Consider the following 274,222-nt stretch of genomic DNA (forward strand, 5'->3'; position numbering starts at 1 on the left):
CAAGGAAAAGAGCAAAGCGACGTGGCGTCCTCTACATCGGCGTCTCTTTGCCGCTCCTCGTTCTTCAGAAGTGGCTAAAACAAATCCTGCGAGGGGGGACAATGCACTAAAATGAAGTGATATGGCGCGAAAGGGTGTGGAGAATGGGCGTGAAAGAAGGTGCCCCGCGTTTCCTTTTGTGCTTGAGTGTGGCGTTAAACGCTGTGGACGCTCCTTAATGCGGCATGGCGAATGTATTTCCACAGCTGTCAGGATGATGGACAGAGGGGCGAGTCTCTCCATTGCACCGGCGTGCTTCTACCTGCACACAATAGACCTGCAGGATGAGGAGTGTAGACTGATGAGAGGGAGGGAGGCAGGGAGGATATATCTGTGTGTTGCTGTGGAGGAGGAGGAGGAGGAGGAGGAGGAGGAGGAGGAGGAGGAGGAGGAAGGGGGGTTTGATGGGTTGCGGGGAAGTTCGTCCCATCGCAGGAGTTATTAAGTTTGTCTCTCGGACACACTTGGTTTCACCAGGGTGCTCGTCCCTCATTCATAATAGATGCTAATCTGTTCAGGGCTGACTGATGACAGAGCTTCCTGCCCTTCATAGAATTAGTCCTCAGCTTTATCAAAGGACCCAAACTGCCTGCTAATTAGACTCATTTCCTCCAGCATGAATTATTTACTTCCATTGTAACTGATCGGAGGCGATTGTGACGCATCACGCCGCCGCTGCCAGTTTTCACACAGATGCGCATATGCCACAGCGAGTTCTCAAAACTCTCAGCTCGATGTGTGGAGTTTTTAAACGGGAGCCGGTTGGACCGCTCCCTCGCTAAATCAAGGGGTTTTCACGGCAGTTTCAAAACACACATTAGTATTTCAGAGACTTAATTATGAGCAATCTTCTTTAAATATGTATATACATAATGCGTGTGTTGCATTTAGAGGATCAGTTCACATTTTTTCCATCATTCTCTTGAACAATTAGTGATGTCACTTGATGCAGGGCTGACATGTAGAGACAGACAGGTAACCAGTCTATCACAGGGAGACATGTAGAGACAGACAGGTAACCAGTCTATCACTGGGCCGACATGGAGAGACAGACAGGTAACCAGTCTATCACAGGGCTGACATGTAGAGACAGACAGGTAACCAGTCTATCACAGGGAGACATGTAGAGACAGACAGGTAACCAGTCTATCACTGGGCCGACATGGAGAGACAGACAGGTAACCAGTCTATCACAGGGCTGACATGTAGAGACAGACAGGTAACCAGTCTATCACAGGGAGACATGTAGAGACAGACAGGTAACCAGTCTATCACAGGGAGACATGTAGAGACAGACAGGTAACCAGTCTATCACAGGGAGACATGTAGAGACAGACAGGTAACCAGTCTATCACAGGGAGACATGTAGAGACAGACAGGTAACCAGTCTATCACTGGGCCGACATGGAGAGACAGACAGGTAACCAGTCTATCACAGGGCTGACATGTAGAGACAGACAGGTAACCAGTCTATCACAGGGAGACATGTAGAGACAGACAGGTAACCAGTCTATCACAGGGAGACATGTAGAGACAGACAGGTAACCAGTCTATCACTGGGCCGACATGGAGAGACAGACAGGTAACCAGTCTATCACAGGGCTGACATGTAGAGACAGACAGGTAACTAGTCTATCACAGGGAGACATGTAGAGACAGACAGGTAACCAGTCTATCACAGGGAGACATGTAGAGACAGACAGGTAACCAGTCTATCACATGGCTGACATGTAGAGACAGACAGGTAACCAGTCTATCACAGGGAGACATGTAGAGACAGACAGGTAACCAGTCTATCACAGGGCTGACATGTAGAGACAGACAGGTAACCAGTCTATCACAGGGAGACATGTAGAGACAGACAGGTAGCCAGTCTATCACAGGGAGACATGTAGAGACAGACAGGTAACCAGTCTATCACAGGGCTGACATGTAGAGACAGACAGGTAACCAGTCTATCACAGGGCCAACATGTAGAGACAGACAGGTAACCAGTCTATCACAAGGCCGACATGTAGAGACAGACAGGTAACCAGTCTATCACAGGGAGACATGTAGAGACAGACGGGTAACCAGTCTATCACAGGGAGACATGTAGAGACAGACAGGTAACCAGTCTATCACAGGGCCGACATGTAGAGACAGACAGGTAACCAGTCTATCACAAGGCCGACATGTAGAGACAGACAGGTAAGCAGTCTATCACAGGGAGACATGTAGAGACAGACGGGTAACCAGTCTATCACAGGGAGACATGTAGAGACAGACAGGTAACCAGTCTATCACAGGGCTGACATGTAGAGACAGACAGGTAACCAGTCTATCACAGGGCTGACATGTAGAGACAGACAGGTAACCAGTCTATCACGGGGCTGACATGTAGAGACAGACAGGTAACCAGTCTATCACAGGGAGACATGTAGAGACAGACAGGTAACCAGTCTATCACAGGGAGACATGTAGAGACAGACAGGTAACCAGTCTTTGGACTGTTGGAGGAAGCCAGAGAACCAGGGAAGAACATGCAAACTTCACACACAAGGAACCCGAACTGGGACTCGAACCAGACCCGGGACTCAACCCCGAACCCGGGACTCGAACCAGAGACTCTCTCGCTGTGAGGCGACAGTGCTACAAACATCTACATTTCCCCACCACCTACACCACAGCCCCGATGCAGCCCCGCATCAACAATTATCGTCCAATAATATATAATACGGTATATATTATTCTGAAATGGGCCATTCTGCATAATGGGCCTACGTTGGTACTTTAAAGTGGCGGTCGACAAGTTTTTTGCTTTGACTTATTATTATGAAGAACATCTTAATTGCACAATGTGATGGCTTTACAATAATAAAACCATCAGCGTTTAGATTGTTCCCCTTTAAGCCTCGCCTTCACTGTGTGGTTATGTCAAACATTTAAGTTCAAATCGGGATTCTTACAGCGGTTTCTGTTAGCGGTAGCAGTGTTGCTAATGCTACCGCTAGCACGTCTGTGTCTGGAACAAAAGACACAAACATCTAGAATTGCTTGTGTCTGCTGGTATGTAGCATGTTGCTAACCCCACACTAGCTAACACTAACACCAGCAGACACAAACATCTAGAATTGCTTGTGTCTGCTGGTATGTAGCATGTAGCTAACCCCAGCTACACTAGCTAACACTAACACCAGCAGACACAAACATCTAGAATTGCTTGTGTCTGCTGGTATGTAGCATGTAGCTAACCCCAGCTACACTAGCTAACACTAACACCAGCAGACATAAACATCTAGAATTGCTTGTGTCTGCTGGTATGTAGCATGTAGCTAACCCCAGCTACACTAGCTAACACTAACACCAGCAGACACAAACATCTAGAATTGCTTGTGTCTGCTGGTATGTAGCATGTAGCTAACCCCAGCTACACTAGCTAACACTAACACCAGCAGACACAAACATCTAGAATTGCTTGTGTCTGCTGGTATGTAGCATGTTGCTAACCCCAGCTACACTAGCTAACACTAACACCAGCAGCCATATACAAACATCTACATTTTCTCCTTTCTAAAATGAGCAGTGTATATTTATATATTCTGTAATATCTGACAGCGGTGACAACAATAACGCCACTTGGAAATGTCAAAAATCTATTATTGGTCATTGTATTCATCACTCCTGTTCATACTAGCTGTCAATAGATTTCTTCCTAATTCTATTTCAATAAAGAAGATGGGGGACAAAATCCAACATTCATCTTCCTGTGCAAAAATGCACAGGCTACAATTAGTCAAATTGCAGCTATCTTCCATTCTTACAGTGTTTTTTGTAGGAGATTCACTCTTTTTGTTACTGTGCCGTCAGCTCACTGAAGAAACACCGTCTGGGGAAACAGAAGGAGGGACTTTTGCCCGAAAAATGTTGATTTGACTGAATCATGAAGAAGAGAGACAGATGCACACTTCCTATAGCGACTGTTTGGTTTATGGATATATTCCATAAGTTCTCTTCTCATCAAAACATTCACTCCCTAATTACATCTACTTAAGCAATTTTGTCAGGGGGGGGAAAAAACTGTTGTGCTTAATTGCATTACTATCTGGAAAGCAGAAATATGCAGAGCAAAAAAAACGTATAGCAACGTGAGGGAACTGCTAATTAGTCCGATATTTGGTTTGCATTACCAAATAGCACATTACGCCCCGCACAGATAGGAGGCTTAAGAGGGCGAGGTTTCTGTTCTTGAAACTGTAATCAAACAAAGAGAGATGTACGGATAGACACTAGAGGGACGTTTTGGAATAATTATTCCTCTGTTCACACTCCGCTCCCTGATTTCACATCTATAGGTGCCAGGTATCATATATATCTCCAACCACAATACCTACTGACAAGCTTAATAAAGAAACATTCAAATGTTACAATGGCATGAAATGCGCAACAACCGGATATTGTGCTGCATTTCAAAAGCTTATATTTACAAATCAGTCCGATACAATGTGCTCCAGAAGCCTGCCATTTTCTCTCCCTCCCTGCACAATAAGACTCAGTTTCATCTAATAACGTGAAAGTTATGAAAGCCTTGTGTGTTTTTTTTCTTTTTCAAAAAAGAGATGCCCTTCAGTCCACAATAACACTTAGAATGCTTTTCTTTTTTCGCCTGCCGTTTTCACTTGAACAATAGGAAATTATGTCGAGACAAGAAAAAAAAAAGAAAAAGAAATCTTTCATAATGAATACCACATTTAGTGATTGCAAATAATTGCGTTAAGTGGCTTATTTGCCTTAGGTCGGGGAGGGTGACTCCTGTATCACTAATATAAGAATCTGAACCCTCACCCTCACTGATGAGGCCTATTCAAAGCTCCACTGCCCCGTGCCCCCTCCCAGCTCCTTATGCTTCAACCTGATGAGAAGTGTGTTGTTAAAGTTTCCAAGCAATGATTTCACACAAAGCTATTCATCCCTGTGTTACGGAAGTAACAGGCCAGTGCTGCCGGTGTTCTCAGCTAGAAGACGCATCAGGAACCGTACGGCGGCAGGTTGTCGGCAAAACGGGAAAAATAGACATTACCGGGTAGAAACAAGAGAATAATACGGGATTAACTTAATTAGCAGAATACTCAAATTAATGGAACACTTACTCCATTTTCACTAATGACTGACTTTTTGAATCCCTGGTGAGTAGTGGTGGAAAAGTACATTGACTCAAATACTGTCCTCAAATAGAGTGTATATATATATATATATATTCAGTGATGTACAATTTTGAGGTACTTTACTATAGTATTTTCCATTTTACGTTATTACATTTTATTCTCCCACACTGTTTTGAGCTTGTGCTGTTTATTTTGCATCACATGTTCAGTCTTCCATTACTAATTTGTATCGACCGACTATATAGATAAATAAATATATATATATTTAGTGATGCTATGTACAGTTTTGAGGTACCTCACTATAGTATTTTCCATGTTATGCTATTACATTTTATACTCCCACTTTACTACATTTCAGAGGAAAATATTTAATTATCATTTATTCCACTTCCATTCATCGGCCGTAATTACTCTACAGATAAAGATTGTATATACAAAACACATGGCCAGCCTCTAAAATATGATTACACGTCATACTGTAGATCACGTTACCCGACGGAATGTGAAGTAGTTTAAATTAGCTCTACCTCGACCAGCTGCATCATTAAAATGCTGCTGAAACTTTAATGCCTTTGTAATACTAAACAATATAATACTTTAAGTACTGCTGAAAAAACTTCCACAATCTCTTCCCGATGAAGGAGTTTTACTTGTAAAGGAGTATTTCTACACTCTTTTTTTTTTTTTAAATGTGTGTAATCAGAATCACCTTGCTCTACTCTACTCTTCTTTTGTTTTGTTGTGCACTTTATATCACATATCTCTCAGTCTGGCCCGCTGCCCACTTTAAACCAGTGTGAGTTCATATATCTCTAAACCCAACAGCTGTAAAGAGGCGGACGCAATATGGTTTCCAGGTTGTTGTACCTCACACCGAGCTCCGTGTGCATCTTTTTTTTCCCTCTCTCTCTCGAGTGAAATGAACACTTTGTGTAAACTTGATTACAAAAAAACAAGGTTTTCCATGTGTAGTCAACATCTGTTTATCTCCTCTGAAGACGTTGGCATGGTCTTGAAGCAATCTCTGGAAATAAATGGAGCTGTCTATTATTCGCGGAGACACGCCATGCAACATGAAGCCTACCATAAACACAGTTTCAAAACAAAAATAACTTGATCTGTTTTGTTTCTGGCGCTGACCCGTCCCCATTTGGCGTGTGCTCACTTACAGGTTTACCTTCCAGAAAAAAAAGGGCCTTCATGGATTATTAGCAGTATTCTGGCTGATGGTGGAAAACAAAAATATAGAAATGATTGTACACATTGTCCTCCATTTGAAAAGAGATACCCAGGGAAATCATCAAGAGAACAAAATAAAAAATCAGGATGCTACAATAATTACTTGAGGGTATCCAGTACTCTCTCATGGAACATATCAGTGGCCACCATGTCTGGGCTTTGACCCACAGTTGCCGTGGAAATCTCAAACAAACAAGGGATGAGAAATGAACCTCCCATTATGGACAGCTTAAACAGTCCCTGGATGTAAAATAAATAATAAAATCCTGCACAAACTGACCACCTGGACAATGACCACACTCACCGTTATAGAAATAAAAAGTCATTTACATGTGCTTAAAATAAGAAATTCATGCTAAGAACTTGGAAACCTTCCAGCTCGGATGGACTTTCTTAATTAATAAGACAAACAATACGTTCTACCTTTTTGATTGTGTATGTATGATGAAAAAAAAAGAGTTAACAGGCTGAAGAGCTACTTAGCTTTATGTAGTTTATTACTTAGAGATACTTTAGTCTAAATACGCCGTTAACGCTCAGACTGAGTGGATTTAGTCACTGGGATATTTTCATGTTGGGACAACACTCTCTGTTGGGTCTGTCGGACCTCTTTGTTGTTGGAACATTTGGCGGAAAACTTAAAATCCAAATTGCATCCTATTATCACAAGTGTGGTCCATTTTAATATGAATGCACTCTGCAGGGCCGAAATATGAAGGATTTCCTGGCAAATGTCTTCAGTTACACCTGAATGCATTCGTAGAAACACAGCTCGTTTCAAATTCCACAACTGATAAACATGACCTCCAATAATTCATATACTGTGGACAAAGATTCTTTCATTTTAGATTTAATTGAAATGAAAAAAGAATGCTTTTGTCTGTAAATTTGGTGTAAATTCACTGTCAATCCAACAGGTCAGAAAGTGTGCTTTCCAAGACGATTACAATAATGGAGGAAAGTTTTTGCAGTTCATATACAGTTCACGTCGTCGCCATAGAGGCCAGCACTTAGCCCATTAGGACTAGTGCCTCAGCAGCACGCAATTAAATGTCTCCATGCAAAATGAGCACTCAGGTCATGTTTAATGGGCAGAGAGCTAATAAAGGTTGAGCTGAGCGGGAGGAGAGGTGACTCACCCTACAGTAGCAGCCCAAAGGTGTCGCAAAGACAAGAGCAGGGAGAGGGCCGCTCGGTTGCCGTGCCGACTTCAGCGGGTGCCCGGCCATCGGGGACGCGTCTCATCAGCAGCTTCGAGTGCACGCAAACTGAAATGTGAATCTCTCCTCGCCGTGCAGGAGTCGCATCAGGAAGTTCACAGTGTCACGCAGGATAAACGCTGTATACATATATAATAAATGCAGGTCCATAACGTATGAAGACAGATATTAACATAAATATAATTCCTGTACGTGCACTCACACGATAAGTTCCTCTTTTGCTGCTGTTATGAATGTGATATTTGCTCTGGCTGACACGTGCGGTATGGCTGTTGCTGCTGTGCATCTTGCTGGACGTTCATCAGCCGCCGCGTGGTTCACGCGGTTCCCTGTTAACGGCCGTAGACAAAGAGACAAACATGACACGTAATGTAAACCTTTTGAGTCGATGCTTTGCTTTTAATGGAGAAAGATGAAAATATCAATACCAGCTCATTTACCAACGCGTTCCCGTTGCCCAGTTACTTATAGTTAATTGATTTTAACAACCACATGGGAGACGTAGCAAGAAATCAATTGAAGGGCCAAGTTAAGTGACTGCATGACAGCTCATATTGTGGCCAATTCGACATAGTCTAATCTGAAAAGACAATAATCCACGGGGCGACAGGCAGGCGGAGTGAATGTTACAGGCGAGTTTGACACTCCACCTCCCTCCACAACAGCAACGCCGAGCTGTCTGGTGAGAAAAAAGCCGAGAGATGAAGTGGAATAAATTCTCCTGGTAAATGTTATTACAAACAATGTGCCTTCATGAAAGAAAAAAAGAGAGGGAAGAGCAATCCGCGCGGGCCGACCGCTCTGCCAAGCGTTTATCAGCTCGAAATGCTATTTCATGCATTAATACTCCACAAACTGTGTTCCCCCCAACACTTTCGGTTACAAAAGCCCTCAGATTTATGATTACCAGTCAACTAAGCAATGCCGGTGGCCCCCGCCGACACACCACTTCCTTTTACTTCCCTCAACGCCGGCTCATCTCGGGGCCCCTGCAGGTTCAGAGACAAGGCTGTCAGGGTAATGTGATCAAGGTGGATGCAGGCTGAGAGGAGCTAAATCGTGGCTGGGGGATGACATTCTTTGATTTTTAACCATTACAGAGTTTTCATAGAGCTGCAGTCAATTTATTTTATTTATTCTAATGAAGAGCATTAGGAGTGCCATACTGTGCTGCACTGCACATTGATCGCCTCGTTAATCACACTTTGCAGACACTCGCAAATCAAGTTCTAACAGCAAGCACTGAATCAAGTGCAATGAAGCATAAGCTCCTTCACAATTTATGATCTTTCAAATTGCATCTTTTCAACCATTAAATTGCAAGATACCATAAATTTTTATCCTCTCTTCTTCAGTCCTGGTATTGATTCTGTCGTGTGAAAAATAGAAGAGTAGTAAATTCAGGCAGTTAGACAGAATTTAAGCCTCGTCTTCGGAAGGGAAACTGAACGGCACGGGGGAAGAGTCTTAATTTGCCATCGAGAACAAATATCAGGTGTGATAAAAATTTAAAAGTCCAACGGGGGGCTTCAAAGACACAGCTCAGATGGGCTTCAGTCCTCTACAACCTTGAGGGTTCTTTTACTTCACTACCTCTGAAATGCCAGTGCACCTTCAGGGTCTTTTGCCTACCATTCTTTAATATTAGGGTACCTGATGTGCTGCAGAATTAGAATTAAGTCCTCACCATATACGAAAATGACTCGCAGTCAGAGACCCTGCAGCTTTAGAGGAAGGACAAACCGCAAGAAATGGCGAGAACACGAGTATCAGCGGTTGCTATCCATCTGCATATACAATATCAATACGGGCCTTTCTTTTCCTGCCCCGGGCAGAAGCAATTTGAATCATTACATCTGACCTGTGAAAATCTGAAACGGCTCTTGCAGCCCCACATTGTTCTCAGAAAATGGCATAATTGTTCTCAGATTGCATCTCACTCACACCGAGCCGTAAAGGAACACTTGTCAAACAATACGGTCAAATTAGTTCTCTGTGATTGAGCAGGTTGAGGATCTATCCGGCACATTATAAGTCTAGGAAGAAACAGAAGTGCCAGGAAAGAGTCTCAATTAGCGCGATACAGTAAAGGGTAGGAAAACTAGTCAATGGCCTCCAAAAGTGAAGGGTTAAGCTCTTCAAATCTGTACAGGGACCAACTCTTAAGTCATGATTGGAAAGAGTGCCTGCTGTTACACGTGGCATGAAAATAACAATGCCTTAAATACAAGGCTCCGTCTCAGGAGTCAGACATCTGCATGGGTGTGTGTGGAGGATTCAAATATATACAGTACAGTTACATGAAGAAAGTGAAGAAAAACAGAAAAAAAGTCAACCCCTGCAAGTTTTAAAAAGCTACGAGAATTCAGCAGATTCAAAATGACATTTCCAAATGTCTAAATCATTTTCTTACTCCGGCGAACTGGGGGAGAAGAAAAGCCTTCAGTGACCTCTGCACAGATGAAAGCAGGGCAGCCTTAATCATATAGCGCTTTGCCAGACAACCGCTCTGAAAAGGTGAACGGTAAAAACTGCAGCGGCATGGCCAAGCGGGCGTGGAAGATAATGCTGCTCCAGTCACTTTCATGGAAGGCGCAGCCCCCGACTCAGACAGCAACAAAAGTGTGACTCCACGTCCCCGAGAGAAGTAACGCTGGTGAGGCAGCAAAAGTGTTTTTGACACAGACCCTCCCCAAGGGAAGCAGGGGAAATAGCACGTAAGGAAAACAAACCGTAATAAAAGGCATAAAAGCTCACAAACATTGGATTGATCAGACAATTACAACCCATCTGGCTTGTTAAACTCAATCTGCTATCACACGCAGGCTGGCAGTTTGGCTTTTTGCAGTTGGACTGTTTCCCAAACCTGCTAACGGCTGAGACTTAAAGGACAAGTCCAGGCGATAAGCTATGCTTTTCTTATTATCAAGGAATCCAAGTGAAAAAGACCAAAAACAAACGGTTGATTCTATTAAACGAGAAGCAACAAAAGACGTCTGTGAATGGTCGATGTTTTCAGTGTTGACAGGGAGCCGATGCTATTCCACAGATCCAGCATCACTTCCTGGCAATCTCACTCATTTTGTGGATATAGGAATGTAAATGAGAAACAGGGCAGCGCTGTCAAGGTGGTGAGTCCAATGGTTTGATAAGCAGCCGTTTTCAGCCAGTGAATCACACAGACAGACAGCTAAATCCATCACAGCAAACCTGAAGCCGGCTCTTTTTTTTTTTTTTTTTTAAGACATTTTCTCGTGACCAGAAATGCAGCTTTCCAAAAAAATGTAGGTTGAACTTGACAACGTTGTCATATATGCTCTAAATTCTAATCCAGTAAGGAACCAGAACTGACACAGGGCGGATCTTTATCGTATATACTTATGTTTTTTTTCTCTCCATTTATTGAATTGGAGCTTATTTACACTTTAAATTACATTTTCTTATTGCGTTTGTTTTTTCATTGATGGACAAACACTGTTGCATTTGGTGACGTATTACTTCATTCCATGTATGTGGACACTGTAGTTTAGTTTATTTGACGTAGTCCAGCCTGCTGTTGGAAATACTTAGTCAGGTATTAATCTGCAACTGAAATTAGTCTCCCAGAAATACAATTATATATTTGAGACTCATTTTTAAATATTTAGGTCTTCATAGGAACAAATGGGCTTGGCCTAAGTGGCATAGACAAAAAATAGAAGTAACAAAGTGACAAAAATCTAAAATATCTCCAGCCGTACTGCGCTGAACCCAGGAGTGAAAGTTTAAACCTCCTGATGCTCCGCACTGATCGATCGCCGCAGCCGATTCCCACGTCATATACCATGTTCCCCTTGTGATGATTCCAACGGATAACTGCCCCCCCCCCCCCCCCCCCCCCCAAAACACGGCCTCGACTATAGGCGAGCGCACATCAACAAGCACACAATAGTGCACTCAAAAAGACACTTTCACCGGGGGCCAACAAAGAGAAATGCTCCGGGGTATGACAACTTCTTGTGAACGACAAAATGTCGCCTGACAAGCTTTCAAGGGATGGTTGAGCTCTGGCAGATTACAGAGATCTTTATCTTTTCATAAAACGGAGTGCAGCATTTAAGTGCCAATGACTGAGAATACAATCTGAATTGTAAAGTGTGTCACAGCCATTACATGGAGATGTAGGGCCAGTAATGGTGAGAGTAATTGTGTGATGACAGTTTCACTGCACAGTGACATTCTCCAGGGCATTGTCATCATCTCTTGACAGGTAATACGGGTCCACTGGGAATTGGGTATGTCTTACAGTTGGAGTTTCTTCTTCATAAACACCCGCATCCCCCCCCACCCCCCGACACACACAAACAAACCCATCCTTACTTACAGCTTCGTCAAAACCCCAGAACTCGCGGCGGCTTTCCAGTATAGCTGCGTGTCTGAGCGAGGTAATTAGATGTTAATGTGAAATAATGGAATCATGGCGGGTTGTTACGTGGAGAGAAACCGCAGACCTCGGCGTGATCTCCGAGTGAAAAGCACAATTGCTTAAAAATCAAAACATGCTGTCAGCGGCTCACCTAAGCAGCAGAAAATGCCCCTGACTTTGGAATACATTACAATGGTAATTGCTCTGACAAAATTACCTTGTCTAAGATGAGGCCGACCAGACATCGGAGACATGCATGTCGATTGGCTCAATTTCATGATCATTGGGAGGCTGAAATCAAGGCCTTTATGTGGGAGAAAATCAACAGGAAAATTGACATAAACATCTCATCAGAAGACGTTGCCCTGAATGGTGGAGGGAGCTTCGGTTTTACACCGCATTGTTAAGAATCTATTCAAAGTGAGACTCTACTTTAGAAGGAGCGTCTTCGGATGGAAACGGAGAGTTTGAAACCCATAAGACGTCAACTTGCGTTAAGTGGAAACGAAATATTGCGCGCAAATTATTAAGAAGAAATCGGGAGCGTGCTGCTCCCTCTAGTGGTTATTTCACCTTTTGTACGTCCAATTAAATTGGTTAAACGTAATGTTTACTTTGTTACAGCTGCATGTGTGATTTTACTGCTGCATTAGACACCAAACCTGCACATTCAAGAGTAACAAAGGAGGTTGAACAACAGCCAAGACTGAGTGAAACGACTTAATAAACACAAACGGAGCTTCATACATGGACGCCACCTTTGATTGTTAGTTGTGGCTCTTCCTGTCTGGGCTTTTCTTCACACGTATCAGGATGGGCAGAGTTAAAATGCCTCTCGTGTCTGTGATCTGATGAGGATCACCTTCATCCATTTGAAAGGTGATTTCCAAGCAAAATTGTTTCTCCGAACACATGCTGCTTGAGCCGAGAGCACATTTTTTTTCCAGCATGTTAACAAACATGTAATTTCCATAAACACGTCCAGTAATTGACAGCTTGATTTGGGCTCTGCCAGGGAGCTGACAGACAGTTCTTGGCTGCTTTAATGCAGACAGCACACAGGCTTAAGGCCTCACCAGGCTGTAATGAGCTTCTCCGGGCTTTGTCTGGATTAGACCGTTGAACGCGGGGGGAAATAATCTCACACAAATCCAATTCAACATTCCTTATCTTGTTAAGATTACGCTGTGTACTGTAATTCAGAATTACAATCACATTTAGAAAGAGAATTTTAACTAATTTGACATTTAAATCTATATTGTTACAAGTCTGATTTATTCATAAACACTACAAAGACTTAATGTGGAGAAATTCAATACTGATCTTTAGTTAAATGCTGCAGAAATGTTTAATTTGATTTTTTTTCTTTACAGTTAGTCTACGAATAAAGAGGATAAATCTAAAACAGAAATGCTTGGGATCCATGTGAAGGTAAACAACTGTTTTATGGGCGTGAAAAAGCTATAAAAACTGATTTTGATGTGAAAATAACATTTTTACAAAGAGAAACAAGACATAACAGCAGCTGTACATGTTTAAGTTAGAATTAAGACCTCATGAGTTCAAATAGAAGACAATTGAATTGTAATGTCTGCTATTTGTTATTCTGAATTTAGTATATTTTTAAACTTCTGGGGAAATCATTCATTTTTGTTGATGTCACACGAGGCAAACAGCCATGAAGCCCCATCAGAGTCGCTGGGGGGGAAATTGATATTTGTGCTGCGGTTGCAGACGTATCAGCGGACTCTATATTGAACCCTGCCGTATCTGGAGGCAAAGGTTTGCTGCTTGAACACCGGCAGCACATTCAAAGTCTATTCTCCTCCTAAAAAAGCTGCGGTTGAAGAGCAGCGGCGAGATGATGGCGAGGACAAGAGGGAAAATGGAGTCTGATAAACCTGTATTGAACAGTGTGTGAAGGGTGTTAATACATATTAATGGTGACTGGAATATTTGCAAGTGAATACACTGGCAAAGGGGATTAAACATAACTCTCCATAGAAGGGGAGGTATCATCACTCCCTTTCTGGCGTGGGACTCGGCCGTATCAGATTCATCCCCATGCACATTGCCAGCAAACACTAAGCCCTTATCTCTCCACTGGGCCTCTCCGGAGAGTTTACAATTTCTCGCTTCGTTGGAGCCTGAGCTGAGCTTGTTACTGGCACAAAGGCTGAGAGGTGGCCTGGTTGAGAGCACAAAGCCGCCCTCACCTCTGGACGGATACATTTCCCTCAGATAACGGACGACTTGTTGGACAGCGGCACTACAGTGTCCCCCGTACATTAGTATGGCAGGCAACACATCCTCCGCAGCAAAGTTTAAAACACAACAACACCGACACGGCTGCAGTGGAGGATCCTTATTAATGAGTTGATGGCGGGAGGACGTGAACTCAGCAGATGTCCGTCTGGTCCCTGGGAGACACTTCACCGTCCCGCCGCGGCCGCTATTCTCTGAGGGCACGAGCTTCGGAGGCGACGTCCCATTTGCTACTCGATCGGGTTAACTCCCGAGGGGATTAATGATAGGAACACAGGCATGAAATTTAGGGTGAATGTGCCTTTTTAACCGCATCAAAATGTACGTTCGCTCATTTGCAGACGAATGGGGCCATTTTAGCAGTTAAACCTATCAGGGTAATGTCCACACACATTTCCATGTTCCTCTAAAACCGGCTTCTTCATCCAGTACAACGAAAACAACACACACTAAACGTCCGTTACAGAAACACATGATAAAAACAAGGTAAGTGTTTTGTGGGCAGCTGAGACAATGCATTTGGAAAAGACTTCAGTGAAAGGGGGCCGGCTTACAAACAGGAAATTAATCAGTAAACAACTCTGACTTTGGATTAAAAACACAGAAGTGGTCAATTGCAATTTAATTTAATCAGTGGTAAAGACACAATGTAGCCTGATTTTAGTCATGCAAATTGAAGCAATTTAAAGTAAAAAACAGGCTTGTGAGCTTAATCAGGAGATGATTTTACTTGAATTCTGGGACTAAAATGTCATTTCAGTACCTAAATATGGCATGTTATAGTTAAATGTGCCTGTATTTTCTAAGCCTCGTCAACATTCACTCCTATAGCAAATGAATAGATGTGAGAATAGTGAAACATTTCCATCTTCTGAACATGAAGGAACACTTAATTGTAAAGAGATAACTTTTAAAATGGAGTGATAGAAAACAAGATAAAGCTCTAAATAAAAGGTTTGCACGAGGCTTTGCTTTGCTCACGATAGCATGAAAAATGCAAGTTACGTCCCCGTATTTCATAAAAGAAGAGAAAGCCAACGTTGGTTTCAGTCGGTTTTAAGTTGACAAGCGATATTGGATTGCTGCTCGTCTTACAGTAAGGTCTCCCAGTCACGGCAATTTCAGCAGACATGTTGCTGAGACAGCTCCGCCATTGTTTTCTGGGACACAGCGAAATTCTATTTTCAGTTTTACTTGGTGCAGTAATTATCTGCATTGTTGGTGAGAATAAAGAAAATAAAGTGCATGAATATGTGCCGGTCAATTGGATTCTGTCAGTTCAAGCAGAATTGGGTACACAAGCGAGCAGCTTGCCAGCTTGTAATAACGATGGTGTTTGCGTGGAACAATTTCCTCTCTAAAACAGCTCATCAACAGCAGAGAGAGTCTGTCACCCAGGGTACGGAGTGACAAGTCTTCTGCATCTTCGTCTGTTATTAACATGTCTCTTACGACAAGCTCAATTATCTGACACTGCCCGTAATTTCCATTCCTTTTTCTGGCACAATGTAAAGTTCCTCTCCTTCATTTTCAAAGCTGGTCGTTTTGGATCCGGCGAATACTGATATAAGACCATGCGTGGGAGGAGGAAGCGGAAAACTGAAGGGGAAAAACATCTGCAAGTCAGAGCGAAGTTGCTGCACGCTTTGCTATGCTTAAGCCTCGATCATTTCTGGTATTTGTCGTTTAAAAAAAAAAAAGAAGCTGGATGCTGAAGTACAATGATGTTGTTTGTTGGCTTCCATCTCAGAGAAATGTGTGTGAGAATTACTACTGGAGTCAGCTTACAGATTTCATTCACAACTTCCTGTCTCGTTCGTGAGCTGAAGTATAACCTTATCAAATGCTCAGATACAAATTTAAATACCATCACAGCTGGAAAAAGCATGTGAAATGATGGAAAAGCTCCTGAGCGGCGACTAAACAGAGCTTGTGGTGAGATGATTTTATCAGTAGAAATATCTGAGAAGTATCATCCATGTGTTTGTTTGCGATGATGCGACTGAAGTTCTTAATATATTAGCACCACTTTTTTTTTGTCGAAGACGTTAATCAGAGCAGACTTCAGACGGCTTTGTAATCAGAGAGCTGTGAACGCCAGAGTTTTGATCTAACGCTGACCCGTGTGAAGCGTAGCTCAGTGAAATGTACGACGATTTATAAAAGGATTGTACTAACGAAAAGAAAAAAAGAAAAAAATACAAATTAAGTTGAAGGTGCTTTCCTAACAGCAAGTGTTGATTAACTAAATAACGTTGAAGCTTTTGATTCCTTCTAATGAAGCAGATGAACAGCTTGTTTAAATAGAACAGCCTGATGTGTATTTCTGTACAATCTAGGGATCGTTTTGAATAACTAAAACAAAGGACAGACCCCGTTTAAACTCCATGTTCTGACATGGAGACAATCTTCGACATTTTCTTTTCTTTTTGGCAAAAACATGGTTCTCAATCTGTAAAAAGTTGAAGCTCATAGCCGGTGCCTGGGAGCTATTTTGGAAGCATTATGTTTTAGTGCGGACCCGACGGCCTGTTAGAGGTTACCTTACTGCTTCAGGATCTTACAGCCAGGCTGCCTCGGCTCGTGTACGGAGGGGATGCATAATAAAAAGTGAAAATGTTCCAGCAAAGTGAAATATCGCTGTAAGTGGGAGTGTCTGGGTTGCTGTGGGGGAACGTTAGAGGAAGTGGTAATGATGACAGCTCTAACTCAGTGCAGGTGCAGTAAAGCATGGCGGGTTGGTCAATTGCCCAGAACCCATTACTTCTCCCCCGAGACCAACCTTGTAATGTGCTAGGTAACTTCTGTAAAGGATTGACCTACTGTCAACACAGAAATCTCTTCTTTTTTTTTGATGCATAAAGACACAAGTGTACCTCACAAGGTTACGCAGGCGGTTTAAGAGCGTGTTGAACATCTGAGTACGGAAAATAAAATAAAAAAACACATGGAAGGCTTTCTTTCTACAGAATAGTATCGCTATGAGCAGGATATGCTCTGTCTGCCTTCATGGTTGGCTTGTTGGGAAGGTTTGGCCTGTTGGGCTGCAGGAGACACTTTGCATTTTGTAAGTGCAGAACACAAAGCGGGGGGAATGTAAAATTCATGATATTGTTTCTCTCTTTGTGCCTTTACAGGAGCTCTAAACGTGTGACAGTACTGGAGACGGGAATGGGATGACCTTGGATGCCAGATACATCTCTGTTTTCTGTGTCATCTTCAGACATCCACAGTTTGACCACTATCAACCAGATGCATTCCATCCGACACTCGTAACAATAGTGTAAATGGGACGAAAATTGAGCTCACCTTAAAGGCGGACTCCAGTCCTCTTGAAGGCTGAAAGCCCTGGATGAGTCCGGTGCCCAGTGGCAGCTCAGAGTCCTTGTTTTGCTCCCTGAGACGTGTGTAATCAGAGTGAAAGTCCAGCACAGATTACAGTCTTCAATCAGTCAGGGAGGAAAATGATATGTACATCATTGTCTCTGCCGCACATCCCAGGCACTGTCAGCCTGCATGCATATTACCTGTGTCAAAGCTGCCAGGGACATGACGAGAGAAACTGAGAGCCATCACGGAGCCGCCACTCAGGGGGGTGTCGAGTCTCCGAGCGCAGCAGCCAGATTCAGTCTCCATGGGGACTCTCCTCTGACCTCCAGGATGTTGTTGACACCATTTAATGTACATTTTCAGATACAAAAACGTCTCCTTTCATATCTGAAATTGTTTTCAATGGGCCTGAATAACACCGAAGGCCAGCTCTTGTCACCAAAAGAGAATATTGAGCGCACGCTTGCAGTTTATCCTCGAGTCTGAGGAAGTTGAAGCCGTTGTCCTATTTGACCTTGAGGTGCACAACAAAGACAAAGAGTTATTTCGTACAATGAGAAAAACCATACAAGTGCTGTGAGGAACGGCATAAAAAATGATCCACTCCTAATCTTCTCATACGTCTCAACGTCTTATGCAATTGTCTCCGCGCTAAAAACAGACACACGCTGCGTATGAGCACAAAGAACAACATAATGTGGGAAATTTGATGGAGGTGTCTCATTGTTGTCGATTCAATTTTCACAGTTGGGTCCAAAAAAAAAAAAAAAAACAGTGTAACAGTAAATGCAAACCAGCAGGGGAGAGAGATTTTACAATAAAGACGGCGAAGACTGATCAAATCCAAATTCCATCCTCCTGAAACAGAACGGACCATAATTTTACTGTGTTCAATTTAAAGCTGTGAATGGCACGTCTGCATCGGAAATGATGATGGAAGATGATTTGCAGCCACGGTGACATTAATGCACCTATACTTTTATACCCAGTGGACGTCTTTAGAATTAAACATCAAAAATAAAATAAAAAATACATTAAAATCTAAATCCGCATGGCTGCTACTTCTGGCTGTGGTTGAGTTTGCATAATAGCCCCCCTGTCCCTCACCAGATATCTGTTCACCTTGAGAAGTCCACACCGAAAACGCAATGTCAACACAAGCACTTTCTAGCTCCACGATTCGGTTTGTCCTGCTGGGGCTCCGGAGGGAGGTCACCAAATTGTCTCTGGACTAAAATAAAAAAAAATAGAAAAAAGAAAGGCGCTGACCTTCTACTAAATTGGCCACACTCAGTAGACAGGGAATATCAGGTTATTGAGTTGATCCATGCTGTGTTTCCCTGCATGGGGAAAATGATCTGCGCTATTGTCTGCCTTCTGCAGTTGATCAAGGGCAAGCGTGTGCCAGGAATGTAGAAACGCAGGAGACTTTCTGATTTAGTTTGTCCTAATGGTTTAAAAAGAAAAACATAATTAGTAATACGAGCGTAAACACAACATTACGATGCAAGTTTAGTGCTTTATAACTTAGGGAAGAGACTTTCAGTCCATATCCAAGAGGAAACGAAATAAAGGCTTTATGCTCTAAATTATGTGTTTCGCAGAAGAGCAATATTGCAAATAAATACAGCTGCAGAACCGCCAACAATTCATTACACTGTACCTTCAAGTTGTTGATTCCTTGAGAAAGACAAATAATAGTCACTTTGCAAAAATTGCAGGCCTATCCTCCAACGACTGGGGGAAAACAGTTAAAATTGGGCAGGATGTGTAGGGAAGAAGCAGCCCTCTCACTGAAGTATTTTGTATATTTGGGACAGTATAATGAAAGAAGTAATTTCTGCCAACAGTTCACATTACCTCCCAATGGTTAAGAACCATAATCCCAATAGCATTTTGAATTCTATCACACATACAGTCGGAAATGTTATTGCATGATTACAGTGTTTATTGTGTTTATGCATTTTGCACATGAATTGGAAGAGAAGTTGAGCGCCATGTACAATTGCACCGCTATTCAACCCGAGCGAGAAGAACCAAAGCTATTTGCCGCAATAAAAACACACACAACTAGCAGTGTAAACACTGCTTTTCCATCACAAAGACACAATACAAAAAGCTTTTCCTTTACTCTCTTAAAATACGACTCGCATTGAATTGTGTTTCAGTCCTTTCTGCAAAACTACAAAAATAAAGTAACAAAGAGGGACTAAGTGTGCGCAGTAAACACACGTTTGCCTCAACAAATCGTAGCCACAAGAAGCTTTACTTGTTTTGCATCCGTGTTTTCTAAACTAAAGTTTCCTCTCCAGAGTTATTACCTGGGCTGAAAACTCATTTTTTTTACTTGTGTGTGTGTTTGTTACATGCAAGTACAATAAGAGAAGAATTTCAACAGTTTGTTGACAAAGTTAGCCCCTCTATGCGGGTGTTGAAATGACAGTGTGGACGGTGTTAATGCTCAGCAGCCAGCCGGTATCTCTGACGGCAGCGTTTAGCTGCAGCGGCCGGGAGAACCGCGCCTCTTCTCCTTACAATGCAAAGGCAGTTTGTAAAGCAAGTGAAAGTTATCCTGATTCTGCCAAACAGACAATCGTCCTCCATTTCCCCAACACATTTCCAACCGAGGGTGTGATTTGCATCATAAAAGCTGGAGGCAGACCACATACGCAAACCTCTGGTAAACAATATTCAAGCAAAGAGTATAAATCCACCCCAAAATTGCAGAAATATTCCTGAATCTCAGACCTAAGAAACATATTGAGGCACTCATGTTTTTTTTCTTCATATTTTCCACTTTTCAACAGGGGGAAAAAAACCCCACAATTCTCTACGCAGACCGTCCCAGAGGTCTGTGTATCATAGATTCATTCCTGCAGGGGAGCAAAGATTATTACAATATTCAGATTACCGAGCAGGGGAAATTAATTGGACTAATTAACATACAAGTAAATGATGATACCGTTAACACATTTCATTAACTCAAACTGTCATTCTATGTTCCTGGTGCACTTGGTACTGCATTACAATGAATTGGATTCATTAAATTATGCAAATGAAAGGAACGACGGAACGGACGAGTCCTTTTTAACGTTATAGACCACATTTTCTGACTCGTTTTCAGCAAATTGACGAAGACTCAAAAAGCATGTGCTTCTCACTCTGATTTACCAGATTAAGCTTTTCATAGACCATCATTTTAATAATGTTCGCAGGCACCAAAACCAAGGGTAGAATACATTTTTAGCTCCCTTATGCTGCCATCTTATATGAAAGATAAAACAGTACCTAATTAGTAAATGTCCCATTTAGTGCACGAGGCACAGATAGTGATGCAGCATGTGTGCTGCCTTGTGAATGATTGAGGTTAATAGAACAAAACATTAAAAAAGCACCCCTTCTTCTGGCGTATGGCAGTGACAGGGAGCCGCGTGGACCCTCAAAAGTCAGAAGCAAAACAGAGTAGGTCATTTAAACCACTTTCCCGATAATTCACTCAAATATACAAGCATCTAGGTCGTAAAAACCAGAAGCCGTTACCTCTCACGCATCTATATGGATCGCTCAAAGTCATGAGACAGTACTTTGTTCTCCGCAGCAGCAGAATATGTTCCTGACATTTCTGTGTGACATTAACTTGCGGTTAATTGAGGGTCCACACCTCCTGTTGGCCTCAGTGACTTCTGTCTTTACCTTAGCGGTGCTACATGGGGAAGGTCAAGTGGTCAAACGTACCTCTCGTCCTGCTCCCGTGGCTGTAGTGACATCTACTGGACTACTAACCCAGAGTATAAGCCGTGGGGGAGAAAGAACCTCATGCCTGGATGACAAGTCTTCGAAAGGACAGAAAAAATGCTTTTAAGTATAACTCTAACTCATTTTAGCATTAAATATCAACAACACAGCGGCACTAAACAAAAACAAATGAATAAAGCAAAAATGAAAGGAAATTCAAGTGTAACAGAAAGGTTTATATTGATGTTATATTGACATATTTTTACAGAAGATTTTTTGAACAAACCTAAACAGTGTTTAGTACATAATATAAAGATGCTGTTCTAATTGGGGTAAAGTATTAATCTCCTGAAGAGGAACGTGTCCATGTGAGCGAAAAAAAAAGAAAGAAAATAAATCACATCACATAAATTTTCATTATGTGTTACAAAAAGAAAACAAAAAAAAATCTAACCATATATGCCACCATAATTCACTGTTCAGTGTGCATTCAATTGAACAATTCAAAGGTTTGGGGTGGGGGGGGTTCAGATAAAATAAAATAAAAAACACAATGTGGAACAGGGAAATGCAACATACAGGTAAAGAAAAGGTATCAACACAGACAGAAACATTGTACAATTACTGACAATGAATATAAAGGACAGTTTCTTGGAAAGTATACAAAAGGTGTTTTTTTTTATACAAAAGGATTAACAACATGAAGTGATGAGAATAGAAAAAAAATAAAAAAAGAGTACCGCGTTCAGTAATACACATTTTCCCAACTGCATGTTGGAGCAAGATACTGGCGAGAATTCGGCGAAGCTGTTTTTATAATTATATTTGTCCTCGATGTAAAATCTGACAGAGAAGAATTAAAAAAAAAAAAAAAAAAGCACAGGTAACATGGTGACAGCTTAAATTCACCTCAGCTTTTGGTCCATCACCAAATAACATTTCTTCACATCACCACCATGGCCCAAGAACTACAGGGGTGATTAACTCTAATCATATCACACAGTCACAAGTCACCCTGAGTTGGTAGTCAAATTTGGCAATTACCTCCAAAACAAATGGCTTTTCTTGTTCATATTACAATGCATGTTTTGTGTTTTTTTAAGTCCTCCAAAAAGGTTTTTACAAAAAAAAAAAAACATTTAAATTACATATAATGGAGCCATTTGAAATATTTTTGACTTTTAGTATCACAAATGCATCATCTATGTAAAGCCCAAATATAAATAACGGTTCAGTCAAAATATTTAATAAGCAAATAATGTGCATCTTATCAACAGTATATGTCCAAGAGGAATTACAATACAAAATTCTGATTGTTTTGACTTCACCTGCAAAAAGTAGCATGTGTGAGCAAAGGGTTTAAAATGGGAGAGGAGGCGGCAGACAGAGCTAATTTGCAAGAAGACTGACTGCAAGGAGGACACTAAAAAAAAAGAATGTATAATATAAAAAACATAACATGAAAAAATTTGCATGACGTAAGCAGAAACATTACTTAAAATTAGCTTTGTTGTGAGATTTCATGTTTGATAAAAGGATGGATCAAACCTTGCTTTCCAAGGAAATCATAGGAATAAACCACACAAAAAAAAAAAAGGCGAGGAGAAAATTGCTCAACTTACCAATATTTTTTTGTGAAAAACACGTCAACACAAAATAAGTGGATTCAAAACAAAATGGCATCCTACATTTCCAACGACACAATATTGTACAAAATAAGGCATTTCCTTGTGTGTTTACTGCAATGTCTTTTTTCATCTTTATCCTCTTTTAGTCTCCACTACTAGTTTTTCCTCAGTAAAACTGAGTATGGACATGGATCGACTATTTCTGTGTTAAAATATATACTGTATATATATATTTATAATTTTAGTTTTTCTTCAAAACTTTCGAATAAAAATGCAGGAAAGAGTATACAGTATGGGAGAGGTTGTAGAAGTTCATAAGCCGAGTGTAAATCACTCCATGACTTCGCTCGGCGCTACCGTGGTGACGAGCTGGAGAGGGATCTCTGCGTTGGCCAGGATGTCCTGGGCGTTGCTGGAACCCTGCTGGATGTTGGTGAGGATGAGGGTGGTCCCGCCTGCCGTGGTGATGATACTGTCTGAGGACCCCGTGGATTCCATCGAGGCCACCACTGCGCTGCCAGAGTTCACGCCTTTTTTGTTCTGATGAGTTTTAATGTGCTTCGCCAGGTGGTCGCTCCGCATGAAGCGCTTGGAACATTCTGGGCAGACAAACTTCTTCTCTCCTGCCAGAGAGAAAATGTAGTTTGAAACATGGGAGTTTGATGCTGAATACATTTGGAGATGGTCAAACATGGCCTCTTTCTGAGGAATACGTATTATAGGTGAGGAGGAAGTCACACCCAAGTTCAATTTGCTCGTTTGATGAATAAAATAATTAAGATGTGTTGTTGACGTTGTTATAAATTGTTTCATTCTAAACTGCCACTGATAAAACTGACAAATAATGACAAATTCACACTATGCAACGATTATAATTATGACCAATTAGAAACCTAGAATTATTGAATATCCATAGGCAAAGTTAACAGAATCCAACTATCCCTTTAATATGTGAGCTTGAAGCTGACAGTAGTGTCTCATACCTCTTTTAAGTAAATGTCTTCAGATACTATATATCAATATGTAATGTTGGTATATTCAACATGATTTCTCATAGGCTACTACTTCCTTTAGTTCCCCCTATGACGACGGATGACCACCGCATGGTAATATTCCATAAAATGCCAGATTAAGTGTTCATATCGAAAGGAGAATCATGGGATAAAATTTAAAACTGAAGTGCTAAACAGCATATCTTGTTATGTTTTTGCTATAAAGTTGAATGTTAACAGATCCTGCAAATTATACAGCAGAGCAACCCCTTTAAACCTCATCCTGAACTGGAAAATTATCACAAAAATCTATGACATCTGCACATGTTTATTCACTATGGCCTTCAATCCTAACCTGACATTTTACATGTTAATCCAACGGTGGGACCAAACGCTGTTATTTCTAATGTGACTCATGCTTACCAGGGCACAAATTAACACATTTCACTCCGTTTTTCTGACGTGCAAACACTGGGGGAGTAAAGAAGTTCACCTGTGTGCGTTCTTCTGTGTCTCTGCAGCTCGTCGCTCCGTGTAAACCTCTTCCCACAGAACATCCAGCTGCAGACAAAAGGTCGCTCCCCTGAATGCCAGCGCAGGTGCGCTCGCAGGTGTGATGTCTTTCCATATACTTTCCCACAGCCGGCAATGTGGCAGATGTGCTGCTTCTTCTTCCCCATGCTCGATCCTCTGAGGAACACAGGTATGGGCGGTTAGTAGGGGTGTGCAAAAAGAAAAAACGATTCATGTAAAAATCGCGATTCTTATTTTCTAAGATTATAAATTGATTCACAACTTCCAAAAATCGATTTTTACAAACGCTGATCAAATCCATGGTCTGTTTCATCTCAAAGGAGCTGCGCCGCAACAGCGTAGTCGAAAATGAAGACTTATTTTTGTACAACTTGACATAATGACATAATGTTGTAGCTGAGAAATACTCAATACGTTTGTGCAAGTTAGGCATGAATTAATGTAATGTTTGGTCTTAGATTTTTTTTTCTTGTGTATTTACATTATTTTAATCAGTTTAACTTCTTTTTTTTTAAATGTAATAATCTTATGCTCTCATGCCATCATTTGCCACACCTTTATATTTCACAGAGGACTGGAGTAGATCCTGAAGCATGTACTAATTACAAAATCTATTTTGAATCATGATTCATTTTGAATCAAAAATCTGAATCGAATCGTGAGACACCCAAAGATTCCCACCCCTCGAAGTTATATATATTCATTAAGTCAGGCTCACTCACCTCCCGCCTGACTCTTTACAGTTGGGGCAAGTACAGGCCACTCTGCGCAGTCTCTTGCCCTCCTGACCCAACTGGTCCTCCTCATCCACCAGCCTGACGCGGAGGTGGGACAGATCGCTTGTGTTCAGGGTGGAGTCGGTGCTTAGCTGCCAGTCTCCAGTGTCTGGCTCTTCTTTTATCCGAATGTCTGGAACGAAATGTGCACGTAAATATCAAGCTTTGACAAACTCTGAACACCTCCACAGTCAGAGCAACTTCATTATTCCATGTGGCTGACAGCAGGCAGCGAATTTCACAAGTAAAACGCACTGATAAAATAATTACTTGATTGGCAGAATATGTTTTAATGATAATAACTGAGCGTACCCTGTGGACATTCTAGCCAACATGAGGTAGAAAATAGTTGTAAGGACTTTGCTTCAATCAAAAAGTCCATCAAAATGTTTGATAGCTATAATTACATAAAAATTAAACACGAATCAGCTTTGAGGATATATTATATGTATTTTGTCAAGGTGCTGAAAATATAAACAAACTATGTTTATAATCAAAAATCCAAATGAATAAATGAATAAACAACTAAAAAAAACACACCACACAGCTTCTAAAATATGAGGGCTTTGTTGATTATTTGAATGACAGATTATGGTATATTTGGAATACTAAAATATAGACTATTTTCATAGCATATATTTTGACACTTTATAGTAGGGAAAGCACAGGTATTGCCGTTCCTTTCAAGTGTCCAAGTAAGCCATGACAATGTGACAGTGAACTAGCATGCACATTACCGGGACTGTGAAACTGAAGCAGCTAAATGGAATTTAGCCTTCATTCATTTTATTAATTTACACCTGTGCTTTTCCTGCTGTGACATGTCAAGATGTCTTCACTGAAAAACGCCTATTAACTGATTTAGCGAGAAATTTTTATTTTAACAATTAGGCCTAACAATAAAAATGTAGTTGTAGTTTAATAGTCAGTTTCATCCCAACAACAGTACAGACGGTTTTAGATGGGCAGCTCTTTGAACAGTCTGCATTGAGCTCCAAAAACAAACGTCCATGAACCTTTATTTAATAAATTCAGTAATGAAGTGCAAAATTGCATATTAATATGTATTAATAAAAAAGAGCTGTACCTCCAAGGTTGTCTGTGTCTCCTTCATGTTGGGACATTGTGTTGACTGTCACCGTCTGCAGGTTGGGGATCTGTCCCGTGTTGATGCTGACTTGACTGGAACCCAGTGACAGGGTCTGGACTGGGGCCAGGGTTATCTGCTGGGGTGGTGTTGTTGGCAGCTGCAGGTTTTGTAGGTTCTGCACTCCTTGCACCTGAAAGGTCTGCCACTGTATCTGACCGGACGGCGTGACCGTCTGGGCTTGGATGATGAAGGTTCCCGGGTTGATCAGCTGCACATTTTGCAGGTTCTGCCCGGCTGTCGCCATGGACTGGACCACCTGACCGTTGGTGGTCTGAATAGGTACCTGCTGCAGTTGGATGATGGACTGAGCTGAGGACACCTGCATGCTCTGCTCCTGATTCTGTTGGATGAAGCCCTCCTGGAGACCAGAACTCGAGTCAGCTTGCTCCGCACCCACTGATGACAATGAAGTGTCTTGTGTCAGCAGCCCTGATGCGTTTGCTGGAATTTGTAGCTGAGCGGAAGACGTTGGCACATATATCTCATGATTTGCATTTGAGTCATCTGGTAGTGTCTGTGAAAGCTGATTATCTGTCTTCGCCAGACCCTCCGAGCCATCCATGGGCTGACTCGTCATAATTAGCTGGCCATCAGCAGTGACCCCTGTTGCTATAGTCTGAGCACCAGAGAGGCCAAGGGAATCCAAGTCCACACTGTTGATAGGAACAAAAGTTATGTTCCCAGGCAAACCCATAGGCACATTAGTAACAACCTGACCCTGGTTGTTGAAGTTGGAGCTGAGAGAAACCCCATGGAGCTGGTGGACATTACCAGTCTGTGATATGAGGTTGTGTTGGTTATTAAGGATGTTTGACGTTACACTGAGACCATGGCTGCCATCAGGCAAGATCTGAATCTGCCCTGTGGCATCCTGAGTCAGTGTTGTTCCTTCCAAGCCGGAAGTAGAGAAGTTCAGCTGTCCATCTGCTGTCTGAATCTGAGGAATTACTTGGTACTGAATGTTAGGCACTGAATGAGCAGAGGAGCCGTCCGTTCCCGACGTCACAAAGATTGGCTGACTCTGTAAGTTCTGGAGAGGAAGAACATACTGTCCGTTGGATGTTAATATTCCTTGATTTTGGATTTGTATCAATCCAGATTCATCTTTAGCCACCGTCGTGGGAGTTAACACCTCCCATTTATCAGTTCCAGTAAGATGAGTAGATGGATCTGACGTCTGAGAAAAGAAATGATTGACATTAAAAAATAAATATGATTGAGCACCTGTGGTTAATTAACTAAAGAAGACAAACTGAGCTAAATGTTTTGAGCTGGAAGAAGTTGAGCAGGCAAGACATTTAAGTTTAGTTTCACGTTGATCCTGTGTTCACACCTGTAGTTTAGTTCACTTGGTACAGGACTAAAACAAAATAAAGAAAGTTGGCCATGTGTTTAATTCTGTAAGGTTCAATGCTGATTTAGTATGAATGATGACAAGTCAGAAATTGTAACCCTGATGCCACAAGTGACCATTAGACAATGTCAGCGGCTTTTCATCCTGCATCATTAGTGCTACTCTGACCCATGAAATAAATGTTATGGTCGACAGTAACTCCTGCGACTGTGCTTGAAGGCTTTATTCGTGGAGATTCATGCTATGTTTTCGACTGTTCTTGGCACAGTGGAGCATTTTAATCAGAAAAGATTTACCTAAGAAAGTGGGCAAACACACAAGAGTTTGTGTTGACTGTAACAAACAAATGCAGAAACCTGTTTTTGTTGTATGTTCTGCTTTGTATTTCTACGAGCTGTAATGAAATGTTAATTTACTATGAATACTAACTTAACTGCTCTTGCACCAAGTGAACACAACTACAGCATATCGGCAAAAGTAATATTCTGTTTTGTGATACCATATGATTTTACTCAGATTGTATGCATATGGTGGTGTGTTCTTTACACCATGACATAAATTGATTACATTGCTTAAGGCTTGTTCACACTAGATGCAAAGTGAAGTTTGACCACAGGATCAGTTCATCCAAAGTCCCAGCTATGCTCAGCTGTAACGGAGAGCGTAACTTTCACACACTGTAGCTGTGTCGGATCTAGCAGAGGTGCCGACTTACCACATCAGCGGCAGCACCTCTATCCACCTCTTGTGACGGTGACCCAACCTTAGTGCAGGTGGTTGCCAGCAGGTCGAGGGGTGACGGCTGAGTGTCCTTCCCACAATGGGCGATTTTTTTTTATAAAAAGGAAGAAAGTGGGTGTCCATTAGTTTGGGCAACACTGAAACGATGACTCATTGCCAATGAGCAAAGTCTGCAGTTACTTTCTTGCTTAGTTTTATAAGCCCTGCAGGCAGCATCTCGTGATAGCACCCAGGTAATGTTTAGATTTGACTGCGGTTTACAGCATGTCACTTCAACCCGAGCTAAGGAGGCGGGATTTGTAAGCTGCATGAAAGGACGTTTTGCTTGGTTCAAACGAGGGTAGAATACCCCCCTCCAAGTTTGAAATGTGTGAACTTCGGTGGGGAACACTCAACGACAGTATAGCCTAAAGAGAGTCATAATCCCGAGAGGGAAACCTTACCTGATTGCCCCTGCCTTGCTCCTGCTGCAGAAAGTCGCTTTGACTGCTGTCCACGTCCAAGGAAGCCATGTCTTCTGGTTTCATCGGCGATTCTGGTGCTGTGTAATAAAAAAAAAGCAGAACGATAAGAGTGGGAACAATCATCAGCTAATACACTCACACAACTAAGGCTAGCTAATGTGTGTAGCGTCGTTGTAACGCCAGCGGACTAGCTTGAAATTAAGTCACAACCAGCGCCACTACCTTGCACCAAGCGCCACAAAGAACACAGCGACGAAGCAATAACTAGTTTAAAAGGGACAGCTCGCAGTAATGCGTCCTAAAACAAGCTAACACGGATAGCTAAGCTAACGAGCGAGCGTTAGCTGCTACCGCTAACTTAGCTGGCGATGATTAGCATTATCACCAACGAGCATCCCTGCTAGCTTGCTAGCGAGCTAATTTAGCCTGTGGATGCCTGTGGTAGCCTGTTAGCTTACGTGGGTGAAGGATAAAATAAAGATATTACGTACCAGTCATTACGTGACTTGTCGCGAAACGGATAATCCTGATAGTCACAAGCCACTGGACATTGTCAGCAGATTGAATTGATTGTACACGCGTAGAAATATGTGATAACTGTCAGAATTTTTTTCTATTTTGATTGACGGGCGGTAGGTAACACAAAGGGTGGGGCCTCCAGTGTTGACCGGGAGCCTTACGTCACATACAGGAAATCCCGCCGTCCTTCTTGCCGCTGATTGGTTACTCGTTTTGCACACCGTGATCTTATTCGCCAGCCGACACGTCAATCACCCTTTGACGGATTCTTTTCCTGTTAATGCATTTTCACAGTTTTACAGCACTTTTGCTGATGGAAGTGAGGATTGTTATGAAATGGTGTACTTTCAGTGACTTTTGTGTTGCCAGTGAATCAAACCTGTCCAGTGAGATGGCTGCTGGGTAACACAACTAGTATGTATGCATGTAACAGTGCAAAATAGCAATTGGAGGCTATATACATATAAAATAGTGAGTTTGTGTGTGATATGCCTGTCTTTGGGTTGACTTGTGGTCTGTGCAAAATAGCTACAGTTATAATTCCTTTAATTATGTGTTGTAATTACCATGAAAACACAAAACCGGGTAGTTTAAATTCCAGGCATTCATTTTTTTAAATATGTAGAGTAACATAAGACAGATGGGACTGCTGTTAGTTAAAATGTGAATGAGTGAATGACACTGACAAATAAACAGTATTTAATGATGATTGGTCATGGCAGGTCAGTGTATCCTTATTTTTAAGTGTACAAATAAGCTTTACTCAATTCGAGGCTCTGACACTCTGAATACAATAAATCTGAATGACGCTATTGATCATGGTAGGTTTGCTCTTATGTGTTTCTGCAAGCTAATAGTGGCCCTTTTCTTACCCGCGATTAAGAAAGTGATCAGCAATTGAGTTTAAAGATGTGTGTTGATTATTTAGGACAAAAAGGAACACAATCAAGACACAATCTGAGTTTGTATTATACCGATTTCTTCCCCTCCATCTGATTGTGCACAGTGCAGCATTGTGAAAGTGCACTGAAATGAGAGCCTGCATGCTATTGTACATGCTCTATGATGCTATCAGGACCTCACTTTTGACTATTATTTGTGGTGTGTCAGTTCCTCACAGTGTGCGACCGCAGTGAGGCGATTTCTCTCAACCTTCAATTCAAACCTGGCCCATTACAGCCAGACTACAAAAGCACTTTCCGTGCACTCAGGAGCTCACGGCAGTGAATGGTGGATATTTCCAATCACTCTACTGTCAATCCAAGTGTCAGGTAAACACGGGCCAATGGAAACAGCTTTAGAAAAACCTTGCAGCTGTGTCTGTCTTACTCCAGGAGTCCTTGGAAACGTATCAACAATTTCTTCTTCTAGGGAAAAGTCAAATATCCTAAAAGCAGCTCAACTGCAACACCCTAGTGGATGCAACGGCCTACACGAGGCATATATAATTGTCACGGTGGTGTTCGTCTTTTTCGGGCCTGTGAGTGTTGTCTCCAGTTCGGGCTGCAAACAAAGGAAATGAGATTGTATTGACAGACCTTGTATTCGCCCCGTGAGAGGAATCTGTGAAGTCTGTGGAGCAATTACCCAGTGGGAGGTTCAGCACATCTATAAGGATTCGGTGTGATAGATATAACTGTAAACAGGGGCATCAATGACCTTCCCATAGATGAAGCTTTCCTTTGGCATTGTTATGTGGAAAATGCAATGATATATTATTATTTTTTTTAACAAATCTTCACAGGATTTAAACTAGAAATCCAAACTTTATTTGTTTCAAGGCAGAAGCTTCTTCTCACTTTGTCCTCCTCGGAGTGAATGTTGTTGCCGAGGCAAAGAGCAGAAATGTGAAGCGTAAGAGGAGTAACAGAGGGAGCCCACGGTGGCTCTGAGTGTTTCACATTAACATATTGACAGTTGTTTTCAAGAAGGCCAGTCCAAGAGAGAGAACGACCCCACGGAGAGAAACTGCCCTGCTGGAGGCAACTCGTAGGACAGTAAATGGGACCAGAGAGAGAGAGAATTGAATCTAGTGCTGCACAGAGACGGTGTGGACACACACACACACACACACACACACACACACACACACACACACACACACACACACACACACACACACACACACACACACACACACACACACACAGACAGACAGACAGACAGACAGACAGACAGACAGACAGACAGACAGACACTTCTGTTTGAGACTCCTCCAAGCTGTGTATTCTCATCTCTCGACATCACAATGTTTTATTACTCTGGCAGACAATAAATCAAGTTGAATCATGACAGTACAACATGCACGGACGGGAGGAACGCGTCGCATAAACTCTGACCAATGAACACAAAATGTTATTTATCGCCAAATCCTGATTCTATATTGATTTCATGTTTGTTCTGTGTACAATGTAGTGCCCGGCTTAGTGCTTAGTGTCATAAAGAGAAGTCACACAATAGCAATAATTACAACATGGCAAGACTTTCATTGTGATTCAAAATAGAGATAATGTCCTCCCTTTAATAATATGATACAATGCGTTTACCATTGGATTTCCCAACACAATCTCTTGTGGCTTGTAACTGCTCTGAAAAGTGGCATGGTTATTTATATGTTTATTTGTTATAACTCATGCATTCCTTTTTTTTTTAATTCTTCAATGGTCTTTGGTGTGCATGTGATTTACTACAGCAGTCTGTTTTTCCTGGGTGTGTGTGTGAAAGCGCGCTTTCCGCTCAGTGGCCTTCTTGGTTGGATGCCGTTGTGGTTTTGCCTCCAGGCAGCGCGGCACCGCTTGATTGATGGTGCTGACAGAACATATGTACCAACAGAGAATCTGTCAAATATCTGGACTTATTTTTTTTTTTAGTACATGTATTTTGAGGTTTCTACCAGTTGGACTTCTTTAACAATCAACTGACGTCACCTGATGACGTGTCCTTATTAAATGCTGCTTATTTAGTATCCCTGAAACAGCCCGTCGACAGAACAGGAGACTTTGTTATGGTGCAAAAACATCTGCATGCTTCTAAATAGCTTCATTACTCGCTCCGGGAAGATTTATTGTCACTTTATGAAAAACAAAATGCTCCACGACCCAGACCACTGGGAACAACTCTACAATCCCCGAGCCTCAAAACTACAGCAGATGAATCTGTGGGGTTTAGGTTGGCCAACCATCCCGAGAGGAATGCAAAAAAAAAACTGTTTTTGTCTCAAGCCCCTATTGTGCTCTCCAGAGGATCTGTATGGTTCCACTTAGAAAACAGTCAGCCAAAACCAGCCCGTTGTCGTACGGACAGTATATGAGAGCTGCAAAATGTTAATCTGCTGCATGAAATATCTTTAAGTGATTAAAATCAGCGGTTAACGCTCCAGCCGCCAAGAAAAGTACGCTTAATGTTATTTTATATACATGTTGTCATCCGTCTTTCGTTCCATCTCACCACAATAAACAGCATCCTATATTTTGCCACTGATCTCAAACCTTAAAGACTATAATCCACCTTATTTCCATGACAAACACTGTGCTTTGTAGTGCTGGCACTGGCCCGACTCCTTTCCAAAACTTGGATATGGAATACCATCTCTGTGAAATGACCATTTTTATTCAATCTTTTTGTTCCCATCAAAAGGCCATTTTGTTCTCTGCAGTCTTAATGGTTACAAGATATTCACCAAAGCGCTGCTGATCTACAGCGCTTTGTTCGGACTCCCATGGAGAATACAATCTTACTTTGGAGCACTGCGGCTGCAGCCATACAATTCCATCAGCATAAACGCTCCACAAACACTTACACAGAAAGTATAGGGGCGAGAAAAACACTACTTCAGACAACAGGAATCGTTTTCTGGTTGTGGATTGTGTCGACCTCTATTTTCATACTAAGCAGAATATCATAGAACTTCTTTTTGGTTAAAATGTGGTTTGAATGAATATTACTTTATCTTTAATTCCATTCGGTGTGTATTTGCCGTCATTGCTCAAACACAGAGAAAACTTTAAACACAATATTTGAGGACTGCAGCGGAGCAATGTAGGGCCAGTGATGGAGAGGACGCATATTCATCAATCATACACTAAATGAAAACCGTAAATGAAAGGTTAACTCAATCACTTTACAAATAATCATTTACACTGACCAGTTCTTTTGGCTGAAACACCTGCAGGACCGCATGTGCTCTTCCAAAATCAGCATCACTTAACAGATTTAATTATAATGGTCCCTCTCTGCTACAGTCAATGTCAGCTGTGTCTTTTAATTCTCTAATCAGTGGCCGGCAGGACCGCTATCACCATCGCCATGCAGCTTCCCACTCAATACAGACATCCCAAAACACACACAGACTGGTTTTTTGTCAAATGTTTTATTGAGTGTAGACATCTGGGCTACTGTAAAACATGCATTATCTGCAGAAGGGGGAGAAGAGCAGGTGGCATTGTCCCCGCTGTCAGCTGTGTCAGTGCTGGCACCCGTGATGGAGATTAATGAGGTATCTGGAGAGTAATATGCTCCTTCAAATGCTGCTACAATTTGGAGTGGGGGCCGATCCTGATCTTAAATAGCAAAGCTGTCAGAGTTTACTGAACCTGTGCTTTGGATCAGTGTGTGTGTGTGTGTGTGTGTGTGGGGGGGGTGATCCTACATAAAGTGAGAGTGTGGCAGTGGGTATCATGTATGGGGGGGGGTGTTAACAAGCACAAGTCAGTTATGTAAACAAACAGATAGTTCCCGTGTCACTTTTTCTTTGGTGTGTTTGGTGTGTTTAACTTGAAGAAGATGACGTCTCCATCTTCAACAACATCATAGTTTCTGCCCTGTTTTTTCCCCGCTGCCTGCAAGAGAAGAAAGAAAAGGTAAATTAACAGTTTCGCACATAATTAGTGTACATTGTAAATAATAATAGAAAAGAATAGTTCTGGATTAGTATCCAATCTATTTAGTTACCTACAATAACTTTACTCCCATTGTGACATGCTTCCCCTTTCTCTCTCACTCACACACACACACACGCACACACACACACACACACACACACACACACACACGCACACGCACACGCACACGCACACACACACACACACACACACACACGCATCCATGTTTTGTTCAAGGGGTGCCTGAGTTCCCACTGAGTGAATAATCCTCTCTTCTGCTCATTTCAGTTTCATGTGCACAGGCACAAAATGTTAATACGTCTTTGATTGCAGCGCTATCAAACTTCTCAAGGAAACAAAAATAAGTTCTAACAATTCTTTTGTATACAGTAAGTGTTTGTTCTCCTTCCCGGCAAACTCAAAAAATAATTGACTTGAAGTGCTAATACAGACAGGTTTATGCATTCTGGTTCTGCACAGCGCACAATTAATTAGAAGAATCAATGTCCCTTTAAAGGCTCAGGAGACCATTTAATCCAAGCTCAATACCACCAGAAACATGGAGAGAGAGACAGGAGAGGAAAAAAAAAGAAAAAAAAAAATCAATGGCTATTTGTGATTCCTGAGTATGTATTAAACCAGACACGTCTAACTGGTTCATTTGCACTTGAAAGCAGCCATCTGGAGCAGCAAGCTTGGCTTAAGCAGATATGATTACTAATAATGTGATATCCCCGTATACTGGCCGCATTCAGACAGCCTATTCCCACAACTGGCATTAAATAGCGCAGACATTAATGCCACAGTCAGAGACGCTCCATGTTCTTATGAGGCCCGAAAAAGGGGATTAGTAAGGGAGCATGCAGTAAGGACCCGACACTTAGATCTCAACCTCGGATAACAATGGTGGAACTCCCCAGAGACCCGCACGCTTCACCCTCTGTTTGCAGCTTACGATGGCCACGGACAATACCCTTCCTCTGCATTAAATTCTAAATACTTATTAAAAAGGGCTTGAATGGTAAAGAGATTTAAATGTTTTCCTAGTGCTTCCTTTCCACGCCGGTCCCCGGGTCCCCGTGTGTCACCATAATTACATTAGTTGAGTCTGTAAGGAGGCTCATGGAGGCTGATGGTGCTGATAGTCGCATTGTAACAGCATGGCTCACGTCTGCTGCTTGCAAATGTCACTCACAGCAAACTTTGAGTCACTTCTACTTTAATTGAATTATTTTTTAAAGTGTCTGTACATAAATTAAAGCATAAAAAGAACATATTTAATATGAAAGGCATCCTACAGTGTTGATTAATGGATTATTAACCTTCAATTACCACATTACAGTTTCCCGATACGAACCAAAATTAACACCAAAAACCCCTAAAAGCAACACTTGCAGCAGGAAGGAGAAGCATTTAGCAAAGTATCTGCCCGTAGTTTGGCGCCCCGGTTATTGTCTTCACAAATTCACCATGAAATCAGTGATTACGTTTGACAGGAGTGTGCACATGAACAACCCACGCCCCAGTTAAAAGGTCAAAAACAAACATAAACAAATATGATATGTCACATTTCTGCACTACCCATCCATGAAACGGTCCTTATTTGAGGAATTTCACACATTGTTTAACTCGCAGCCTCACAGTGGCTTTGGTGGGATTCGGTAACAGAGAGCTCCAAACCAAACGGCGCCCTCCGTGATCTGATAAAACGCCCCGGCGAGGTGACGACGTGCCACCTCCCAGCCCGACTGTGCCGAGCCACGAGCGAGAAAACGCCACCAGCCAGTTAAGACACATTGTGATAAAGATATGCACAGCTGGAGCGGGGATGGCACTGTTTAGAGCCCCGAATCAGTTGGGCTTGTCAGGAAGTGGTGTTGGAGTGTGTGCAGTAATTTCTTCCCCCGAGTAAAGGTGAAGAGCAGTTTGCAGTCGGAGCTGCGTGGCGACTGTCGGCTCCACTGATCACAGGAGACTTCCCCTTGTCTCCTCCTGGCACCCTGACTGCTCACCTTGACAGCGCTCTCACTGCCTTCCTCTTTAAAATCCTGGAATTTCATTACTTCCGCCATAATGAAGCCCTTCTCAAAAGTCTGTGTGGATCTTCCCCGCAGCCTGTGGAGCCTTAGTTCCTTTCTGTCACGAGGAAGGGGAAAAGAGAGGACAAATGAATTGTTTTGGAGAAGATGGATTACAGCATGCGAGCGACATGGTGTTTGATAGGGTGATAGCGTTGTGAGCATCACTCAGGGGTGTTTGCAGTCGGGGTAGGGGGGGGGTATTCTTGCCTCAGTCCTGATTTCTGGATAGCTTTCCACTCGGCTGTGCCCTGCTAGGGCAGCCTGGACACCGATAAGGACCCAGCACTGCTATCAATGCCTTCTGATTCCCATTCCGTGGTGGTATTGATTTCTGTCCAAGCAATCTCGCCTCATTGTGGGTCGCTGCTCAGCTCTCTGGTCATGACAGCAAGAGGAGCCAGTGTTGCAGTGAAAGGCCAGGGTGGTATAGGCGTCGCTGCGTCAGGGCCTTAATATTTTGAGTTGCGGTCATTCAAATTCACTTCAAAACCTTCACTAATATGCTGGATAGCAGCAGGAGTGTGTGAAGCTGTTTTTTTTTTTCTTTGATGTCTTTAAATTGGCTTTGAATGTTTTTTTTTTATCCTCTAGACATACATTTAGTTCGGCCCCTAAAGTTATATTTCAGACACCAACAATTTAACACTATCGTATATTCATTGTAGCTGGAATTCCTCTTTAAAACTCCGACACACGACTGGCGACTGATAAAATGTGCAATTTATATGCACTGAAATAATGCAGGGTGGAAATGACAAATGACCCAAATAAGTGACGTGGCTGCTGTGTATCATTATGACTCCTGCCTGTCGACCTGCTCGCTCTCGCTCTCTCTCTGCGGCTCTGTGCTCAGGAACTGTTGAGCAGTTTTAATTATGTATATAATCAGGCTGGGGTCAACATATTTCATGCCAAAAGAATGATGCGTATTTAATGACTCTAATACATTACCATCTCTTTGCAATCTCATTGACGGAGTGCTTGTGAGTTTAACTACCATTAATCAGCATCAAGGTTTGTCTATCTGGAGAAAAATAGATTAAGGGAGGGATTTTTTTTTTTTCTCACACGGCGCATAACAAGAGATCCACATTGTCCTAGTTAAGAGCTATGCAGAGCAGGCTGATAGATAATGGTCACCTCGAGGCTGCCTAATAAAGCATGTTAAAGGACTTAGGAACACGACATTACTGAGTGTAGTTTTTACAATGCAAGATGTATTGGCTTAATATAGTTACTCACTGATGCTTACCTGACTAAATGCCCCTCACACACAATCAAGGCTGACTGTAATCAGTTATGGCCACGAGGACAAGAGTGTTTTTGAGGATGCCTTTGAAGTGTTTCTGGACTTTTTTTTTGTAAATAGTGAGGACATCAGTCATGCTGAGACGAGTGAGCTCCTAAACACGGTGATGTCATCTGACTAAAATGTAATGCGTCTGTAAAAAAGAAAAAAAAAAAAGGATGTGAGCTCACCTTCCCCTCTGGCCTGTAGACATTCTGAGAAACCATTATGGAAGTATTTACCGAAAAGGCCCTGTTTACTTGAGTGGACATGTTTTATATCATTTGCAACATTACATAGTCATATTTGAAATAACGTCACCTGCAGATGGCTGTTCCCTTACATCGGGGTGGGATATCCATGTGAAAAATAATTATCTGATCCAGTTCGGAAAGTAATTCAGACAATTTGCACAAAAAATGTCCATTTCTGATGAAAATATGAATATTTGTCTAAGTATCAGCATGGGGCGTCTTGTTGGCAGGCTCATACTGTATAATGAAAGCAATATCCTGTGTTTCTATCTGACCAGAAGGGGTTGTTTGCACGTTATCCCCACGTTCCCTCGCTTTCTTAACTGCTTGTTTCTCTTCTTTGTAAACAAAGCAATAAAAGCAACACCCTGAAATGATCTTTGAAAAGAAGAAGAAAAAAGAATAGACAGTAGGGGTTACTGAGTCTCTAGTTTCTCACATTGCAACATAACACCAAAAAAATGTATTCCTGTGTTATTAGTGCATATTGTTAAGGACACATTTGGCAACATAAACAATCTGTTATTTACATTTTGACCATCCAACAGCAGTAGACCTAAGATGTCCTCCAATGAGATAAGTGATTAAGCCGTAAATGCACATCAAAGGGATTTAAAGGGGAGAAAACAACGGTTTTGACTTTGTTTTTCTGAGAAAATCCACGGATTTGTGGTTAATGTTCAGATTTAGAGCTCATATTCCAGCTGCATTTATTTATTTTAATATGTATACACACACCTGCAGGGGAGGTATAAAGATATTTATGATAATTTCCCTTTTTTCTAAACTGCTAAACAAACACAGCTTCCTGTAAGTGAGTAATGTTAATCTTCCAGAATTCAAAGCTGAAATGATAATTGTAAGCGTCTGATTTTTCTGGCATTGCTGCTTCCAACTAAACTCATATAATTTATAGCAGCCTATTCAACAAAGATATTGAACAGACACAAACTTGGCTTATAATGTGAAAATAGAAGTAACTTCAAGAACAAAGTCTTAATGATCCGCTTGGCGCCGCGTTTTTTGGAATAGTCATTGTGGAAAAATGTGCGAAGCTTTCTGAAAAATGATCATTCAAGTTTATGTTTATGGCCTGAAAGCATTTGCAATATAAAAAGTTTGATTTAAAATTGTAATCCCTTATTAAATTTAAAAATCTGATGGGATGGAAGAATGGATATGATTAAGTGTGACGGGATCCGACCCACACCTTTCAAAAACGTTCTTAAAAAGTGACTTTGCAGTGTTTTTAAAGCTGCATGATCTTATAATATGGAACACCTGACCAATCAAATACCGTATTATATCTGCATGCCATCCTTCTATTTTCTAAAAACAAAAAAAAAACACAATACCAGCACGCAAAGTCAACATCTGTATTGATGTAAATCCTGTGATCCCTCCTGCACAAAGCTCTTGGCGGGCCGGGCTCAGTAAACTGAGACACACAGGGAGGAGGAGCCCCCTGCAAGGCCCACAAACAGTCGGATGAAAAGCGACATCAATTTTGGCACAGACAACCTCCGTCACACAGATTAGGCAGGCACAATGCACAGGCTCCTTATCTCCAGCGGCAGGAGGAGGGCAGGCAGATCTGCACAGGATGGAAACATTCTCATGGACGTAATGGGCAAAATCAATTGTTGCCCTCCTCAATCAATGTAGCCCCCACTTTCACTGTTCAGCAGCTCACCAGTAATTGAAGTTATCCTTGGCCTGTAATGACTAGCTAAAGCACAACCATGACAAAGTTGAAAGTGTGTGATATCAGCGAGGGTGCCAGCAGGGTGGAACACTGTGTGTGTGTGTGTGTACGTCTGGTGCAACACCAGCAGGAAGCTGGTTCTTACCTGAACGGTCCAGGCACGGACCTCATCTGGTCCAGCGGTGAACAAGTAGTCCAGCTGCAGGATTGCCTGCGTTGATGAGCTTGCTCAGAGCGCTGGCGGGGAGAAATATCAGTTTAAATCGAGGGGTCTGAACTGTTTAAGTATTATTTATTGCCCCCCGACGTCTTGACAGAGTTCACTTGAGTGGCGTGGCCCCATTCATTCCAATATAAACTCATTAAGTGAATAAGATGGGTCACTCCGTTTCACATAAGACATTCAACTCTCCAATGGTTTCTTTGATTAATTAGAAAGCTCGTAGACTCATTTAGCATTTTTTCTTTCGAGAATTCAACGCGATGCCTCGTTCTGCACCAAGAGAAGAAGAAGAAAAAAAAAACATCTGCTGTCACAATTTTTCTCTCCATAGAGGTTTTCACACGAGAACAATACCCCCCAAAATGCCCAAGTTATAATTATACCTACAGATGACAGATGACAGTTAAAAACTTAATTTAGAGGAAAACCCTTTGACTGAGTTGTTCAGTAAGAAGAGGGATCCTTTGCTTTATAATGGTAATTACTCTGCCATTTATTATTCTATCAGCACATGCAATTAAAGGAGTGCATGGAGGACACAGCTGATAATAAAGTGTGGGGAGACTGAATGCTAATTAACCTCTGCGTCTTGTGCTCTGTGCTGCCTCTCCTCTCCTCTCCGGTCCCGTAGCCGCCTCTTCAAGCCGCCGCTGGAGGGGATGACCAAGGCTCCGGGGTCGTGACTGTCCACCCACTCCTCCAGTTTAACCAACCTAGTGTGACAAATAAAAAAAAAATTAAAAAAAAATCAGCAGCCACATAACCAGTTGGACGGCTTGATGAACATGAAAGCATTTCTCGTCTGCGCCCGCTGGTGTATGCATAGTCATGAGGCCAGCTGAGCATATGAGTGTTTGCAGGAGAATGCACTCCAAAGAGGGAAGTTCTTTCAGAGAGTCGGACTTTGTTTCTGTAAAAGTTTGAAAAACGACATGTGCTCACGCTAAAGGCTGTAGATCCACAAAGATTTTAAAAGTTAGCAATATCACACAGTAAAAATGTATTCAAAATCCTACTGAAGTAAAAGTAAAGTGTACATACATTTGAATATGCTCACTGCACTGGCATTGTATGAGATTATAAGCACTTCATTACAAATTAAAAATGGCAATGCATCATGTTTTAGAGGCTCTGTTAGAATAGCTTTTGTATGAAGACATGCAGTTGAGTAAAACAGTACATTTCCCTCTGAAACAAGTTCAAGTATAAGGTAGCACCAAATTATAATAACTTTACTTAAGTACTGTACATTAATCACATTTACAATATAAAGCCTTTATCTAATTTTTACGATAACAAATGAAGTAAAATGTACCATAAGTACATTGTACCGAAGCCAGGGAGGAGTAGAAAAATGAGCCTCTAAGTGTTTTCCCAAATCGTAAACGTCTTTGTCGTTTACCACCTGAGTTTTTGTTTTTCTCTTTTTGTCCTCCTGTCCAGCGGGACACCTGACATTGCAGGACAAAGATATCCTCTACCTTAATGGTAACCCTCAGCCAGAACAATACGAGGGGGTTAGGGCAATTATGAGATTAGCCCCAACAAGCTCTCAGGCTGGGATTGGACAGGTCTCAAAGAACAGCATCACACAAATCCATTTTCACACGGCGGCCCTGCAGAGCTCCTAGGCTGGATTGATTCTAAGGGGTCCCTGTCATTATCTGTAATCCTAGTTTCCTGTTTAAAGCCCATAAGAATCAAAGACTGGGAGGGACCCGACCACCTCAATACCACATCTATTCCAATAACAATGTCAGTGCCTCGGCACCATATCACTGCTCACACCTAATGATTATCAATATATGATATATGGCATGGAGAGCACACTTTTCGCTTTGATTGGATGTTTTTCCCAACAAGGCAGAGCCACGGGGGGAACGTTTGAAATGCCTCATATATGCCTGTTCACATGCACATCTATTAAAGAGTGTAACCTAATATTTCCCCTCTCTGTACGATGAGGAGCTGATGTTTGACTGCCACCGCAATGAGGTAGTCACTGATGTCTCGCTGATAAAAAGGACGGAAAAAGAAAACACGTTTAGTCAAAGACAAAAATAAAAGAAGAAGCTGAAAACAGGAGATGGTGGGCGCTCCAAGAGGAAGATGAGGAGGAGGGGGAGAAAAAATCCAATCTGAGATAATAACAGCTGTAGTTTGTCACGTTTAGCAGCACAGTTGTCTATTTGATGGCACGTTATTTGCATTCCTCAGGTATTGCGTACTCTACGGGCGGCTGAATAATGATTCACAAATCACTCTCTCCACACCAGTCAAGGGCTGTGATCCTTTGAATAGACCATTGTACCTGAGACTGTAATTGGTGAAGACTTGACAGAGCCGAGCCAAGCCAGCCAAGTAACAAAGAGGCTCTTGGTAGAAGGCTGAGGGATGATTTTAATAATGTGATGCCGGAGACGGAGAACGTGAGCCGCAAATGAGCACGGGGGTTTCTGGGTCCTCGCACTGAGTGACACGGGACCAGACAAACACCTTGCCACGCGGAAACACGAAACTCCCCCTTACCTCAACTCCAGAAACAATGCACTGTCAATTAAGAGCTTTGATGCTCCATCAACACGGCTCCCCCCCAAAAACCCGACTCTGTCAACTTCACCGCCGTCTGCCAGCGCCGCTCTGCAATTTGTGTTTATGTCCTCTCCAATTATTTGCGGGAAATTGTTTGACAATGTGTAAATTGGAGAAATGTTTATGTAAAAAAAAAAAAAAAAAAAAATCTCTCACTCATTCATGAGATTCTAAATCATCAAAGGTCTGGATGTAAATCTGTATTTCAGAGCAAAATCAAAGTGTTAATAACAAGAATCACGTTTTCTTTACATCAAGGACTGTTTATATTGAACCTCTCTTGAAAACAGGATTGATTCATTTTCTGCTTAATATCCAAATATTTAAGACAACATTGAAAATGTTCTATTGAAAATGTTCTATGCAGATATGTCTAGTCTAAATGACAGAAAATCCAGAGAGCTATGGTGTGTGTGTGTGTGTGTGTGTGTGCCTTGTCAGTCTCCCATTATGTCCCAGCACTGAGTGCCATCTCTCACTGCTCGCTTAATAGAAAGATTCAGCACTTTCTGGTCTTGATATCCTTCTCTGAACAAATGATGCCTGAAATTTTTATTCTTTTTATAATGGAATTCCAATGGCCCTCGCTGCAAATCAAGTGGAAATTTTTGCATATCAAGTGGGAAAAATTAAATATTAACCACGTTTTAATGTGATTAAGGGTGACAGGGACATTATTTCTGCTAATCATTCACCAGCTTTTTTCTTTTTTTTTCGGCTCAAACAAAGCTAAGGAACAAGCCATGTTTGTGCTTCTCCTGCTGCTCTCGAGGAGGAAAAATAGCTCTGGGATCAAACTTTTACTCATTTAAAACATGATATACATTTTTTAACTGATACAAAAAAAATGTGATATTAGTTCTCAGCTTTAGATTTGATACCTGCTGTATTTACAATACACCTAATTTAAAGCACAATATATTGTGAAATGAGGGGAAAAAAAACAATTGGAGCTTCCACAACAGGCGGGCTCTGAATGGAGTTGTCCCACAGGGGGCCACCCTCTGGGGCTAGTCTATTTGTCTTTGTGTGGGAATCCTGAGGGGGGGGGGTAATTCCTGTGTTTCCGCATGCCTGGGGCTTCCCTGGGCTTTGTCAGAGCTTTGATCTGCTTAAATGGCTCAGGAGGGGAAAACAATGGGAGTTTCCAAAGTACAGGGGCAGCTACCTGAGACAATGAGCCGGGCCCGCGTCTGACATACATTCATACAGGTTGGCTTTATTAGTGCTTTATTTATGAGTGCTTAGCCAGTTAAGCCCGTGAAAGGTGGGGCCATCACCTCCAGTGTGAGTGCTCCTTTTCACATGCAATTGCATGCTGACAGACCTGAAGAGTAATCCACTACCAGCAAACCACCGCGCTTTTCATCGGCGACACACCCAACCTGAGGAGCGGTGAAGGGATCGCCGACCGGCATGTCGGCAGGCAGGCTTTAAATCATTGGGCCAGGTGTTCCCAGTTAACGGCAAAAGGGGCACCACAGGGCAAAAGGGGGGCGCTGGGGGCTGTGTTACCGAGCCAAACGGCAGCTGCCGGCTGGCATGCCAGGCACAGACTCACGGAGTAAATAAACCCAGGGTCCCCTCTGTGTTGCTGGTCCCCGGTCGCAGGGACAGGCATCCAAGAGGGTCGGGGATGCTGCAACGCACGGCACATAATAACACCCTCCTCTTTCCCCTTCCTCCGCGCAGGGAGACAGATATGAGAGGCATGAGCTCATGGTGGCTTTTGAGGCTGGGAAGTCGGGGGCTCTGTGGGAAGCTTTTCATCCTCCCAGTGGTGGGCTCCTGAGCGACAAGAGTGCAGACGCTCTCTGCTCCCTGTGGCCATGGCCGGATGGAAAGACATTACACATCAGTATCTGAGAAGTAAGGGGGATCTGAGACACACACACACACGCACACACACACACATGCACACTATCAGCAATATTGTGAACTTCTTTCAGCCTTCAAAGCAATCACAGGCTGGAGGAAACAGAACCCAGCGCAGGCACAATGGGAGCAGCTTTAATTAAGAGCATCATCTCACATCATATCTCAAACAAACCTCGAGGGTGTTCTGGTAACAAGCTTCTTTTTTTTTTTGAACAACTTTTTCTTTGATAACTACCCATTAAATGTTTTTTTTTTCGTGTGTGAAATGTTTGCACATGATAGATAAAACCCTAACAAGGGGAAAAAAAGGCCATCTTACCCAGTTTTGCCTTCCTATGATGGTTGTTGAGAACACATTATCAAAGCTGCAGCCTTGTTTAAGATTTTTTTTTTGAGGGGTGGGGGGGGCAAGGCAAACATCTGAATATCAAGCAGTTACCCAGAGCAGTACATTCTACATCACCCAAAAATAATTCTCTATATGGGGTATCTATGCTGTCATTCACAGCAGTTGACTGGGCGAGAGAAAATAAGGGGGCTGGGGTAGAGTGGGGGGAGTCATCAAGATGTGACAATTGTGACAAGAGCAGGCAAAGTGTAGCGCTGAAGAACACCACACGGATTTCTCCATCTCTTCTTCTTCTTTTTTTTTCTCCCCCCAGGATGACAGCTTAATGTCTTCCACATGCAATATTTATTCTCATCGTGTGTCAGACTGTCTAGCTGTCCCAGGGAGTACAAAGAATGCCACTTATTAGAATAAAAGCAGAAGGAAGGTAATCAAGGACATATGTAACATCAGCCAATCACGTCGCCTTCCAATCCTGCATCCTTTTTTTTCTCCTTCTTCTTCTTCTTCCCTATCATAACAGTTCAACAATAATCCTGATAATAAGCGTTTAGGAGCCGTATGTGGCCACACTAAATACATTTATTTGTCTCATTAGAGCTGCCGTGGCTGCAGGCAACTCACCGTCGCACGCGTTTAGGCTACCTTATCGCGAAAAGATAATAAAAGCACAGCTCGACCGAGCCAAGGCTATCAAAAATGTATCATTAGACCAAGACTTGAGACTCGGGAGACATTTCGTTTCATGTCTGTTTTGCTCAAACTTGGATGTTTGCAGGGGAACGAATTCCCCAGTGTGCCTTCAGAAGAAAGCGAGCGTGTTGTGCTGCTCCGGAGGTGTCATACGCACATTATGAACTGCAGGAGACTCACTCAGCATTAGCAATGTTGGTTTCTCGGCCCTGATAAATGAGGGTGAAGTGACAATCTGTGTTTCGGAAAACAGATTTATCGCGGGGTCATTAAAGAACAAACGAGAAGAGAGAACGTCCTTTGTAGTCTCAAGTTTAGGGTCCGTCTCATTAGTGACAGCAACAACGCCGCGTCTTCGCCACCAAGAACCACAACACTGGACGATGTTGGGCGACATGTGACATGTCAACAGTGTCCTTTCATTACCTGGACAAGGGGCAGTCAATAACCAGGGTAACTGGACCAACAGGACATTATTAGCACCATCTGTTTCGGTTTTACTACACAGCCACTCCTGTTGTTTTCTCCCATTGAAAGCTAGCTGAAGGCATCCATTAGGACTGACTGTGTAAGGGTACACATCTTACCATGGGAAAGTGTTTCTCGGGATCCCACACTGCACGAGGACAGAGTGGAAGGCCGTGCACAAAATAAAAAAAAGGAGCGAGTGATCGTATATCTCCCTCACGGCTTTGAAAGCGCTAACTCCCCAGATAGTGGTTCCTTAAAAAACTTGGATGGAGCCAGTGGTTTTGCACTCAATAAAGTTTCAGTTGCGTTTATGGGAATTATGGTTTGGAGTAGCTGAAGTGGGCTGCAGCGAAACTGCTTTCATGGAGTGGCTTTCAGTGAATCATAATAGTCTCACTCCCCCCCCCCGTCTCAGTTTTTCTTCTGTCTCTGAATCTTGATGGGTGCTCAGAAACGGCTGTTTGTCAAATGATCACACAAAAAGAAAATGCATGTTTAACTTATTACCGGGCTTCTTCAAAAACCAAAAAATGCATATAATACAATACAAGTCAACGCTGAAGCCGAGCAGATGAAGGATCCGTTTACCACATGATCCGTTTGGAGAACGCTTAGGTATGCACTCTCAAGGCAACTGTCAAGCTGCAACTGCCGTCATGGCTTCCTTTACTTTAATTGTCAAAGCGCCTCCTAGAGGCCAAGCCGAGTATTAGACCCAGCAGAGACATTTCCTTCTCCCTCTTTAACTGTGGTTGGATTTCTTTTTAAATTTAGCACCAAAGATGTCAGACATTAAAGGATTATGATGTAAAAACCCCAAAACGGGTCATTGTTATATATAGTTTAATTCTTTAAAATGGATCGTTTGCTGACTTCTTTTTTAGCAAACATCTCTCAAGGAAGAGTACGCAGTGCATTCGTGACTATTTTCACCTGTAGATTGAAACACATTTTGATTTACAACAGCAGGACGGAGTATGTGGGTTTGATTCAAAATACACTATAGTGTCCATGTTTGTTGTAATAAAGGAACATGTCACCTAGTGCAACAATGTGGCTCATTGATGTGTTTTTAAAAGCTTTAAAAACAACAATGAAGCTCTATGTCACAGAGGAATAAGATAATAAGACAATTAGGAACATAAAGAATATCTCCAATCATATATCCTTTAAGTCACCTGAGTAGTTTTTCTTTTTCTGAGCCTTAGTGCTGAGACAAACTGATTTTTGTTCAGTCACAAGCAGTCGTTTCAACATCACTGAATTACACCATGCCAGACAAATATGTGGGGACTTAATTACAAAAGATCAATTCATGCCTTTGTGGCAGGGAAAAAAAAAATGAAGATGATTAAAAATGCTGATTGAAGAGCAGCCGTGGTATGGAACTATGTCAGCTGTGGTTTCCCCAAACATAAGACAGAGGTATCTAATCTAACACACATTTAGACAAAGTACTCAATACGTCTGAATGAGAATAATAAAAATACTAGAGGAAGTCTATACAGACTGTAGAGGCCTTCCCATGCCCTTACACACACACATACACACACACACACACACACACACACACACACACACACACACGCACACACACGCACACAGACACACACATATGCACAGTTAATAAAAGCTCCAAGCAACAGTACCCTGCAGTTCTTACACTCACCAGGAGAACCCACACGGCAGAAGCACTCACAGGCATAGGTCACGCTTGCTGGTTTCCTTAAAGGTCAACTCATCTACTTAAGAGGCACCAATTTACTTTAATGCACATTGTCCAAAAGAAGAAGAAGAAGAAAAAAAATAGAAAAAGAAATGACAAAGAAAGAAAAACACCACAGCAAATCTGAAGTATTTGTGTCTGTTCTTTTCTCTCTCTCTTTTTTGTTTTTTAACATTGCAGAATGTGACCGCTCCCATTCTCTGAGGAGGATTAAATAAATATTGGATGGCGAGCCTATTAAAAGAAATAAAGCTGGTGAAGCTTGTAAAATAAACAATAACTTAACTTGACAAATGAAAACATGTTAACACTGGGCAGGCTGCAGCCACCACATCATCAACAGTGCTCTAATGACCCTCTCTAACACACAAACTATGGTAAGTGGCAGAGAGGAAAAAAAGTCTTCCAGGCAGCTCGCTGACGCCGAGGAAAGAGGAGAAAGGCTCTTGATAGACTCTTGTAGATGCCATTCCCTATCACGCAATGCCTCTCAGTCATAAACACATGACAAATGCGGCCTTAATCATTTTTTACGAGCGGGGATGTGCAGGGGGCAGTGCATGGTTAGAGGGGAGAAGGGAGCGGTGAGCAGCAGGCGGCCCCCTCTGCACAGAGGAGAGGGCTGTGTGGTAAAGTCTCCTCTGGAACATCACTCGGCCAGCGATCCTTTGATCTCCACACCGCAATTACGCCAGCATCCAAATGAGCATGGAGTCGCCTCTGAAACAGACTTCAAACATGCACATGTACGCATTCTCATACACATACACATGCACTGTATAGGATTGGAGCCATGTGCTCCTCTCTCAACAGTAAATGATGTACCGTCTCCAGCAGAGAACCTGGGGATGAAAGGAGGTCTTGCTCCTCGTCTGATCCCTCCATTAATGATGGCTTGCTAAAGCTAATGCCATGTATTCTTGTCTAAACAAGGTCAGCTTGGTATGTGGTTCCCATACTCCAAACAGGAGGATCTTTGTTAACAATGGACTGTTTTTGAAAACTCCAAAAAGTTGAGACTAAAAAGCTACCACAATAATCACTTGTGTGCGTCTCGGCAACCTGCCGCTGTGTGTGTGTAATAATTAAATCAATTAAGTTACATTAAATTCATAAAATAATGTTTGTTTGGGCATGCTGCTAAAATAACATTAACATAAAGGCCGAGTGAAAACAGCTCCAAACATAATATATTCAACTTGTAAAAAAAAAAAACCCTGTGAAATAGCCTCAATGGATGTCCCGAGAGACACGGATGAGATTGGCTTATTTGTCTCATTCGAGGATTCGCCCTCTTTCTTGCTCCGCACATTAGAGCTGAGATTGCAATTTGTCTTGCTGTTTGCTTTGAATAGTCCTTAACCATATCATCATCTCAACTGCGCTGGTGGAAAAACACGGGAGCATGGCGACAGCCAAATGGCAGTCTGGCGTCTCTGCTCAGACTAGCTGCCATTAGGGCTGAGAGCAGCATTTATTGTACAATTAGGGCCAGCTAGATCTACCTGTAATCATCTCCATACAGGTGTGAGCTCCTCTCTGGACAAGGGAAGTGACTCATCACTTGTCAAACATCAACACTTTGATGTCAGCATTGTTCATCGCGGCGCCCTCAGGACACCTGAGCACTACTGTTTGGCTGTTTAAAAACTCACTAAGATTTATTGCATTTCACACAGTTAAAAAAAAAAAAAAATAGGCAGACACACGCAACGCGAAGAAAAAAACCCTCTTCCTACTCATGACGGATGCTTCACATGTCATGAATCATTTGATTTATGAGTTCTCTTCCCCCTCCCTCCGTCTGACACTCATACTTTCGTGTCAGGAACATTTTAACAAACAAGGTAAACAACTTCCCTTGTAATACAACGCTGCCAAGCAAAACACTACAAAAAAAAATTTAAGAAGTGACACCCCCATGCCTCAAGGGGAATTGGAGACATGTGATAACAATCCACAAGTTGGTGTTATTGACAAAACGGCTGTAGTGTGGGAAATAAAGTAGCCTTTTCAAATATAATGGTTGGCCACTGTGGCCACATGACATTACGATAAAAAGTGTTTTTTTTGACAGAAGCTGGAAACACAGCGAGGAACATTTATTTAGTGCATTAAAGGTCATCCCCAGTAGGCTCGCATTATGAATAATGTTGCAACTGCAAAGTAAAAAAAGTGCAAATGCCGGTTTATTAGCACTAAAAGCATATGCCATTTTGTCTTTCAGCTCACTGCGTATTAAAAAAGCCTCAGTTGTCGTCGTGATCCGTGGGAATTTCGTGGCTCTAAAGTAAAACTTGAGCAACAACATGTGAAGACAAAACCAAATATTTGGAGGAAAGCCTTTTTTCGATAGTATAATATTAAAAGACTGTTATGCTCATGATTTACTGGCTCCCTCCCTGATACTAATTACACGTCTGGCTCTGAATGTACACGTTTGTTTGTTTTCTGTCATTTAAAGCCTTCCATATGATATGACAAATTTTGATGGAAAATGGGGACCATATGCTAGTATGTGCTTAATGAAGTGCAGAGTCTGGTCGGGGGTTTTGCAGGGCTGGATGTTGTGTTAGAGCTCACTTAGTGCCACCTCCAGGCAGATCCCCTCACAAAGATATGACCGTTTTGGTCAGCAGGAGACCGCACTCATCAGCAGACACACACACACACACACACATACACTCTCTTCTCACACCCCAGCACATGTATATACGCAGACATGCACACACACACTTCGTTGAGCTGAAATCCAATCAAAGGTGAAATAAATGTAACTCCGTACATAACTAGAAGCAAAGCCTCTCGCTGATGATTAATAAGAGCAATTAGTCGGCTCCAGACTTTTCTTCCAAGCACTTACCATTTGTTCTTTTTCCCCGATGTAGTCTTTCTCAGAGAGGTTAACGAGGTAAATCATTGGTTTGGATGTCAAAAACAAGTATTTGTTCAACACTTCAATCTGTGACAAACACACAGACATATCGAGTACTGAGAAAACTTTTTCCCAAAGTGGCCTTTGAGGACGAAGCAGACAGAGATAAGTGAAGCCAAATCAAATTAGAGTCTGGCGTATCGGCACTGTGGGGAGCAAATATAAAGCCTCTAAATGAAGACGGGCACGGCCAGATGTCATTAGTTTACACAAAAGTGATGTCAAAATACAACCGACAAAAGGGCATGGGCATAATATCGACTTGTGGGTTTGCACAAAAGACGAAAACAAAAGAGGAGGAAACAGCAGTTGTAGTTTTAGGTCAGACGAAAAGATTAGCGAGATTGAATCCCATTAATAAATCTGACTGTAACATCAAAGGCTTACCTCCTTGTCATTCCCATCGTGATAGTAGCGGACGTGTTTCTTTTCATCCATTACCCAGCTCTTGATTTTGCACATAACGTCCTGTTTGGGGTTAAAAGAGAATGAACAAGAAGCCATTAAAGGAGATGAAAAAGAATATAAACCCAGCAGGGTATGGGGTAATTATTTCCTAAATGCATGGCATCCTGATGCCAAAATGAACAATGGCTGTGCTCGCATTCAAGCAGAAGTGGCCTGGCTTTGACAGGGATGGCATGCACAAGACCCCCTTCCCTCCTTTAAATCATGACAAAAATGCCTTCTGGGGTGTCTCGCTTAGAGTCGCAGTTTTTGAACATCAATATTCCACCGGGACTGTTTAATGAAAAGAATAGAGAGGGGAGACTAAATTGGAAAGAGCAGGGGAACTAATTGGAACTTGGTTAGTTAGGTGTAAATTATTAGTCCTTCCTCGGGCACTTTGCAAGAACGCAGTCAAACTGAATAAACGTTGGTGAGCACGACTAATTATTCACCACTTCTTCTGGAGAAAATATTGAGCATTTCCAGCTATGTGTGCCACATTCATTACTGAGGTACTTGGGGTTTGAGACCACAGGCAAGACTGGGGCCTTGACAGGATCTGGAAGCGGAAAAGGGTGGGAAAATGGGAGGGAGGTAGTTATAAAATTTGTAATAAAGAAATTGAGCCTATTATTGTTGATCCAGCCCCACAGAAATTAGCGGAACACATTCTTTTTGTTCCTGTCAACTTGACCTCCCCCTTCATATAAAAACTCCCCCACCCCCTGCAACACTCCCCCTACCTCCTTTTCCCTCCCCAAACCCTTGCAGCACTTCACAATCATACTCCCTTTTGAAAGAACTGAGGAAAAAATCCTGCCAGAGCCTCAATTACACAATGGCAGAAAAAGCTCCACACACTGACCCCCAGCCAGCTGCATTCACTCTCTGCACATCTCTCTCCACAGGAATTCTAAAGGCCTTTTAGTCAGGCAGCCAGAGTGCAGCCAGCGGGAGAGAGCGCAGGAAGAGCTGCATACACTCCGCCCGCGCCGTCCCAAGTCTTCACAGAGAGATTAATCATCTGTGAAATGGAAACAGCAAACGGCCAGTGACACAGGCTGAACCCGCTCCAGGTTTCCCTCATCAGCTCGCAGCCGCCTTGCAGCGCTCCTCTAACAGGCAGGTGTTAATAAAAGGCATATAGGTCCCACAGGGGTCAAACACATATGCCTGCCACCATGAAGCGCCGCTGGTGGGCCCCGGCTTCTTATTATTGTTTTGTGAGGATAGGGATTTTGAGGATTCACTCGGACAAAAGCAATGACACATTGTTCGTGTAAACACAGCACAGGCAAAATGGATTTAAATCTTCTTGAATATTGCATACATATGAGCACCGCGTGCTGCTGCCGCTGCCGCCTGCACACGAATCTTACAGAAAACTCGTTATAAAATATGCTGTGACTTTTTCACCTGGGCAGCAAAATTTGAACCATAATGTAGTATTTTTGTTTACAATAAATTCCACATTTCTCATTTGGTTGTTTTTGTCTCAGCAGTAAACGTTTGGAAAACCCAAACCCATCACAGGTCATATTTACATTCATTTTGTCCCCATCATTGAAAACAGAGTGCCTCTCCCTTACCGGTATCCTCTTTAGTTACGATATTAATCATCTCCTCATGGGTTCTGTCTTTCCCCAATGTCCTGTTTCAGCAGGAAGTACATCAAAAAGAATCAAAATGCCCTCGAAACACTTCTTCATTTGTCACAAACTGCAAATAATCAACATCATTCTGAGCGCATGCACAAGTATTACATGATACAGCAGATTTATACACTGATATAAGGTTTTCTCTTACAGTCATATGGTAATTCATTAATTCATAATTACTTCAGATTTTCACAAACATTTTTTTTTTCTCATTCAGTTGAATTTACTGTAGATTTTTACACTTCCACTGACAGAACATATATTATCCGAGAATCTGAGAATGTATGTTTTAAAAAAAGAAGTGGGATTTTTAGGCCACAACTTAATGTAAAGTATTGTGTCCACTAAACCAGCTCTCTAAGTGTGATTCATCTTGAATCATATCAGCTATACCATGTGACAATAAGCAGATATCCAAATGATAAAATAAATGTGTAAATCCACTACAAGCAGGATGAAAGCAATTCACATTAAGTGAACGCAATTTCAGGCCACATAAAGACATGTAGCGCTATAGGAAACTGTGTTTTTCAAAGGCCTCGCAAATTACCCAGTAAACAGGAAAACGTAAGGAAATAATCATCATCTACGCAGAATTTTAAGCATGCTGCAGCTCCAGGAGACCGAGCAAGCACCGTTGTTTCTTTTAAACTGTACATTTTTAGACAGAGTGGTGATGCACACGCTCTGCATATAGATGCTTACATTAATGCATGTATATGTGTCTGTGCACAGCTGACTGCGTCGAACGCCAGCCGCAGCCTGTGAGACAATCACACAATCCCTCCCATCTAAAAGCTCGCTGCAGCCTTTGATAAGCACCATTCTTTGCCATCTAAAGAGGTCTTCCATAGATTTCACTTGCCGACGTTTGCACAACCTTTGACAAGTAATGTATCATTTTTATTCATTGCCTAAAATTGTTAGCAATTATGTGCGTAAGCGGCCACCTGCCTAGCCTGAATGGCTCCTGTCTGTGGGGCTACAGGGGTGTGGGGAAATGCTGCTGGCTGTAAGGGGGGTTTAGTCTGAGGGAAACCAACCAAACACTGGGCCCCTGCAGCAGGTGAAAAAGCCCCCCTCGTTAGTGTAATGAGCGGTCAGAGCCTCGGTGTGTCAGGGCCTGAAATTGGGCATGCTGCTCCAAGTGAAAGGCCAGATCCCAGCGCGTGCAAGCCCCAACCTATCTTGCTCCGGTGATGGGAGGGCATCATGAGACGTTTACAACCAAATCATTACCAACGCTGGCTGCTCATTACCTTAACAATATGACCATCTGAACGCGCGTGTGCATCCACGTGCATTTTGATCCGGCATCCAGGACGTGGATTGTTTTTCACTGATCTCACCCTGCGTTTGGCCCCGCAGCTCGCTGAATATAAGCGAGGAATCCTCCGTCAATGAATATTCCAAACATTTACGGTATTCATAGCGAGGCATTGGCATACGTGTCACCCCGCTGTATGGCCTTATACAATTTCCCGAGCTGCCGTAGGTGTATGAGCATGAGCAAGAGCTGTGCCATGATTTGAGTATTACTTTAGATAAAAAGAGCTGTGTGGAAACACTTTCATTAGCCGGGTACTGTGACCCGGGGTCAGCAGCTGAATAAGTAACTCTCTATTAATGATTTCTACAGCAGAAAACCCCTGACCCCTGATCACTTTCAATCTCAGAAAGGGATAAATGGGGCAGGAGGAGGGGTGAGACCTATTGGAGGGAGATTAAAAAAAAAATACTTTTTTTCTCCTTGGCCATGTGTGTGGGAGGGTTATTATTTGTGCCGTGCTGTGAGGGGGAGCAAAGGGCCTGCTGGGACATTGACTCACGTATTCTGGTTTGAGTTTCTTGTCACCGCCTCTAATGGCCGTCTTCTCCAGCTTGTCAATAATAGGGCCGGTCATCTCCTCATCCTTCAGCCTCAGCTCCTCGTGGATGATCTCCATATCCCTCCCCGGGTCCACTGTCCCCTCAACATGGATGATATCCTCGTCCTCAAAAGCACCTGCAGTGATAAGACACAAATACAGCAGTGTAGAGTTGTTGTTTTTTTCAGCAACAACAACAACAACAACACAGTACAGTAACAGAATCAGAGCCACAGAATCAATGATATTGACTTCTGGAGGTTTTTTTTGCGGAGAATATGGGAAAAGTAAACAAGTGAAAAAAGCACAGTGGGAGTAACAGAGAAGTCATAACAAACATAATAAAAAATACTCAGGAATATATTTCCTCTTTCTTTTCAGTGCACGAGTGTCAGAACTGGAGGGAAACCAGCTTACAGTGTCAAGGTAAGGCACTAAAATTGGCTTCAAGTGCCGACAAAACAGGCTTGTTTGTCAATCTGAGCGTGCGGTAATGCATTTGTGCCCCTCTGTTTTAAAACTGTTAGCTATTTAGTGAAAATAATATATGAGAAATGAACAAAAGGGATTACGATTTAAGAGAAAAATGTCACCGTTCATAGAGCACCGACAGTCTTCCCCTAATCATTTGCGTCTTGGCCGTCTTGGCTGTGCTGGTGATTAGGTAATGAGGCTCTGAAGCAGACCATTTATCCAGCAGTGGCCCTCTGGACTCTGGGGGGGGGGCTTGTGTACATCTGTCACATGACAGTGAAAGCTTTTAATATAACCAGTGGCAACCGTAGACTGCAATATGTCCTTAGATAAACAATATTACAACAATTTTGCAAATTCAACTTAAAAATACTCCATAAAATAAAAGTTGAAAACATTGAAAATGTCACAGTAAACAATTTTAGTAAGTAAATAATAGAAAACACACCTGTAATTATATATAGTAATATACTACAACTATGATGTAACAATAATTTATTGCATAAATTGGATTATTATCACTGTTTCAAACAAGTAAGTCATATTTTATGGTTGTAGGTTGAAAAAAAGCTAAATACGTTGAATATATATTTATACCTCCCTATAGATACATATACACATTTTTTTTATCCTTTGAATTTTAGAAGCAGAAGTACAGAGTAGTATGTCATTTAAAGTGAAGTTAAAGTACAACTGGAGAACCTCCATGCTTGATTTATATAGCCGTTAATCTAAATGGAGCATATTTGTATTTGGACTTTGGCTTAAATCCGTCAACAGTGTGAAGTTTCACACTGTGGCATAATGGGAATGCCATCTCATTCAACAGGGAAGTGGATGTCGGATGAATGATGACTCGGCTTTAGGTATTGCCGTGTTGAGGGGCACTATGTTTGGAATGTGCATGCTGGAGTCACTTAACGATATCAGCGATCCATATTTGCGCGTTGACACTTGAACAGTAAAGGTCCGTTGACAGGTGAGGCCCGCGAGATAATAACGTCACTGAAGTGATCCTCACTACTCATCAAGAGGCCGCCACTTTGTCTCTCAACAAGTTCTAACAGTGATGCATGGAGAAAATATTGATGATTCATAGCCGTGCATAGTTGTCATGGAGCACAACAACATGAGGTTCAACCGAGTCTTTGCGGACCTGCTTTGTGTACGGAGTCATCCGAATAGTAACGTTAAGTCCTGGTGGTCTACAGATGAAAGCCAGACCTTTCATTAAACAGAAACACTGCCCTTGAGACCACCTCGGAGTGTTTTTTTTTTTTTAGCGCCGTGGCTCTAGGGATGGCAATGTCAGTCCACCACGTTAGACCAGAATGAAATATATGACCGGTGGATGGATTGCCGTGAAATTTAGTACCGACAGATTCATTCGTCCCCAGAGGACAAATTGAGTTTGAACAATTGAGGTTTTGAGTTAAATGTCTTGACTACTATCGGATGGCTCGCCATATCATTTTGTGGGCTTTCACCTTATTTTTCGAATGTCATCAGTCGATTGAATGGCAGTTATCGGCAGTTATCACGGCATTCTAATGCTTATGATGGGCCAATCGGTCCCTCCCACATTGTGAAAGTTAAAACAACAGAACTACTCAGTGAGGTTTAGGTAAAGATTATGGTTTGGGTTGATTTAGTAGGTAAGTTGGTCACAAAAGTATGGTAAAATAAGCCAACGATGTCAATCGCTTTTAGATTCACACTGGACATGAACAGCCGTCTGCCTGGTGAAAGTTCTGTGTTTGTTTGACTCATTCATGATCAACCAAGTCAAACCTGAATCCACTCGTAGGTGTAGCAGGCCCCTTCTGACCCGATTCTATAGGGCTGATAACTGCTGATAACTCCCAATCAATAAGCTGTTCAAAGCTATTCGTGTTCCCCATTGGATGAACTGTAACTAGCATGATAAACTAAAATGTTAAACATGATCTGCTAAACATTAGCCTGTTAGCATTGTCATTGTGAGCATATTAGCATGGTGACGTTAGCATTTAGCTCCTAGCGCAGACTCTTCGTCTTGTTCTTCATCCTCTGAAACAAGTTTGGAGCGTTTTAAAACCCTAACAGACACTAAGTTGTAAACTGAACCAACATGAGCCCCTCTAATGATGTCCCACATGCACAGAATATTACATCTTGTTCTACTGGATTAAGGAGGAGCACGATTTTCCATGAAACTAAACTACAGGGCTTTCGCAGTCTCGCATCACTCATCAGTCGCATCCGAACATCAAAGCTCAACAAGGAAAATAACAGACAACCAAAAAAAAAAAATCCCTATACCTTATTACTCATGCGAGTCAACAGAAGCTGCAGACTTTTGTGCAAGCTGTCATCCTGTGCGTTGTCCTCATGGTGAAATGAACTTATCCAATTACTCTTTGCCTAATCAGGCTGTTTTGGTTCTTCTCCTCTTGCAGAGGTACTCCACAGTATAAACAGTTCACTTACGCCGCACAGAAAGGGGCTAATCAGTGGAATTATTGTTTTGCTGCTCCAATTTGCCAGCTCCCCGTTCAGCACTGATTGGAATGAAAATTTGCTATTGTGTCTGCATGAACTCAGAAAATATAATGTAATGTAATCATTTTGTTAGCTGCAAGAATATACATATATTATAAACAATTATGATGTACAGTATTGAGACACTGTTTCAAATGGAAAAACGCATGCCGGAGTTCAGTCTGTTGTTCAGTTTAGTGCATATTAATGAGGCGTGAAGTGGCTTAAAACGGGTTCACGTGGTTAATAAACCATTCTTGATTGGTATAAATCACTGCTAATGAAAGCATGAACAATGACTATATGTCAGTACCATTTATTAAAATGCTTAAACACCTAAAGAAATCAAAATCATTTCGTAACACATTTCTTAGCAATTTTATAAATCGACAGCTTCCAACTATTTTTATACATCCCCTAATAAAAGGACGATAAATCAAAATTTCTAAGAGGCTTTCAACGAGCAGGAGCAGCTGATCACTCACTATTTAGTCATCAGCTGACGCTCTCCTCCGACAGCCACATATTCCAAAGTAATTTGCTTTAATTAATTTCGCCTAATTTAACATTCACGTCTACTTTACCGCTGTCCCATTCAATTCTCAGAGCCGGAGAACAAATGCATGAGGTGAAAGAGAGGAGAGAAATCTGAGGGGGCAATCTCCACAATTAGTCCTTTAACAACTGGGTCTGGGTAGGGCTCTGAGAAGACGGCTCTTATGAGTCTGCGGCGCCACACAAAGCCACATGCAAGACAGTTAAAACACACAAAAAAAAGGAAGAAGAAAGAGGTTAGAAAGGCCCAGGAGTCAGGTCTGTCTCACAATTAGAATTTTACTGCTTTATTTCGAGCAGAGTATGTTTTGAAGACACTATTAACAGGTGCTCCTTTATTGACAGAACAAAAGGATTAGTCTCCAGAGGGTGAGTGGTGTTCAATGGCCTGATTAGGGATCAGGCTAAGCTCTGCAAAATTATGGACTTACAGCGGCACTGCAGGCTGCCGCAGCCTGAGAACGTATCACTCCATGAACTGACATTTACAGATAAAAAACATTAAGAAAGGAGAAAAAGGAAGAAAACTCATTTAATTTAGTGACTGTTTTTACATTAACCTCACCATGCAAAATCCACGTCACATTAAAAAAAAAAGAAATCTTTCAATGTAAACAAATAAAAAAATCAATCCATAAGTTTAACACCTAAAACCACCAAGGGAGCTAGAGCCGGCTGATATCATTACTTTTCTGTCAGGCACACAGGCACAGGCAGTCATCTTATGCAAGTCAAGATCAATACTGATTGAGCTGCTTCCTCTGATGTTGCTACCTGAGAGGATATGTGGTCAACATAATTCAGTTAAATTACAGTATTCATTGACTTCTAACTTCCTGTGCGTGTTTTCACATGCAAGGTGGGTAAGAGCACATCTGAAGAACTTGCATTCCTCGCGCTGCTTTTAAAATGTTCATGCAAAGTCAGTGCCGCAATTCTCCTGGTATTCAGAGCAGTAAAAGCTATTTTATGAGTCTGTCAGGAAAAAGCATATTATGGATGTCTTCCCAGCGTAGAAACACTGGCAATGCACACGCGGGTATTTATGTTCATTCAGGAAATATCTTCTTGACATTCATTTTAGGATAGATCAAAATTGACAGCAATTTTGTAGTGCGCTGCTTCTGTAACAGAGTTTGTGGCGCATTCAGCCTTGTTTCTTTGCATATGTCAATTATGGCAAATACATTGAAAAAAAAAGCTGGTTTGACACCAGAAAATGGTGTTTGAATCCTTCAGAGAAACCCTGAAACATGTTTTTCCACATGATCCCATCTTTCAAAATAGATCACAGTGAAATCACAGTGCTTGATATGAATATCTGGAGACTGCAAAGTGTCTCCTTTTCCTGTGTAATCTGCAGTGTCTCATAATAAACTAAGTATTAAAGGTGCATCTTTCCAAAATGTTTGAAAAATGCATGTAAGGGGAAAGTCATACAAGCCTGATCTGTGTGCAGTGGAAAAGTGAACGTGGTGCCACTGGTTTTCATGAACTCTGACAGAAAACAACAGTGTTAATTCCCCTTATGATTAGCTTAACCTCTATGATTCCATTTATTTTGTTAAACCACGGAGCAGGAGAGTGCCGTGATTGAAAGGAACCCTCATATGCACACCACTGTTGTCCCACATCATTCAGAGAACAAACCTTTTTAGATCCTTAACTACTATAGTGCTGCTGATTGCACAGGCACCGGCAATTTCCTAACCAACCGCCACCTGAACAATGATGTGTTCAGCTTTCAGGCCCTCCAGCCTTTCAAAGGTGAATCATTTCACAGTTTGGAGCGAGATCTCCATAGCAACTCCTCTTTGAAGGGTTTAGAATCACCATCCAATAATTCTATGATCATCGGGCCTTGCCATTCCCAGTGGTTCTTTTCACAGCGGACAGGCAAGGGGGGCATGAGGAGGAAGCAGGAAGATTCTACAGTCTATTTCAGGCAATTCATCTTGCAGCCCCATTAGAATTCAAAATATTGCGACCTTCAATCACCGGGCATGTTATCTGGAGCTGTGGCGATCTCCAGTCAAGATGGGTAGACATTTTGCTCTAATCATCCATGATGAGTGGAGGCTGACAAAAACTCTTCATTCTCGCCGAAGCAAAATGCTCATTTAAATGCTGTGACAGCACCTCGACGCAGCCCCCCCCAAAAAACACACAAAGGGAGGCTGATGCCCACAGCTAAGTGATCTACATTTAGAACTGCAGTATTGGCTGAAACAACAATTGACATAAACAAAGAACCACATACAGCAAAGGGAAGGGATTTTTTTTTCCCCGACTGATTTGCAATGCAACATTACTATTTCCCCCCCATCAGGCATAACAATACACAACAGTAAGGCAGGTGCTAAGACCCAGCTGACTGTCCAACAACACGGACGCTGCTTATGAACCAGTTAACTTTGCTACAACAGAGTGGATCATGGCCAAACATAATACGGTGAAATCTGACACTCACGTGCCACAATCTACCAGGACGAGTTTAGAAGCAGCACTCATTTTAAATGTCTTTATAAAAGCTGCTGAGTTCACCTCATTCACACAGGCCATTTGCCCCCTCTTTGATAATGCAATTTCCTTTTCATCACAAGTATTAATTTGACAAAAAAGGACCGAAGGCTTTGTACTAACACACAATGTTTTAGTGCTATAACAGAATTACTACTCAAAGATGCAACATGCTGGTTAATGGATTAATGTGTGAGAGAAAAATGTGTTCTAGTTACAATAAATGTATTATGTATGTGGGCTTAACTTATGACAATGTTTGTTAATGCTAAGATAATGAGAACAGCAAACTACCAGCACTAGAAATGTATGGTTTACATCTCCTCTTTTAAAGGTTTTACAGTACTCCGTCTCATAGATGTCAACGCAGTTCAGTTCAACATACATCTGTTATTATTCTATGCTTTTATGAAAAACAAAAATAAATAAAATAATTCTACTGCATTACCTTTTATAACAAAATCTGGACATATAATAGAATATTCCTCTGTCATATCTTCATTGTTGAGCCTCACTGTAACACTAAGTGATCGGCTCCTCCATGGCCACTATTGTTTATTTTGAGTCATTCACACATACGCCATCCTAGCGCAGAAAATAGTCACCAGTGTGCCAAATATATATTATATATATATATAAGTATATTAATCCGCTGCTGAAAATAGTTCCCAACAAATGTCTCATGTGCCAAATATGCAGTGATATTAAGAATTAAGAGAGTAAGTTCATCAGACTTTTCTTATTAAAACAAAAACCCCATTAACACAAATATAACACAAAATGTGTTTCCTGTTGCAATGTTTTCATTTTTTTTAAATGCATTAGCTGACAGGAAGTAAACTCAGACCAAAGCTGTTGCCTTAGCAACAGCATGGCAATGGAAAGGTCTAGGCTAGGTAGACAGGTCTGACAGTATTAAGCAGTGGAAGTCCCTAGTTAAGGTTTCTCTGTAAGTACATTGAGAGAGATGCCAAAAAACAAGCCAAATGACTTGTGCGTGCACTAACATACTTGGCCATTGAAAGAGATTCTGAAGTACTGAGTTGACTAAGCATTGTTGTCTAGTCATGGGATTCGTCTACAATAAAAACAAACAATGCGTCTCGATGGGGAGGAAAACTACACCTATAGTATGACATAAATGCACCAATAGGCAGGGTAACACCTAATGGTTTTAGTGAGCATGAGTGAAATACACTCAATTACTGTCTGTAGGGTAATATGAGGTGATTATTGCTGGACATATAAGACCATGTCACAATGATAAGGGTGTTGGAAACATGGCATACCATTGTAAAATGTTTCTATTTTCTGGCTTAGCTCTACATTTATCTATTAAAGTATAATTTTTTGATTTTGTAAGATTTGACATGTCTAATAGTTACCATTGGTTGTATAAATGAATACATCAACGTGACAACTGATTCAGCAGCTGAATCGCTGAGAGATTCACTCGTTGCCAGATCTGTTTAGACAGTCACACACGCATGGAAGTCGCTGGGCTGGGCGAGGTGTTTTTGGATGTTTGTCAAGTTTGACAATTTGCGAGTTGATGAGTGATAAGGCAGAATTCCTGGAGACCAGCCATTACTGGCGTCAGTGAGGAGGCAGGTCGCCCGTAAATCATCTCCGTCTGAAGAACAATCCAGTTTGTTCGTAACGCCTGTAGGTAAACAATCGGTTTGATTTCTTCAGTATAAGTGATACCTTGATACAGTTTAAGTGAATTTGAGGTATCACTGTCCTATGTTTGTATTCTATGGTTGGTATTGTTGTGATTATATCCTGTATAATATTTCTAGCTGATATGTGCAGAACAGTTCTTATTAAATAGTGTGATTTAAGGGTTGTTAAGTTAGTGTTACAACACTTTAGGCTTAAGAGGTGAGAATCTACCCTCGGGGCCTATTGGTTAAAATACAAAAACTCTATTCCCTTAGTGGCTCAAGAAAAAAAAGGGTTACACCTGGATGTGACGTCGATGCAATAACCAAACACGAACACAATGTACAGGCAAAGTGACGCCAACTCATTGAATCACCCACTGTTTGTCATCAGAGTCAGATATTCATTAGGTAACGATGATCCGTCTGGAGGTCACTGAGGATATTAGAGCTCTTTAAATCTTTTTTTTTTTTTTTAAAGGTGATTGACTAGGACTGGTTTTCTGGAGAGGCACGAAGGATGTCAATTTGCTGTTGACTGACTTGGATTTGAGCACATTAGTCCGACCACCAATGCTGTTGAGAAATAAATAGTTCATAAACTAACAAACGGCAATCTATTCAAACTAAATAAAGTTGTTAACATTTTCAGATTCAGAAAAAAAAAAGGCCTACGTGGGCTTATATAATTAGTTGAAAACAAAGATTCTGCAATGTAACATTTCTACTGCTCTATAGCAAATATCCCAGGTGTTTGTTTTTATTTCCATAAAAACTTCACCATCATTTTAACAAAATGGGAGAACTTTCTCATGTCTGCTTCAGGCTGTAGAGGCGGAAAGAGCCTCAACTTAACCAGGAGTTCAGGTGCCGAACGCATGAATAACACAGCGAGAGAAGAGTCTACGCCAAAAATAACTGCTGCTTTCCAGTGGGCTGCCCACAACCACAGCCGGTCCCTAAAGATGCAGTATCTCAAGGCTAGATTCTTACCGGGTGTCGTGTAACCGTAAATAAGTCTTCATTAGAAGTGAACCCGGGCATTCCTGCAGCGAGGAGGGTGACACTGTGTGTGAGCATTGAAACATCTAATTGCTGGAAACCAAACATCTGGGAATAAGGCCAGGTGAGCTGGCAGAGTTGCTAGCGGGGGGTGGGGGACAGAAGAGCAGATGAAGTAGAACATGTCTGTGTCTTGTCTCAGACAGCGAGGTGTTCCAGTCGTTGCAGAAGCACTGGAAACACTTAAAAAAAACATTTTGTTATGAGACGAGAGAACACCAGCCGTTCAACAGAATCGGCTTTCAGGATGTCATCATGCGCCTTAATAGTTGTTGGAAGGAATTATTGAAAGCAAATCCACTGTTTACACAGGCTATTCAAAGTCATTAGGGGTTGAAAAATATTCATAACGTGCACACCACTGGGGTAATTTTGAGACATCAAGTGGAAAATCCAGTTAGGATGCTCCCGAGGAAAAAGTTGAATCTTAAAAAGATGTAAATGTACTATGTGGTAACCTATTCCACATTTTTAAAACGCTATTTCTCAAATTCCACAACTCCTAAACAAATGAATGTAACCCAATATCGTTTATGGGGAATAGAAGGCCATACAATCATTTCATAGACAGAAAATCAAGGCTGATCTCTAAAGTTTCATACGACTTCCGCACCCAGTTTCTTTGGGATCAGGTCATTGCTCGTGTCCTCAGTTTGCACTCATAATCATCGTCTCCTGCTAATTTCCAGACCAAAAAAACATACCACTCCAGAGACGAAAGAGTGTGATCCACCCCCACAAGCATATAATCACGCTATATAAAAGTAGTGGCTTCAACGTTGCAGTCTGACACCAGATAGATATAATTACAAAACAAAACCGGCTATGTTTAATGGTTAGCTTGAGAAGGATAACACATTGTTTCCAAGGGATTCACAAGAGTGAAAACAAAGGCACGCCAAAGCAGATAGATGTACACGCACACAAAGAAGAAGAACAAGAAGAAGAAGAAGAAGAAGAAGATATATTTTTTCAAATGTGTCTTAATCTGCAGCTGAAAATAGTCCCCAACAAATACACTATTTATTCCCCATTTTGAGTTTTTTAAAAACAACAACATATTTATTACCGGTTAAAAAGGCCAAAAACAGGCTAATGAAGTCTGAAAGCATTGAAAGAAAGACTAACACATTGTAGACTCAAGGGTTTTGTTGACTATCATATAAAAACTAGAATGACACATCTGTGTCCATTGCACTTAAATTGCACCAAAAATCATTAAAATCCTGAACTGACAACAGACCTGTTTATGCCACCTCACATTCCCTGTCCATTCTGTAAATCATGACTTGGTCTTACAGTGGGTGGTCTTCCAGTTCCACTCCTCATGAACTACAGTGTCAAAGGATATTTAAAAACTGTACTGGAATAAAAGTGATACACAATTTGGGAACAATACAGCAGAATGGCTTTAATCTGAACCCTTTATATGCAGATGTTCCACGCCTCTCAGAAGAACTCCTTTCACACATTGGGAAAGTCAATAACAGCACAATCAGTAAGCTTTAAGATCCTCTGAAAAAAGGCCTTCATTTCACTTGCTGTAATTTGAATTATTCTAACACTTTAATTGTGTTCGACAAAGACCATGTCAGAGATACGGAGGAAGTTGAGTAGACCTGGAAAGTGATTTGAAGCTCGCCTCGCTGAAGGACATACTGGGAATACTCACACACTGGGAATACTGGGATTCACATCTGTATATTCCCAAAGTCACAGCATTTTGAATCAATGCAAATATACGTTATTTGTATTACCATTACCATTTATATTGTTGTCAACAGTATCATAATGGTGGCAACCGTATTTATGATGCATTATTATGCACATTATTACTAAATCAAAAGCTTCATATTACAACATTATGTGGTGCTCCTTCTGGACTGCCCTGTTTTGTTTCCAAACCTCAGAATATGCTGAATGTGAAACACAAGCACTCACCTTTTCACTTCTGTGATCGTTCAAGTCTCCCAGTAGAAATGTGATGTTTGTCCAACTAGCAAAGCTATAGCATAACTAAGGGCTTTGTTTAACAAAAATCTACTGGTCATATTAAAGTTCTATCATGGTATAGAATACTGTGATGTGTTGATGATATGAAATCCTACGACTCACGTGTCATGAGGAAGATGCCGTCACAGACGCTGATGTGGGACAGGAAGGCGTTTCCCAGGCCTCGGCCAGCATGAGCACGTTTCACCAGGCCAGCAATGTCAACAACATTAAGGAACGCTGCTGCAAACCGTGGAGTAAAAAGGAAACAAGATCAGCCATGTAAGACTTTAAACATTATTTATAACATTTTAACAAAAATAAAACCACAACCCAATACAACAGTATTTGTGACATATTGGATTGTATTCAATGGTGTTTTGATCAGATTGCTCCTCCATATTTGTGGCCAATATACCATTGTTTTCAAAATTATGTTATACTAGTTTTATACTGTCAAATTCTAACCACAAAATGTGGAATAATATAACAATGATAGCTATGGAATCTACACAAAGTGGAGATCTTAAAGATGGTGTTATTCTAGATTTTTCTTAATGTACCCATGAAAGAAAACAAAAACTGGTGCTTTAGAATTTACAGCATAGACTTTTTATTAGAATGTGGGTTTTGTACTTTTCATGGGATTTGTTTAATAAAGTAATAATAAGAATGATGTAGAATATCGCCAGCCTTATCATGAGAGAGGCAGGTAGGTAAGACAGGTGGGTTACTGAAGACCCGTGTTTATTTTGTATTTATTTACTTATTAGTGGAATGTGTTCTGCATGTAATTAAGATACAGAACGGTGTACATACAGTGAGATTCTCACTGCTCTTTGAAAAGCAGGAGCGTAGTTCTTCATACACTGAAATGCTCTGTGATGTTCAGCACACCAATGCTTGTCAGTCAAAAAGGGGATCCGTCTCTAGTACTTTGTTGGTGTAGCTCAGCAAATCTGCCTCCTTTAACAGCCTCTATAAACATGTATGATAACCAGGTGTCGGGGGGCTTTAGATGCTTCTGCTTTTTCCTCAACAGAAAACCTCGGAGGAGAGCGGCAATCACACATCATCCACAGCTGGCAGCTACACGTCAACAACATTGTTATACGTCTTCTCATACCCATTGCAAGTAGACCGTCGAGCAACTACAGATCTGAAGTGTGAATAATAGGTCAACGATGAGACCCCATACCTGGGAGGTTTGTGGAATTGGCAGAGGAAATCATAGCGTTCATCTGGAATGGGCACTCTGCTTTCATTTGGGTCAATGGTGCAGAAGGGGAAATTTTCAGCTGCAGCCTGACTCTTTGTCAACACGTTGGAAAAGGTTGACTTCCTGAAAATAAAAACAGCAGTGAGGTCAATTCATCTAAAAGTGCCGGTGTGTTGAAGCCGATGGTTCTATAGCACGATCCCGAAACATTTAGTACATTATGCAGGACTGGCTTTCTTTATTTTCCACACAAGAAGATAAAGGTTATTCTAATGGATGAAGGCTTCAAAACCTAAAATACTTTGCCCAATTACAAGGTCAGATAATCCCATAATAGATCAATTGTACCTGGAATCGAGGGGCAAATTACATTCCCAATAGATCTCAGCCGTTGAACGGGATCAGCCAAATACCGCCCCATGTTGTGATCACAGAGAGATTTATTTTCCAAGGCACAAGAAGCAGCTCAAGTGTACTTCAAAATCTACAGACAATGGCAAGTGTCTAAGAGTAATAATGGCATGGCAGTTAACTATAATCCAGGACTTTCCATTTTCATCCCCTCGCTCAGTGCTTCACATTGAAATGATTGTTTAAGTCCTATGGGTATGAAATTGCTCAAGACTGCTAAAGCACATGCATTAATTCCTTATATAAAGCAAAATTGTTTCTCTAACATACTTGAAGGCTATTTTTGGGTCACCTTGGAGGAAAGAAAAAAACACAATCCACAATTATGCTGCAACCACCATCAGGTGTAATAATGTTCTTAATGATTACACAATTTCTTGCATACTTACAAATGTGAGTGTAATATGCTGGTTAGTGGAGAGTGAGGTATTTGCAGCCTGACTGAGTGAGTTTTTCCACTCTTGGGTGGTAGAAACTCCCTTATATAGGGTGAGGTGAGACGTATAGACGACTAAATATCAATCTAAGAGTCTGGACTGGGTTTACTTTACAGTCTAGAAAGGAAGGTTATATGAAAATATGTATTGTGGAATTGCAATTCATGAGGATTGGGCAAATGGGTGAAATCTCCAGTTAACATAGGTTTGCAAATGATAGTTTTTTGATAAAAATACAAAACTGTTCTCAAGAAAAAGTAGATTAAGAAAAACAGTGAAGCCAGAAGAGGAGAATGATGAGGAAGAAGACAACTGTACAAATGAAGTGATTTCACTTCCTAATATGACACACATTCTCCTATTTAGACTGGTTTCTTGATAGGGGTCAGAGTGCGGGGTTGTATGTATATGTATATCTGCTTCTATGTTTCTGATGAATCACATGACCCTGGTTACGTTCAGCACTTGTTCAAATCAGAAGATTCTAGATTCTTTGTTTTTCAGGTGGAGTGGTTCATTAATCGGGCAGCGTTTAGTAATTATTTAGATATGAATTGTTCACATTGGATTCCCGATTTTTCATTGACATCTGCTGCATAAACACATGACAAGCAGAAGTGCTAAGAAGTTGCTAATCGGAAGGTAAACAATGGAAGTAAACAGAAAAGGAGATCTTGGTCAGGATATCCGCCAGCTGTTCGGAACGGCAGAAATACAGCCCCTTGTCCTCAGAGGCCGGTCGTTGTCCGGCCAATAGCGGGTTCCTAGATTACTCGGCAAATGGCACCCATTAAATTCATTTTGGTCCTGACCTGGGTACCGTTTTAAGAATGACTCAACTTGAATCAGTTAGGCCATAGACTGTGCAGCGCGTCCCAACAAGGGGTTAAACAGACAAGACTAAACTTTTTCTCGTGCCTCTGAAGAGAAATGTGCTGGTCTAAATGTAGAGATAAATGCAAGACTGGCTGAATCACACTCCCATGTTTCCCAAGTGTGTGAAGAACGGTCAGTTACGCCCAACTAACAGCAGGTTGGCAATTGAACACGGTTCATTCATGAAGAAACCGTAGGAGGGTTGGCAAGTTTTAGTTTGACACAAATGTGGTATGGCAGGCCACAACCTCAATGAGTTCTACTTCTTACACCAGAAAGAAATTGTGGTTTTGCCGCGGAGCACGAAATGAAAACACTGGCCTCTAGAGAGTTGGATCTCAATGAGCTCCAAAGTAGCAAAACAGCTAAAACGCACTTCATGTCGAAGAAGCACAAACAAACTGAATCTATACGTAGTGTTTATTTTCCATATGAGAGAACAATACTCTCAGCCTGTCTACAGTTTATTAGAAACAATAACTGTGGCTTCAAGTTCACAATAACTACATAACATCTCGACATGGACCTTGAAGTCCCTTCAAAACCTGCAGTTTTCAGCTTCTAAAAATCAACTTTCCAGCCTGCTTGAAAACAACAATTACTGAAAATGACTCAACAATGTTTTAAGATGAGAAACCACCAGCTAAACACAACATAAGCTTTTACTGTTGCCCTTCCTGGAGGAAGGTCTCGGAAGCAACTCTTTTAGCCTCAGGGTCAGATAATTTAAATATTCTTCAGCTGCCTCACTCATTTTCATTCTTCAGATCAATTAATTATGTTTGATTATATCAATGAACAATGAAAACATCCCAAATGGACTTTTACATACTCTACATTTCCTTTGCCAATGCCTGGTATGTCTCTGTCACTTTCACTGTTCAGAAAAGGGACAACATCCTGCTACTGATTCTTGTTGGAATTTCAGGTTGCATTTGTGTAGTTTGTTGTGCTGGAGAGTTTTAGGTTAGGTTTAGGTCTTGTAGTAGAAAAAAAAAGAGATGCGGTCAATGAAAACAAGTATTTTTATAATGCTTTTTAGTTTAAATCTATGTGTTAGTCTTTTTTAATCCCAGCACTGACTGGACGTGTGAGACTGGGAACTGATTTAACACAGGTGCAATAATGTCTGACTGCTCAAAGCTTTGAGCATTCAAGTGAATTTCATATGTTTTTTTTCACAAATGTATTCAATGTATTGTAATAAATGTTGATATTAGAGTGCTATGCTTTGATGCAGCAGAGACTGGTGTGTTTGTGTTCACTTTGTCATGTAGTTGCTCAGATGTTCTTTTGTCCTTAATACACACATCTTAGGTGAACGTGAAACTTTAAATGACCAGATATATGAATGTTATATAAAAAAACGTTGGAAAAACTACAACTCTCAGGTTTACCCTCAATTATAACACATATCTGTTATTAAGGTCATGTTTGAAACAGTTGTAAAAGTTTGTGCAGTTCACACAGTTTTATTTAGACGGAGTTAAGTTAAGATGCAGGGAAGGAAAGACAAAGCTCTTGTGAGATTTGATCTGTGGCTTGTCGGGAACAAGTGGTTCCAGACACTTAACAGCTTTAGGAACAAAGGTTGTTAAAGAACACTGAAAAACGTTTTTTTTTTTGGCTCGCTGGCTATAATGCACACTTAAAATCTTGTGCACCATGCCACAGGCGATTTTGCTTGTTTCGGTGTTGCATGCACAAGGTGGTAAAGTCTGAAGTCGTCTGTAGGTCTAAATTCACAATGCGTATTTGAGTCTTTCTTCTCATGCATTCCATCAGGTTACATCTGGCCTGACATGCATTTATACTTATAGTATCTGGTGGTTCAGATACGTGGACAGAGCACATGCTGACACTATCTAAGTAAATAAAAAAGTTGCTACTTACCCAACATTGGGCAGGCCAACAACTCCCATTTTCAACGAAGTGCCAAACCTTCCAATCAGCGGCGTCTTTGCTGCCTCCTCTCCCTTCAGCTAATAGAGACAATGTGGAGATGTCTGCAGTCAGAATGAGCCAAACACCATTACCTAATCTACAATACATGCTCATTTTGTTGTTGTTGTTAAATGGAGCCATTCCTCATAACCTGCACCTTCTTTGGAGCAATTTCCTGCCGTTAGCTTTTCCCTGACCTCCACAACAGCTCACCGAAATCAGAGGAAACACCACATTCATTGGCAGAGAACCTGCCAAGCCGAGTCCTCGAATGCAACCAGTCGACTGCACTTCAACTGGCTGGCTCGCCCCGCACTCCAAATAGCGCACGCAGCCTCTGGAAATGAAAGTTGACACTGTAAGCTGGCGAGCTGACCTGTACCTCCACATTTAGCCGTCGATGAACTGCTGTGAGATCAATCTTATGCAGAGCTGCTGGTTTGAGATGTGTGCATTGAAAGCATAGTTAATCTTTATCAGAGGCTCGGCACCATTGTCAACAGCTGCCTGCTTTCTATTAACATTTGAATCATTCGTCTTGACAGTCGTCTAACTGAAGACATCCACTAGTTGCGTCTCCGCGCTGACAGCTAGAGCAATTTTGCCATTTCCACCTTGTCTTATAGCTTATCTACTTCCTACAGCGATAAAATCCCTTTTATTTCCCACTGCACTTTAATGTACATCAATTCTATTTCCACGCTGTTGTCTCTGCCACGGAAATAAAACAATGATCTTGGCAACCTTAAAGTGCAGGAACAAGCTCATGGGAAACGGCAGTTGAGACACACTGTCATTTAAAGCCACAAAGGAAAAGAAAGGAAGCAAGTTTTTATGATCATCCATGCATTTCCCAAGGGGAAGAAATTTAACAACCCAAAAATATCCATAAAGGGACGAAATCTTAATTGAAAACATCCCGACAAAATCTTCTCACTCAGGCCCCCTTTTACTGTTCAACGAGCTTCCTCTGATTCTGGTCAGACAACACAGAACAGCTCCAGCGCCACAGAAACAAAGTGAAACATCCTCGCACTCAGAGTTTCCTCTAAAAAGCCCTTTGAGAGAAACAGGTGTAGCCACATGAGCACACAAAATTACAACAATTAGTTAAATGTCCTCAAATAAACTTCCCTCCGCAGAAATACAAATTAAAGCACACAGGGACACAACCCCCCAAAACACACACACACGCACACGCACACACACACTCACACCAGCCAATCCAGCAGCTTGTCTGGTTTAACACGCAGAAAATGAGGCTCTAATAATCTAGATTTGAGGCAAGTGAACTGGCTTTGGAGAAAGAATTCAAATGAATAGGTCTGAATTAATCATTTATCTTTTGTTGATGGATGCACCCCCACTTAGACTCATCACAATAGATGCAGAGCGTTTTGTTCGACCAAATAAATCATTCCCATTGTTTAAGGTACATTGATCAATCTAATGGCTTGTAATAGGCTCCTAATTGCCACAGAGAAGTGCTCACGAATGGAGTCCAGAATTACAGATTCAACTCAAAATTCTCACTTGAATGACAAGGCGAGATCATGTTCTCCCCCCTTTTGTCCCAAGTGAGCATCTGAAAAAAATAATCACTATTGTTTTATTGTTACAGGTTAATCTAAGAAAACACATTCCCTCCCATATAAATTTAAGATACAGTATGTAAAAAGAAGTTTATTCGTGCATGAGGGAACTGTGATTCCTGTGCAGATTTCTTTGTTAGGGTGATTATTCTAATTTGAACGTCTGGTTGCTCCTTATTAAAATAATAATAAAACGACACAACCACATACACAAGATTATTTACAATTCAACCAACGGACAGAAGACTGCAAATGCTGTTTTAAATCAATTCCAACTTAATAAAAATGTAAATGCTTTGTCCGGTTTTTTAAAATATATATATATATTATGAAAGTATAATGAAAAGAAATGCCCTCACACTCTGCGTTCGTTGTGATTTAACGCTCGAATTGATGACTTCTTCAACAACAATCAACTCTGTTTATGTAGAATAGACATTTCATACCGTTAACACTCTTTCTTGGCAGCGCTCGGTATTTGACGAGGATGATTTTTATTCACCCTCCCAAAAGGTGGTGGGGTTTTTAAAGAAAAAAAAAGAAGAAGAGGGTATTTGAACAAATTGCGCCTGTGTTGACTGGCAGCATTTATTCTCTATAATGGAGCATTATTTGCCCGTTTTGAATACTGTAATGCACATCTTTCGGTCAAGCCTTTCTCTGGAAAATTGCTTTAACTTTTAAATGGACGGTGGTTCACGTCAGAGCAGGTCAATTTTATATTATGTCATTATGCCTGGGCGTTTTAACAAGATATGGCATATGCGGGCTTATTGAATTGTGATATTAAAAGAAAGGGAAAAAATAAGAATCGCGAGTTTTGGAAAATGCTCTAAACAATGCATCTCAATTGTGCATAATTTTAATAAATGGGCGATTAGAGCGGCATTACATTTTAATTTCTGGGATATAAGGCAGGCACCGTGCCTCCTGTTAAAGCACTTTAATGGAGGTGACTGGCAATCTTACAGCAGGCATCACCTGGAAGCACCAACTTTTTTCCGCCTATAAAATAGTTTATTTTAAAACACATTTCCTACACGCGCTGATATTGCGAGCTGTCGTTTTTAATTAACCCCCTCACCTGCATCCCCCCCGCCCCCTACAAGTAAGCGGGGAGGGGTACGCGCGTGAACTCGATCACACGCACGAGCCAGAACGCGCGTAATTTTTTATTTTTTTTTGTTGCTGGAAGTAAACAAACTGTAGGCGAGTTGATCCATTGCAGAGTCATAATGTTTTTTTTCCTTCGTGGGGGAAAAAGTCGTTTTATTCAGCCAGCGCGAAAATGATCTAACCGCGGATGGAGATGTGAGGTCCGTGCTTTCGGGCCTGTTCCTGGACTTCTTCGCTAAACTGAATCCGTCTGTGATTATCCAACACCAGCACTTTAAAATAATAAATAAAAATAGTGCATATATCACCATTTGTTTAGCCTCCCCCTCCTCCTTCTCCCCCCGAACACACATGCACTGTTCTGATAAAGTCATCAGCAACAACAGCGTCACTCACATTGTTCAGGACACTATGTGCTCAAATGGCAACGATTTCTCAATGACGTGTTGCGCATGATCTGAATATTGAAAATCAGAAACGGAGGGGGAAAAAACCTGGAAAGTACGCGGTATCACCACGGTCCACGAACGGTTGGGAAAACGAGTGAAAAAGGGGGGACTTACCTCCGGGAGAACTTGACGCGCGAACTCAATTCTGCAATGAAAGGAGACATTGAGCCTTCGTGTGAGAATAGGCTACATAAAAATAACTGTATGCATTAAAAAAAAAAAAAACATAGCAATTCTTGTCTTGTATGACAGCCGAAGCAAAGAGGCTGCACAACGGATGATTGACGGCGGGTTTTTTGGTGTTTCTGTCTGCGGTCGGGCCTCTCATTGGCTGACTTCATCCGCGGTCACGAACGCGGCCATCGCATTGGCTGCGCGTCCTCGCCAGCTGTACTTCAAAGAAACACGCTCTCTACAACTAGCTAGTTGTTGGGAGCTGCGAGCCAAGAGGGAAACCGTGTGACCCGAGTCAAACACGGTGAGACCGAATCAAATTGGAGCCGTGGAAGCATTGAAATCGCGAACAATCTCACCGCAGCACAGACCCTGGATATGGCAACGTCTATACTTGGGGTGAGTCCATGCTTTGCGTTTATGCTGCAACAAAAAAAAAAGTTGATGCTGCCCTACGCGACATGCTTGCTTTCAAGTTTGTGGTTATGGTTTCCTTCCGAGTTCATTACTTTACTGTTTATTATTAGAAAATAACAGCAACTAAATGCATCCAGATATTTACGCACTGTACTCACAGCTGACGCAGTTAGAAAGTTTGTTTTAAAAAAGCCCGTTCCTCTCCAAACAGTCATATAGCTCAAATTCCACTTTTTAACCATTACAGTTGTTATTAAAGTCATGTTTTGTGTGCTTCCCACACATCCGGGTTAGTCGAAAATCAGCACAATGTGTTGTTGCCCGTTTTAAACCCAACTTTGTGTGTGTGTGCGTGTGTGTGCGCGTGTGTGCGTGTTTTCAGGAAGAGCCACGGTTTGGAACTACACCTCTAGCTATGCTGGCTGCAACTTGCAACAAAATTGGTAACACCAGCCCCCTCACAACTTTGCCCGACTCGAGCGCTTTCTCCAAAGGTGGATTTCACCCGTGGAAGAGATCCTCCTCCAGCTGCAACCTGGGGTCCAGCCTGCCCGGTTTCACGGTAGCGACGAGCCGCGCGTCGACAGGACTAACGCCGACCGGTGGCACCGGCAACAGCGCCTTTTGCTTAGCCTCCACCTCCCCGACCTCGTCGGCGTTTTCCACCGAGTACAGCGGTCTGTTCTCCAACTCGACGAGCGTCGCGTCCCAAGAGTCTGGACAGTCGGCTTTTATATCCAAAGTCCACACGTCGGCGGAGACTCTTTACCCGCGGGTGGGGATGGCGCACCCGTACGAGTCGTGGTACAAGTCCGGTTTCCACTCGACCATCTCCGGCGACGTCGCCAACGGCGCGTCCTCGTGGTGGGACGTGCACACTAATCCCGGGTCGTGGCTCGATGTCCAGAACCCCGCCGGCACCCTCCAGACGTCGCTGCACTCCGGGACGCCGCAAGCCATCCACTCCCAGCTGAGTGGCTACAACCCGGACTTCTCCTCGCTGACGCACTCGGCGTTCAGCTCCACCGGAATCAGCCCCACGGCGTCGCATCTGCTGTCCACCGGTCAGCACCTGTTAACGCAGGACGGTTTCAAAACGGTCATCCCCACCTACACGGACGCTTCTGCCGCCAACGCCATGATTTCTGGGGGCAGTTCAGGAATAAGTAGCTCCTCCAGGTCGTCCCGGCGGTACTCCGGCAGGGCGACGTGTGACTGTCCGAACTGCCAGGAGGCCGAGCGGCTGGGACCCGCCGGGGCCAGCCTGCGCAGGAAGGGACTCCACAGCTGCCACATTCCCGGCTGCGGTAAAGTGTACGGGAAGACGTCTCACCTCAAAGCGCACTTGAGATGGCACACCGGCGAGCGGCCTTTTGTCTGCAATTGGCTTTTCTGTGGCAAGCGGTTCACGCGGTCCGACGAGCTCCAGAGACACCTCCGCACCCACACCGGCGAAAAAAGGTTCGCATGCCCGGTGTGTAACAAGCGCTTTATGCGGAGTGACCATTTGAGCAAGCACATCAAAACGCACACGGCGGGTGGTGGAGGCAAAAAGGGGAGCGACAGTGACACCGACACCAGTAACCTGGAGACCCCGAGGTCCGAGTCCCCAGAACTTATTATGGAGGGGGTGAACCCCAGAATCACTGTTAAGGATCCGTCTCCCCACGACGAACCCTAATGAGGCTTCACCCCATCCCCCCCAAAAAAACAAAACAAAATCAAACCAGATTCAAAACACTGCACAGCAATGAAAACGGGTCTTATTTGACAGACTATAAACGGAGAAAATATTCCAAGAAAGTCTAAAAAAAAAAATTAATAATAATGATTCTCCACGGGCGTAACGAGTATTTCATTCGTCAATCCATCTAAAGAAACCGGTGATTTACTGTAGGCCTCTGGGGGATTTCAAGGGCGACTTGAACATGGATGTTTGAGGGTGCGCGAAACCTGTTGAACTTTGGTTGGACAATGTGAGTTCCATCTTGTATATTGACGACTAAACTATGTGTTATTTTACATGTAAATGTTAGGCTATGATTGTTTTATTCGTGTTGGTATCCTGGAAATCAGGGGATTTACTTTCGACGCACTTTGTGGATATGTATGTACACAGCTTTTTTCAACTTTGGTTAACCATTTTAATTCTTTGCCTAAAAAAAATATCTATATATAAATGTTTACCTGTATAAAGTCACACGTATAAGACTTTCATTTTATCGTAATTAAAACATCTTTAAAAAAGTCTAATTGTGTGATGTAGATTTCATACATATTTTTTTTATTTGTTTAATTATTTGTGTTAGGGTTTACTTAAAAAAAATATTTTTGAATTTGATTTTACAGCATGAGGATATTTTTCTTCTTAAAATCACCTATTACCTGACTATTTCCCCTATGGAATAAATCAATGTTTAATGCCCCGGAAAAAAACATTTCATGCCTAAATGAAAATCTTGTTAAATGGTATTAATTATGACTTGGAGCACATCGCAGCCCCATGTGTCTTGTATTTGCGATTAGGGATTCGTGTCTTATCAAATATCTAATTAATCTCCGAGACATCTTTTGTTCAGTTTCACTTTATCGGGGGGTTTTCCAAGGGGGGTTTGGCGACAAAGGGCCCTGAATATTTATTCTAATTGTCCAAATTAACTGCTTTCATTTGCATACCAATCGATGCAGCGAGAATATAAGGATGTGGCGTCTTTCTCTCTCTGCCAGAAGCCACATAGATGTTATGGGAACAGTTTTTGAAACTTTAGAAAAAGAAGGGGGCAAAGAGTCACATGCAAATGTTTGAATTTGAAATGCTCTTTGCTCTGGCGCAGTCAAACGGTGGCTGCGTGTTATTTGAATATCAGTGGCCCCCGTATTGAAAGGGTTCAAGGATGCTCTCTGACTTCTTTGTGCTTACCCAGTGCAGCGTCCGACTCTCAAAGAAAAAGCCGGGGAATAATTACAGCGCGGGTCCGGGACTGGGAATACGTCAGGGGAAAGCATCTCATCCACACACCCTCTTTTTTTAAGAGGATGTTAAATTGACCAGAAGGCAATAGAGGGAAATTATTTTCATTTCCTTTTGTCCAACAGCGGCTTCAAGGAGACGGCCAGATAGTGAAAACTACCAAATTAGATAGGCAATTTGAATTTCATCAAAAAATATAAAAGCTTAGCAACACTTACGTAAAAAAAAAAAATGTTGAAATTTCAGCTGTGAGATGGCACATTTAAGAATTCGAGTATATCTATTTTTGGAGAAAAAAAATTTAATGGTTGATATATATTTTTCTAATTTAGATCAAAATCGTTTTTCCGAGTCTGTCAAATAAAATCTGCAATTGTTGCCTAAAAAATATCGCTAATAACCAGAACTAATTGTCCAATTTAGGTCATAATAATTATTATAAATTCTAGTTTCCCCTATAAAATATAACAGTGGGTATTCATAAACACACAAAAAAAAACACAGGTCGCCTTTTGTTTCGTTTGTAGGCTGCATGTACACGCTCGATATTTGGACAGAAATCATATTTGTTGTGTTTGACGCCCGCAAAAAAAAAAAAAAAAAGAAAGGAAAAAAAAATCACAGCTTTCTAGCATTAACACATTGTGTCATGCCATTCTGGGAAACCGGCCAGTACATTTTAAAATCATAAACATATTTAGTAAATATAGCATAGCACCTAATATAATTTGGAACCTAGATAGAATACACTAATTACCCAACAATTCTACATTGTATCCGATTTTAGACGCTGACATTAATTTCATCCATCGCAAAACAAACGCAATATATTGAGTTGGAATTTTAATCGGAAAGAAAAAAATCCAAGAGGATTTTTAGGAATCAACAGCCGTCTAAGCATTACACCTTACAATTTCCACAAAAGACAATACTCAAAGCAAGCAAAAAAAAACTGCAGCAACAGAAATAGTCTTTCTAGCGACACGCTGACCGTTAAAATTACTCACATATTTCCCCCTTAACGGATCATAGCAGCAAATTGCTTGAAATGGTAATCAATTCATTTAGTGCCTTTCATACAGTACACGACACATGGGTGCAACGAGCTGCGTCCGGATATTTACTTGTCGACTGCTTCCCCCTACTGGAGAAAAGGTAGACCTACTGCGCAGTATCTGTAACTTTTAAATATGGAGGGACACTTTGATTACCAAGAACACTATATAAGATATTCCAAACACATTAAACCCAATATGTTGAGAAGGAAAAGAAAAACAAAGTCAGTGCTTTCTATGGGCTCTGTTTTGACTTCTCTCCCTACTCCTGCTCCTGCCCTCCCTCTCCTTCCTCCTTTCTCTGCTTCTGCTCCTCCCATCTGCTGTTCTGCCTCTCCTTCCATCTGTGCTACCTCTGTTCCTCTCCCCACCTCTACTGTGATGCCCGTCGTTACCTCTGTCTTCCCTGCCTGTCTCGCGGCTCCTACTTCTGTCCACGCCGGACTTGGAGCCACTCGGTCTCTCTCTGTCCCTGCTGTTGTGTCTCTTTCTCTCCTGACCTCCTTCCAGCTTGATCTTGTTCTCTGGGCTGCGATTTTGACTCCTGCTCCTTCCCCTCTCTGTCCTTGTTTGTCTATAATCTCTGGACTCCTCTTCGCGACGCTTTTGTCCAGCATGAGGGCTCGGTGACCTGCTTCTATGAGAGGAGGCCCCTTTCTGACTCTTGACTCTCCGCTCGCTCTTAGAGCTGTTATCCCGACAGGAATCGCTTTTCTTGTTCTTCTTTTTCTTTTGGCTCTTGAACTTGCCGTGACTGTCTGAATCGGAGCCACTGTCACTACTGCTACTGCTGCTACTGGAGGAGTCACTGGAGCTGTCACTGCTTTCATGCTTTTTCTTGTGTTTTCTTTTGCTCTTCTTCTTCTGCTTCTTACTCTTCTTCTTCTTGGCCTTCTTCCTGTCCAGGCGATCAAGTTTTCTGTAAAACAAACCAGCAGATGAACATATGATATTTAGATAATTTAAGTTTTTAAATCACATCAAAAGGTTGAACAAAGGAATGCTAAATACTTAATCAAGGTCAATACATTAATCTGATGCATCCCCCGCCTTTTTTAATTATATATTGTATATACTAAGCTAGAAATATGAGGTTTTAAATTTCAAATAGATGGTAAAATCAAAAAAATATTTTAAAAAATGTATTACAAATAATAATTTTTCTCAACTCCTTGAAGCTTTCATACTAAAAAATGGTAAATTATGGTCAGTTTTTACCCAAGGAGCTTCTGTTTCTGCTTGGTCGTTAATGACTTCAGAAATTCCACCTCAGGATCTTCTTCTTCCTCGCTGGCGACATATTCCTGTAAAAGCACACGGCGAACTGACATTGAAACCAAAATGACAACACACACCCACAAATACGACTATATTTCAGCCGGACACCTTTAAACAATGATTCAATTTAGTTTATCAAAGATACACCGGCAGTCTTTTCTGCCTGATGGGTAATATACGTGTGTGTTAAGTGTATCCTCCAATGTGTGCAAAAAAAAAGATGGGAGTGTGAGACAGACAATTACCTGCGATGGATCACAAACAGTAGCGTTCCTACCAAGGACACATTTTTTCAGGGCAAACCCACTGTTTCGCATCTCCGCCATTAACTCAGAGGGGTGCATCGACGGACCTGTTAGCACAAATCACAGCCTCACAGTCCCATTGATGTCAGAGCAATGCCAACCACTATCTCCACAGTGGGAATTTCAGGGGCGGCTTTGTTAACAGAATGGGACATCGAATCAACTCACTCCACTTCCGGCTGAGCAAATCATACAATATCATTCTCTGCCAAAGCAGCGGTTAGAGGAATCAGAATACACAGTAATTACATATTTTTCTCCCGGCACAGGAAGGGGACCATTACGGCACTCCACCATCAACACCATGCACCGACCGGACTCTCCCAGGGTAAACATTATGACGTTACTCAACTTGCTGATTGCACAAGTCAGAATCAGCCCAAGACTGGGAGCTCCAGCTGAAACCCGAGAGGAAAAATACAGTAGGTGTACCTGCTGCAGAGTCTGTGACGGACTAAGGCCAGCACACTCTTTGTGTTCTTTTGTGCTATATATCAGAATTATTTGTACTGTTCTTTTCCCCCATTGCATATTTCAGCAAGTAAAATCTCTACATAACATTGTAATAATTGCATATTTTAAGTGATGCATTGATTATTTTTTTCCTTTTTTTAATATTTACTTTTAATATTTTTTCAATGTGAACGTGTTTATATGATGATGCTTTTTTCAATTCATTAATTACTTGTGTTTGATCATCAAATTAACATTAAATTACATCGACATACATAAACAGAGACAATGCAGCGGAAGCTGTTTAAAATGTCCATTTTAGAGAATCATTGTATTCACTCTACCTGCTGCTTCCTCTGTGGCCACAGAGCTGGCATTGATCCCCGACAGCCCATAGAGAGGACACTCTCGGTCTGTGTTCACATGGCCCCATTTGTGACATTTGATGCATCGCACGTTGCGCACCTGGGAAGTTAACAACAACAGACTTCAATGCAAAGTGTGGAGATGGATGCATATTTATTTAAACAAAACATTCAAACATTGTTAAAATTTTAGTTAAAAATGCACACATATTCAATTAATATCTTAGAATGTAAATGTATGACAAGCTTCGGTCTACTTTCCGAAACATTATAATTTTCAGTAATGCTGACACAGTTGATTTAATACAGTTTTTCCAAATCTTTTGTGACCGACCGCTACTAAAACACATCTGTGTGTTTTTGCGACCCCTTAGTCACAGCTTATGGGTTTTGACAAATTGTGGCTTTTCCTTTCAAACTGTTTCATTTGTAGAATTTTCAGGTACCCAAGGAAATGAAAATATCCAATGTATTTAACAAAAAAAACATGTCTCATTTTGTTTCTTAACATTTTGATCAACTTGTGACCCCCTGTTAAAATGTAACCCCTGGTTGGGAACCACTGTGACACAGATTCTATATGCTTCAAATAAATAACAATCATCACACACCTGGATTCCAAATGGCTGATCTCTAATAGTCATGTCATCCTTCGCATATCTACGTGAGAAAATGAAGGATTAAAAAGAAAGCAAACTCTGGAAGAGTGCTGGATAATAGGCCAAGAAAGTGTAACAGTGTAAAAATATACGACTTACTTCTCTCGAGGAGCCGTCTTCTGCCACTCAAATTTGTACTCTTCCTCTCCTCCCTCCTGAAACACACATTTTCAGTATGGATTTTAGTATGAAACCCTTTCCAGTTATAAATGAGTGAAAGTAAAGAAAAATCTGCATGCATATATACATATAGCGCAATTGCATAGGATCATCATTTACTCTACTTTACCTCTTTTGTTTCCTCTTCAGGAGAGAAGACAATTATGAAGGAAAAACAAAAGTATAAAATGTTAAGCATAATCTCCTTAAGAATCAGGATTTTGGAATCAAGCAAAATATTTAGTAGTATCAGAGATCTAGTGTAATTAAAATGTAAATAATTTACCTTTGGATGCTCCAGGTGGAGCCTCGTACATGAAATTGAGGCCATTTTTAACACGATCATCCCCCATCAACACTCTAGATGTGAGGAAAATAACATTTTCAGCATTTGAAGGATCATTTAGAAAATGTTTCGAAAGTGAATGTTGAGTTAACAAAAACCTTTCCATTAACTGAGACCCTATCAATATGCTTAAAAACGTGTTTAAAATAATGATTCATTATATTAAAGCATTTGTGTCACCTGTTGTTGTAACAATCCTGCTCTTTCATGTACGCCTGCATAAGATCTTCTTGCTTCTTCTTGTCGAAGGTCAGTTTCTGTTCTGCTATCCATACCTGTACGGATTAGGTGAAACTGAGGGTTAATGCACACACACTTTTCAAACATTCCTAAAAACTTCCTTGCCTGACACATAGATACTTATAGAAGTAATATGACTAGTAAAAAATGCAATTTTAGCACTGTATTCACTATTATACTACTGCGCTGTACCTAACCCTTACACCAGGGAGATTATTAGTCAATAAACGAAGTAATTCATGAGCTTTGTTGTTGCCATTTGCTACTATGGGTTGTTATATAGTGGTCAAGTGAATATATTTGGGTCCTGACTGTTCAACGAAAACGTGATCTAAATGACTTTGGGTCTTTGAAATTGTGATTACCATATAAAAAGCATATTTTATAGATGTAACTATTAATGAGGTCACAGAGATTCATCGACAGACAATCGTTGGTTACATACAAATGTTGAATTCATTGCTTTATTTATTAAGTAAACTTGACAAGTTGTACTGTATATAGATAATATAAATTTGGACAATTCGATTTTAATTAAAAAGGACATATACTAGTTACATCTAGACACTATATGTACTGTACATTATTGTAAATTAAATCACAATAACAATCAGAAAAGTGTGTGTAGTCCCCAAATCCTAAAACACATGGTCATAGTATTAATAAGAGTTTTTACTTGATTTGATGTCCTGAATAAAGTCATTATTATATATTACTCATATTAAATATTGTGTGCAGTAGCCTAAATATAACATAAGGCTTATCCATGGCTCTCCTTTTAAAAGACCACGACAACACAGCGAACTAAAAGTCAGTTGAAGTTAACATTGTACCGGTAACGTTAGCTTAGCTTTGGCTATCTTAACTGCAATGCAAACGAAGAATGTACGTAAACTATTTTAGATGGCTCGTCTGTGATTCATAAAGAAAAACTATTCTGCGGTCAACATTTTCTACCAAGTAGGTAATTTGTCAAAGTGGGTCATGTGTGTTTTTGCTAAGCAGCAAACTGCGCTAGCAAAAGCAAAACAAAGTTAGCATAGCTTGCTAGCTCGCAGGCTAATCTGCTCCAGGCAGCAATGCTAACCGGAGCTAACGCTCACCTTTTTGATGTTCGACTTGGACGCAGGATGGAAATCCTTCTTGCACATGAAGTTAGCAAATGACTTCCCCATGGCTGACAACCTATATCGCCACCTAAGTGGAAAGCCAAGCGTTTATTTTTCGGCTAACGGAGTCGCTAGAGTAGCTTCCTCCGCACGTAAACACGTAATCCCGCACGTAAAGACGTCATCACGTAAGTGTGCGTGAAGACAGTTCGAGATTGGTCGAACTACGGAAATCAGTTAATTTTAAATTAAGGGTTATTTATTTGGGTTATTAGTTGCATTACATATTTATTAAAAAACACAGCATGTCACGTAAAAATATGTTTTTATTAAAATAATTTAACAGTGTCGACAAAACAAAAAATCTACATAATTTGATTGGTAATGTAGTTTAAGCATATAGATAGTCATCTGCATCACAGGCAGACTTTCATTGGTGAAAACTTTAGATATAATAGCACAGTAATTATTAAAAAAAAAAAATCTAAAAACTATCTGATGATAAATATCTCGGTCATATATAAATAAAAATATAAATATTTAATCTACTAATCTGGGATGAGGATACAGACTAAACACACTAACATAATGTAAAAAGCGTGATATAATACACCTAGTTTCACCCGATAGACTGTATATAAAAAGGGTTTAACTACGAATATAAACCTCACTTCGGCTCGGTCACGTGACTGTACTGTTTCCGGTGAATTGACCGATGAGAGTGTATAGAAACTGAAATGAAAATAGAAACTTATGGCGAAGGTTCTCGGTCGGACCGGCAAACGTAGGTAAGCTTCCCACATTGTAATGACATAGCAAGCCTGATTTACTGAGGGTTTAACGGCTTTAAATCTGCTTTCATGCCAGTGAGGTGTGTTTTTAAGTCCACTGGCTGCTTATGCTGAGGTAACTTTTAAAATCCTGTTCGTTAAATAACCCAAGCAACCAATTGTTCTTTCTGTTTACTCAGTGTGTGATTCGACATGCAGCCATCCTCTTGTGACACCTTCGTGGCTTTGCCCCCCTCCACTGAGAGACCATGCATCATATTTGGGAAAAACTCTGACAGGCCTTGTGATGAAGTCCAGGAGGTGGTGTATTTTCCAGCCAAAGACTATGCTGCAGGGCATAAGGTCGAGGTGGGTGACACCAGACAGCTTGTTATTTTATTCTATTTCCCACATTGGGACTGCTCTTCGGTGAAAGTGCCATTGGATAACCATTAAAAGATATTTATTTTTTTGCCCCTGTGCCTTCTTCCTCCTGTGAACAGTGCACCTACATAGAGATTGAGCAGGCTACCCACACGTACGCTGTTGTGTTGAGCAAGCCAGCGTGGTTGTGGGGCGCAGAAATGGGTGCAAACGAGCATCAAGTGTGCATTGGAAATGAAGCAGTGTGGGGCAGAGAGAGTGCAGATGGTGACGAAGCACTTCTGGGCATGGATCTTGTCAGGTAAAGCCCCTTTAAAAGTTACACTTTGTCTACCATCAACTTAAGGTGCAAAGGGCAAATGTAATAACATGGTACCATCCAGACACAATTGTTTTTTTCATTCTTAAGGATACATTTTGTGAGAAACACTCAAAAGACGAAGCAACAAACAGAAAATCTGCAACTCTGTAATTTTCCAGGATTGGACTCGAGAGAGCCGATACAGCTGAGAAAGCTGTGGGTGTTATTACCGAGCTGCTGGAGAAATATGGCCAGGGAGGATCTTGCATGGAGGATGAGAGTAGCTTTACCTACCACAACAGCTTCCTCATCTCAGACAGGAAGGAGGCGTGGCTGCTGGAGACATCAGGGAAGCACTGGGCAGCGGAGAGAGTGGAAGGTAATGAGAAAAAGACCGATACCACGGGACACACAAAGTATGTGAACAGGAGCGTCTACTTACTTTTGGAAACGTCAATTACACTTTAATCAAACATCAATGTAAGCACTCCAGAAAATGTGTGAAACAATGACATTATGCTTTAATAAGCAGTCATGTAAATTATTAGCTGCGTCACACTTCCTAACAATGTTGAGCTTTATTCTCTATGGAGTGAAAAAAGGCCTCATATCATATTAATAATAATATTTTGATTCCATAAAGAGTCTGACTTCCATCAGAATGACTGACTTTTACAGTTTCAAAGCCCTCAGGTCTCCAGGACTCTTGACTGTCACCTGGAACACACAAAACCTTTATAAGCACAAGGCCAAATATTTTGTATAATTATTACATGGATTATTAGTTCACACTGTTCTTTGTATAAAGGTCTAGATTTCAGGTCTATCTATATTCACCTGAAATCACTATCATGATTCATTTTCACATTTGCCCCATAACAATTCACTAAAATGATATATTGTTAAATGCACAGTGGAGCGCTTATCAATGTTTTTTTTAATACTCTTTATTTACCTTTTTTGGAGAAAAAACAAACAAAATAATTGTGTTGACATTTACTTAAATAATCATACATTTAGTTTGTATAGGTAAGAATAAAATAAAAAAGATAATAAGAAAAAAATAAGAAATTAATGGATTATTTCTGCTTAACATTTAAGAGCATTTCTAGACATTTAGTTACTTAAACAGGAAAATCAAACTAAAATGGTAAAATACTTTCCTGTACTTGAAAGACCGTGCTGGCTGTCGTCCGCCATCTTGTCTGTAGTCCTGGGTTTCCTTCCTTTTGTCTGAATTAGCAGATCAATAGATGCAGAATAATTTGGACACTTCAATTATTGCACTTCTTATGAAGCTTATGAATAATGGTAAGTTTTAATGTTGGTGGCTCATCATCTCGTTTTTACACTCCTCAAGCTGGATATCGCAACATCTCCAACCAGTACGGCATAACGACTAAGATCGACAAGGAACATCCAGAGATGAGGGAGTACGCACGAAGCCAGGGCTGGTGGGACGGGGAGACTCCGTTCAACTTCGCTGCCGTCTACTCCTTCATGACTACAGCCAGAATCGAAGCCTCCGGGAGCCGCTTCTGTGAGGGGAAGAAGTTACTGGAGAAAAACAACGGTTAGTACTCCACCGTGGAGGAAAAAGGGTCACATGACTTGTTCCAACACACATTTTGATTTTGTCTACTGTAGGTCACATCACCGCTGAGACGATGATGGACATCCTGAGGGACAAAGATAGTGGCATAAACATGGAGGGCATGTTCATGACGACAGGCAGCATGGTGTCGGTGATCCCTACGGATCCGGATCTGCCAGCGGTTCACTATTTCACAGCAACTCCAGACCCCGAAAGGTACAGCGCTTGATCTAAGGTCGGCTGATGATGATGCACCCCTTTGAGTTCTCGTTGACAGCAGTAAATGTTTTAATAAGCGATTCTTTTGCACGCCAGGTCCGTGTTCAAACCTTTCATCTTCGTAAAGAACATTAATGAGCTGAAGGAGACGACCTCTCCCAGTTACGGCGCAGACGACCCTGTAAAGAAGAAACCCCGCTTCCAGACGAAGCCTGACCGCAAACACCTGTTGTTTGTCAAACACGAGCTGGTGGCCGCCATCGTCGAATCCTTCAAGGTTTAACCGTTTAGTTCCAGCCTCCAGTTCACCTAAATCCGTCACTTGACTTAGTGCGGTCGTGGTCTGCTGGAAACGTACTTATAATATGTTTGCTTTTTGTCAATAGGACAGAGGAAAGAAGATCACAGAAAGACTGAAGCAGCTGGAGAAGGAGAAGATGAAGGAGATGGAGGAGATTCTCTCACATGGTATTGAGCAACCAGATTTCTTTGCGAATCTGTTCTCAAGCTGTGTTCAGGAGGAGATGGATGCCTATGGCAAAAGCTGAAACCACAACATGTATTCAGGGTGACGGTGGCTTCTAGTCAGGACCAAGTACAAACACGCTTGTAAATGAATCACAACACAACAGTAACACTTGTATTATAATAAAGCAGGATTATAATATAACATTATGGACTAAATGTTGACTTTTATATATTGACATAATTGGTCAGAATTACAGGAAAGGACAAATTAATTATCTGAGACGTGATTTAAATGTTTGTTAATAACATTTATTTAAAAGAAAATCCATAACATAAATATGCAGCGTTTGACAGAATGTGTTTATTAAAAAGACCCTTTTTCTCGACTTAATGTGAGTGAATAAAACACACACTGCTGCACTTGGCAACACATGTATTATGAAGCAGTATAATAATATACTTATATTATTATTTACCTGAGAAAAAAAAGAGTTACAGCAGCCTTTAGTTTCCCAACAACAACAGGGGCATTATTATTATTAGACAGTGCAGTCAGTGCGGTTGCTTTGGGGCCCATGGGGGGACCATAGAGAGATAGCGGGCCCTACAACAATGTGATGGGCATAGAACAGGACATTCCCAGTATAATACACCTACGGTCAAAAAATAACTTATATGTAGCCTCGAACAGGCAAACATTTTTGGTAAAATAGTCAGTAGCAATCTTTAAAATATAAACTATAAAAACGATTCAATTGAATAAAACAATTCTTATTTACTGGGCAATATGTATGTTGATGTTGTCCAATGTCAAGTCCCTTTTTCATCATGTGATTAGACGATATACAGCAGCTGGTTTAGGCACAAAATCTATCAAGACTGACAAGCTGAGACGCATCTGCAAGCCAGGCGAGTCATGCTTTTCAAAAAATAAACACTTTCATGTCAACACATGCAGGAACACTGAGTTCTCACACTCTTTTTGTACGGTTATCACTTATTATTAATTTTTTTTAAAGTGGCACTTTGCTTTTGTTGTCACTTAAAAAGTAATAAAACCATTTTGACACTAACATAGCACTGGTAAACACTTTAACCACAGTTCCACATCAGTGGCGAGTCGTGTTAAAATGCAGGTTATCACAGCTACAATACTCGCGCTTCATGCTACATTTCCAGTTAACTAAGTGTGGAAACTAAGCTAATCGTGAGTTGAATGGATTTTAAAGACACTTAACTAGAATAAGCACCTCACGGTCGTATTCATGTTGCAGTTTACATCCATGTCCGTCCAACAATCTTATCATCTTTCTGTCCCATTAGACATGAAATTGTTGATAGCATATTAACTCTTGAGTTATGGCCAAAAAGGGGTTTTGTGAGGTCGCAGTGACCTTGGCATTTGAAGTTTGACCACCAAAATCAGTTCATCCTTGAGTCCAAGTGAACGAAATTCTGCTCAAGGCGTTCCTGAGAAAGGACCGGACGAACATACAACCTGAAACACGATGCATTTAGTCACAGCTGTCGGCGGTGCGAAGGCAGAGACATAAAAACGGACGCAGCGTTACCGCATCTTTCCCCTTTTTTCTTTTGGCAAGTAGCTTTGGTGGAAGTGTCCCAGTGAAGGAAGTAATACATTCAGCAGACTGGGATTTCTTTTGCCTGCACCTAGAATTTGTTTTGGAAGGACAGCTATTTGTGCGTCGTCACTCCCAAAATGACACAACATAAAATAAAACAACTTATAAAATCCAAGTGCAAATAGCGACTGCATAAAAACGCTTCCAAAGAGTCTTTGAAAAAAAAATAAATAAGATTGGCTCTTAATTTTGTAGATTAGGTCATCAGTCCTTTTCACTTATGTTAATATTTTTCTCACCAGCTTCAATACAACGCAGTCAAACAGCACAAGTCAAACTATTTGACAGGTTTTCACAAAGTGAGGGATTATAATCCCTATTTCAGGGACTCCAACTTTAGGTTCCACCTAAAAATGAATGGCTAAAGAGGTTTACTGAACTGTACGATTACCCGATCGACTCAAGATCTCAGCAGTTATCCTGGTAAGTGAGATGTTAAATGTAAAACTGCAAAAATAAACACATGCAGATAAAAAAAAGGCTCATTCCCTTTCAGACCAACTTCAGTCAATCCATTGTTACTGGCATTTTAAGTTTGAAAGCGTTTAGTCTGTTGCACTTGTGAACACAGAAGCTGCATAGTAGTGCAACTACAATTCTCCGTCCGGGTGCAGTTTCTTCTTAAAAGTCGGTACTGATTCTCATGTTGTCCGACCTGAAGATGCATTAAGTAGTTAATTACCTTTGGTAAAAAAAAAGTGAAAAGAAATGTGGATGTTGACCCTTGTGTCTCATGTCATGAAGCGGTAATAAAGGCGACAGTCTTGAAAGCCATGTTCCTGCTTGATGTGCTGGAGCACGCCACCCTGCTGTAACCGTGTCCCGTAGAGAACCGCCTCACCGGCGTCCTGAGCCAAGCCCACCCGCTGGAGCCACTCCACAAGTTCACAGCCAAGAAAACAGTCCACCAAACCCCTACCACACCTGAAAGTCAAAGGAAAATTCACTCAAAAGGTCTACCGCCACAAAAAGCAGAGAAAAGAAGCAAACAGCACACTCAGACATTCCAGACATCAGAGACGATTTTGCCCATCAACCTCTGACCAGAGCAGCAGTGAGTGAGACGACGTGCTCTCACCTTCTCTTTTTGACAATGTCATGAAAACACTGGTCCTTGTGGTATTTGGTGAACTGGGTGCAGGTCATCCTGATCTCCTCAGGAAACTCAGTCTGCAGCTGTTCTTTCTTCTTTCCATACCACAGATCATGTAACCTAAAACACATGTAGATAAACAGAGTACAGCGTGTGTGTGTACACATGGTATAGATACACACAGTATTATAGTATGTAGAGTGTGGCGTAGGTTCATAACACAAATGCTCTTTACCTCTTCTTAAATGGCAGTATAATCAAATGCTTGTCCAGCCCAAACAGAGCAAAGGAGAGGAAACCCTGGAGACAGAAAACAGATCATAAATAAATGAATAAATGCTCACGGTGTTTGTACCACAGTATCTGGAAAACCAACCTGTCCATAGTTGGCAAAAGCACAGAAGAACTGCAGCTCCAAGTAGAGTTTCCCAGGAACCGGATTCAGGAGCAGCCACAAGCAGCTGGACAGGTTCTGTCAGAGAATTTACAGGAAGGTTGTGTGTTTTTTACGGCCTAGTGTGTAGCATGTGGTGACATCTAGTGGTGATGTTGCAGATTGCAACCAAGTGAAACTTCTCCTAATCGCCAAGCGGGGAACTACGGTGGCCGACGTGAAAACACAAAAGAATGAACAGCCTTTTCTAGAGCCAGTGTTTGGTTGGTCCCTTCTCGACTACTGTAGAAACATGGCAGCTGATCATAAACACACATTCATATTCTAATGTGATTAGAAACTAAAGAAAACTAATATTATATTCCATTTCTGCCAATAGATCCCCCTAAATGCACATTTTATCACATTCCACAGGATATATTGGTCATATCTAATATATTTCTTATCTGTTAAGACCAATAAATACTAATCCAAACAGAAGAATCTATTAATGGGTTCCTTTGGAGGAGGCTTCCACCGAAATTGAGTGTGTGAGTTGGAAATTACACGGCTGAGCCATAAGTGTCCGATTTGGCTTGTGATGCAATAAATATAATAATGCAGGCAGTAAGGCTGTCACTGTCACTGTAAGAGTGAAAGGTGGTGGTTAACTCACAGCAAGCATGTTGACAGTCAGAAGCAGACACAAGAGCACATGACGGGCCACTTGGCTATCTGCGACCTGTTGGCGCTCTTCCACTTGGACAAGCAGACAGTCTGTGGACTCACAGTTATTCTCACATTGGCCTGAAGGGGGCAGAAGAACAGAGATTTAGAATGCAGAATCTGGTTCATTGTAGAGAAACAAAGTAGATAATTCACTGGTGATATATTTAGATTTTACTTATTGTGGTATTGTTGCTTATCAATACCTGTAAGAGTGGTTGGTGTGTCTTGGATATTTGTGCTGATGATCATGTCAGGCATGGGCTGGGTTGGAGCGCACTCACATTGCAGGCACGCTGATAAAAAAAAAGGTGATAAGAGAGTGAGATTGTTACTTTGCTCCCAACATCACACTGTAAGGACTGCAGTACAATATGAGAGGAATACAAGTAATTCAATGTAGGGATTAATGAAGCTAAGCATAAATTGTTAAGTTGGGAAAACAACAATATTTTCATGCAACTTTTTTATTATTATTCAGCTCCCACTCTAAAAAGTACTTGGATCAATTGCAATGACATGCTGGAATAATTATATATTATAACAACATAGTATCCAACAAATCACGTTCATATAAAGAATATTTTTTCCCTTCAACACTGGTTTGCTTCTATTGTAACAGAAGACCAATAATGTAACAAAGACACGCCGTGGAGGTTCAATAACAAAGTAAAAGTGAAGTGTTTTGAAAGCAACGTTTGTCAGATATAATCTGTTCAGTGTTGCATTGCCTATTTTGAATAACTAACCACACAGGAACATCAGATGTCAGTTTCCTTCAGATAATGGCATCTAAAAAAATGTTGTCCTTCCTTTTTTTTCTTTGTTTACTTTGTGATTGTAACACTGCTTTTGTAATTGAAATAATCTGCAGGGGAAGATCATCAGACAGATGTGATGGATGACTTGTAGATATGGGTCTTAACTAGGCTTGGACTGGTTTAAACGTTTTCAAACCGGTCTGATACAAACCCAAAGACCAGACCGATGCCTTTCGCACTAGGCATCGCACTTGCCATAGCAGACCCCAGTGATACATACATTTTTCCACACAGAAGATTGCGCCGTAATCATGGAAAGGAGAGTCAAAAATATGCGTAACGCCTCTGTCTTGCCATCCTCGGCTTGTTCGGCAGCGGGGCGGCCACATTTTGCGCACCAGCCGAGTGGACACTCGCCAATCGGTTTAGAAATAAACACAATATTATTTGAATCACTTGTCATTATTGCTGCTCATTACTAATGAAAGACACGTTGGATTTAGTGCCTTGACGCCGTTGGCACAGGTAGCTGATGTTTTTAGTTTTCTATACGTGTCATAAGGACAAATGCGGGTTCAACCGGTTTGTGCATACATTAAATCCCCGTACACTAAACCGAACCGGTTAAACCAGATATCGGCCCTACCCTATTCTTGACTTTTTGTGTTGAATAAAAACCTCAGTTAAAGTGTTCCCATTAGAAAAAGTACCTCTGTCGGGATCTCCTGATGGGGTGACCGGCTCAAATAGGTTTTCTGGTTCAACCTCGGTTACAAGATCTTCTGCAGAGTTCGTCTCTTGGTCGTCGCTGGCCCAGCTTCCTCTACTGAGACCCACGAGAGAGCTTCCTCCCAGCAGAATACTGAGGGAAACTACAACCGTGGTGCAGATTATCTGCCAAAGAACACACATAAACAGACATGCAAACTTTGAAGTAATTCTCTGCCGGGTTCAAAAACTGTTCTTAAATGGTAGAAAACAGGTATGATTTCAATGTATGCGGTTACCTGTGGTTTGCCGTAAAAATGAGCAGGGTCAATTGTGCCGGGCATTTTTTCCCCAGAAATGAGCAACGCAGCAGTTACTAAGGCTGGAACCCTGTTAATGTAGAGACAAAATTAACAATATCACTGACAGTATTCAGAATGTAACATGTCAAACCAGCTCAACCACACCCAATTGCAGGAATTTAAAAGTTTATTTGATCATCACTCCTGTAAAATCACCATCTGTGCTCTTGATCATAGTTCTGAAAATGCAGAAAATGCAGATATCAGCTAAGGAATCCTAAAAATAACTTCTATTTCAAAGAGTTTATTCTGATCCTCCGTCTTTTAGTGAACCAGACAAACGAGCTGAGTTTCATTTCTGTGTTCAGTCTTGTTTAAAAGTCACTTACCCCCAGCCTGCGATGACAAACAAGCCTGGTGAGACTTTCACATCCTCAACATGTTTCACGAGCAAAAGAGACAGCATTATTAAACCTGCAACGACAAAATACGCAAGATTAAATCAGCAAAAAAACTTAAAATTTCAGATCTCAATCACGACACATGAAAGTAGTGTAACGTCAGCATACCTGGCCAAATGTAGGTGCTGAACAGTGAGACGCACAACAATGTGAATGTGAGGACTTGGCCCACGAAGTTGTCTTCTTTCACCACAAAGTTCCACAGGATCATTCCAATGCAAGTTAGAAACTAGAGACCATACAACTAAGTTACACATGCAAGCAGATGTCTTGTCTATTCAATTAATTCATAAGAATAAATCCATTTAGTCAGTATACAAGTGGGCTCACCTGCGCCAAGAAAAGGTTGAGCGTAAACATGTGAGGTAGCCTTTTGAATTTGTTACTTAAAAACATGACGGCAATTGTCCACACCTGTCAAGAGAAAACACATGTTTTCAAATGATTTATGTTTAATTACTTAAGAAAACATTGTACAGATGAACACTGCTGTTTATTCCACTGCATATCCATTGTTGGATGCAAAGGAAACGGTGAAATTACGCAACAGAATGACATATTTAAGAAACGCTGAAAATGAATAATGAAAGTAGGAGAAACTGCAGAATACAAATACTGAAAATAGAAAATTAATGAGGAAGTAGGTGTATAAGTCAGTTGAGCATCTGTTCGGCCACACATCCTCTAAATGACTCAATGTTTTAACGTTGAACGGTGAATTGTGCCGTTGTGGAACTCAATAAAAGGCCTGCTTTCAGTTCTGAAGTTTGAGATACAACAAAAATAACCAAAACGGACGATAAAAAAGTCAGTTATAATAGATATGCCGTCAACAGGTTTACATATAATCACACTTAAGTGTATACTTTTGACTCACCAGTGCCACCAAGGTCACTATGCTTATGTCAAAGCTGACATTCTGCAGTGAATTCATCAGAAGCTGAGGATCCATCCAACGCATTGTAAGCAGCCAGGCGGACACATACATTATTGGAGCTGAGAGAAAAGTGCTGATCACCATTCCAGAGGTTACCTGTTGAAGGCAAAAACACATTTGGTGAGTAAAAAAAATAATTGTTGAGCATCTGCATGGCAGACATGCAGGAGGTAAATGTGAGCAACTCACAAGTTGTAGCTCTGTGTTATAATAGACGGCGTAGATGGCCACACTTGGTGCGGTGGGAAACACCCCATAAAGAAAGGCATAGTTGGAGAGGCTGGAGTGGTTCACATCGCTGGTGTTGCTGTTGTCCAACAGATCCACCATTTCCTTACAAATCAGTGGCATCAGCAACCTGAAAGTCCAATCACAATTCTGATGTCATGAACCATTATCTGAGGGGTTAGTTGACACTGCGCTGGAAAATGCAGTCTACTAAAAATATTTACATGTGTAAACCAGCCATTAAGGTAAATGGCTTGTGGTGTGAGACCTGAGTCACCCAAAGCATCAGCACAAAACATGTCGGGAGCACTTTACAAAGCCTGCTGACTCTACTGGAGCATGTGTCATTATTAAAAGGTCACACGATAAGAAAATGATCTCTTGTACAAACATCAGGTGCAGTGACGGCGGGTTTTTCCACTCACAGTTTTGCCGTCAAGAGCAATATCAGTGACACGACTGTGGATTTGGTTAATTTCCCCAGCTGTCCCACCATGGACAGACCCAAGTAGAACAGAGCTGCTCCCCCGAAAGAGTTGGCCAAGCCATCCACAAAGTCAGCCATAAAGGGAGGAATTGTCTGGTGCAGGGCAAAGTGGGCGATGATGCCGATGACGACCATGAACACTATGGGGTTCTTCAGGACCTGCCAAACCACAAGGCCCACGATGAGGAGTTTTCCTTGCTGGTGGTTTCCCTGATTCTTCCACTTCTGGATCTCGCAGAAGGCGAAGCCAATGGGGTTCAGAAGCATGAGGGAGACCGGGGCAACCAGGTAGATGTACTGGAGATACTCTGGGTATGTGCTCTTGTAGAGCGCCTCAACTGTGGATAAAGGTGAAGACAAATTTATTAGTATCAACAAAGGCAGGGAATTAAATATAAGTAAGTAAAAATAAAAGTATAACTGGATTTTAGGCTCCATCATACAAAGCTGCATGTCCAGACTAACAGAAATATTTTGGTTTACACACATCTCCATGTGAAAACTTGTACATAAAAAGGTCCCGGGGTCGTGATGTTGGCCAGGATCCCTGTGTGCTTGTTTTGTTTGAATGACAAAACCCCTTTTCAAAGAAAAATCTCTAAATTTGAGGATCTGCTTTTTCTGCATAATTGTCAGTTATTCAATCAGCTTAACTGGGTTTGTTTATTAGTGAAATAACTGCCTGAGAAGACAATTAGAAGCCTTAGTGTGATGCAAACTGGCCATTACTGCATAGTAACATAAACCCTTTTCTCCTCAAAATCTGACAGCTCTCCATTACAACTAAGAAAGAAACAACAAAGATGTGTTTATATGTCTGCAAATGTAAACAGTACATAAATAAGGAATCCCACCTTGCTCAGAAATTATCGCATTAGGAGTGTTGCTGCATGAATGCAGTGTAAACAAGGGAGGGCCCTGGGAGAAGTTATGTACGACAAATGAAGCATGAACTTGTTTGGGCAAACATTGGCGGGGTGGTAGGTTTAAGTACACTTACCAATCGGATATCCCAAGGCGAAGTCGTTGCTTTGGGTGGCGAATATCGAGAAGAGCCCGGCCTTGCCGTAGCGACTCCCAGGACTGGCGACGATCAGCGTGAGGACGCAGACCAGGAAGAACACCGACACCTTGGCGACGAGGATGCTCCACAGGAACGGCCAGACCACGTTACCGAAGTCCAACACGACCATGTTCTTGAACAGCAGCGCCGGGAGGGCGAACTTGGACACGAAATTCCCCAGTCCTTTAGCCTGCGTGGACGTGATGACGTTCGCCCTCCCTGCGATGTACCCGCATAATATGATCCCAAAACACTCCAGGAGGGCCGGCAGGAGCTTATCGATGGACATGCTGGCGGAGGGGGCGGAGGAGTCCGGCTCGACCCCCTCGTGGGAAGAGTTTCTGCCCGGCGCCTCCGTCGTCATCATCATCATCATCATGCAGACTCCGGTGTGACCGCAGTCGTGTTCATGTCTAGCTCGGCGTCTCCGGATACTAAGAGAGACAGATAATTAGCTTAAAGTCAAGAGCAGACATAGCCAGACCACCGTTAGTTAACCTAAATCAAAATAACGTCACTGACTTAGTAAACACATTATGTCTCACCTCTGAGTGCAGAAAGTTCCCCTTCTCGTTCCGCTACCACGCGTTAGTCAAATGTCATTCAAAACATGCTAACGCTAGCTTAAAGGAGCTGGACCGAGGTCTGGCCCACATTCACGCTGTTCGCCGGAATTAACAACGCGGAGTTACAAAACTTTTAAAGTCAACACTGTTATAAAAACGTTTCTGGACGAGCTAGCTACCTTGTTTGTACTTGGAGTTACATACTAGTAACGGGCGTCTAGTTCCCTCCCAGCAAGCAACTGTCAACAGCCACGATTCAACCAATGGCGTTATCCCAGTGGGGCGGGGCTTATCCTACAGACACGCCCCAGGCAACACGTGGTTTGTTTCTCCAAATACAAACGGAAGTGGAAGCAGTCAATTTCTATGTAAAGAAAGTACTTCTTTGTTTTTATTACTTTAGAATAAACATTTCAGAAATCAAAATATTCCCCTCATATAAATGGCTTTTATAATTGTGAGCAGTCCTCAGCCTTACCACAGATTTAAAATGCTTGTATGTACATTTTATTGTGAAGAGTTACATTACAAACACACATATATATATATAATTATTACTTCTTTTATCTTTAACAGCCAACGAAAAGTCAGTTGGAAGTCATCCCCCTATACACTTCCACCTATCCACTCAATATTTTTTATGTAAACAATGGATCATCTTACTGTGACATTAATGTGACAGGGCTCATTTGTTGGGATTAATCCAATAACACTTTAACTCAAGTCTGCACCGTCCCTCAGCTTTTTACATTTGCTGTCTAACAGCTTGTTTTTGTTTTACCACCTGCATCTTTGACTGTTTTGCCTCTGTCAAACTGCTGGATTACTCTGAAGGTGCAAGGGAACCAAATCTGCGTTTGTATTTGAATGTCAAATTAGAGTTGAGTTAACAGAAAAATAAACACATGTAAATAGTACAGCGTGTTCTCCTCCAGCAACACACAGTGGTGAACACTCCCCATGAGAACCCTGTTGTTCAGAGTTCACCTGGACTCTGCTTAGCCTCCTCTCTCTCTCCCATAAAATAAATAAATAAATACAAATAAATGTATTACTCATTGCTTGTTTGTATATCCTTACTTTAGTATTTTGCACTTTGTATCTTAGCACTTATCTTTGTTGTGTAGGAGCTTTGGGCGTGCTTGAAACTTGTTCTTATGAAATCCTGATTGTACTGATAGCAATATAGTATTGCACTTTTTTCCAACAAATGTACTTATTATAAGTTGCTTTAGATAAACATGCCTGCTAAATGTAAATGTAAATAAAGAAAGGCATTACTGGAGAGGGAAATGCTGTTTCAGAAAGCTGGTGTTTCTATTGTCTGTGCAGATCCCCCGTGTCCTTACTAATCAGGGTCAAGTGTACATATTGCCAAAAGTTCAAACTCCATATCAGAGTAAATGTGTGATTATTTTGGACCAGTATAAGTATTGTGACATACAAGATCATACAAGGGCACTGAGCAAGACTGCACTTCAATCAGTGAAAAACTGACAAAACACCTTTTATTCAGCTGTTCCCTATAAACATGTCAAGGAAAATAGTTTTCTTTTGACTGAATTCAACATTTCAATTGCACACAAATATACCTTAAAAAAAAGTTACCGTATACAACATGATCTATTACATATCGGGACCAAAACACCAAAGAGCTTCGGACACAAAGGTCATACGTTCCACACTGAGCAACACATCTGAGAAGTCAAAGATGTAAAAACACAAGGTGCAGGCCTTCAGAGCAAGCTCAGCTCAATGAGACGGCCCGCGAACACACCTAACGTGCCGATGAGACACACAGCCATAAAGACACACAGCAGGATGTGATCCAACACCATGGCAACAAACTTCCACTCTTCAGCAGCCTGGAAGAGAAGAGGGACAACGTGTCACAAACATAAAAACTCATAAAAAAACAAATTAGTGACACTTTCCGTGTGTGTGAGAGATTACATTGTTTGACTCCTCATCTGATTTCATGGTCTCTGCGATGTACTTGACTCCTTCAATCGCACTGCGGACGTCAGGGTTCTTGGTGATGGGTGACTGGTAGGTGACAGAAGCGGTCTGGTTGCCGGAGATGTCTGAGATGTCAAAGTCAGCGCCGTAGATGCTGGATTTAGCCTGCTTTTCTTTTCCCGGCCGTTTCATTGTTGAGAAGAACATGATGTTGGGAATGGTTTCAATAAAAACCTGTCACAGAAAGACAAGATATGCACAGTGAACACACAAGCAGTTGGATTAACAATAAAGATATTCTGTTTACGACCACTAGATGGCAGTATAATACAGAGGAAAAAAAGATGAAGGATTGTTCTCCAAAGCTCCACAGCTATAATCTCACTGTATGTGCTCACCTTGCGGACCCAGTCCGGCATGGTGTGAGTGCTCGGGGAGCGGTGGTGGGTGTTGATGACAATGACGGTGATGATGATGGAGGCGATGACGAAGACCATAGTGAAGAGCATGTACTTCCCAATGAGTGGTACAGCACTGGAGGTCGAGGGGATCAGCTCCACGATGACCAGCAGGAACACAGTCAAAGACAGCAAGACGGAGATGCTGAGAGTCATCTTCTCACCTGGGAGACACGAAACAACATCCTCACCGCTCGTATACCGGCTTTTTAATCAGAGTCTAAACCTGACAGAACGCCATGCAATATGCAGTTGCCGTGTAAGAAGTTTTTGACTGTTTAGACTGGTGTTTCCCCAGAGGAGGAATGAGGATGAGAGAGCAATCTGTCTTACAGATAGATGGCCTTGTGAGCTACTTCTTATTTATTAGCACATAATCTCCATCAGCAGATGGATTTTACACACCTGAGCTTTAAAACGACTGGAATGATTGTGACATGTGATTGTTTTACAGGTTTCTAAGGTCACAGATTAACTTGAATTGGTGCATAAAAATATAATTTGCAACATATATTATTCACTTATTCTTGTTTAGACCTTTTCCTCTAATTTTTGCTGTTTATTTCTGTTTATTTTTTATGGATAATATTCCCCATTTTGTGGACTATATTGTTCTTCAGTTGAATTGGTCACAAATCAACATTGTTTCATTTTGAGGGGAAACAAAGCAAAAAGGTTGGGATCCCCTAAATTAAAACCATAACATCGGTCCCAAAATATTTTGAATTGAAGATGAATTAAAGAGGGTTTTCAGGAAGCTGATTAAGAAATTACATATAATTACACATTCTGTGATATTCAAACACACCCAACTTTTAAAGCCAGATACATAAATAAAATAAATAAATATCCCTTAAGTGGGAAATGTGGAGCTGCTCCATTAAACAGAATGTTAGCCCACGATAGCAACAACATGCAATCTTAATACATTGCCACAAGGGAGAGCTGTTGCTATGAGTAAATACTTGCCTTCCCTTGCCATCCAATCAGGACTCCACTTTTAATATTTACACAATAATTGCCCTGCTCATCTACACCAGCAAATCACATTTAAACAGTGTAAAGCATTTTTTTTCTTCTGCTTGCTGTTGTTTCTAAACCCAACAAAAGAAGACGTAAACAGACTCTGACACCATTTCACACTAAAAATGCAAGGCGGGTTTCTGTTGCTCAGTGAGAGCAGTTATCCCAGAGAGAGCATCTTTTGGCACCGTCTTCTCCTCCACACTTTCCTGTCAGCAGCCGTATCAGAAACTGGGATCAAGTGATGTATTATACATTAAAGCAAAGGCCTGCTTTCAGACATGACAGCACAGAGGGACCCTGGGTAATGAGGCAGACCTACACACTGGGAACATGGCCAGATGTGCACACAAGCGGTGCAGTTCCTGCAGCAGCCAACGTGGGGACAGAATTGGGAGCAAGGATTTCATTCGTTTCGTTATCATATCATATGACAAAAATGCAGTATAAGTTAACAGTTAGTTGTCACAACTTCAGGAGGTTTTTGGTGTGCATAACCCTTATAATAAGGCGAGTGTGTCTCAATATACATCACAGCTGGGCTACACTCGACCGGACATTTCAAAATGACTAACACTTACTGTCACTCGTGTGAGAAATAGTTTTGTGAAATAACCTGATTTGCTTTCTTACTTTGCTTTCTTATAAAAACACAAGAACGTGCGCCTGCCAGCCCCTTGCACTAATTATACATAAATGAGTGAAACTGACAATGTACAGTTTTATGGGTTGTCACAGCGAGGGTGCCAGACTGAGCCAATGGGTGGGCTTTAGAGGTGCTGGTATGCAGAGAAACTGTCCAAAGGTAAGAATGTGCTTAGCAGCAGCTCTAAACCTCACTATCATATTACCGTTTTATGGGGGCCTTTGTGTCAGGCTACTTCTTGGCTGGGAGCAGTGAATTTCTGGAGTCCCATGAAGCACAACGGTTTTTGTCCAGATTAAACAAAAGAGATATGTGTTAATAAGACTTTTTAACCATTGTGCCGAGCAAGTCTGGCTGTTGTCCTTGTGCTAAGCTAAGCTAAACTAGCTTTCTTCTGGGTAACGCTCTTTTATCCTACGGATATAAGAGTGAAGTCAATCTTCTCATCCAGCTCTTGGAAAGAGAAATGTCAAACTTTTGCTTTATACCACGCCTTCTTCCATTTGCATTTTAGTAAAAAAGACAATCATAACAAACTGGAAAATACAAAAAAGGCAGTAGAGTGCTGCAGGCTGAACTTGCTAGCAATGCAGCAAACCAGCTATACTTGCTTTTAACTACTCCTAAATAAGGATACCATTCCTTGTATTTGAAAACATAGTTCAACAAACTCCGGCCTTGGATGGTTGAAATGAATGACACACATATCATGTGTGCCACAACATACACACTAAGAGAAAGAGCTGAACATATGATCTTGATGACCATATAATTACGTTTAAATAAGTATGGTGCATGCATGTTTTATTGCTTTTTGAGAATTGGATTTAATGTCATGCTTTTGTGGCATTTTTCACTGGGATATAAAAGAAAATTGTGGAATCGGCGTCGACATACCAGAGTCTGTAGGAAGATAGAAGACGAGGCCGGTCAGGAAGGAGAAGAGCATGCAGGGGATGATGACGTTGACGATGAAGTAGAGCGGGAGCCGCAGCATGAGGAAGTGGTAGGTGATGTCCAGGTAAGGGGTGTCGGGGCAGCAGGCGTAGTACACCCAGTGCTTCCAGCCGCGGTAGTCCTTCATCACCCACTCTCCACTCTCCATGAAGTTACTCAGGTCAGGGCGGTCACTCTCCTGGTGAGGAGAACAGAGTATTTTATTAAATATTATTGATCTTTGTGGTGAGAGAAGTTACCTCCCTTATAGACCAGACTGCTTATTGTTTATGAAGAAGAAGGAGGATAACACTCCAAAGGTGACCTGATGACAACATCAGAAATAAGATGGCAAAGCAAAGCAAGCATTGAAGCAATAAAGAGGTCACTTTGTCCGCGTGGTAAACATGAATCTACTGCTAGGCGACAGTTAGCTTAGCTTAGCATAAGGCCTGAAATCAGGGGGACATATCCTCATATAAAGATTATGTTTTCAATGAGAACAGCCAGAGTTAAAACATCACTTTTACTTTTGTGTAATATGTAAAAAATTGTATAAGAGGTCACTGCTCTCTGCAAATAAATAGTACATAGTAATAACACTAAAAGCTGCAATAAAACTGTAATATGTAGTTTAACCCCCTTCAGTTCCTATGAAACTAACAATATCATAATGTTATCATAAAATGCTTAAATAGTGGACAGAGTCAGGCTGTTTCCCCCCATATGCTAAGCTAAGCTAACTAGCTGCTGGCTGTAGCCTTATAACATTCACAGATGTGAGAGTTGATCTTCTTAAGCAAATAAACAGATCTCTTAAAAATGTGCAAACTCCCTCCAGAATGGATTTACAGGATTGACGACGACCAGGTTGCCGTCGTAGGTCCAGGTGCCCAGCTTCATGCTGCAGTTCTGGAGGTCAAAGGGGAAATGCAGAACGATGATTTCACAGTAGCTCTTGAAGATGGCCGGCGGGTTCCACGTGATCTTCCCCGTGTGCTCCAGCAGCACTTTCGTCTCGTGAACGATGGCAAAATCTCCATCGGCACTATGGGCACACAATAACACACAGGAAGCATCAACATGGGAGGTAATATGTTAAATGTTAACAGAAGGGGACATCGGTGCCCTGAGGAGGGGTCGCTGCTGCTGTTGCACTGCAGCCAACCAGCGCTCAGCTTGGCACGCGGCGTCGTGGCAGGATGAGCTGGTCGTCAGGGGGGAAAGCAGCGTGTCAGACCAGCATATGGTGGGAGAAGGAGTCAATGCAGAGTCCAGATTTAGCCTAACGAAATCGGAGCTGTCACACACCGCACAGTGGAGTGTAGGAAAGTGTGATTCAAAATCTACCCTGTGTTAATTGTTCCTAGAGGTCTGGATGCTTTCTGTCTCATTAAGCTTATTATAATGAACAAACATAGGTGTTATAGAAACAAAATGAAAACACAGCATGGATCAAATAGAGCCTGGAAGCGTAGCCTACTTATTGTAGAGAACCAGATCAGGCCGCCAAATGTCAGTGGAGGGAACTCTGATCTTTTTGATGCCTCCGTAATCCTCCGGGTTCCACTGCAAGTTCACATCTTTCCATTGCTGGAAAACAAAACAGACAAGGTCACCCAGAACAATGGATAGTACTGGAAATTATGATAGCCATTTATTAATGTTTGTTTTTGATGAGCACGCAGCACAATTCTACAGATGTAACACATATGTACAGATAAATCACATTTTCTACATAAATTATTCAATTCATAAATGCTACATTACTTTATTTCATGAGTGAATTTTTTAAACCTGTAGAAGAACGATACAACCCATATATTTAACAGTAACCATTTTGTATTTACTGTATATGAATTGAATTAAGAAAGAAACTGATAGAAAATAACAGAACAAAATGAGTCTCTTCACTCTGCAAAGTATTTTTTTATGTACATTTATTGTTGTGTTCAATCCTGATTTTATGGTTTACTTCATCAAGACAACAGTATTTATGATGAATTAAATTTCCTGGCCTCAGAATTTAATTTAATCTCTTTCTTCCTCATTTGATGCTTTCTGCAATATGATGATTATCATGAATGTGTCTTTTATATATTAATTCTAATTTTATATATATATGAATTTGTTCATTGATGCATCAAAACAACAAAAATAAAACATGTATCGAACCTGTTTCAGTCGCACGTTGCTGCTGACGATCTGATTGACCTCATCCTGTGAATCCAGATCAACGTGTTTAGACAGCTGATGACAGTGGACTTAATGCAGATGGGATTGATATGGTATGTGACGTGAGGCCGCTCACCACGCTGATGAGCTGGATGAGCTGAAGGCCCACGGTAACAACCACCGGGTCCTTGAAGTGACTGACGGGACGGACGACCTTATTGTAGCCGGTGAAGAGGGTTTTGACCAGACGTGTTTCCCCAGAGGAGGCCCAGGCAGCGCCTGAAACATAAACACGTTAACAGGTTCCTTTATTGAAGGCATTTAGACAAGTACGATATCTTATAATGATTCATTTACACCTCTAGCTGCTTCTTGTGTGCGCTGGAAAATCATCACACTGTGCCAAAGTAGAATATCGCTTTCAGGACATCTGATACTTGAGGTGAGTTCATTTAATATGAGTTGAAAATAGATATGAGTGATAGATAGAATACTACAGGTACAACGTGCTTGTGAATATACAGTATGTTGTAGACTGAAACTGACACACTTTTACTTCGCTTTGAAAATATTTAGATTTTTTTTTAAAGTCTATATGTTCAATTAAACTTATTGTCATAGTTTTTAATAGCATTCCGCTAGATAGCAGAGAAAACCTTGCAAGGGAATTGCATTCAAGCCAACCTGTAGCCCGTGTGTAAATGTATTTGTGTAGATATACTTGCACACATACGCCGCATCTAAATTTGGAAATAGTGCATTCAAAGTTGTTAATAGAGATGTTCTGGTGCTCTTTCCGCGACATATCTGTCACACGCCAGAGCAAGGATCCCCTTTCATTCCTCAGCTGACCTTGAAACGAAGGTCATTTCACAACAACATGTTGTTTTAATGGTTGAAAGATTCTCCAGACATTCGCCTCGGTAAACGGAGGAATCGCATGGACATAATTATGCAGGTGACTTCACGTGGCGACAGACAGACAAAAGGTTGAAAAGCAAAATGAAAGCAGCACACATGCCCTTGTCAATCAAAGAGCCGGGTTGAATTAATACTTGCTCATTAGTTTTGCTGTTTAAATTGGTGGAGCTTTCACTGACCTGAGAGCAGTCTCAATAAACGTAATGCAAACAGGGCAAGCATTTGATTTTTACAGACTTTATAGACTTTTTTTATGCTTTAAACAATAAGAATAATTCAAGCAAGGAACTTATTTCCACAGGTAACCAACACACATTTTCTGTAGCTACAAGCTCTTACCTGTCAGAATGACTAGATGAAAAATGAAAAATAAAGTATTCATTCTTGCCAATAAACTAAAAAAAAAAACAAGATCCAACTTCAGCACGCTTCACGTCGACCACTTAGAACGGTTTGACCCACTTAAAACATTCTTTCAGCACCAGCAAATGACTAAAGGCCTTTCCTCTACAAGCTGCAGGCTCTCCACTGGCAGCCGTGTTGTTATTGTCTAACAGGATGTGAGTGACTGGCTATCAATGCTTGTCATTTGAGAGGGCCACATTCTTTGTCATCTGTTATAAGATCAACATGCCGGAGTAATCCGGCACTGAAATATCCCATCGTGAACTTGGCCACACACAACCTGGAGGTGAGAAGAGACGCAGCAGCACATGCTTCTCTTTTTTCTCTCTCTCGGTGATTAAATATCCAAGCCGCCTTTAAAGCTGTACACATGTAGGAACGTTCAGCCCTTTGAAAACACACGCTGAGTAACAATTTCACATGTAGTCTGTATACTCATATGACTTAAACCGTATCACATGACCAGGAAACATGTAGGTTGTAACTCAGATAGAGTTACATTATATATACGGTAGGAGATGTTTGAGGAATACATATGTAGGCTATATTTATGAAAGTATTACCTTGAACTAAACCCTGACATTTGCAAATAGATATGGTTAGAACAACATAATACGTTGGTCCAAACCATATATATAAACATATACATGCTGCTCACAGTGATGCATTTAAACACAGATATAAACACTAATTTATGGACAGGAATAAAGGAATGGAGTTGGAGATTTAAAGTAATCTAGGTGGTAAATTTTGTTTGTTATTGTTTTGTTTTGGATATATATCTCATATTCTCACTTGGATCATCTCCAAATAATATATGATCTTTATATGAATTAAACGTGATAATTTGAATAAACTGCAGGACGTGATAAGCTTATCTTCCTCCCGTCCCTCCTTTTGTCGTATTTTATGTCATGTAAATATTGTACTTTGTATTCGAGGAAAATAAAGATCAAATCAAATGAGTTGTTCAATATGGATGCTGGTTGTTTTGTTTATTTATTGATTTCTCATGTCCATTTCATAATCTGAGATAATTCAGGTGTTCAGACAGTCTTGTGTGGCTCCTGAGGGCCAGGTGTTACACCGCCCTCTGCTCCACCCTGCCGGGCCTGTGATGGGTCAGGCAACTCAATTTCCTCACATCCCGAATCCATTCAATCAGCCAGTCAGTCAACCGCCTGCCTCATTCATCTCACTTAGGGACAACTGACCACTTTGGCAACGTCTGAATTAAGAGAGATTCGTCGCGACACACCCACCCTCTCTATCGCCAATAACTCGGACCACCTGAATTTACACCGTGTTAAGCAACGCTTTGCTTTCTTCAAAGTGTGTCGTGTAACGCGGGACAAGCCGGCTTTGTATCTGCTCAGTGGACCTGCAGTCCCGGGCGTGGTAATTAAAACACTTTGGAGGGCTCGCACTGCCGTTCCAGTCTCTAGAGGACTACGAGCTGTGTGTGTTTATATCTGGAGTCATTAAATGTTCACTGGATCTGAATGAAAGGGCATGTCATATTGGAAGAGGAGGTGGATGAAAACTGGACACCATACTTGTTGTTAATGCCTCGATGAAGTTTAAGAGATTAGATTTTTATAGAAGAGATTATGATGAGTGTTGAGTGGTTTATTTCACATGATATTCCACATTGGACGGGATTAGTAACATTCCTTGGTTTCACTGCAGCCGATATGCATTTGATATGTGCTGTTTGTTTTATTTTAATGTAAAAATCCCTGTTAATATACTTTACATTGTACATAAAACTCAATCACGTCACCTTTATTATAGGATTATTATACTGTTGGGTGTGCTATGAGAAATTCAAAAGGAATCATTATTATATCAAACAGAATATAATGTTTCCATTTCAAATACTTCACATGGTTGAACTGAATATTTCTTTGTATTTCAACATTTGAAAATGTATTCAGGTCAGCTGTTTGCGGGAGGAACGCATTACCATCCAGTCAAAAGAGAAAGGTCAGTTATCTCATGGATCACAGCCTTTCCAATTTAGTCTCATTACTGGGAATGAAGCACATCCACCGCACAATACATCTGGCAGACGTTCCTCCAGCACGGTGTTATCACAGCATCTGAGTGAAGGAGAGAAAGCTCTTTACTGGTGTGGTTTACCTCCTTTCACAGACAATGCTCGATGCAGATGAAGGTATGATATATTTAAAATGGCCGATAATGGCGGGGGAGGCTAAACGGTGGGATGAAAATCCAATTTTGCCACACAATCACCAGAGACAAGTCTGAATTTGGCTTACATTAACTCGATGTGATGTGGTCACAAAACCCGAGTGATTAGATGTCAAGCAGTGATTGCTTCCAAAGACGCTTTGCAGGGAAATTGAGAGGTGAATTGAACAGCTGAACTTGAAGCTACAGGCAACACGGGGTGGCAAACACTGTGTTTACATTGGATTTTATATAATCACATCTTAAAGCTCACATGTCCACAGAAAAAAAAAAAAATTTAACACGAAATGAGGAATCCAAAGCCGATTGGAGCTGCAATTTGAGGGAAAGACGTTGCTCGGAAAGACACACCCCATGGGTAATTAAACCCCAAAATGCATATGTTTAACGTGACATTGTTTGCATATATATGCAGTAATTAAAAGACTGGCGAGTGGTGTTGCCTTAGGTGTGTTTGGTTTTTAATCTCACTGTGAATCAGTGTGACTGATGTGTCGTTAGGGGGGTTTATGTAGAGTCACATGACGACGCGTGGCTTTCAGGCACAACCCGTCATTGTAAATATGCAAAACGGAGGATTATCAGTCATATCTGCCCGCCTCAAGTCATGTTGCAGCCACAAACAAGCATGCTGTTCAAGGTCAAATGTATAAAGAATAATTAAATGTTTATATATTATTCAGTGTTTTCAAGGATGATAATATGGATATTATATATTATTGCCACAAGTATTTCCAAGGATATGGATGTTAAATATTATTGCCAACAAATCCCATGGAAAGATAAAAATGTGTTTGTCTGTCTCTTCATCATTTCAGCCCCAAGCCCATCAGTTCTAATTGAAGACTGAACTCTTGTTCAATTGACAGATACTGGCTATGAACATAGTGGAGCATTTAACAGCTAAATCGAGTCAGGAGTTAGTGGAGACGGAAAAACAGAACTAAGGCCACGTTTCATAGGGTATTTAGAGAAACAAATATTTCCCCCCCTCCGTTTTAAAAAAAAACATCATGCACACAACATCGTATTCAGAAGTTGTCATTTACATCAACCCGCATAAATACGCCATTGAGTTCCATTATAACTATGCCAAACCTATGGGCGGCAGTGTAGGGAGAAGGATAAAGCCATGCAGAATCAACAACAACCAATAACACGAGCGACTTCCTGCGAACCTAAAACCCCGTTTCTCCCAGTTGACACCACAACACAAAACGAGCGTTATCAGAAATCTCCACTTTGGCTGGAGTTTTTAGAAATAATCGTTTTCTGTGATAAAAACAGGGTTTTCATGTAAATAAGAGGCAAAACCGTGTGGAAATATCTGCGTGTTCTCTATGTTTAAACAGGGTAGGCCCTGTTTGCACGACTGTTTAAACTAGAAAGATGCCCACAGTGTGCAGATCTCCACCAGGGGTGTCTGCAACGATCACTGCTGTACTGTAAGATTCAATGAATGTAACTCACAAAAGGCATCGTAAAGCACGCTTCATTCAAAGGTGCCATATAAGACACGTCATACGAACCTCACCAAGCTGTATGCCGACTAGCAGCGACAGTGTGTGTTGTTTCAGAGAGGTACATCACACACTGTGTGCTGGTAGTTCTGCCAGCGAGCAGTTAGCCAAACATAACATCCAAAACAATAAAAGTGAGCCGCAAAGCAAAGACCAAGAGAGTTAAATATCGTCGGAGACACACTCAGCTGTGTCCTGACTGGTGAGTGAGGAGTCAGCAGGCGGTCAATAGCAGTATAAAACAGGCAATAAAGAGTGTTTTGAGAAAGTGTGAGTCACCACAATCAGCCGAAACTGGGCACCCAAAATATAAGCAGAATGCCATGGACAGACACGGAGGTGCACACTCACGCATTCACGAACAAACGCAGATCGCATAATCCTCCTGTCGGGGATTATTTTGGACTCACTTTTGCAGAAACATGAATCCAAATGAACATGCTAACATATTTGCCATATCGCGTCATGTTTACAGGTTCTCTCTGCTGCCCCCAAGTGGCCATTAAAATTAGTTCATGCACTTTTAACGCACAATTTGATGAAGATCTTTATTATGATGACTCGTTAAGCACTTAATTTCTCAGAGTGGGGTTTAATAAATTAACGTGATCATGCACAAGTTGTGTACAAAAACATTACAATTAAAAAAAATGTAATTCACAAATGCTTTTTTTTTTTTATATAACACAATAAAAATGTTATGGTCAGGCAAACGCACCAGTGTGTACACATGATCAGGAAAGGGCTACCTCAAATTACATAAAAAACAGTTGAGGAGATAACAAAAATACAGCATCATAGAAATTACCCCCAGAAATATCAGTAGCTTATTTTAACATCCAACTATACAATGTTTGACAGAAAAGAATGCACAGCAAAGACTGGGAATGTAGAGTAAAACTACTAGAGAACAGACAAAAGTAAAGTCACAGCGCTACACGATCTGAACACATGCTGGGTTACAACTACAAAGCAACAAAGACCTTGCACCATGCATGCTGAACCATGTCAGCTCCTAAAAAAATCCCCCGACAAAAATGGGGAGACGTAGAGTACAAGTGTAAAGTTCACTGTCCGCACCCGATACAGGGGCGGACAGATGTTAGGGCAGCACTAGTCCATATGCAGGGCATTTAAAAAAAACAACGTATCAATCAATGCAATACAAACAGTTGAGTCTTTACACAAAAGAAGGATTAGATCGCTGTTCTATAAAAGTTCCTGAATCTGCGTTTTAGAAGAGCACATCTCCGTTCTTAATGAGCGCCTCCACCACCTGTCTCTGGTAGCGGATGTCGTTGAGTGATGTCATGGCGTCCAGGTCCGGCGCGCGCATGAGGGTGGGTCCGAAAACGATGGCGAGGTTCTCGGCGTTCATCAGGTTGAACGTCTCGTTCTGTGTCACCCTGCGAGTGTTCATGAGAGGATTAGAAGATAGAGGAGGGGTTCAGAGTGTGCAGTGTGTTTCTTTTTCCACCAACCTCCACAATATCTCAAAGTAATGTAATACTATTGACGACAGTTTATCTAAACATCCATAACTAGAAGTATGCAAAGATTTCCCTACAGCAGAGAGCTTCAACAGGGGGTCCGGGACCCCTAGAGGGTCCGCAGAGTTTCTGCAAGGGGTCCCCGAAATAATTTGATCCCGAACTTTTCTTTCAAATATATCCAAAAATACACATTAACATGAATAAAACATATAAAAGGCAAATATAAATATTTGTTCAATGTTATACTGTGAAATTGTGATGTACAAATGCCAATATAGAATTACAATATGTTCAATAAATATATGAATCTGTCAACAATTTAATGACTTAGCATTGTTCACATATGTGGCATGAGCAAGGAGATAAAGATTGCGACAACGCCACCTGCGGCAGTTTCAACCGCAGGAAATCCTGAACTTCTAACAGTTCTTCATGTAACTAAGACACACAGGTTCGAAATACCACAGGGGCGAGAGACGGTTTCAAATAAGGAGAATACTTTATTAAACAAAAATAATTAACCAAAATCCCCCACAATATTACTAATAATAATACTAATAGTCACAAATGTTAGCACTGGGCAAGGATAAAAAAACAGTTAAGGGAGAGGGCGGGGGCTTACCAGGCGGCAGGGACAAATCAAAGTAGAAGGGTCCTTAACTTAAAACACCCGTGACACTACACTCACACATCAAACGAAAGAAAAGGAAATGGTGAAGGGGACCACCACCAGGAACTGGACTGCCGCCTCTGGGCCGCCGCACCTAACCAAACACGAAACAAACAATTAAAACATGCCCAAAAGTGCTAAACAAGACTGGTGGGGAGGAAAAGTAAAGGGTTCAACACAAAAATACAAAATACTAAATAATGCAAAATAATCAATAACAATAATCAATAACACCAATCAATGAATCAATAATAATCAGCCTCAATGAGAGGGTGACGATCTTAATTGAGGAGCCCGGTAACCAGGCCAAAGTTGGCTCAGCGACTCTCGGTCGCATTCAACTCAGAATAAAAGAGTCGGTAAATCATGCGCCGGCGTCACCCGGCAAGCCAGACGCGTCCACAATGTATTAAAGAGAGGGAGCCAAAACAGCAGCGCAGATCCAGGGAACGGTGGCTGGATACGCGCCAGTGGATAACCAAGGCCTCTACAAGAGGGCACACATGATGTAGTAAACAAATATATAGTTACCATAAACATTTTTAAAAGAGTTGCTAAAAGAGTTTATACATACCACTCTGAGCTACATTACCGCTCCAGAGCGACGGGAAAGGGACGCGCTGCGCGTCAAATCGCCCAGCTGCAAACGCCAGAGAATAATGAGCTAAAAACAAATGAGTGATGGAGCCACTAAAATGCAAACAATTGAGGACATACCAAAAGGAGCAAGCAATCGCACCCAGGAAGGGCTTCTGGCGGAGCGATGCGTCCTCCACAGCCCCAGCAGCCGGTTACGCTATAAAAGCGGAAAGCGCGTCACAAAAACGCCCGTTTGATGCACACAGGAACAACGGTAAAGTGACAAAGTGCATTACCTGAACGATGAGGATTGCACACAAACAACCACGCTGGCCACACCGAACGGCCCAGTCCCCACGGGGAAGCGGAAGAGAGAAAGAGAGAGGGCAGGTGTGCGCACCTGTATATATCAAGTGCCCCGCCCCTCAATTAATGCACTCAGCAGATTGACATAATGCCCCATAATGGTAAGGAGGGAGACGACCTGTCACATCTACCCCCCACTTTTGCATCGTCGGCCCGACGATGGACAGAAAAGAAACTAGCTCCAAGGCCTGAAAATGGCAACCTGGGCATTTAACACAGGATCTAGGCCACGGCTAGCAGGATTGTTTCGGCTAACTGGCTGAGGGAGATGATAGACGTTAGGATGGTGGCCAGCTGTAGCACGAGCTGTCCTACGCAATGCCTGCTGACTAGTACTTGGCTGGTCAGTTGGGGACAACGATGAGGCTGGTGGTGAGGCACTCTCAGGTGCTGGAGATGTTGCCGGAACATGGCTGACGACCCTAGGGGTCACAACAGGGGAGCCTGTAGGACAGGGGGCACCTGGGGCAGTTACAGGTGGCAGACAGGATGATTCTGAGACCAGGAACCACTGTTCACTGTCACTGGAGGACTCACCCTCCAGTGCTGCCGGAGCAGGTAGAGATGGCGACCTTGGTGGGGGGTCGGCAGCTTCAGGCTGAATTACAGCCTTCAGCATTTCTCGATGCACACTCCGGACCTTGTGCGGGGCACTCACAGGAGCCACAGTGTAAACTGCTCCTTCGCCGACAGGGGCTTTCACAACCTGATACACCACCGAACTCCAGAGATCTTGGATTTTCTGGCGCCCCCTAATGCTGTGGTCCCGCAAGTAGACCAGCTGCCCCACTACAAGTGGGGCCTCCCGGACCCGCTGATCATGCCGCTCTTTCCGTCGGCCAGCAGCAGCCAACACCCTCTCACGGGCCCCGTCAAAAGCCACTCTGAGCCTGGCCTGGTGCTCGGCCACCCAGTCCTGCACCTGGCCTGGTACTGGGTCCTGGACACGTCCCAGAAGAAAATCTATGGGAAGACGAGGCTCCTGTCCAAACATGAGGAGGAATGGCGACTCACCAGTGCCCTGATGAGGGGTCGTGTTATAGCAGTAGAGCACTTGTGGCAGACAGGCAGCCCAATCACGCTTCCGGAAAACTGGAAGGGTCCGAAGAAGATTATGTAGAGTTCGATTAAAACGCTCGCACTGACCATTACCCGCCGGATGGTACGGGGTAGTGCGGGATTTAGTAACACCGTACATCAGGCAGAGCTGGTGGATCAGCGAACTCTCAAAACTTCTTCCTTGGTCTGAGTGCAAACGGCTCGGGACACCAAATTTATAAAACCATTCAGAGATCAGGGCTTGAGCCACGGTGGGGGCCCTTTGATCTCGAGTGGGGATGGCCACCGTAAATTTACTGAACACGTCCGTCATGACTAGGACGTTCTCGTACCCATTGCGAGAGGGCTCCAACAACGTAAAATCAATGGCCAAGATCTCATTAGGTCGCGAAGCCAGCAAATGACCCATAAAACTATGCGACCTGTGCCCAGAGTCCTTGGCGACTTGGCAACGCTGGCACCCCAAGACCCACTGCTTTATGTCAGAAGACATTCCAGGCCAATAACAACGTTGCCGGATCAACTCTGTGGTCCGCTCTATGCCCTGGTGGCCATGTTCTCCGTGCAGCTGACGCAAAGTTTCCTGCTTAAGGGCGGCAGGCAAGATGAGCTGAAGAAACCCTTCCCCCCCATCTGAACGGGAAACCCTACGATACAGAACACCGTCCTTCTCCACTAGGCGATTCCATTGCCGGAGAAGCGCCACGGTTGACTTGGACAGCTGTCGCCTTTCCACAGAGGTGGGTAGTGCGTTCCGCCGCCAAAACACAAACACCTCCTTCAGAAGGGGGTCAGCCTCCTGCAAGGAACAAAGGTCAGCAGTAGACTGAGAGGGGAGGACTGAGACCACAGACTGCGTGGCTGATGTCGAGGGAGCTGGAGGTGGATTCTGCTGGAGGCTGCTGGGGACCGAGGTACCCAGCAAGGAGTCTGAGAGTTGGTGGGAACCAGGCGCATACTGCCGTGACAGTGCATCCGCATTCCTGTTGCTGCGGCCTGAACGATACTTGATGTCAAAATCAAAAGTCGCGAGTTGGGCAGCCCACCTGTGCTCAGTGGCTCCCAGTTTGGCAGACTGGAGATAGCTCAGTGGATTGTTGTCAGTAAAGACAGTACACCTATGCCCCAACAGATACTCTCTAAATTTCTCCGTCATGGCCCACTTGAGCCCAAGAAGTTCCAACTTCATGGAACTATAGTTGGACATATTGCGCTCAGCGGGCCGAAGGCCTCTACTGGCATAGGCCACCGGTCTCACACCACTGTCTGTCTCCTGTGAGAGAACAGCCCCTAGGCCACTGTGGCTGGCGTCAATCTCCAGAATAAAAGGCCGTGAGAAGTCAGCGTAAGTTAACACGGGAGCTGAGACTAACATCGATTTCAAAGCCTCAAAGCTCTCCTCACACTGAGCGGTCCACGCAGAACCTAAAACTGAGCCTGACCCTCTCCTTGACCTCGTGCCTGCCAAGTCAGCCACCAGCTGATGCAGAGGACCCGCCAGCTTAGCAAAGCCGTTTACAAAACGCCTATAGTAGCTGGCGAAGCCCAAAAAGGAACGCAACTCAGAAATGTGACTAGGGCGCCGCCAGTTGGCCACAGCGTCAATCTTCTTGGGGTCCGTGGCCACTCCCTGACTCGAAATGACGTGCCCCAGATAGCCAACCTCCTGTTGGAAAAAGGCACACTTCTCGAGTTTGGCCTTAAGACCCTCCTTTTGGAGCCGACCAAGCACCATTTCCAGCCGCTGTAGATGTTGCTCAACAGAGGAGGAGTAGACAACAATGTCGTCCAGATAAAGCAGTAACGACTGACCCTGCTGATCGCCAAACATCCTCTGCATGAGCCGCTGGAAGGTGCTTGGGGCATTACATAAGCCAAAGGGCATGCGATTAAACTCAAAAAGGCCAAACGGTGTGCAGAAGGCAGTTTTGGGCCGGTCCTTCTCTGCCATAGGGACCTGATTGTAACCGCTGGCCAGATCGAGTGTGGAGAACCAGCGGGCCCCAGAAAGTGCATCTAAGCTCTCCTCGATGCGAGGCAAAGGGAAGGCATCCTTCCTGGTCTTGCTGTTTAGGGGGCGGTAGTCCACACACATCCGCAAACTCCCATCCTTCTTCCGCACCAACACAATGGGAGATGCGTATGGACTGCTACTCTCCCTGATGACCTGGGACTCAAGAAGCTGATTAATGTGTGCCTTCACTGCCTCGTACTCTGATGGAGGGATACGACGATATCTCTGCCTGACCGGGACATCATCAAGCAGCGGTATATCATGGGAGAGGAGGTTGGTGCAGCCCAAGTCACCATCATGGGCCGAAAAGACTGACTGGTACCTGTATAGCAGCGACTTTACGTTCATCTGCTCTTGTACAGGTAACGTGGACAAATCAAGAGACTCTATCCTATTTGGTACTGAAGGAGCAGCTGTTTGGGAAGAGATAGTCCCCAAAGTAAGCTCCACTTCAGTCACACCAGCAGGAAGGCTGACAACCTGGGCAGTGCTCAGAATGCCAAGGCTGGTCCGCGGGTAAAGGAGGACCTCGATTGTCCCGACATTGACTACAGGGACGTACACTGTACCCTGGACAACCTGTACCAGGCAAGGAGAGGCTAGCAGCCCAGCTGGTAGACCCGATTCTGGGGGGTCAAACAACACGCTCTGACCAGAAAACCGCTGGGAGCAAGTGCTAGCCACCAGCTTCATCACCCCACCAGGAATGCGTACCGCCTGCTTTCCCCGGACCCTCACTGTGCCAGTGGGGTCCCCAGGACCATGAGTGGAGGACTGGTGACACCTCTGTAAGGCTGCGACGACTGGGCCAGGCGCCTGTGAAACAACAAGAGAATTAAAAAGGGAAGGGCCGTATGCACCAAAGAGTTCACGATAGCATCGCCGAATTACATTCATCCCTAGGATCCCGGGGACAGAAGACACAATGCCAGGGGGGTCCTTAACAACAAGGATACCACAGCGGGGCATCACCTTACCACAAAGTTCCACCTCCAGCTCCAAATAGCCGATATACGGAATCGCTAGGCCATTAGCTGCTTGCAGCTGTAGCCAGTGACAGGAGTGAAGGCGATCATGACCCCAAGGTGCAAACTGCTCCAGAAAGAAACTTTCGGTAACGGTGGACACCATGGAACCAGTGTCCACCAAACATGACACAGAGACCCCTCCAATAGAGGCATCAATGTTTGGACAAGGAGCAATTAAGTCAACCACTGCACCTTCCTGTGAGCCTACGGACTCCCCAACTGAACTGTGGCTCAGCAGCTCAGCGGGCTTCAGTTTTCCGACAGGTGAGAAGGATGAGTTGGTCTGGCAGTGTTTGAGTTCAAGCCACCCACTGAATTAACACGGCGTCGCTGGGAAGCTCGTACGCCGTCACACTCGCGAGCAAAATGGCCAGGCTGCTGGCATCTTCTGCAGATTAAAGGGCCATTGTAAGAACCTTGCCCTTGGGAGCGAGGGGCCTGCAGGGAGGCTACGGTCTGGGTCAACTGATCAAGCTGCTCCTGCTGACGTTTTAAAAGATCCATCAGATCACTAAAACCTGGCCCTGCTGGAGTGACACTAGCAGTAGGTTGGGCCTGGCCCTGTACCCTATACTGCAGGCCATAAGCCGCTGGCAGAGAAGCACTACGCCCCCTAGCACTCCCTGGAAGACCCTCCCTCTCCCATCGAATAGCCTCACTGCGTAGCTCCAACAGGGTGGCAGTTGGTTGGCGGCGGACAAATTGTTTCAGCTCCCGCCGGAGAGAACAGTCAAGTACATGTTCAATAAATTGATCACGAAGGAGAACATCCGCATTTGGTACCCCATCAGGTGCGCACTGCTTGACCTGTGCCATTAAAGCCATAAGGGCTAAGGAAAACTCATGCAGTGTCTCCCCCTCAAGTTGGTGCCGAGAAAAGAACGCCTGCTGCAAGGTCACATAAGGCTGCATGCAACCATAAATTTCCTGTAAGATAGTGAATATCTTAGCTGGATCTCTTCGCTCTGCAGCAGAGCGAAACTTGATCTCCTCTCTCGCTTCCCCTTCTAAATGATCAAAAATGAACATGGCCTGGTCAGCAGCAGAAAGATGGCGAGCGCGCACACATGCCTGTACCTCCTCTACCCAGTCAGCTATCCCAATGCCAGTTTTACCGTTGAACATCGGGCACCTACGATCCCTTGGCACAACAACCAACCGCTCCGTAACAGCGGCAGCCGCACCTGTAGATGGGGCATGACTAGATGGAAACGAGGGAGCAGCCCCACCAGAGCCCCCCACAGAAGCAGCTCGCTCCTGATGAAGTCGCTCATTGTCTGCTTTAAGCTGTAGCACCAGCTCCTTGAGTTGCTGCATCTCCTCCTCCATGTTGACTGTGGGGAAACTGCACCAAACCCACAAGCACGAATTAGTAGTAGGCTACGTCCCTAGAACAAACACTGCTGTTTTGGCTCTACAACTACACATACAAGACAACTGATGAAAATTTTAAACACAAGAAAGAAAAAGAAAACACAACCTATACCCAAATAGAAACACGTCTCTGCCTTTTTTTTCTTTATAATGTGGAATCCTGCCGACAACGCCAGAATGTGGCATGAGCAAGGAGATAAAGATTGCGACAACGCCACCTGCGGCAGTTTCAACCGCAGGAAATCCTGAACTTCTAACAGTTCTTCATGTAACTAAGACACACAGGTTCGAAATACCACAGGGGCGAGAGACGGTTTCAAATAAGGAGAATACTTTATTAAACAAAAATAATTAACCAAAATCCCCCACAATATTACTAATAATAATACTAATAGTCACAAATGTTAGCACTGGGCAAGGATAAAAAAACAGTTAAGGGAGAGGGCGGGGGCTTACCAGGCGGCAGGGACAAATCAAAGTAGAAGGGTCCTTAACTTAAAACACCCGTGACACTACACTCACACATCAAACGAAAGAAAAGGAAATGGTGAAGGGGACCACCACCAGGAACTGGACTGCCGCCTCTGGGCCGCCGCACCTAACCAAACACGAAACAAACAATTAAAACATGCCCAAAAGTGCTAAACAAGACTGGTGGGGAGGAAAAGTAAAGGGTTCAACACAAAAATACAAAATACTAAATAATGCAAAATAATCAATAACAATAATCAATAACACCAATCAATGAATCAATAATAATCAGCCTCAATGAGAGGGTGACGATCTTAATTGAGGAGCCCGGTAACCAGGCCAAAGTTGGCTCAGCGACTCTCGGTCGCATTCAACTCAGAATAAAAGAGTCGGTAAATCATGCGCCGGCGTCACCCGGCAAGCCAGACGCGTCCACAATGTATTAAAGAGAGGGAGCCAAAACAGCAGCGCAGATCCAGGGAACGGTGGCTGGATACGCGCCAGTGGATAACCAAGGCCTCTACAAGAGGGCACACATGATGTAGTAAACAAATATATAGTTACCATAAACATTTTTAAAAGAGTTGCTAAAAGAGTTTATACATACCACTCTGAGCTACATTACCGCTCCAGAGCGACGGGAAAGGGACGCGCTGCGCGTCAAATCGCCCAGCTGCAAACGCCAGAGAATAATGAGCTAAAAACAAATGAGTGATGGAGCCACTAAAATGCAAACAATTGAGGACATACCAAAAGGAGCAAGCAATCGCACCCAGGAAGGGCTTCTGGCGGAGCGATGCGTCCTCCACAGCCCCAGCAGCCGGTTACGCTATAAAAGCGGAAAGCGCGTCACAAAAACGCCCGTTTGATGCACACAGGAACAACGGTAAAGTGACAAAGTGCATTACCTGAACGATGAGGATTGCACACAAACAACCACGCTGGCCACACCGAACGGCCCAGTCCCCACGGGGAAGCGGAAGAGAGAAAGAGAGAGGGCAGGTGTGCGCACCTGTATATATCAAGTGCCCCGCCCCTCAATTAATGCACTCAGCAGATTGACATAATGCCCCATAATGGTAAGGAGGGAGACGACCTGTCACACATACATTATGTATTCACATAAGTATTTTTTATACATTTCACTATAAGTTGAACTACACATTATTATTGGCCTGGTTAAATAAGCAACACCACTTTATAAGATATGTAATGGGGTCCCTTCACTATCAGTTAAGGGGTCCTTGGCCTGGAAACCATTGAAGACCTCTGATCTACACCCTTCATCACACATCATCATCTACCCCCCGAAGCCCTTCCTCCTATCAGTTTCCAGCCACATTGCTCACCTTTTTAAGTGCGCCATGAGGTACTTCAGAGTTTCACTGTGTGACGGCGGCAGCAAAGCCAGAGCCTCCCGGAAAGCTTCCAGCTTTTTCTCTTGGTCTGTGAGCTCTGAGCAGAAACAGAAAGGAGCGTGTTGTTAGCGCGGCCAGAAAAGCACTCTCTGACCTCAGAGGACACAAGCGGCGATCAATGTGGTTATTTCCTGCGGGGTAATAAAAGCCATTAGTCTCCGGGAGGAAGTCTGAGGCTGCTTGAGACGACAAATTACACATTGTGAATGTGTTCGAGAATGTTTTGCATATTAGGCCCACGATTGGAGTTGATTATTTTTCACAGCTCTGTTCCTGCAACCGAGGAAAAAAATCTCCAATGAATGTTCCCAGACGCAAAGTTTGCAGCCACATAGTCAAAATAATCTGGAATTCAGTGCAGTCCATTGGTGTAAAGGTAGTTTCTATAAGGATGTTATACGGGCCCCATTTACTTACTGCTGCTTTTATGTTTTAAAGGCTTGCAGATGTGAGTTTTAACAGATTTTGCACCTAAAGCAGCTACTGTTTACCGTCTTGTCACTTAATCAACTAGACTTGGACAACAAACGACATCAACATACGAATAACCAGCAATCCTCACCTAATCGTTTTTTATTAAAGTTTAGTTAATATAGACAAAGCATATCATTTTATTATAGATTGATACTGATCATTTCAGAAAAACAAAAGCAGAAAAAATATTATTATATATTAATATTTATTATATTATTATAATATTTGAATTTAATGGAGGTCATTGAACTCGATTCCATCACATACAGGTGTTTCTGTTATTTTGTCCACCCTCATGAGGCCAAGGAGACCGGTACTGCAGCTGATACCTGTCATGTGTGGATTTTCTGCCCATAAAAAACATCTAAAGATGAAATCCTAATGCAGTAATGTGACCACGTGAAGTCAACAACATAAACCTTCGTCGTGACAACCCTCCATCTTTATGCAGCAGCATCCATCCAGTGAAACAGGTGTGTTTCTGACTGAGCGGCTTCGCCCTGACTTACTTGCAGCCTCGATGAACCTGGGGTAGGCTTCGTATGAGATGATGGGAACAGGCAGATCCCTGAGGTAAAGTTTCAGCGCGCCCGTGATGATATTGATGTCTTCATAGGCATTCACCGAAATGTCTGTTTTCTCGCCATCTGTGAGAGACGAGAAGAAGACAAGAACGTCTGACATCAATACTTCGGCATCGGCGTGTCACTGTATCTGTCGCGCTGTATTTTGCAAAAGTAGCCGCTATCATCCGCCTGGCCTGTTTTATACGGACTCTCCCTCCGTTATGCATGCTTTCCAGAGCAGGCCGTGGCCTACTTGTGCTGGCAGACTGAACATCACAGCGCTGGGAGCTGGAGTGACACTCTGTCATGGATGATATCCCACATGCGGATCTGGAGGAGTTTAGCCCACTGCTGCGGGGTTTTTCCTTACGGTTAAAATTCACACTGCACTGGGCAAAGACAGGCTCATTCCCACTAAGTCTACTACTGAAAAAGGGTTTTTTTACAGTCATGTTTAAGGCAGAGAGAGTACATCCATGGTTTTATCCCCCTGATGTCGCCCCCTGTCCTGACTGTGAAACCCTGCGTGACACTCCCAGATGGACATTAATCCTCCACAAATGTGTCACTTTCTCATTAATCCCAAGTGTTCTCTGTGCCTTACGTAAACAGGATGTAAGCACGCGATGTCGGCCGTCATGTCCTGAGCTGACGGAAATCTATAAAAGGCAAGTAAAGAATGCATACCTTTGTCAAACGCCATCTTGACTTCTTCCAGCGAATCACTGAATCCAGATATTCTGTAGAGGCCTTCGGACTTCAGTCCTTGAAGAACAAACATGATCATAATTTAAAAAAGAAAAACCTTTCAGGGCTGACGTGAGTAACGTTCAGCAGCATATGTTGCCTCAGGTAATTGGGGAAATGCCATTAAACACCCTTAAATATGCAGAATAAATTAAGGGTAAAATGTCCACGTGTCACACGTTGGAACGACGTCGGGCCCACGCAAATAGTTTTCTGCATCACTGGGCAAAATAATAAAGACATAAATCAAACTTAGCTACAGACATATATTAGAGGGCAGACAATGAGGGAGCAATGAGTTTCCTACATAGCTGAATGATTTAACTGAAACGCAATCAAATAAGGCAGCAGGAAATAGAGTAATGTATTCTTCATTACATGTTCACAATTACCAGCACACTCATCACTCAGTCAGCCCCCCCGCCCAAATAAACAGGAACTCAGTTAGTAATGGAATGACTTTAAACGCCTCAAATGAGTCGGATTCATAGTAGATCTCTTACTGGAAAATTATAACAAAGCTTTTAACATCATAAATACTGTTAAAGTGGTTGTTTTTTGCACAATATCAGCTAAAAATGCTAAACGTGACCACATTTAAAGTCATTGCATTTTCTAAAAATATATAATTTGAGAATATATTTGAATACGTTTCCTAACCTGGACATGAGTTTGATTAGTTGTGCTAGAATATTAACTAAATGTCTTCATAGAAGCCAAGAAAGGCGGCAACGGTTTGGATAATTTCAGAAATGTAATCACAACTGAATGCTTAATTTTGAAATGTAATATTATATTAATTCATAGCTTTGAAAACAATCACATTACTTTGAAAACCATCTATCTGAATATGGACATTTCCAGAGGCACAAAACTTTACATTAAAGATTATTATATGGATAGAAAATGGAAGTGTTCAAATAAACTGTCATATGTGTAGATATAGATACTTCAATGCTTTGTTCTTCTGCATTAAAATCAAGTATTCAGGAGTGACTTATATGATTATGGTCCGTCTTTGTTTGCAGATATGTCAGCTATAATCCTTCACTCAGCCTATGATTGTCAGCTAATCAGAGTCTACTTCTACAGCTGTCAGGGCTTAAAATGTATTCAATTAGTATTTCATTTAAACCTGCAGGTCATCACATTTATCCCCCGTGACCTGGACTGACCTCTTGACTCGATCTCTCGTATGCACATGTCCACCACCATGGGCCGCGCCGTGTTGTGGGCCTTCACCAGGGTCGTGAGGTCGCAGCTGTAGACTTTGCGGATGTGTCTGAGGTCGGGCTTGCAGTCGTTGGGCACCAGAGACGAACACTGTTTGTGGACGTTTAAACCACAATCTGCACAGAGAGATACACAGCATTGTATTTATTTACTCTTCATTCGCCAATCAGAATGCAAAGTGAGATATTTCCTGTAGGTCATTTTGTCTCTGAAGCGAGGACCGTTATGCAAATTCCCATTCAGCGTTGGTGTTGGTTGGGATGTGGTCGGCTGGTTCCGTGTGTGTTTTGGCTCGCAGAAGAGTGTTAATTCCCTCGATCCATGTTTGCCCCCTAAATGTCACAACACCACTAGAGAGCTCTCTCTCTCTCCGCCACACGTCATTGAAGTCACCTTGAGCGTCGGACACAGCTGGAGTCACCTCTGGAGGGCCATTTGATTATTAATAACCACAATAAAAGGAGGATTAACCACAAGACTCTGGGAAATGTCTCTCTTTTATCTATTTGTGCGAAAGCATTTGAATGATAATTATTAAATGTGGGGATATTTTCAGGAGCACGCATCACGCTGGGTGTTCAAATGGCATATTAGTCACGATGACAGTTTAAGTATCCCACGTTGCGTTATGTGTCTTCAGTCACAGCGGATGGGGCCCCGAGGCGCAGCTGTTTCGGGGCAGCATTCACCTTGTTGGGAACAGAGGAGCCCGTGGAGAGCAGACGCACGGAGAGGCAGCAGCTCCGCTTTGTAACGGAGACGCATGGAGGGATTTAGAGGACCGAAAAACGCTGTGGCCTGGAGGAGGGATGTGAGCGCTGCTGCTGTGTGCTCTATTCTTTCTCCCAATCCAAGCTCACACACAATGGATGGAAGCAGCAATCGAGGCGCTGCGGGCTACACGAGACCTAGTTTCCCAGATTAAAGTGGGGCAGCTTCTTCAAGCCCTTAGATCTTTTTTGAGCCGTCTCCAAGTTCCAAAAGGGTTTTTTTATTTTTATTTAACAAATACTGTTTCCAAAAACATAAAAAAATGTAAAAATATTTTTTTTACACATTTTAAATAGAAAAATTCTTCTAAGAGCAAAGAATCGGCGCTTCTGGAGGACCTCAGACAATATTGAGATTAATATGGGTCTCTGGAGAAATTCACACAGCCTGCATTTATATGCATTGTTGCAGAAATGTAATTACTTTAAGAGATGATTCTTTTAAGGATATGAGACAGGCAGTATAATAGAGGACGGCCTGTCATCAGGCTGAGCCCCTGTCGTCGCTGTGAGCCCACTGGCGGCCCCGGGGTCCCAGGTGGGGCGGGTGGGGGTGAGAAAGGGGCCCGAGGGACCAGGGGATGCTGCTTTACTGCACCGTCAGCTCTGTCTCTGTTGCTATGGGAAGAAGCTCCGTTTTTTTGGCTAAAGGGCTCTGAGAAGAGGTTTAATGGGGGCTGGGTTCTAATTTCTAATCAGCACATTATCACCATGTCGACCAGCAGAGTTACCAGTTCAAACCGGTCCCTTTCTGACTGGAACTGAAAGCGCCACTTGTATTTGTTAGATTTTTTTTAGAAGTAAGTTAGATAGGGGTTGAGCTGCTTGACCCAGCTCTTTGGGTTGAAGCCGCTGAATTGTAATGTGTGTGGAAACAGAGGTCCTTCCCCACGCTCCGAGCTCTTCTCCTCATTAAAGAGACATGCCAGCTTTGTTTTCCTTCACGGGCATGATGGGATGAGGCTGGGGGCCGTACTCCGATGAGGAAATGTGGCACAACAAGCACAAGCAGAAGCTGGCTTGCTGGCACGCGGCCAAAAAGCAGTTCACACATACAAAAAGAAAAAAAGGGGGTGGGGGGAACGTTTTTTTTTTGGTATGCAAATTCGAGCATCATGTGAGACTTTGCTGCCCTAGATTCCAGTCGCCGTGGTCGAGAACGAGGAAATGGCAACATAAAGAGTTTATAAAGATCGACTCCAAACATATGTGCCATTTTTTTTTGTGTGTTTGTTGCCAGCGTTCAAAATCAAGACGTTAATAATTAACGGCAGAGCTCCCACAGATTTGTGTGACACACTTTGTTGCATCAATAAAACATCAAGGACACACAGTGGACTATATCATAACGCTCTTTCGGGATGGGAAGCGAATTCCAGCAACGAGCTACGGAGGGGAAACAGGAATCTCATCAGAGTATTTGACAAGCAGACAGGCAGATACAACAGCAGCATTTACATCACAATAACAACGTGCGTATGTCACATCCGTCACACTAAGTAAAGGAATGCTAAAATAATCATATGAATAGCTAATGGGAATTCACAAAAGGCTGAACGGCATTACAGATTGATGGTGAATATTTTTAGAATATGCTCACACTGTGGAGCACAAAAACGACAAAATGGATTTAGAAAAATACAATAACTGAGCTGTAATCGCATTGTTATCGTCTGCTGCTGTAGGGAGCCTGTTTACTGGGCTATAATGCAGCAAATGCTTATCCATCAAAATCATGGGAGTGGAAACCAAGACGACCCTTGTTATTGGAATAATAAGGATGTGAAGAATAAACCCTAATGTAGTTATTACATGCATTATACATAATAAAATATAAAGAATAAAGCTGCTTTTACATTAAAAACAATCCGTCAGAGATGACTGACAGTGCTGAAGCTCATTCATCTGCTTGTTTGAATTCACAGAGAGGACAAAAGTAGGTCAAAAAGAAGGGTTTGATAGTGTATAGTACATGTTACATCATGGCTTTAAAGCCCCTCATTACACTATTATACAACTGCTAATCCACAAACTACTGTTGGGATTTTTGATTAAAACGCAATAATCCAGCTCCAGATGCACTCATAACCAAGTAACCCATATACAGCAATGCCCACTTTGTACACCATGAATGTAAACATACTATAAGGGTGGTTTATATCAGATGTAGCTGGAGAACACGATGTACCTGCACATTTGAGCCCCTGAGCCATCAGTCCCCACATGAAACTGGCACAGTGTTCGCACCAGTGAGGCCCTCGGAAGGTATGGACCTACAACAGAGAGGAGGACAGTGACAGATATTAGTGATGAAGGGCAATGAGAAGACAGCGGGAAGTTGCCAGCCATTTGCTCCACAGACATTGTTTATCCCGGCCGGGAGAGGAGGCGAAACGAGGCCGAGGAAGAGGACTGTTGATCAAACTAGACCCTCTAGACTGACGACGCTGAGCCTCCGAGCGGGGGGAGGCTTTGCCACAGTCGGATTGGACTTTTTCACAAGAGCGAAAGGTGCAAGTTGTCAGGGGGAAGGAGCCATGGAAACAGTGGGAGTCTGCCTTGCATCGGGGAAGGGAAGGGAGCCCCGCGCTCCACCGAGTGACAACAGCCCGACCAATCAGGGAGGCCCCTGGGAGCGACAGTGAGCCACAGCGCTCGCTGTTTTCCTTTCAATAAGTCAACAGCAGACGCGGCAGACAAACAAACCACAGACCTGATCAGCATTGTGCAGTTTGATCAGTTTGTTTAAGAAAAAAATATGAACTGACAGTCAACTAAGAAGTGTTTTGACAGTCGGCCATTATTGATGGTGAACCCGATCATCTGGAGTGATGTCATCGTTTCTTTTCATGTTTACAGAATCCCAGGATGACAATTTGGAGTATCTAATCAATTTGTGCTGTTTATAGCATCATATAAATAGATCACGTCTTTCTGTTCCTGTTAACATGCAAGAAAAACCTTTAAATGCTGGATTTATTTAGAGTAATTAATTTAACAGTCTAGTGTAAAACTAGTTTTATTTGATAAGTGTGGCGTTTAACGGTCAGGGAGCTTCACTTCGAAAGTTTAAAGACTTAATTTGGAAACCAGATGTTTTTTTACACTCCCTTCCTAATGAATTTGCTCAGATTGTACGTCATCCTTTAGTTGTGGGAGCTTTCAACGTGGTGACTGAAATGCTGGGACTCTGCTCAAATGTGGAAACGCAACATTCAGCAATCCTGGCAAACAAAGCAGCAGAAATAGACTGGTAAGCATCAGCAGTTTGAAAGCCTTGATGTTAATAATTCACCTGCTGCTCTCCATCCCATTAACCAGCCAAACGAGTGAGCCTGCAGCCAAATAGGGATACACTCCTCCACTGTTTCCCCCTTCTCCATCGGCCCTAATCTCTCCATCTGGAGCTCAAACTAACAGCAGTGGTTCCACAGACCACCCAACAGATTTCCTTTTGATAAAAGGCTCACTGGACAGACCAAAACAGCTCTGTTTTTCATCCCCTCTCTCCCACTCTATCCCACTCCCCCTCCTCCCCCGGCTCCCATCTCCCACAGAGAAGCAGCCCTCCGGCCACACATGATCAAATTAACGTTTTTGGAGATGCAACAGATGATAAGAAGTCCTTCAAGCCTCACCTTAAAGTTGTGGACTTTCTCGGATCTGGACGTCCGCTCGCTCTCCTTCAGTGTGGCTCTGCGAACCAGCGAGGTGAGCTGTGAATAGGCGAATACTTTAAGTGGCTGCCAGAAAGTGGCCGGAGGTTTCTGTGGCCCCATCCTCATGCCCAGAGCCGCCGCCAGAATATCCTCCTGATTGGCCTCCCGCTTGGCCTTTTGCACCAGGGACTTCTCTTCCTTGTGAACCTCGTAGGACTCTCTAGATGGCATTCTGGTGCTGCAGTTCTCCCAAAACCAGATGAAGGAACAACCCCAGTGGAAAAGTCCCAAAAAAGGAGGGGAAAACTGTCTTGAGGCTCAGCGCAAGACTCTATCAAATGATATTACTTGCATTGTGCCAATTAAACTGAGACAACAAACTGCAAATTTGATTTATAAAAAAATAATAATTCAAAACAATCCAAAAAGGGGAAATCCTCATTAAATCCTCTCACAGCAGTGACAGTAGATGAAGTGGAGCCTCCCTGGTAGGAGTGCCAGCTTTTATACAAAAGAGGTGCAGCCCTGGGTGCTCATGTGGTTCTCTGGGAACGTGTATGCAGATGAGCTGAGTGGTTGTGCTAATCCTCTCCTCCCTGTGCAGAGCTGATATTCTCCCTGGAACAGAGACAGCACACTATTGTGTATGGATGCCGTCAGGGCGGGCAGAGCGAGGGGGAGGAGTACAGGGGCGGACCCCTATAGCAGTCACAACAGATTAAATGGATCCCAGCAGCCAATCGCGGTGCGGATACGGCGGCTTTATAGTAGCCACCACCCCGCCCCCCACCCCTTCACACACAGCCATCTCCATCAGATAACCCAAGCAGGGGACCCTGGGAAGGATGAGAGTGGGATGATAATGAGCAACGAATGAGTCATGCATCAAGAGTGGGCTGCCGCCTGCACAACTTGCGACAGCAGTGGGCCGTTAGAGAGGGGCTTATTTTCAAAAATCATGTTGCCACAGAAACTGGTCATGACGGGGACCGCGACGCACACACACACAAACGCACGGAGAACGCAAGCAAGATGTGCTGCTGTTGATAGGAATGTTGATACAAAGTTATCTGGATTTCAAATCAAATAAATTCAACATTTAGTATTTGGACTGTACAAATGAAGAGAAAAAGAAAACATAAACCGATGAAGAACAGAAATATAAAACAACTCCTTCTGTAAGGGCATTGTTTATAATCTACCACACATGATAAAACAGCTCTCGACATTTCCACTTTGAGACATATTTATGCACCAAAAACAGATCAAAATCACATGTCATGGTCTGCTTGTCTGTTTTGCATCATGTGAAGGATATTTAAATGCCTTTCTTTATGACATAAACTTGCCTTGCCTTCCAAATAAACAACACAAACATCACCCTAAAGGAAATACATTTACACATTGCATAAAAATATCATCCAGTCTAATAATTAGTACTGGGAGTCAACATGCACGGTTACTCCATCGTCTTACATTATGATAATAATACAAAAAAAAATAATTTATACAACATATGTCTGGAAGCTGGGAGCCTTTTCTTTTCTCTCTTTGTCTGGATGTTAATTTCCGGAAGGTTTACACTGATGCAAGCGTTGTTGTGTGCATGCAAACGAACGATCAAATACGGCGTCGTGACAGCGATGTGGGAGGAAAAGGATCCGCTTCTGTTCACGCTGCAAGTCAAATGTGATTATGCTCCCACGCCTCACGTCACGAGTCTAATTCAGACTCAACTGTTAAATAGCAAACATTCTCACCTTTTTTCTGTCTTTTTTTTTTTTTAGAGCTGGAGAGGAAGTGACTGTACAGACTCAAGAAATCAATCAGGTTATAGCCGCCCCCCCACCTCAGCAGAGAGGCATCACAATAAGAACAGCAGAGAGGAGCAGAAAGGGGCCTTTGAAGATCAGTGCACTTATGTAGAATGGGATCCCAAATGGTGCATGACAAGGTGTATGGACGGCAACGTGAGAGACGGGAAAACGCAGAGGGCTTCCCGTGCAGCACTCAAGGAAAAGCCTCCTCTGCTCAGGAGGGTACCTGTGAGCGGTGAAGATAAAAGACAGCAAGAGTCTTTTATATGCACTCGCTCATCCGCTCAGACCACGAGTGCTTTGGAGGGGTTTTGCAGCGTAATTGCGTTGCCTGCTGTTAAGTGCAGCGCGAGAGTCTGACTCCCCAGGATGTGGTTTACTTTGAACGCAGCTCTAATTGACACTGATTGATTTGCTAGTTTCCTCCAAACATGTCCAGAGATGGGACTCTTGAGGATGGGTGTGTGCAGCGCTGTGTCTTTTATATCCGTGTGACGTCCATCGAGCTTCTCCGAATGTTTGAATCGAGACACGTTTTAGGGTTCAAACAACAATTCACTCCAACTTCTAAAGTGTTTGAGTCAAACCCAGAAAGCAGCACAATCTCAAAATGTTCTGTGTTGAAACTTTATTTTCCTCAAATCTGTCCAACTCTCTTGTAAGCCCTTAAGCTGTCGAAGTGACTATTTATGTGGGTTGGGAAGGCTGTTACATAAGGAAATGTTCTTCTAATGCACTGCTGACCCAGCACTGACATAAAGGCCCATTAAGAGGACAGCAATGATTCACTCATGAAAAACTCTCAGGGCTGTGATTTCAATCTCTCACTAAACACTCTATGTTTGAGTTAAATAACAGTTCTCTGTCACGATCTAAATCTGTGTCATAACGGCCGGAATAAAAAGATGCAGTTTTTAGTGACATCAACTGCCTTTCAGGCTGCGTATTAACGTAAAAGGCAGCTGATTTACAAAACTCATCCTTGAGTCAAGCTGCAGATGAAGAAGTTACATAACGTTTATATAACCAGACACTACAGCGATGACGAGTGAGAGCCGAGATGTTATAACAGAGTTCATGAGTATACTTATGAACTTCTGACGTCAATCTTCTATATATCAGAATTGGGGCGCTGCACTAGGGGTGGGTAAAAATATCGATACGGCAATATATCGCGATACTTTGCCGCCCAACACAATATAGATTTTTCAACTCTAAAGATCGATTTAAAAAAAAGATTCACGTTTAGACGCATTGGGAATGCAGTACTTTATCCTATTTCATTTTATTTTCAAGTGAATTTCATGGGAATTAATAAAATGGAGAGGCTGTTTTGAATTAAATAGTTTTGACTCTGAATTTGTCCTCTGATCAATATCATCTGATGTACATATACAGGTACTTGTGTATTCATCTTTATTTATATCGCAATATCGTGATATTGTGATACGTATCGTATCGTGACCAAAGTATCGTGATACGTATCGTGACCAATGCATCGTGATATGTATCGTGACCAAAGTATCGTGATACTTATCGTATCATGACCAAAGTATCGTGATATGTATCGTATCGTGACCAAAGTATCGTGATACGTATCGTATCGTGACCAAAGTATCGTGATACGTATCGTATCGTGAGGTTCTTGCCAATACTCACCCCTACACTGCACACTAAACGCTATCAAACTACATGCCGTTAAACAATAGTGAGCAACTGTCCTTAAACCTTTTGTGGCCGTTCATAATGAAGTGAATAAAACACCTAACACATTCATTCTACAAGCATTCATCATTTGGCTGCATACTTTCAGGCCACCGCCACCAGGAAACACCACCATATCGTTAGCCTAATAGCATAATTGCCTAAGTCATTTTTTGGCCAAATTGAGATATCTGCCTAACCTTCCTCTCCTACCACTGCTGCATCACCTTGCCTTATTGGCTATGTCCTCAACCTATCAGAACACTTTTTAGAGTCCAAAATCACTATCTGCCCAAGTCATCTTTTTGACTTAGGCATGTTTGCCGGTATAAACAAACATGGCTGATCGCATAAGAAAGTTTAACAGAAGTGAAGCATTAGATCTTCTCTTCAATTCATTTGGTAAGCTGGTTTATTCCTTCAACTTTCTAGACAGTAAATGTACTCTCAGTCAATCAAGGAGATTAGGAACTGTGTGTTTAAACTTTTAATCACAATTCTGCAACAAGATATGATGTAGTGTAAGAGCTAGCTTATGCTAGCAAAGCTTAATTTGAAGTGTTGATTTTAAGTGTTTTGACAAGAAATACAAGAAGTATTCTTGGTAATATGGTCTTTTTCAAGTCTAAGTCTTTTTCACTTTAAGAATGTGGCTGCATTATTTGATTTAATCATCAATCATCATATTTGCATTTTCATTCTCATGATCTGCAAAATAGTGCACATAATTCAAAATGCCTTGTCAATGCACTTTGTTTGTTTTCATTATGGCATAAAATATGCAGTCATGAAGAAGAAAATGCAACTACTTTTTTTTTTTTTCAAACTTGTTCACAGGTCTGGTTGAACTTGCTGTTACATTATCAATAAAAAATACCAATCTGCTTGCTAGAAATTGTGTTTTTTCTCTTTTTCCGAAAACGTTCAAATATGACTTAGGCAATTATGCTATTAGGCTAACGATATGCATGAGATGTGGCTCAAATCATTTTTTTTTGCTGAGCTTGCGAGAAAACCTGCACCAAATTACCAGGATAAATAGATTACCTGGATGTGGCTGGAACAGTCTGCGTTGTGACAGTGATGTATGGGAAGCTGCTATCACGCTTCGCCATTCACACGGCAAGGTCGAAAAAACCTACATAGGACACACACTCTCTAACACACAGCACAATCCAGTGGGAGGTTATATCACATTTTACATTCATACAATATATATATAAGAACCAGTCCTCACAAATGCACTACACAGAATACAGAGAGAAATGTATTTTTTCTTTCCTCTCACCGTGTTCACTCTTATTCACAAACATACCAAATCAAATGTCGTGCAAGTAGAAGTGATTTTGATCCTGAACAGTGTTGTTGTAGCCTGAAAATGTCAGAAACACAATGCTGAACCGACTCCTCGTTACATCGATGTTCAAGCAGAGCAGTGACGACTCGCAAAGAGCAGCAAATCCTTTAAAATGTGTATTCTGTGCTATAACAATAAAGTCAGACGGATCAGCTGGGGTTCAAACACATTTCATCATTATTGATCACTAACGCTGTTTATGCTGAATTCCTAGGATGCCTATCTGTGTTGTGTTAGTTGAAAATCGTTACTTCAGACACATTTGGTCTCTTTTTAGGTGGCAGGAATGTAAACTACTCTATGTATGTGTTTTGCTTTCAGGATGATGAAGACAGTTGGAAAGCAATTAAATACAAAAAAATAGCATGATGATTTTTTTCTCTCCTATCTTTACCATGTTTTCACAAATGTTGGCTTGAAAAGGGAGTGCCATGAATGTGAAATACCCCTAAGTTAGGTTTAGGGTTAAATACTGGTATGACTTTATATCCTATATAATTATGTAAATCAACCAAACCAAAAATAACTACAGGTTGCTTTTATACGATTAAACCTTTCATTTGTTTGTTACAAAGACATCTACGTGGGAATCACCTACTTTTATAAAAAAAAAAAAAACAACAACAACTATATTATATGTAATGACAAATGATCTGTGGAGAATAATTAAAAGACTTGAGTGGTGTTTTATCTCTGTGTGGTGCTACAGAGAGCCGTTTTCCCCAACAACAGTCTCAATACCAGCACTTAGAGTGCGATGAATGGCTCATTGTGCATCAGCTATTTTGGCAACAGGGTGATGATAACAGGATAGAATGATTCAGTTAATGCCTGAAATATTTCTCAAAGGTGTTTTAACAGATTAACGAAGGAACGCCAAAGAGATTCTATTACTTTTCCAACAGGAAAGCTGTTTGCATGTTCTTAGGAATATATTAATAATTTAGGAAATGTGGTAAATAAGTATTTATATGTAAAGATGTTTAGGGAAAGCTAACACCTTTTCTGAGAGAAAATAATCAAGATATCTTTAAATATGTGAGTATAAAGTGTGGGATATGAGAACATCCCACGCTGGTCATGGGTAATCATAGATGGATAGAGCAGTTATATCAACCATCTATTTTTTTTTCATCATTATATAACTGCACTTTACTCCTCCACATCCCTGGAGGGAATAAAAGAAGTCCCAGCGGCTTCCTGAAGGACAGCAAGACTTCACAAACAAGCTCTTACACAATCGCTTCTGGTCTTATCGATAACAGGCACGTTAAGTTTGTGCAGGGATTTGATCTGAAATATTATTTTAGGGCTCATTACATCTGTTAGTCTTATCATGTTAGTTCAAATTTGCATTCTGGTGGAATGAACACAGACGACACCAGATCACTGAAAATATTCTGCTACTAGATTCAACGATTTACGGGACACATTAGATTCAGTAGACTCAGAAGTATTTGGACACTCTCTTCCAAGTATATTTATTTTGTGTACTTTTCTTTTGGTGAAGCGTCCATAGATTCCCAATCATTCGTACATTTCCTGGAAATAGACTGACATACATCTTAAAGGACTACTTAACCGATGGGAACATGAGTCTGTATTGAAAGTGGGTCATATATGTAGTCGAAATGTAAAATATGTTTCAAATTTGGTGCCTTCTTGACCGAGAAAAGGCAGATAGTGACTTTTTGGCGCATACGGAAGGAAGACAACAACTCCCACAATGCACAGCTACGCAGGCCACTTCCATTGGATAGTTGCCTTGTATTGCGCTACATGTTATTTTGCATCATGTTTTGTATCTTGTAGCCTGAAATGTAGCTTCACTCAAAATGAATGATCAGTTGTCTCAAGGCAGCTCGTCACCAAAGAATGCTAATGATCAATGATCATCATTTTCTCGTGGTGGGCACAAAAATGAGATGCATACGTGTGACTATGCAGAGAGCATGTGTCACGGCCAACTTCAGTTTCGTAGCATAAAGTCGACCCGACTGACAGAAAAAGAAGAGAAAAACAGAGTTTGTGTTGCTCTGCACAAAAACAACGGATTACATAACATTACACAACAGACTGTTGGAATGATGCATCAGTCATTCTTTTTCTTGTTTCACGCCGGTGTCACAGACACAGTTCAGACAAGGTTATAAACCGAGACATAATTTACTAAATGAAGGCTAACTTAGAGGACAGTATGTGGACCAGCTTTTCTGGTCTGGAAGGCCCAGGTGAGACTTCAGGGGACCATGAGAAACCTCTATTGTACTGAACCTTACGGACAATAAAGTATCTCTGGACAGGTCGCAAAAACTGATAAGAAGCGAGCTCCAGTACATAAAAAAAGTATGTTTCAGCACATGAACTACCCTGGCAGCGTCATTTTTCTTTGTTTGGGGACAGGTGGCCCCGAGTCCCGGTTTTGGCAGCAGGGCCCGACTTTCTGATCAGTAATCTGCTCGCCGTCTGCTCTGGCTGAGGAGGACACAAACCTGTGGAGCGTTGACCATATTGTATCTTATTATGTATCGCTCGCTGTAGGAGAACAGCATCTGTTTGGCGTGCCAGGTTTCCCATGAGAACAATGTTTCTGAGCCGGTGGACTTATTTTATACGCTGCTGGTTATCTTAGCAGCTGAAATTAGCTGACTGCTCCCATGAGGAGGCGGTGTTAATAGATATTTTAGAGGTGCTGATGTATGAATAATTAGATTAGTGCACTTTATACTACGCTGCACTGAGAACATATTGCATTTTTTGAGCAAGTGAGAGCTTTTCTAAAAATGCACGGCGTGTTTGTGTTGAAGTATCTGGTCAGTTGAACAACAACACATTCTAGTTGGGACTTAACTCTAACCAGATGTTGCATGAGCGAAGGTGTTAGGAATGTTTAGGTGAGGAGGAAGATGAGGCTGTCTGATGGGGCCCTGAGACATAAATTAGTGATGTCTCTCTTTGGGTGTGCGTTACACAGCAGCTATAGGAAGTAAAGCCCATATAAGGGAGTAACTAAGTATCATTTTGCTGTCGAAATGGCTGAGCAAAACAAGACCTTAACAGTACAAAATATAGCTTTAGGATGGAGAGTCTGGCAACCTTCTCTTCCATTGGAAAGGACAAGGATACAACTAAGGTGACAGGATGAGCAAGAAGAAGGTCGATCAGGAAGTAGAGGGCTTTAAAAGACAGACATGTGGTAGGGAGAGCTGGATTTCCTTAGATTCGAGGGTAAGAAAGGACTTCCCAGGTGGAACAGATGCAGAGACTCTAGGAAGGACTCTGCCAGGGATTCGGAAGAACCGGGTGCGGCCGCACGGGTTTCGGACGCAGGCTTGATATCTTTTCAAATAAAGATCATTCTCATTCCACCTGTCTGACCCCGAACATTCATTTATCACCGATCTACACATCAACATCTTTGGGGAACCTAAGAAACGACAGTATTTACCACCAGGAGGAAAGAGTCAGAACAGAGAGAGAGCACAATGAGATGATAATGATGTAGCTACACTCTCCGATACTGTGAACAGTCAAAATCATCCCTGGAAATATTCTTGGCTCAGCTCGTGAAAACGCCTGACAGTTTTAGAAATAGCAGCGCAAACACCTCCGCAGTGAATGACAGAGTGAGTTTAGCAAGGAAGCAGAGAGGTGAGTAAAAATAACTCCCGTTTCTAACGACTCGTTCTCTGCCGGCCTAAAGGGCGCAAACATTTGGTAGTTTGGTCCGAAGGAGAGAAAAGCGCCTGAGGTCAGCTTGAATTCACTCACTGAGTGTGGATGGTGAAAAGTTAGCACGCATACAACTTCTCAAACCACTTCTGCAGCATATTCCACTCTTATTCTTTTATTGCCTATTATTATACAATTGCTGTTAGTTTGGCAATATTTGGTTCAAAAGCTGCCAATGAGGAAGATGGTTGAGACTAAAAACGTCTTTGTGTTTCTGGTTGTGTTGGAGCTCCAAATTTCTTTCTTTATCCAAATGAAATAAGGACTGTAACAAGACTATGAATCTATGCTGAACTCAGATCAGTGTCGTACTTCATCTTAAAATGCAGACAGCTACACATCAGATCCCCATACTCAACGTTCTTCACTAAAATTAGCTGAAGAACGAGGCCTGTATGTGGGATTCTTACCTCCTGGTTCTCACACCTTTCAAGCAAGCAGACATGAAATGTTGTGAAAATCATTTAATTAAATCACTTTCAAACCAGCATGCCTCTTGATCACCCACAGAGAGAGAGAGAGAGAGTCATTTCCGTGATTGTGAAAGTCACTTAGATTGGTTTTATGCCTCAATTTGATTTCAGGTGGAATATATTTAGTATATTTATCGGACTTTATTATAGTTTGGATCTTATACGTTGTAGTTTCGGTCATTGTTTTGTAGTAGTAGTAATAATAAGAATAAGAATAAGAAGAATAAGAAAAATAATAATAATAATAACTTTTTTCCTGTGAATAATGGATTATTAACATTATGCAGAGGTAAAATGTTGGATGTTTCACCTCCAAATAAAGTGGTTGATAATCTGGCAGAACTGTTTCTGTTTCTTGCCTCATTGGAGTTTAATGTGTATTGTTTTATTTTTGGACCAAACATATGAAAGTAGGACTCCGTTTGCCTCGAATGATTCTGTTATAAAAAGCAAAATATTGTTAATGGAGTTACCAAAGTATTGGGCGTCATGGCAACTGCCAAAGGCGAAAGGATCGACCTTCATTGTTGCACAACAAGCCAGCCGCCAGGAATCAATGTATATGTATTCCTGTCCGTCCGATATGACCCATTTGGCTCGAGGCAGTTTTCAAATCAGCATGCCATGAATATCAAATCATTCAAAATGATTCAGAGATGGTGGACATCTGGTGGACCTGGTGTCTGTGGACGATCCGCTCCCCATGCAGTCTGCTTGTTAGCATATCAAAGATAGAAATGTTGGAGTCAGACCGAGAGAGAGTTTGTTTTGTCTGGATGTTTGAGTCACACAAAAACACCTCCACTTTACATAATAGCCTCTTTAGGACATTACACAAGCGGCGGGCTAACGAATGTAATCTGCCAAGTTTTTCAAACAGTTTCCCTTTGTTTTCAGGTCGACCTCCCCTCCACCGCCGCTATTATCCAACCTCATTTACGAGTCTCCGTGCGCTGTAAGAATAGGCCTCCACACACTGCAGAAGAAAAGGGGAAAGTTTGCTTCGTTAATTCCGCTGCGTATCGAGCCCTTGAACCATTCTCTGTTCTCAGAGTTTATTTCAAAGCGATGTGAAATCGTCGGTTCCTACGTAACCTCCTTGCTGCGCCGTTAAACAAGGACAATCTCGCCCATTGTGGCCACGCTCGCCTCTGGCTGCTCGTCTGCTTTCACAGGGCTGCATCTTCCTCCAGAGGCCCGTCTCTGTGGGAATCTAAGATCTCCCAGCTAATTTGACGCCCTTTGTATCCATCGCATGAGTAAACAACGTGCGCTCAAACCCGTGATGGTTCGGTGTTAAAGTTCAGTATAAAGAACGCTCCTACTTCTCTGTGACATCTGTACAAAACCGCGTTCCTGTGTTACATCCATTGAACTTCAAGAGCACTTTGACCCCGTTGACCTCCCGTATGAACCCTCAGTTTCCAGGTGAAGACAACAAACCCCGGAACAGAAGCACTTTTTATACCCTCGCATCATGTGAGCTGAAACAACCGGCCGTTCGCTCCCTGCTGGGAAACCGCCGACTTGGAAGCAACGATGTGGAAACCATTTTTCATTCTGATTATCAGGGGCTTCTCTCTCTCTCTCTCTCTCTGATTGTTTGGCTAAGCCTCTCCAACATTGATCACATTCTGATTGTTTGAATTGATTATGAACGGATCAAAATAAAGAACGCAAATGCATGCAAAATAAAGATGCATGCATTGGCCTTTTGGCTTGAATTGCTTTTCCTGCTGCGTGTTCTGTTCAGACGGCACAGTCTTTACAAGGCCTGGCTTATGAGGGGGATGGAAAGATTGTGGGTAAAGTCGCCCTAATTCCCACATTATTGCTTCCCTGCCCGGGGAACAATGGAGAACTGCAATTGTATATTTGACAGCACAGTAGAGAGGCATTAAGTGTGTTTGCACAGAGACCGAAATGTAATAAAAAGAGTGTAAATATCATCACGTCCGGACGGATCAATGTCTGTCATGGCTGACATGTTACAGAGCCGTGTGTTTACAGGAGTCACAGGAAACATGGGATAACATGATCACCTTTAACGGATTAAAGGTCCATCTCAAAGAAGAAAACAATATATTTTGTCCCTACAGTTCCTCTAAAGGTAAGTTAAAAACGAAAAAGAAGTTAAAAAATTAGCCAAAATAGTGTCAGCTTTCAAAACAATCACATTCATGATCCATTTAGAAGCTTTTCTGTGGATTTCGGATTTCTCAACTCTCAAGGATTTAAAGATATATCCAGAAATGTTCATGTTCTGATTGTCCATATTAGCTTAAAAGTTTAGATTCAAGTCTTGGACCAACTAAAGAAAACACAAAAGCAGAAATAATAGGTGAGTAATTATTGTAATTTGGAGGATTTAAACCTTTGAACAAAACACGCTGCAAGTATGTGTACATTTATGGGAGAAACTATTCATTACAATACATTTCTATACACATAAACAGGAAATAAGATCCTATAGCATCAGTGTGATCGTTTAGAAATCAATCAAAGATGATATTCCACTTCAAAGCAATTTTGAAGATTTCCTGAAAGCCTGTCTTAAGGTGCAAACAGTAATTAGCCATCACTCTATTTAATGGGGGAATGTTAAAACAGTGATTAGCTCGTCTTTGTTTTCTTGATTAATCCATTCGCTTGGGTGAAAGCAAGCAGCTGCAAGTCTGCTAATCAGTGGCAACAATCATCACAACACAACTGTCTGCTTAAAGGAACGATATTATAGAGCACAAAACCATCCACCAGGCTTTCAGGACAAAGACATTGGAATTCATAACGGGTAAAAACCGGTGATTTAATATATGTTTCCATATGCCAGCTATGGTGATCCTGTCTTTGTTGTTTAAATGTCTAATCTTGTGCTTTGTGCCATATATTCATTACATCATATATTCAAAAGTTACATTACATCCAAAGAATGGAAGATATGAAAGGAGTAAAAGTAAGGAACAACATGACTCATGCTGACTTTGTTCCCTACATTTAAACCTGTGTACGTCTCCTCCTCCAAATCACTTGAAACACTTTAAAGAGTTAGAGGAGAGATTTCCTTTTGTTCCGCTTTAAAGAGATTTCATCGTTTGGTGTCGTTTAAAACAAAGGACTCATTCATTTGTTTTGGTTTTCAGGTTCAGGAACGATCTGATGCTCTCACATGTGCGTTCTGTGACAGCCGATGTCAAAGTCATTTCCAATTGTTCTTCATCAAATCAAAGGGTATTTTGCATGCAAGGTATTACTTGTAAACAGATGTTAACGCTTCATGATCACCAATTTACGTCTTCACGCTGATCTAATTAACCGAGACAATGGATGCAGCTGCTCTCATCAGCGTGACAATATTGTGATGGTGGATCAATAAAGGCAAATGTCCTTATTCCCAGAGTCCAAAGTAACATCAAGGAGGCCGCTACAAGAGTCGTTTGACACCATAAATATTGATTTTTAAAAAAAGAATATGATATATCACGTTCTGCAGACATGCTGGACTGTGTAGTTAATAACACTCAGGTGTTGTTTCAAGGCTCTGCTCTGTATGGTGGCAACTAAAATGGAGCTATCCTTAATGTTATTAGCTGTTTCTGTAAAAATAAATAAATTAAAAAATGTCTTTAATGACAATGGATGTGTCTGAAATTAGTTTTCTACGTAGATCACTATATTAAGATTCTGAGTGTGAAATGTTTGCTCTACATATAAAATGTTCCCACAGTGAAACAGAGGAAAAAGCATAGCACTTACTCCTGAAGATACCACAATGTGATGTGTGAACTACAATGTATGGAGGTACAATGAATCAGCCATCAAGAGAGTTGTTGTCAGTTTATAATGAGATAACACTGCAGTAGTAAATTAATTGTCTTAAAGGATCATTTTCAGTATTGTCAGCATATATCCTGTGAAGACCAACACCAACAATGTGCTATTGTACTTTCTGACAACCTGACATTTAAATTCCTCATATATTAAACAGTATAGTGAGACTAAAAAAGAACAAAATCTGGCAAAAAAAATTGGCAAATATAACTAAAATAGGAGTAATTTGTGTATTTGTTGGTGACTATTTTTTGCAGCGGATTAATACACACTTGGTGCTCAAAATAAACCAGTATTCGAACAGTGTGCTTCATTTATTTACACAGCAAAGGAGCTCTATGGCACAATATTCCACTTACAAGCAGAATACTGAAGGATATCACCACATTCAGCCTCTAAAAGGACCGATGATGTAAACAAATCGTCTGTCGCTCTCACATCTCAGTGTTCGGTGTGGCGGGATTGTCGACGGCTGGAGTTCACGTTGTCAGACACGACCCCGTCTCACCCGCCACGACGCCCTTTACGAGCACGAGGAGCACAAGACAGACTTTAATACCGCCAATAAAAAGCGGTGACCTCACAGTCCCCGGTGTCATCTGATAAACCACAGTAATCCCGCTCCCCTTCATGTGTGATGAGCAATGCCCTCATTAGCTCGGCGCTGCTCTTAAACATTTGATAGTTAAATCCGGGGTTAGCAGCCGCTCCTGTAATCCCATTAATTTCATCAAGCTCAGACACGACTTTGGGAAGAAAAGAACGGGGGGCTCGACCGCGAGGAGCTCGCAGACACACAACACATTCTGTCAATTTGTCCACATCTTGAAGACATTTTCAAAGTCCACATGAGGATTTTAGAAATCCACATCAGGGGCGAGGCGGTTTTTAAACCCATTTAGTAGATTTATGGAAATCCCATTAAAGGGTGACTGACTTGAATTAGCTCTGAAGAAACTGGAAGATAGAGACCAAAATGGACTTCCCTCTTTTTTTCTGAGGGGGTTCATGATGATTATTAAAAAATTGCAATAGAACGACAGTGAAAGGGAGGCTATGTAGATAGATGCATGCCTCATTATAGTTATTGATGAAAAGAAAAGGAACGGTTAACTTCATAAAAATGCAATTCAGTGGAAAATGAAGCAGCGGCGAGTGTCTTGATTGACATAATTCAGAGTGACAGCAGAAAACGGGTGCTTTGCATACTGTATTTCTTTGACTCACGTGTGAAATTCTCACCTACAAGGTCATTTCGGTGGAGCTACTTCACATCATACATCTGGAGATAATGGATCCCAGGATCATTTAGAAGCCAATACGTTTATTTTCGATGCCTTTTTATCAAAACATGTCAATTAGAGTGTCTGCAGGCAGAAATCTGTGATATTATATGTAACCTTGACTTTGGTGTGCAGGGTTGTTGCTTTGATAATGGCTGAACAAATGTGCAGAGCAGCAGCATCATCATTATACACCGGGCTTATTTACAGATGTTTTAAAGCTGCTTACTCTGTGCATCACATCAAATTAGAAACTAAAACATCCCCCCCTCTCTGCATGTGAACAATTAGATGAGCAGGATTTAAAGAAAACTTCCTGATGTTGTTTGATCGGAGAAAAGAATGAAACCTTTACTGAAAAAAAAGTGGTGCAGTAGCAGAAATACAATTACAGATGCAAAGGCTTGGTTAGTATCTAAATGAGTGAATTCCTGGTGATACTTCTTCTTAAAGTGCAGAAACATTTAATTTGATAAACATTTAACATTTCATTGAGTGTGTCGGCAAATAGCGAAGTGTGTGTCTGATAATGCAGGAGGTAAACAGTCGAGTATTGTGTTAATAACTTAAAAGCAAGGTAGCTATTGTTGCTCCAAGTTATCAATCACTTTCACCTAACTTGAGAAATAAATACCCTATAATTTAATCTTCTGGCGCTTGAGCAGTTTTTATTTATTTCTGTCAACCGTGGGACCAAAAACTGAAGCTCAAATATGAGAAAATAAGGAATCTGTCACGATAACCAACAAAGCACAAGAATGTTCTCGGAGGCGGTTCAATAAAACTAAGTGTACAATATGGCCCACCGTGAAATGATCGACGGCGTAATGAAGGAGCTAATGAGGGGGATCAAGATCGCTGCAGAGCCAATAAATCAACACAACGGTGCCTACAATGATACCGGAGCAATAAGTAAAACTGGTCAGGGAGCGGTGGGGGAGGGGAGGAGGGGGAAGGGGGTTGCAAGGCAATGTCAAGAGCACATTGATGATATTTAATGGCTTCTGGCAGAGCAAAGATCGTTTCACATAGAACATGGCTTATTCTTAAACATCATCAATTCTGAAAAATCTGTGTACATATGGTAATTATCGCAATAAGAATTCCCGTTGACACGTCTCTTAAAGAAATCAATGGTCAGATCCCCGCCGAAGTGTCTGACAATCAATAAGACTTTGCACTGATCAGCAGTCGGTGAAGTGGATTCCCTCGCGTTGAAGCGAAAGGTCGCTCAGCGCTCCAGTTAAGAGATGTCTCGACAGCACATTTCAGAACCATTTAAAAATAAATTGACCTCACGCTGAGATCAGAAGACAATTCCACCGCCGTTGTCATCGGTGAATCAATGTTTATGAATTATGAATCAGAGGCAAACAAATCAAGACGGTTTTGCCTTCAAATGCTGTCAGGAACAAAGAAAGTGAGCGTGGAGGAAGATGTTGGCATTGTATGTTTCTCAAACCACGGATATGTTGAACCAAACCAGTGACGTAGTATATCGAGCCACCGCTACAGAACGCTACATGATAACATAAGTAAGCATACAAATTATTAAAATGGAATATATTGAGAACGGGAATTAAATCCTCAGTTCCACAACTAAAATAACATCCCTCAAACATCTAATCATCTAATAAAAAAGTTCCAACCGAACACCTCATTAGGAGATATAATATAGCGTCTGGCAGACATGGATCTGACATGAGACCTAAAGTCCATCCAGGAAGGAGATAACACCTCGGAGATTCCAGCTGGGGTCAGGCCATGTACGCCTCTGGAGGGTATCAATCATTTTTAGAGTCCCTTACCCAGGGGCTATTGTAAGGATGGTAAATGTTGTGGAAGAAAACAGGTAGAATTCTGCTCAATATGGTGCAAACAACCTACAGTGCACTGAAGAGTTTTGACCTCCTCTTATGTCAAGGATGTGAAAACATCTTCCACTACCACAGTACAACAAACAGTGAATACTGGCCCAACAAGACTAGTCTGAGCTCCTTTTGCTGGTTTTATGAGAAAGTAGAGCCGCGTATCATCAGCATAGAGGCGAAGAACCACAAAGAGACACAAAACAACCCCTGAAAAGACAGATAAAATTACAACAAAGAGACTGAAAATGAACACGACGACATGCAGTAACAACAAAGAGATGTTAATCAACCACAAAGAGACACAAAACTCTCACAAAGAGACACAAAACTCCCACAAAGCATTGCAAAACGACACTAAAGATGCAACATTACTCCGAACATCGGAAACAACACAACGTGTCTATTTCAGTCTGTCCTGCTTCTATAAAGGGAAGGAGGCCTGTTGTTTTATAATGCATCCCTGTAGGAGTCCAGAGTGCAATGGCCCACTATGAAATATTGATAACAAAGTGAGTAAATGGACATGGGAAACCAAATAAAGTAACAGAGTGAGAGTTGCACATGCGGTCTCAGTCCTACTGCTGTGAATAGACCTCATGCATGCTAATGCCAGCGCAGGCTAATGGAGGGGGCGTGCTGGTGCCTCCAGACACACCGGGGAGTGCCCAGGGGAGGGATTGGCAGAGTCGAGCACACCCTCCATGCACGACGTGCACTTGCCCCCCGCCGGGGATTTGCCTCTACCCGTGCAATGCACTCAGTGATAGCAGAGCTGATACACCCTTATAATACTATTAAGTAGATGCACATCCCTGGTGGCGGAGCCAGATGCCATGCCCAGTCGCCCTCCTATCGAGAGCAAACGCAAACACACTCGGCATATTAGTGTGTGGAGGTTGCCAAGTGAAAATAATGAGCGGTTATCTGTATTTGTAGAGGGAACATATTATATCCCATCAAGAGTTCAATTAAATGCCCCGACCATGTGTGAAAGAAATACCTTATTTCTTCACATTTGAATGACAATAGAGGGCCGTCTTCGCTCGGTGCTGCAGGCAGCTTGCATTGTGTCCCGTGTTTGATTTGGGACACGACCAGTGTATTTACATAATCTGAATTAAATGTAAATCAAGCTGTTTCATCTCTGTCTCCCTGGATTCGAGGGGTTAAAGCGTGTGCCCCAAAACAGAACCCCCCCTCAGCGGTGGGAAACAGTCTTCATTGTTGAGAAAATCTGGGGTTAAAGGCCTGGAGCATCTTCTATTCAAGCAAACCTCTGCGTTTTTTAAAAAATTTACCCCTGATGCCCCCTGAAGGAGAAAGGGTGGCCAGTTTGCATTTATGATAGGTTTCACGTAAATGAGGCTGTTTGGCCTTAATCCTCGCCTAATTAAGTGCCAGTCTGCTCAGGCAGCCTGCAAAGGGCCAGAGCGTAATACCTGTCGGATTACAGGAACAGCTGGAGCAGCCTGCCTGTCAGCAGATCAGCTCCACATTATTATCCTGCTCGTTTACAGCGAGGCTAAAAACACAAACCAACTAGCATGTTGGCCGTCTTCATGTCTGTTGCCGTTCTTTCCCAATTAGGCTCCTTGGTATGTGACGGCTCCACATCCGAGCGTGGCTCCTAATTGTGTGAAATATGGAGACTGTTGCTTTGCTGTTTATTGATTATGCTTTTTATTCGACAATGCGTGGACACTGCTGTCCATCTGAACGCTTCTCTTCCCGCTGCAGTAAAAAATAGTGATATCTCTGAAAAAACATGCATTCATTAATGAAAACCTCATCAAATTAACATTGAAATCATCACAGCATGTATAATGAAGAAGGCAGAGCTGTTTGCCAGGGGGAATTTAATCAAACAATCAAAGTTAATAGTCTGCATGTGAAAGGAGGTGAAGAAGACACATATATATCTCTGTGATGCTCTGCTTTTTTTCCCTTCTCCCCTTTGATTTAACTTCAAAGATGCGGAGCCCCGTTGTAGCATCATTTGGTTCCAGATACGTAAATATGCAGCATGAAGTCTTGTTATTCAGGGGTTCTGTGACCTACATAGTTACAATTACAATTCTCCCCTCTGTGATCAGCAGCTAATCAAGGCAGCCCCACTTAAGATCTGCAAAACCTAAATAACACGAAACCAAAGGGCAGAAAAAAAGAGTACTGCTCTTATTATAATTGACATTTTCTAGAAATCATTAGCGATGAATCGGTAAGAATCCTTGCGTGAAACATCTTTATGAGATCTCCTCACACTAATCTGAACAATGTTTCCAGGAGAAGCAGACATCAATAAGTCACTCACTTCCATTTGAGGCATTGCTTTGGATGCGACGCCACCTGCTGGACACTCAGAGCTGGTGCTGGTGGATTCATCAGAGAAACATTCAGTTATACGAATGTTTTTTTTAGTGATGAAAGCAAATATCAAAATATCAAATCAGTTGAGCTGAACGCATTTTTGTCAAAATAAAGCTGTTTATCCTTCCGACTAAAAGAATGAATCTCATCAATGTAAACACAATCACTTGTATGAGGTGATATACAGTAGAGCCACGTGTTCTTTGGTTTATAGAAAGTAGTGTAATGCTACAAAGGAAGAAATTAAGATTATACACCATTCACTCTGTTACTGCACGTTCCCTGTCTAAAGGAGGTTTTGAAGCAGCCCCACACTGAACACACACGTGACTGTAACTGGAGAGCATCAGTGTGTTGGCTCAGTGAGTTAGTTTGCAAAGCGCTTTCCAACAACATGCGATTTCAAAGTGTTGTTCAAACATGTGCAAGAGACAAGACATACAAGACAATGTCAAAACATCAAATATGTTTGATTTTCAATGAAATATGTGAAGTAGAAGAGACAAATATGCAAACATTGGACAGAAGAAACAGTTTGGAGAAGAAATGAAATGCATTCAAGTGAAGTACAAGTACCTCATAATTGTACTTCAGTGGCAGTGCAGTAAACGTACTCAGTTACTTTTTATTGGCTGAGCCAAATAATTTCACCCCTGGAAATCAGCAACTTATGTCAGTGGTGGAAAGTACTGAGAATATGTATGTACTTGTACTTAATTCTACTTCACAACAGTTCAGAGGGAAATCTTGTACTTTCATTCATATATCTGACAGCTATACTTACTACAGATTAAGATTTAACACACAAAACATGCGATTAACAAATAATATGTAAAATATGATGCATTATCTGATGTGGTAAAGTTGTTAAAATTATCTCCACCATGAACAGATGTTTTAAAATGTAAATTTAAACTATACTTTTAATAGGAATATTTTTACATTGTGGTAGGTAAAAGTACTTTCATCCCAAAGCAGACACAAACGTCAGTACTTGAATCTTCCACAAGGTGGCAGAAGACACCACAAGAAACATTTGATGTGCAGCAGAAACAGCTTTCCAGACTTCAGGGGTTTTGTGTGAAAGCTACAATCAGAGTGTATAACGTTAACAGCTGCTGAAGCCTGTGTGGAGTTTATTATCATCTTACTGCTAGAAACACGATGTACAGCCGTGTATTCCTTGTTACACCATTCCCATACTCTAGAGCATCTTTCCATCTGGAGAATTAAATGGAAACTGGATTTTTAAAGAGATATTAAAAGGTTTATTACAACAACTTATCAATTAAAATCTTCATACAGAACTTTCACAAGTTACAAGTACACTTTCAACACAGTTCTCCTTATATTTGTATTTTTTTTTTTTTTTGCAGTTAAGCCATGGTAAAACAAATAACCAAAGCTTTCACAAACAACTCAAGTTGAAACAACTTGTTTAATGATATTTATCTGACCGAGACGTTATCGAATAAAGAGTTAAATTCTCGCAGAGAATCATTACCTCATGCAGATAGCACAGAACAATAAAATATAAATAAATCATACGTTAACAAAACAACATGTTAGCTTCTCATAAAACTACACAGTAGTAAGCCGGTACAGACGAAGAGAAAAAGGCAAACGGACTCTGAGGTGTGATTTGCTTCCTACTGTTATTTCAATGATGAAATGCTCACAATTCTTACAGGCGGCGGTCGTGCTGCTCTAATATACAGGATGTGATTCCAGTTCACATCTGAACACTTTTAAGTTTACATGACAAGATATTGAGTCAGGAGGAGGCCTATCCTAATGATGGAGGGCTCAGCTACTGAAACCAGACTATTCTATAAAAGAAACAAAGTTCATAACACCCACAACGATCACAGCAAATGCATCATTGATGTTATTTACACTGTTTTCTAAAAATGTCATCGAGAATCATGTAAATAACAATGTTCTTCTGCATTAAAGCCATAAACGGTCACTTATAAAGCAAAGACGGTATACAACTATATTTCCTTAGTGAGAAACTATGTTCATGAGAGCCGTCATCTGAGAAAACAGCTGTAATCAAGGTAATCCACATTATTTAAAAAAAAGTACTGAAGTACTTTGTACAAAAACATTAATGGCACTGAATGAAGTCAAAGGTACTGCAATCCTACAATCACTGCTTCAGGAACAATCAGACTACAGGTGGAATGTTGATGAAATAACACGTTAATCTAAACCGGCTCGCCTCCTTAAGACTAGTTTTACAAGCAGAGGCGAGCTCAAACATTCACTACGCGACGCCTCTACAGCCCATCTCACTCACGGAGAAGTTGTCAAATGTAAAACACGATTCAGCCATTTACATTTGTGTAACGTGACGGTATTCAAATCTACTTCTAAAAAGCTGCCAGTACTCGTGGACTGTCAAACTCTAAAAACCTGTCGTCTCTCAAAATGTGCAAAACTGAAAAAGGCAAATTATGAAAAAAAGAAAAAAATGTATGTAACTTGCTTTAAGCAGACTAATTACAAAATAACCAAAACACACTTTGGTAAAATCTCTAACAATTCACTGATCAAACCTTCAGGCCGATCGCTTTTAAATTAAATTATATATAAGATTAATAAATAAATCACAAAAAATCAGTTTTTTAACCATATATTTTACAACTAAAGTGCCTGTTTTTTTTGTCTTCAACAATTCCAGAGAAAACATTTTGCATTTTTCAAAAAAAAGCAAGGAGGACAAAATGGACCAAACATACACAAATTAAAAACAGCAGGGTTCAACGTGAAGCTGAGAGAGAATTCCTTTCCTCTGTTTGAGAGCAGAGCAGCGTTGACGTTTGGGACGATCAACTCCCCGAAGGCTGAGCCCGGCTCTCCTCTGTGCTCTGGTTAGACGTGGCGGTGGCGGCGGCGGCGCTGGAAGGGGCGGAGGCGGCCGAGGTGGCGGAGGAGGAGCTGACGCCGTTGGAGGTGCTGACGGAGCTGTGCTGGATGGCCTCGCTCTGGGGGCTGCTGGGGACCGACATCTCCTCGCAGCTCTCGTCTTTGTCCGAGACTGCGTTGTGGAAAAGAGGAGAGGAGAAGAAGAAGCTCGCACCTCTACAATGTTTGCTCACATCGGCGTTTACCTGCGACGTTCACCTGATGTCGTCCAGGAAGGGTCGGGGAAGCCATGCAGGCGTAATGAGATGCATGTGGTGTGTGAGAGCCATTTCATTAATCCCCATAATGCTACTTCTGCACCCCTTCCTTTAATTAAAGCTCCAATGTCAATTTAAACCCACATCATAAGGGTACATTACATTCTGGGGCATGTGGCAGTGTTTCCCATCCCTAACTGCATTCTCATTTGTTTTTTGTTACCTTGCCAACTACTGCAGCGACAGATGATTACAGCACCTGATTTTAATGATGCTCACACTGGAGAGTAGGGAAGACTTGGAGTCGAAATGCCACCAGCTGTTAGGCAGTTGCATTGAATTAATTGGATCCTGATGAAAAAAAAAGATGAAAAAAAAAAAAGACTCTACTCTCATGCTCTGTTTCGTAAAAGGAATAAGGCGCACGGTGATAATTAATATTGTTAATGATATGAAGTCACTTGTTATGGCACTTTGTAATTAATGATTTCGTATTTGAGAACGTGAAATACAGATTCCACAGCAAGAAGGAGCAATTAAAAGTGCCGTACAAATGTCTCCACATTAGGGGCTTCGTCTGCCTGCTTGACTGGACTTTGACCGTGTGATTTAGTGCAAGTGAATGTCAAAGCGCTATAAACTCCCTCGCTGTTTTACTATGCAGAAGGTCAACCTCAGAATAAATCAGCTTGGTGGTTTTGTTCCATGTTCAAGTGAGCATTATTACTCCTAACGACATTAAGGGGTGGCTGTCTGATATATCGTAATACTCAGAGTGTCCCCCGGGCGGCCGGAGCTTTCTCTCTGCTCTCTCGGTTTCTGAAGTGGGCTTTCGCTGTAAAGCAGATGGACGGCTCCATGTGCCAAGTGAAAGCATGTCCTGGCTTGTTTGTGGGGCAGTCTGGGCAATTTCCTCCCACCTGCCATGGTTACGCCTGGGCAGGCGATGAAGGGTATTACCAGGCCTGGGGAGCAGCGTAACCTTACGGGATGTATAACAGTGAGAAAAGGGGGGGGGGGCTTTACATGACTGAGAGCCACGGATCAGTCAGAATCAAATAATGTGCTTCACTAATTAGCAAGATCGATTATTTCAGTGATTCCCAACCAGGGGTGCTCGTGCCTCAGGGCGTACTTATGCAATTGCCAGGGGGAAAGATGGTGAAGGAGCTCAGCTAATTTGAGAAAACATAAATTATGATTTCATTTAGAACATATTGAATCAGCTGTAACACCTGTACATGTGATGTAAAGTGCATAAAAAACTCATCTGAACACACGTACGAGTACTAGATAAAGTTGAAAGAGCTCAAACTCAAATTAAACTATTGTAAAGACAGTGTGAAGGAACAAAACTCTGGATTATTTCATTCTGTGATTCCAGCAGACGTTTATTTTCATTCTCACATTAGTCGCCTTGTCTAAAATCTGTGCCACCTGTCACGAGCCAAACCGATCAACTAGGGGGATTTGGATTTGGACGAGGTTATATCTTCCCACGCAGGGTATGAAAAGTGCTCCAAATGTCATGGAAACCACGGGACAGACGTCCTCAGCAAACACATGAGAAAAAATGACCCAATTCATCTGCAGATCTTTTCTTAAAAGAGAAAAAAACACAACTATCCAGACGATACCAAATGAGACCTGGCTCTGACAGCCCACTCTGGCCTGGAAACCATCAGTCCCATAATGCACATGACGCGTGTCAGTGGGATGGTTAGCAATAAGGGATTCATAATGAACAGCCAAGCTTTGGTGGACGTCCCGCCACGACAACGCTCTGCAGTCTTGTCAAGCTTGCTGCTTTAATGGACTCATTTCAGAGGCAATCATTGTCAATACAAGTCAGCGGCGGCGTTTAGAGCGCAGTGGAGAAGTGGCTCGGAGCGCCACTTGTTCTCGCCCCGCGTACCGGCTCATCTGCGAGGGGAGGGTGAGTTATGACCGGAAACACCGGAATGACAGAGAACCCGGTCTCCGGGAAACGAAGAAATATTGGCGATATAATTCTAAATGAGATCCATGTGACCAAACGGAAGAATCCTCCTCACATATTCAGATATTCATGATCGTCGCATGGTGTGACAAAATAGAGCTCGTGCTCATTTCTTGACAATCCAAAGCATCCTTCCTTCCAGACATTTAGTTTCATCTGACAAACATTTATTTATGTGTTAAATGAGGAGTGAACACCTGGCTTCCTGTGGATGCCACCTGTGGCCTCATGGACACACTCAGACAATGCCGTCGGGGGGAATTTGTCTGAAACCACGCCGCCCATAAATATCGTAACTTTTGCAAACTTTTTTTTTTCTTAAAGGGGATCTAATATGTCGATAGCTCTTTCTGTTTGGCCATAAGTAAAACATGTCCTTCTCGTGGTTAGCCGGAGCTCATTTTAGAAGCCTTTCGCTGGGAGCCTCGGGCTGAGAATAATGGAGCATTACTCACTGTGATAGCCAGATTTCTTCTGCATGGCGGTTACGGGGCAATCTTTATGAGCCAGAAGAAGCTGCTTCAGCTGAGCCACTTCGTTTCTCAGCAGGGTGACTTCACTCTTTGAGAGAGGGGAGACGCACAACAGCACTCAATAACACGGTCACTCCAGCCTGGAGCGTGCAGCACAGCAGATCGTTAGGTGGAGACAAACAGACGACATGTGCACATAGTTGAGAACCAGAGGAAAGCCAGATTTCTTGACGTTGATTATTCAAATAGTGGAAAACATGTTGGAGAGTTGTACAAGTTTGATAACAATGAAACATCCACTAGCAATTTATTAACACAGAAGATACGCAACCAACTTATAGTTGTGTTGTTTTTTTTACTGCGTTTTACAGTAAAATAAATAAATATGATGGTGCTCTCTGGTGGACAAACTGTGTAATGATGACACAGTTTCTACATTATCTCGATCTCGACATTTCAACACTGTTCTTGTTACTTTTAGGCACACGTTTAATCAGATACTGATATATTTACTTAAAAAAGAAAATATTTGCAAATGCGAATGTCGAAAATCACTATATTTTTGACCAAATATTATCGATATTGCAACGATATTGTGGTGCCTTCTTAAAATATTTACTCATGTTTGATCAATAATCATCAGAAATGTTGATATAATGACTACGTGGGTAAAAAGGCAAATATTAGAAGATCAGAAAATGACATCACTTTACTGTAAATCAGCTTTTAAAATCAGGAAAAAACAACAGTTACACCAAAACCCCATCTAGTCTGATGTCATAATATGGATATATTACCAAGCCCTCGTTTGTACAGTAAGCCTAAATGACCGCTACATCACAGCAGATAAACTCCACATTAAACAGCGCACACAGGGCAGCGGCGTAATGAATGAACTCAGAATAAAGTATGATGCACTTCTTCATTAATGCTTTTCCTGCACAATAATTAAGGGCCTTCACTGGCTCCCGACCAGCACCATTTGTCAGGAGGTGAGCTGTTCGCATTGTCAGTGCAACTTTGTAGACGCTGCCGAGATTTACACTCTCGTGTCGTTACAGCTCCCGAGGGAGGCCGGGGATTTCTGCATGTCGTAAAAAAAGAGGGCCACATTACGCTGAAGGTGACTTTAACTGGATTTAGAGCGGCCGGGGGCCCACAGAACACCCAATGGCAGATTTAAGCTCCTTCTCTTCTCCTTTAAAAAAGGACTACGGGCGGCTTAATCTATTAGTCTAAAAGCAGCCAATTTATTTGATTCCATCTGTTTAGTCTTGCTGGTGTTGGCAGGACTCAGCTATTGTAAGACAGATTTAAAACACAGCTGGAAGGAGCGTATGTAACGCATTTAGCCAAAGCCATATTCACTGCGTTTCCCACCATGACTGCTGCCATTTACAGTTAATATAAACACAATCCTCTCCCTCCACTCCTCTATGTGGATCCCTTGTAGACAAAAGTCAGAAATGTTAACATCCAGGACAAAACGGTTTCGTTAGTTTGACGTGAAATAAATACTTTAACAGCTCAGCAGTGAAAATACGAAGGTGTTCTGTTGGACGACGACAGTAAAGCTGACATTCACGCTCCGGCTACAGCAACGCCGCACCGCATCATAGCTGGAATTATAAAACTGGCCTTTTGAGAGTTAAACTTGTTTCTAACTTTGTGAATTAATCAAAATTGAGCAAATGGTGATGCTGCGAGCCCTGTGAGCTGCCTGGCCTGACACCTCATTAAAACGCCAGTTAAGGATGATGTAAAAATAATTGTGCATCATTAGAGGCAGTTTCACTGATCAGCTGGGCCATGTCAGCAGGGGGGCTTTTACAAAAACTGCACTGCTGATTAATGCCTTCATATAAAGCGCCCTTTTATTCTCCGCCACATGTTGTTCCCTTCTTTGTAGTTAACAGCGATGCCCTGTTTATAACCCCGTCCACTCACCTATCCTTCCCCTTTCATCTGCCTGTGTTCAAATGCATTCTCCAACAGCACACTCATGACAAGTGTTTTTGAACCACATATTAACGACATGAACTTATGCGTTTATGCCGCCGCCTCTCCTCCCCTCCTCCACCATTCCACATCTTACTCCGCTTTCGTGGAAAAAAATAAGACAAGTGAGCAAATAAACACCACATCTCATTTAATTGTCTGGAACACCGATGTGCCGCACCCCCGGCTCACACTTATCAACAGAGACAGCGGATACATGAACTGTTTCGAACTTGTCAGCATCAGATCCTAATTGCTTCCAGCAAAATGAAGGTTCAAAAAGACACCTTTCCCTAGGAGATTTTTGAGGCCATTCAGTAAACTGCCGAGACAGAAGCGAAGACACGCTTGTGCGCGGCTGACATCTGGAGGATACATCTTTATTGACAGGGACATATCGATGTAAAGGGCCCGCACACCGCTGCTGTCACGCGGCAGCTCTTCTTAATCGGCTTTAATGACTTCATCACCGCAGAAGGGAAAAGTCTGTGTGCGAACGCCGGCGCCGGCAACACATGGTGCTAAACAGACACGCGCATGCATTCACAAGCCGACATATTGATGTGTGAAAGGAGAAGAAGATGAGGTAGCTGTTACATGCAGTGTAGGAGGTAAAGAGCACCTGTAGCGATCCGTTCATGGAGTTGAGGTCGTCGGCCTTCCTCTCCAGAGACTGGACCCACACTTTCCTCTTCTGCCTACAGCGAGAAGCTGCAGCCCTGTTACGCTCCAGGAACTTGCGCCGCTTCTCATCAGGGTTTTCGCTTGTGGTTCTGCGTCGTCGCCCCCCTGTGCTTGGGGGGTTTTGCGCAGGGGGCGCTGGGGAAGCCTGAACAATAAGAACAATAACACAAAAACAAATAACTGGCAGAACAAAACCACATCTATAATGTACTGCTGTCATCGTTGTGAATAGTCCACACTGAGAAACTGAACTGATGTGGTTAAAACTCGTAAAATACGGCAGTAATCACATTATATACTCAGTTTAGTGGCCTGTATGTGATGATCAGGACAGCAGTGTCACCAAGTAATACATTTAACGTGCCCGTTTAAACAGGAAAACAATAATCAAATCCAGCTTCAGGTCATCTTAACAACATCATATTTAAACAACTGACAGATAATGCTGTTGTGTTTATATAAGGCTTTATAAATAGGCAGGAACAGACAGAAAGCTAACGAGCACACCGACGTGTCTACATCTGGGATGGGTATTGTTGGAACTTTTTTTTTATTCTACCGCTGACAATATTTTTTTTCGTCCCGAGAGGAAACATCTTTTCTGAGAAATATAAAATGTTTTTTCTACATAACACCTTTTTTAGTTGACAAAAGTCTTAAAACTAGCTGCCATACAAGAACTTTTCCTAGATAAAATATATGTAAGATTATAATTCTGTTTTTGATATTACAGGTACATTTCAGTCGGTACCAAAACATAACTGAAGTTCAACATGCAGGCCTACTGGATGCAGGACGCCTGTCCTTGAACGAGTTATAAGGATTATTATGTATGCATATCTGCAGATTACAGAAACAAAGAAGTCTCTTCTGTGAAACATACTGCAGGTGTGCACACTTACAGGCGTCTCCGTGGTGGAGGTGGCCGGCTGCTGGAGGGGATTGGGAGACGGCTCCTCGGTCGTGGGCAGGTGAGGAGCCGGAGCCGGAGATAGGACCGCGATGGGGGCTGGACTCGGGGTCGGGGCGGGAGAAGTGGGAGCAGCAGTGTGGGTGACGGCGCTGCTCTGGACTTCACCACCATTTCCGTTGGTTACCTGAGGAAGCTGCTGGCTTAACGTGGCTTTCAGTTTCTGGGAAGAGAATTCAGCAATGGAAGAACATTCAGTTATGTAAACACGGTAAAAAGGAGCTGACAGGAAACCTTTAACACTTGTATTAGGGTACCAAAGTCTAGTCACTGGCAGTTGAGGTATTTGTTTTACACTATATAACTATGATTTTCATTCAGAAAGAAGCTTATTATAATAAAAAAAAGTGATCTAAAATTCAAATCTAATTGACAGACACTTTAAATTCAAGGACAACAAACAAGGCTTAAATGTTTTCACCTGGATTTCTAACACAACCTAACAAATCCCTCGACGGCTTATGAAAATGTGTGATGTCGAGGAAAGTGATACCAAGAACGCCAGACTCATTCTAGTATCAGCAGTTAGTGAACAGACTGCAACATCTTGCTTCAGTGAAGCTGAGTTTAAAACAGTCAGCAGAGAACAAGAAGAGAGGTATCACCGCTGACATTATCACCACGGACGTTACTGGATTATGTGAAATATCCTCCTTCTACAAGCACTTATATTATAGTATTCAAAATCAAATGTATTCAAATCCAAATCAGGCTTATAAAATAGGATTATGGAGGGAATAAATCCTGCTTTAGTTAAGAAACGTCTAAAAAAGTAGAATTAAATCATCTTGAAAGAAACAAGGCAAAGAAGCTGATGAAACACGTATGTTTAGGCTGTAATCTTATGGTTACCAAAGGTGATGAATGCCAGCGGCACATAATGTGACCCAAATTATTTAAAAAAATACATAATAATAATAACAATTCACTTCTTTGAACATTAACTGCATACGCTTCACCATTCACAGAAACCGTTTCTCTACAGATCCGCGTTCATGATTCACAAGCCAGCTCCTCGAGCATCAAACGCTGAACAAACAAGGTGAAAGTGAACGAGCCTTTCGCAGCCATAACAAAGTGAGAGGGAATACATTTACATGAGAAAACAGAGGAGCACATTATTCTAACCACTACCTTTGCCAGACCAATCTATCTACCAAATTAGTTTATCGTGTAATACCCTTCCAGAAGCTCTTCTGGCAGAAACAAGATATTATTCTCTTGGAATGGCCCATAGAAAGAGGGGAACGCCAGTCAGATTCATATTTCATCTCTGCCATGGAAACCTCATCAGTGTAATAACCCTCCATCTCATGGGTGTTATTCAACCATCTGCTACTATATTACTTATCTTTATTTTGCAACTAATTAACAGCATAATCTTCTAAATTCAGCAAGTTAATTATCATTATTGTGGTCTTTGCAGCATCATCAGTCCTTGTAAAGTGCCGTCTCCGCGCCCCCCTGAGAGGGAGGGTGGGGGCGGGGAGCGGGGCAGGTTGAGTGGGGGTCTGTTTTCTTGACGTGGGCTCATTAGGTGTTTGCTGATGAGCTGAGTGCAGTGGGAGGCACCGGGAGTGAGAGGATGGGGGGGTCAGGTCAGGCAGGATTCTGCTGAACAAAAGGTTCCATGCAGGGTGAGGCCGACTTAATGTGCCTCGCTGAGCGTGTGCCAGGATGCCCCCAGCTGGCTTTTGCTGGTAGCCCCCCTCCGGTTGGCCCCGGTGACGGCATGCTGAGCACAACGCTGTCTCCGCGTTTGTCATCTCCACACCCCATGATCCCCGACAACACCACCACCGCCCCCCCCACCTCCCTTCACTTCTTCCTCGCCAGTCAGGATCAGTCTAACACACACACACCTCCTCTCTGCAGTTTATCTGTTAATTTCCACAGGCGGAGCATGCTGCGAACACTTACAGGTTCTGTGATCCGTGCTTCATCACGTTGCCACTGATCTCCCTCTCAACACTTCATATCCCGACCCTTCAACTATCACTTTTCACACAGGAGGTCCTAGTTACAGGACTGCTGTGGCCATCCTCTCCACACACAGCAATAATTAGAATAAAGAGCTTTCCGTGTTCCCGGTCTGACAAAGAGGAGCAAATCATTAAATTCGTATTTGTAAAAGAAAATAAGTAAGTCTTATTTTTGGGCTATTACGATATGAAAGCATGTTTTGTAACACACTTTAGGCTGCATCTTTTAATGAAAGGTACTTTACAAAGACAATTATCATCATTATTATTGCTACTATTATGATTTTATTATTATAGAAGCTAGAACCATTGAGCATTTTGCTTAAAATATGACAAAAATAATTATTTGATTCATTTCAGATTGAATAACTGGTTAATCAACAAATCCTTGCCTAGAAAGCAGAAAGAAAATGTTTTAATGATATCTTAGACGGTAAAATCCAGGTGGAAAGTGCATTGATAAAAAAAAATAATGAAAATCTAACAACAGTTTTTGGAATACTTCCGACCCAACCTGTCACGAGCGCCCTTATCTGGTCAAAGAAAAGCCACTTATCTTCAGGCTCCCTCATTACTTTGGTTGGTATTATGCCTCTCGGATGGAAAATGACAGACTTAACATGGAAATAATGCTTGATGTAAAAAGAAGAGACAATTAATACCAGCTTTGCTTCTGATTGGGCGGGCTGAGGCTGAGGCTGCGGCTGTGGCGAGGGAGGTCCTGGGATCCCGGGGACGTTAGGCACTATGGTGACAGGTCTGACAAGCTGACAGGAGAGACACACAAACGGATCAGCACTGAGAATATTTTTTTCTTCGGCTGCAAAAAAGGCAGGCGCCGCTCCCACACAACACACACTCACACACACACACACACACAGCCGCGGCAGGCTCTCAGAGTTTCCTCATATCTCAGCCTCATTAGGTTGGATGGCCTGTTATTTCGTGGAGGCAGCGCCACATGGAGATGCAGTGTGCACGCTAATGAACCTCTGCCTGCCTGCGTGAGAGCATATGGGCAGGGAAGCTGAGGAGAGGATGGAGAGACACGAGTCGGAAGGCCAGAGCCAGGCCTCCTCCCGCAGACGCTGACAATTGAGACAGAGGGTGGTGGGGAGAGCTGGAGCGAGAGAGAAAGAAAGTGGGGGGGAGGAAATGATCGAGTGAAAGGGAGGCCCACTGGTGGCTCGTGTTCTCGGTCTACTTTTGCCCTCTTTTACTCGTCAACGGCTTTCCCAATCCCCGCAGACGAGGAAGATAGAGGTTTTTTTCCCTGCTGTGCTGCTATCAGGAGATAATCATCTGCTGCTCAGTGTTCCACACAGACAACCAGGACTACTGTGAACAACAAGACAAGCTTCCATATGGGGCACTTAAAAAGACCAAAAAGACCTTGATTTACAACATGTTTCCTGCACGAGACACTGTCGTGGGTTGCGGTTATAATTGCTTTGCAAAACACATTAGTAGTATCATCTATCTGCTCTGCCAGAAATTAAGAGTGTTGATTCTAATTGTACAAGGACAAATAGTATTGAAGGATTCTGGACCGGAGCCTGCTGTGCCTCAGCCAAATGTTGTGTCTTTGCCACTGTGACACACAGTTGTACTCTAAAGTCCATTATTTTTCCTCAACAGCTCTGAATTCAATGCCAAATCTGGAGCTGCCAAAAGCAGTAAATAGTCCCTCTGTCCAAGTAGAGCAAAGGAAATATGTGGTATGTTCACTTTTGGAAGGACAACAACCGCAAACATGCGCCCAGCACAGCATCAAGCTATTCGACACTAGACTGAAATATATTTATCTATACAAAATGCTTTTGTTCATTAGTTGGTTCATTCTTGTCCATGGAAACAGTAGTCGACAACACACAACACACCTCAAGATTCATTCTGTTCTGGGGCTTTGTGATTGGGCTGAAAGCCTTAAAGGGCTCAGAAAACAAGGAAATGTAAACATTTACAGTCCCATAAACACCGAAATGCGACATTAAAGTGATATAACGGACAGCACACTCACAGTCGGAATATGAACACTTGAGGCTGTAATAGACGCAGGTATAGCGACTGGCATGGTCTGGCCGTTAGGCAGCTGTAAGAGCACGGGGAAGGTGCCAGACACTGGGCTGAAGGGGGAAAGAGAGAGAGAGAAAACAAATCCCAGTGAAGGAAACAACAAACAATTTAGTGATTAACACACAAAACATAATCTGTCACATTAAAGACAAGGGTGGCTGCTACTACTACTCCAGCATAATGTCATAATCAGGCAACAACGTATGGAAATAAAGTGGAACCGAAACAAAATCCAACTCAAAAATACACCCGTTGTGTAACAGGTTCAAGCAATTATTATGAAGTTATTAGAAAACATATTGTGTCATCACATTAGACCTCATAAGTGGCATCAGATATGGACTGCTGGTTTGGTAAAAGCACGTGGGGTTTCCACTAAATCGTCGTTTTCAAGTATTCATTTAAATACATGATATTTTAACCTATGCCTTTCAATTTGAAGCATATTTTACTATCGAAAATCTGAAGGGAACATTCCAAACAAACTGCTTCCTTTATTGATCATTGCCTCGTCGATTATTTGTGTGGGTTCGGATACATTTTTTTAAATTGCTTCACCAGGGAGCCAGATTTAGGATGAAAGCATCATAATCCGTGTCCATGCGTCACTGCAACACATAGTTTTTCGTAAGGCTGGGCAATAATTCAATAGTGGAATCATATCGTGATGACATATATGTGAGCTATCCTGATGTTGACTTATGAGGTCTACAGCCAAAAATAAAATAAAAAATCCTGAGTGCAAATAAATACAAAACAAAACAAGCACATGCCTCATGGAAATATGAGCTCACCAATAAATAAACAAACGGCACAAATATTAAAAAAGATGACTTAATAAAACCATGATTTTAAAGAAAAATGGACGTTTTGAGTTACTTACACTATAGGCCTATTAGTGGATGGGACTTGGGTAATAACAGAGCTAGATGTTGGTGATGGGAGAGCTTGCTGTATTACAACATTAGCCTCTGAGGTTGCTAGAAGTACATTGGGAACTTGGAGAGATGCAGGATGGACTATAGTGGATGTTGGCAGTGAAGCTGGCTGCAAAGATAAATCCTGAAAACATCATACAAGACCTTAGCGGCAGGAAGGATTTAATGAACACCAGATTGTTAAGTAGGGTTGTAACGGTATGAGGATTTCACAGTTTCAGGGTATCATGGCATAACTATTCTTATTATAAAGGTACTTATTATCATCATCATCACCAGGTACAATGATCCTTAGAAGACTGTAAATGTAAAATGTTATATAACTGAACACCTGCTATGCACTCTTCATGACAACCTCGTAGACTCCCTGTGATCAAACAAACAGTAGCAACAGCTCGTTCAACCAGGCTTTACCTTGTCATCATTCGTAGTCGATTCGGGGTGAGGCAGAGGGCTATCTCGATGGGACTCCATAGCCGTCGGTTCTTCTGTTTTGTTGCGTATGATAGGCGTCGCGAGAGGTGACAAATCCAATGGTAACTATGTAACAGCGAGAATAAATCAATACAACACATCAGTGATATAAATGCTAAGCAGAGGGCAAAAAAAATGAAGGTAAGATGGCGATGCGAACAACCTTTTTAACGTCATCTTCAGTTGCCTTTTTGAAGTCGTGGTCGAACGGACTTGCAAGTTCATTGAAAAGTCCAACTTCCTCGCAGTTCTTCAAAAAGCGGGTAGGTGTAGGAGTTTGGTCTGCAAGGGAGGAAACCTTCAGGTCCAAGAATGTAACGTTGAGTATAATACATTCATAAAAAACAACTCAACTTCAGGAGCACTGACCAGCAATAATGGCACTGTCGTTCCTTGCCGGGCCAAACTTCAGGGTCATCTCATGTTTGTGTTTGTGGACAGCCAAGTGATCCTCATTTGTGAATCTCTATGTACCGTTGAAAAAAGATAAACAGACAGGCCAATTTTAAACATCAATATCACTCAGATAAAGACAAAACGTGTGTAATATAAGTATAAGTTTCATATTCTGTCCACATTTACATATTTATGTGAGTGGACTTGATGCCTAAAACGACGCTCTGTACAGTTCCAACCAAAAACTGATTATATCTACATACATTTGTGATTTTAATGTATTATTAGTTCATATTATAAATCACACTCCAGCTTTACTGTCTGTCCACTGACAAAGAAATTAAAACAGTAACATTTTGTGATAACACCGACGACTTACCTGTCCACACCCTGGAGCAGTACATTGGAAAGGTCTGTCATCACTCATATTAAGGACTTCCTGTTATGTCAGCCTGAGGTCAAACAAAGAGAAGGCACGCGCAGGGGTTAAATATCACACCTAGAGATGTGCATCCATGTAAGAAACAACTGTTGACGACTGTGGTTGCTTCCAAACGTTGAATACACAATGTGGCTGTAGCACAAATGTCAGCAGATGAGCTGAGCTCCCGCGCGACTAACGGTTGGAGTTACAGGTGAAAGTCCTGAGAGGGACAAGCTAGAAATTTGGACAAAGCAGCATCGATGATGGGCGGGCTGCTTCGGTTGTTTACACCTCGGTGTCATCATACGAGATGGTCCCGTTTGTTTTGGTCCGGGTGTGCGGCTGAGGAGAGCACCCTGAGCTATCCCCCGCGGACACTTTTACCGATTTTATTATATTTAAATATCACGGTGGGGGGAAAAGGCGCAAACAACAAAACCTATGAGGTTATTTTCTGCCTCCAAGTCGCCTCCGTAGTGTAGCGCGAGCTCCAGCGTTAACACACAGCCGTCGCCATATTTGGACCACAGTCTCTCTGTAAACAGAGGAGGTGTCAACGTTTACTTCGCGGTCGTTTCATTGTAGCTCGCAGTGCCAGAAATTATGCCTTTTACATTCGCGTTGTGTACACATTCGTTATCAGCATAAGTGGTGACTTACCCCCCAGCCAAAACCCTGGATCTCCCCCAAAATCCCACGTCTGTACCAAAATATCGCGAGAACAGATGGAGGCTCTTCCGTAAACGTCACGCAAACAGAGCCAGGATCATCAGGTCGTTTTTGAACGAATAGTGTGCGTGTGTAGACACACAAATACTTTTAATACTTGTTTAGTTACCTGCATCTACTCCATCGCCCTCACTAAAAAATCTAGAATTGATGTGGGGCTTTATTTTTTGTTATATGTTTGTGTGTGTGTATATATATATAAATAAAATAAACTTTATTTATGCAAGTTGCATACTCCTTTAATGTTTGGTTTTAGTGCACCTTGAAGATGCATTCATAACCATTTCATTTTTAAATAATGGAATTGTGGCAGCCTGCGTTATCTTTCAATATGAGCGCCCCTTGTCCAGGGTTAACTATTAGTTACCCAATTAAGGAGTCATTGTTTTTTTTTTTTGTATTTTCAGAAGGGGTTAATAAATATGTACGTGTACATATGTTTGCTTTCACTTCAATCTTAAACTGTCAGCTATCCTGCTTTATTTTGTTTGGTATTCAACATTAGTTTGTTTGTTCTTTGATTTGAAAGTTTAGGTTTTATAAATAGTTTAGTATCTAAAAAAATAAAAGCCCATAACCAAGCCCAACAGGTTCAAATTGATCGACAACAAACCAAAGCTTAAGATTCTCAATTTACAGTGACACACAATTGAAAAATGATCTTCCTTTGGACAAGCTGGTACCAGCAGATGTTTGGCATTTTTTCATCAATAACTGACTGAAATAGTAAACGACAACTGGTATTCTGAAACAATTGACATGTTCCAGTTTGAACAAAATTCAGTCCAATCGAAGCAGCTTCCATTACAGAAAGTCTGTTTTTTAAACACTCGGTAGGAAATTCAACAAAGTCAAAAACCATTATATAGCTCAATTAAATTGTCTAGATTTATTCAATGCCATTTACAAAAGCAAGCACTCACTTGCTGCTTAATTACAGTACTCTTTAACTGCATCTAAACCAAGAATTCCTTCAGGTGGACCCCAAAAAACTTGCATGTGATGTGCTGTGAAAAGAAGGCTGACGTATGGTAACTCAAAGCAGATGCTTCACAGACGACATTCAAGAGATCAGTTTGCTTTCTATTATGCTAGCATGATATTCCAGACATAAAAGTTACCGCCACGTTAAATAGTCAAATACATGTATTTTAATCACGTAATTTCTTACATCTGTACAATACATGTTTTGCGTATTTCAGCAGTGTCTGAAAGTCTTGAAAATGTACATTTCCATGACACCAACACGGAACAATTTTGGTAGCCACAATAAAATATGTAGTCACATTGGTAATGAAAGTGTTGTATGACAGCAGAGTTTTACATTGCAAACAGGATAAGGAAAGCGACCATCAAACAGAACAGTCCCATAGCTTCAGACAGGGCGAACCCCAGGATGGCATATGAGAACAGCTGCTGCTTCAGAGATGGGTTCCTGCCAAAGAGCATAAACTGTTAGTATGAAAAACACAAGCACGAACCACAAAACTATTAATCCAAAGTGAATTTGAATATTTTCAGGATCTAGGTCGTGAGAACAAACCTAGCGTAGCCGATGATGAGACTGCCGAACACGGTCCCAATTCCAGCTCCGGATCCAGCCACTCCGACTGTGGCAGCTCCAGCTCCAATGAACTTGGCAGCGGTGTCAATGTCCCTGCTGATAGCGCTGGTCTGGAAGCCCCTCAGTGTGACCTGGGTGAGGGGGCTCTGTGGCATTACAGCAACACCGCTCTGGAGCAAGACAAGAAAAATCATAAACTTTCACCTTTACAGCCAATGCCATGAGATGAAAATTGAATTTGTCTATCATAACAGCACTAAAACAAAGGGCATTAGTGATGAATAACTGATTAAACGTCTAAATTACAATGTTCATGATCACCTATCCAGTACAAAAACATGACCATTTCTAAGTTAACCTTCACATGTAGTAGAATGGCAGTTGCAGCCCCAGTAGAAATCCTGTATTTCTTCTTACCTCTGTTTTGAGCTCAGGCCTGGACAGCACAGAGGCAGAGAGGGGTCTGTAAAGAGCCCGGGAACCAGCACGGACCTGAACACCACAGATACAACACACACAAGCTGAATAAGTCATGAAACAGACCATTGGTAACTATTCCCAGTCCAAGCAGGTGGAAGGCACCTTGAATGTCACTTTGTCTATCACTGCTGTGCAAACACTTTGACCTGTGGCCTCTAATGGCTATGGAGTAGTCTGCTGTCAAAGTCACTCTGTTTTTGTTCATCCATGTTGCTGGCAAATTACAATTACCATTAAATGGCAAGCTGACTAACACATTGGCCCATTGTAATTTAAACTAGTTAGCATGCTAGCGCTACTAGAAACAGAAATATGACCTTGGGGAATGATTTAACATCAACAGCCTGCATTTAATTGAGAGGACAAAGTGCCCTAATAACCAATGAGATTGTACATATTAATCAGCCACGTTTGAGTTTCCAGGTGAACAATATATCCCACCAACAGAGGCTTGTAATGACCTTAGCTAACGGCCATTACTGAAAATGTCCACAGTACAAGCTAATGCAAAGGCAGGTTTCCTCCCCCCGAAGATAACTTACATGCACCTCACTCATGAAATAGGCAGGTTACATTGCAGCCGTTTAATAAGCTGTAAGGCTGCGCTTTAGCATTAGCTAGCTAGCCTGTTGGCCTAGCATGATATACCCTTGTCAGTAGGCTGCAGTCAAGTTCAGCCAGAGGCCCAGCGGATTCATTCGGGACATTTAAAAAGAAAAGCAGAGCTCACAACCCACACGGTGAAAACACAACGACGACAAAAAGGACTCACCAGAGCCGGCGTGGAGACGAACTTTGCACAGGCGTACATGTTTCTAATTTAGGTCGTTTTTAACCGGTTCGGTCAAAATCTGGTTGAAGCCCGGGTCTCTCTGAGGAAGGAAGACCGGAGAGAAGTAAGGTCAAACGGGTGTAAAAACGCTCCACAGAGAAAATACACGCATTCATGTGCACATTCACATCCATTCTGCATGCCATCCTCACTTGTGCGCCGCGACGACGAGTTAAGACAGAGGATGCAACGGGATTTACAACGCTACGCTTCTCATTCAAACTGCCATTACACACTTACCGACTGCAGAAGGTCGAAACACAGTGGAGGAGTGCGCATGCGCGATATGACGCACGTAGAGGCCCGGATGATGACAGTTGGAAGGTCATTTCACAAAAACTTTATTTAAAATTTCCCGGCAGCAAATGCTCATTCACAAAACTAACCTTTGTTTACACACGGTCCGTGTCAATTAATGGTCGTTGTATAATTACATCATTGATTACATTTAATTATATTGTTTAAAGTAATATTGATGGAAACAGACAACTCCTGTTGGTCTGGTAGTTCTACTTAAATGTTGAACAGAAGCTGAAGAGATTTTAATTTAAAGAGACATGAAAAACATGGGAGTTTTGGTTTTTTAATACTTAATTCGGTGGAAAAGTGGGGTTTTCAATGGGTAAGTTTTATTTAAATGGCATTTATCATAATACGGAGCATGTTTGGGAAGTTTGAATGCAACTATAGCAGACTTCTGGGGAATACATTGCATTTGTTTCTGTTCATTAGACACTCCCATGTTATTGATATTGCATAGTTGACATTGTTGATGTTAAGATACCCATTCTTTGACCTTGGCTCAATGAGGCTCTAGTTCAACGGCAAAAAATTATTGGCTTAATTGCATTGCTGCGGGTCAAACCACGAAATAATGGCAATTTAAACAAGGTTAGTGTGATCCTAATTAAATTCGGACATATTGTATATTTGTGTATAACAGCACAGCGGCACCTTTTCCAGTGGATCAAGCTGAAAGAAGGAGAAATCCCTGTTTAAAATGTCTTCAACATGATACTGTAATCAACACGATGCCAGCACAACATCTATAACCTTGTTTTTTTTTTGTCAAATGGTTTTCCATTCTGGCTGCAGGAGAAGCAGAATTTCAAAATGAGTTTTTCCCTCATAACCAAAGCTGTCTGCCGCGGTCCGCTACTATCACCTGTTGTGGTGTGAATTTAACACTTTGCCCAGAGGGGACTGATGGCTCGGGGCCCTGCCTGTGCATCTCGCAGGCTGATGGTGGAGCTGTAGGCTACCAACACCGGGGCAGATTTGTAATCGTGATGAATGACTCCACAGCAGCTGGTCTGTGATGGAAAGGTAATGAGCACAGGGAGTCCGCCTTTGCTGCATGCTGGCTTTAAGAGAGGAATGTCTCAGTGGCTCCTCAGGTATGATCTCTCCGGTTTCACAGCCAACACAGATCCACAAGCCACAGAATCAGTGCATCATGTACCAGAAATGCTGAAGAAGATATAGCGAAAGATCTTACACATTAACAATCACAGAAGACCTGAACAAAATTATTCTTTTCTATCCTGTTCTATTGTGTTATTTTCAATTAGCTTCTCTTCTGTTTTGTTCTATTGTATTCTGTTCTGTTTTATTCTCTTCTGATTTATTCACATTCTGTAATATTCTATTCTATCACCTTCTGTTCCATTTTATTCCATTTGATTCTATTCTAATTTACTCTGTTCGCAGAGTTTGCTTTGTGTTCATTTTGAGCCTTTTACTTTGCTGGAGGAGTTGCGTTCCTTTTTTAACAGTCTACTTCACCTCATTGAATTTAGTATCAAGTTTTAGCATCACGTAATCTGGTAAAACTATGTTTCAAGAAGTCACAAACCTCCACATGATATGCCTCGTTCAGCCTGAGACCGAGAATAGCCTGAACATTACTTGTAGCAACCAAGAGGACGGTCATTTCTCTAAAGGTCCAGCAGAGGGTGCAATCGGGTTTAATGTAATCATAGCCTTTGTTGCCGGGGTCATGGTAATAAGATGAGAAACAACAATATTGTTCCAAAATTCACTGGCACGTTAACCAGAACAGATTTGTTCTTCTTGGTATATGTTTCATAAATATACCACATTTGTTTGTGATACCTGGTTCGGTCTAAACCTATTAATCTTCCTGTTAATTAAGTAGGAAAGAGAAAGCTTAGAAAACAAAAACTATCATGTGACAGAGCTTTTTACATCGCTGATGTTAATGCAAATGTAAAATGTAAGAATGTATTGTCGGCCCAAGTGCAATGCAGACACGTATAGGTCAGAGCTAGCCTGTATGATAAAACATGGAAGATTTACAATATATTAATTGCAAGACGGCATATATCAAAGTGGCCGTTAACTACCTGAGGTCAATGTCATGCCGTCTAATTAACCGGGCAGCGGCTGTGTGGTCCTACATGGCTGTGGAAGGTGGAGAGAGCAGCCGATCTCACGCACCCCCCCCTCCCCACCACCACCTTTTACTTCCTCCTATTCAGAGGCACGCACGCACTCGCTGTCTGAGTTCTTGCATAGAACACTCTGAGACATTCCATTTGCATGCCCGCCCCATCAAGCTGGATGCACTCAGACTGGTAATAAAAGGCATTGACCCCCTTAACCTTTATGAATTACAATTTGTGCCTGCAGCACGTCCTGTCAGAGGCCTCAGAAAAGCAGGCACCTCAGCCGGGGTGTGTGCGTGTTGTTTTGCAGTTGTTAAGGAGAGGGGAAAAGGTTTTTACAGCTCCTCGTCGGAGCTCCTGACAAGCAGGGAGGAGGCGGTCTGACAGGAGAAGCAGGGTAGGGAGGGACTGCAGCGCTGCTGATGGCTCCATGCTAATCTCCATTCCTGGATGCTGCACAAAACTACTGAGACTCCTTTCTTTGTCAAGCCCAAGGATACGCAGCCTGTAGGGCTCCACCTCGGATTTCTCATCTCAGATCCTTCGCTTAAGGCACTTAACTAATGCTAATAGATAAATCAGATTCTTATGGAAACATCTGGGCTTTCATTGCAAGTCTGTATTGAAGGCAAACAAAGCTGCACAAACCTTCTTAAATCTGATTGTGGGGCCAAAAGACGTCTATATTCAACATCAACCCCCAACTGCAAGTCTTACTGCAACACTTGTTGACTCTTTAATGACAAATACTGATAATCCAATACTACTGCAGCCCAGAATCAGGATGGCTTAGGATATAAATATTATTATATAATATGATTGTTTCGTTACGTCTCGTTGAGATCAAAAAATGGTTTGCAAGAGACACACACACACACACACACACACACACACACACACACACACACACACACACACACACACACACACACACACACACACACACACACACTTAAAACCATGTTTTCCCTATTCAGCGTAATATGGTGATTATTCTGAATTTGGTAGAAACGCTGTTTTCTGTATCTCTAGTGGCTCCAGTTACCTTCCCGTCTTTGAAAGATGTATGGGTAGTTCAGACACCCGAGGTCCTTATTATTACGTCCCCAAACATACACAGTAGACCTAAGGCTCAGGAATTTGTGAGTGCAATTTGCATTTCTCTTTAATACGGACAAAGGTTTTATCAAAGGGTTTCAAAGAATGGTCCTTCTGGTTGTTAGTTATCGTCTTTGCTGATGTATAATAAATGGTATTTATTCTCCTTTACTGTCTTTATTATAAGATCAATTAAAGATTTTGGCAGGATATTAGATTCTTTACATTACGACAATTACACGGTTAGAATATGATGATGCCATTTCTCCTGGGTGGCACGGTTAATAATCACAACAGCGATCATCATACGAACTTGGCAGTTTTATTCCCTGAGCAAACGGGGGAACAGGTGGGAAATCCAGTGGAAACCAAATCCCTTTGTTTTAAAGACGTGCACACGAACCGCAGCTCCGCATCACACTCGGCTTGTGAATTGTGTAACCTGCGTGGGTCATACGGACGAACCCGAGAAGCCGTTGCACTGAGAGCGTAGACAGCCTTCCAGCAGCTGCTCCAATAATCCACAGTAGGTGCAGACAGATCTCTGAATCCGCTGGAAATCATCCCACAGAAAATGCACCTTGCGTTCTTTATCTCTGAAAGACACAAAGGACATTAGCATTCAAAAAATTGATTTTTCACAAATCCATAATAACACTGATCTTTGTGCAGCCGGTGAGCAGCGCAGTTGGAAGCGGTGTAAGAAATGCTGAGGCTTGCAGTATCATTAGTCTTTATCCTGACTTTTTAGCTAAGTCTGTAACACCTCTACATCCACTGGATGCCCTGCGCTTAGGGACGTTCAACTGAACACTGATTTCATTAAATAATCCCCCGAAAAGCAGCACTGTAATACCAATATTGGGCCGGGTTTTAAATAAAGTTTAGAACTGACACGGTGTTATGACAAACACAACTGCGCTTTATTCCTCTTTCCTTCCTCTGTTTAACATCAGGAAATTCAGGCAGCGACTGTGTGAACAGGAGCGTGGCTGACAGGGGCAGCCGTGCGATGATTGGTTTACGGATCTGTGCTTTTTCTAGTGACTTCAAGGTCACTGAGATTTACAATGAAATGGCTTATGACACTTCAGTAAAAAGCCACCCAAAGCTGATGACAGGAGAAAAAAGAAAAAACGTGCCGGCCACTTTAGAGGAATCTGCTTGACCCCACACTGTGATCCATTACCGGGGATGTAATGTTGTCTGTTTTCACTATAATACCCGACCAAGATGTGCGTGTTGGTTTTCGGCAGACAGAAGGTTGTTAAGGACGGCATATGGAGAGCGGATTTGATAGACAGACTCTACATGGTGCACACAGTACAGTAGATTAGAGGAAGGGTGCGTTTGGAGCTCCAGTCAAACGGCAGCTACAGACTACTACACAAAAGAGCAATTAAATATGATTTAAAGGCCAACCTGTAATGGCAGTGTGCTGCCCCCTATTGAAATATTATTGCCCTACTACTTACTGTTTTAGATGGTGATTTAGTGCGTTCTGTCTAGTTCGGTTTATCCCAGTCGTAGCTAGTGTGAGCTTTTGATTTAAACAGTATTATACACGTCGAGGCTGTCAAAGCTGTGTTCATTTTGCGAAAACTGTGTTTAAAAATAATGATGGGTTCATAATATTCAACCCCTAAGCTTATTTTCCAACATGTCACTATTTAACTGGGATGAAAATCACCATACAAGCGAAGAATAAATACAGGCTTTGTTGCGATCATTAACGAAATTACATAACCAACACTTGGATACAAGAAACAGATTTTCAAGGCATGTTTACTTTGCACTCACATGGAACGCGGGCGATTTTTATGGGACGCATATGGCCGACTTTTATAGCGCTCAATTAAATCGCTTTAAACTGGGATTAACTTTTTGGAGGGGCAATCCATTATATAACGTCTCCTCGCTGGAGAGTTGTTCACCACACGCGGCTGCTGCAAATGTCTCCTAAGCACCGCTCGCAGATTGGGGTGTCAAATATGAGGCTGTCACAGCAATATTTAGTGGAAAAGCCCTTCCTGCTTTTAATGGCCTGACCTACATCCCAGTTCAGAGAGCTAATAAAGGCAGTCTGGTGGAGGTCCTGGAGCTGCACAATGTCACTCACAGATCCCCAACTCAGCAAGATCCGGAATGCTCAATTAGTTGCTTTTACAGGCCCCATTAATATGCATTAACTCTCTTTCCAAGTACAAGCACAGACAAACAGCCGCTGCTGGCCACACATCAGCTATGTAGCAGGTTTTAACCTTTTCTAAAACGTTATACATTCTGGCATCATAAAAATAAATAAGAAAGGGAGCAGAACTGAAATACAGTCAAGTTTCAGTCAAAACACACTGGTGGAATGAGTATGCACTCAAGTGTAGTATTTATGCTGTTTTATGCTTCTACCCCACTGCATTACAGAGGGTCTTATTGTAAGGCTGAAACTATTAATCAATTAGCCAATTGAACATCAATCTACAACTATTTAATTGGTTTTGTGTGTGTTTTTTTCCACCAAAAATGCAGATTTGATGCTTTTGTATTTCAGATATAATAAAAAAGACTGAATATCCCTCGGTTTAGGAGTTTTTATTTATGACATTTTGTAGACGAAACAATCCATTTTCAAGAAATGTGTCCGCAGATAACAGATTAGACTCCCTTTACAGTTATTTGACAGCTTTAGTAAGTCGTTCCTTAGCAGATTAAGGTTTTATATATAAAATATGATGGTTAAACTACTTAACCTATTTTTTTTTAATTTAAATTTAAATACAATAGTAAAATGCTACTTGCCCATTAATGCATCAGTAATAATCATCCATATAATGTGATATCTAATACTATGACACCCACCGGGGCCAGTTGTCTGCATTGATTGCTTTCATCTTTGTTATTTAAGTGCATTTTGCCAATAATATTTATGTGCTTTTACTTTCAGTGTGCTATTGTTACTTTAACTGCTGTACGCTTCCTCCACAGCGTTAAAATATGTTTTAAAATACAAAATGAGTATGCAGACCAATAGATCTAGTGGGGGGAAATGCAATACAAGATCATCAAACACAACAGTTATAGGAAACCACAACATTTACATATAATCTCTCAGCCTGTCTCAGCTCCAGTCTTGAACCAAGACAACAGATAGCTCACCACAGAAACATACACAATCTGGTACCACTCCTCCCACACAATAAACCGATGTGGCACATAGCAAGCCGAATCAATCACGGCACTTTATTATCCTGTCACTAGTCTGCTTCCTGCAAGTGTGTTTACCCTGTCCATGGCCCTGTGATTGTGGCTGTTCAGTGTACATTAAGACAGACATAATTGAGATTGTGGGCGGCCGAAAGTGCAGGGCTCAACCTGTTGTCGTTAATCTGTCATATTGTCGAGAGTCACAGCAGCGGTGACCTGTAGGAGGCTCCACCTTGGAGACGCGGCGCTTTGTTGTTCATGGCAGAGGGGCCTCACCTATTTTAAGTTTATTGGCTGGCCACCAACAAAGACCCCAAAGAAAGCGTAATCTATTTCTTGACCTCTGACTTCAATTTCTTTGCTCTGCTCCTAATCCATGTTAGGTACTTCATGATTAGGAGTGACGCTCTTAAAACTCATCACCTCTGCATCACATGCTGGTTTTCATAATGTGAGTGATTACAGACCAGACTGACATTCTTATTTTTAATTGTTATTAAAAAATAGGGTTGAAAAATCAAAAAGGAGTGAACAGCCATGCACAGCATAATGAAAGCTTAATACTGGGCTTTGTAATATACTAAATTATACAGGCAATCAATTTGAATTAATTGGTATCCCTTCAGATAGCAGCAGATTCTTTTTAAATTAGATTACTGATGGTTGTGCTGAAAATTCGCCTTCACTTTGTATAAATTAAAGCTCTGGAAAAGCATTTACAAAATAACAAGATATAAATGAATGCAATCGTCCTGTTGGAAAAGGTGCTTTTTACAATCACACAACATATTAGAAATAATAGCTAAACCTTGCCTCTGCGGTCTGTTATTAATTACCTGGCAAATAGGAGCTGTCTGTTTTCAGACTGAGTTATAGTGGTGGTGAGAGATCACCAAAGAAAATTAAACAGCAATCAAAGTACATTTCTATCATCATAATTCTGATTGTCAGGATCACCTTTGCTAAGATGGCTCATAGCAGCACAACAAATCCTAGTTTTCATTAAGTGGCTCAATATGCCGCCTCTCATATTGTATATTTATGTAGCGTCATACGCGTGTCCTACATTCTTGTTATTTCTCGTACGCGATGTAATTTATTCGACGTGGTAACACGAGAATGCTGCCATGAAACTGAATTTAATTGATAGTTAGAGGAGGCGTAGCTTCTTAAGAGTCATCTGTGGCATCCGCTGTGCAAAGCGCCGCGATATGTTTATGCCACACCAACACACACACGCGGCAGCAATAACACCAAGCGCCCTGCAAGATTTTTATCACATCATGCATGCCTTTTAACCTGCCGTGATTTTGCACAGCAGAAATTCACAATCGCTTAAATTTCAAAGAGGATGTAAGTATCTGGCTCTGTGTCTTCAGAATGTGGCTTCTTTTATAGCGGGGGGGTAATATCAGCCTGGAGACCCATACGTTATGAAATGTCAGGATCCTATGCATTCTAATTGAGTGCGGAACAGTTAATGGCTGTGGAAATTCAGCCACTTGACGTCTTATTCCCCTGTGTGCCGTTTCACAGCCAAGCCCATGAGCCTCAATTAAATGACAAAATGGGCCCATTCGTGAAAATAACAACAATAAAAACACAAGCCTGGATGGCAATAATATCAGGTCTCACCTTGAATCAACAATGGTCACAGCTTGCAAATGGCTAAGCAGAGACACTATGATAAGAGCAGAGACAGGGGGGCAATATGAGGTGATTCTTAGCAGCTTAATCCAAGAATATACTGTATGAGGGCTGCAACTAACTATTATTTTCATCATTGATTAATCTGCGACAATTATTGTCTCAGTAAAGGCCAGTAGAACTGCTTATACTTCACATTATATATTACTATCACTTTATACTACACTTCATTTATTTTGCACTTTAGTAGTTTTTGGAATAAAAAAAAACAGGATATACTTTAATAATAATTATATAACAATAATATGATGCAGTACTTCATTAGTAATCTACCCAGTCGTATACAAAGTATCCAAAACTGGCTCCACATTGAATGTATTTGTAATAAAACCACAAAAACAAGGTATTCTTAAATAATATAACAAGGTAACATTTTTATACTTTACAATTCCTGATGATATTTGACTTGTAACTGAGTATTTGTAGACTATGGTAGTAGGAAACAATAAATAATAATTACAATGTATAATATTAATATTCCCTCTCAATCATCACTTATGACCCACTGGAAGTGTGTGGTGGAGTCTGTATCTGCAGAGAACAGCCCTCTGCCTGTATTTTCTTACTTCTCTGTGTTCCAGATGTTTCTGGGTGTCAAGACTCAATCAGGTGCCTTGTTGTAAAGCACATATCTAAGACACAGTGGCAACAATACACAAATACAGCAAGGCAAAGTCAAGTGGATAAAGAATGACTCAGGGGTTGGCTTTAACCCAGTGGGGGATACCCTTGCCCTAACCCTGGGGCAAGGCAGGATGTGTTTCACCAACTTTAAATGTTTTGTGTACAAACTGCAACTGACTCATTCTTCCTTGAAAGAGAATCTACTTCCTGTAACACTGGCAAAGGCTGATTCTCACTCTCAATCAAGCATTTGGTCCAAAAGATGTCAGAAAAAATCACAAAGAAGGCCTAAATATATACGTCTTCAAATGCCACGTCTTTTCTGAACCAAACCCTAAAATATTCACTTCAATATCAGAAGATATTCCTGAAAATATTCATATTTGAACACTTAAAAATGACCTAGGTTCTGTACTGTACATGAGAAAACATTTAATAACTTCCAACTTTGGCTGTCAGACAGCAGGTAGAACTCGGCCTGTCCATGGTCCCCGGGGGACCAGCAAGCCTTTTTCTCAGACTCAGGCCTACTTTTTCTACCAAACAAGATCATGTCCCAAAATCTCTCTCCCCCGAAACTTAAAGTCACCTTAAATGTGTTACCGAGTAAAACTTTTAAAATCCAGAATCAATAACGCTTAAACCTTTTCCCATTTTCAGCAGATGTCTGCAATCCATAAATACACATGGAGCATGTCCTATTAAATCCTGTGATATGGTGAGGGGCTAAATATTGACCCAATCCTGATTGGAGTAGATTTTTTTCACACTCTTGCTTATTGTTTTTATGACTCTTTGACTTTAAGCCCTTTACTGCTTCACTGATTTCATGCAACAAACAATAGCTTTTCAATAATTCAATTTATGGCTCGCCATAAATGGAATTCAAAGGACAATGCTGCTGCAAATGAACACGGACGCTGCTTTTGGCTCCGGCAGCATCCCGGTTGCCAGAGGAAAGAGAGAATATTTATTTTACGGATGCCTCACATTCCCATTAAAAAGGAGGAAGCTACATTTCCAAGCGTGTGGGCATAAATGTAATATACAGAGTTAAAAGAGACAGATGGTGGAGTGAAACTCTCAAGTGGCAACGCTGTGCAATGGTACCACTGCAGCCAGTGCCAATGAAGAAATCCTCCTAAAACCATCCAAGGCCAGATTACATTTATTAATACATGTTCATGTGCATCTATCATGCTGCCCGCTCACATACGTGCTCATGTGGGCCGTCTTGTTCTCCATGCACACGTGGCCACATCTCGTTCATCATTTATTGTTAATGCCGAAACACTGAGAAGTGATATGTGGGATCTAAGAGACAAGCAATGAATTACCATTCTATTTATTTATCCGGGCCTTTCTGTCAATCACAGCAATAATCAGAACTAACCATTCAAATTTTGAGAAAATGAAGGATGCATTCCCTCCAATTTTCAATTTGGAAGTGGCAACTATGGCCATGATGAATGTCTGAATAGTCCATCTTCTTCCTCTCATTTCTCCTAACCTTTCTTGACAGCTTATATATTGCCTACCTGGTAATTTGCTCTACAATAATTGTTACTGTGAGATTTCCCCCAGTTTTTAACAAGGATTCTTAACACCCTCTGTAGGTGACAAAATGCAATTACAAACACAAGTGCCCCATCGTGACTGGTCATCAGCAGCTGCCACCCCCCATTCCCAGGCCCCAACTGGTTCCATTAATGGAAGGAAAAAAAAAACAAAAGACATGCAGACAGATTCAGCAAACATTTGCTCGGGATGAAGCTTTAATTAAAAGATATGAAGCCGTTTTATTGATTAACAACATCGGTGATTAAAGTGTACGGCTGATTTTTTTTCCGAGGCTTTGCCGTTTTGTTCCCTCTCAGAGATCATTTATTTGTTGCGCGGCCCCCGTTTATTGATAAGTGTGTTTGATGAATGCAGATGCGGCTGTTCGGAGAGTGGGCTTGCTGATGGAGCGATCATATTGTGCGAAAACACCAGGCTCAGGCAAGAACAGCTGTTGCGGCTCCGTCCACTGGGACGCCATGTTTCACCACCACCCCAAGTGCACATGCAGGCGCGCTGCTGTAAAGCTGCAACCGACATATTCACAGCATCCTAACAACTCTATGAATTTTATGACACATCACCAGAGCGCTCTCATCTCTGTCCAGCACTAAAACCTTAATTATTGGACTAATTGCTATGACTATATTCATCCCGCTGGTAATCCGTTGGTGATTACATTCTGTGCTCAATACCAGTCTTATCCTTTAATTAAAAGGATTATTAACCTTTAAAGTGGAGCCATGTGGGATTAAACCCTCGACTGTTAGTGTCAAAAGCGTTCTTTCGCAAAACAGGCTGAGAATGAGGCGCATCGTTTCAATCACAATCAGCAGACTGTGGGCTATTCTGCATGTTAGCCTCTTAAGGAGCAGACTTACAAGAGCAATAAGCCATCAACCACATGTCCTACAGAGTGCCGACGCATTACACCTGGGGGCCAACGATCAGTGCAGATAGATGGATAATGATACAGGTACAGGCAACATGGCGAGAACAAGGTGAAAGGGTGAACTGGTTAAAAACTAAATCTGAAAACAGACGGATCTTCAAGGCTTTTCACCTTGAACACAGGTGAGTTCAGAGTTCAAAGTCAGCCTAAGTGGAGCGTGATTAAAAATCATTGGAGCTCGTGGTAAAACGAGAGTGCATTTTCCAACCCTGAAGAGGATGGATCGGTGTGGTCAAGGTTTGATGACAAATCATTGATCTACATGAGGCCTCCTCATGTACACCTGTGTACGACACTGTAAAGAGGCACGTGGACTCTGATTAGTGTAAGAATACATGAATATAAACTATGTTAAATTGATACCATCGGTATCACGAGGGGGGGGGGCTGCAGCGGTCATCCAACGCAGCATCATATTGTCTGATCAATACCTGCCCTCGTCAATAACGTAACAGAACTATTTGGCACCAATGAGGCGAACATGAACCATGAGCAAGAGACCATGATGCTGAACCCCCCCCTTACCCCCCCATCAAAGCTGAGTCGAGCAGTAAGAATCCAGAGCTGTTTGCCCATGCCAAAGCCACGCTGCATTATCCAGAGCAAGTCTTCATTTGAATGTCCTAATTAGTTAATTAGTTGGTGGTTAAGGATGATATGAGCATCTCATCAATCTCTCTATCTCTAAAAATAAACACCCTGGGATGGCGGTGGTGAGTCATTAGAATACTGATGACTGTGGGAAGTGTCTGTGAGGATTAGAGGTCTGCTTGTGACACTCCATATTTCCACAAACCACCCGGCTCCGTAAAGAAGACTAAAGAGCCATTGCCAGTGAGCATTGTATGGATGACAAACCAAGCATGACATAATGAGTTTACAGAAACTCTGAGGAGCTCAATTAATGCTTTTCCATGCGTAGCTTTTGGGATGGAGGGAAAATGATAATTAGACATGAGAATGAAAGTTGTTATCACGCACACAAATGATTAAAAACAAGTTTATTTTAAGGAAGTGCGCATTATGACTTTTAAACATTTCAAAAAAGGGCTGTTATTAAAGTGCCTGATTCTAACCAGACTCCTCAGTCGCCATGTGGACTTTGATCAAGTACTTTAGGTAAAGTAGCAGCAGTGCAGACAGAGTTTGTTCTTTGTTTCTGCAGTGGAATATGTGAAGGAAGGAAGGAGAGGAGGAGGAAAGAATAGGTTAAAAATAGTTAGCATGTGGCAGCGTATGATTGAGTTTCCAGGGCTCTGAAAATTCACTCTAATTATTCAACGCTATCCCTCTGTCATCCTTCCCTATATGCATTCCTTTGCAGCACAAGTGACTCCAACTAATATACATAATTCTGCTACTTAATTGGCACGGATCGGGTGAAAGTGGGCTAGGAAACCTCCTTAGAGACTAATAGGGGCACATATCATTGGCTCCATCAGAACAGTAGTCCCATAGGTGATAGAAGTCAGCAAATATTTCATGAGCTGCACTATCAAAGCCTCACCTCTGGAGTCTCATGCACTATCCTGCGAAGAACACTTCCGAAACAGTTCGGCTGTCAGGTGTATTTATAGCAGGTGGGCTGATGACTGATGCTAATGCAGTGGAAATTATGCAGTGCACTATTGCTGTCATAACAATATGTTAGACTTAAACAGAAAGGTTAACTAAACTAGTCATTTAAGCTATAAGTGGGCCACTGGCGTACGCCTGCATCCACGGATACAGATGAAGCTTAGTGCTGGTTTTCATAGACGTGGTCCTCGATTCACTCTAGTGTTGATTTAAATATGTTGGTGTTACAGGGGAAGATTCGCTCAAGGGCTAAATGGAGTACAGGTTAAACTGCCATACAGAAAAAGTCACAGGTTCACCTTGTAGCACAAGATGAGACGGCAGAAAAGAAACAGTATGAACATTTAATATCACGATTATAGTGAACGAAAGAACAAAATTATTATCAGTATTATCGCAGTATTCTTAAAATGTGCAGAAAATTATCAAAAGTACTGATATACACAATTACATGATTAGTGTATAGTATCACACTGCGCGCACACACACACACACACACACAGACACACACACACTGCGTAACCACAATGAGCCCAACAATTGTATAGGAGTCAACCCATGTTGCAGAATAGTTGGTCCACCTTAAAGCTGCAGTTGGTTACTTTTTTAAAAATGACTTTTTATAATATTTGCTCTAACTGTCACCACACCATGACAGTAGTACATGAGATGGATAATCTGTGAAATAATCAGGTTCCTTTGCCTCCTTTTAGTTTCCGAATAGGATTTTCAAGAAAACAACCAATCAGAGCGGAGGGGTCAATCAGCTTGTGAATTCACATTAAGCTTAGTTAAGCTAAATTAACCAATTTTACTTGTTTTTGGGAAATGCATTATGTTACTTGTGTCAGTGATAACAGTCTAAAAGGTCACACATCTGTCTACCTGCATCCAGTATTCAATAGAGGTCTCTCGCAGTATTAGCTCCATGCTAACTCTTAGTTAGCATTGGATGAGCATTCCTGTAGCATAAGCAGTTAATCTGAAAAGATGTCAGTATTGTGGCCAGTATTCACAGATTTCTATGAATTCAAGTTATGAAGTCAAGAATGCTAATGCTAGTATTTCATTTGAGCGTATTATGTAACAATGTACACAGCTGCGGACTGGAGCTCCATCTACTGGGCCGCGCAGGAACTTCCAAATGGTTAAATTCAATATAAAAAAATACATTTTTGGTAATTAACAAAGCTAGTTATTTTTAATGTCTACATGGGCTCAAGAATTCCTATAAATAAATAAAAATGCATAATATCAATGACCAGCTATGTTTGAATATCACCACACACCAATTATGACACATCATCAGGAAGAGACACGCGTGTGTTGCCACCATTAGCTAACATACCCTCAGATGCAGTGACACAAAACAGATCGAAAAAAGTGATGTGGGACCCAACCCCGCGTCAGTTAAAGCTCTAAAACATGTGGTGGGGAATTATGACCCCTGAATACATTAAGTTTGGATTTATAATGGCAGGCAGTGATGGCTGAGGGTAAGCAGAATATTTATTTTGGTTATTACAACTGACAGAGGCATAACACATATTAACAGCCCAGTTTAGATTCTCTCCTTTTTTTTGTAATGGTTTTTTTCCACATTTGTGTGGTACAGTGGTCCTAGGAAACTTTTTACTTGTTTTAAATTCATGAAACAAACTGATTTGTATTGGAGCATTTGATGTGGCTCCATGATGGCACAGTGTATGTGCTATCACGGAGCCACATATGGATTGTGTCATCAACCAACCAATCTCCCAACAGTGTATTCCTATAGGACAATGCCCTTTAACCTTTCTGAAACGTAGAGTGCCTCAACAATCTAAATGATTGGTCCCTTCCTCCTCTGATTGTACTTGGTCAGCAAGCTTTTTGGTTGAGACCAAAACCTTCAGAAACAACCCACCAAATAGTAAAAAGCCACACCACGATAAAAATCTCCACACTATATCAAAACAAATTGTGGCCACTAAAGGAATCAATTGTTGACATTTCACCTCCATCTATTGAGAGTTCACTGACCCTGGCTTTTAAATTTACAGCCCTGTACAGCCTCAATCAAAGTGTTTGTCAGCAACGCATTTTGTCAAAAGTTTTAGTGTAACACATTGCAGATCATGACATGTATGGATTTAATGGACCCTCGAGCCACCCTTATATATCTCATGTCGTTCACACGGGATAAATATCTTAGCTCTCAGTGTGTAATAACACAGGAGGAGATTTGTGGGCGAGACCCCCATTTCTAATCTTAGATCTATTAAAGTGCTTCTGAATGAATCATCAAAGCTATTGATGTCACTATGGGCTTGTTAGCTGGATCCTGGAGTCAATAACAATTTCTTATGGGGTTTGTAGGAATGGTCACGAACAGTAACACTTTATTGACAATTGTAATACCATATATATATATATATATATACACACACACACACACACTCATGCATATACAGTGAACATATGCTATATTTGTATTTACATTTTGCTTCTCAAAGCTTTGGAAAACGTGGTAAACCTCTGAAATGTTCAAATGTTCACTTCAGTATCTTTCTGTTTCTGTGGAGTCAAGCATTTCAGGAACAAGGTTTAGGTGGCGTGCCATCAGCCAGGAAAGAGATACCAGCAGGGAGGAAAATATAATCCCATCTTTCTGTTTCCAGGAACAAACACAACCCAGCGACCAGGTTTTCCTTTTCGAGAATCAGCCAGAGGAGAACTACTCAAGCTGAGGATTCCCTCTAAGCAGCAGAAATGACGCTCTCCATTGTGGGCGAGAGGCTGTTCGGTTAGCCCGGGGAGAGGGATCATGAGTACAATATTGACTTTAAATTACAGCAATAGCTGCTGCTCATGCTGTCTCAGGACCATGCTGCGGATCAAACACAAAGATCAGGCCAGGATTAGGAGAAAGCCACTGACAAGCGCCGAGCCGCCTCTCTGCAGCGGCAGCACGCATACTCACACAGCACCTCCCAAATCTCACACTAAGCTCTCCCCTGCCTCTCGACATGTAACACACAGACCTTACACTCATCTCATTTGGATTTCAAAGCCAAAATTGATTACAAACAAAATTAACTAAACACAAGGGGTAAAGGCGGCTGGCTCTGTGTGTGTGTGTGTGTGTGTGTGTGTGTGTGTGTGTGTGTGTGTGTGTGTGTGTGTGTGTGTGTGGACTTTGTCAGGACAGATTTATTCTGACGAGTGGAGGATGGCAGCATTTCCTCCCCGATGGTGAAGATTCTCACGTTTGCTCACAGGATGCAGCCTTGTTCTTGCAACGCCTTGTAACTGGGCTTTTATTTTCCTTTTCCTGGCAGTTAAACACAAATAACAGCATGGATGATGTGCTGGGATTCATTGTCTGCACTCAGGGAGGAGTGCAGGATATGACTGGAGTGATAAATGATCACGCCTTGAGCCTGCCGTGACAAAGGAACTGCGGCACAATCTGCATGTGCTCCATCCTTTCGCCATCATTAGGTGTAATTGGGACTCACGGCGAGGCGTGTTCTTTTTTTTTCCGCCGTGGAAGTATCGGGGAATGGAGCCGCAACTGCTAATAGGACAAGCTGCAGAAGGGAGACACGTCCAGGACCGGTGCTATGGCACTAACAGTATGTCGCCAATACCACATGGCTGGCCGACAGCAAACGGACCCTCAACAGATATGTGCGTTTGTAAAAACTCCTTAACTCTAATGTCAGACCAACTCTATTGTCATGTCAAACTACCCTTTTTGATGTTGACCTTCAAGGGTGCACACACGGGGGCTGTTATTGGCATCTGCCTGTGGAAGGTGGAGCATGTTCCTTCACTCTAAACACAACACACACACACACAAAAACAAAACACCCAGTCGGGCACTGATTACAGTGCTGCTCATTAGCTATAATGGGGATGCATGTGGAATTTACAGCATTGTATAACAAGGTTAGAAACAGACTCATGAATCCTAGTATTCGTGCACCGTTTTCTCCTGTAGCACTATTATTCATCATTAAGACGAGAATATCCAAACACAGCCGAGTACATGCAGCAAGTTGGGACTAAACTGGCAGAGTAATAATAGATGTGGAGGGGTAAATGAGTGTGCAAGTTGCCCCTGTTTGTCAACCAAATACTCAAAAGACCCCCATGTGCACTCTTAAATGCAGTAAGTTCCAGCAGCAGCAGAAACACAAAGTCTTTGTTTCGTGACCTCAGCCTGTATATCCTCTCCCCTCCTCTGAATCAAAAGCCCCCACACCATCTTTAGCATTTAGAATTAATTGCACAGTTATCCTCAAATTAATTCCTAACTGTTTTACAACACACAGAGAGAAAAGGGCAAACCAATTATTATTCTGTTTTCACCTTACAGAGGGGGATATTATGCAAATGATCCTCTCTACATGAGAAGGAAGAGGGGCTTTATTTTCCTCAGCAGATGCTGCCTAGACAGTCTCGCGTTCTGTGGGGGACAGGAAGTGGGGATGCTGTGAAGATCTGATCGCTCCACCTGGCTTCCTACTGACTCCATATCCAAGCAATAATAGAAAACACACTGATTAATTATTTATTTCAAACAATGTTTTTTTTCCCCTATATTTCATGCTGGACAACTAAGGTTAAAAGGAATGTTCCAAGCGCTGTCTGGAAATATTTTACAACTTCTGCACTTACGAGCTAGAGGTGTTTCTTGATGGAAGACAAAGTCCCTTGGCTATGCAGACCTGCAAAATGTTTTATTTGCTACTTTCCCAGGAAGAGAACACATACTAAGAGAGAGCAGCGAGCCTGTGAGCCAGACATCAAGTAGTGGCTGACAGGATGGCAACGCTGGGTTTCAGAGAGGACAGGGGGCATCTCACCTCCCCTCGGCTGCTCCGCACTCCTGACCACAGCGAGTGTTTATTAATCTGAGACCTTGAGACCTCGGAGAAGTTGCTAAATGACAACAAAAAAAAAGCATCTCCAACTTCTTAACAGTCAAGAGCCATAATGCCTCGTAACGGGCTTCTTCTTTCAAGGTGGAACAAACAAAAGCTTTAATGAGCTGTAATGATGAGTTAAGGTCAAAGCACTTATCATCTTTACAAATCAGGAGAAGATGTGCTCATGGAAATAAGCTCCCATGAGTATCCATCATCACCTCCAAAAACTGCATGCAGTGGCACAGCTCCAGGTGCTCGAGCAAATTGGGCTTTCGATGTGGGATGGATCAAACGCCAGCTCAATATTCATTATTCTCTCTCGACTGTGATCTGCTGCAGTTCTGTGAGTGGGTGAGGGTAATTGTGTACCTCATCGTGCGCATGTTTGGACCCAACCTTAATCATGATGTCAGGCTGTTAATAAAAGGTTATTAAAGGAACAAAGATCCAGGTTTTACATATGTTAGGCAGGGGAGGTCTCGAGAACCCCTGTCTCTGAGGTAAACACAAGCCTTCATGACAAATGATGCACATGCTGAGATCAGATAGTTAACAAGAGATCCCCTTATTAACCAGGTCTGCATAGATAATTGGCACTTGAGCCTCACATTTTGAATCTGGCCTGAGCAGTGCCATTCATCAAGAACCCGAGCATGCTGTCAGGGCTACATAATAAGCTGCAGTAACTGATGAATCAAGATTAAACAGATAGATTGAGAATGAAGGAGGAGAAAATGGGCCACAGCCCCATTGCAGGGGGCTTCGCTTGATATTCATACCATTAAAGTGGTATTATTCCTTACAGGGAGCCTGCATTAGAGGGTATAGTTGTAAAATAGCTCCAGCCCGACAGCACGATGATGGAGAGTCTCAATGTAGATTGAAACACTTTGCTCTAATCTGCATATGCTGCGTGCAAGCTGTTTGACCTGGAGAGGCAGCACTTGTGAATTGTTGACTTAGTGGACCATTTGGTAGGGCATCTTCAGATATTATCTCTCCCAATTCTGAAGAGCTCTTAAAATACATTATAATCAAATGGAAAAAAGTTAACACATTCGATTTTAATCGATTTATGCTACACATTTTCCAGCTTTTTTCTAGCGTGAGGAATTTCTGCTTTTCATTGTGATCTATGTTTGACTGAATATTCTTGGGTTCGGGACTGTTGTTAGGATAGAAGGATTAGCTTCAATGTGGCGCCTTGGGGACGATATAATGGGCATTTTACACATTATTTTAGACATTTCTTTGACAAAACTATCAGTCAAAAAATCTACAAAATAATTGGCAGATAAATCAATCGTGAAAATAATCACTCGTAGGCATACGTATACGTATATGCTACACATAAATATGACTCAGTAATAGATCTCATTGTTGCCTCAGGTTCAGTAATAACTATGGTTAAGAGTTTGGGCAAATTGTTGTTGTTATACAGTATAATTGGCATTAGCTAAACCATGCAGGAACACATTATGCCTATTAGTGCTGCACAACTATATCAATCAAAATAATTATAGCAAATACAACGTCCCCATCAGAGTAACATAATTAGGTGCATTCATTCCAAACTCATTGGTTTCCACTGGCAGGTCACTGGTCTGTTCTCATAGCCTTTTAATGTGATTATAAATCTGCATGTGTGTGTGTTCACCATCCCCCCCCCCCTTTTTTTTATCTCGCTGGTATATAAGTGTAGATAATTAGAGATGATGGGCCGGTGATCAGCTGCAGGTATGGGAGCCACCTCAGACCTCGCCCAGCCTTGCACCTCCAGCACTCCCCTGCTCTGTCAGGCATGTTTGGCAGCGTCTCCTTTCCCTAAGTCTCCAGCTGTCCAGTGGGGTGCGCCAAGTCACAGCAGGAGTGCCTGCCTCTCCATCTATGGCCCATCTCTTTCTAGGAGTGTGAGATGTGTGTGTTTGGGAAAGGGGGGTGGTGGAGGGCTGGGGGTGGAGGGGGTCGTCTCTGTACTTGCATTACTCACAAGCAGACGGAGCACGCTGCCAGCACCCAGCATGTCCGCCCACACGCCCCTGCCCTGCCGGTTAGACCTCACGGTTGGAGGAGATGATGGAGAGAATCTGGGATCCAGGAGGGGGGTGGATCCAGAGGAATCTGAGAGACAGAGAGAGGCAGACAGAAGCCCAGAAGCTAACCTCCATCCCACAGGCCGATCCTCGGACAGCCCGACCTGATATGGTAGTCTGAAGTCTCGTTGTTGGGGTTCTTTTGGGGGGACGTAGGAGCGGTGTTTCTGTGAAATGACAGCTATATGATTTGTTTGCTTTTGTATTATCTCCTCCCCTTATTATTCTACCACAAATTCTACAGGTATCTTAGCCAAGTAGCTGTATGTTGATTGTTATCTAGACGGTGCAATTTCATTTCATTATGGAAATTATACGTGGCAGCTTAACTGACTTTACAAGAGTAATAAAAGGAACGTATTTACAAAAACCAGCAACGTGCTTGGACCTTAAAAATGATGTGTCGTTGCAAAAAGTATAATATGCTTTATGCTTGATGTCTGTATAATAATAATAAAAACAATAATAATAATGATAATAAGAACAACAACAATATCGGCATAAAAGATTTCGAGCATACAAAGAAAAAGAGACTCAATTTATATCTAAATGTAGCAATTAGTCATATTGGCATACTTCAATATTATTGAAAACTGGTTGGAAACAATAAAAAAGGCAGTCTGATTATGTTCCTCATGAACATTGGGACAAATTCTCAACAACAAACCCTCATCCAAATATAAAGTAAGTGGAACGCATTACTACCACCAGCAGCCGGCATTACTCTCTTGTGCCCACAGGGGGCTCTAGTGTACCATACATTTTACTGCCCAGCCTCTATACGATGCTGCTCAGAGACCAAGGCGCTGATTGTGTTGAGGGTAGACCTTTTGAACCGCTGTGCTGTACGATTGATATAAACATTAACCAAGCTTATACACAAATCGGAATATAAGCATGCTGTAATGGCACAAATTAACTACAAAACAGGGTAAAAAACAGTTAAAACAAAACAGAGATGTACTCATAATGTAACGTGGCACCGCATCAAAGTGGTACGAAAAACCTGCAAAAAGCTCATCTTGATCCTGATATTTCTGACTATATAAATATATATATAAATGTGTGTGTGTGTCTGTGTGTGTGCATGTGTGTGTGTGTGTGTGTGCGTGTCTGTATCAAATTCCAAGGTGGTGAACAGTACTTGATGAGCTAGCTCTGGAGACCTCTGAATTTTAATGATGTTGGAGATGATATTGTGTGTCCTTCAGCTTGTTATACTGACACAAGCACTCCATAAATCATCATACCTAGCTATCGTAAAATCAATACCAAACTGCTACCTCAGCGCTAACCCGTAATAAGTTTTTCAGCCATCTAACAGCTTAAACTTTGCTGTAATGCCGTTCGACCTATAGGTTAAGATCAGAGCATGCTTAATTTGTTTTGTAATAGAGACTTTCTAATCCTTAATGAAGCGCCTATTAGGGAGGCTTTTGTTGGCACATTGGTGATCAGTTGGTGGAACAGCCACTGCAATTAAGTTTGAATCTTTGTCCTGGAGCAAAAAAAAAAAAAAAAAAGAGGGAAAAGAAAATAAAAAAAGGGGGGGGAGTGGAGAAAAAAAAAGGAAAGCTTGAACGGTCAATAAATGTTAATCCAGTCAGAACTCGTCTGCGCCTTTGAACGGGACTCATGCTGTTTTTTTTCACATGCACTTGTTTCATCCTTCCCTAAGAGAGGCCATCCCTTAAGGATACTGCCTCTGATTCTGAGACCAGACTACCTCTCACTAATAAGAGCCCATGTGTAAGCAATACTGTACACATTTAACACATTATTACCTGGCTTTGTGTAAAACATACGCCATAAAGACATTGCTCTTTAAAATAATTGGAAGACCGTCGTTTTTCCATGTGATTGTTGAAATAATGGGACCGCCATTAAGCGACTGTGGGGAAAGATAAAATAAATAAAAGGTTACATGAGTTTGTGTCGCGGCTTGACGGATGAAAGAATTCATTGCTACTTTTATCCGTCTCTTCCTCTCTCTTTTTTTGCACCGAGATGATCTCCGCAAGCTTTATCCAAAACACCAAGATGCAAATAAAAGAAAAACTGAAAATGACAAGCCTCATGTAACCTTGTGGGCTTGTTTTGTTTAGAATGATAGCTATAACTGGGGCAGCATTTCTGAGACACACAACATATGTAAACGCCTTTGCACAAGAGAGAAGCCATTGCCACAATTTCTGAAGCGTAAACAGCTTATGAAAGTCAAATGGATATGTGGCATAATCTGACACCGCGAGTCACTGCTTCAAAAACATCCCTAACAAACCACGGTGCCAGACAACAGCGACGACGGTTGCATGTTTTTAAACGCTCCACAGGTGATGGTGCCACGATATCAGGCAGCCGCGAGTCATCAAATGAAATTAGTCTGGTATTTACCATGAAAGCAACAAAAAGTGCTAATGAACACTAAATACTGTACGTAAGTGCAGGCTTCCGGTTTACACTCAACTGGATTTACAAAAAAAAAAAAAACTTTAACAGGCTATCAGGGGTCACAACCTCCCAATTTCAGGTTCCAAAGATGAAGCGTTAAAATGGCACCGCCATCGGCTTATAACTCATGTTTTATGGCGAGGGGAACACCCACATACCCATGGTTTTTTGGAGATGCTGACATTGGCTGTGATTTACACGCAGCAAGAGGTGGTGACCAATTGTCAGAGGTCTTGCTGGCTGACCCTGAAACATCTGTGTTTAGGGTCTGCTGCTGATTACGCAGCAGAGAAGACAGCTAAGAGGACAATGTAACCCTGGCAATAGTGCAGCCTGAACAAAAATATTCTACTTGAATGGCAGCAACACATGAAGTGATTTTAAAATGTAATATTGTGGCAAAGGGTCCAGTAATAGTAAAGAAATTACACAAAAATACATTGTTGGGATTTACACTCTTCCCACATCACCCTCACTATTGATGTGTTCTGTCTAATTAAAATTGTTCATTAAATATGATTCATTATATCTCATTTTATAGCAAAATATATAATGCTGTTTCTTGTTTTGAAGGGCAGACTTGTTTACATTGTTTTTTTTATGATGTAATGCAGCTTCCCATTAACCTACTTTTATTTAAACAGTATGTTATTATCTTCCTAGTCACTCATTGAAGGTAAATGAGTGTAAATGCTAAAATATTAAATGTTTTGTTGTATTTTTGTTATCGTCATCAAACACCCTGTCTCGTAAACACGTAGTATGTGTTACTCTGTGACGAAGTCTGAACCTGAGGCTTTTCAAAAGATGACAGACAGTGTTTTGTTTTAATAAGATTATGACAGAATTGTTAGCGTTGTATTTTGACTTTGCATTTTATGTTTTTCATGTTTTTAACTGGGAAACAACATTTGCTCATGCTCACCACATCTGGATGCAATTTGCACAAGGTTTTGGAACATCAGTGGTGTGTTCATAACAACATTAGTGACCTTACAAAAGATGTTGACATGGTGACTTTGCAGAGAAGTCTTTTTTTTGTATTATTTGAATACAGGGAGCAAAACTGGAGCAGCCTGGTATCTTGCATGTCTGTCACAGGCCTCCCATGTGGCTGAGAGTGTTAGGGACTGGCGAGGCCAAACCGGGGCAGGGAGCTGCAGCAGGGGGAGGGGAGGATTTGGAACTTAAGCCAGAGCTGGGATCCGTCAGTGTGGGCGGGTTGGGTCGTCTTTTGCGTGACCTGCCACCCCTGACGGAGCTCTGAGAAGTGCAATCTGACCCTAAATGCTGAGCGGCCGTCCCTCTGTGTCACAAGCCTGCGTCATCTGAATGAAGACCGCATACTGTCGTGTAATGCCCATCTATTCATACCGTCCATTTGTGCAATTAAATTACAATCTCATGTTTATATTATATTAGATTCAAATTGAAAATTCAAAAGAAAATAATTCTGATAATAAAATGCAAAGCAAAAATAAAACCAGATGAAAAATAAAACAATGCCTCTCAATTAAACCCAAACAGCAGCAACCACTACATTAGGACACACAGATGTAGTTTTTCACAATTGTATGATGTGCCAAAAAGTCCAGACTCGCCCTTTGTTGAGCATCTACAGGGGAAGAAAACACGGATAATAAAGGTCTCTTTATGATGAGGCTCCTGCACACAGAGCCACAAGAAACTTAAGAAAAAAGATCTATCAAGAGGTGGGAATTACATTGCCCTGTGCCGGGAGCGGGAAAATGAAGCATGCATTTGTGAGCTAGCTGGCAACATAACCTTCAGAAACATCCTATTTTTCATTAGAGTTGTGTCAGACAGCTATGCCTTTAATAACATTCATCCCCGCACCAAGGAGAGGATAACTCAAGCTTTAGGCACATAATGAATGGGAGAATAAGCCCTGGCGCTGTTAAACAGGCAGAGCTGCACTGCTGCACTCATGGCAAGCCTTTCACTGCACGCCACCCTCGTGTATTAACGCCATGCAAATGAACAGTCAGACGCTTCCTGAGGTGGCTCTCTAATGTGGCCTTGTTAATTACTGTCATTAGAGCGGGGGCTAGGAGAGAGGACTAACAAGCCACCGTCCTCATGATCTCTGCATTTGAAAGTCATCTTCGGCAATGAAAACATGTCAGAACCCCAGTAAGAAAATTGCAAATTGCCAAATTTGCTGACAGAGTGGAAATTTTTCTGCTGACTCCGAGCGGCCCGCCAGTGATGGATGCATTCTTGACACAGTCTTGGTGTTTAGACTTAAGAAATAATGAGTATCAATGTCCCAGCCGCAGAATATGCAAAGATGAAAGAGCACTGTGTGAGTTTAATTAAGGGAAGCAGAGGCAGGAGCGGCTTTCATACAGAGTGACCCAACATGATCAGGTTCTTATTGCTGTCATTTTTGTGCTGAAATATGGCCAGTAAGGTACCGGCAGTGCTTTAATAAGACCGACGTAATGTCATAGCAAGCACGCCCGAGGCAGCTTGTGGATTGTAAATGTAGCCCAGAGATATTTCTGTGCCGTATGTCACGGTTTCGGGAAACACAGGTTAACATGTAAAAAAAAAAAAAATCACATCGCAGAGTGAGGCTCCCTCTGAATCAGGGTGGTTTTTTGTTTTAAGAACAGTTGAATTGGTTTTCACTGCATCATTACAACTACGGGGGGTGCGGGCACTCATTGTTTCCACAGTCAAGTAAAGTATTTTGTTTTACAAATGCCCTCCGGCAGCTCACGCTCCCTACAACAGCGGGGGAAATGTTTCTCATACTTCAGAGAGCAAACAAAAATATCCCCTATTATGTCTGTGATGCATCAAATCCCTCGTGTGGCCTTGAATTTAGTTTCTCCCCCCAAAAGTGGAGGGCGACACAGTCAATATATTCAACACACGAGGCCACGTACAGGGTAATATAGAAGGCTTTTCTCCCCTTTCTCTTTTCACTTCACTCGCCCTCATTCATTCCTGTTTTTCAAACGTCTGTGCTGTTGAGGACAAATCAAAGGCTCTATTTTACTAATGTAACACTGAGCAGACTGTGAGGTGGCTGTGGGGATAATGAGGGACTGCAGAGATGTGAAACAGACAGGCTGAAATGGATAATTAGGACAGAAAGTTTCTGCGATGCCAATGGTACTCTACGGGAAATAGGATCATTAAGTCCTATATAAAAATCTCTCGATGTACGGTGTATCTATATAAAATTGCTCGTCCGCTTCATCCTTTTCATTACAACTTTTCATTTCATTACAACCGAGCTCTGTTTAACTCAAGGTGCAGCCCTTACTGCTGTTTTAGAGACATGTCAAAACGTAGCCGCTTTAACCGATTTTATAACTACCTGTGAATATATTTTTGCATAATCACCGCTTTGACCTGCAAGACAAAAAAATACATGAATAAGTGTCGCACGACTGCAAATTTATATTACTCTGCAAATCCAGTAATCTTGTTTCGGGCGGATGAATGCCGGTGATTTTTGATTGTTAGCGTGTGAATGGAAGGGACGACCCCTCGCAGGTCCGTATCAGCGGGTCTGTTGCAGGCAAACTGGATAATGAGCCCGCAATAGCTGTTAAAAGACGTTTGAGGGAGATATCATGCTATGTTGCTCTATTATGATTAGATTTCTCCTTGACAATATGAAAAGATCAAATCAATATCTACTGAGATTTTGATGATCCACAAGCCACCCCCATCCAGTTTCCACCTCCCCAGGCTCTATTGAGAGAGCATGATCTGACATCACCGCGGTAGCATCCGGCTTTTCTCGGCAACTGTGAAAATATGTAACTTCGATTAGTGAAATGCTGAACAAAATGACCCGCGTTTTGGATTCCCTCCCAAACGTTGCTGTTTGGGTACTGATGACAGGACCTATTGTGTTTCACTTTAAAGCAATTCAATTAGGAGTCATTAGTCCTCTGAGTGATTACCAGTGGCCTATCGATAGAGGAAGGACACACTAATTAAAGGGCATTTAAATGTTTCTCAGCGCGGCGTAATGGGGAGAAACACAGCATTTAAAACGCAGTTTGGATGAAAATATCCTTGCACAGCAAATGACCGACATAACATGTTCACTTTGCTCTCTGAAAATTCCCTTTATGGGCATACATATACAGTAATGGATCCCTGAGGAATACTAAAATATGGTCACATTGCAGTCACCAAGAAGATAGCAGCCCTGCCAAAACGCAGGTAAATATTCAGACGTTATGGTACTCCACTAGGAAAAAAATAAAAAGACAGATAAATAGCAAAACTGATGTAAAATCATGGCAGGTATTTATGGCACATATGTGAAATTGAATATAAGCATTTCGCTAAAAGGAGGAAGCGGATTATCTTTCATTTTTAATTGACTGTCAGTGTTGTGCATCTTGGAATTCATCGCATCGGAGATGGATAGGTACTTTCACTGCCTATCATGAAGTTAATTCTATTCCGAGATGAATGGTGGTGATTATGTTGAAGAAAGGTGACTTAGTCTAAATCCGCTTCCCTTTTCTGTAATAGGTTACCGCTTTTGTTTTTTGTTTTTTTTTACGCAATCACACTTTCACTGTGGGAATCATCAGGAGTGAAATGAAGCATATTCCGTATATCAACAAGATGAATACAAGAAGGCTGATCATTTAAATGCATACTAAAAACTAGCTCATCTTAATGTGAAAAAAAAAATAGAATACACAAGTGAAATAATACAGCATTTGCACAGGTCACAGAAAATTACATTTCATCTCCGCGGGTATTTCTGGAGACTCATCATCCACAGCACAAGGACACTACACCTCTACAGCGTACCGAGGACTGCTTTGTGTTAACATAGTGAGAGAGATATTGATTAAAGTATGATAAGAAGAAGCTCCAGTCCCAGGGCAGAGCCTTTACAGCTATGATTAAATATGTTGCAGAGGTAGGACCTATATCTTACACAGAAGCTTGTGCATCTGTATAAGGTAAATTATCTTTCCCCACTAATATAGAATCAAAGCCTATAAGAGCTCCAAGACCCTAATAATAGCGCGTTTGAAATTAAAGCATGTTATTATTTGGCCAGCGTGTGTCAAAGGTACAAGATGACTCAAGGCATCTTACAAATAGAGTAGATAACACATAGTAGGTGAATGTATGTATGATATACTGAGTTATAAGATATTAGTTGGTGTAAGAGTGGCTTCTTTCTGGATTTCATGCACAATTTAAGCGATTCAACATGAGCCAGTACCGCGTTTCAGGGGAAGCTCTTTAGAATGAGTAGTTCTCATTCAACATTCAGTCAAAGATGTGTTTTTAGCCAGGCTGATGACCGCAGCAATGGACAGCATCGAATGGAGCAATCATTTCATGGAACAATTAAATTAAGTTATAGAAATCAATTGCAGGAATAAAAACAAAATCCAAACACATTTTACCATCTAAATATTAGTGGAGGTTAAAATGTGTTGTTGAAGATGACCCATCATTGACTATAAAAAATATGTAAACAAAACTTTACATTAAACTCATGTTAAAGTGTGATGTGTAAATTAGTTAAATTAATTATTATGTAAAGAAAGTAAGAAGATGGGAAACAATATTTAAACAGGGGGCGCCATAGAATTAAGATGGACAGGGTCATAAATATAAAACTTAAATAGGTTGAGGCACAACTTAACCATAATAATAATACAAAATATTTCAATTTCAAGATAATAAAGTCCCATTGTAAGTTTAATATTTACATTTTCACCAAATCACCTAGTGAGTAGATCTCACAACAGTCAGGTACGGCATAAACATTGTAATATTTACTTTTTTGTACAGTATTGTAGTATTTAAATGTATATAATTGCATTGTCAGGTCCTATAATGTATGCATGCATGTATTTATTTTGTTTGTGTATTTATATATGTAGGTATGAATTTGCACAGCTAAATGTTAAATAGTATCACCAGGGACAATGTTATTTCCATATTTCCAGGTAAAAAAAAAGGAGACAGTAATGATCCACACATACTGGCTGTTTAAAACATGGAGAGATCGGGCCGGACATGCAGGTGGATGAGACTCTACCACCTATGAAGTTTACAGAGGAGGAGTGTTGTGTCTACAGCCACACATGTATGCTCTTTCCCACCTCTATCTTCTCAGCTCACTGCTATTTCTATGATCACAATTATGTGTTTGAATTATATAAAATATAAACTGCTTGAATCTAAATACGATAACTGTTGATAATGAGCAGCTTCCAGATCAGGATCCTTGTTTTTGCATAAAACTCATTAGTTAATAACACCCTTCTTCAAAAAGGTGGACGATCCAATTTTGCATGCCGACAGCATTCCTCGGTTTTAGCTACGCGGCCGAAATAACCGTGAGAAATGCCCCCTTGGTCTGACTTTTATTCCTCACCTTATTCCCAATGTCATTCATTTGCCACTGAAGGTAACAAGCCTTTTCCACTCTGTGCTCTGTAACGGCAGACCTTTAATAGCCATTTCCCGGCGTGGTGAGGGGAGAGAGGGGGAACATGTTTATTTGTGTGTCTGCACATGCCTCTCCAGCGATTCTCTCTGCTCCACTCACCCAGCTGCTGGCTGGAGGAGTGATTCATGGGCCTGACAGATGCCTGGTGCAGCTGGATCTGTCCTTGATCATCCCAAAAGCCTGGACAGCACTGTCATTCACCATTGCCCAAATTATCTCTGTATTGACTGCAGAACCCTCTGTGACAGCACCGTAATGGCTAATTACCCAGGATGCTTTGGGTACTTTTAAACCCCAGAGTGTTCTCTTGCTGTCTTGCCATGCGGCTGCTGCTGCTACCACGTGTCGCTGTGAGGACCACCGTTTTCTCCAGCCCCACCTGAGTACCACAGCCGGAGGAAGCCGGAGCAAAAAACCAGAAGAGAAAAAACAAGGAATTGATATCCTCTTTTTTGAAAATTAATACAGCGATTCCAAAGTAACAAAACACTTTTGTTGTGGTCTCAGCGGTGTTTGGTGAGCTGTCACTTGTGACAGTGAAATGTGCACATAAGTTATTATTCATGGTTTGCCTATTTCTCTCTCTTTCTCTTGAGTGTCAGGGGATTCACCTCGTGCAACTCACAGACAGTTAATTATCAAAATCCGTCAAATGATGTTCAAAAATTCGGCTAATTGAAATCTTTCTCAAAAGGTGAATTAAAAAAAAAAAAACACACACACACAGATAGCTGATGAAAGTTTTACATTTCAGTCAATAAGCATGCTCATCTACAATCCTAAAGCTGCGATGTTACCTCAGACTTTGAGATGCATTTCAGAGGGAAGGTGACAGAGGGAAGTGAAAGGAAATCAACGGAGAGACAGAAAGAGGGAAGGAGAAGGTGAGGGAATAGAGGGTACAAAATCCCATCCTGACTGTTAGAGAAGATGATGAGGTCCCCTGAGAACGGACAGAGCAGAGAGGGAGCAGCTTTTCTTCACAAAGAATCCAGTAATTTGCCACATCCTGTCCACACACCCGGCATGGAAGCCACTCTGTCCTTAATTACCAGGATAACAAACCCATCCCCTCCCGGCTCTTCATGGCCGCTATTCTCCTCATGTTACTTTCCCTCTTATCCAACATCGGCACCAGCCAGGCTTCCCGCGCTCCTCCTTCCCATCAGTGTCGGGGTAGAAATGGATAGCCGCTGCCGCTGTCTGCAGACAGTGGAAGGATGGACACCAAATAAAGTGATAAAAGCTGAGAGAATGACCTTGCCTCGGTTAGCAGCTCTGATCTTGATGGACAGGGGCACTATAATGACACGGAGGCCTCACCTGGGTAAACTAGCAGTTCTGACAGCCCTCTTAGCCATATACACAGGGGAAACTCTTTATACAAGCCACTACCGCTGATACGCTCAATCTAATGACACAATTACTGGTGAAAATATGTTTATTACTCCTCGATAAAAATGAATTATTATCAATTTTGTCTTAGTTGAATTCTCTTTGAATCCATTTGCTGTCTAATCTATAAATTATGTCAATTTTCCAGAAATTTGGTTTCGTAAACATTAAAATGTATATCACAAGACAGAGCAAACCTTGTGGCTTGTAATGACATCGCTGTCATGAGACAACCAGAGTATAGGGGCCGTGGCCTTTTCGTCTGGTTGTCATCTGTCATCTTCAAGATGGCGGCGCGTCTGCCTCGCCGTTTATTTGCATTGGCTTTTGCATACGTCTGTGTTTGCATCATGCGTTTGCATCATGCATTCTGACGCCACAGATTCAAAACAAAAAAGGGGGAAGAGCCCGGAGTGACACTACAGTTCTGCCTTTCTACAGCACACACAGATACATTCGGCTCAGAGGGAATGACGCGGCTGTATTAGCGCTGTGTTTGTATGCCTCTTTCAAGTGAGCAGGCAGTGGGAGGGTCTGATATTCCTGGGGGTGAAGGGGTTAGAGGGGGGTGTGTGTGTCTGTGTTACCAGTCACCTGCTGCTAAATCCTATTAGCAAGGCCTGGGGGTTAAACCAACCATCACCATTAAAGGCCTGTCAGGGGAAAGCCCACATATAATAGGGCTGATCGCTACAACTCACAAATAATAAGGTGCTTTGATAGAGGATAATCAATTAGTGATAATGGGAAGAGGCTTGACATTCTGTAGATGCCTCGGAAAGGGAAAATACAATGACAACCACAAAACGGTTGAGATTAATGAGAGTTCAGACTTTTATTAATAGCTTAAACAGTATTTTTTAGGGGGAAGCACCATTAAATGAATCATTTATTTTTTTACTTTCTGTTTTGTCATTTTGAGATTGACATATTGTGATATTATATAATAAATACTGAATGAGTTTATTGAACTTTCATGTTTGTCCCTGTGTGCACACAATGTCATGATCTGAAAACCTTTGCTTTGATCTTTCATACATACTTTTATGGTTGTGTATTAGTCATCGATGAGGAGAAGAATAAAGACTGGGTTCTAACTTCTTGAGGTCACAAAACTCAACTGAAAGCCAAGTGCATACTTTAGATGTTAACTGGCTTTACTCGGTTATACTGCAGCAGTTTTTCATATTAAATGACTCATCACAGTAACTCATCACAGATGTATTCAGACTGTGTCTTTGAAAAAAAATCTTGATTTTTTTCAGCTAACAGTGCTCAGTTTTTAGGCCTTATTGTGGAAAAAATCTACTTGTGAAAGTTACAGTGTAAAGTAGATATTGCTATTCGAGGATTAGCGTGTCAGCCAAAACATTTCCATATGCTTTCTAAAGTGAGGAAAACGAGGTGAGAAAAAATTGGCAAAGCAAGTGTTAAATGCGATGGGAAGTGACAGTTTACATCTCCAGCCACAATTAACACGTTGATGGCGTTTTTTCGCCCGGCCCCCTCACAGTGATAATGCCTGTTGTCAAATCTGTTTAGCACGCCAAATCTCCTGGAGCCTTCAGCTAGGCAGCAAGCTTTTGACAGATTGAAGGTTCAGAGATAGGCTATCATGACAGATGGAAGCTGGCATCGATGTTCAGCTCTCGCCAATCACAGGGGACCTGCCCCCCTTATTCTGCGGGGCGCAGCTCCGCAACCTTCCCCCCTCTGATGGGAGCAGGGGATGGCATTGTTAAGCAGTGCATCTGTGAGACTCAGTCTCCTCTGATGGAAGCATAAGGCAAAGAGCTCTCAAGCAAAAGACGGCCACTGCTGTAAGCACATTTCAGATATGATGGGAGGCTAGCTCAAGGGAATTGAGGAAGAGAAAAAGTTTGAAACATTTTGAGGAGCAGGGGAAGGACCCAGGAGAGGAAAGAGTGATTGCAGCAAGCCTCAGCTATTCAGTAATGCCATCATTAAATTTGATTATTACCTAACTGCTAGCAAATGCTCTGTGCAGTCACAGCACAGTGGAGTTTGACAGAAGCGTTTACTTGATCAGTCTTTATATCTGATTATCAGAATGACATTTATCATCTGACCAACAGAATATCACCTGTTAAATGCTCGATACTGAGAGGGAAAATCAATTTAGCTAGCCTTGGCTTGTGTATAAAGTCCTCTTTAGAACTCATACTACAGTATGATTACCCTTAATGAGATCCATCTGAAACGGTGGCACAGGAGAAACTCATTAAACTGAGCTTGTTCTAATCAGACAGGCTTATATGGATTTTGCAGACATCAGAAATTGTTCTGAAAAAGAAAAAATACACCAGGGCCTCTGAAATAGAAGAAAGGATCCGATAATTAAGTGTCTGCCATGTGCTGATGATATCACGAGTGTTAATGATCACTATAATGACAGTTCACGCTGCACCCAGTTGATTTACAATACACCTACTGTGAGGCACCGCTGTGACAAACACTGCAGCATACACACACAAGGAAAAAAACCGTTTAGCGACGACTAAAAAGCCATAAGTTTGACCCAATAGGCACCTTTGGGGGAAAGGCATTAAATGCTTACTTGCACAATAACATTTCTGCAGGTAGATAACTTTGAGATGCAGCATTGTTGGTTTACTTGCTGGCAGACAGCCCTCTAAGTTGTTTGGTCTCTCCCTCCCTGTTTAGGCGAACACATTGTTGATTCAGACCCATCATGTTGAGGCTTGAGGTCACCCTGTCTCAGGCTTGGCTAGTTAGCAGCAGCCCACCTGATGGCCCAGAGGAAATCACAGCAGCCGCACTCACAGGAGAGGGCCTGACAGCCAGGCCCCGCACCAGAGAGAGGGGTCCAGCCAGGGGGGTGGAGAGAGGAGGGTCAGTATGGGGGGAGGGAGTCGAGAAAGGGAGGGGGATGGGGGGAGGGGGGGTTCAAACATAGGGAGGGATGAGAGATGGCTAAAGAGGGCACAGTGGTGAGTTGTGTTGTGATCGCGGCTGCATTAAGTGAGACAGAAACCTCCATGATGAAAGAAGGATGCAAGAAAAGAAACTGGGGTGATAAACTTACTGGGTGGCACACTGGAGGAGGAGGAGAAAGATGAGGTTCCTGGGTTAAATCGTACAAAAAGAGGCAGAAGAGGAAAGTCCAGTCAGTGTAAAGGAGTGATGAGGATCCTCATTCACAAAGATGGATGCTGATATTTGGGTGGGGTGGGGGGGGGGGTTCTGTTCAGTGGTATATGGATCTATACACGGGGCTGGTCTAGTGGTCTAGTTGTCTAGTTTTTTTTTTCCAACACCTAACAGCAGTTTCTGTTCAAGCAGAAGCAAAAGTGCCCTGTGTAAATGAAGTGAGGCATCAATGTAAGTTATCCTGGGGCAGTGATGCTGCTCTTGCAGAGAAAACGTTGGCTGTAAAATGCTGTGATGAACAGCAGACATTTCCAGTTCACAAGTCTCCCAGTCTCTCCTGAGAGTCTGCTTCATCCCTATTATAGCCAATAATAGCCCATTGTAGTCATATGCTCTTTCTCTTCACTGTGACTGAATGAGGACACATTATTTACTGAGAGGAGACAACGCTAATGCACCGCCGCAGAAAACTGCTGACGGGAAGAGGGCAAAAATCATAGGTTTTCCCTCCTAGAGGACGTTACAGTTCTTTGTATTTATAGGTATGTTTAATAACATCCCACAATCTGCCAATACACCTCTAGACAACCTCCACAGTTGCTCTCTCTGCAGGTTCAACTACAAGGTGGCAAACTGAGGAGATTGAAATCAATGTTTTATTTCCACTTCCTGTAGTAAGTGTATACTGATAAGGTCATTTTGTGTTAGTAGCGATGAAGGAAGTCTCTTCAAAACGGTTAGTATTGTAATACGATTGTTTGATACAAAAGCTAATGCTAACCATTACATTATTAAATTACAACTTTTTCCAATCTAAACGCGAAAAGATTAGAATTTCATGTTTCGCAATATATGTACCGTGTGGGAACAAAGATTTAATTCATGAATAGAGTTCAGCACAGCTCTGTGAGCAATGCACAAATTAAAATGTAAAAAAGGAACTAATTAAAGTCCTTTAATACTCGTTAAAATGTAATTTCAATGGATAAAGGCACTATAACTGGAGCATTTCAACAGGGCAATAACTGCAAAATGCAGATCAAAACCTCATTGTGTCTCTGTGCCATTGAACACAGTTTCTTTAGGTTTCCATTCCTTGCTTATGTCCAAAGGCATCAGGAGACAAATGCCTCACCACAAAGTCATACACCATTAATGCAGTCAGTGGTGCTGCAGCCTCAGAATCTTATTATCTTAGTTGGTTCAGCCTCATTAGCTGTTCTATGCATATTAATGGATGGGAAATGGAAAACTATACCCCATTTAAGAACAAAACATGCTCAAAGAACTCGCTGCTTCGAGGTTATAGGACATAACTCACTCTGCAAATTGCTATCATCGAGCTCCTGGCAGAACCCTGCTGTTTTCTTTACCCAGAAGCTCCTGGTTCCCTCGCAGAGACAGAGTTTCATTAACCTGCACTGCATTCAGGTGCCATTATGGCTCTAATTATGGCACATGCTCCTGTGAGGAACTGCCTGGGTTCTCAAAGACTTTTATGTCCAGCTGTCCTGTCGCCAAGGCCGGGGTCGTCGCCGCTGCCGCCGAAGTTCCAGATAGAGAAGATGTACTAATCTCAGATGCATTGAAGCTGGCTTTGTAGACTTATGCAGGCTTATCTATCATGGTCACGACTGCATTAGACATAAGACCTTAAGTTCGCAGGCACTGAAGTAGAAAGGAGAGCAAATTAAATTCTTCTCATCTACCTCCTCAGCTGTGTCCAGATTACATCAGTCAAAAAAGAAATTACGCTCGAGGATAATACTAGCACCTTAGCGGTGAAGAGGTATATATATATCTTTATGTCCTGCTTGTTCTCCACATAAGAAATGCAATGCTGTCATCTACTGCAACAGTCAGCTCTTAATGATTTCAAAAGCAAGATAATGACAGTGTGTTTACCATTCCAGACTCAGCACATCTGCCAACGGAACAATGGAGACCTTAGCTTGGGAAGCAAATAAAACCTCTGTCCAGTGTCTCATTATCCATGAAACTATCTCCTCGGCTTCTTCTGTCTCATCAAAGAGAAAGGAAACACAGGAACAAGCTGGAAAATTCCAGCATGAGGGAGATTGAAGCAGTTCCCTCAGCATTGAGCATTGTTCACTCACAGCAGATAGTGAAGGTAAGAAGATCCTTTGGCAGGTGCTGCAGGCTGTCAGAGCTGTAGATGAGCTCTGCTGCCGGAGAACATCTTGCCAAATGCTCGAAGCTTGTCAGTTAACAGTCGGCCAGAAAAAGGTGGACAGCTACTAACCTCTCGGAGAAAAAAAACAAAGACCACCAGTCAGCTCCACACCACGAAAAAGAAAAGTTTTCTGCGTACAATTGCCAGTATTGTCCCGTGGATAAGGGCAAGCCTCTTCTGCAACATGTTTTTAATGCATTTTATACAGATGCTGCCAGGAGAGTGCTTTTCAGGTGTCAGACACTAGAACACAACTTGGGAGCCAAAATGTTTCTACATAGTGAAATTCTCCTCGAGTTGTTTCTTGTCAGTCATTGGAAAACAACATTTTTAAAAGAATGTTTTTAAAAGGTCATGCAGATGCCAACTGTATTGTCTTTATGTGATCAATTCACCTATGATACCCAAGTTTACTTTAAAAATGTGTCAGTCACAAGTGGTCTGCATCTAGTGGTCTGTGAATACAGGTAATTTCTCAAGTTGAACTTGCTCTTTCTGTAATTTACTACAATGATTCACAATCATTTTCAGTCACCACTACAACATACAATATGTATAACTCATACAACGCATGTACTCATGTATGTGTTTGAGTATTATCCACAAAAATTATGTAAAAAAGTCACTTTTTGTCAGCTTTCGGTCAAAAATGATCTGATCTGACAAGAAAAAGTCACTCCGCCTCAATAGCCACTGAGTTTGTCAGCTTATGGTCAACCTGCATGGCAAACATTCAAAACATTTCTTGGTACTTAACTTGTATTCAACCACATTTGCGGTATTAAAAGGACAGTGAACCATTTCAGTAATGCTGATCACAGTGAGAATCAACACCTGTAGAGCTCATCGGATGGTTTGGAACCAACACAAACCCTGACAGTTCAGATTCCCGCTTTAACCGAGTGCCGCATGAAGAGCAAACTTGTATAAATGACGTGTGAAGAACGTTAAACATCTATCAAAGAGAAGAAATAATTATATTTTTTTCTCTCAGGAGTTGGTGGACCAAAACAGGGATTACTGGACTGGCACTTGACAGGTGGCAAGAAATAACAGGATGCCCATGTTTCTCTGTTTCTGTTGTTGCATGTGTGATGAGGCAATAGTTGGCAATCCATTTAGCCATAAGAAGTTGATAAACTGAGGCAGTATAGTGACAGACTGTCTTTACATCCTCGACTCTTGCTCAATGAGCCGCTTTAAAAGAAAATGTTGACAAAGGTGAACTATGTTTAGACTTATCATGCTTTTTCTTGCAAGATCATTTTAAAGACCCCCTTTAAGATTTGAATACAAAGATAATCTGCTTTGAATATTAAATTGACTAACATGTTTTTTTCCACAGAAAAAATGTTAAAAATCCTTAAAATGACATCTACTCATTACAGCTCATTGAACATATTGAAAAGATTGTATTGGTTTGAGTGTTTTAACTTCTCCCATTGCTGATGATGTACAGCACTGTAGTAACTACAGGAGAAATTACCTGTTTTGTGTTGGTGAATAGCTGAACCAAGTATTTTTTCCCTGGTTATACTGGTGGATTAGAATTTGATATGTTACATGTATGAAGTTGAGGGCACATACACATGAGTTGAATGTGACATAAATAGTCGCAGTGCGTTGGTAATATTTCATACCAAAAGGGTAAAAAGTTCTATGTCGCACCTGCAGTATACAAGTTCTCCTGGGACAAGCTCAACAACCCTTAAAGGTGCTAATCAGCATTTTTATTTACAGGGTACAGGTAGGTACAGTTTTCTTTAACATCCAGCTGAAAATAGTCCCATAAGCTCTAAAAAGGTGACCTCATCTATAAAGGTAGGTGAGTTCAACTCTCTCTCCTGCATTTCTTAAAATAATAATTTACCATTAAAAAAACAATGAATCTGACTTAGTTAACTATTTGAATACTGCCACAAGAGTGAATAGACCTCAAAGCTCTTGCAGAATTTGGCGGGCGTTATCAACCCTTTCGACATGAGCGGCATGAACTGAAAATCACTCAGCTGACGCTCCACATTTGAGCTTCATCAAAGAGGATGTCTTTGTTTTCATTTAGTTTTTCTTATATAACAAATCATTTGAATTAATGCAATCTCATGATTGAAAATACAGTTTAAGTGTGCACACTTGTAATGCGCAACACTAATTCCAATAAACCCCTTTCCTCAATAATCTAAATAATTTTGCTTTAATTAAAAGCGCCATAACAATGAGCCACAGAGAGATAAATAAATAACTTCACTGTCCTCCCTGGAATTGTGCTGATGCAGAGGCCTGCCTAGGCATTATAAACCTAATTAGCAGAAGATTACTATGCAGTGTGCAAGGCTGTGGTCCAGAAAGACATCATTAGGTCTTCTGATGGGGATATGCCTTCAGCACATTGATTCTTTTTCGCTCCAAGAACAATGCAGATTGCAGACTTTATAATTGGGCTTTCAGGTCACTTGTGACTTCACTTCCACTATGTGTGGCTGGCGATCTCCATTCAAACAAAAGAAGCCGATAACAAAAAGTCATTCCCCCCGAGCTTAAGGAATGAAGAGAATGTTCATGGATTATGAGACGCACCGACGAAACATCGATAAATGAAAATCATATGAGCAATGCATTCTGTAGGACTACAAAAGTATTCTACAGGAAAATTGGATAAAACTTTAGAGATCAAATCAGACATTAAGAAATGCTAAATAAATAACTAACAGAAATACTGTTTCATAATGGAGAATATATCTCGTATGACTATCAATAATAGTGGAGACCTGTCAACAAAAATCCGTCTAATGCATTTCACGTTTCATAACAGTAATACTACTAATATGAATACCTATTATTCACATTATAAAGCCACGTGTGAATTTTATGCTTCTGATATGTTAAGTGGTTCTGCAAAAATAGACGCATCCCGTAAAGATGAAAATGAAAGATGAAAAAGCTGAATGTGAATCGCTCTGCTAATGCAAGCAGTGGACAATAAGGACCTTGAACTATAACTGCAACAGTCGATTAATCAATTAGTGGAAATGAATTCAACTTTATTGATAATCAATTATTCCCTTTAGTTATTTTTCAAGCAAAAATACCAAACATTTCCTGGTTACATCTTCTCAAATGTGATAGTTTGTTGCTGCTTTTCTTTGGGTCATATGTCAGTTGAATTTTGAAAGTCATGTTGTGAAGTCATGTGATGAAATCAACAAAACAATGTCACAAAAAGAATCAGTGACAAGACACAAATTTGGCCAAGCCCACAAATAAAGTGAGTTGCTGATTTGTTGGATTCACAAACCCACAATACAACTAAAAATATAACGGTGATATACGTACTGTAGCAGCATATAAATCCTATTAAGGCCTTCTGGTCCAAGGAAGCATATGGACTGTTTGGGAAAACTCACAATACCCTACAAGTATCCTTGTAAGAGAATTATTTCTAAATCTAAAAATTGCTGATCAGCCTGAGCCTGTTTTTGGGCACCCTGACATGAACTTTTCAGTGGAAAATTGAGCAGCAAACCCAACCAACCCATTATTTAACCCAACCGAGATGACCCAACAATACCCAGCCTCTGAGGTTGGATCTCATCCCCACATGGTGTCCTGACATTGCAGATTTGTACAGTTGAGTACATTAAGTTGCTATTTCCTCCACCGCCCAACAATATGCCCGGTCGATGTCTCATTTCTGGATCGGCTCAGGGTTTATCAGAACCAATGGCTTTCCAGAACTTCCCCCACGTTTGCTCATGAAAACAATAGACCCATAACAAAATAAGATGAACACTGAATTGATTAAATTGATTTAGGGGCCTTCTTTCTACTGTAGGTCAATAAGTAACTTTTTTAACCAAATCGTATTTGGGCGCAAACAAATGTCACAATTTTTGCACCTGCTGCCTATATATATTTTTTTTTAAACTTAAAAATGAATGTAAGCATAACATAACACCTACATTTACAATCTGGGGGCTTCATAGCCTTAAGAGTATAAAACTATGATAACCAGAAATATTCTAATGCTCTCTTCGGTCTCCTGCTTCGGTTGCGTTTTGTTTGCTTACTTTGCATTCCTCTATGTGCGTTCATAAGAGAGCTTGTTTAATCAGCCACGCTCGCTGTCTTCCTATCCAGACTCTCCCGTCGTACGCCTGTCTCCTGCACCTCGTTCCCTCTGCCTGCCGTTGGTAACAGAGCACTACAGCCCTATTTGAGGTATGATAATCAGCTGATTAGCCAGCGAAGTCCTTTTCCCAGAGGCTCCTTTGTGTGCAAAATCCTCACACTCAATTGACATGTGGACATCATCAAGCTGATGAAATGCAATTGTAATGAACAAGTGAGGCATAGCATCTGCAGTGGGACCCTGAACGGAAAGGACCCTTCCCTCCTGACATGCTAATGCTGAAAGCTGCTCTCTGCCTGTACTCCCCGTGGGTCCCTCATGGAAATGTGAAGAGATGCATATTCAAACCAGCGCCTTCTGAGGGGGCTCGATGTACGGAAGGGGAGAGACGGGAGAACAAACCCTGTGTGGACTTGGCCAAATGCTAATTCTGAGACAGATTATATTGCATCACGCGCAGTAATGATCTGACAGTTCATTTGTGAGGAGAGTTCAGGATCTGAGGTTTAATGCTTGGGTGGACGCAGGTGCTGAGCCCCAGCTCCTCAGAGCTGTCAGTGGAAGGCAGGGGGCTGCTGTCAAATTATCCCAGTTAAAAAGGCTGAGGCGCCTGCAAATATGAAAGACATTTAAGAAATTAATGCATTCGTATTCAACACATATTGCAACAGTGTTTCATTAGAGGTGCTCTAGTCATATTAAAACTGACATCTGACCTTTCACATTTCTCCGAGGCACTCAGGAACATTCTTATTACATACATGCTAAAGTCAAAGAGAAGGTAATTGTGATAACTAGCAATAATTAAACAAGCTGACATTTTAGCACTATAATTTTCCCTATTCTTCTTCTTCTTTTGGCATTGCAGAGCCCAATGATTATAAAAGCCGTATTTGTATGAGCGGGTTTATTTTAGAGGGAAAAGGGATATGAACGGTGAAAAACCTGGAGGCTATGTGACTATCACATACCGCTTAAGTACACCATCATTTCATCTCTCAGTTGTTTTGCGTTATCAAGGAGACTTATTGTATTACCACTGCTGCTTTGTTACTGCATAATCTTGCAGTGATTATGATAAGCATGCATAATGGAGACAAATTCCATACAATTTCCCTGATCAACATTTTCTGCTTTCATGCATAAAACATTCATCATAAACAGACACAACAAGGGAAGTCATGGAGACTATCAAAGTCAGGATTTCATAAATTACAGGAAGAGAATTTCTCAGCAGTCTCCCCAGCTGTGGTGCGGTGTCACAGCAGCTTGCAAAGTTTATCCGACTTAATCAGACTCTTTACAAACAGAGTAGCTTTTGGAAATTTACATGTACAACATGTGTGTAGTACAGTTGGTGGAGGTCAAGCCCGGTAAACAGACTGATGATGCCATACATATTGTTCTATATGGATAGATGTAGGTCAATACACCTATGGCCTCCAGTTGAGTTGCTTTGTGATGACATGGCCTCTGGGCGTGGACCTCAGAGGCAAAGCAAATGGGCAGTCAGCAGGGCCACTGCTTACCGAGCCTTTTGGGTCGCTGAGGTGTCAGGGACTGAGAGGGTCGTAGACCCTGAAATCTAGCCCCACACACCTCAACACTATCCCTGGCCTGGTGTAAGCAGAAGAAGACCCTAGGCTCTTAGGTGGGCTCCCTCCCACCAGGTGTTCCGAGATGCCATACGTGTCTTCAGGGTATGGAGTGCCGCTGGTCGCCCAGGACTACACATGGTGCTGGGGGTCAAACATGGAGCCATGCTGGACCAGCTGTCGCTTTGCTGTTCGCCCCAGCTCTGAGCCAGGCAAGCTGGAAAGGGCCAGATGCGCACACTCACTTTTCTTACAGCTTACAGTAACATGGGTCTCACTATCTGACCTCAGTGCTTTGGCATTGATTTGCCAAGATCATCGCGGTAAAGTATGAAGCATGTTGCGATCATGGAAAAATATCAAACTTTGGCTCTCTGCAAAACAGCGCAGGAAGTGTGCAAACGGTTCCTTAGTATCACCCCAATAGTTGGAAGGGTCACACTTCTGTCTTCCCATTCAGCATACAAGGGCATCCATTAATTTGAAAAGGCTAAGCTACCTTGCTCACATGTCTACGCACTCAGATCACAGACTCGGCGCTACTTTGGAAGCAGCAGCACTCCATCTTCTGTCTAACTGCAGCTAAAAGCATGAAAGCAGCGGCGAGATTTCATTTGACTAACTGACTGAAGGCACTGAGGGAGTAAAGCTCGCTGGAGAGATTTATACACCCAGCCTGATGCCTCCTGCTCCCTATAATAGAACAAAAGCTTGTTGTCTCTTCCAATTACAGATGTCAAAACGCTTATTTTGAGGGTTGTGATCTTTTCCCTTTTAATCTGCAAAGATAAAAGGTCTCAGCTTCATTAGCATGTGTTCTCTCCCTGCAGACTCAGATTCCCTGCTAGCAGCCAGCTCAGCCTTACAGCCTATTACCCACTCTTGGGGCCATTAAGGTCTAACATTAATGATGTGTAATTAGCATATGATGACAAATAATAACAATGCACTCCCATCCGATGTAATGGGGGGTAGGATAATAACATGGAATCCCACTGTTTCAACCCTACATAAAGCTCACAATATCTATGTTTTATTGCCCACTCTGTTGTTCAAAGGTATAATGGAGTGGGATGTAGAACGTGTGCATAAATTATTCAAATTAATATGTTTATCGAAAAATATCACAATTACAATACATCAATGAGTCAATGTGCTTAATGTGCACAAAGCCCAACTGTAGTTTAATCAAATTCAGTGACAACAGACATTCATTTTATAACATTTCTGAGGAACCGGAGTTGTTTTTATGTTTGTGTGAAAAACATATGAGAAGACTAACTACTGCTATTATGTTGTAACCTGTCCAGCTGTAATGTAATCCAATGGTATGAACAGCAATCTTTATATTAATTATTATTATATTACAATTAAGTAATTGTCCAAATGGGGAGATAATGGGGCTGCTTTAGCTCTCTCCACATCTTACCTATAGCTCTAATTTATAAATGATCTATTAAAGTTAATGACAGCGAGAGCTCAAGTTAAATGGAGGGGTATTAGTAGACAAGTGATCAATTATGCTGTAGAACAGAGGCAAAGCAATCACAAGTGACAGACCGTCTTCAAACGGCTCTTCTCATCCATTTAACAGGCTGCCTGTTTGTGTCAGCTGTGGGTCTGGAAGAAAACCATACAATTAAAGAGACCCTGCATGTTTACACACACACACACACACACACACACACATTCATATGCAGCTCTAACATGAAGCATCTTGTATTGTGTTTTGTGTAACGGAGCCCACACTACCACTTTTTTTTTTTGTTTTTCACATCTGTCACAAAACAACCCATCACCAATTATACTGAAGCCAAAACACGGTCGTTTTCAAATTTGTTGGTTACCTCCTGTAAAGAGGATGGTGGGGCATCTCAGAATCAAACTAATCAAAGCACCTCAAAAGTAGAATCTGAATGAATATATTGACAAACACAAAAGTGAGGTGCCGTTGAAGTAAACAAGTGTGAGATGTTGTGAGACATCCTACTGTCTTTGTGTTTTAAATGCTAGTAGTAAAATTGGCCATAAAGAAATGTCCTTTTCTCAACCATTTAAAAATAAATTCAGCATTGCTTGCTTTACAGGTTCATTCTGTAGAAACCGTAACAAGGCTAATAACAACTAATTACAAAATAATGCCATTTATATCCAAAGAGCATGAGAGATCTTGCCAAAACAGACGAAATGTAAAAATGTAGAAGTGCATGAAGAAAAACAAATAAAAAACCATACATCTCCTGGTTCTAAATTGATTTTGCTCTCTGGAAACACAGACATTCTCTCTTTTTCCAAGCGAGCAAAGCAGGGCTATTTGAAACCCTGTTTACAGCGCCCAGATCTCAAATTGACTTGCTAATGTTAACTTTTATTCCGTTGCCATGGGTTACCATGTCGTGTGATTTGACACCGCGCTACAGACACTGCTGATTAGTAGCATCCAGTTCTGTCCATCTCTGTGCACCACTGAACCATCTGGTCATTTATTCACTAATAAGCCCCTAATGGCCCAAATATTCAGAGGCCTGTCATTGTGACATGGCAGAAAATGCCTACATCTTTCAACTCGCCTTGACATGTTGCTTGTTTCACATCAAAACTCGTCATTTACAGGAGAGAAGCTCAGAGGGGTAGAAACTTGACCTAATCTGCAGTGTTAACACTGGAGCTTTGTTATCTGCTAGACTGACTGAAAGGATGTTAATGCATTCATCCTTACCCACTTCAAGATCTTCTTTTCTGCCACAGCGAGAAGGATATGAGAGCTGTCAATATGAATTTGATTATGCACACATTGATTCCACGCTCCAAAAAAAATGACAGATTATGCACAGCCCGGACTGTGAGACGCCGTGAGAGGATGCAACACAAGACTCGGGGTTCTGCAGTGTGTTCACGTCCAACCTGTCATTTGTCGCCAAAACATTGACTTTTTGCCATAAATATTGCCAGATGAACAAAGCCAGCTGGGATTGTAATTGGTGACATGCAACCATAAATTTAACCTTTCCTGGGACACTGCTGGCAACCAATTAACTCGCCATTGAATAAAAAATATCCTCAATTATCTGTCTCATTATGGCTATGTTGGCCTGCGTGTACAAAGAGCAAAGAGCAAAAAGAAGATGAGCAACAACACGGATTTTCTCATGGCAACTTTTTATATTTACATTTTAAAAGTGATAGAAATTAATGTCATTTATTATAGTCATGGCAAAATGCATAGGGCAATTTATCATTATGATCACTCACGTGCTGTATGGAAAACGTGACCACAATATACTAAACAATTTAATACAAAATTCTAAATGAAATCATGAAACAGCCCTTTTTCCTCTATCATTGGTCCGAGTGTGAATGAGCTTCATGTTGACCGACTGGTTGCAAAACCTCTCTGTCAACTTAACTAGCACCCCAGGATGCTGTGAATGTATACTTAACTCCCTGTCACTTAGCGAGGCATGCACCCTGAGTCTCCATCAAGACGAGCTAAGTAAGATGGAAGACGAGCCGGCTTTGGCTGGAAAGGAGACGGGAAATGCCACCTTTGGTGAACTCGCCTGGAACCAAAATCCCTCAGACGCATTTGAATGTTGTGCTAAGGGTGAGAGGATACGGAGCGTGTGTCTTTTACACACTTAATATCGTTTCTATTGTAGAAATGTTGCTGTTTTAAGGGATTTACGTCATCCTCGAAGCATTCACAGGAAAATCCCTATTCCGGCTCATCTTTTCCCTTTTTAAATCTCCCACCATGCATTGGCATTGCAAACTACGCGGCGAGCGGAGGAAATCAAATCATCTATGTCTTAAACCATCAGGCATCATACAAAAATAAAGTTGAAACCAAAGGCATTTGATGCTGGAAAGCAAGGGGAAAATGTTTTATGTATGCAGTAAGTACAGATTCAGGACTGAATTCAAAGCACAGTATATCTTTTGAGTGCCCCCTTTTTTTTTTTAGCAGTTCTAATTAGCCAGAGGATTCAAATACAAACAGTCTAGCCTGTCTGATGCCACTACAGCTCTGTGGTCTAATTTATGTAAACTTGTTCCATTATATAGGCTGCTGAGAGCATCATTACGGTTTGGCTTGGTTTTGGGACTCTTTTAAAGCAAACCTACAATAAGGCACAGCCAGCTCATCTCATTTGCTCCGTGTGTTGGATGTGTATTCTAATGAACGGCTTACAACAATGCGACCTGCCAGCGCAAATAATTAACCTTAAGTGAAACCAATTACATACTTTTTCTGCCATCGCAAAAAACCCTCCAAAAGCAATCATGTATGGCTTTCTCCAAGAATGTTTTGCTGATAAAGAAACTAAGTAGAGGATTCTGGGCTATTCTGTAGCAACAAATGAACACTGAGAAGTCTCTTTATGCTCAGAGAGATATCTAAAGAGGAGGAAGATAAACAACAATTATACTGCTCTCCCTGTCAGCACAGCATGCCTTGGGTCAGTCCATTAGAGATCACTGTTTGGTGCACTCTGGTGCTCGAATAAGAAGTGCACCCGTTTGCGGCCAGGCTTTTGACTGGCAGTTGGGACCTGGAGACTATGTGTGTTGTGAGCTGCCTGTGAATGCAGACCGGGGGGGTGGGGATAGGGGGGGGGGGGATATCCAGACATAAACTTCCGCTGTCAGCATGGGCAATCATGGCACTTCATTGTCCAGCAGCATCATTACAATATGGTTATCATCTGAGCTTGAGTCTGACACCTTCTCCAGGACCTCTCCAATCACCCCCATAGTAGGCTTCAGTACCAGGCAGTCAGGGCAAATCTCTGCTTTGTGCTTGTCTGCCTTAATAGACTGGATGTCACTTCTGCCTGTGGAATGTGCCCGGTCTTCAGCTGTCAGTCAGAGGCGCGGGTGTCAGGCCGGAGCGTGGCTGGAGCCGTCTGGATTAGAGGGTAGTTACCATAGCTGTCAGATTACTGACAGCCTGACACCCCCTCTCCCAACTTCCTCTTATTGTTTCTTTGTTTCTCTCAAACATCCTCCAGATGGGAGAATTACCAACCAGAGGAGAGAGAGAGAGGGATGGAGAGTGAGGGAGAGAAGGGGGGGCTGATGGGGGGGGTACAAAGCCGAGGCGGGTTTTAAAAGTTGTATGCCACGTTAGCTTTGTGATGAAGTAAAGCGTGCTTGGTAGATTCCCATAGAGAGAGTAGGAAGAAAGAGGATGAAAGAGAGAGCATTACACCTATTCCCACCTCTCCTTGTTATCTTTGGTATTCATGTCAAGATAGGTGATTGTGTTGGTCATTAGTGTTCCTATACCCAACAGTGTCTTAGTTAGTACCTTTGAGTAAAGCTTCATCTTCGCTGAATATTCACCTCTATGACTGTACCTGTCTCATTCGTCTGGAGAAATGTTGGAAATGCTCTTTAATTTCTTTTTCTTTTTAAGACAAATGAACTAGCTTATGTAAAGATGTAGACAGGCATGATAAAAAATCACTTAGATACTATAACCTATAATGAATTATGGAATCATCCATGGTTTCTGGGAGTATTTTAATGATTGAAGAAACTGTGGGTAGGCTACGGGTCAGCACTTGTCTTTACATTTTTCATATCTCTCATTTCCGTGACCCTGTATGTGTGACACTGGATGTCTGCCATTTTTAAATGAGCTCTGGACTAACGGCAGACTCTACATGAGAGAGAGAGATGAAGACCACAGACATGAAAATCCACATCCCATTGTCTATTCAGCTCACCATTTAAAAGACAGAAGACAGAAAAGAAGATATATATTTTTATATTAAATATCATTTCATTTGATCAAGCTGATCAAATATTGAGGGAAAAAAACTGCGTGGTACAGTAAACAATATCAACATTAAAATTCTTAACCTGCTCCAACTTCCAGCAGCCCCGAGCAGTGAATTTCAGAAACAATTACACGGATGTAAAATGAAAGGAAATGAGGTGTTATGTTTGTAAAATACACCGATACACCACTTCAGCCCCTGGCTGTCGGATTCTACCATAAAAATAACCAAAGGCAGATTACAGTTTGCCCTGACCTCCAATCTCCTCTAACAAGCCCGGCTACTAAAATCAGCTGCACCGTCATGTACGGGTAAAGATAATGAGGGCGGCTGCCTGAGGAGAGACCGAATGCAAAACAATTATAGTTAGTTACAGGAGCACAGGTTAACATTCTCTCATGTTCCTCTTCTCAGGCATCGTCTTTTGTCCTACATCAATCTTAATGAAAGTTATGAGACCTGTCCGCAATGATAAGCAGCCACTCAGGCGTACTCTGTGTCAAGGCTCCCACATCATGCCTACCCTTCAGCCTATGTTTTGCATAGCCTAAAGCATCTATTAAAATCCCCTTGTAAAATTCATAAAACAAAAATGCGGTGGGTCAAGTCTAGAGGGAGCCAAAGTAAGCTGCTTATTAGCAGGGAGTCGAAAACACAGATCCAATTACAGATCCTGAACAAGGAGCACTAAGAATCAGCGTTGGGGAATAAGTATTTTCCTTTTCTCTCCCCTTCAATTGGCCTAGGTGCGGAGGAGAGAGAGAGAGAGGTATCAGAGAGCAGGATCCACGAATGGTAATTACAGTGGGAGTGTTTAGTGCATGAAGCTAGAGTTGGAGCCATTCAAGTACAAACTCATGTAAATCTTCACTTTGCTTCAGATAGTAAATTGGTGGGGTTTAAGGGGAATCCCAGAAGGAGAGGAGCCGCGCCGAGAGGAGCCATGAGCTCCAGAGATATGTAAAGAATCTCTGTCTAGAATTTAAAGGGCTACAAATTAGACCAGACATTAGCCTTTTTCTTTTACAGAGCCAGCAGAATGTGAATGAAACAGAATAAATAACTATAAGACGGCTTTTCCCCCCTTCTTATAAGATGACATTAATCCTTTCATGTGCAATGACAGCTTACAGGGTCTGACCCTTTCCCCAGACAGCCATAGAAAGCCAGGAGATTTCTGAGATCCCACCAAGAACAAGCTTCTGTTAATAAGAGGTCCTGATAGAGGTCTCCACCTCGCATTGAATACTCTAGTTTACGCCAACGCACCCCGCTCAACACGCTCAACAGATTGCTCGTATTCAACCAATCAACAACGCTGTGAAATTTAATTCCATTTGGACGACGGTTTTTAATTTGAATCGTTCCATGTCTGTAACAAGCGGACAGGACAGCAGTTTTACATTTTTTTTCCCTTCCTGGGTAGCGAAGGCTGAAGTGTCTCTCAAGCGTACAATAGCGTGAGCATTTGAGCCCTTTGAAAGAAAAAAGATCAAAGGCGGCAAGTCCTCCTGCTGCTGGGTTTAAGCTGTAACCAGCACGGACCCCGCTCTCCACATCTCGGATAGCGCATAGTGGTGGGTGGCGAGCTGACTGATTGCCAGGAGTGTACTGTCAGCATCACTCTCTCCACAGAGGACCATGATGGGGGACAGTGTGCAGGCTGTCCGTGTGGACCCCCACACCAATACCATCAGCTCTGCAGGGAGACGGTGGCAGCCTGCATCTCCCATAATGACCTCAGTGGGTAATGCGCTACACTAATATCTAGACAGGGTAATTCATTTGCACAAATGGACAATCCATCACATTTTTGCAGACAATGAATTCCGCACCCCGAGCCGAATGGATGCTGTATTTAGTTTTCAATACATTCCTGAAAAAAATAATTGGGTATTTTTCAAAAAGAAATCAATAGGAATATACTGTAATATCTGTAAGTGATATTTAGCGAGACGCCATGTTAATGCATTTCCAGAAATGTAACAGTTTCATTTGAGACCGGAAGGATTTTTAAAAGTGCAAAATATAACATAAATGATTAAAAACGGAAATATTATTGTGTACATAAATTAACATGCAATTAAACAATGGTAACTTGTTATTATATGAAAAACTAGTTAACTACAATATACTGTATATAGTCACCACGGCGTGGCTAGAAAAAACAGAGGTTCGGGATGTTAACTGTGAAAGTATTTTTTAAAAAACATTTGCATGGCTCAGTGGACTGTTAGGGGACATACAGTGCTTTGTGATGTTGTGGTTTCAGGTCTTGCTTGTGGCCTATGTTGTGGGTCATCCCTGCTTTCTCTCCCCCTCTCTCTAACCATCCTGTGACACTGCTATACAGTGATAAAATGACATAAATTATATTATCTCAGTTTCCATACTGTGTTATATTCATTACAACTGGACACATTGGAGTTGTGTCAGGGGCTAAAATAAGTGCAAGGTCCTCACAGCCTTAAATAAATGTTAACACAGTGGTATGAGTTAACAGACATTCCTGTACAATTACCAGCCAGTGTTACACCGCTGACATTATCAGGAGGGAACCTACATTACAAATGGTGCTCCTTTTCAAAACAGCAGCAAAGTGGCCACTTTATATTCCATCACCTTAGATTTTTTTTCCCCCCCCCCCACCATCGCCCCTTATTTCCCCTCTTTCCAATCAATTCCATCCGCTGCCAATGCACTGTTACAAACCAAATTTCTATTCACAGGATCAGACACAAAGCAAATAAAAAATCTGCGAGATATGCCGTCCAAAACAACATCTGCTAGTCAGTGTATGCAGATTAATTGAAAGTCTTTGTGCTGTCATTTCAGTTGAGTGCAGTTTGACTAACATCTTAACCTACTTAGTGCAATTAGTGCTTCATTAGAGAGGCTAACTAACTATTGCTTCTCTCCATAATGATGTGCAAGAGTGTAGACATAAAAGTACATAATCAATGGTTTCCAATTACTCCACAAGTGCAACCACTATTTCAAATAAACTGGATAATAATATAGAGCCATTACAAAGTCTAAGGTAGCAGAACCATTTAATTGCAGTGCAGTTCTTCTCAGCTCCAAGATTTTTTCACACTAATGAAGTGTCATACAAAAAAAGACTGTATTGATTTTTTCACCACACAGCCTCCACCACAAATATGTAATTATCCTTTTTATATCTGGCAGGGGATTAAAGTAATCTATAGTATCTAGCCTTTGCGCTTCCCTGACAGGGTTGTGTGGGGCTTTTACCCTTTTCAAAATATGCAGCTTTTTGATGAATGAACTTTAGACAAAATGCTGTTCTGTTCTATATTGTTTTGTCTAAAAACCTGTATTCTGAAGACATCATGCAGCATGTACAGCTGCCTGAGCTTTCAGTACACAATCATGGCATTTCAAGCCCTGTCATCTATGAGCCAGGCAGTTAGAGCTAACCATCAGCTAACACACACACACACACCGAGACTGATCCACAATCAAACACAAGCACACGGAAATAGAAACAGACGCACACTTTCACATACTCGCACAATTTCTTAGGAGATCTCTGTGAAGCAGAGAGCTCAATAGAATTCATCACAGCTGGTTAATAAGGTTAATTTAATCCAATAATGTGTCCATGAAAATCACTACTTCCTCTGGAGCGCCACACAAAAGCTCCCTGCTGTTCACTGTCAAACACACAACACATCCACACTCATCCTCAGGCTTCACATAATAACAGCCCAGTCCATTTAAACTTTAGGCTTGCTACTCTTCTCCCCTCTCTCTCTCGCTCTCTCTCTTCTCCCTCTCAGTCTGTCTTTGCGTCTCCAGACCTGAGATGGACGAGCAACCTTAAGACTACCCCACGCTGGGCTGCCCTTCACGATAATAAAAAGCCATTACCTTGACCGCTGACACGAGGCCAAGTGTGAGGGTCAGAGTGATATTTATTGATGAAACTCTGAGCTCCCAATCTGCTGCACTCAGTGCGCATCATACAGCTGTCAGCACAGACAGGGATCAGGCAGCATGATGGCCCTCGACATGGCCCATCTATAATTTATGAACTACACAGAAAACAACCAGGAGACAACAGAGAAGCCCTGGCTGCCCAGGGATTACCCTCCAGCCAAGCTAAAGAGATCTGAACGAGAACCATCTAAGGGCCACTGTGGGCCACGCTGATATGGGGCAGCAGGTAAGCACAATAGCTGGTGTTCCATATTCAGAGGGGCCTCACCGGGATCCATCTCTCTGGAGGACACTGTTGTGAATAATATAATAGACAGTGTTTACAGTGGGGATGTAAAGTGAGTGCGCTGGTGCATCACACACCCCAGCACACTTCAGCTGAGCCCTGTAAATGAGCTAACAGGGGGGCAGAAGATGTAAAGTTTTACACTTAATTCTACAAAAAGCTCTGGGACAGTAGTCGAAAACCACCATCACAAGGTGAAGGCATCTGGATATTTTTTTTAATTATTTTATTATCATTATTATCATTTCTTAAATTGAGACATTAAATGGCTTAAAAGTAAGGCTTCAACTGAGAATTATATCCATTTATTTGCCAGTTATTTACTTGACTAACTGATAACTTATCATTCGGATAATAAAAGGAAAAGAGAGAAAAATGTCACAAAGATATAAAGATGATGATTTCTAATTGTGTGTTTTGACTAATCAACAGTCTTAAACACAAAGTGTTTCACTAAAGGAAGATGTTAAATAGAGAAAAGGCTAAAAATCCTCACAATTGAAAAGCTGGAACCGGGGGATGACTGGCATTGGCTAGAAACATAAAACAATTAATTGATTATCAAAATAGTTGTTGTTTGTTGTGTAATGTTGGCTAACTTGCCTGCAGACAAGTGACAGGCGGAATACTTTACTTTACTAGCAAAATAAGCAGTAGTAGTACTATTACTATTTATGTGTGCTAACTAGTAATAAAACTGATGTCACACTAATGTATAAAAAAATTATACTCCACTAATTTGGCTTTTTAGCTCTTCAGTTAGCCAATTTTTTGTTAGTAATTACTTGTTATTTACGAGGCAAACATTGGTTACAATAAGTAGGTGTTTTCTAACTTATTTTTGTTGTGTTTTATTGTTGTGTTGTCTTCTCATTCTAAATCCTACTTGACAGTTCTTTGTGGAAAACTTTAATTGCGAATACACTTCTGGCCCATTTTTTTTTTTTTTTTTCTAACACAAGGGTATTCTGTCTCCATTCTTGAATTCCCAACCAGATCAAATGCAATCCTTCATCGGCCAATTTCCCTGACACTTTGTTTTTATCCCCTGAATTCATCTTTACATGGTGCAGACAGACATACAGTATATTGTTTCTGATCAATAAATAACCATATAATTGAATACCGCTGCATCCCAAATGAAGCCCTCATTTACCAAGCTTCAGTAAACAGGCTGGATTCTTTGCCTATCTAACGCTGACATTTCAGAATTCAAACACATTCAGGGCAGTGTCAGTGCACAGAGCTTCTGTATCCCACTTAGGCTCCTATTTTCAGTATGGAACTATCTCCACCCAATAAATTATTCTGGGCATCTCCAAAGTCATTACACATTTATTTTGATCTCGCATCATAATTCACAGCTTGGCGCACAATGCATTTTCTCAAAATGCATGGTAATTCCTTGGTGCAGAGCAAAGTTATGATTCATTTATACTGGAGTGACAGCATAATGCGGAGACGTCAAAATCCATTAAACTGTTCAATGTCTTGGGGTTTATTTTTAGATCCAATTGAGATTTAACTGATGGTGAAAAATATACAGTCAGGTGTGTTTACCTCACCTTTAGAGGGAATGTGTTATGGTTCCAATTAATTTGTTATTCCTGTCACTAAAGGCATTGTCTATGTCAGAACTGTCACCGCGCTTTGGGCTTTGTTTTCTGGAGAATGGCATTTAATTTCGCCGTATACTTTCATAACTATTCTCATTTGAAAGATGTGCATTTTATTTAGAGCCACTTAAAATAAATACGTGCTGATTTGATTGCTCATCACAATGGCAGATTGCAAAATTGCTGGCTGTTGCCTTGACCACTGAGCTAGTTAAATGATCATCCACAGTTTAAAAGACATTCAATTATCTCACGGATGCCTCCAGAGATCGGTGTTGAGAGGAGTGTTCTGCAGTCTGAGTGGATGCTAAATTGTATTACTGTGGACATAATAAAGCCATTGAGCATTGTTACCTTAACCTATACTTTCGAATGTAAAACAATGTACACGCCTTTACTGTGCTTCGGCAATGCACACCCACATTTTCCATTCAAAATCATGCCTAAAGGAAATATTAAGAAAATAATAACGTGAAAATGTCCAGTAAAAATATTAATTATAAGCTTAGTTCATAATTTATTGTTCCACTTTATGCAGAATTTAATTCTATATGTGAATATATTTAGCAGAATAAAATACAAATAAGAAGAGATAAAAGAAAAAGATGTTAAATGTAACATTGTTGCCTACCTATGCACCCGTCTGCACAAATTTAATTGTGCGGTGAGTGTAACTGTAAACACAGAGCAATGGTTCCTTCCTGCTGTAAGCCCACAAGTACACGGAGTATGGCTAGCTGCTTACTGTCTGAGATGGGGAAAGGCAGGCAGGGGGGATTTTTTTCCCTCTCTTCTACAAGGATTTTTTTGTGTGCAGTTATGGTCCATCATTATTAAATGTCTCTTGTTGGATGGGAGAGGCGCTTTATCAAAAACAGCCATTCATCAGGCGCTGTGCGAGACAGCTCACATCTGACCTCTGCGGCAATAATGCCGCATCAAGTAGGCCAACTACCTAGTTTAGCGGCAGAGCAGGGAGCAGGGGCCGACTCCAAGATTAAGTGCGCTGTTTCAGGTTTTCATTCCCAGGGGCTCTGCTGGCTGATGTTGTATTGATTGCAAAAGTTTACCAGTAAGTATCACAAACAACAATAGCCAGGTCAACGATCGGTGATGCCTGAACCGCTATTCCCTGGCGGGGGGCTACACGTTCAGGGCTAAAGCACTGCCATCATCATAGCTGTGTGCAGGGTGCAGAGAGGGCTCTCTTGAGCTGCTGGAGGAGTAGTGCACTGGCTGTTCCTACTGACATTTAGGAAAGCGATATGTCAGTGTGAAATGAGCGAGTGTGAGATAATTATAAGCCTTTGCATTATAAAAGGCTGCATCGACAAACTGTCGGATTGGCCTTCCACAGAGGCACCCCGGCCCCTGTTAGGTACTCCTGCATAGGCTACTCCTTATCCCATTTAATGGCTTGGTAATATTTTTTTAACATCCACTGTAAAGACCTGTCTCTCTACACATATGTGACAGATACAGAATTGGTGTAATGGCAAATTATACACAGCCTATTCGCAAACAACTCACTTGCCATGTTTATGAAAGCATGTCGAAGACAGGAAGCGTTCCCCAATAAGCAATATTTTCTAGAGGGAGCTACACTCGAAACACAAGCGAAAGGGCTGAGCAGTAAAGAATACGATTCGCCCTAAGGCCATCTTCGGCAGGCTGAATGATGGTGCATCCTTGGCCCTGCATGGAGGACAGCACACAACCCTCCATCACAGTGCCACCGGACCATTACCCAGGGACTGCAGCGGCCAGCCGCACCAAGCAGGCCTCCTCCACTACCCCATGAAGCTAATCATGTGATTTGATGCAATGACAGAGTAATGACACAGATTGGTGGTGTGTTCAGCTTCCCCCTGCTGGAGACGACAGAGGAGGCGGTGAACACACAAGACCGCCTGAGCCAGAGCCAGAGACACCACATTACAGAGCAAGTTACAGAAGATAACCAAGTACTCTCACAAGTGAAATCAAGATTAATGGTGCTGCTGAGGGATTCTTTTATGTCCTTGAGTAACTATATTTCACTTAATGAGGGACATTAGCCGTAATAAAACTACTCAGAAGTACAAGCCGTTAATTAATGCCTCCACATTACCCATGAATGAGAATAACTGAGTTGTAGGACCCATTGGACCAAATATTAAAGGTGCAATCTGTGGGCTCATAATTTCCACTGCTTAGCACCAATTCATCATTTCAGGCACTAAGATATATCTCGGTACTAAATTTCTAAACCAGTATTGTTAAACTTTGATTACTGTACCGCACATCATTCCTTATTAGACTCAGTCTGTCTTCAGCAAGGTTTTTAATTTACTGTATTTGTTTACCTCTCATTATTATGTATGGTGGTGAATGCAATTACTGCCAGCCTGCTTTTAAGATATGCAGGTATTTTAACTTAATAGTAAATCATCTAAACAGCTAAATTACATACCATGCCTGTTTCATTCTAGTTTAGTCTTTCTAGGCGTTCTAAAAAAAATACTTCCAGATCTTCACCTACCTCACTAAAGAAATACATCTCACTAACGCCCCTCTAAGAGCGCCTTTATCTTGGCTATAATCCTGGCTGTAATGTGCCCTCGTTAGGAAAGCACTGCTGGCCCACACCGGAAGCAACACAGGGAAGGCCTCAGGCACCACTGGAATTAATTACAGACAAAAGCGATGGTGTTTGCAATTGTCATGCCAAATTTATCACTAGCCACTTAATGTGCCTCATCTGAACTGATCCACACTAGCTGAATTGCCCCAGGGCATCTATTCTTCCTCTTCCAAGGGTGGGGTTGTAGCCGTAAGGGAGCATATGTGTGTGTGTGTGTGTGTAGGCAGTCTACATCTGCTGGGGGCCTGCCTAAGTCCTGGGCTGGAGGCGGTGTGTGCTAACAATGCCCCCAGCAAATACAGAGTGTAGGAGTCTACAACAAATGTGAACAACCCCTCATTCTCTACCCACCCAGCTACGTCTCCAGAGAGAGGTTCAAAGGCAATCCTGACATCTTTAATTCTGTCATTTTTGTGATGATAATCCTTGATGTGCTTGGATGTGGTGTCAGTGGTAATTTGTTCCATGTCAAAGTACATCTCTACACAGGCTTGCGGCTAACAAAAATCCTTAGATCAATGAAGTGGTCTTACCATTTTTTCATCAATAAATACAAACGCATAGAACGCACTTGGAAGTAGAGCTGCAGCTAACGACTGTTTTCATTATAGATTAATTGGCTGATTATTTTTCTATTTTCTATCAGTTAGTCTATAAAATGACAGAAAAAAGTGGAAGATGTCCATTTCAATTTTCAAGAGCCAAAAGGTAACCTTAAAATAATAATCTTAAAATTGCTTATTTTGTCTAGTCCAAAATATTATATTCGCTTTACTATCATAAAAGACAAATATTTACATTTGAGTAGCTGGAACTGACAGTTTTGCTTTAAAAATTGTATAAATAATTACATAATTAGTAAATTAATGTCCGTTAATTATCTGGCGATCAACTAATTGATTACACAACTAATTATTTCAGTTCTACGTGTATATTATACTATTATACATTTATCACTCAAGGTGAAATATGACGGGCATCATTTAGCTGTTTTCTTTAATCCTGTCATTTATATGGCTGTTTATATCAAAAGGACAAAGGCTGTCCCAAATGCACACTTACACATAAGCCACCATTATCTTTCTGCTTGTGCAGCTGAAAACCTAATACCTTAGTTCAATAATAATGCAGAGGGGACAGCTCATTGGTAGCACAGTGGTACAACAGAATAATAGCTCCAAAGGAGTCCTGCCTCTCTAAAACAAATATGCAGGTGCTTCAGTTCAACTTAGGAAAAAATGCAGCAAAATATTGTATCCACAAGTGCATAATGTCTCATCAACGCCGATCGGTTATCAATTAAAGCAAAACCATCTCATTATATTAATGAATGGCCTCAGCTGGTAATAGCCTGTCTTATTGATGTTTGAACAAGGTAAGCACAAACCCCCTTACACAGCACAGAGGTCTACAGTATCAGCAGCTGAGAACAGATTTACAAGGAAGAGGAAAAACAAAAACAAAAAGGAAAAGCAAAGAGAAAGTGAAGGACACAACAGGCTAGTCTCAGAGGGACTGCATTTATTCCAGCAATTGTCATGCAAGCCTTGTTGTAAGTAATAATGTGGCCTTTAATGACGGAATGATGGACCTGCCAAACACTGCCTCTGCCATATACTGTCTGCATGTCCCCGCCGTCCGCTCCTCACATACCCATCTGGGACATATTAGCATATCCTCGTCAATTCAGAGCCCATTTTAACATAATCCATATTTGTTGGGTAAAGTCCAACAGCAAGCCTCCCGTACAGCGGTCATATGATGCTATGACACACTTCAAGAGCCTGGCCCACATAAAGCATGCTTGGGCAGCTAAGCAATTCAGAAATGCAAAATAGGAGGGCATACCGTTCCCTACCTTGTACCTAGAGGGACAAATCCCTTTTGGCCAGACATCTCCAGACTGTTAGCTTGGTATTCCTCCACAACAGTACTTGTGATTTTTATTCTAAGTGTTCAGGAAAAGAGGAGAAAAAGAACAAAAAGGAGTCTGCTGTCATGGCTGGCAGTGAATGTGTAGAATACATTGAGTTGCTGAGGCATGTCAAAGTATGTATGCTTCACCTATCAGGGAATAATGCCATATTTTGATACACATTTGCGTGGTAAATATTCTGACTTTTAAAAAAAGAAATGGGTGGATTGCAGAGAAACCAAGCTGAAAATAACCATAAAATATTCTGTCATATTAAGTAAATTTAGAAAAAAAATAAAAATGGGAATTATCTTTTCCTATGCTGACACTGGCCTGCTGTCTCCATTACTGTGCTGTCATGTGTACAAATTTATGTATGGATACACCTGCATACACATTAAGAAATTACTTCAATGGCTTAAGATAAATGCAGTCATGGTAAATAAGGTTTTTATTGGCGCTATAATGTGAGTGTAGATTTTACTAGCCTGGAAACCTCAATTTGATTCAATCAGCAAATCCAATTAGTGCGTGTAGGAATAAAAAAAACAACTCATGATGAACTATCTGAGTAATATTAATCCTCCGCATTTGAATGCTTCGTCGATGCGATTCTAGGAAGTTCTTTGCAGTGAAGACATTCAGCAGAATTCCTTCACCCACTTGAAAGCAATACCTGTCATGAACCATCATCACAAAAGCCTTCTGAGATATAATCTCAGAGAACTTTTAACCCAGGAATTTCAAACCCTCCTGTCAAAGAGAAAGCAGAGATCTTGGGATCATGACACTCAGTCAGCAGCAGTCACACAGCTCTGGGCCGGGCGCTTCTCAAGTGTTGGACTGTCTGGCAGCCAGCAGGGCCAGAGGCTGAATTTTACAAAGCTTAGTTATATATTAGTCTAGTTGAATTCACTTACTGTACTGCAGCGGACATGAAACTATGTATGAATACATCAGGGTTCGCAGCATGCTATTTTTCATCAAATACACAAAAAAAAAAAAGAAAGGAAAAAAAATCTCCCACCGCTGTTGGGAGGTAAACAGAGTGGAGCAAATCGTAAACAACATGAAGGCTATAAATATTTCAGCCAAATCAGTTGTCAGACCCACCTAGCGTTCCAGGTAGAGACGCCTAGTTATGGCCGGTTCTAACGGAGGTTGACTTATGATAATGAGATTCATTCACAGCACGATCTACACAGGACTCCTCCTTCATTTGACTTGTTGTTGAGGAAGTTTCTGGTTTACTTCCTCCCTACCTTCAAAGAAGAAAAAAAAATCTGTTACGCATGACTTCAAAATTTATGAAAAATTACACAAAGACCAATTTTATTTGTAGCTGCGGAGAGGTCAGTGAGGGATCCTGCAGGTCGAACATCCCTCCTGACCGAATCCCCCAATGTGAGCGGGATGCTTCTCCCAGGGATGTCATGCTGCATGTCATCAGCCTGGTTAAATTGCACTGCCAGTGGGTAAGCAGCAGGGGTCACATGAGGCTCAGTGTGGACTGCAACATGTAACGCATGGCGGACCACAGTCTGAAGGCTGGCCAGTAATGACTCCAAAACATCGCGATAAAGATTGAGGGATAGCCGTTTTCATCTAAAACAACTTGTCTCAGAGACGCGTGCACGCACAATGGATAACAGGCCATGTAAAGCTCTGTAGTAAAACCTTAAAAAGGCCTGTATGGTTAAGGTTGTCTACACTATGAAAAATCAATATGTCAATACTGAGTCAATAACATCCATCTATAATAGGGCAATTGTTTGGGGGGGGATGGTGTTTAAGTGTAGATGATTCTCAGTCTCGTAGCAGTTAAACAAACCAGCGTATCAATGAAAAATGTCTGTTTTGGGAGCGAGTCCAAGCATTTGCCCTTGTAAACACAAAGCCCACATGTGACTGGGAGAGGCCTCAGTTGGGCAGACAGCAGAGGGAGTTAACAAAGCTAATTAGGAGAGGCTGACATGTTAAAGTGAGCTGCGGCTTGGGAGTCAGCTCTATCACATATGTTTCCTTTGTGGCGGGTGAAGTGGCTCCTTTGTTTGTGAATTGATGGCGTTTCGCTCCGCCGTCCCTTTGGGTAGACGCACTGACCTGCGGAGGCCCCGACAGTGAGAGGAGGCTCTTTCTCTGTCTCCCCAATGCCTGCTGCTCCAGCTGTCCCACTCCCTCCCAAACCCAAACCTTCCCAGAGCCGCGGAAGCACAGCGAGATGGGCAACACCTGTAAAAGAGGGACTACCCCCTCAGCCCAGGCACCTCAAAGCAGCCTGCCCACCTGCTACTGAGCTCTCTGGGCCCTGCAGCTTAAACGCTCATTTTGTGCCTCTCAGCACGGGACTTATTGATATAAATAGCTGTGCACAAAGTGCACACTCTGTTTTCTCTTGGTCTGATGCAGTAGGTGTGTATGTGATTATATTCAATGGCAGTCTCTTTCAGGTGGGGATGAAATATGAGCAGTTTGGACACTGGGTAAATGACAATCTCTGCTAGATTCACTAAAAATGATTATAACACAATTGACATTTATTGAAATGGACAACATGATTCTGGCACCCGTCTTAAACAAGGATTCAATATCTAATATGGAGACACAATATACTCTGTGTTAAACATTACAGATACAGCGATAGATTTAATGATGACCTTACCATTTGTCTTGATATAGCTTGTCCTTCCTCAGTGGTGAAACGTTAGGTGTGTCCTTGAACAGGTTATAATGAAAAAAGGTAACGTATAAAGTCCATATTCTGCAAGCCGTCCACTTAGTATGTTTTAATTATAGTTGAATATATAAATAACCTATTTATGATTAACTAGGTGATATTTACTTTGCATTTGAAGTGGATAGAAACAAAACAGCAGTACAAATCTAACTGTACAGCACCTCAGAGCACGGACTTTAAAGTGTTAAAGTCGCCCTTTGGAACCACAAACAAAGTTTGTAAAAAGTCAATCTCCTTCATGCACCTAAGCCTGCATGGCAAGAGATTAATCCTCACCCATTAAGATGACAAGACAATTTGTGGAGTAGTTGAGTGTAAATAAATACATTGAGGATGAGATAATACATTAGGCTGCTGACCGGGCTATTCCATTACAGCAGCACATTTGTTTCCATACACGGAGGAAGCCATTCAGTGGATGGCGTCTTTCCTTCATGAGGTGAAAGTGGAATCTTGCCTCTGAGAGGAAAATAAGGACATCAGGACTCCCCGACATTAACTTTCATCACAAAAGTCATCTCACCCACCAGGAATAGAGGCTCTCTCCAGCTCGCTCATAAAAAAGGAGAAGATATGATACACAACCTTCAGTTTAAGGGGTAACAATAGTTTTGTCTCCATTAGGTGTTATAAAACAACAGCAAGAAGCTGTGCATCTGGTGCCTCGCTATTTCACGAACATGGCTGTAAAACACTTCCCTGCAACAATTCTCTGACAACACAAAACAAGTACAACCCTAAAAAAAAAACTTAATATTTTAGATGTTCTATATGCATATTACAAGCTATTTTAAATCATTCCAGGTGGTAGTTCTGCTGGGGGGAAAAAAGAGGCAGCACAAGCCAAGTGGCTGCATTGATCTTGCAGTAATTGATCTGATGGTTCCTTGTGATAATTGACAATTATCCCTGATTACCAGACAGGGGCTTAAAATCAGTCCAAGAAAATGACCGGCATTATGGGATGTTGTACAATGGCTGAACAAAGATAAATCAATACACCTCAGAAACCTGCTTAGAAAACGAGACAAAAGAGTGTCACACTCAAAACACATGCTGCTCTGCCTCGGACAATCCCTCACAGTACACCCCATGCTAGACAAATACTTATACTACGAGGAACTACATCAACACAGTGATCATTTAAGAGAAGGAAATAAGGTAATATAATTAGTTGCAAATTGGAGGATCTAAGCACAACAGTCCGTGTCTGTGCTTGCTGAAAACCAGCACACGACCTGCATCTTTTTGTGTGTGTGTGTGGGTGTGTGTGTGTGCGTGCGTGCGTGCGTGTGTGTGTGTGCGCACGCCCATATTAGGCATGTGTTTGGGCGTAGCTTTACGCCTATATTTCTCTGTTACTATGTGTCTGACCTCGGCTGATTGGTCCTCTTGATTTAACCAGACAGATGCAACTCATTGCAGCTTAATAAATATAGGGGCCCTGGGGATCTCCGCTAAACAGTTCTATTAAGTTGGAAACATGTCAGCCAATATAAAAGCAGCCTGACCCCGGGAAAGGTCAAGTGTGACACGCATGTTTACTCGGGAAAACAACCCGAGGCAGGAAGGTCTTGTTTTATCGGATGTCTTCAAAAGAGAGAGAGGGAGAGAGAGAGAGAGAGAGGGAGAGAGAGAGAGAGAGAGAGAGAGAGAGAGAGAGAGAGAGAGAGAGAGAGAGGGAGAGAGAGAGAGAGAGAGAGAGAGAGAGAGAGAGAGAGAGGGAGAGAGAGAGAGAGAGAGAGAGAGAGAGAGAGAGCCCAGTTGTTGCTTTTACGTGTTTTTGAGAAACCACACAGGAAAGAGCTGTTTTGTCACAGAGTTTTTTCTGGTAAAATGACAAATAAACAAGGTTACACTGTGAATTTCTCAAGCTATGAATGAATGAATAGATAGATAGATAGATAGATAGATAGATAGATAGATAGATAGATAGATAGATAGATAGATAGATAGATAGATAGATAGATAGATAGATACGGTAGATAGATAGATAGATAGATAGATAGATAGATAGATAGATAGATAGATAGATAGATAGATAGATAGATAGATAGATAGATAGATAGATAGATAGATAGATAGATAGATAGATAGATAGATAGATGGAACTTGTGAAAGATAGATTTATGGAAAAAACAAACATTTAAAATCTAAGAAGCAAAGATATTCTTAATTAAGTCCCATGTATGGGTGGGTCAAGTTCCAAAAAACACTTGATCCAACACTTTCCACAATGTAAAATCATAGCATATTTTGTTAGAGCCTCTCTGCCTGATCAAACTCATCTCCCCCAATTTGTAACGCAGGCTTTGTGTTATTATTTCAAGTGAACAAAATCCAGACATCATTGGGGTTTTTTCTTCCTACAAACCTCCAAAGCCACAGAAGACAACGCAAAGGCCTTTACATATGGGGTGTGTGATGAATTAACAACGGGAAAATGCTAAATACTCACCTGTAAAAACTATTCATCCTGTTGATGCAAATTTGCGACTTTTAAATAAAAGTTCCAATACATTCAGGCAGAGGATCAACTACCAGAATCCTATTTACCCATAACAGTTAAAACATATATATTGGCAATGAATAGCACCAACAACAACATAAAACGCCACCGGTGTGTAAAGGCCTTACAGCCGTTTCACATGGATAGGTAGTCTCCCTTGTGATGGTGATTGTTTAAACTGATTTCCACCACATCCTTCATGAATCCTACACTGACTTTGTTGTGTCTGCCGATTATTTTCTCAAGTAAACCAATTAATTGTTTAGATCAGAAAATAGTGCAAATTGTCCGTCACAATTTTCTTAACCCAAGATTGTTTATTGAACTCTGACCAGTCCCCTAAAATCTACAAACATCAGGTTTACTATTAAACGAGACAAAGGAAAATGGAAAGAAAAAGGGACGTGGCAGTCAATCATGCTACCTGCGACGGAAGTGTAAAATGTAAAATACACTGAAACAACCTTCCTCGTCATTTTTGGCACTTGAAGAGGTGCTGGGCATGAAGCCCCCACGCCCCCCCTACCCCCACCACCCCCCCGCTGCGACGACACACTGAACGCTGTCGCTCAGAGGCAGCAGAGGTGAGAGGGCCCTGCTTCTTTTCTTCACTAATCTGCCTCCACAATGTTTAATCAGCACATCAAAACATTGAGGGAGAGGAATTTCCGTGCTTGGTGAGCATATTAGGGATGCAGTCACAGCGTTAACTAGCATTGATGAACTGTTTGCTTATGCAGTAATAATTAACTTCCATTACATTACTTTGTGTGATTACTTTCTTAATTGCCTGAATTATGCATCAATTTAATATCTAATAACCAGTCTCAGACATTAGACACTGTTCAGACATAAATTGCATGTAGTTTCCGAGCTTTAATTAAACACACTAGAATAAATGAAACGTTGTAGGATGGATGTCTTGCAGTGATTTCCTGGGCGCTTAAATATGCTATTTATTATAAAAGCATATAAAAATTCACTTTCTCCTCAGGAAAGCAAACCACAAGATGCCAATTATAGTATGCAAGTTGCTTTGCCATGGCTTTTTCAGAATCTAGACTAATAAATTTGTTGAGTGGGACTCATTGTTATATTATGCAAATACATTACCATGCCATTTTTTAAGTTTCAAATTCTGTGTGCAGAGCAAAACATGTCCCCAAAGATGATTTTAATTATATAGCAGAATGGGCTCCTGTTTTGCATTGTTATTGTCCTCTAGTAAGGAACCGTTGAGCTGGGACAACAAATGAGAGCCCATGCAAATTATTTTTCAGATCAGTTAAATGCAACATATCACGTACATATTGTCTGCATGAAATATGGTCAAGTGCTTTCTGGTTGAAGCTAGAAATGTATGACCTAATCAGAAATATAAAAACACTATAAAGGGGAATACAGCCATAGCGCAATTATAAGAATGTTATTTTAGACATGCAGTGCATCAGTGTGAAGAAAAGTCTTCTGCCCAAACTAATGGCTTTCCTCATCTCTTGCAATGCAATGCAAAAATAAACATTTTGGAATTAGGCCCATCTTTTTCAATTGTACCCTTCGTGGTACCTGATTTAAATTTGATTTACAGGTAGTAACTGTATGTCATATGAACAGAATATAATTAAAAAGCCAACCCATGCAAGCACCGGGTCATTCAATGAATTGATATTAACTTTTAGTCCTCTTGTATCATCATTTTACCCTCACTCAAAAAGTGACATATCCACTTAAAGAGAAAAATGAACCCTATTTTCCTCATCAGCAGTAGTCTGGCAAACATACATGTAACAGCATGTACAGCCGCATACACACACTTCTCTTTTAAAGCAGCATAGGGAGAGCCGTTACAATAACGCAATTAAAAACTATAGTTGACATGAATTGTGGAAAATTACATCCAAATCTAAATGATGGCAATTCGATGCAAAAGTTGTGCATGTGGAAATCATCACCTATGGCTGGAAAAAAAGGAATTTAGCTGATCTAAACTCATGCAAATCCTTGTGACTGGTGTTAGGTCTGGCAGCATCGTTAGTCTGTTTTTTAAACGATCTCTAGAGCTGGTGAGCTGCTGGCAATGCAAGGTTAGACAGAAAATGATGGCAGCAGGCGGATGCTTCACAGACCTCATGATAGTTTCCGTCTGTCATTATTTACGTCTGACTAGTCGCGTCATGTCAGCTACCTAGAGAGACACTTTTAATGTGAACCCCCCTCCGTTCTCCTATTGCTTTTCACAAGCAGTGTAGTATACCATTATTTCTTTGCTTCAGTACCTTTAGGTGAAGCTCGCCCTCCCATCAGCCAGAATCAAAGACAGATCCTCTGCTTGATATAATACATGCCTGTGTTCTTACAGAGCTGGCACACAAGCTACATACCACTATGAGAAAGGCAATTCTGTATCTCATTTGACTAATTAAATAAAAAAGGGGAAAAACTTTGGGTGATGTGCTGCTTGGGGATTTAAATCCTGGGGCTCGTAAGATTTCGGAGGGGCACAGCTGCAGCTCGATAATCAATATCTGAAATGTTTCATAGTTACCTTTACACTGTATGCCGCTGTATAATCTGAAGTCATTACACTTAACTATGATGTAATGGGTTATTAAGACTGATCGCGTTAATGAAACACCGAACGCGAAACCAAAAAGGCCTCTATTATGAGTTCTCTTTCACGACGTACAAATGTATTTCACACCAGTTACCCTCAAGCTCGATAAGATGGCCATTTATCACAGCACTGCCCATGAATCAAGTCACGTCGTAGAATCGATCATTGATTCACCTTATTCCCTTGTTTTTTCATCTGAGCCACATAATGATCATTATACTGACCACAGCATGTCTAAAAAATGGATTTATAATACACGGAGCTCAGCCTCAAACATCCCAAGAACGGTATCACGAGAAAGAGATGACACAGATGTAGCAAACCAAAAAAAAAAAAGGGGATTTTAATTTACTGTAGCTCATGACTGTAACACTCTTGTCTTGCAGCTTTGAGTACAGTATATATTTGGGCTGTGGAGCAAGAAACCCCGGCCCGAGACCTCTTGGCTTGAGTCCATCTCCACACATTGTGCACGTGATTCCAGCCTAGATGAGCATGCTGTAATGGGGCTGCTTAGCCCCATCATGACCCAATGAGTGCTGGCTGTGGAGTGGATGTGCTTGGTGTGTGTGGGTGTGTGTGTGTGTGTTCCCAGCAGGGAGACAGTGCCTTATGAAGGTCACAACTGCAGCAGTCTGGGGTTCTCTAAGTGAACCCTAGAGAGGATAACAAGCCACATCTAACGCTCTTTCCTTGTGCTCTCACAGCCGCGGATCCACCTGAGAATAGTACAAGCTAAAACACAGTTTGCACAAAGCAAAAGCAAAAATTCTACTTCCGTGTGGCACGAAAAACAAACAGTTCCCCGTGAAAACGCTGCTTCCATTTACAACACAGGATTATTATCTCGGTATATCTGTCTAAAACATTGTTCTTGACCCGAAATGAGAAATCTAGTGTTTTGCAAATCAATTCTTGTATAGCTGAGTATACAAGAATGGAAAAACAAAGAATAGCATTCTCCTCGGGGGAATTTCAGTTCAAGCATAGTGTGTGACAGTATTGCCCTGTGTTATGGCCGCCTAATGGACAATGTAGCATTAATTCAGCTTCAGATGAACAGGCAGGACAGCAGAATCAAAAATGAGGAGGGGGCCCTTGGTGTATGAATTATGCATATTACATTACCATAACCCTACAATACACTGTGCGACAAAACAATGCAGTGAAAATTGGGCTTCGACTGAGATATTGAACAATTTCCTACATGGTTCTTGCCTACCTCAGAAATGAAATTGCGTTAAGCTTCCTCAATAACAGCAGAGCCCATATGAGATTTGTATGTTCACATCTAGTCCAGTGAACAAAAACACTATGTAAACAAGTCAGGGATAATTGAAAAGAAAGTCTCCTGACTGCTTTCCCAGGGAGCTATCATTCAGGTAGATGGGAATTTGGTTAAATGGCAGGTAAGAAATTACTTTTCCCATTGATTTTCCTTTAGACATCAAAGGCAGACAAATGAAATGGAGCAATTTACTTTGTCGGAGCTCTGAAATGGTATTCAAGCAAAACATGTCAGAAACTATTATTTGCAATCATGTTGCTCTTATTAATCCGGAGGAAAAACGTATAAATGAAAGCGCACAAAGGGATTTACTGGGCTACAACGTATTTTCAGTTCGTGTTAGGCCACAAATGGGAGAAAGACACACATGCAGTCACACGGACTACATGAAATTAAAGTGGCTTATAAAGTTTAAGCCACACATCATTCAGATCATTATAAGTGATTAAAAAATATGTTGTATGCATATATATATATATATATATACATTTATATTTATTAGCACACACTATACAATAAAATGACTAATGACAGGAGATTGAGACTATAGATACAAGCATATCAACTGAATTGTTTATCAAAATCACATTAGTCCTATAAACTTGAAACAAAAAAAGATAACTTTGCTTTTCCTTTCCCATAGCCCAGTGCTGCGACTACATCTCTGATCTGTAGATGACTCCTGTAAAGGAGACAGCCTTTAGCTGCAGCACACACTTTTTCAGTGTGCTGTGTAAAACAGCATGTGGTATTGGTAACTGCTTCTGCTCAAACCTTGTAATCATTACCTGGCATCTTATTGCCTCTGTGGCTTTTAAAGCCCTTGTCTCACACCCAGAAAACAGGGAGTTATAGCTGATCTTTTATTAAAACTTTAGGAGAGCCTCCCCCTCCGGAGGGGGGGCGGAGGAGGAGTGGGACAAATTAGTGTTGACAGTAGACACTTAAAGCAGGAAAATCACAGGCCCACTGGGAGGCAGGAGCCACATGGGGCTCCCCGCCTGTGTAAAGAACACTCCAGATTTCACTTGAGATGCAGTCGCCTTTTAACAGGGCAGGGGGAATGTCAACAGAACCTCTTGAATGAACCAATAAAGCCACTAAAAGGAGAGGATTAACCAGCTGATATCAGGGACAGCGGTTTGTTTTGAATGCAGCCCCCCCCTCCCCTCTTTGGAGCATGGCCTGAAACACACTGGGCGGAACATTTCCTTTGATAAGCATGCTGCTAGTCTGCCAAAACCGTGTAGTTTAATTGTGCTAATACTTGATTGTGGTCACGGCGGACTTAACCGTGTAATTCTATTCTGACTTTACTACAAGTGGACTAGATGGAGTATAAAAACATTACTTTGTATGAATTTGTAAATGACGCAAATTGAACTGCTTTCTCCTGATAACAACCTTTGACGTAAAAAGGAGACATTTCCCTCTTAACTCGGTTGTATGGTGGTTGCTGTATTATTGCTTTTACTGCCCATTTATCAGAGAGCGCTGCTGTTCGTAAGTGAGGCTACACAACATGAAACAGTAATTACAAGACATCAGGGGCTTTCAATCTCCTCTTAATTTCCCAGCAGCTGTGATGAAAAACCCTTAGTCCAATTAATGTGTCAAAATATGACCCAACAATGTCATGGCCTTCTCACAACCCCATAAACATCAAATAAAAGACAAGGCTTAAAATAGATGCATTTGAACCACAGTGACAGCGTTTAATTTCTATAAACCACCAAACAGGACGAGCCAAATTGCCCGTTTAGTTGTTTTTCTCAGGTGGTGAACTTCATTTAACAACTGCAGCCAAACGTGGCGGGTTAAAGTGAAGATGATACAACATAATTAAGTATTTTTATGTCAAAATCCAGTCATCTTTTCTTCCTATAAAACAAAATATAATGTGTGCTTACGTAAGCTAGTACAAACCAATTTCAACCAATAATATCATGACATCCATCAATCAAACTGCAACTTTTAGCAAAAGTGGAGTGTGGAGACAGTCCTCTGTAGCTCTGTGTCACGCTACGTTCTCAGCCCGCACACTTTTTAGTGGTCAAATCAATTGTAAAGGATCTGATTTTAATCCCTCGTGTAACTGTACACTGCTTACATATTCTGACTCACTGGGGAATATTCACAGTACAGGAGCTAAAGACGCTCTAACCTCCATTTCACCGGGACTTTAAAGAGGGAAGCTATGTTGGTGACATTTGATATGTGGATAAATATATCTCAGAGAGCTGTGAGGTTTAAAGTAGAGGTCTATGAATGGAGAGTCTGATGTATGGGCTCCAACATGAGTGAACTGTGATTATATATAGGCTGCATACCTATTCGCTGCAGGGCTTCCAATGACTTTAACAGCAAAGCCTCGCCTTCACAGAGAGAATATTTAATGTTAGAACAATAAAACATAAATTATTATGAATTAAATCTTCATTAGATCTGATCCGCTTCTGTATCTCTTTATAGGCAATCTACATGAGGTAAATGATCTGTGATTTTTTTTCTCATTAATGGAACTTGATGCTATCATTAGCTGTTAACTCACAAGTTAATATCCAAGCTACAGGATTTTCTTTCATGCACCAAGACCTTGTAAACACATGATCCTGCGCGTGTCAGCAACAGATCATTTGCTTGTTCTTCTTTTCAAGTCCGCTCACAATTTTACTTGAATTTATTCAACAGTAGTTTACTGCTCGTGTCGTAACTCCATGCACCTCAGTACATTCGTTCACTCACGGTCATGCTATATAATCTTTTTCAAGCAGCGGTAGGTTATGTGGCAATGTGGATATGCATTAAAGCTTTAATATGCACTTAATGATGCTCCATTTAAGAAAGTCATAATCAATGTGTTTACTTGTTTGTTTTAAAATGGTTTGCAGCTTCCAGAAGACAACTACAATATTCACACTAAGAACTTCAGCCAGTATAGAATACTAAAAATATACAGGGTGAATAATAATAAACGTGCTTATCTGTATCCCGAAGTAAAGCATATGTTTCAACTTATACTACATACGAGTTATATGAACAAGGGCAAAGTACAATTAGTATTTTTGAGCATCTATCCCCTTCACTGGGAACGTGTTCCCTCCCGTGTCAACCAAGGCGATGTGAGATGAATTCAGGCATCGGCAATGTGCATCTGATTTATTAGGGAGAAGGTGAGAGTAAAACAGAGGGATTTCCCTTTAATCAGATCTCTCAGGAGTCCATCTAGTGGACCAATACCCCAAAGAGTTCCCTTTTAAAAAGCCAGGAATATTAGATTGGCTGCACGCTGCCTCAGTTTTAGCTTCAATCAGAGGGAATAGCCGAGGATTTTGTTAAATCTAAGAGCCTTTTACATCTTTGAAAAGTTCATTTCTCTTCATCTATTAACTCTGAATAAAAACCTACCATCATTTATGTATTTGTCAATTTAGAAATTCTCAAGCTCGTGAGCTGTAGATCTGAGTCAAAAATTTGAGCTTACGGATGACCAATCACAGAGGTGCGTGCCTCAGAGCTGAACCACAAATGGATCCTTCACAGCATTGTAAATCAGGACCTCAAAGAGTATTATTTAGCCTCAAGCAAAGAGTGCTTGTTTATCAGATGGTGCCTGAGTCTAGGATAAAAAAAAAAGAAAAAACTACCCATAAATCTGGGTACCTTTTATGTGCTCGTGGAGACTGGCTGGCTCATTCTGAGTTAAAGGCGCACAAGAATGCAGAGGTAAGCATGTCATTCATGTCACAGAGTTGTACCTGATGAGTACCTGTAGGCTAGTTCGAATAGATGTGGTTCATGAGATGTATAATAATTGGTCTTAATGCACTCTAAATGAGACCTGTGTCACAGTGTGGTGCTGCCGCTTAATTCGAGTGCAGACAAACAAGCCGTAAACCACAAATCAGTGACAAATCATAATGCTTAAAGGGTGAATTCAAGGTGAATCTTTGGCTTGGCTAAAGGCATTTACGTCCGTGATTTAGTGCGTGTTGTCACTACACACGTTCACTAGGCATTGTCAATTTTGCGTCAGCCTACGCCACACTACAACCAACTGTGTTGCTCGTTGTTAGTTATCACGACTGCAGCAGTCCGGCGGGTAATTTTCACATTTTATTTTGTCGCCTGATATATTGCCGCTCATATATGACAATGCTGAACCCCAGATGATAAATCAAACGTGCAGTGGCTGCTTCTGATAACTCAATAAGCACCTGGACTCCTCCTAACATGTCACACCTGCACTTCTACGTATACCAGTCTCACTCTCCGGCCTCACTGGGGGGCTCCATACACCTGCCAAGTGCACTTCAGAAGCCTAGCAGCTGGGAGAGAAACATCATGCATGCTTAATTAGGAGGTTCAAGATCCATGGGAAGTGGTTGGCAATTTTTGATTGCACAGTATATATATATATATATTCCTGTCTGTATTAAAAACATTTTAATGTTAATTTATATAGCATCAGTAAGCACAACATTACATAAATTACTAAATTAAAAACAAAGAGGTTTAATACCTGAAACCTGTAAATGATCACGTCTGCCATAAATTGAACTGTACATAATGTTCTTTTCTCAAACAGCACTTAGTCTGTAATGTGGTTGAAATAGTTCCAGCGGTATTCTAAACAAAGAGCAAAGATAAATTAAAGCTTATTCTACCTTCACACTACAGAGTATTAAATAGACTAGATTTAATGAGCATATTTAAGCACAGAATACCAAGAGGAGACTTTGCTGATCAATATCATTGCCTGCTTTCTATCCAATCAATTTAGTGTCTGCTTAAGAGCCATTACCAAGTGTAATAAATAGGGGGGTTGTTTAAGAAAATAATAATTTACTGATTCACAATCCCCAGAGGCATTTATTAAATTGCATAAAGAAATGTTCAATGTCCTATATGGACAACACAGAAAAGCCATTCAATGGATAGATCGTGTTCTCCCCGACTGTCAACAAGTATTTATAAACCAAATATTGACTTTCAGAGCGTCCAGTTTAATTTATAGGATTGTTTAGCGATGTATGATGGAGTATCGTAAATGTTTGATGTCAAATCAGTTCTTTATAAATCGCTTATTCCAATTAAACATTTTAAATTCCACGGCCATATGTATCCACTTGCTTACCACAGCAGGTGGCTGATAATTAAAAATGATTATTGCTTGAGAAGTCTCGAGTCAAACAAGCCTGTGAGTGGTGTGGCCAGCAAAAACTATTATGAATTCAGAGAAGTCTCCTTGAGCTGAGGTGTGACGTCTTGTAGAATACAACTTACTACAGTTGTGTTACGGCCACATGCACGGAGGCAGCAGTGTCTAAGACGGCATTTCAGACAGGAGGTTACATTTCCAATGAATTTTTTGTGTGTGTGTTTTTACGGGGCCAATCTTCTAGCTAGTCTGAGACTATTGCTTATAAGGTGAGACTCTTATCAACACTACACAAGCCATGTGTTTATCACAGACTTTGAGTCATACGCCCGATCCTGATATGAGGTCCAGTATTGCTACAGAGGCTGTAAACCCTATAAGGGAGTGGGAAAGGGAGAAGCAGTATGATAACTCAGAGCGTCCTGCTGTAATTATGGTATTCATGAAAAGATGAAATAGAGTGCAGACTAAATCTTTAGCTCCAGGCAAAATCAACAGCTTGGCATTACGCCGTGACCCCTACCTATCTTGAGGATACGGCGAACATACCAAAACTTTGCTGCTTTTTCTCATCAGTCAAGAGTGAGGGAATGAAGTGCATCGATTGCTTGTGATTATTAACTAGACTGAGATAAGCCCTCTCCTTATTATGCAGATTACTGAGGCTCCCCGCTCCAGCATATTGTACAGATGCAAGGGAGCAGCTGCTCTTACAGATGGTGGGTACACGGATCTATCATTATGCCTCCATTGTCTCCACTTCAATTGTTTGGGGGACAACAGAACTGCATGAAAGAGGAATCCGACTGCAATGAATTAAGAAAGAGAAACGAAAACCATCAACTAAATTTATACACCGGAGGCCGTGGAATGGAGAGGAGCGTAAAGCTGAAGCTATTTCATATATACAAACATGGAGTCGCCCAGTCATGTATACTGTACCCAAATCTGTTGGATTCAGCACGGTGCACCAAACATATGTTGTTGTTTTTTCATTAACAAACACAAATTTATTCAAGATGCAGATATTAATCCAAATACAAAAATTAATTCTTAAAGCTTGAAGTCGAGAACCAAATAACTACGCATATTGCAATTTTTTGCACTATACACTAATTTGAATTCATAAAAACGAATGAAAATTAAAAATCATCATCATGAAACTTTCAAATACCACACCGTCGACGGCTGCAGAATGTAAAGTATTAAACCGCCCTACACAGCCGACCACAACGAGGGAAGAATATGCAGACGGCGTCAATTTTGCCCTTAAGAGGAACCTCTGGTTGTCCATTTGACTGGCCACACCTCCTGCTGTGCACTGTTGAGATCAGGACACTGTAGCTCCTCTGATCAAACATGACATTACACTAGAGGGAATTACATGCTCAGATTATAACAGAGAAGGTCACACCGAGTTGTAAGTCACGACAGCAGTCTCACGCTATTTCACAGATAGCGAAGGGTAATATTACTTTAAGAATTAATGCTGCGACATTAAACCGAGCGTGATACATGTTTCCGACCCTCCTCGGTCAGGCCGGGGATTTAAGGTTAGATGGAAATAGCCCTTCAATATGCAGGGAGTATTTATGAAGTTATTAGTATTTCTTCTTAGACGTGCAGCTGCCACGGTGTGCGACGAAGACAAAATAAAATGATGCGACACATATCAAAAGTAGAATATGCTGAATTTTAAACATAGGGAGCATATAAATAAGAAGCAGACAAACTACAAACTACATCATGTTATAGAAGTCGCTAGAAAAAAATCTTGGTCTGGAACTAGATTTGTTATTATTTATTGTGGAGGAAAATGGATTACAGTGATAAATGTTGCATCAAATAGTGTACACACTGTAATTTCAGGAAAATAACATTTAAAATGTTTTAGATGCATTCATAATATTCAGTTAAATTCAATATGCTTCATTGGCATGAATGTAACGCGGAAAATATTGCCAAATCCTCAGGTAAAATGTAATGCTTTGAATTGTATAATAGAGGTGGCGGACAGAAGAATAAGGCCCACAGAAATTTCCAACCCTCGTTATTCCATCATTTTTATTTTGCGTCACTGTATACAGAAATTAATTATGGCTCATAGGTGTTGATGATTTCTATCTTTGAGTACATTTATACTGTAAAACAGCAGCCATTGATTACTAAGATAAAGCGAGGTAGCCGCTAGCATCCACACACAAGTATGCAGTAATTCCCATAAGGGCAGGGAGCTAACATTATTTGATCCAAATAGAAAATCAATTACATGGGAGAATATATGCTGTTATCAATATCCTACAGAAGCTGTTGTATTCAGATGACCTCAGTATGAATTAATAAATCCCTGTACCCCATCTTCTTTCATACTACGTATTTATTCAGTATTGAAGTAGAATTCATGGCATAAATACAACTTGCTTACAATGCAAAGCCTCCAAATACACTCGGCATGTAAAAACACATGAAGGGCACCATAAAATAATTAGCTTTATCCAAGCAGGTCAGAAAGCTGTATTTCAACATTAATTCCTTAACTCGTATCTGCTGTATTCAAATAAATAACACTTTTCCTTTCTTCAGTCATGTGTTATGGGTGGGTAGATTGAGCTCCTGTCAGAGCACAAAGCTCCCCTCAGAAGTCTACATTGCCTCGTCTGTTGTTAGGACCTGGTCCACATGGGGCCAAATTTGATTGGAAAGCCCAAAGGGAGGAGTTCCACCAGTCACAGGGGCATTGTTAGTGCCTCCAAAATGGCCAGAGAAGAATGACTGATTATGCAACCACAGCTAGGGTTACTAATAGGAATTCTATTTGAATTTCTAACATAACAGATGTTTGCTGGGCACCTCCATGGAGTGCGCATACACAGTTATGCTAATTTGCCAGTGTTTCCCTTCAAGTTAGCTCGGAGTCATTAGAGCACACAGCTAGCTTGGATCACTCTGTCAAACTAATAATTGGCCATTATTGATATTAATTAACATTTTTGCTCTCTATGTCCTTTTTGACCTGCTATCTGTTAGTAAATCCAGTTACTGAGTCCTATTAGGGCAATAAAAATCCACGGGACTCTATAGTAGTTGCGAACCATTTATCAGAAAGAGAACATAAAGCCAATTAGGAATGGGTGCAGACAGTTGTCTTCATTCTCCACTGACTATTTCTTGATCTCCATTATAAATTGCTAATAGGGCAGATACTGGTTAGCAAAGGGGGAGGAGGAGTGAGGGGGGTTACCATTGCTCACTCCCATCCGTGATGACAGGTGAAAAGGACCAGTAGTAATGTTTGTGCTTGATGAGGCCACACCATCAGCTGCTGTTTTATTTTTTTGGGGGGGGGGGGGGTTGAGGGGTGCACCTTTCTCTCCACTGCTGGTCAATCATGTTAATTGACCTAAAAGTAGAATATTACAGAAAGCTATTAAATAGTTGATCGTTCATCCTCTGAAAGTAATGGCTTTTGGTCTCTCTGCTGCGATGATGCAACGAGCATCGGAAACCCTGCACACCATAGGTTTATGGGCTCAGATCAAGAAATCCTAATAGGTGTATATCGACTGGTTTATTTTCCACCAAACTCCAAAGGGACTGGTAGTTGCAAGAAAATATATCAAAAAGGCTATCAACAATGGTTGGGTCTTCTGAGTAAAATCAATAGTGAGACATAGATGGCTTGAGTTTTCACAGTTCTCTCTCGTCATTTAAAAAGACTCTAGGCTGTATGATATCTTGAAGGACCCATGAGATTTTTGTAACATAGCAACCACCTTTGAAAAGCCAAAGATTAGTAATAACTTAATCTATTTGGTGAGGACACGGTAGGCTGCGGTTTTGAACTTGATAAAGGGTCATTGCTGCTCGTACCCTAACACTTTAGGAATGAATGGTTTAGTTTTCTAGAAAAAAAAAGAGCATAAAGGATCACAAATTACTGTTGAAGCAGGTAGTCTAACATAACCTGTGTGAATAACAACTTATGCTCGTGCTCCCCGAATCCAGATGCTACCGTGGCAGCTAGGGTTTACGACAAGAGGTATAGCAGTCCCTTAAATGAGCAGTATTTAATAGCCTGGTTTCAAGTGTAAAGGCTCTCTCCCCTGTGCATTACTCCAAGAACCTAATTACAAGTTTCATCATCAATCATGAGCATTATTTATTCAGTGAAATGAATTTCTAATTAATAACTGATGAGCATTATGGCCTCGAAGACTGTAAAGCAATTAATTACGGTTGGCAACGGGGAATATCCATGTAGAGGACTATCTGGCGCACAGTCATAGCACAGCAGTGCCAACAGGCTAATGTCCACAAAGAAGAGGCTTGTTTTTCTACCTAAGCTTTTATTGCGATAATTACTTCCATGAATGTTGTCTCGGGGCTGTCATACTGTTGGCGATGGAATAAGCACCGAAAGACTGTATTTCAATTTTGGTTTTCAACCGCCGTTTTTTTCTCATACTGCAAGAGGACCAAGAGTGCATTGACTAGATACTCTCTAAATATAATAATGTACGGACTTTTTATGGTGAAAACATAGAATCAAAAATCAACAAGGGTAGAGTAGCTATTGCCATTTCTACGGTTTCTAAAGATATTCTCCTTGGAGATTTAAAAAGTGCAAAGGGAGGATTGGTTGATTCCTAAACTGTACAAATTCTAGTAGACAGCTTCAGTTATTGTTAATAAACAGTATGTACAATTAAACCTACTGTATATAGAAACAGAATTGTCATTAAGGTTATTATTATGTTGTCATTTCAGTTCACATGATACGTCTTCGCTGGTTTAAATTGCTGCATTTGACATGTATTTATGCAACTTGTTTTACTTATCCTTAGAAGTTTTAAGGTATTTTGAATCTAAGGCTGGTATCTGTGATTTGTTAATCAATGGCTGCAATTTAAATAATAGCAAAAACTACCAATAACTAAATATAGCTGTGCTCATCAATATTGTATTGTCAAGTCAACTTTTTATGTTTTACCATAGTTATATATTTAATTAATTTATCACTTTACAGACTTCATTTTGTGTTTAAGGTTTTAGCAGTTTTTCTAAACAGGGTCACATAAGAGGAAACAATAAAACTCTTAAAATGAGAATTCCATAAGAGCATGTCTGCAGTGATAATGTATGCCATCAGAAGAGATTACAAAGACAGCCCTGATTCTGCTGACCTGACCTCCTTCATTATGGTATTACAGAGATCACACTTTATCACACTAAAATTAATTCAGTTATAGGAGCAAGTGCATATTTCCTTTTGTATTATGTACATCGAATATAAAACCCTGTGTATTTTCATCTGCAAGTTATTGATGACTCTCTTGGTAATGTTTTAATGCATATTATCACATTCCCCACAGCCATATAAATCCTATAAACAAAGCATTTGGAATTTTCTCCATCACTGCAATGTTTCCCAATTTATATACATACACCAGGTAGCGACGCTGTCTTAAATCTTAACATCACTCTAATTGTGTTATCCTAATTCTTCTATTGCAATAACCATGGGTCAAACACAGATTGGTTAAAATGAAGGTAGATTATTGTACATCTCCATTCAGACGCTACAATAAAATAGACACATTATGAAAGAGACAAAACAAAGTCAAAATGATGATAAAGAACCATGAGAGGCTGTTATTCTTTCATTTAGAAAATGAAAATCATCGGAGCAGCTCTTTAATTTATCGGTTGTTTCAATTCAGCACAATTTTTTTGCACATTTGTGGCAGTTTTTTTTTTTGTTGTTGCATATATTCATCTCACACCCAACTCTATCTGCACAAAACAGAGATGGATTGAGTCATGCATGGGTGTTTGCCATCCAGAGTAAACGTAATAAATGTGCATGACTATAATGCTGAATTGCAGCAGGGTCTTAATGTGTGTTACTGCTTCCTTACAGGTTGAAAGACAATACAGGATTTGTGCAGGTCTTGGAATCAAGGATACATTGACTTGCTGTGAGAACATGGTACGTGCATATGTGTTGACTTTTGTCAGGTTACATGTCTCTGAGATTGAGACAAATATCCAGACTTCAGACAATTTAGCGTGTGCACAATGGTTTATTTAAAACCTAGCATTTAATTTCACTTTCAGTTGTGTGTAGAATAGCAGTTTACAAAAATATTCTATCACTGTTTCATTCATTTCCTTAATACATACCTATTTTCCAATGTCATAGGGTGCTGGAGTCTATGCCAGAATGCCTTGATTGGACCCTTTGTCCCAAGTTCAAACTATAATACTAAATCACAGACTGAAGTATTTTGTACTAACTTGAAATAGAATGTGTGCAAGAAGAGATGTCAATAAACGGCATTAAAACTAGGTTGGTTTATGTATTTTAGAAACATTTTTGTTGTATGTAATGCAATTCTCTTTACATCCTGTCAGCAATCAATAAATCTGGTATCTGTGGTAACGCAGGATGAAATGATTGGACCGTCTTCCTGCCTGTCTAGCTGCAAACCTGCCTAACTGTATGCACTCTGGTCTAAAGCTTGAGGCTAAATGACACAAGGCGAATGAGGCAAAACATTTGTGTGACGCCGTCACGCTTTAATGTAAGTGTTGATGTTTAAGTGTTAGCATAGCGTACCTCCAAACGACCCGAACTCCATTCAGAAAAGAAGCATTTTATAAGTTGTATGTGTTATCATCTTCTGGACAGACCTAACAAGCCATGACTTTGGACTTTTTTACAAATTGTAGTCATTATGTAGTTAGTTCTGCATAATTTTCATCCATTTATTGCAATTAAATTACAACAAAATAGTTTATCTTGGGTTCATACCGCTGTCATAAACTAACCGATGTGTGGCTTGCTATTTACGGTGAATACAGTTAAATGAAATTCACATAGCACCTCTGGGTGATGTTGTGAAGATGGCGCTTGGTTTCCTGGTGTATCTGGGACTTCCACAACACTGAAGGAACTTGGACTTGTTGACATGTGTCTTCTAGGTCAGTGTAAGCAGTGGGTTGGCTACTGGATTCAACTCTTTTGTCTTTTATCTTGCTTTTATTATACTTTCATTGTAGCATGAATATATTTTGTATTTAACATTGTTATGTGGGTAAATAAATAGTTTGGTCATTTTTTTTTATTTAAACCAGCTTGCCTCAAATTGCCATCCAGGGGATGGACAAATTATGTGAATTGAACTGAATTGGGAACTGGATGGAACACACAAGAGAGAGTGCACAAGCAAAACTGCAGAAATGAGCAAACCTTAAAAAAAAAAAACATATAAAACTAGCAGCATGATTCCAGTTATCGTATAGAAAGCATGATTATACAACTATGATGTAGGAATCATTTTATCCTCCTTCTCAACGACTCTCAAAACATTGTCCACATCACAAAGTAATCTTTTCGATATGATGCACTTCCATGCCTTTGATTGCCCAATGCAGAACCTGGCACATCTGCTGCATCAACCCAGTGTCCTTACTGCAATGAATAAGGAGCTGCAGTTTTTCATGCAGTGCTAATATCCTGAGGCATATGCAGTCTGAACACTGTCTCCGTCTGGTGCCTCTTCTGCCTCACAAGCTATGAATGTACATTGTTTACAGCAGTACGGGCTACATTTGCACAAGCTAAGAAGCCGCTGAATGGAAAGCGTGAACCCATGGCGATACCTTTGGCAACAAACACACACTTGATTTGAAAAAAATCTTGGTTTACTTACTTCTGCCACTGCCATAGACGGAGGTACTGGCCTTGGAAATGGAGCCGGTTCCCTGGCTGCTACTTCTACAAAGGGTGAAATGCAGAGGTGGAAGAAGTATTCAAACATTTTACTTGAGTATAAGAACTAACATCACATTGTAAAAATATTCCATTGTATGTTAAAAACTCTTGCATTCTCATTTTAAAGTGAACGTACAGATGAAGAAGCAATGAAATATAGTTAAGTATCAAAAGTAAAAGAATTCATAAGAGTGACTACTAGTATTGTTATACTATTATACAATTTAATCATTATCGGGTTAATAATATTCAGCAAATAATGATGTTGTTGGTCAAGAAGGAGATCATTTTCACTATGTTTACATTTGACAATTGTAAGTGTGTGTGTGTGTGTGTGTGTGTGTGTGTGTGTGTGTGTGTGTGTGTGTGTGTGTATTCATATGTATAATGATGCAATAATGATTGATTTGAAAAGTAACTAGTAACAATAAATATGCTGAACTAATTAGTAAGTGAGCTGAAATGTTGTTTAGCTGAAGTATCAACTAGCATAAAATGGAAATACTCCAGTAAAATACAGATACAATTTAACTGAAGTCATATTACAATACTCGACTAAATGTCTTAGGACAAGTTCACGTCAGTAAAGTTACCATTTTAGCTGTTTCCAGTTGAAACGACGTCAGCAAATCTGCTCCACCTGTTGCGCTAGACAGCTAGCTGGCTAGCCGGCTAGCTGGCTAACTAGCTGGCGGCAATTTCTCTCGAGCTAATTTCAAACACACGGTCGCTTTCCTCCAATGGAACCTCACTGTCCAAAACCCCCTCTGTCTTTAGCTAAATTAAAGATATAACTAACTTGTAACGCTATGTATATAAATAGTGTTAGAGAGCGCCCTTCTACGCGGTGACTTCATAGATATAACGGTAAGAAAGGTAGTCGTCCCCTGATTGGATGTATGAAACCCAGCGTTCCTATTGGCTGATCGTCAAGTTTGTCCCGGAAGTACAGTAGACAAGGATAAAGGCAGGTGTGTTTGTTTAACTATATGTCGAACTAGATGTTATTCATATTGAATGTGCATTCTGATTAACATTTCAAGCATTTAAGAATATTTTAAAGCATGTCAGCCCAGTTATATGTCCAACCTACCATGTTATAATTCCTCTTACTATATTATCTTTTCCCATAACTCCACTGTGTGTACAGATTGAGTTTTCTTGTAGCCTACCTTTTTATCAGAGCAGTGTGTGTTGCCTGTCATGTGAAATAATTGTGCGTGAGCCTGTCCTCTTAATGGATTACCCATGATCGGTTGAATGGACTAGTTGTTGAACTCGCCAGAAGTCAGCGGGTCAGTTCATTATACATTATTCCACTTTTACAGCGCTGCCAGCTCACCACTGAAAGTAGATACTCTATGTCATCCTTCAAGATGAGTGAGACACATATAGCAGAGACAGGACTGTGCACATCCTATAACTGTCCCGTCTCTGCAGGTCTCACACACACACACACACACACACACACACACACTGGAAGCTCTCGTCTTTCCATCTGGTAAAGTGGGCTGTTGTGATTGATTTGTGGATTTGCTCCCTCTTTTTTTCCCTCCATTTAAGTGAAATAATGTATGGAAGCAATCTGGCGACAGACATTTTGGAAAATCTATTTGAAATCATTTCAGCTGAAGCCATGGCAGTTTGTCTTCTTAGGGGAGAGGAGCAAAGTATAATTGTCTGCAGTCTAGTAAAACACAGTATAACTGCCATCACACTTGACTGAGCTTATAGCCAGCTAGTCCCATGGCCTCTAGAAGATAGAGCAGTTAATGTTCCCTTTTATTTTAGAGGATATGTCACTTGTATCGCAGATTTATACCATGATACAGCAATTTTGTCCAAACAGATGGATAATGGTGTCACCAGCAAAAAGCCCTGTTTTTATTGAGTTTAGAGCATATTGTTTAGATAGGGGACTGTGTTGAACAGCTCTGCCAGCGCTTTCTCTCTTTATCTCTCTAATCTTGCCAGTATTAGATTTGATCATTTTTGTTTGAAGGAGGAAAATGTGGCTGTAATGGCTTCCTAATAGCAAACACAGGGGATACAAATCCAGAGACCCTGTTCTGTAGTGCTTCCATAAGCACCACTGATTTATAGAGGTCTTTATGACAGAAAGGAAAATGATCTGCTGCAGGTATAAATCAGGTGAGGAGTAGGAAATTGAACTTAGATATCATCTTGTCAGATGCTTAATGCTCTTCCTCCTGTCACATTCGATAGGACCAATTTGGAGAATCCTGCAGAGGTAAAAAGAAGACAATTAACAATGACAGTGTGGTAATAGATGAAGCTATAAAATGAACCTGCTGCCTGCAGGATGCTTTGTATGATTTCCACATGAGGTAGTAGCAGGAGTTGTCCCGGCCTTCCATTTTCTCCCCTATTCCGTTGCTGGAGCACATAAATATGTAATACTTTACTAAAACAACAACAAAACAAATAGGAATACATATTTGTTGCTTTATAATTGAATCATCATCCTGCGTATGACAGGTCTTGTAAATTCAGGTTAACCTTGTTTTTACGCTATTGATTCCGGGGGCATGTTCCACACTGACTATATAAAATTAATCAATATATCAATCGTCAAACACAAAACATATCTTTGGACAGGAGTGTTATAAGTACAAACAGCCTAAATATATTACATCACTGTGTTGGGAGCTAAATCAGTTCATACCAACACCTTGGATTTCAAGTTTTCTATGCTACGATGAAGCAGTTATTTTTATGCATGTGTCCTCCTCTAGTTTATTATTTAATTAAGGTACAACCGTGGGTTGTTTGCTGTGGTAATTGTCAAACTGTACGAGTGCTCAAACAGATGTCATCACTCAGTGGTGTAATGAGTTCAGGATAGGACAGAGAATGACAATGCTCTCTGATCCCTGAATGTCACTCTGGCATAAACTACAGCACAGTGGTTTATTGCCGGCATCATGTATTCAGCGGCATGCATTCGTGATTTGACAGATTGAATGCGCGGGCGAAAAAATGGAAAGCCATCCATCTGGGTGTGTAGGTTTCAAATGACTTGAATTTTAAAAACTAATTTCTTGGAAGCTGATGACCTTTTGTGAAAAGCTGCTCAACTTTGTCAAGTGGCAATTCAAGCCCAAGCGGCTAAGGAGCTCCAGTAATAACCAGAGATCCACCGCTCGGGAACCATCACCCCCTCGCAGCTCATCAAGCCAAGCTCTTGTATAATCTAATCTGATTTTAATGCTTCTCTGAAGGAGATTGTGTTCTTATTACTGTGTAATGATGCTGTTGTCAAGAGCCAATGGTGATGTCTGATATCACAACCGTGTTAAACTGCTTCTGTGACACTCATCTCAGCATTTTCCACATCGCCTCCAATGCACAATGGCTTTGTGCTGTATATTTATGATTTTGTTGTTTTTTTTCCCCGTTTCATTCTACTTCCTGATGGACAGAAAAATGGTAAATCTTTAAAAGTCCCCTTCTTTATTACCTTTGTCTGATATGGTGCTTTTTTTCTGTATTCAGTACAGTAGATAGAGCATAACGATGAAGGTCTTCGCTGAGATGAGGAGAATTTTGAAGTGCTCACACCCGGGGGCAGCAAATGGAAAAGTGACAAGCCTGGTGCACTTGTCTATTTTACTTATTCTGTGCCTCTGTTTCATATTCTGCTTCGCACCGTGGGGTTATTTTCCTCCAGGGTTCAGAAGGGCACGCTCTTTCATTTCTACAGAAAATTGTTTCGCAGGATTTCAATCTTTGGCTGCTGGATATGACAAAACACAATATCAAGAACACTTATGTTTCTTATCTGCCATTTTTTCTGGGTATAAATAAAAGATCAGTATGAATTTGAGTCAAGTGGCCTCGAATGCACATGTGAGAGATGAGTATGAAAAGAACTATGAACCTTGGGACAGCCACACTGTACATTTTCATCGCTTGCTCAAAATTACCTTGGCACTGGGGCTGTGTATGTCATTTGTCATCCTTGAAAATCAATTAGTGTCTCCATGATAGCGATCCAGATGCAATTTCTTTGAGTGTTTGGACAACTGGACACAAAACACTTCTCTTTTGTTTTCACATTATGTAAACAGCGTTTCTTTGAATTGTTTTTGTAATAAGCTGCGATGGTCAGTTAGGTGAAATTATAGTATAAACATCCTGATTGGAGAGTTGAATGGTCAGTACACAAGTGTTGTCCATAAAAAGGCAAAGAAATTTAACTAAAGCCATCTTTCTGTGATATTTTTCATGCATTTTAAGACAAAAATCTATATAAATAAGAAAAACTGAATGTCAGAAAAAAACATGCAGACAAATAAAACTACTATGAAGTAAAAACTGTCAAGAAATGATTCAGTGCTGTGGAATCAAAAATATTTCTCAAACCACATATTGCCAAGATCTTTTGTGAAATATTACTTATGATGCACATATGTGCAGCCTATGACTACTGGACAATGGTGTGAAAACAGCCAAACATCGTCGTATTGATGTCCCATTTTTCCCCCATGTTTGGCTCTTGTCAGAGGTCAACCTCAAACAGCACGCAGTGGAATCAGGCGTTACTGTCCATGTCACATTGATGCATTACAAGGCCCAGGAGGTCACGTCTCTGTAAACATACATTATCAAAACCCATAGAAGATGTGGGGTGTTGACCTCACCAATACTTTACGGTCTATCTTCAGGGAAAAAGGGTCATGTGATAGCGGAGAGCAACTTTGTAGCCGCAATGACTTTCTTGTTGCAAATGAAGAGGGTCAAGCAATCAAGACTGGCCGGGCTCCGTGTCAGCGGCGTTATCTTACGCTGTCTGAAATGATCAATGAGCTAAAATAAAATGATCACAAGCTAAAATTGGCCTGCTAATGAAAATGGACTGTTTAAACATGCTCCTTGGCAAGAAGCTGGCTGCAGAATAAATGGGGCAGCACATTAAAAACACATGACAATGGAGACGGCAGGAATAAACGTGAGCTAATGCCATCAAGGCTATTTACATGTGGGTTTGACCTTTCTAGTCATTTTTTCATGTTAATGCAGAATCACTTTCAAAATGCAGCAATAATTGATTGTTCCACAGCAACATCAGTCAAATAATTCTCCAGAATTGTTTTATACTGTAGACAAATATATTATTTTGTTAATAAAAAGGAGCAGGACCTTTATAAAGAAAATATATATGTATGTATCTGTATGTGTTGATCCTGAGTAACATGTACACAGATTGTCTTTAAGTTTATTTATACAGAACAGGAATTCCGATATACAGCAAACAGATAGTGTGTAAACAGTTCAAATACTTTGTCTATATGTAAATAGGTTTTATCGACAATACTCTGAAGCCGAGACTTAATATAAAAAAAAAAGGCACTTAAGGCCGGTGCACAGTACAGACATCTCTCCTCCGTTTCAGCAATAAATACATACTGTAAGTGCATTCCTATTATGGTACCATGGTTGTGTAAACATGTTGGCATCACCGTCAACGCTGCTATGAAAGGCACAGTTTTATAGAAAAATATTTATAAATAATTTCCCATTAATAAAATATTATTTTCCTGACAAAATATTTGTTGTTTCGTTTCCGCAGGTTACAATTAATCCAAATAGAATACTGTTAGAAATTCAGTCAAAAAACAAAACAAATAAAACATGGAAAATAAAGAAAACATGTAGCATAATCCATATTCCTCTGAATAAGATCAGAATGAGCAAGACATTTCATAAAAAGGAAAGGGAGGTTGTTTCGTGTTTGCTACCAAATGCTATCATTTTACAATTTAATATTCAATTCATTACTATTGCTAGAACTATAAAAAGCTATTCTCAAAAGAAAAAAGGATATATATTTTATCTACTGTAAACTGAACATCACATCAGCATCACTTACTGTGTTTTAATTCAGCTCACGGCATTTACTTGCAAGTTAACTGTTATACATTTGTTTTGTCTTCTGGAGAAATGTATGAGGACTTGAAATGACCACTCTCACGGTTTTATTCCACTTCCATGGCGGACACATCTTGCTCTCCATCAGATTTCTCAGTGGTCATATCTTGTGACTCCGGGGTGCTCTGGCCATCTGACGCGGAGCTGGGCTCTGCGGTTGTTGGTGTGACTGGCTCTTGGGTCTCCGTTTCATCGGGGACATCAGCAAGCTGGGATGGCTCTGATGGAGATAATTCAAAATATTAAAAAAATGGACACTATTGGTACCATTTGATTACATGCATGATCATTACACTTTATATGCCTTGTGTGGATAAATCCTGCTCGAGTGTCATCATCACCTAAAACAGATTGTGCATCATCTCCGTCAACAGCAGGCGAAGGTACGGGTGCCTCGGATGATTTCTTCAGTTCACCGGCGACCTCGGAGAGTCTGGGTGCCTGAGGCCTGCTCTTTCTCGCGGGGTTCAGGAAATAACAATACGCACAGCGGAAAGCTGAAAGAAAAATAAAAAGACACCATACACATAGTTTATGTCACTTCTCTAATACATTCTCACAGCAGACATAGATTAATATACATGAATATGAACCGATGACAGAAAATGCCTGAGATGCATAAACACTTCAGATTGATGTGCAGCACTGGTTTGCATATTCTATCTTGTTGCATTTTTGCTTACAGGGGTTGGTAGTGGCAGAGGCATTTAAGAGCCATATGATATACTACGCTGCCAAATGCTAGAGGGCAAATGAATGCGCAGTATTTGATGGAGACTGACAAAGAGTGTCGCGTTTCTCTAAGTCTTACCAACATATTCAAATTCTTCTTTTAATACCATGCCGTTATGGGACAGACACTGCTGACAGATGAGAGCGTATCTATGAGGAAAGAACAAAAATCCAGTTATGGAGACGAGCATTGTTATATTACGTAAGATAATTCAGCACTGTCTTTTTCTATGGATGGATAAGAACCTGCTTAATAATACATAATCTATACTTGCACAAAAATGTTTACACAACATACAAGCAGAGGTTTTGTACCTGTTCCGAGGGCCATCTCCAACAAGGTACTCAATGACACGGTCTATAGTGCTTCTTTCCCTCGGGACCACAGGTCTGGCCAGGGGCGGGCCTGGGGGGTGCATCCCTGTTAAAGCACAACATCAATGCCTGTAGTCTCGACTACAAACTGCATTAAACAGGAGCTGCTTACAGTAAAACCTAAGTCGAACACCGACGCTGTGATTCACAGTTTATAATGAATATTTTAAAAAAAACGACCCTTTTTTCTTAACGAATTAGCACTGGATCTCACTTGCAAGGCACGTCCAGAATCCCTGCTGTGCTGGGGAGTAGTAATTAATATAATCTAACATCAAGAGCAATCATAGGAAGATGACTGGTCATTTCTGTGAGACTTGGCAGAGTCTCAATATCCTGCTGGTTATTAATTTACCAACATATGGAAACTCTGTGGTGACTCTTTGTATCAAATTGCTTTTCACTTTCAATTTTCAGCAGAAGCAGGTGATAACATCAAGTCATGTAAACCATTTGCGAGGTGTTCCCAATGCCAAAGGCAATTTCACCAAGCATTAAAAGACATTTAGTGAGATTCCACCACCATTGCCCAGAGAACAAACGCAGGTCTGGCTAATTAATCATAGTTAATGTAATCCTGATTCGTGCATACCTCACAGTTGGCATTCCACATGGCAATTACCGCATGCAGCTTCCTCTAGGAACACATTTTCTTTACCGTTTGCACTTATTTGCATCTTCTATTGAGTGTTCATAGTCCATAAATTTATATTGAATATCCAGTAACTCTGCACTCCACAGATGTCTTCCACATACAGCAACTGTTCTATGGAAAGTTTTCCCATCGTGTTGGCTGGCTGGTTTTGTAAAGAACAAGCATCATATTCCCGAGGTATAATCTGACCATCAAAAGTTATCACCCATTTGTAATCTTAGTTCACAATTATACACTTGTTTGAGAAAGGTTGGACCTTACAGTGCGATATTTGAAAACTACATTCATGCAATTACCCATTACAACTACTGCACAACGTATACCACCCTTTCTGACAGCACACACCACAGAGCCTCGAGCAACTGGGGATACAGAGCCAGGGAAGAGTAAATCACACCTTAATCGACCACATTACGATGTGGTCCCCTCGTGTGCAGGTAACTCACCGACTCCAGGAACAGGTGTTCCAGGGGTCACAGGCCTCCTCATCAAGCTCTGCTGAGCAGCTATAGCAGACAGGCTCCTCTCTGGGGGTCCACCTGGAGCAGAGTGGGTAGCTCGTCCAGGATAGGTGGGCCCAGAGGCAAGAGGGGGGCGAGCAGCAGCTCCGCCTGCAGGATTCGCCACCATCGAGGGCGTCTTTGCGGTGACATTGCGCTGCCGGAGATCTAAACACAGAAAATATTGCAGTTTGCTTAACAACAGCAAAGAAAGAAAAAAAAGGCCAAAGCATAAGTAAGGAAAATAGTGATACTCATTGCTACCTTGTCCTGATTTTGGCGTCATCTGAGGTCCTACTGGAGTGGATTCAAGCTCCTTTATACGGAAAAAAGAAATTAATGCAAAAGTATTATTACAGAAAATAATTATACAAAGTTATTTATGTTACAAAGTGGAAACAAAATAACTCACAATTTTTCTTTTGGAATCCGGATCAAATCTCTCCAGAATCATTTTAGCATTTTTATACGTTTCCGTTTCCATCACTTCTTCAAGCTGGAAAAAGAGCAAGACAATAAAAAAAAGGTATTCTACAACTAATGCTTTCATCAATACATTGCACAAAGAAAGTATTACTATAATAGCTCTACTGCTGAGTAATTATTTGATGATCATCAGATGTTAGGTTGACCTACCATTCAATACAACATTAATGTGAGAAAGGGCACCAATAAGCTACTTCACTAAATTGTACATCTGCATTAAAGTACCAAACATTTTAAAATATTTACATATAATATGAAGAATAATTACATTCACTACTTCGATAATGGAGAATGCAAAAATCCATCAGCCCTAATTATTGAAAGTTATTAGACTTGACAGAGGATGACAAGCAATTTCTCAGATTTATTTCTTTCCAGGACTAAATGCTATTAATTAAAGTGACATTAGCAGAGTGGTTTACTGGGTTAAATCACTGTACCAATCAAAACGCTGTGTATACAGATCGTAGATTAGCAAGTAGCAAAATGCTGAGATGATCAATAACAGCAAGTCTTCAATTTACTGGAAACCACTAGACAACATTACGATGGGTTCTACAGAGATTATGAGTTTTATAATAAGTTTCTCTCATTTATCAGACAAGCAAGCTTCAGATGCATGACGATTGTTTTTTGGGAATCACTTTTTTATGAAAACATCTGAGCAGCTGTTATTCTTGACCAATTGTTTCAGGGCATTCTGCTAAATGAGGCATGTTTGCATATAATCTATTGTTTCTTCTACACGTGAACAGTAAGCCTTATAGGTAAGTTTTCATGAAATGCTTTTGGGCAGTATTGGGGACATTGAAAGGGGCCATCTGAGGTGGTTCAATGCCTCCTGGACGTTTCCCTTTAGAGGTTTTCTCAGGCACTTACATCAAACTGGTAAAAGGCCCTGGGGTAGACCAGGAATATACTGGAGATAATATACATCTTGTCTGGCCTGGGAATGCCTCGGGGTCCCTCAGGAAGAATAAAAGTGTTGCTGGAGAGAGGGACGCCCTCCTAAGCCTGCTGCCCCCACCACAGATAAGCAGAGGAGAATGGATGGAGGGATTCAGGCAGTTTGTTGCCGAGGTGTGATAACATTTGGGTCAAAATGGGAGAAACCTGTCAATTGTGGGATTTAAAAAAATGTCTATTCTGTTCTTGGCACTCAAATGAGATTAGAAGGTTAATTGCAAAAACAAGGAAAAAAGTTATATTAAGTACTTTTGTTATTTAGGAGCAAGCAAGTAAATCCAGGCAGTTATAACCTAAAGCATCACAGGTTTCAGTGTTAAAAGTGTTAAAAGTAGTAAAAAGCAAAGCAAAACTAAAGTTCAAAAGTCAAGTCATTTTAAATATCTCCATACATCTATATCAACACTGGATACATATAAAAATCACTTACTATTTTCCTTCTTTGGGCATTAAGATCTTCTAATTTTTCATCTGAAAAAACAAAAATAAATTTTACAAGAAAATGTAACAAAAATCTCCATGATGTATCAAGTTTCGTATAAATACCAAAAAACGGATCTTACTATTTTTTTCAGTTCTTCGTGAAAAAATAAATATAAGTACTTTTCGAAGTAACCAAACTCTATAAAAAAAAAAAAAAAATAAAAAAGAAGAGGGAAAAGAAAAAAAGGTTGATTGGTGACAATACATTGTAGTTAAAGTTCAGTAAAAATGTGATCGACTGTCATGCACACTTACAATAATGGAAATATTATGAAGGCAAGGGACAATATGAGGCGCCCCATCAACTGTTCAGGCAGGTACCAGAAATACACAACTACACATGTAATCAGATAGATTAGAGCCGAGTACAGAAGGAGACGCCCGACCCATATCTTCAACTGCCTCTGATACTTCTCAGTGTATTCTTCAAGAACATGTATATCCTGAAAAGACAAAATTAAAACGAGCATTATTTGAACATGCAGCATACGAGAGAAATATATGCAATTCCTTATCATTTTCCAATTAAATGGCTCATTCTTCTTTTTTTAGATAAGAAGGTTACATCACTGTGTTAAAGTGCTGGCTACCCCATCCATAAATAGCTGGCAGACAGAATGAGACCCGCTCTGGTCACTATGGCTCTCCTGTAACATGTGTGTCTGTCACTCCAGGCACTTAGTAAACAGATCTCCCATTGAACCTTGCAGCATAGAATGCATGCATTTGTGTATGTGTGATGCAGCCACATGTGAAACCATGTGATTTTTTTTAGAAGAAAACAAACTGGTCAAAAAAAAACGTCCCTTCACGGCAATGTCCACCTGACCTCGTCTGTATATATGTGTAGTGTCTCCTGCTCCAAGGACAGGTGCTGAAAATAGCCCAACACTAGCTTAACTGTAGAAGAGCACTAAAGCCCCATCAGTCAGCAAATGAGGAGCTGATGTGGCAATAGTTGACACCTCCGTTATGGCCAAAAGATGCAAGCTTGTATAACATCCTCTACAGCATCGTTTCTATATCAAAACAGGCTTAAGTGGTCACCAACCACCAATGAAATACATACACAATATCATCAAATGATCAGACACTTTGTATTCAAAACCCAGTAGATCAAACTTATTTGGCAGAGGAAGCAAAGACAAAAATATTGCAGTCTAATTTCAGCCGTTGTGAACCGATAAAGCACACGGACCGAGCAATGAGGGATTATTAACATCAGAGTTGCACTATTTATTGCCGTTGTTTTACCTCCAAATAAAGTGGAAAAGATAATCTGGCAAAACGTATAGCTGAAAATGGGCCAAAAAAGGCAACAATATTGTCATGTTCCCAGATCTCTGCAATTACAATGGCGGTTACAGAGTTAGCAAAACCAATACAACTGATGGCCAGAAGTACAAAAATGCAAAACAAAAGTTGCAATGAGCTGTAGTTCAACTTTAAGTAGTGTATACCCAAATAAGCAATTTACTTGCAACTATCCCTTCATATGTCCCGCTGACTGCAGTGCCACATGTGAATAGTTGAAATAATGATCAAGGCTGTGCAGAGCAGGTCTATTGAACATGTGTGACATGTATGTGTTTTATAAAACACCATTGGGCATAATTACACTGACAGATGCCTTTGGTCAGTTTTGCTGATAATTTGTGTTTCACTCATTTATTTGGCTGACAGTGGCGGCCTTCTGCAAGCTTGGACGCACCCAACCTCAAGGGATTCACTGTAAAAATGTTCTACTTCTGTTCAAATGCTAACAGGGCATGAGAGAATAAAGAAAGCATTGTTGAATTTCTCACGAGGTACTCTCTCCCCTTCAATAAGGACCATCATGGTAAAAAGTTGTACTGTATTATCACCACTAACTTTGTTAGTTAGTCTGCTTACCCACAGTGCATGTTAGGCAGTAAAACATTTATATGCTAAAAGCATGGATTTGTTGTTCTTTGGTAAACTTACAGCATGCCATCTCATGCCACATGTATATATGTATAAGGAAAACTTCAACATTTTGGATCAAATGTGTTTCAGATCAATCAAAACAGCACTTCTGGCAATCTGTCAAGCATACCTTATCGATTCCCTCCAAAATCTCCACAGTGGATGGTTTAGCCTGTAAGGGTGAACATTTTGAAACCCGAGTCAGAGAGAAGAAATTAAGACATTTTGCCACGACGGTACTTTCTGCAAGCAACTTCTTGAAAACATCTGGAAACTTCCTGTTTCGTCTTGCCATTGCTGCACATTTTGTATTTGCTTCATGTTTGTCTTCTGCATTATTAAGTGAGACTATGCATACAAACATAACAAGAAATGGAGATACCAGGAGGAGTATTAGCATAGATTTTTTTATTATTAGATTGTGATCATTTATGTGGATATATTTAATCATGCAACTACAAACTGTGCCTCAAAAAGTATCGTGTGATAGGATTATTTGTGGAATTAATTAATGTTCTTCATCAAATCTAAATTTACAAGGATTATACCATGTTCTGACGAAACAATAACATTGTAAACTGATGTGCCATAACATTATTTGTATTAAAAAGCAGCATGAAGCAAATGACATGAATCAGTAAAAGGTTTGAAAACAAACCCTCCACCGTGAGATGACGGCCCCCATGTTGATCAGGGATTGTAGGATATTCTTCTGTTCTCTGGGATCCTCCTCCGGTTCTCCCTCACAAATAACCTCTCCACCTGTTGACAACAGTAATTGGTTTCAACATCCACTCAGATGGCAACTCATAAATGAAGCTACAACTGATGCAGTGTTAATTCAACATACCTGCAATAAATGTTCCCTTCGCAGACACAATGTTTGTGAAGGGAACATTTATTGCAGGTATGTTGAATTAACGTATGATGCCAGTTTTTGATCACATAGAGAGGCATCTATTATAGTTCGAAGGGTGACGAATTGCAATTAATACATTTCCTTCTTAATATCATTTACAATACTGGCCTTAAACTATTGACCAAGTAGGGTGGACAAAATAGTTTAAACGTCTTTCAGTATAAAAAGGCAATGCAATGCAACAGCTGCACAAATGTCTCCAAAATAACCTCAGCGTTGCATAATATCAGACACAAACTTAACGTTTAATAGTACAGATTTGCTGCAGGGCTGCTGTATTAAAATGCACAACTTTTAGCTACGTGTACAAGTTTGAGTGCAACTGGTGGCGACACACAAACGGCAACATAACATTTGGTAAGACTGCTACGTACTTATGTGCACACGTTTTTATTGCAGTCACAATGTCGGGTGCGAAACTCATCAACTCAGACCCTGTTTAAAAACTCGAGAGACCCCGGATAACTAAGTTAAGATCGCGTTACGTTAACTTTACTCTTGCTAAATTAAGTTAGCAGACATAACAACGTCCCTCTGTTTTCGGAGGCAACCGACACGTCGTTGACCTACGGGGTTGCCAGGGGTTACTGTTACCGCAAATGGACGGGTTTTGTCGTGTCGCTATTTGTGACTTAACGTTTCCTAAATAACTTGTTACACACTTAAAGCAAGCCGGAGTAATCCGTTAGCATCGCAGCTAACCGTAGGTAGCTAACCGCTAGCCGATGATGCTAACACTCAAAGCAGCGTCGCAGTTCCTCGCGACAACTTAACAGCAACCGTTGCTAACTTTTATTAAAAGCACGCGATATCATATATAACGTGGCAGGAGAGTGAATAAGGCACGAACAAGAGTTTTGAACTAAAGTGTGTGTGGGGGTGTTTACCTTAACGGAGTTGTCCGGTTTAGACTGCCTGCGGTCGGGATACGGTGCTCCTGTCCTCTGACGGAGCGTGTGAGCCAAGATGGGGGAGTGTCCGCTTAGTAGCAGCATGGAACCTGAGCACTGCTGGCCCTCCACGGCAATGATACTTTTTTTTTTCTTTTACACAGCAGCCAGTTTGATGTCGTTGCAGGGTAAACACAGGTGTAATACATAACATTAATTATGGCCCTGTTCCATTTAGGTGAGACGGGGCTTTGTATTGTGCTCGCTGGCTTAATGGAATTGCTGTGACACTAAATGGAACGGGACCATACATACTTGTTTATCAACTACACTTGTGCTTACCTGACACGTGTCATCATTGCTGCTAAAGCCATGTTACATTACAGGAATATGAATATTGTGAACTTTAGCTGCGCTTTACGTGCAGGATGGCCATTGTCGCCGGCAAGGTTGTTGGTTCAATCCCAAAAGCTTCCACGGCCTCCCTGCGGAAGTGTCATTGCACAAGGGCACTGAACCCTAAATTACTCTTTCCAGAAATGTAGGTTGCTTTGGCGAAAACTGTCTCCAAAGTTAATGTCAGGTAAGCAGCAGTTGTCTTGCTTCTTGCAGATTTGTTTTTTAGTTTTGAAGCAGGAGACAGATAATGTCTTTCAGATAGAAGAGAATATGCATTAATTCCTGGATACTCATTGAAGAATAAAAACGAGGGGAAAAGGGGTCAGTGGCACTCTGTCAGGGAGACCACAAGATAATTTGTTATAAATAAAAATAATTTCAAGCATTGTGAACATAACTCCCACCCACGTTAGATTTGGGCCAATAAAACTAGTACCATTGTAAAGTTAAATGAAGGCTTTGTCATTATTTTCATTTGACTGTTCATTATCTGAAAGCTGGACCCAAATGCAATGTGGATTTAAAAAAACATGATTGCGGTCTTGGCACAGAAAGCAAGATTTAACTATTTGTTACATCTTACTAGACAGATCATATTATATTTACACTTGCATTGTATCTTTAGGTAGACCATGAACTTCTGTTCTAATACCAATATCTGGCCATTTCTGCCCGTTTTAACGCAAATTAACACATGAAACATGAACTTAAGTCATGCACTGTATTAGAGTTTAAAAGTATTGAATTACTACACGCTAACATGATTCAAATTGAAATGCGTTTCTGGTCATCACTGTGAAACAGGAGGTATTTAGGTTGAAAAGGTTTAGAATACAAATAGTTCCAATGACAGATAAGAGTACAACATCTGTTTTGCGATTAAGAGGAAGTCCTTGGAAAATGTTGTCCTCAGGTTTCACAGGTCCCACAAATTTTAAGAACCCCTGATTTAAAGAGCGTTAATGTTGTCACTACAACGGACAAAGCTGTCTTTTATAATAAATAATAAAAACAAGGCATTCGATTTATTAGGTTGGCACAAACATGCAATCACACTCTCCGTTGACGTCCTATATGCAACAAAGCTTTTGTAACATTGTAAAATTGCAGAAGGTAACATTTTCCATGCTGATGTTTAGAATAGCAAGTTTAACACATCACATTGCAAATACAACTTAAACAGTGGGATTCATTAGTGAGTATGTGAGCACAGCTCTAGCCTGAGGGTGCCCATAAAAGCTAGAGCAGATCACAAAAAGCCAATTATTTGGTGAAAACATAGGAGAAAAACAGACTAAACAATATAAACTGAAAAAACACGTTCCAATAATGTCAATGAGTACGGAATTATTTGGTTTAATGACAGTTACGCCATATGTTTGCTATTTTAAAAAATACGATAAAGTAAAAAAGAAAATAAGATACGTTTTAGACCTGGGGTGGACCCCCAAATAGTACTAAAACTAGTTTCGAAAACATTCCTCTGGATTACAGATCACATGATGCCCGCCAGCTTGTCTGAACTTTTAGCAAGTAAAGGGGACTTTCTTCCCTAATCTTATAAGAGTAATCTGAATCCTGCTGCGGGAGCTTGATATAAAGTCAAATCAATTACGCTTCATCCTCTGTGTGCCGTTTATCTGTACCAAATTTCATGGAAATCCATTATAAATGTGTTGAGATAAAAGTGGTGGACAGTCCAACACGACTTCCCTAGAGCCACACATAAAAAGCTTCGTCTGGGGCTGTGACGTTTTACAAAAATTAGTGTAAATTCAACCTTTGAGTGGAGCCCACATCGTTGTGGACTCCACTCAAAAGGTTGAATTTACTTGGCTGAACATCCAGTCAGACATCACACCGTCGCCGACTGTGTCCACACCACTAAAACACTGGCCAGTAGTCAACCACAGAGACTTCTTGACGGCCAAATGGCATTCGGAGGCCGACAGTCAGCCTCACGTTTTAGGGTCCCTTAGTCACTCTTCTGCTGAAGCCTCATCGATTCAACCGTCTTTCCCCCACATCTGTGAACAACAACAAGATTGTGCTTTGATTGGGAGAGATAATGTTTCTACAACAATTGTTAAAAATTGAACAATAGTGCATGGTGATGAGTTTGCAATGTTTTAAAGCAAGTAAAACAGCCTTTATTAAGTGTTAAACTAAACATGGAAGGGGTGTGCGAGGGGCAACAAAAGTTCCTACTCCACAATCAAAGCAGAGACAGACGCTCCAGTTTATTTAATCAGGTTCTCATCGAGATGAAGCTCTAACCTGCAAGACCTGATCTGAGAACAGGAAACCACCACAGCACAATAACCACACCTACAAAAAACCATGTACAAAAAAAATTAATGAAAACCTGTGTTCTGCAACACTGACACTAAAGTTAGACATAGCAAAGCAATATCGACCAGTTTTTTTTTTTTTTTTTTTTCTTGGTCAAGCTTTGTTAATTTACCAATTTCTTCGGTTACAGGTGGCATCTTTCATTAGCATATTTGGGTTACTTCCTGTTACACAATTCTTTCCCTCCAGAACCCCTTCAAAATGTCAAGAGCCAGGCTGTCTGGTCCATGATATAGCCACAGTGAAATCTGAGTTACAAAGTCCAGAAACATGTTAATTCAAATTCAGTGGGGAGTCCATCATCCATGATAAACCCAGTCTTGATTAGTATTAGATGGTATGCAAGGTACACTACCTTGGCAGAGCTATAGGATGTAGTTAAGTACATTGTTTTTGCCAACACAATGACATGACAAGTATAAATCCATCTTCGGAAATATTACCTGTTAAAAATAAATAGATATACACAATGCATGAAATGCAGTGAAGCACTGAAGGCAGGTGGAATGCAAAAGCAGTATAACTTGCAGGGCAGGAGTGACAGGCTGGCATGGATCTGATCCCATTTAAAACAATGGCTTGTGGCCTTCTTCAATCAAAAGGGAAATTCCAAAAAGACTCACATTAAAGTTGAAGACTAACCTGCAGCATTACACACTTGGGAGTGGGACTCTAAGCATCAGTGTTGCAGTTCTTCCATTTTGTGCTTCAACATAGAAGGAACACCAATTGCACCTCTTTGTAGCCATGTTAGCTAGTCCTATACAAAGCATGAACCATACGTTAGCAGTTAGGTAGCCACAAGAAGATACACAGGCTGTCTATAGTTTGCTTACAAGCTAAGGATTGCTAGTATTGTTGTATTTCAAAGAATTGTCTTACCTTAGTACTCACTTGTTAGCTCTCAGGTTCCCAGGCAAAAAGACTCTGCAGTGGCACTCATGTCTATTTATACTTCCTGGTTTTACCATTTGTGATCAGCAGGGGTTTCTGCATGTATCTAGTTTTGACCAAATAAGTTTTTCCTGAAACTAATGGTTGCATAGATGTTTATATCTGTAATTGGGTTGCCATCTGTGAACATGATTTTATAAATTAAAAATCTATTTGGCTAAATTGTCAGTTTATGTATACGCATCTAGTGAACATCCCTATCGATGGTTGGGTCCAATCTTAGGCAGGCATGCTAGCAGGGTATATAAAGGGTGATTGGCCAATTGCAAGGGTTTGCTCCTCTTCTGTTCTGTCGGTTTTACAATGCTAAGACGCTAAATCTCCACACAAGGAAAGAATTAATTCTTCCCCGAGACTCCTCGCTCATCTTCAACACCAATATGCTGGCACTCCGGCAAAATTCAGGTAAGTAATAGCAAGGTAGCAAGATAGCAAATGTAATTTTAGATGGCCAGGTCAAAATGGAGTAGAAGGAAGGTGCAAACAAAATGGCTGCCAAGAATCTTGAATTTAGAAGCAGGTGACCTACTTGGTTGGACTGAAGATTGGGGATTTGCAAGAAGGGGCATGATATGGAGCTTTGTCAGAAAAGCACACTGTGTCGAGCTGGATATGTAAAAAGTTTGGAAAAGTTTTTTAAAAAATCGACTTTAGGGGAGGGAATGGGTATCTACCCAGTTGCATGTTTTCCACCAAACCAGAAAGCTCCAACGAAAGGTGTAGTGGAAGGAGTTTCATGCAGAGTAGAAGAGTTTAAAGGGTTGACAATGAATAGGTTTGACGAGGATTTAATGAAAAGTTTTAGACAGTCTGACGTAGTTCACTTTGATTTGCAGTCTCACTTTGATAAGCATAGCTACTGTTAGCTTGCTGTTCTTACATTGCTGCCTACACCGCCATTCCTTTTTTAAAGCACTTATTATGTGTCTTCCCTGTCAGGAATCCATGTAGTCATCTGGTTTCCTTGCTGAGGACAAGAAAGGGCTCAGGATTTACGTGGACTATATCGCTCGGTGGCTTGCTGAAGTGTGGATATCAGGAAAGGATGCTGTGCTGACGTGGAACCAAATGCACCCACATCTGAAATGGCAGCACGAGGTGAGTGCCCAAAAAGAAACGACAGAATCGCCGTTCAGGTAAGTTCTTTAAACTACGCCTTTTAAGATGGGGGGGGGGAGGTTGGCGCTGTCCAAAGTCTCCTGCTCCATCGCTGAGAAATGTGGCCGCCGTTGCCAAAATGGGAAATTCCTATGCTTCTTCATGGAACTAACATGGAAAAATAGGTACAAGTTGTGTGCTGAGTGCTATGCAAGTGATGCTTTGTGTTGTTGAGAGGTTGGATATAAGTAGACCGATGATTTTGGAGGTAGTGTGTTAAACGGTGAAATGTGTCCTTGTTGAGGATGGATATGTTGAGGAACGACTGAGTTATGGTTTTGTGGAGCAGCAGTAGAAGTACAGCAAACGGTTTGCTTTACTGATGACGGCGTCTTTGCTTGTGAACATGAGTGGTGCGGTGGTCAAAGTGGAATTTATTGTTGAGTATGATTACAAGGTAATTCAAACTCTACTTGCAGGATGTCTGTGGCCACATGGTAACGATGTGTATAACCACAATGTCCCTGGTTTGGCACCAATGTTGGAGTGTAAATTGCAAAAATGCATTTCGTTATTCATATATTTTGGTACAAACCAAGTTAGACTTCATAAGAAGGGAAGAGAAGTTTGTCTGTGGCAGTTTCAGGCCATTGAGAGAAAGTTGCAAATGTATGAGTTCTTTTGGGCATTCTTTTGTTCTGTTTGGCATTTATCAGGTATTTAAATTAGATATTTAATCCCATGTGGTTATTTCATACAGAATTGTTTTCTCTGTAGAGCTTCTACAAAGTATCACGTCACAATATAAAATGATATACTGTGATGTAAGACTTTATCAATATTGCCCATCCTTGCCTCAGTCAAATATCTATCTATATGTATCTATATATCTATACATCCTTATAGATATAGATATATAGATACATATAGATATCTCTATCTCTCTATATCGATTGATATGGAGAGATAGAGATATATAGCTATATACGAGTGCATATTATTTTAGCAAACTCAATACGGATCAATGATTTGCAATGTTGGAACCTGAATGTTGAAGTCGTGGAAACGGTTAAGCCGATACAATTCATCTTGTTGTTGTTTTAAGGAATTACATCGCAATTTAAATCTATTGTAAAATACGATTTTATCATTGTTGCCCATCCCTGCCTCACTTGAATATCTGTATACATCCATATAGATATATAGATACATAAAGATATCTCTCTATATATATTTTGATATAGATATAGAGATATGTAGATATGAGTACATATTATTTTAGGAAACTTGGATCAATCATCAATGTTGGAACCTGAACTGTCAAATATGTGCAAACGGTGAAGCTGATACAGTTCTTGTTGTTTTTAAGGAATTAAATCGCAATATAAAACTATATACCGTGATGTAATATTTTATCAATATTGCCCATCCTCTCCTCAGTCAAATATTTAAATGTATTTAATATTTAAATTGTAATTGTTGTTGTTGTTGTTTTAAGGAATTACATTGCAATATAAAACCATATACTGTGATTTTATCAATATTGCCCATCCTCACCTCAAATAGCTATATGTATATTTATCTATATGTGTACAATATAACATAGATATCTCTATATCTATTGATATAGAGAGATATAGATATATATGAGTACATGTTACTTTAGGAAACTCAGTGCAGCTCATTTGCAATGTTGGAACCTGAAAGTTGAATATGTGGAAACGGTGAAGTTGATACAATTCTTCTTGTTGTTTTGAGTGTTTAATGCAAACATAATGTTAATGGCCTCATTTAATGTCCAAAATCCTTCTGCTCTCACCTCGTAACACTTTTCTTATGTTTCTTTATAATACGTTTTATTTTATTGCTTTCTGCTTTGTATTTCTCGTGCTTTTGGGGACAGATCGGGTACATTTGAAAAGTCAAGATCAAGTCAAAACATAAGAAATAATCCCTTCATGCAGAACGAGATGTCATTGTGAAGCCCTCTCTCCATTTTGACTCTATCAGTTTAATAAATCCAACACTGAAGGGCTCACTGGGGAGAAGCATTCTCAAAGCATGTTGTGGGGGGAGAATGTAATAAGTAACCCTTGTTTGAGTCCATCAACCTCCTATACATGTGATTTAAACATACTTCACACGCTGCAGATACGTCGGGATCCTTTCTTACCTTTAGTCTTATTGCTATTGAGAAATAATCTTTCTGGTCTTCTGCATAACCTTTGAATAATTCAAGGCTTCACTTCTACATATTTTGTCAAACTGAAATCTGAAATGAGGCACCTATTGTGACCCAGACTTATTTTAGGAATTACACCAGAGACTGGTCCAAAACATGTTGACAGTAATGGAAATTATTCACACCGTCTCAAATAAAAGGATACTGAAAAGAAGTGACTTTTTATCCAGATCAATTAAAAATAGTCCTGAAATCACTTTATGTTGAGACCAGCAGGCATTACCAATAATGGAAAATTTGACCAGTAAAACAATTTTAGTATATATTTTTTAAATAAATGAAACATGCATCATATTTTAAGGCAGTTTATGTTGCACACTTCGCACATCAACTGCCTTAAAATCTTGATGATTTTATATATTTTAATTTATTTCAAATGTACAGGTTGTTTTGCACACATTCAGTTGAACTTGTCATCCCACCTGAACCTCATTCTTCACAAAAATGTAACATTATAATTCAGAGGTACATTTAAGATATTTTAAATTTCTCAAACATAAATAACAGATAAGATGGAACAAAGTGTTTGTATCTGTTCTGAGGCTGTGCTTCAAGAACAAGACTCTAAATGTATCGCACCACCTTAACCACATCCAGAGCTAAGGACCCCATACAAGAATTGGTCTTTAAACCAATAAAGCCAATTTCCAAAGATAATTGAGAACACGTTTCAATACATATGCATGAAAAAAGGATTTTCCGTGCGACCGACTTGCATGCTCATGTAATTGATTGAGGGGATGACCCGTTATATTAAATGTTATTTGAGAACCATCAAAACGCGCAAAATTGCAAATTGCCCAGCTTGTATCTGAATTAATACCTCATTCATCATCATTATGAGTTGATAAGTTAATTTAACCATTTCATTCTGTCCTAATGAGCTATAGTTGAATTAATGTCATGTAATATATGAAAGTAACATTTGAACAGAGGCAATGATTTGAGACAAACGGAGCAGAGACGACTTCAGAGGCATAATGGTGGCATAAATTTGCATCAGGCTGCAGCTCATGTTTCGTGTGTTGCTTTACGTTTTGGGGGGAAAATATGCCGAATACACCCCCAACCTTTAAGGGGATTTTAGGTGTGAAGTGTTGGTATGTTGTTGTTTTTTTTGGCAGTGGTTGAACAGATTTGATTGATTCCAGTGTTTTTGATGTAACAGCTGGTCTGTCAGTTGCAAATACTGCAAATATGGGGACAATATGTTTTAAGAACTGTGCTGTTTTCAGTGTAATATCACAATTGTGGAAGCAAGTTCCCGCCTTTAAGCATTGATGGGTGGTTTTCAGAGTTAGAATGATGTTGTTTAGGCAGTGACGACCCCACCGAGCTGCCAGTCCTTCATCTGGCGTTGAGTGACTGCATCTGACCATTAGGGGTCTTTTCTGTCTTCTAGTTCCACCTTAAATGCGTTTTGGCCCCGCTTGCTCCCTGTAGTTTAGGGTTTTCTTTTCTTTTTTTTTCTCCTTTTTTTTGTCCTCCCGCAGCAGCTGTCACCCCGCATTACTCGCAGTCAGCTAAATGAAACATTATTCTAAACATATGCATCGTAATCAGTCCGGTCACACTTACAAGAACACGCGTTAATAAGGCAATCAATCACTCTGGAACAAGCAAGTTGTTCTGTAACAGCTCATAAACAGTGTGTAATGAAGAATTGGAGGTTAGCATGACACGGCGCTGATCAGATAATCAATGTCAAAGATGCGATGAATGTCAGTAAATGTGGTTTTCATGTCGTTTCTATAAAATCCCCAATTTACAACAAGCAGTTCAATTACCCTGAAAATACAGTCAATTAAATAGGGGTGATTGGACAGTAGGGGCAGGATCATCGATCTTTGCATTTCTATCTCGCTGCTGGACATTTAATTTGGGTTTTCTATTAGCACCGAAATAAAGAAAATATAAAATGTATTAAACAACCCAAAGATTTATTTTCTTGTCAAAAACCATTCAGCGAAGGTGACAGACAGTCTTCTGCATTATGATGAATTCTTTTTTTCCTCTCCCCAGCCTTGTGCATTGGATACACAACTAATCGTGTTATCGTGGGCAGTGTTTTTCTGGCCTCTGTCTTTTCCCTTTTACACCTCCATCTATCTCAATGCTTTTGTTGTACGGGTTGCAACCCTCGCTTTAGTAAAGAGCAAGGAAACATGGTGATACATCACGCCCATATTTGCTGCCCTAATCCTATTTCTTTTAATGGGGACGTTCAAAAAAAGGCAACTTATCTTAAAGTCCCTCGGGGCCATTCTGGGTGTAGGCTATATTTTAACCAAGCGCAATTAACGACAGTATCAGCTTGTATCATTTAGAGGTAATGTAAAAATAATGGTAAATTATAGGGCCGGAATGACCCGTGATGGCAGGCCTCATATTCCCTGTAGCCTTCCACGTGTTTTAATTAATGCTTTACTGTTTGCTATAGAAATGGTGTCACAGCACCTAAACAAGACGTCTTCATTGTTATCAAATATGTAACCTATACATGCATATGTTCGAACAGTGTTTACATTCTTTCAAGCTATTCAGTTTTAGTTCATTGCTGCAACGAAATCCGCTAGTTTGGCAGAAAATGAACGTAAAGAAGCGACAAATGTGTAAAGATGTTTGTTTTTTGTATTATTTATTTTCCAAGAACAAACACGATCAATAAATAACATGATTTACATTTCATATTGCACAATTTTTTTTTCAAGTTAAAATATTTAAATTCATACAGTCATTGATATTTTAAATACAGAGATATAGAGTTATAACAGAGACCCTAGGGACAAAGGCCAATACTGTTTTTCATTATTTTAATTTCAGTGCTCGTTCAGCAGCCCTTTTTAAAGCCTCTTTTTGAGTGGACCGTAAAGAAATGTTCTCCATGATTCCGTTTTTGCACGAAACAGCCATCCAGGTCATTAAAATTTGGAATATTGGTGCGTTTACAGGCCAATCTGTAGGCTACGTGATGCTCCTATTGGCGTGTACATCCAGTGTTTAAACATTAAAAAAAACATTCAGCAAGTCACACGAAATAAATAAAAGGAACAAAAATCTTAAAAAAAAAAAAAAAAATTAAAAACAAACAAATAACAGCCTACCATCCACATTTCAGGAAGCATTTTTTTTCAGGGCGATCAATAATTCAGTTTTCAACTATCAGTAGGACTATCCATGGTATATTTGCAAAATATCACGATTTACAGTTCACATGTTTTATAATTAACATATTGGTGATGTCCCAACAGGAACGAATAAAATAGCACATAGCCATTTTTACAGGCGCGGACAGATTGTAAAACCAGACTCTTCAGTCTGAACTTTCGCCTCGCTCAGTCCCGTCACTGTGTGTGTGTCTGTGTGTGTGCGCGCGCGCGCGCGCTAAGTGAAGAGCTCCTAAAGGGGATTACACACATAATACCGGATTTGTTATAATGAGGTGCAGCAATGTAAATAAAAGAGATGCTACTGCGTGTCGAGGTTTTTCACATGATCAGCAAACTGAATTCTTTGCTGGCTGCTTTGTGTGTAATATTTTTTAAACCCTGCACGTGTCATAAATTGTCCCTTTTTTTTAAAAATACAGTACATCTGTGTACCAGGACTGTCGCTTTGTTCCGGGTCTTTTGTATGTCTAATGACTTCCCTCCGCGGGTTGTTAGCACTTGACAGTGGGTCTCAAAACGAGGAACTTTCTCGCAGCCATGTATTCAAAGGAGCTCCATCTAGGTACATGATTGGCAATTTTTGTCATGATCCTCTCATTATTAACATAAAAATTGACGCGAAAGACGTGGTGCAAAATGATATGCACCCCTTCGAGCTGATTAGGGGGGTCCCCATAGAGCAGAGGCCGGGTGCTGGAGAAGCTGTCCCTGCCAAAGAAGCTCAGTCCATTAGGCCTAGTGAAGAAATATAGGCTGCTGGGCAGAAAAGCATCGAACCTTCTGCTATCTAAATTTAGATGGCATAATTAGCTCACGTTTGAATCTTAAAAACCAGAGGACTCGAGGTGTCATGGCTGGGTTCGTCACGCTGGATATTGGACTTTTGAGCCGCAGAAATGTGACCCAAGTTGGTTTTAATTTAGAAATAAAATAAATACATTTAAAATGACACATTCGTTGAGGCATGGGAACAGAATGGATGCACTGTTATTTTTTTTTCTTTTCTTCCAAATATGTATAAATTATTCCAGCATAAAAATGTGTGGTCTACTGGCACAACACAGGGGCACAAAGGTCGTTTGTGAGTTGCACAATTTCCGGTGCTACACTATCACGTGTTCGTTATAAAGAGTCTTTTGGAGCTTGAATCAGACTTGTAGAAATGAATCGAAGTGTTTATTATTTACCCAGGTGTGATTCTATTAATTTTTTTTTTTGTAAAGTTGGCCTATCCACTAAAGCAGGACTAGAGCAAAATATGAAAGGGGTCGTGGTGGGGCTGCATGATGAGTTATCTGTTCAGTGAAGTTTCTTCTCGTGGGTCTGGTGACGGGACTGAGGTCTTGCTGAGAACAGCGGCAGAATACGGCAAAAATCCACTCTCGGATCTTTGCCCCGACGCCGTGCATGTAAAGTCCGCGCTGGTGCTCCTGGAGCCCAGCGCGCTCGCCGCCTGGCTGCTGTGGCAGCTGAGACACGAACAAGGCCCGGCGGCCGACGGGGCACCGACCGCCGCCGCCGCCGCCGCTGCAGCCGCCGCGGCCGCCGAGGCCGCCGCCGAGCTATTGAGGCCTGCGGGCGACTGGTAGAGTCCCGGGTGCCTGAAGCTGCACAGGAGCTCCGGCCGGGAGTAAGGGTGGGAGAGAGCGCGGAAGGTGTCGAGGGGGCGGATGGAGGTGGCGAAAGGTGACGAGGCGGCGCTGGTGGCGGCGGCGGCGGCCGCTGCTGCCGTGACGCCGACGTGCGGGTAGTAATGCAGAGGCATGTGCGAGTGGAAAGGGTAAGGTAGACTTCCTGTGGCCGCCGCGTGCGTCATCATGTAAGTGTAGAAGCTGGGGTCTGCTGGATGGGGCCAGGACATCGCCAAGCGCTGCCTTTTATCCTTCATCCGCCGGTTCTGGAACCACACCTGCACACACACACAAGGAGCAAGGCGCATATTGGAGCTGCCATGTTGTTTCCGAGCTCCACGTTTGGAGCCGCGAAGAGCCAAATAAATGTCATATTAATGCTCTTGTCATTGCACGTAAAATGATCAACTGTCACACGCAGTATCGGTCAAAATCTACAAAATAACTTATCATAACATGCTGTGTTTTATTTAGGATTAAGACTATAAATTACACGTCAACACCCAGCAAATAAAAGCGTTCGCCTGCAGCAGGTTGGGATTTAAATATCATACTGTATCATGAGCACAGATGATGAATATTACTACATTTTCTACTGCAGAGTATTGTGATTATTATTCATTTTTTTACACCCGCAGCATTGCTTCCTCTGCACAAACACACACATAAGAATAATGAAGATTAATCAGTACCTTAATGGTGGTCTCGGGCAGATTCAGCGCCGCGGCTAATTCACACCTCCTCGGTCTCGAAACGTAATTTTCCCGGTAAAACTCCTTTTCCAGTCTTCCAATTTGTTCCCGGGTGAAAGCAGTCCGATATCTTCTCACCTGGTCGCTATTTGAATTGTTTGATCCCGATGAATTGCCGTTCATATTCTGGAGGGAATTCGAGCTTATGCTGGAAGATCCAGAATCTGAAAAACCTGAAATAAATAAATAAAACAAAAAGAAGCAAATTGTTAGACTTATTGTTATGGATAATATTGGAATAATAAACGTGTGTGTATGGGGGGCCTGCAGTCGGCTATGTTTGAAAACAATAATACTCATAAGGTTGATGTAAAATTCGTGACACATGCAACACATTGTTTTATTAATAATAGCCTCGTGTATTAAAAATAAAAATATTAGGGAATGAGACTGAAAACAATAAAGGAAATAATAAGTCGAATAATAATAATTGAATTTAGCTTTTTGGAACGAAAACAGTAGGCTAATCCCCACTGCGTTAACATCAAAATATAACGGCAGAAATAATAAAATGCATAAATATTGCGTCAAATCCTACCTTTGTTGTTTTCCTTGTGCTGGCTCGGGGAGCGATGCGAGGGGCATCCCACCTCCACATCGCTGTTAATATCTGAATCCGGCGAAACTTCGGAGTAAAGGCTCATTTTCTTCCTGCTCTCTGACGAAGAAATGTCCGCCGAGGAGGTGTTTTCGCTGTTGTGGTGTGTCCCGAAAAGACTGTCAATTTCAAATTTGCCTTTCGTCGGGATGTCCCCAAGATTCCCATGAAGAGAAGCCGAAGTTATTCTGGGGCTCAGTCGTCCGCTGTGTTGGGAGTTTTCCAGGGCCTCCAGCACTGAATTTCCCGGCGCGTCTGCGAGCCTCTTCCCTGCGACAGGACTGTGCAGACCTCTCTCCATCAATATCATCTCTTTTCTTATCCTCTCCATCATTAAGCCGCGGAAGACGAGGAGAGAGGGGGGGGGGGAAGGAAAAAAAAAAAAAAAAAAAAAACACCACCACCACCACACACTTGTCCGAGGGGGGGCTGGAGCACCAATGAGTTGTGTCGGAGCTTTAAATCCGCATGCAACTCGGCAACTGTCTCTAAATAACTGCCTCTAAAACCTTCTTTATAAGCAAGAGGCTAAAAAAAGTGGAAGAATCTGAACGCAACAGCGACGAGCGAGTGCTCAAAAGGCGCCGTGCATCCCTCCCCACGGCGGCAACAAACACCCGAAAAATGTCATTCATCAAAAGTGGTCGCTGTTCGTTGTTAAAATGCTCGGCTGACGTTGCTCCAATGATCATTTATTGTAACAGGTTTATAAGCAAATAAATAGGAGAGGGCTGTCACTTGATGATGGAGGCGGCCTTCGGTCAGACGAATAATATCCAAGTGGAGAGGCAGAGAGGAGTGAGGAGCGAGGAGCGAGGTGCTTGTCCCTGGGTTGATCTCCGACTCTGTTTTAGATTGCTCTGGGGTTTGGCCTCTTGGGTGAAATTGACAGTCTGATTAATAAAATGAGCGCCGCAACATTTCCCTCTTCATTTAGGAATATTATTATGCTTTGATTCTCTATTGTTTCCCCCTCCTCTCTCTTTGCCCTCCCCTTTCTCCCTCTAATCGTTGTTCTTTTTATTTATTCTCCTTTTTTTCCTCCTTCCATTTCTGGGACTTTAATCAGAAGTGCATTTGGATCAAGATGCAAGTTTGTGATGAGAGATTAAGATGATTTCTTTCTGCTTTTTTGAGATCATGTTGATATATTTGGTCCATTTCATATTTTTTGCTCTTTTTTTTTAGGGTTTTGTTGCACACAGCTCGTCAAAGACGCATTTTGATGTGGTGATAATGGTTGCATTAGTACACACTTACACCCTTATAATGCGTGCATGCATTTGTATGTTATCTTTTTTTCTTAAAATGATTGAACAACCATCAGTTAGTTATTTTAAAATACACTTAGTTACAGGTAATTCCTCGCATTTTCTTTGTTCATTTTGATTTGCTCTGATGTTGAATTTAAACGAATTTCTCGCATTTAAGAGCGTATGCTTTTAATTTTTTTTTTTTTTTTAAACGAATCTCTAATCGGTTTGAAGGCGTTTCCTCTCCCGATCGGAACCTTTTATTGCGCGTTGGTATTTCGGGTATTTACAGGGGAATAAGCGCCACGTGTTTGCGTCACATTGACTCCACCGGAGACTCGATGTGTAAAGACATAACACCCACGCATGGACTCCCCGGTTTCTCGATGTGAAATGACCAAACGGCGTCAGATTATCCTCTGCGCGTCCTCTGGCGCCTCCTGCAGGTTTTGAGAATGAATTGCCGTCATTGATGTGAGGTGATGACTGGGAAGTGTAGGCTGTAGTTTAACTGGTGTCCTGACTTCCAGGCAAGAAAGGCAAATCACAAAACAAGAGAGATAATGGATTTTTTAATTTTAATAATGCGTCTGCATAACCATTGTAGAGGAGGAGGAATCCCCAACTTCAGGTTTCCTGTCTTTATAAAAATGAAGGGAGACAATTAAGAACGTCTGTTGTCTGCCTCTGGGATAACATGGAATATGACAAATATATACAGCTTCAGAACCAGGAAAATAATAGATTACTGCTTGAATTTCACCTCGTTTGTTCAAAACTATTTATTTAAAATGTCACCGTATTTAGAAGAATCAAGTGTAACCCCTCAGGACCTAATAATAAATAACTAAATGTAATGAAAATTAAGATGCTCAATTAAGACACTGGTTTGCAATCTCCCAAGAGCCTTTTGGAATTTAAATTTCATATAATTAGGCCATTTGCATTTATGTTGAGCAGCTGATACCGACCTTAAGATATATATATTTTTACATCGCAGACCATTCTGAACTCTGTTATCCTCTTATCATTTGAACTGTTTCTCTGAATTTTACTCAATCCTTACTGAAGTTACTGTTGTTGAACATGATGGACCAAACATCACCATTCTGTTCAACTTTTGTCTAACAAACTAAAACGAATCAAAATGGTAAACATGCCTTTTTATTAGAATAAATCAATTATGATGATCCTGATCTCTACTGTTTGTATATTGATTCAAAATAAACAGTTAATTAAGTTCCTAGATAGCAAATATTCACTTTTCAGTACTGTGATTTTCATTTTAGTCCATATAGAACGGTGCATATTTAAACATGGCATTTAGTGAAAGGAATCTAATGTTTGAGTTATGCATTTTCAGATTTTCTCTTTAGGTAACTTCACTCTTACTCTTCCTTCTCCCTTCCTACACTTTAATTGTTCCTACTGTGGAGCCACCGGTGTGCAACGTTTAGTTAAACTTCAATAACATCCGGAGAGTTGAGGTTTACAGGAAGTACATTCAGGATTGTTGCACTTTTGTTCCTGTGTAAATAAAATTTAAATGTTCTAATCCATCATGAAGTGAGGATTAGGCAAACTGAGATGAATTGTTTTGAAAGTTATCTTAAACAGTCATAATGTTCAACGCTAATTGAAAAATAATACTGTTCCCATGCATTAAAAATACAATTATTCTCGACTATTACTGACATTTGTAAAAAATGAATGTGAAACACATCAGACAGGTTCTTCTGAAGCTGGCTGGATTCCTCCAGAAGTGTAAAAAGGTTTGTCATACATGTAATTTATTGATTCATAAAGACAAACAATGCGCATTCATGTAATTTGCATTTCCATAACTGTTAGTGTTGGCCAACCAGCTGATTTTCAACTGTATGCATCAACAAAATCTTTCTCCAAAGTACAGAACGTAGATACAATAATATGGAAATAAAATCCATTATTTATTTTTAGTCCCGGCAAAGCAATATGAAGCAACAAAGCACAAGTGAGCAATAGGCGACTGTCAATAACACATTTTGCACACAGAGACGTTGTGTAGCAGCAGTTGGCAATAAGATGAAGTATGAGATCAGAGGAAAATAATCTGTCTTTGGGAGAGACTTGACTGGTTATCTGTTAGACGGCTGCTGGAAAGCCATTGGGAAATCAGCATGAAAACTGTGGTAACAAATTAGAAAGTCTTATTGGATTTTCTTTAATAAACATCATTGTTGCCTTTTTACATCGTGGTGACACCGTCGAAAAATCAGGTGATTCTTGTGTAAAAATCCAAATCATG

General features: G+C 41.4%; 11 protein-coding genes, 1 long non-coding RNA gene and 1 pseudogene across 22 annotated transcripts; 2 read left to right on the forward strand and 11 right to left on the reverse strand.

The window, feature by feature from the left end:
- Nucleotides 1-8,545: 8,545 nt before the first annotated feature.
- Nucleotides 8,546-17,999, reverse strand: LOC311021468. Its single transcript, XR_014598013.1, has 3 exons — nt 17,840-17,999; nt 17,622-17,709; nt 8,546-8,631 (listed from the first exon to the last, which is right to left on the reverse strand). It is a non-coding gene; the product is annotated as an uncharacterized lncRNA (long non-coding RNA).
- A 3,595-nt stretch (nt 18,000-21,594) lies between these two features.
- On the reverse strand, nt 21,595-29,678 carry sp3a (sp3a transcription factor). Of its 3 annotated transcripts, none has more exons than XM_084022519.1 (7): nt 29,508-29,678; nt 28,996-29,093; nt 28,527-28,613; nt 26,395-27,634; nt 25,254-25,440; nt 24,491-24,687; nt 21,595-23,628 (listed from the first exon to the last, which is right to left on the reverse strand). In XM_084022519.1, the coding sequence occupies exons 1-7, from the start codon at nt 29,512-29,514 to the stop codon at nt 23,336-23,338; spliced, it is 2,109 nt and encodes a 702-aa protein (XP_083878645.1). In that variant the 5' UTR covers nt 29,515-29,678; the 3' UTR covers nt 21,595-23,335. The 3 variants fall into 3 exon arrangements, with proteins under 3 accessions (XP_083878645.1, XP_083878644.1, XP_083878646.1); XM_084022518.1 differs by having other exon boundaries at nt 28,527-28,622; XM_084022520.1 differs by lacking the exon at nt 28,527-28,613.
- A 6,575-nt stretch (nt 29,679-36,253) lies between these two features.
- LOC311021501 (obg-like ATPase 1) lies at nt 36,254-70,500 on the reverse strand (annotated as a pseudogene). Its single transcript, XR_014599312.1, has 11 exons — nt 70,474-70,500; nt 70,210-70,298; nt 66,572-66,715; nt 65,497-65,613; nt 54,548-54,723; nt 50,998-51,078; nt 50,494-50,637; nt 44,120-44,379; nt 40,547-40,679; nt 39,889-39,954; nt 36,254-36,551 (listed from the first exon to the last, which is right to left on the reverse strand). The product of XR_014599312.1 is annotated as an obg-like ATPase 1 (transcript).
- A 3,328-nt stretch (nt 70,501-73,828) lies between these two features.
- sp9 (sp9 transcription factor) lies at nt 73,829-75,690 on the forward strand. The gene is made up of 2 exons (XM_084023634.1): nt 73,829-73,990; nt 74,391-75,690. The coding sequence occupies exons 1-2, from the start codon at nt 73,970-73,972 to the stop codon at nt 75,687-75,689; spliced, it is 1,320 nt and encodes a 439-aa protein (XP_083879760.1). The 5' UTR covers nt 73,829-73,969; the 3' UTR covers nt 75,690.
- Nucleotides 75,691-77,809: 2,119 nt separating this feature from the next.
- On the reverse strand, nt 77,810-83,112 carry cirsr (corepressor of RBPJ and splicing regulator). The gene is made up of 10 exons (XM_084022046.1): nt 82,943-83,112; nt 81,780-81,874; nt 81,540-81,613; nt 81,384-81,397; nt 81,194-81,249; nt 81,047-81,095; nt 80,415-80,535; nt 79,558-79,664; nt 79,253-79,338; nt 77,810-78,953 (listed from the first exon to the last, which is right to left on the reverse strand). The coding sequence occupies exons 1-10, from the start codon at nt 83,012-83,014 to the stop codon at nt 78,260-78,262; spliced, it is 1,368 nt and encodes a 455-aa protein (XP_083878172.1). The 5' UTR covers nt 83,015-83,112; the 3' UTR covers nt 77,810-78,259.
- Nucleotides 83,113-83,631: 519 nt separating this feature from the next.
- scrn3 (secernin 3) lies at nt 83,632-88,476 on the forward strand. Of its 2 annotated transcripts, none has more exons than XM_084022048.1 (8): nt 83,632-83,736; nt 83,919-84,087; nt 84,222-84,403; nt 84,583-84,782; nt 85,764-85,976; nt 86,051-86,213; nt 86,313-86,493; nt 86,603-88,476. In XM_084022048.1, exons 2-8 carry the CDS (start codon nt 83,932-83,934, stop codon nt 86,762-86,764), a joined length of 1,257 nt encoding a protein of 418 aa, XP_083878174.1. In that variant the 5' UTR covers nt 83,632-83,736; nt 83,919-83,931; the 3' UTR covers nt 86,765-88,476. The 2 variants fall into 2 exon arrangements, with proteins under 2 accessions (XP_083878174.1, XP_083878175.1); XM_084022049.1 differs by having other exon boundaries at nt 83,713-83,732.
- A 146-nt stretch (nt 88,477-88,622) lies between these two features.
- On the reverse strand, nt 88,623-96,249 carry gpr155a (G protein-coupled receptor 155a). Its single transcript, XM_084022039.1, has 16 exons — nt 96,012-96,249; nt 95,404-95,900; nt 94,342-94,741; nt 93,878-94,046; nt 93,629-93,784; nt 93,082-93,165; nt 92,860-92,980; nt 92,680-92,764; nt 92,288-92,378; nt 91,991-92,174; nt 90,726-90,815; nt 90,470-90,600; nt 89,797-89,892; nt 89,656-89,720; nt 89,406-89,540; nt 88,623-89,251 (listed from the first exon to the last, which is right to left on the reverse strand). Exons 2-16 carry the CDS (start codon nt 95,843-95,845, stop codon nt 89,059-89,061), a joined length of 2,442 nt encoding a protein of 813 aa, XP_083878165.1. The 5' UTR covers nt 95,846-95,900; nt 96,012-96,249; the 3' UTR covers nt 88,623-89,058.
- Nucleotides 96,250-97,521: 1,272 nt separating this feature from the next.
- Nucleotides 97,522-104,689, reverse strand: LOC311021465 (acetylcholine receptor subunit alpha-like). Its single transcript, XM_084022047.1, has 9 exons — nt 104,490-104,689; nt 103,366-103,508; nt 103,230-103,274; nt 102,538-102,647; nt 101,907-102,102; nt 101,016-101,253; nt 98,390-98,613; nt 97,986-98,225; nt 97,522-97,897 (listed from the first exon to the last, which is right to left on the reverse strand). Exons 1-9 carry the CDS (start codon nt 104,530-104,532, stop codon nt 97,769-97,771), a joined length of 1,368 nt encoding a protein of 455 aa, XP_083878173.1. The 5' UTR covers nt 104,533-104,689; the 3' UTR covers nt 97,522-97,768.
- A 4,186-nt stretch (nt 104,690-108,875) lies between these two features.
- On the reverse strand, nt 108,876-126,849 carry chn1 (chimerin 1). Its single transcript, XM_084023323.1, has 7 exons — nt 126,190-126,849; nt 124,740-124,824; nt 121,724-121,897; nt 120,489-120,566; nt 119,745-119,882; nt 118,693-118,798; nt 108,876-109,695 (listed from the first exon to the last, which is right to left on the reverse strand). Exons 1-7 carry the CDS (start codon nt 126,439-126,441, stop codon nt 109,524-109,526), a joined length of 1,005 nt encoding a protein of 334 aa, XP_083879449.1. The 5' UTR covers nt 126,442-126,849; the 3' UTR covers nt 108,876-109,523.
- Nucleotides 126,850-145,887: 19,038 nt separating this feature from the next.
- atf2 (activating transcription factor 2) lies at nt 145,888-160,910 on the reverse strand (the record flags this gene model as incomplete). 7 transcript variants are annotated; one of them, XM_084022228.1, is made up of 12 exons in its annotated part: nt 160,845-160,905; nt 160,140-160,212; nt 159,734-159,830; nt 159,528-159,646; nt 159,305-159,430; nt 158,836-159,014; nt 157,897-158,002; nt 156,539-156,643; nt 153,827-154,057; nt 152,863-153,069; nt 150,225-150,330; nt 145,888-147,685 (listed from the first exon to the last, which is right to left on the reverse strand). In XM_084022228.1, the coding sequence occupies exons 2-12, from the start codon at nt 160,185-160,187 to the stop codon at nt 147,477-147,479; spliced, it is 1,533 nt and encodes a 510-aa protein (XP_083878354.1). In that variant the 5' UTR covers nt 160,188-160,212; nt 160,845-160,905. The 7 variants fall into 7 exon arrangements, 5 of the variants coding, with proteins under 5 accessions (XP_083878354.1, XP_083878358.1, XP_083878355.1 ...); XM_084022229.1 differs by lacking the exon at nt 145,888-147,685 and adding an exon at nt 147,692-148,121 and having other exon boundaries at nt 160,845-160,906; XM_084022232.1 differs by lacking the exons at nt 158,836-159,014; nt 159,734-159,830; nt 160,140-160,212; nt 160,845-160,905 and having other exon boundaries at nt 159,528-159,542.
- An 873-nt stretch (nt 160,911-161,783) lies between these two features.
- atp5mc3a (ATP synthase membrane subunit c locus 3a) lies at nt 161,784-164,026 on the reverse strand. The gene is made up of 5 exons (XM_084022235.1): nt 163,942-164,026; nt 163,730-163,829; nt 162,895-162,969; nt 162,457-162,647; nt 161,784-162,348 (listed from the first exon to the last, which is right to left on the reverse strand). Exons 2-5 carry the CDS (start codon nt 163,766-163,768, stop codon nt 162,234-162,236), a joined length of 420 nt encoding a protein of 139 aa, XP_083878361.1. The 5' UTR covers nt 163,769-163,829; nt 163,942-164,026; the 3' UTR covers nt 161,784-162,233.
- Nucleotides 164,027-249,265: 85,239 nt separating this feature from the next.
- On the reverse strand, nt 249,266-257,569 carry lnpa (limb and neural patterns a). Its single transcript, XM_084023502.1, has 13 exons — nt 257,484-257,569; nt 256,336-256,439; nt 255,808-255,849; nt 253,986-254,173; nt 253,811-253,869; nt 253,678-253,718; nt 252,208-252,291; nt 252,060-252,111; nt 251,742-251,963; nt 250,581-250,686; nt 250,345-250,415; nt 249,875-250,030; nt 249,266-249,753 (listed from the first exon to the last, which is right to left on the reverse strand). Exons 2-13 carry the CDS (start codon nt 256,360-256,362, stop codon nt 249,581-249,583), a joined length of 1,221 nt encoding a protein of 406 aa, XP_083879628.1. The 5' UTR covers nt 256,363-256,439; nt 257,484-257,569; the 3' UTR covers nt 249,266-249,580.
- Nucleotides 257,570-268,992: 11,423 nt separating this feature from the next.
- On the reverse strand, nt 268,993-271,033 carry evx2 (even-skipped homeobox 2; the record flags this gene model as incomplete). Its single annotated transcript, XM_084022516.1, has 3 exons — nt 270,623-271,033; nt 270,025-270,257; nt 268,993-269,610 (listed from the first exon to the last, which is right to left on the reverse strand). The coding sequence occupies exons 1-3, from the start codon at nt 271,014-271,016 to the stop codon at nt 268,993-268,995; spliced, it is 1,245 nt and encodes a 414-aa protein (XP_083878642.1). The 5' UTR covers nt 271,017-271,033.
- Nucleotides 271,034-274,222: the final 3,189 nt, after the last annotated feature.

The sequence above is a fragment of the Eutrigla gurnardus genome (assembly GCF_963514095.1).
Source record: "Eutrigla gurnardus genome assembly, chromosome: 12".
NCBI lineage: Eukaryota > Metazoa > Chordata > Actinopteri > Perciformes > Triglidae > Eutrigla > Eutrigla gurnardus.

Bases quoted from the DNA above. Each gene is read 5' to 3' on its own strand.
- sp3a (XM_084022518.1), bottom strand. The intron at 24,688-25,253 runs GTGAGTGAGCCT...TGTGTTCCTCAG, and splicing joins TGTAAAGAGTCAGGCGGGAG to AGGATCGAGCATGGGGAAGA. The intron at 23,629-24,490 runs GTGAACTTCTTT...TCTCTCTGGCAG, and splicing joins ACACAGAAGAACGCACACAG to GAGAGAAGAAGTTTGTCTGC.
- sp9 (XM_084023634.1), top strand. From the start codon at position 73,970: ATGGCAACGTCTATACTTGGG. The intron at 73,991-74,390 runs GTGAGTCCATGC...GCGTGTTTTCAG, and splicing joins TGGCAACGTCTATACTTGGG to GAAGAGCCACGGTTTGGAAC.
- cirsr (XM_084022046.1), bottom strand. From the start codon at position 83,014: ATGGGGAAGTCATTTGCTAACTTCATGTGCAAGAAGGATTTCCATCCT. The intron at 79,665-80,414 runs GTAGAGTGAATA...TTGTGCTAACAG, and splicing joins GGCCACAGAGGAAGCAGCAG to GTCCGTCGATGCACCCCTCT. The intron at 78,954-79,252 runs GTAAAAACTGAC...TTTGTTTTACAG, and splicing joins CAGAAACAGAAGCTCCTTGG to AAAACTTGATCGCCTGGACA.
- scrn3 (XM_084022048.1), top strand. From the start codon at position 83,932: ATGCAGCCATCCTCTTGTGACACCTTCGTGGCTTTGCCCCCCTCCACT. The intron at 84,088-84,221 runs GTGGGTGACACC...TCCTGTGAACAG, and splicing joins CTGCAGGGCATAAGGTCGAG to TGCACCTACATAGAGATTGA. The intron at 86,214-86,312 runs GTACAGCGCTTG...TTTGCACGCCAG, and splicing joins GCAACTCCAGACCCCGAAAG to GTCCGTGTTCAAACCTTTCA.
- gpr155a (XM_084022039.1), bottom strand. From the start codon at position 95,845: ATGATGATGATGATGATGACGACGGAGGCGCCGGGCAGAAACTCTTCC. The intron at 94,047-94,341 runs GTGAGTGGAAAA...TTGGACTTTCAG, and splicing joins TTGCTCTTGACGGCAAAACT to GTTGCTGATGCCACTGATTT. The intron at 90,816-91,990 runs GTACTTTTTCTA...TTTTTTTATCAG, and splicing joins ATCAGGAGATCCCGACAGAG to CGTGCCTGCAATGTGAGTGC.
- LOC311021465 (XM_084022047.1), bottom strand. From the start codon at position 104,532: ATGAATACTTTATTTTTCATTTTTCATCTAGTCATTCTGACAG. The intron at 102,648-103,229 runs GTTCGATACATG...TTTGTTTTCCAG, and splicing joins GCAACGTGCGACTGAAACAG to CAATGGAAAGATGTGAACTT. The intron at 102,103-102,537 runs GTAGGCTACGCT...GTGTGCCCATAG, and splicing joins GATCTGGTTCTCTACAATAA to TGCCGATGGAGATTTTGCCA.
- chn1 (XM_084023323.1), bottom strand. From the start codon at position 126,441: ATGCCATCTAGAGAGTCCTACGAGGTTCACAAGGAAGAGAAGTCCCTG. The intron at 120,567-121,723 runs GTCAGTCCAGGT...TTGTTCTTCAAG, and splicing joins ACGAGAGATCGAGTCAAGAG to GACTGAAGTCCGAAGGCCTC. The intron at 118,799-119,744 runs GTAAGTCAGGGC...GTTTCTGCTCAG, and splicing joins CAGGTTCATCGAGGCTGCAA to AGCTCACAGACCAAGAGAAA.
- atp5mc3a (XM_084022235.1), bottom strand. From the start codon at position 163,768: ATGTACGCCTGTGCAAAGTTCGTCTCCACGCCGGCTCTG. The intron at 162,648-162,894 runs GTAAGAAGAAAT...GTCTTGCTCCAG, and splicing joins GGCCTGAGCTCAAAACAGAG to AGCGGTGTTGCTGTAATGCC. The intron at 162,349-162,456 runs GTTTGTTCTCAC...GCTCTTTGGCAG, and splicing joins CTCATCATCGGCTACGCTAG to GAACCCATCTCTGAAGCAGC.
- lnpa (XM_084023502.1), bottom strand. From the start codon at position 256,362: ATGGGGGCCGTCATCTCACGGTGGAGG. The intron at 252,112-252,207 runs GTGAGTTATTTT...TTCCGTATAAAG, and splicing joins CGGATTCCAAAAGAAAAATT to GAGCTTGAATCCACTCCAGT. The intron at 251,964-252,059 runs GTAGCAATGAGT...TTCTGTGTTTAG, and splicing joins GACGCCAAAATCAGGACAAG to ATCTCCGGCAGCGCAATGTC.